The sequence below is a fragment of the Chamaea fasciata genome, unplaced genomic scaffold (genome assembly GCF_029207755.1).
Source record: "Chamaea fasciata isolate MVZ Bird 193981 ecotype frontalis unplaced genomic scaffold, bChaFas1.0.hap1 SCAF_1, whole genome shotgun sequence".
Classification (NCBI taxonomy): Eukaryota; Metazoa; Chordata; class Aves; order Passeriformes; family Sylviidae; genus Chamaea; species Chamaea fasciata.
Genome location: NW_027094086.1, coordinates 70,573,509 through 70,861,866, shown reverse-complemented (window position 1 = coordinate 70,861,866; position 288,358 = coordinate 70,573,509). Strand labels below are relative to the sequence as shown.

The 288,358-nt window shown below is 39.2% G+C and overlaps 4 protein-coding genes and 1 long non-coding RNA gene across 12 annotated transcripts; all 5 read left to right on the top strand.

Annotated features, from left to right (window-relative positions):
- The first annotated feature begins 28,167 nt into the window (after positions 1–28,167).
- On the top strand, positions 28,168–58,692 carry LOC136291231 (uncharacterized). Its single transcript, XM_066186139.1, has 77 exons — positions 28,168–28,494; positions 29,108–29,325; positions 29,752–29,895; positions 30,323–30,479; positions 30,587–30,614; positions 30,842–30,953; positions 31,313–31,405; positions 31,531–31,594; positions 31,798–31,896; positions 31,985–32,088; positions 32,168–32,306; positions 32,392–32,510; positions 32,621–32,770; positions 32,945–33,115; positions 33,247–33,556; positions 33,640–33,707; positions 33,845–33,932; positions 34,049–34,166; positions 34,254–34,377; positions 34,569–34,705; positions 34,788–34,914; positions 35,036–35,164; positions 35,235–35,477; positions 35,831–36,007; positions 36,123–36,268; positions 36,362–36,452; positions 37,126–37,515; positions 37,605–37,731; positions 37,833–37,951; positions 38,237–38,433; positions 38,641–38,824; positions 39,056–39,221; positions 39,302–39,426; positions 39,509–39,817; positions 39,951–40,154; positions 40,349–40,474; positions 40,577–40,852; positions 41,318–41,413; positions 41,835–41,969; positions 44,407–44,516; positions 45,395–45,596; positions 46,127–46,270; positions 46,822–46,978; positions 47,149–47,176; positions 47,273–47,555; positions 47,678–47,741; positions 48,268–48,366; positions 48,507–48,610; positions 49,256–49,394; positions 49,480–49,748; positions 49,994–50,164; positions 50,300–50,609; positions 50,714–50,787; positions 50,924–51,011; positions 51,096–51,213; positions 51,295–51,418; positions 51,613–51,749; positions 51,839–51,965; positions 52,053–52,181; positions 52,270–52,512; positions 52,746–52,922; positions 53,024–53,169; positions 53,252–53,342; positions 53,600–53,989; positions 54,079–54,205; positions 54,311–54,429; positions 54,842–55,038; positions 55,246–55,429; positions 55,505–55,670; positions 55,749–55,873; positions 55,956–56,264; positions 56,344–56,547; positions 56,743–56,868; positions 56,971–57,246; positions 57,691–57,786; positions 58,335–58,469; positions 58,554–58,692. Exons 2-77 carry the CDS (start codon positions 29,125–29,127, stop codon positions 58,572–58,574), a joined length of 11,802 nt encoding a protein of 3,933 aa, XP_066042236.1. The 5' UTR covers positions 28,168–28,494; positions 29,108–29,124; the 3' UTR covers positions 58,575–58,692.
- A 2,339-nt stretch (positions 58,693–61,031) lies between these two features.
- On the top strand, positions 61,032–61,895 carry LOC136291114 (uncharacterized). Its single transcript, XR_010721430.1, has 3 exons — positions 61,032–61,250; positions 61,724–61,783; positions 61,869–61,895. It is a non-coding gene; the product is annotated as an uncharacterized lncRNA (long non-coding RNA).
- On the top strand, positions 61,896–75,113 carry CUNH7orf57 (chromosome unknown C7orf57 homolog; the record flags this gene model as incomplete). Its single annotated transcript, XM_066186009.1, has 6 exons — positions 61,896–61,965; positions 62,245–62,353; positions 62,475–62,637; positions 68,812–68,912; positions 70,027–70,154; positions 74,953–75,113. Coding segments are annotated over 6 exons (666 nt in total), but the record flags the coding sequence as incomplete, so codon positions are not given.
- UPP1 (uridine phosphorylase 1) lies at positions 70,086–92,528 on the top strand. Of its 8 annotated transcripts, none has more exons than XM_066185800.1 (8): positions 70,086–70,163; positions 80,107–80,172; positions 82,997–83,114; positions 83,607–83,765; positions 84,770–84,884; positions 85,329–85,538; positions 86,995–87,141; positions 88,575–92,527. In XM_066185800.1, exons 2-8 carry the CDS (start codon positions 80,120–80,122, stop codon positions 88,712–88,714), a joined length of 942 nt encoding a protein of 313 aa, XP_066041897.1. In that variant the 5' UTR covers positions 70,086–70,163; positions 80,107–80,119; the 3' UTR covers positions 88,715–92,527. The 8 variants fall into 8 exon arrangements, with proteins under 8 accessions (XP_066041897.1, XP_066041877.1, XP_066041927.1 ...); XM_066185780.1 differs by lacking the exon at positions 70,086–70,163 and adding an exon at positions 77,143–77,228; XM_066185830.1 differs by lacking the exon at positions 70,086–70,163 and adding an exon at positions 77,548–77,632.
- Positions 92,529–96,585: 4,057 nt separating this feature from the next.
- ABCA13 (ATP binding cassette subfamily A member 13) lies at positions 96,586–271,623 on the top strand. The gene is made up of 55 exons (XM_066185749.1): positions 96,586–96,787; positions 101,524–101,617; positions 102,784–102,907; positions 111,081–111,229; positions 112,080–112,108; positions 113,281–113,444; positions 115,820–115,935; positions 116,924–117,057; positions 118,856–119,017; positions 120,500–120,702; positions 122,626–127,335; positions 128,538–128,644; positions 130,456–130,574; positions 131,859–132,031; positions 133,216–133,292; positions 133,534–133,658; positions 136,193–136,387; positions 138,157–138,321; positions 144,697–144,874; positions 147,120–147,259; positions 152,689–152,802; positions 153,418–153,508; positions 159,285–159,461; positions 161,573–161,873; positions 162,709–162,823; positions 164,027–164,356; positions 165,296–165,365; positions 166,411–166,545; positions 167,936–168,073; positions 170,853–171,039; positions 171,921–172,139; positions 174,439–174,635; positions 175,411–175,568; positions 175,954–176,184; positions 181,615–181,705; positions 200,391–200,637; positions 201,564–201,653; positions 202,211–202,280; positions 203,838–203,956; positions 204,915–205,002; positions 211,407–211,515; positions 222,128–222,182; positions 222,825–223,002; positions 225,639–225,754; positions 229,996–230,152; positions 231,107–231,360; positions 231,613–231,805; positions 233,080–233,189; positions 243,117–243,267; positions 250,673–250,807; positions 252,911–253,014; positions 255,566–255,658; positions 267,981–268,086; positions 268,947–269,084; positions 270,647–271,623. The coding sequence occupies exons 1-55, from the start codon at positions 96,698–96,700 to the stop codon at positions 270,734–270,736; spliced, it is 12,411 nt and encodes a 4,136-aa protein (XP_066041846.1). The 5' UTR covers positions 96,586–96,697; the 3' UTR covers positions 270,737–271,623.
- Positions 271,624–288,358: the final 16,735 nt, after the last annotated feature.

Genomic DNA, 288,358 nt, shown 5'->3' with positions numbered 1-288,358 from the left:
CCTTTTCCCAGCTGAAGAGTTTCAGCTTTGCAAAATTGTGAGTGAAAAATACTTAGGCCTGACAACTGAGTTTCATAGAGGTAGGTTAATAAATAGAGTGCTCAGGTAGATGGAAAGGTCACAGTGACCTTGTTTATTGAAGAAAAAGAAGAGATTTTATATTTTTATTACTCTGAGGTTGTTCTTTGGCTGGCAATGACATGCTGGCTAAATTATAATAATAATGTAACCATGGCAATGTGGGCTTAGTGAAAATGATTTGGTTAACTAATTTTATTGAATGTATTAACTAAGGACTCAAGTAAAACTTTGAGTGCAAGTCTTTCTGTCTTTTCCCAATTCAGTGTTTCCAGAGAGCACACTCCTCTGTTTCCACTGGTGTAGGACGTGAAGGGGGCAGACTACTGCTTTGGCACTGGCCACGATGGTTGTGTAGCAGTGCTTTGGTTTGGATCATGAGGACACTCCTCAAGCAAGTGTCCTGATCACCCCCACTGTGCTGCTGTGGTGCACGGTGTGCAGGTGCGTGACAGGATGAGGACTGAATTCTCTTGCCATGAAACTGAACTAGAAGGTATGTGTGCCAACAGCACACCTAATGTTCTCCAGCTCCATATGACCACTCAATACATAAGGCCAGGCCAAGGCTTGATGAAAATAAAGCTGCCAAAAGCACATCTATGTCCAGCACATCTGGACATTGCTTTCTCAGCAGTAAGTGTTTCATTCTACCTATGTGTATTATTATTTAAAGCAGACATACTCAAAAGATGTTAACTCCATTTCTTGATACCTATTTAAGGGAGCCTTTGACTTCCTGCAAGAATTTAAATGTTAGATCAGAAACTGAACCCAGAAAGAGTTGTGTTAGCTAATGCTACCCCTTTACAACAAAGTCTGATGGCTGGCAGCCGCAGGGGTCTTTAATATAATCTTGATTGGTTTTAATTCTCTAGTCCCTGAGATTTCTTGCCTGTATACCTTTGAGGCCTGTTGTTGGTATTTTATACCTCTCAGCCTTGCACAGCTTTTCCTGTGTAGGTTGTATGGCGGAAAAAGGCCTGCAGAAAAGAGTACAAAGCAGGACTAAGACTAAAATACCATAGTTTACTTCTTTGACACTGCTTATACAGAAGATAAGAAACTGAAAAAAGGTCTTGTAGAGAGAAGAGAATGTGTTTAGTGCAGAAAACAGAAACAGGAAGTGCTTGATTCAGTGTAGTTTGAGCACAGACACCTCATAGTTATGACATAAAATGATTCCATGGTTTGCAGGAATGTGATCACAGGGTAACCACAATCTTATTGTATCAATATTGCATCAAATTTAAGCAGGTTTATCTAAGTTATCCCTCCTGCAGAAGCCCAAAACCAGGAAAAAAGTGCCAAAATGCTGAAGGCAAAGTAAACAGCAGAAATAATGCATTCATTAGTGGCATTGTCTGAGTTTGTAAAGCATTGGGCTGGGTGTTCACCATTTGATTTGAAATGACAGAATTTGTACAGTACCTACAGCTGCTGTAATGCTGTGTAATCTGATGAATCACTTCTGCATTTAAGCACCGAGTACTTGCTGACTAAGACTGATTGCAGAATTACAAGTTAAAATCGTTTTATCAGATAATGTAAATGAAAGGTATTGCTCTTTTTAATCTTCAGCTATTAAATTTTCTGTGACCATTCACATGGAATATAGCGATATGACTGAAGGACTGGTACAAACCCATAATTTGTTCCTGATCTTAGAAGTCATTAAGCCATAGCATTTCCTCCCTTATGAATGCAAATGGTCTTTATTGATCCTATTATCATAAAACATTTACCTCTTTACGCTGTGGTGTGAGATTTTTCTGAGATGAAGAGCTCAAATCGTTAAGTAATTCAAGGTATCATCTTCCTCATGTTCTCAGGAGAAACACAGACAAAGAGGTATGACAAAGAGTATTGACTAATATTAAAGCTAATAAAGTATTTTTTACATCTGTGTTTTATGCCCATCTATCATCTTCTTTTACACTGTTGCCTCATTTTCAATTTCTCTATCCACACTCCATTTCTCATCTCTTTTTCTCTATACTGTTTTGCTCCAGAGTTCTGAACACTTCACTCACATGGAGCAATCGGGTAGGACAAGGGCTCTCACTGGCTTGTTGTGTCATGCTTTGTCCTTCCAGGTCACTTCTTAATGCTCATACCTGCTTCGAAGCAGTATGGAGACAAGTACTGAACTCAGATCCTTAGAGAAGCATCACTAACTTAGCAGTACCCCACTTTGCAGCCACACAAACATCAGAGAGGTGTCCTCATTCCATTTTATGTCAAAAGCCTAATATAACAGTGGAGTAGAAAAAAAAAAAAGTCTCATGAGGAACTGCAGAAATCACTGATATTTCAGGATCTGGAAGTTAAAGAACTTAGTAAAGGGTAGAATGGGTAATAACCTGTTGGGTACTGCACTGATAAAGGTGGGTAGCACATATCAGTAAAGCATTATAAAACACACATTTAAAATGAAAGGACATCAACACAGGGCTGAAAGGAGAACTAAATCTCTTTTCAAATGTCAAAACCATTTTCTGTCTCCTTTCATTTGGAGAGTAACACAGAGTAAAGTAGACTCAGGCTTCCAATAAGCATTTTAATAATTAAGTTAAAAGGAATAAGTTAGATATAGCTGAAGAAATGAGGAAAACTTTAAAAATCTAAAGGGGATTTAGGAAAGTTTGAAGTTAAATATAGCTTAAACAATAGCTCTTTACAAACTTACTAACTGATGGACTGGAGAACTGAAATGGGACTCACAGAAGAATATTGGAAAACAATTTCCCACAACATCTTTTATGTGAGAAAGAAAGTTCATAGAAAAAATGAAGAGCAAAAATGTGATCCAGCATTGCTTTAAAGTCTTACGGGACCACAATACAGAAAGTTGAGATAAACAGAGCCAAAACTGTATTAGTCCGGACAATGAGTCATGATCCAGAATCATGCTCCTTGAGTCATGATCCAGGATTGTCAGAAAAAGGAGAAGAAAGAAGAAAGAAGAAAGAAGAAAGACGAAAGAAGAAAAAAGAAAGAAGAAAGAAGAAGAAGAAGGTGGAGGAGGAGGAGGAGATGACTGCAGCCATCAGACACCCAAAATGAGGAAACAAAAAAAAAAAGACAGCCTAAGATTTACAAAGGATGAAGCAGGCTTTCTTAGGAGGTAAAATATAATGCTTTTTGTGAAAGCTGTAACCAACAGCTTCTGCATGGTGGAGGTGGAGGGCATGGATTACACACACTTGGTGTTCAGACTAGTGATTTTTTTCTTGGTGGAAGGAAACTTGAGCTGTGTGCATGACATCAAGTTTCCTGTGATTCTCAGATTCCACTCTTTCTACACTTAGTCATCACTTTTCATCTTCTTCACATTTGCTAGCACAGTGTATCAAATTATCTAAAAATACCCTTGCTTTCTGGTATCTGGAAATTAGCCAAAGGATATCCCTCCACAGAAAAAATTGAACAAGAATCTGCCAAGTAATCCTTTGCACAGAAGCTGCAAGTAACTAGAACACTGCACAGTATTTTTCAGGATGGCAGCACAGCAGACAACATCCATCTCACATTCTTTTTTTTTTTTTTTTTTTTTTTTTTTTTTTTTTTTTTTTTTTTTTCTTTTTTTGTCCTGCAGGTCACTGTTCCCATTCTTTTTAATTTTTAAAAGTAAATCAGAGAACAGGTGTTTCTAACACATATTTGTTGTCTAAAACAGCTAGTGAGAAATCCTTTTCTCTGGCGACTAATCTTCCTGGTTAGGTATTTAAGGGTTATTTTCCTCCCTGTTTTTATTCTTCTGCATGGTCAATATACATGTTGCATCTCTTTTTTAAGATCATTTTTCCCAGCCACAGTACAGCTGGGGACAACCACCTCTTTTTACATAGTCAAAAGAGATTTATTTACCCCACTGGTTTGCAGCATTTCAAATAATCCCTTTGACTGTCATGCAGGCCTCCCACCCCTCTACCGAGCTGGAATTTCTTGGGCATTTAAACACAAGCATGGTGTGCTGGGGACACCAGGTGCTAGCACAGGGGTGGGTGTCTCTTAAAACACCTTCTGAGGAAGGTTCTGCTAACCCACTGCATCAAAAATGCCACAGTAGCTGAGCCACATTTGTGTCATTATAAGCAAATAAAAGGACTGGAAAATAGCCTCCTAAAGCATGCATATTTCTGACAGATGCATAATAGTCTTTGGCATACTTCCAAGCTGCCATTTCACTGCTGATTAAGTCAGAGGATGAAACCAGTTGTTCTGTGAGAAAAAATGACAGTAAAAAAAATAAAAAATAAAATAATAAAAAAAATGGATCTCTCATAGCACTGAGATGGTAAATATTCGTTCTTTGAGTAAGTTTGCCGCACAGATTTAACAGCATTTTTCCTCAGGCAAAGTTCATTCAGTAATATGTGCTGCAATGAGGGTAAGCATGGGATTGTTCCTGTACCACATGCTACTACTATTCTGTACATATTTTGTGCCACGGAAATACACACCTCACTTTTGGAAGAGTTTCTCTTTTCCCATATCATGCCAAGCACTGCATCATACAGGAAATTCCAAACCCTCTTTTTCCTGCCTGAGATGTAATTCGACTTAATCAAATTAGAAAAAGAAAGGGCAACTTTATCTCCAAGCAGTGTTAACCATGCCTCACACTGGTCCCTTTTTACACTCATCATGATCTGTGCCCCAAGGCAATGAATGTTTTTGGGCAGTGTGGCTGTGCATCCCCTCCTGATGGCTTTTCCCACCTGAGGGGTGCAGAGGGAGATCTGAAGTGCATTAAGCAAAGCTCTCCACCCAGCTCCAGCACAGCCTTTCTGTCATATTCCCAACAGGTCCTTCAGTGAACTTGTATCTAATTAAGATATTCAGTCTTGTTCTATATCTGGTAATAGAGAAAATAGTATCTTGTTTCTTATTAGGCACTCTTCTGTGTTTCACAATAGCAAAAAGTTTTGAAAAATAGTCTTTATATTCAAAAGTGTTCTGTCAACAACCATGAAACTTCAAAAAAGAGCGCTCTTTTAATTCCACTCCCATGATCTATAACAAATCTCAGGGTTTCTTTTGCAAGCTATCCGTCCACCACTGTATCAGTAAGACTGTAACAGCTGCCTGAAAATAGAAATCCTGTGCCTTGTGCCTTAATTACACAAACCTCTACACAGCCAAGCAGCTGGCAGGTTATTTGAAAGGACCTATGCACCCTTTTCTTTCTCACTTCTATTTCCTCTTCATAAAGTGGCCTGTTCTGCCATCTCTTTCTCACAGAGAGTTCAGGTTGACCTTAAAATTTTAGCATCTCACAGCAATAAGTATACACATTTCTTCTGAAGGGAAAAAAATCTCAGTCGTGTTCTGATGTTTTTTACTTAAAACTCCAGCTTGTTCCTGGATTTCATTTTATTGTTGTCTTTGGAATGGTCAACAAAATGCATATTTTTAAGCATATTATAAAAAAAAAAAGAAAAAAAAGAAAAAACTCTCTAGGGACTTTAAACTCTCTAATGTGGTGGAGTTTGTTAAATCTTAAAGTAAACAAAAATGCAAGGAAACTGTCAATCCAGAAGCTTCCCTTTTATGCACATTAGATCCTGAGTGATCAGACTTTCCTTTTTCTTCAGCAGCTAGTTGTTATAAAATGGTCTTTTCAACCTGTGAAAATGTTTCCTGCATCCCTACATTTTGTGCCCATACATCTCCTAACAGGCATTTTACTTTTAAGTTCTTAAGGTTTCTCCAGCTCCAGGCCCACCCCAGAGCTGCATTTGGTTATATGCCTTTCTGTCTCAAACATGCACTCAGAATTATTGAAAAAGTAATTTTCTTTGAGTCTTCCAGGTCTGTCATTTGGAGACTGACATGCAAAAGACCTTTCGTGACAAAAAGCAGAAAATAACACTCATTGTGCTGCTTTATTTTGCCTTTGTGATTCCTGCCCATACCAGTGGCAGTAGCACACACCCACCACATTTTAAGTTGGCCCTCAGCACAGCTCTTACTGGCACATAACTGCCTGTGTGTTTAAGTGCTTTTCTGAACAAATATACTGCAATTAGGCCAATTCAAAGACCACTCACCCGAAGTCATCTGCACATACTGCACTCAAACAAACAACACTGGGGCCAGGAAGAGGGCTATCACCACCTGAATGTCTAGCCAGAAATTTCTCTCTCTGGCAAGCTACTCACATCTAGAACACCATGGCAACACCAACCTGTAGCATGGCAAAATGCATTGGAATACATTGAAGTGTCATCCATTCTGAGCACACCCCAGAATTTTGCTCATTGCCTGGAAGCCCCTTGGTAATAATCCGCAAAAGTTTTTTGAAAACCATTTGGTCAGTCCATCTCATACTTTGGGTTTTGGCACTGCAAGCAGTTTTGTATCTGTGCTGTCCCCAGTAAGTATGAAGGCAACTGCAGAACAGGTTATTGCTTACATTGTACATGCCTAAAATTATAACTCTGCATGCCCATAGCCCATGTGCTTCAACTGCATGCCCAAACTGTGTGTTTGCTATAGGAACCAGAGAGGAAAAAAATGAATTTTGGAGACAAGAAATCAGGGCATGAACTTTTTAAAGTCGATGTATTGACAGGCCAAGGGTAAATGGTTTCAAACTGAAAGACGGTAGGTTTAAATTAGATGTCAGGAAGAAATTCTTCACTGTGAGGGTGGCGAGACACTGAAACAGATTGTCCACAGAGTCTGTGGATGCCCCACCCCTGGAGGAGTTCAAGGCCAAGCTGGATGGGCTTTGAGCAGCCTGGTCTATTTGAAGATATCCCTGTCCATGGCAAGGAGGCTGGGACGAACCAGAGAAGTTCCAGACAGAGAGAAAACTCCTGGTAATGATAGGCATTTCTACACCTCCATAGGCATGTTGATCTTAGAGAAAAGGAAAAAAAAAAAAAAAAAAGAAAGAATGTTTATCAGAGAAATATATCCATAATATTTTGAATATAAATTTCAGATTCATGATTCCACCAGAAGCTAGAGGTATATCTGAGTCTGAGTTCAGTTTTTTGTCTACAACCTCTATAGACTATTCTTTGGCGAAGGAACACCCCGTTCAAATATTAAAGATTAAGAGGTTCTACCTGTGCCCTGGAGAATACAGATATCAGTTATTTTATGAATAATTTGAAGGATGAGGAAGTCTTCACTGCAGAAGTCAGGGTGTTCAAATACATGTGCTGCAGTCAACATACTCTGTTGAAATGTTGCACTGAATTATATTGACAGAAATGCTGTGGGCAAATTTAGAACCCCAAATGGTCACCAATAAAAACTACTTGTGTTCATGTTCAAGCTATTGGCAGGTGTTAAAGTATCTCAGTAAACAAGCTTTTTGTGGCTTACTGAAAGTAATTAACATGTGCAATACAAAAGTTTCCTAATGACTGAAGACACAAATTTCAAAAGCATAAATTTTCTGGAGTGTTATTAAATTAGTGCTGTAGATGAGAAGAAAAAAATGCCAGTTACATGCACAATCGTTCCTTTTGGCAAGGATTTTCTGAGATCAGAGGAAGCAAAACAATCAATCTTTAGAATCCCCTGAGAAGCGTGATCCTGTAAAGCCTCAAAATATTCTCTGGTACAATTATCATTGAAAGAAAAGGAGAGCTATCAAACTGTGAAACACCCTATGTTGGTCTGGCAAAATTGCTCTAATAAATGTTAATCAGAAAATGTAATGAAATTCTGCATAGCACTGCCTAATTTTATTGCAAAGCATTGGTATAGGCATCAGTTCAGCTACTGGCCAGTCAAAGACTATGAAGCGATGACAATCCATGCTAATAATAACACAGAGGTCGTTAAAAGGCGGTGTGATTTTAATACGAATGAGAGAAGAATATTATACTTGCCTATAGCACATTTTCCAATGGATTCTCTCATGATGTATTTGTTCTCCTTTCCTTCAGATGTTTCCTAACACCTGACCAATAGACAGTCTCCTTAAGCTACATAAAAACTAAACTTAATTGGGGCTTAGATTGTAGTTTTGATCCAGAATTGCTTGTGACCTGTTCAGATTAATTTATTCTTTTGGCATCATTATACTTTTCCTTTTTTTTCCTTCCCATCTCCTCCTATGTAATCAGCCTCATCAGCCAGTTCTTCTGATGTGTTTTGGAAGAGCCTCTCTACCCAGTTACCAATCTAAATAAATGAACCCTGATCAGCTACTGTCTGCTCTCTGTTTTGTGGGGCATCATTTGTGGCAATACCACTTTGGTATTTTATCATGGAATTTGGTAGATAAAATTTTCCCAGTTCCACTGGGAATTCAGAATTTGGAGTGGCTGAATCCAGCACGTATTCCCAGAAAAACGGTGCACACATACTTGCAGAGAGAATTTATGTACTACATACAAGGCTGGACACACAAAGCAGCACAGACAGACACACTCAGCACACACACAAACACAAATGTCACCAACAGCCTCATCCTCCCCCTCTCTTGGTGAGCAGGAGGAAGGTCTCAGTGGACTAAAGGCTGACTGTGTGTGATTGAATCCAGACTTTACAACTAGATTTTAACTTTTATTTTCACTCATTCATGGTTGCATCATCATAACAAGATGGCTTGGCTCTGTTGTCTACTTTAGACAGAGTGAGGAGATAAGGGCTGTGGGAGGGGCTTTTGTTTCTTTATGTCCACGACATTGCAGAGATCAGATAGAGAAGTCAAACTATTGTGTAGGTTTTGGTTCTCACTAAACAAAGGAGGAGGAAGAACAGCCTTTCCATGTTAAGTCTGCAGGAACAATGCTATCACTGGGAGCTAAGTAATGGCATAGAGTAACGATTGAATAAACTCTGCAATAAACCTGATATTTATAAAGCAATGTTTAATATAATATATTTCCCATTATAAATTGAAAGAGAAATGTCAGGGGAGATTTAGAAAGAATCTGCTGAGCAGCTGGTTCATACATCAATTTCTCTATGTAATACTGGTCCGAAGTGATTTTTTGTTAGCTTATTTTATTCTTTAGAACACTGAGAAAAAATAATCACACAGTGTACTGTACAAAAAGTCTTCATATCAGGTTATCTGGCAATATCTCAGACTTTTTCCTTGCAGTATTTTATTTTCTCTGAGCAACCTTGAATGCTCAGACCACCAAGTATAAGAGATTTGGTTAGAACCTAGAAGCTACTAAAACCATAACAGTTAAACTCCTGCTTACTATCTGAATGAGACAGTAGGGACTCTCTTTTGGGAATGACAGGATGCAGTAGGAACTGACAGAGGACAAATAGCCTCATTTCAGTTTCTAAAATGCTGAGGGCATAATATTCTGTTCCTGGTGGATAGTTTGCTTTATTGGAAAAATATATTGTTTAAATTTTGAATCTGGCAGAGAGATTTTTAAAAATGGAATGGGCTTCCAATTTCCACACATTCATTATAAAACCCTATTAAAGTCTGAAATCTAGACTACTTCCTGACAATAGGTGCAGCATCTAAAAGGCATTTGCAGGGCTCAGACAAAATGCAGCATAAGTTACTCCCAACTGTAGCTTGTTACAGGAGAGTGAACACTATGAGAACAGCAACATCAAAGCACTTGGTCAAAGCACATAGGGCAAGAAAAAAAAGCCTGAAGGGAAAATGCAGTTTTCTGTCTTGCATATGACCTGAATACTAATTTTTCACAGGAAAAATCAGGTAGGCTATTCATAAACAACAGAATTGTTTTGAAGTGCTTAGTCAGAAAGAAAACTTCCTCTCCTGTACTTGTCCCACTCGTCCTCCACTGTGAGCCACAGCCATCTCTTCCACCTTCCAGTTTCCCTGAAGCCAGGATGCATTTGGGATCTACCATAATGCCATAAGTCACTGAAGATTCCAGCCTGAAACTTGTTGATTTCTTGGTCTTGGTTGTGCTCAGGGACCAGGAAGCATTTAGCACAGTTCGACTCTCAATCATCCAGAATTTTTTAGTACTTCAGGACGAATGAACACTTAATGACATCAAGTAAAAAGGGCAGATGACAGAAGAACCCAGCAAACACCTACATTTGTGAAGCTATTTAACTGGTTATGTTTCCAGACTGTACCCCACTGTACTTTTTAAGCAAGCCAGGGTTAAAGAACAATTTTGCAGCTAGAAGGACAAACTGTGAGCTATTTCTGTAACCTTTCAGAAAAGAAAACAGTCTGAGAGCTTGAACCCTTGAGGAAAGGCAGTCAAAGCATTTGACATCTTGTTTATCCTACCAGATGATCTTTAACATTGTCTGTCTTTACTGCCAAAACCTACCCAACAGAAGTGATGTAAAGTGTTGACAGAAATACTGTTTCCCCCCACCTATTATTATTTTAAAAACAAAACTCTCTACAGAGGTTTACAATATCTGGTTGGGGAAAAATTTTCACTTAAGATAAATGCACTGAAGTTAGCACACATCAATGTTACTTTGTATTCTTCCACACTCTTAACCCAGAGCTCAAAATTGTTAACAGCACAAAAATGAACTGAAGAGGGCAGTCCAGTCTCAATCTTCATAGCTTCCAATGTCATTAGTTCAGCAGTTCAGAATGCCAAAGGAGAAGAGGGGAATGTTATTCCTCTCTTTGCCTTTCATTTTTTTTTTTTTAAGTTTTGTTTACAGTTGAAATAAAAATGTAGTGGCTCAAATAATAAAATGAGAAAAAAGTTTGTACATATGACTAGCCCAGTGATCATTTCAGAGCATATATGGGCAACTGGCTTCTAGTCCTTGATCCAGAGGATGACTTCATATTTCATTGCAAAATATCTAGATGGCTATGATGTGTTGCTGCTGAGGACTTATAGAGCTCTGTCCCAAATTTTAAAAAAAAAAAAAAAAAGCATCTAAAACCATGTCTTCAGTAACCAAGCCGAGTTCTTTCAAAAGCAGAGTATTGCAGACTGACAGCTACCACCCTCAGACTGGTTTTCACGAAGGTGGGAGGCCTAGGCACCCTCTCTGAACCAATTGTCTTCTGTTGAGTCACCTGTATGAATTAACAGGATGAATCCCAAAGGGAAATTGGCATTCCTCCAGTTCCGCACAGCCCACACAGAAGTGATCCTGCACATGCCTGCCAACAAATCTTTAGAGACAGTGAGGAAGATTCACTTGTTTTATTTGAACACCTACTAAGGCAGGCAGGAATACAAGTCCTCCTAGTGAACCCATACTTCCCTTCACTTCCAGAAACATACACTTAGAACCTGTCATCTACTGCTTGCTTCCTGAACTTGAGAGAAAGAGATTTCACTGACGTGATGTTAAGTATCTCTGATGGATTTGCTCCAAGGTAGCTTTATTTAGGAATAATTCACTGGAATAGGGCACTCACTCATGTCTTATATCTTCCTGATGTACTTTGTTCAAGTAGAGGCTTGTCTGTGTAAGCTATTTTAATTAACACTTTAAGATAAGCCTTCACCATCTGCTCTCCTTTATAATTACCAATGTAAAGGGAATCTCATTCTCAGTAGTATCATTAAAATGCAAGATAATAAAGAAAATACATAAATGCATGCCATTTTATTAATTCCAAGGGCACTCATTTGCTGTGTTCCTTTTTACTGGTTTTGTCTCATCTAGGACTCAAAGGACAGAGCAGCATTTAATGGTGCCCAAATATTTTCTTGACTGAGCCCTAGGGACTGTCTTTGAAATAATGTATGACTCACATGAGCTTCTGAATCACAGAAGAGAAAATTGTATTCTACCAGTATCATTCTAGACCAATGAAACTTTGCTTTAAAGAAATTTCATGGAATTTTTCTTTATTAAATTCCCCAGCTTTATCTGTTATGAGGAGAAAGGGTATTCATCAAGAACGCAAAAGTAAAACCAGGAATCATACTGGCAAAAGTTGCAAAAAATTAATGAGATAAGTGAATAAGTTTTTTTAAGTATTGTAGCACCTAAAATTGTAATCTCCGTTCTCCAGGTACCTGGAACCTCCTTTATTTATGGTCTCATGTGTCCTGCAAAGACCTCACAATGTGGAGAGCAATCTAACCATCCTTTCCATCAGCATGGCCGGCAGGGAGAATGCTCAGAAGTGTCCCACCGCCTCCTGCAGTACCAGCCAGCCATAAACACTTGTTACCAGCTCTACACCAAGGACAAAGCTGAGACAACAGCCAGAAAAACACTGTAACTGAGGGGAAAGAGCCCTCTCAGCAGCACTGACCAAGAAGATTTTGTGTCATAAACAAGGAAACTCTTAGCAGTTAATTCCCAGTATATTCAGAAAAAGTTTATCTTTCGAACTGTCTTTACTGAGAAAAGCAAGTGCATGAAAGAAGGGATCCTACCATCAGTTTCTTTTGCTAATGAAAGGGAGGACTTTGGGTACATGTCTGTCTCCTGGCTCCCCAAAGGCCCTCTGGACCTTGACTCCTACACCCAAAGAAACCATCTATATAGTTTTTCTATTGTTCAAGTACAGGGACAGATAAGGTTCCTTTGCAGAAAGGTCATCAGTGATATTTTGAATGAAAATAGTTATACTTGGTATTGAATTACTAGTACTATTTTTAAATGTAAACAAAGAAGATGTCATTCTATAAATTATTCAACAGCTGTCAGATAGAAACATTAGGACTCACAGAGATTTTAACTTGCCCAGAACTGGAGTCTGGTTTGTTCCTAACTGCATATTTTTTCCCAAAGAAAAAATGATATTTTTGAAATTAATTCAGATAAAATATTATTCAAATAATATATTAATCTTAGATTTATAGCTCATAATTCCAGAAGTTTCTTCATTACTTCAGCATTTCATTTTCAGCTTTACTTTTTTTTCTGCAGATATTGATAGATAATACAAAATAGTATTAATTCATAAATGTTTAGTACCTGGACTTATGGAAAGATTTCAGCTTCTTTCCATATTTCCGTCAGAGTTGATCATTCCTGATATAAGTACATTCCATTAATCAAACTAAAAATGAGACCTATCAAATATCAGTAATAACTTAGATATGATCTGTTATTTCTTTAGTCACAGAAATTGATTTCTAGTCTGTTGCTTTGTATTTATTTGTATTTTTTCATTTCAGTGTGCTAAGGTAAGTAACAAAATATGTGAAGTCATTCTAAATTTCCTTGCAACACTTAAAGATAAGAGGTGAATACCACTTCTGATTTTCTTTTAACTTGAGGATCTCCTTCATATCAAACATGTTGAAGCTACATGAAACTTAACTTTGAATTTCTTCCGCTCACAGAAGCACTTGGGACAAGATGATTTTCAGAGGAGAGGTGCCCTCCAAATGTCTGGATTCACTGTTTATACGAGTGAAATCTTTCCGATGTGATGCTCAAGGGTATGCTGATAAAATTCACCAACACCAGCAGGAGCAGACAGGCTGCAAATCTTGCTTCTGCCCACACAGCTGCCTTGATAGAAACTATTCAGGAGTGGTATCTTCCTATAGCTTAAAATTATCTAAAAAACAGCTCAGAACCACCACCTTGATCTCACTGGTACAAAGTCTGTTTCTTATTGCTCTCCTGCTCCACCTGATGGTAACACTAGTTTGGAAATTCATGAAATAATGTATGTTGGAAGGGATGTTTGGAGGTAATCTATTTCCCCACTACCAGCCTCCCCAAGGTAGGTCAGCTTAGATCAGGTTCTCCAGGATCTTCTCCAGCTATGTTTTGAGTATTTTTTTAAAGTGAAAACTCCACATCGCCTTTGAGAAACCTGCTCCAATTGTGTATCTGTGTTTGACAGATGCAGCTGAGGTACCCCTATCAGTACTTTGCACAGAAGGTGGTCCTTTGGTACAACTCTAGTTTGTTGTAAACACTTGTACAGTGCTAGACATGAATGCCAGTTTCAAAAATGTGAGGCTCATTTTTTCAGACTTTGTCATGTATATCATGTTTATTCCTTCAAGCCAAGGCAGGAACAGCACTATCTAAATAAATACAACATGTTTACTCAACACCTCTGCACAGCCATTGCTTGAGCTCCTGTCCATGAATCTAAACCATGTTGATATATCAGAGACTATTCTTAATCAAGGCTCCAGGACTGCATGGAGAAGGTAAAGTACATATTTTCATTTTCTGGAGTCAGTGAAACTGTGTTATTAAAAGGATTGTACTTGAACATGATGAAAGTAAAACAAGGATCCGAAGAATTTCTAAAAGCCTTCCTCATTGTGAGTCAGCACAGAGAATTTGCTGGCATCTTTTTATTTTTCAGGTTTTATACCAGGTCTTACAGGAAGTTATTTTAGAAGCAATTGGACATGTTTGCAGTGTGGGTTTTTTCCCTGCAGTTTTTTGGGTAAAACTTCTTGTTTGCCTGAGAGTACACAAACATTTTGAAGATAACACAGGGATGCTGTACATTCAGATCTTTAATGTGACTAAATGATGCATTCCATACTTTGAAGTTTACAAAGCTGGGAAGCTGGGATATAAATGCCCACCCTAGAAATATAAGATACAATAGCTACATACTTGTGCTTCCTGTACATTGCATGAGGATGATCAGACACAGACTGTTTACAAAACAGCCTCAAATCCAGCATGTTTACCAAGAAACCAATGTCAGTAACAGAATGAACAGCCTGTCTTTCTTCATGAATAGCACAAGGCACCTGAGTGGTTGCATAAGAGCAACGCATTAGTTCTTTTTATTCCAGAGGGTTCGCTGAAAGTGCCAGTGCTGCTCTTGAACACGTCTTCTGTAGCTGCAGATAGAGAATCGAATCAGTGGTTCTGAAACAAGCAAGGCTGAAGGACTGAAACTTCCTGACCTAAGTTGTTTGCTCAGTAGAGGGACTTTTGGATGCAGATCTCTGTTACAGCAGAAATACAATTACCTTAGAGATCCACTGATTCCGGCCCATTCTTACTTCTTGTCCTCTTGGCATCACAAGTGTGGCATTATCATCCGATAATACATATGCACCTATGGAATTCACCTTCCCCCTGAAACTCTAAGACTTGGCTACTTTTGTGGGTGAAGATTCATGACAGAAGGATGGACTCCAACAGCACTGCCCAAGGCACAACTGGGCATAGCTTGGGACTTCACTGCTGTTCTTCCCAGTTTCAGCCAAGAGATATTTTAGCAGATGCAGAACTTCAGTTGTAGGATATAAAGAACCTTGAAACTTCTCTGGGAGATGACTTGTGAATTTCAAGTGTTTTCAAGTTCAGCTAGCAACTGAGCAGATGTTTTCTCATCTGTAATTTTGAACCTTGGCACCCTGAGATTTATCTATATCTGACACTGAGGGCCTCTCCTGTATGTTCTCCTTATTACAATTACTGCTGAAGCTGATGATAGCTGCCCTTTTTATATCACCAAATTCAATTCCTGCTAGCAGCCTTTTAATTAACTCTGATGTTCAGTAGACCAGTCGTCAGAGAAAGGCAAAAGGGGATCATAAAATTTCGTTTTGCCCATGCTTACTCCTACTGAAAATTATGACTCAGTGGGAGAAGAGGAGGCCGATATGCAGCACTGAATGATTCATTACAAATACTTCAGAACTCTGACAGAACTTATCATTAAATTTTTGGTAGATATGTTTCCTGGAGAGAATCCCATGGTCCAGATCTTTCAGTGCAGGCAGGCTCAGTTTCACCCAAAGCAAAGGTGGGCAACACCAGCCTCAAGCAAGCCCTACAAGCCTTTCAAATTTCTAGTTTCCTTTGAGATAATCTCAAGAATTTTTGAATTTATGTCCATTTTCCCCAGGCTTTTAGGAGTGGTAAGTAAAGACTGTACGTGTTTTGTAGACGCAACTCAAAACCAATTCCTGGGGAATTTGGTAGTGGGATACGAGTCAAAAAAATGAAAACTTCTTGGCAACTAGGAGAAGGTAGTTTTTTTTTTATCAAACTAACTTGCATAGACAGAAGAAATAGGAAAATGTTAATGTACAGAAACTTTGTGTATTGAGCAGAAGGCAGAGATTTTAAAGCTGAAAAGGAAGTTGAGTTTTGCTCTTGCACAAACCAAAAATAAACATGTCTTATACCTGATAATTTTTTTATGACTTAAATTTTTCTGCCTGAATCCTTTAACCAAAAGAACAGTAGACCTCTCCCAGATGATTTCATGTTGTACAGTTAAAATCTGCAGCAGCTGAAACAAATGAGTGATTTAGAATCTTCATTTAAAAGGAAAAAATTTAAGTAGAAAATGACTGATCTAGCATCACAAAAAGTGTCGTTGGTGTACAATCTGAATACTGACAAGCATCATCTAGTTTCAGGTGCCATCTGCAATTTCTTTACAGATAAAAAGCTGTGGGTGAAAATCTTACAAGCACCTGCTGCTAGGGAGCTCACCCAGCAAAAGCTGCTCCTGCTCTGAGTCAGCTTTATTTCAACAACCACGCTATTCAACAAAGTTGTCTTGAAAAAAGGGGTCACAGTGGAGATGTCCCAGCAGTTCAATCCTCCCACTCTGCTCCATCACAGCTGAGCATTGCCTCATCCCTGATCACCAATACTGTTCACCATGAGCTTCCTGCTGCCCAGGCGTGTCTTTGGAGAAAACAGACATGTGGATAGCATGATGTAGTTGTAGCTGAGAAACAACCTGATGGCTGAATGGCAGGAGAAGGACCTGCATCTCTGGCATTTTACATCAGATTTGGGGTTATAAATCAGCCCAGCTCTCTGAGAGAGCCTGTAGCTGCATCACTGAAGGCTGACAATGCCCGAGAGGGTGGGTGATATTGCTGTAGCTCCTCTCTATGGGTCTGTGGCCTCTTCTCAGAGCTGTGTAAGACTTCACCCAGCTCTACCCGGGCAGCACCTCCCCCAGCCTTCCTCAGCCTGGCACTCTCATGCTGCTGTGGCCACGGCCTTTTCTCTGCAAACACCCACACCCTTGTCATGGTGGGTTCCCATGGGAAATGGTTTCCACCAGTGCAAGAATCACCCCATCTCTCCCACTTTTCCTACTCCTTGACTACAGTTTCAATTTGCAATATAGGAAAAATACTACCTGGGGTGATGAATAGAACAGATAATCTTTTCCCCTGTGTTTTCCGTTTCTTGGCACAGCCTGTTTTTGTTCTTCTCCTGACCAGGCTGCTGTCCTCTCCCATCCTTAATTACTATTTCAAGGGGCTGGAGTGGGCCTTGACTCTGTCAAAGCAATGCATTTATAATATTTTAAAAATTTTTCTTTGAATAAAGACCAGCCACAGCCCTTCTGTCCTTTCAGTATTTCCAACTTGTCCAAGATGATCTGAAAAAAGTGTCTGAGCACAATTTTTGCAATGTGAGTTTTTGCAATTGCTCTTGGCTCAGGAGCGATCGCTTCCTGGCATCAACCGCAATGATACTTTAAAATTAATTCTAGGGGGGAAAAAGAAGGTTGTTGCAAATAATTTGATAGAATACATAATTTCTCTCAGGAAAACTATGCTATACAGAAAACTGACATGCTTTCATTCACCTAACTAAAAAAGTTACATTTTTAAAAAAATGAGAAACATTCATTATGAATTGCTTAAGCTGTCACAGGAAAAGAAGAGATACATGTATGGAAAATGAAGAGTTCGACTATGCTTTTCTGTAGTGTTTCTATTGAAATAAAGTATGTTGTTTAGTACATGACTAACTCTAAATCTTTTGGTAGGAAAAAAAATGTGTAAAAATTACATACCTTATTACCATACAATGTGTCTGTGATCGTGACTTCTAAAGTTTGAATCAAAAAGAAAAGAGACCTTTCTTAATCATCACTTGGTGTTAATACAAAAGCACCATAAGGAGCAGATAAAACAAACCATTTAAGTTAATACACACTTGTCAAACAAGAAGCAGTACGATGGCATGACTCCAGTCTCTCAGAGGAAGGAATTTTTTTGTTCAGTGAAAGCTGATATGTCAGTGAGCCGCCCAGCACAAAAATAGGAAATGAAGCTAAGAAATGCAAAGCTCTACCATTCCTCTCATCTTTTCTCTTTTCTCCTTGCACCAATAAATTTCTATCTTTAATTTTATGGGAGCATAACCAGAAGAAAACAAACTTGTCAACATAGCTTGTCATCAGAGTTGACAAAACTAGAAATAAGTTTTCTTTTGTTGTTAACATATAATGACATTTTTCACAGTACTGTGACAGGTATCAGCTCCCTATAAACATTTCTGTCCTATTATAGCTAAGCACTACTTAGGGGACAGAAAGCAGTTGAATGAAAACCTATCCCTTGCTAAAGGAACAAACAGTCAGTGGACTGCCAGCAAAGTCACGTAGCAGACTCTGGATGACATGCATGCCAGAGTTCCTTTGGATCTCTCCAATTTAAAGGACAATGCTCTCTTGTGTGCCAATCTGTACTTCATTACCTCATTAGGTAAAAATCAAACAAGGCCTCAATCTTTTCTCAGCAGACTAGTCTAGTTGATAACTCCGTACTTCATACTTTCATTAATTCACATATTCATTAGCTGACAAAGGCAGTAACTCCAAAATTCACTCTCTCAGTCAGTGTACGTGTTGCTCTCACTTTAGCTTAGTCATACTGCTACTGCCATATATCAGGCTTCAGCATGAGCTGTGTGTTAGGCCAAAACCTGGGCAGGAGTCAAGTAATCACCCACACTCCACCACTCAAGTATAGGCAAAAAGTCTGGTAAGTCCCACACTGCAGTGGGTGAGGTACTGCTACTTTTCCTGCCTCACTGTGGGTGAGGGCGGGGAAAGCTTTGAGCATTTCCATGGGAAAGTCTAGCATCACAGTTTATTATTAGATTACGTGCCTTCAGCATGATGCTATCACTAACTCTGGATGCATAAAAAAATACAGAAAAAAAAATACAATGATCCTGAGTTTCAACCTAAGATGCAATATGACAGTTGCAGATGGTGAGCAATCCATAAAAATCTCATACCAATGACATCTAGTAGTATTTTCAGTTCCTGGTACAGTCGTGACAGTCTGGTCAGTATAGAAACAGTAATTTGCTTTTGATAAGCAATTGTTTTCTTATACTTGTTGATTAAAATTTTAATTTCTTCATTTTGAGAATGTACCATGTCCCATAATGTTCCTAAGGGTCCTGTCCAAGTTATAAGATAGTATTCCAGCAGCAAAAACATGAATTAGATTTTTAGTTTCTATAAAGTCATCCAGTCATTACAGAAAACATCACAAAGCAAACCAAATGCATATAAAACCCAATTTTTACTTGAGTACAACCATGCAGTGATCACACACTTAGTCTAAACAGCAGTTACCTGAGGACATATTATTTGTACAAGGGCCTTGTAGTTATAAATGTTCAGGGCAGTGCCGTTAGTGCTTTCCCCATTTTACATCCATGAATATTGATTGGGTTACCCTTGTTATCCATGTATTTGGCCCTTTGAACTGACAGCTACATTGTACTGGCTACAGTAACAGGGAATGTGGTGTGTAAATGGGTTCATTTTCACTTTCCCTACTTATGGTGTGGTGCTAAACAGATCTACCCAACAGACTACTTTTGCCTGCTACTCCTAAGCTTTGATAAATGGAGTTACCATACTAGCATCAATCCAAATAATCGGGTCCCTAACATCACAAGATTCCCCTTATGGATCCAATGGGCTTGCTGTCCATATTCATTTATAATAAAGATTTGAATGGCAACACAAGCAATGGCACTGCTGAAATTTGAAGCAGATTTGTGAACACCAGCATAGATTTCCTTGAAAATCTTCTGGAGTTTTCTCCAAGGGTTTAGGCTGATTATCAAGATGCCGGTAGTTGCATCCTTGCCATTTGTTATATCCAGGGTTTGTTCAATTATAGCTTGTCTGTTTAATAGTCCTAGACTGGACACCTAATTATTAAGGATTTCTGAACTGATAAAGTTCAATGCTCCTGTGCCCAATTTAACTGTTCCTAATCCTCCAGAAAGATTCCTAACTTTGCAGATGTTCTGGTGGGACAGCACCATTGTTCACATGTAAGAACTATCCATTATGAGCAATGGGATTATACTTGAGCTAAGGTTGTCTCATCAAACCTGAATGGAACATCCAAAAACTTTAGAGGTAAAAATTGCAAATCATTTTGGAAGTCCTTGAGTAATTATTACTGCTGTAGTAGTGGGAGTGGGAATCAGGGAAATTTCAAATTTTGTACTGCCCCCTGTGGCACACAACCTTGATGACTAGTTGCTCACTGACTTAAAATGAATTCCAATGGTTCTGTTTCCCAGCAGGCATCACTATCCCTTGTTGTGTTATCTGTTATTTCACACATGTACAACTGTGCAAGAGGAAAAACTAACACAGAAGAGCAGAAGCTTCAATAGTGTTGTGATTGTTTTGGGGGCGGTCCTTCATAATGTAAGAATTTTTCCACCCAAGTCCAGGTTGCCAAATTCTGGGAGAGATCTTTCAACAAACATAAGGTACAGGCAGTCAGATGGATATCTGATTCTTGCTACCTCACTAGTGGGCTTTGAATATACTGGGCCTCTTAGCCTACGTCACGGAAAAGGTGTGCTTGGTTATACCATCATCCATAGGTGTGCTTGATTATTGCACTGTGAATCAACGTTTCTCTAACAATGGAAGGGTCAGGCTTGTTTGATATATGAAGGATACTGACTTTCTAGATGTTGCCAACGTTCTCTCTGGTGATAACATCCCACCACAGGGAGCGTTAAAGTAGTCCCAAGGAATAGGTACTGTACTTGCTTGATGGACACTTTCCAAAGCAAACACGATGGATACTTTCCACAGCAAACAAATACATTTCACTCATATGGCCAGGACATCAGTGAATCCTGGTCTGTATTTACTCTGTGATGAAAATTCCACTTCCATTTCCTATGTTCCTTTCACTCCAACCCACTGCAAAGTAACCCAGCATTTTCAGAGCAACAGTGGTGAATTCTCCTGCATGTCCTGCATGCCACACCAAGGTGTTCAGAGCATCCTGTTTCTGTTGGTTCAGCATAGGAGATTGTTCAAAACTTTTATACAGTGGCTACCAGTTGCTGTCTGTCAGGATTTTAACAATTGCATGGCCTCTGATATGTTTATTCCCTAATTAGTGATGCCATTTTTTTAACAACCTGTGTCATCTTTCTCCTACACCACTACTCTGAGGCCAACATAGCGCAAAGTCCACTTTAACTCCATGCCCAAGACAACATTTCTGTATTAATTTATTTTAAAGGTTACCTGACTGTACTTGTTGTGGCATTGGCTGTGTAGCAAAACATAGTGGCTAGGTAGGTACAGGGGCCTTACAGGCTACACCTAAAGGTACTGTTTTACCAGCCAGCATAAGTTTAAGAATAGGTGTTGGCAATGCAATTTTATGTTCCTTCCCTGGGTTAAGGGTTCAGTCCCTGCCAGTCCTTTGTAAGCTGGTAACAGCGTCTTTTCAAAAGTGGAATGACGGCGCTCATCACTGCCACGTGCACACATACGCTGCCCAACAGTGACCTCCTGTGGCAATGGGAATGTTTCCAGTTCTTTCGACAAAGCAGGAGTGGTCAGGCTGATTAAAATTCGAACAAAAGGAGGAAATGTAGTGGAATCCCTGCCAGGTGGAAGCAAATTGCTCCCTATCTGCTTCTGGTAAGTGTCATAGAATCATAGAGCCAGAGAATGACAGGCTGGATGATCCAACCTTTCTTGTCAAATCATTGTCTAGACAAGATAACCCAGGCACCTTGCCCAGCTGGATCTTAAATGTATCCAAGTGTTGGGGAATCTACTGTTTCCTGGGGGAGATCATTCCAATGCCTGATTGTTCTCACTGGGAAAAACGTTCACTGGTTTCACTGGTGAAACAGAATTTCCCCAGGAGTAACTTTTACCCATTACCCCTCATCCTTTCCATGAGATTCTTGTAAACATAGAATCTCCATCTTCTTTGTGGCCATCCTTCAAATACTAGAACATGGTAATAAAGTTTTCCATAAGCTTCTTTTTCTCAAGGCTGAACAAACCTACTCCCCACTGAACAAACCTGGGCTCTCTGCATATGTCAGGCTTTCCAGTCATTGGGTCATCTTAGAGGCCCTTCTCTGGACCCTATCCAGCCCATCCACATCTGTTTTGCATACTGGGGACCAAAACTGAACACTATTCCAGGTGTGGCCTGATGAGAGCTGTATAAGATGGGATAATGACTTCTCTGCCTCTGCTGGTGACATTGTTTTTGATGTAACTCAGCATCCTGTTAACTTTCTCTGCACTGTTCACCCATATTGAGCTGCTTGTCCACCAGGCCCTTCCACACAGATGCTCTCCATCCAGGTAGATCCCAGTCTGTGCTGTACTCCTGGATCATGTTTGCCCAGGTGCAAGACCTTACATTTGTCTGTACAATAAAGTTCTTGCTTGCCCATTCTTCCAGCCTATATAGGTGTTCCTGCAGGCCATCTCTCCTTTCCAAAGGATCTCCTTCCACACACAGTTTGGTGTCATTGACAAACTTCAACTGAGTAAAGAAAAGCTGCTGGAGAGGAGAAACACAAGCCCTGCTGGCTATTGAACACTTAGGGCACTGGGTTGACCGTTCTCTTGAGATGGAGAGGAGAACAGCAACAGCACAGGTAGCAATGGGATGGTTACAGGAGCAATGGGTGTTCATTATGTCCCTTCAACTTCCAAAGAATTCCTCTCCACACCCACAGATGAGAGGTCTGACCACAGCTTTTGTTGCAGCTCCATATCCTCCTCTGGAGCCAGAGCCCTTCGTCCCTAACAAAATGGTGCCAAACACTGCCCTCCTAGGTGACCCCTGTGGTGCACTTGGTGACAACTCTACAACTGACTCAGGTTTATGCAGGACCAACCTGATCCAAGCCAGGGATGCCAGGTTCAAGACCTGCAGTCCCTACTGCTGCTTCTGAGTCTGCTGCTGAACTGTGTGGGTACTGAAGGCTTCAAGGTGCTTTTCCTCCTTGCTGCCCTGCAGGAAAACAAAGGCTCTGAAGACATGACCCTGGCGTTGTGTGTCTGCCTGTTCTTTTTCAACAAGTCTCTCTGCAGCTCACACCTGAGAGTGGTGCTTTAGGATATCCCCAGGGCTCTGTTCCGCCACTTCTCCTGCTGTGACCAGAGGAGCCCAGCTAAGAGCAAAAATCTGCTGACAGGGATGTGCCAGTGTCCCCTGCCTTAGAGGAAGTGTGGGCCTAACTTTCTCAGGGGGGCTAAGCCAGCTCTCTGAAGCTGAGGGAGAGGATCACCTGACCCAAGAGGCTGAGGGGCTTCTGGAGGACCAGGAACATGTTCTAGGGTAGGGGATGTCCATCTGTTGCAGCCCCTGTAGCACACCAGGGACCACAGAAAGAGGAGCAGGCACCCTGAGGTGTGACCCCATCTTAGACTGAGTTCGAAGCATAAGGAGAGCTTGGCATGCGTCTGACAGGTGTTTACCATGTGGGACAGCTTGGTGGAGAATGCTTCCAGAGGAGGCAGCAGTGTGCCAGGCCTGCATCTCCTTCCGTGTTTGTCCCCTTCAACAGCGGGGGATGTCAGGGTTTCTTCAGGTCAAGGCTGGTTCTGCTGGCATAATGCCAGAGCACACAGGGCATCTCACGCACAGCCTGTGGTCAGGGCTGTGAATGGCCACCCACTGGTCACACAGTGGCCACCGTGGCCATTCAGGCAAAGGTCAGCTGGACCTAACAGCACTGTTCCCACAGTCTGTGGCATTGCACACAGCTGACAGAGAGCAGTGTTGAGGCAGAACTGGGCCTGTGAAGGTTTCAGCAAAGCACTGTCTTGGCGTGAAGACTTGAGTCTTTTGATCAGCATTAGATTCCTGCTGCCCCAGTTTTCTGCATGGGGCCATGTCAGAAATTTGGCTGTGGGCAGAACTGCTTTGAGCCCAGATGGACAGGGAGGGTTTTTTGGAGAGTGCCCCAAAGGACTGAGCAGTTCAGGGCTGGTGCAAGGAGAGAGAGTGGGGTAGGGCATTTGGTAGGACCAGTGTTCAGGGAGAGAAACAAGCAAGAAAGCACAGGAGAACACTGTCATTGATAGGAAACACTTGGCATGAGCAGCAGCTTTCCCTCGTTCTTTGTACCTTGCAGCCTTCCCTGTCTCTGCCTGAACTACAGGCGCAGCAGGAACTGTGAGTTCAGACTGGGCAGACGTGCACTGGATCAGAATGCTGTGCACCTGTCGGGTGCCTCTGAGCTCACAGCAGCCTGCCTGGAGACTGCTTTTAAAAGAGGAAGCTAACCACCTGCAGTTTCCATGGCTGTTTTCTATAGGAACTGCCTTCCCATGCCTCTATCGCTCCCTTTTTCTTGGCCTGTAGAAAAAAAGTTAAGAGAGGTGCTGAATGAAGCTCCAACCTTGAGACTTGTTAAGTCACTGTCATGCTTGCTACTGAACTTTGTTAACTCACTCTTGTACCAATAAAATCCATTGTCCCTTCATTTGAGAGTGAAGTGCAGGACCCCATCCATGATGGCAGCACAAAGGCTGTTGCCAAGCTTGAAGTAGGCTGGGGTTCCAGGCTTTCCTGGAGTTGTGAGGAAGGGCATACTGCAGAAGTCTTGACACAGAGGTTTCTCCCCTCCCTGCAGCATGTATTCTCCTCTAGTTTCCTGTCATAGCCAGCCAAAAGGCTGTGCTGATGAAACAGGCCCTGTATATGGCCACACTTCCTTTTCCTGTTGTCTCACACATCTTGATAGAGGAAGAAAGTGCCATGGCAGGAATTAGTTTCCTTTGTCGTCCCTTCCTCTCCATCCATGTCTCGAGTCCTCCTCAAAGGAGTATTGTAAAGAAAGGACAGTCTCAGCAGTCTGTATTTACATGTGCTGCTGTGGTGTGATCTCTGTGGCACTGCTCTGTCAGTAGTCACACACCACAGAGGAAAAAAACACTCATTTCCCCTTCTCATTTCAGAAAGAGCCCTCTGGGTTTTTGAACTACCTCAGGCTGAGGGTGCTGGGCCACTACAGAACCTGAGCACAGTTCCTGCCTGTCTTCAAACAGGTCTCACAGGGATCCTGGTGAAGAAGAGGGGAAGATATTGGGTCAGTTTTATCTGGCCATAGATCCCATTTTTTTTCCCCAGACTGAGTGCAAGGCCATTGTGCTGGGGATGCAAATGGGCAGGGGAGCACGGCTGGGGCGGGTGGGAGGCGGCTCTGCTGGCAGCTGGCAGCCCTTGGCACATATGGAAGGCAGGATGGCAGATGGGGCAGCACAGAAACAGCTCTGTGTGGTGGTCAGGGAACACAAATAGTCCAACGGAATAGATGAGACTGCTCTTGGCACTGAGGAAGCACCAGGAAAGGAAGCCCTGTCATTAGAGAGTGGATGGGGGTGCAAGGGAGTTGGAAGCCCAGAGAGGTTTCGTCTGGAGAGACACAAAAGGCTGAATTGCGAAAACTAAAGTCAAGGAAAGCTCCAGCTCTGTTAGTCAGAACCAAATTCAAGTCAAGTGCTGTTCAGCCAAGGGAGAGGCAGTAGCCAACCTCACCTGTCCTGGAAGGATGAGGAGCTTCTCCAGGACCAGGAGTGCATTTCAGGGAGGGAATGTCTGGAAGGGAAATGCCTGAGTGTTCAGTCCTTGGTTTATGAGGGACTTGTTCTTGTTCCCATCCCAGTCTTCCAGTTCAGGGTCCTGGGTACGCTGCGAACAAGTGCTCTAACTCATCAGGATTGAAGCTGAGGAGGCATTAAGGACCTGAGCCTTTTCCTCATCCTTGTTGCTATGCTTCCTTTTATATTCAACAAAGTGTTGGAACAAATTAGGTAATAAAAGATGGAGAAAACAAGATAAGTTATGAAAATGTTGGGGAATTTCAGGGGCAACTAGGGTGAAATTGAGAAAATTGTGGAAATTGTGAAAAAATAAAGGGGAAATTCAGAGAAATGGGGGGAAATTAGGGAAGACTGGGGCAAACTGGGATGGAATGAGGGGAAATCTGGAGAAAGTAATAAAAATGAGGAGAAATATATGAAAAATCTGGTAAATTGCAGAAACAAATTTCAGCTAGGGGAAATTAGGGATATATGCAGGGAAATTAGGAGAAATTGGTCAAATTTTTTGAAAAACAGAGGGAATTGAGGAAAATTTGGGGAAATTGGAGAAAAATGAGATATCTTAGGGGAATCAGGGAAAATGTATGGAAATTTAAGGAAGTGTAGGGGAAATAAAGAAAAACTTGATGGAAGTGGGGCAAATTGAGGGAGATTAGGGAAAAATCAGGGAGAATATGAGGAAATTTAGGTGTAAAAGGTCAGAATAGGAAAACTAGGGGAAATTAGGGGAAACTGGGGGAAATAAGGGGAAATTGAGGGAAAATTAGCAAAATGAGGGAATTACAGGGAAATTGGGGAAAATTTAATTTGGCTATAATTTGGGAAAATCAAAGGGAAAAAATGGAAATCTGGGGCAAATTGCAGAAAAAAATAAGGACATTTGGGGGAAAATCTGGAAAATTTGGGAAAATTAAGGGACACCAAGGAAATTCTGGGCAAACTGATGGAAATATAGGGAAAGTAGGGGGAAACCAAGGAAAATTTGTGGCAAACTGGGGGACATTCAGGAAAATCAGGGGAGAAACAACGAACCTGGGGGAAAAATCAGGAAACTTTGGGGGGGAATCAGGAAAATTAGGTGAAATTCAGACACCTGGTCCTTTATAAGGCATCTCATGGGACTGATGGGGCCTGGATGCCTGGGTGCCCCTGTCTATTCTTAGGTGAGCTATGGGGGTCGAGGGGGGGGGGGGAAGGGAAGGGGAACCTGTAGGGCCAGCCCCATATATGGTTATGAGGTGAAGGTGCCCCACAGTCCCACTGGCGTCACAAGCTGATCGGATGTCAAGGGTTGTGGGGGGGATGTCCCAAAAATATCCCATTGTGGGGGAAGGGAGAGGGAACAAAGGAATGGGAGGAGGGGCACAGATGCCTGAGCTCCCTTGGAGGGGGAAGGGAGGGGTCACACCTGTCCTTTGTCTGTCTGTCCCCTCCCCCACCCCAGGGGGACCTAGGCATCCAGGCGAGTCTTCTGGCTTGCCTCATCTATCCCGTAATAAACTGGGGGGTGGAAGGAAAGGGGAGTTAGAGGGGGCCCCTACAGGGGCTGAGAGTGGGGTATCCTGTGGGTGTGTGTGTGTGGGGGGGTTTCCTAAGGATCTGGGGGAGTCCTAGGGGGATTCTATAAGGCTAGGAGTGGTTTGTCTGGAAGGTCTATAGAGCCGGAGGTGGGATGTGGTAAGGGGGGGGGAAACTATGAGGGTCCTATAGGGAAATATTTAGAGCTCCTATGGAGCTGGACGTGTGTCCTATAGGACTATGGGACTGGGGAGGGGTGTCTGGGAGTGGATTCTGTGGGACTGTGAGCACTTACAGGGGTCCTATTAAAAGGAAGTAATGGGAACCTTTTGGGGCTTAGAAGGGTTCTATGGATGTCCTATAGGGCTGGAGTGGTGTCCTAAGGGGCTGGGGGAGTCCTATAGAGCTGGAAGTAGGTCCTATGAAGTAGGGGAGAGCTATAGGATCCTTGTGGGTGTGAGATATGGGGGGTCTCATGAGGCTGGTGGACCTTTATAGGCCCACAGGGGTCACTGGACCCTATGGGGTGGTGAAGGTCCTATAGGACTGCAGAGCAGAGGGAGGGCCCTATGGATTAGGGGAGTGTACTGTAGATCCATAGGGGTCACCGTGTCCCTATAGGGCAGTAAGGTGGCCTTGAGGTCACCCATCTGTCCATGCCCCCCTCCCCCCCTCCCCCTTCCTGGTGACGCAGCTGCAGGGGGGAGGGGGGATATAAGGGGGGTCCCCCAGCCAGTGCCTGCAGACCCAGGGGCAGGTGGGGCAGGGGGCACTTGGAGCACTGTGAGGGTCTGGGAGGAGGTTATGGAGGACCTGAGGGCAACTGAAAGGGACTGGGAAAGAACAGGGAGGAACTGGGAGGGTCTATGGGTGAACTGGGAGGAACTGGGAGGGTCTATAGGAGAACTGGGAGGGTCTATGGGGGAACTGGGAGGGACTGGGATTATACTGGGAGGGTCTATAGGGGAACTGGGAGGGACTGGGAGGGACTGGGAGGATCTAGGAAGGAACTGGGAGGGTCTTTGCAGGAAACTGGGATGATACTGGGAGCATCTGTGGGGAAACAGGGTGGGACTGGGATGATGCTGGGAGGGTTTATTTGGTAACTGGGAAGGACTGGAGTGATACTGGGGGAGGAAGGAGGGTACTGGATAAATCCTAGGGGGATACTGGGACTTACTGAGCAGTACTCTGTGTGTGTGTGTCTGTGTGGTGGTTTACTGGAGAAGTACTGGTGGGGCTGGGATGCTGGGATGTAATTGGACATATTGGGATATACTGGGACATATTGGGACATACTGGGATATGCTGTGGGGGGGGGTGTTGTATCCTGGAGCAGGACCAGTACCACCCTGAGTCTGCACTGTCATCCCCTGACTCGGAGACCACAGAGAGAGGTGGGACTGAGTAGTGGAAGGAACTGAGGGGTGCCTGGGGGAGACTGGGAGTGACTGGGAGGGTCTGGGATGATACTGGGAGGGTCTGTAGGGGAACTGGGAAGGACTGGGAGGGATGCAAGAGTACTGGGGAGTACTGGGAGGTGCTGGGGTGGAATAAAGGGCAGGCAGTGTGAAGCAGTGCAAGGAACAGGGAGCACTGGGGAGGGTGTTTGGAATTCCAAGAAAGAATCTGGGATGGAGATGAGGACAACTGGTGGGAGCTAGGAGCACTGGAAAGGAACTGGGGAGCACTGGAGAAGAGTGGGAGAAGATGAGATCACTTTGAATGGGGCTGACTGGGCACTGGAGAGAAAATGGAAGCAGTGGGAGGGAACACTAGGTGATGGAAGCACTGAGGATGGACTTGGGATGCCGCAGCTGGGAGGAGTGGGAGCATTGGAGAGGTACTGGGAGCAGTGGGGAGGAATGAAGGAGATGGGTTGACCAGGAGGAAGTGGTAGATGTGGAGAAGAACAGGGAATGATAGCTTCACCAAGAAAAGAGCTGAAATGGGGTCAACTGGGAGGAACTGACAGGATGTGGAGAGTTTGATCCCTCCTACCCCACCCAGCCCTGTCCAGTGCCACCATGCCTGATGTGGAGATGGCCGAATTTGGGGAGGCTGCCCCCTATCTCCGGAAGTCGGAGAAGGAACGGTTGGCTGCCCAGACCCGCCCCTTTGACCTGAAGAAGGACATCTTCGTCCCTGATGACAAGGAGGAATATGTCAAGGCCACCATTATCAGCCGTGAGGGCTCCAAGATCACTGCTGAGACCGAACATGGCAAGGTGGGGGGACCCCAGCTGCACCTGGGACACCAGAACCTCAAAATAGCAACTATTCCACATGGGACACAAAGAACCCAACCCACCTTCTCTAGAACCCAAGAAACATCTAGACCCCAACATGCCTTCTGCAGCACTCACTGGATGCTCAGATTCCACAGCATCTTCTCTAGAACCCAGGAAATAGCTAGACCCTGATCCACCTTTCCCAGAACCCATTGGACAGCTAGACCCCATCCCACCTCCTCTATTACCCCAGAGACACTCAGACCTCAAAATATTTTCTCTGTCACTTGAGGGACACCTAGACCTCCTCTGGCTCTCAAGGGAACACTCAGATGCCCAGCTCCCAGCCCTTTGGGAGGGAACAACTGGGGAAACTCCTTGCCCTGTGTTCCTGCTCCATGGAGTCCTCCTTTCCTTGAACAGACAGTGACGGTCAAGGAGGACCAGATCATGCAGCAGAACCCCCCCAAGTTCGACAAGATTGAGGACATGGCCATGCTGACTTTCCTCCATGAGCCTGCCGTTCTCTACAACCTCAAGGACCGCTATGCATCTTGGATGATCTATGTGAGTTGGGAGCCCATGAGGTTCTTGAGACCCCATGCAGAACTCGGACACCCCTTCTGTAGACCCCTTGGGCCATGTAGATGCAAGATGTCCCTTCTCCAGATCTCATGGTTCACCCATAACTGGGATGATCCTTCTTCACACCTCTTGAGCCACCCAGATCCAAGATATCCCAGACCCTCTGGGCAACTCAAAACTAGGGTGTCCCTTCTCCAGATGACGTGGGCCACCCAGAACTGGGACATTCTCCCTCCAGACCTCTTTGGTCCCCTACACCCAAGATGTCCCATCACCAGACCACAGGGGTCACCTATCCCAAGATATCACCCAGACACAAGAGGTCACTTCTGCAGACCCCTTGGACCCCTTTGGACCCACCTGGTGGAGTGGCACCCCCTGACTCTGACCTACCTGCTCCTTTCTCCAGACCTACTCCGGGCTCTTCTGCGTGACTGTCAACCCCTACAAGTGGTTGCCTGTCTACAATGCCGAGGTGGTGGCTGCCTACCGGGGAAAGAAGCGGAGTGAAGCTCCACCCCACATCTTCTCCATCTCTGACAATGCCTACCAGAACATGCTGACAGGTAGGGACACATAACCATATTCACAGCTCCTTTTTTGGGAGCAGAAGATGGGGGGCATAGCCAAGGTGGGCTACAGAACCTCATGTTTCTTCTTCTCCTCCCACCAGATCGGGAGAACCAGTCCATCCTCATCACGTGAGTGATCTCATCTGTAAACATTGTCTTAGTCCTCCTCACAGCTAAGACCTCCCACCTGGTACATAGACCCTCCCCTTCCCCCTTGAAGTCATTCCCACTGGCCAACCCTTTATCACTACATGGCCTTGTCTGTGGAGATCCATTATCCATCCCTCCCCAGTGAGTCCCCATCCCCAGCACCACAGCACCAGTATCCAACCATTGCTCTCCTTGGCTACCTTCAGCGGAGAATCCGGGGCGGGGAAAACAGTGAACACCAAGAGGGTCATCCAGTACTTTGCTGTCATTGCTGCCATCGGTGACCGTGGCAAGAAAGAGGCGGGGGCCCCAGGCAAGGTAAGGGGAGTGGGTGGGGTATGCCACCCCGGGGGGGGGGGGGGGCAGCATTCTGCCTCCTGTCTGTCTAACCAATGACACAATAAACCACTCAAACAATTACCAAAAAATCCAACCAATCATCCAACCAACCAGCTATCTATCCAACCTTCCATTCATCTGTCCCATCCCCATCCAACCAACTAACCATCCCTCCATCCACCCATGGCATCAACCCATATCCCTGTCCATCTATCTGACCACCCACACAAACCCTCATGGACTGCTGTGTTCTCCCATCCATCCATTTAAACCTCACACCCTACATACCCTGCCCCTTACTGTGAGAACCCCCCCTGACACTGTCCCACTCCATCCAGGGCACCCTGGAGGACCAGATCATCCAGGCCAACCCTGCCCTGGAAGCCTTCGGCAATGCCAAAACTGTCCGGAATGACAATTCATCCCGATTTGTGAGTGTTGGGGAGTGGAGTCTGTGAGGAAGAGTCTATGGGGTGGCGTCCTTGGGGAAGGGTCTGTGGGTTGAGCTGTTCTGGAAGACTGTGGCCACCTCCATCTCGTTCCACTATTCTTCCAGGGGAAGTTCATCCGGATCCATTTTGGGGCCACTGGGAAGTTGGCATCAGCTGACATTGAGACCTGTGAGTAGGTTGAGGGCACCATGAGAGGACATTTTGTTGTCCACCATCCCTCCCTCTATCTATCTTTCCATCCACCTGTCCATCCTTCTCCTCATGCCACTATCCGTCTACCCTTCCACATCCTCAAGCCTCACTCCATTCATCCATATGACTCTATCTCCTCATCCCAACTTCCACCCATCTTCTCTTCATCCCCACCCCAGACCTCCTGGAGAAGTCCCGTGTCATCTTCCAGCTGAAGGCTGAAAGAAACTACCACATTTACTACCAGATCCTCTCCAATAAGAAGCCAGAGCTATTGGGTGAGCCATACTCCCAAACTACCAGCAAATATCTGATCCCACATCCCTTTCGGGAGCTGCCTGTCCCAACCCCTTTTTCTCCTTTCAGACATGATGCTGGTGACCAACAACCCCTACGACTATGCCTTCATCTCCCAAGGAGAGACCACAGTTCCATCCATTGATGATGGAGAGGAGCTCCTGGCTACAGATGTGAGATGGGAGGCTATCAGGCAGTGTGTATGGATCTCTGTGGGCTGGAGAAGATCTTGAACACATTTTTTCCCCACAGAGTGCCTTTGATGTCCTGGGTTTCACCCCAGAGGAGAAGAACTCCATCTATAAACTGACAGGAGCCATCATGCACTTTGGCAACATGAAGTTCAAGCAGAAACAACGGGAAGAACAGGCAGAACCAGATGGCACAGAAGGTTGGGTCCAGCCAAGGTTGAGGTGGAAACTGGGGTAAACTCCATGATCCTTACAGGTTCATATTTTCTCTTCTTCATTCCTCAGAGGCAGACAAGTCAGCTTACCTAATGGGGCTGAACTCAGCTGATCTTCTCAAGGGGTTGTGCCACCCTCGGGTCAAGGTGGGCAATGAGTATGTCACCAAGGGGCAGAATGTCCAGCAGGTGAGTAGAGGACATCCCCAAAATGTCCCCATTTTGGCGTGACATGGTGCCATCTCCAGCAAGGAGGACGCCAAGAGGCCCCTCTCACTGGTGGGGCATCCCTCTTCCAGGTGATTTATGCTGTCGGAGCCTTGGCCAAAGCCGTGTATGAGAAGATGTTCAACTGGATGGTAACCAGGATCAACAATTCCCTGGAGACCAAGCAGCCACGCCAGTACTTCATTGGTGTGCTGGACATTGCTGGCTTTGAAATCTTTGATGTAAGCCCTGGTTGACTGTGTTGTGTTGACCCCATTGGGTGTAGAGTTAATTATACTGGATGGTCAGATGACCTTGTTTTCATTTGTGTTGACCAGCGGGGACTCCGGTTGACCCCACTGAATATATTAGTTGTTCTGTTGACCCCCCGGGCCATCTCCTCTCTCCTTCCCCAGTTCAACAGCTTTGAGCAGCTCTGCATTAACTTCACTAACGAGAAGCTGCAGCAGTTTTTCAACCACCACATGTTCGTGCTGGAGCAGGAAGAATACAAGAAGGAGGGCATTGAGTGGGAGTTCATTGACTTTGGCATGGACCTCCAGGCCTGCATTGACCTCATTGAGAAGGTACCATGTCCCCCAGGGCCTCATGAGGGTGGGGAAGGGCCCTTTCAGTTGCAGCTTGGCAGGAACCCCAAAGCTGGCCAATTTGGTTGTACTTGGTGTTCACTGTAGCCAACAAGGTCTTTTCCTCCTAGCCCATGGGGATCATGTCCATCCTGGAGGAGGAGTGCATGTTTCCCAAGGCCACGGACATGACCTTCAAGGCCAAGCTCTTTGATAATCACCTGGGCAAGTCAGCCAACTTTGGGAAGCCACGAAACATCAAGGGGAAGCAAGAGGCCCATTTTGCCCTTATCCACTACGCTGGCACAGTGGACTACAACATCATTGGCTGGCTGCAGAAGAACAAGGACCCCCTCAATGAGACAGTGGTGGGGCTCTATCAGAAATCAGCCCTGAAGCTCTTGGCTAACCTCTTTGCCAACTATGCTGGGGCTGATGCACGTAAGAGGAGCCCCCTTCCCCAGCATCTGGGGTTCTTCCCACTCTGTCCCTGTCGTGTCTCATCCTTTCTTCTTCTCTAACAGCTGTGGAGAAGGGGAAAGGAGCTAAGAAGAAAGGTTCCTCCTTCCAAACTGTCTCTGCCTTGCATCGGGTGAGAGTCCAAGGGTTATTGGTGGATCCCAGTGTGTGTGGGCATAGAAAACATGCCCTAGGGCAAGGGATGACCCTTGGTGGGACAGTCTGGGGGATGTCTCCATTCCCTTCATCATCTCCTCCTCCATCTTTCAGGAGAATCTCAACAAGTTGATGACCAACCTCCGGTCCACTCACCCTCATTTTGTCCGCTGCATCATCCCCAATGAGACCAAGTCTCCGGGTGAGCCAATCCCTGAGGGTTGATCCAGAGAACAGTGCTGGGCCCTGGCCAAAGGTGGTGGGGGGGAGCAGTGCTGCAGGGCAGGCCTTGACTCACCAGTCTTGATTACCCACCAGGTGTGATGAACAACCCCCTGGTAATGCATCAGCTCCGCTGCAATGGAGTCCTAGAGGGCATCCGCATCTGCCGCAAGGGCTTCCCCAATCGCATCCTCTATGGGGACTTCCGCCAGCGGTAGGCACAGGGGAGAAAATGTGGGGATGGGGTGGACAACCCCACTGGGGCTGATTTCAAAGGTTTCCTGTCCTCTCTGGTTACCAGGTACCGCATCCTGAACCCTGCTGCCATCCCTGAGGGGCAGTTCATTGACAGCCGCAAGGGCGCTGAGAAGCTCTTGGGATCCCTTGATATTGACCACAATCAGTACAAATTTGGACACACCAAGGTGAGGTCACTTGGTCTCGGTTCTGGTGGTCCCACCACCCACAAGGTTTTCATGGTGGGACCAGATGTACTCTATGATCCCATCATGTACTTGTCCACCTGCCCATCTGAGCTCCCTCCATCCACACCACCACCCATCCCTCCACCATGCTTCCAAATCCCAGAAGCACTTATCTTCATCTCTCCTCAAAGGTCTTCTTCAAGGCTGGGCTGCTGGGACTGCTGGAGGAGATGAGGGATGAACGCCTGGCCCGGATCATGACCCGCTTGCAGGCCCAAGTCCGTGGTTTCCTGTCCCGTCAGGAGTTCAAGAAGATCCTAGAGCGCAGGTAGGTAGTGAGATGGAGATAGTGTTGCATCCATGTTGAGTGGAAGCCCCTGGTGACCCACATCTTGATGTGGCTTCTCCAGGGACTCATTGCTGGTGATCCAGTGGAACATCAGGGCCTTTATGGGGGTGAAGAACTGGCCTTGGATGAAGCTCTACTTTAAGATCAAACCCTTGCTGAAGAGTGCTGAGACGGAGAAAGAGATGCAGGTAGGACAAGGCCATGGGTAGGGAAGGTGGGTGGGTGGGTGGATGGATGGAGAAAGGAAATGGTGTGTGGGGACAAAAAGGAAGAAATGAGATTTACACGGCACCTTTGTGCCTCCCACAGAACATGAAGGAAGAGTTTGGGCGGCTGAAGGAGGCCCTGGAGAAGTCAGAAGCCCGGCGAAAGGAGCTGGAGGAGAAGATGGTCTCCATGCTGCAGGAGAAAAATGACCTTCAGCTCCAAGTGCAGGCTGTGAGTGACCTAGATGTCCCGGCCCCGTGCTCCTTTTTCATTCACCTCAAACCAAGCTTACCCCCTCCAGGAACAAGACAACCTGGCTGATGCTGAGGAGCGCTGTGACCAGCTGATCAAGAACAAGATCCAGCTGGAGGCCAAGGTGAAGGAGATGACTGAGCGGATGGAGGATGAGGAGGAGATGAATGCTGAGTTGACAGCAAAGAAGAGGAAGCTGGAGGATGAATGCTCAGAGCTGAAGAAGGACATTGATGACCTGGAGTTGTCGTTGGCCAAGGTGGAAAAGGAGAAACATGCCACTGAGAACAAGGTGAGCGTGGGGAGAGGTCTTGACTTCAAATTGTAGGGAATTGAGCTGACTCAAGCCAAAGTGAATAGAGTCTGGTGAAGACCCAAGACTGGCTGAGCTGGATTGCCAAGAATCAAGGCTGTTTGGGTTGCCAAATTCAAGGCTGGATGAGTTGGGTCATGAAGACCCAAAATTGCTTGGGTTGGTTTGTGATGATCCAAGGCTGGTTGCATTACATCATCAAGAACCAAGGCTGGTTGTGTTTTCCTGTATCTCCTGACTTAGACTCAGCTTCACCAAGAGCAAGAACAACCTCCTGTCTCTTGTCCTACCTCTCGTACCAAGCTGGAGGCCTGATATTTCTCCTCCTGCAGGTGAAGAATCTCACAGAGGAGATGGCCGGGCTGGATGAGATCATTGTCAAGCTAACAAAGGAGAAGAAGGCCCTGCAAGAATCTCACCAGCAAGCGCTGGATGACCTGCAGGCAGAGGAAGACAAAGTCAACACCCTGACAAAGGCCAAAGTCAAGCTGGAACAGCAAGTGGATGATGTGAGTGCCGGTTCCACTCCCACGACGAGCACATAGCTTGTCCCTTGGGGTGTGGAAGTCCTTCTGGAGTGTGTGTTTGCAAAGACTGATAGGTGTGTCTCTTCCTCACTTGCAGCTGGAAAGTTCACTGGAGCAGGAGAAGAAGATCCGGATGGACCTGGAACGGGCCAAAAGGAAGCTGGAAGGTGATTTGAAGCTGGCTCAGGAGAATATCATGGACCTGGAGAATGACAAGCAACAACTGGATGAGAGGCTGAAAAAGTAAGAGCCTGCACACTTACTTGTCCTTTACCTATAACACCTCTGCTGAGCACTTGGGGAGAACAACTTACTGGTGTTTCTCCTCATATGTAGGAAAGACTTTGAGCTCAATGCCCTCAACGCCAGAATTGAGGACGAGCAAGCAGTTGCATCCCAGCTCCAGAAGAAGCTCAAAGAGCTTCAGGTGAGGTTGGCTTCAGTTTGGGGGGTCAAGCAGAAGTAGAAACTAGTCCTCCCCCTTATCTTCTTCATATCTTTTTGAGAAGGACCTAAACCAGTGTGCCACCCACCTGAGGTCAGAAACCCATGGCATGTCCCTTGTCCCAGAACTTCTCTGTCATTTATTGCCTTGAAATTACTCATGGGCTCCTGGACACGTTGGCTTTTGTGGGGGTTGAGCTGAACCAATAGGTTTGGAGTACTCAAGGTAGGGAGAGCACCTAGGGTAGAATCATCTGAGGTGAGCAGACCATCTGGGTTGAATCACATTCATTCCAATGTCCTTTGAGAAGTTTGTGCTGAGTTGTCTGTTAGTCCAGTTACCTCTAGGACTGGTTGAATTGAATGTCCTCAAGACCAGTTGAGCTGAAGAATCTCAAGGTAATTCGAGAAGGTGAAGTGTCTTCAAATAAGGCCAGGTTGATTGGGAGAGCTCAGATCTTGACTAGGTTGAAGAGAATTGGATGGGATCAAGACTGGTTGAGGTGAAGGGTCTACAGCTGTCTGGGTTGAGCTGAAGAGTCTACAGTTGGTTGGGTTGACTTGAATTGACTTAAAGACTCTCCAGCTTGATTGGTTGAGTGGAGGAGTTGGGTGAAACCAAGTCTGCTGAAAACATGTTTGTCCCTGGAGCACAGGCACGGATTGAGGAGCTGGAGGAAGAGCTGGAGGCAGAACGAACAGGCAGAGCCAAGGTGGAGAAGCTGCGCTCAGACCTGTCACGGGAGCTGGAGGAGATCAGTGAGCGGCTGGAGGAGGCGGGTGGTGCCACTTCAGTGCAGATCGAGCTCAACAAGAAGCGGGAGGCAGAGTTCCAGAAGATGCGTCGGGATCTGGAGGAGGCCACACTGCAGCATGAGGCCACGGCCGCTGCGCTGCGCAAGAAGCACGCCGACAGTGTGGCCGAGCTCAGCGAGCAGATCGACAACTTACAGCGTGTCAAGCAGAAGCTGGAGAAGGAGAAGAGTGAGCTTAAGCTGGAGCTGGATGATGTTGGCTCCAACATGGAGCAACTGATAAAGGCCAAGGTAGGAAACAGGTCTCCAGCCATGAAGGGGCAACACTTCTACTGCCCTTTCAAGGTTCCTTTTTATCTTCCTGCCCTTCCTGTTTGTAGGCCAACCTGGAGAAGATGTGCCGCACCATGGAAGATCAGATGAATGAGCACCGGACCAAGTCTGAAGAGGCTCAACGCATGGTCAATGACCTCACCACTCAACGAGCCAAGCTCCAGACAGAAAATGGTGAGGAGCTTGCTCTTCCCTACACAATTGCCTAACTCTTGCCCAGTGGGGTGGCTTTAGGGTGTGTCCCGCAAGTGATTATCCACCATTTCACCCAACAGGTGAGCTCTCCAGGCAGCTGGAGGAGAAGGAAGCCTTCATCAACCAGATGACACGAGGGAAACTCACCTACACACAACAGCTGGAGGACCTCAAGAGGCAACTAGAGGAAGAAGTCAAGGCAGGGCTTTGTTGGGGGGAAAGTGGGGCTGAAAGACACCTCCAGTGTCAAGGATGCAGTTGGTTTGGGATTGAGATGTGCATCATAAGCCTGCCCTCACAGTAGGAGAAAATGAATTGAGGGTCCTCAGAAGTTCAGTAGGGTTGGTGGGTTATAAGGAGGTTAGATTGGGTTAGGTTGGGTTGGTTGGTTGGTAACTAGGTTGTTGGAGTTGGAGAATGCCAATATAGCTCAAGCTGATATGGACCCAACTTCTCCTCACCTCATAACTCTCTCTTCTCCCAGGCCAAGAATGCACTGGCTCATGCCCTCCAGTCAGCCCGGCATGACTGTGACCTTCTGAGGGAGCAGTATGAGGAGGAGACAGAGGCCAAGGCTGAGCTCCAGCGCTCGCTCTCCAAGGCCAACTCTGAGGTGGCACAGTGGAGGACCAAGTATGAGACAGATGCCATTCAGCGCACTGAGGAGCTGGAGGAGGCCAAGTGAGTAATCTCTCCATGAAGGGAGCTTGTATGGGGCAGGGGAGAATGGAGACTCTTCCACAGTACAAGGATCCAGAGAATATATAGGAATTTGGAGATGGTAGAGGAGATCCAGAGCAGAGACTCAGCCAACCAGTGGGTGGAAAAAGGTTTGAGTTGACCCACTTGGTCCACAGGTCACCACAGCCAGGTTTTCTCCCATGGCAGGAAGAAGCTGGCCCAGCGGCTGCAGGAGGCTGAGGAAGCAGTGGAGGCAGTCAATGCCAAGTGTTCCTCTCTGGAGAAGACCAAGCATCGGCTGCAAAATGAGATTGAAGATCTCATGGCAGACTTGGAGCGGTCAAATGCGGCAGCTGCTGCTTTGGACAAGAAGCAGAGAAACTTTGACAAGGTGGGAGGACCAAGAAATGATGGAAGGAGAAGGGTGGGAAGGGGGTAGAGATGTGGGTCCAATGAACCAAAAACATGCAGGAGAAGTCCAGAAGAAAGCTGAACAAATTTCAAGGGCCATGTTTTAGTAGAGCTTCAAGTGCCTTTTGGGAGAGTATTGGGGAAAGGAGGTGGAGAATGGAAAGGGTTCTTCATGGGTAAAGCAGCAGCTGAGCAGGTGGTGTCCTCATAGATCTTGTCTGAGTGGAAGCAGAAGTTTGAAGAGTCACAGGTGGAGCTGGAAGCATCACAGAAAGAGGCCAGGTCCCTCAGCACTGAGCTCTTCAAGCTGAAAAATGCTTATGAGGAATCACTTGATCACTTAGAGACTTTAAAGAGGGAAAACAAGAATCTCCAAGGTGAGACTGTGGCCCTTCCCCACCCACCTTGTTGTATTCCACCACCTTCCACCAAGTCTGATGGGTTATCATCTGGGCAGAGGAGATCTCGGACCTCACGGAGCAGCTGGGTGGCAGCCACAAGACCATCCATGAACTGGAGAAGGTCCGGAAGCAGCTGGATGCCGAAAAACTGGAGCTCCAAGCTGCACTGGAGGAGGCTGAGGTGACCCAAATTACATCCCCATGAGGCCCTAATTTGTCCTAGTCTACTCTGTGGCCCTCTACTTTCTCTCTGTCTCCACCAGGCCTCTCTGGAGCATGAGGAGGGAAAGATCCTGAGGGCCCAGCTGGAGTTCAACCAGGTCAAGGCAGACTATGAGCGCAAGCTGGCTGAGAAGGATGAGGAGATGGAGCAGGCCAAGCGCAACCATCTGCGGGTGGTGGACTCACTGCAGACCTCTCTGGATGCTGAGACCCGGAGCCGCAACGAGGCCCTGAGGCTGAAGAAGAAGATGGAGGGTGACCTCAATGAGATGGAGATTCAGCTCAGCCATGCCAACCGCGTGGCTGCTGAGGCTCAGAAGCAAGTCAAGACATTGCAGGGCTACCTCAAGGTACCCATCAGATCTCTGTCCCCTAAGCATGTTGAGACGTAGCAGGTCCCACCACCCCAGAGTGGAAGAAAGGTAGACTTGAAATGCTTCCCCACCATCCCCTTTCACCCTCTTCCCACATGCCGCCTTGTAGGACACCCAGCTGCAGCTGGATGACATGGTACGGGTCAATGAGGACCTGAAGGAGAATATCGCCATTGTGGAGAGGAGAAATAACCTCCTTCAGTCAGAGCTGGAGGAGCTGCGGGCAGTGGTGGAACAGACTGAGAGGGCCCGCAAGTTGGCTGAGCAGGAGCTGATTGAGGCGAGCGAGAGGGTCCAGCTTCTCCACTCACAGGTGAGACCTCACATACCTTCAAAGAGAGAGGTCACCTCCATCCATGGATGTGGGCTTCTAAGGGTTGAGTTGTAAAGATCTCCAGATCCTTTAAGCCTGCAAAGTTGGCAGGGAGTAGGGTGGCATTAAGTACTGGGAGGTTGAAGAAGGAAGGGTCAGCAGACACTTCCTAAGATCCTCTCTTCTAACTCTAGAACACCAGCCTCATCAACCAGAAGAAGAAGATGGAGGCCGACATCTCCCAGCTGCAGACAGAGGTGGAAGAGGCCATTCAGGAGTGCAGGAATGCTGAGGAGAAGGCCAAGAAAGCCATCACTGATGTGAGTGCCATGGTGGGACCAACATCTAGGATACCTTCCACTGGAGGGTGATGGAGAGCATGCTTTGGTCCTCCTTCTCTGCTTGCTTCTCTCCTCGGGCAGGCAGCCATGATGGCAGAGGAGCTGAAGAAGGAGCAGGACACCAGTGCCCATCTGGAGCGGATGAAGAAGAACATGGAGCAGACCATCAAGGACCTGCAGATGAGATTGGATGAGGCCGAGCAGTTGGCCCTCAAAGGGGGCAAGAAGCAGTTGCAGAAGCTGGAGGCTCGTGTGAGGGAGCTGGAGAATGAGCTGGAGGCTGAGCAGAAGCGCCATGCTGAGAGTGTCAAGGGTCTCCGCAAGTCTGAACGTCGCGTCAAGGAGCTGAGCTACCAGGTGGGTTGCCTGAGATGGTGCTGGAGGTCATCCACTCTTCCTGTGGCCCCAGACCCTTGTGTCTCATTTTGTACATGACTTAGAACATGGCTGACTACTGGCCAGAGAGACACAGGTAAACTGGACCACCCACTGCATTTCTGTCTGATACTGTAGTAGGATCCAGAACACAGTCTGGGTCATGAGCCACCCAGGCCACCTCTTGGTGTCCCAGCATCCGTGGAGTCTTTGCATGATCCAGAACCTCAGGTGGGACCTCATCAGGGGCAAGATGATACCTTTAAACAGAGAGACAACCCACTTTCTGCCCCACAGTTGAGGCCACCCACAGATCTAGAGAAGCTCCAAAAACACAAATAACTGTCCCAAGAACATCATTAACTATCTCCTGACCCTCACTGCTCTGGTAGTGATTCAAAGCACAGGCAGGGTCATGTTCCGACCCACATGTGTCTCACCCCACAGACGGAAGAGGACCGCAAGAACCTGGTCCGTCTCCAGGACCTTGTGGACAAGCTCCAAATGAAGGTCAAGGCCTACAAACGACAGGCAGAGGAGGCGGTGAGCACTGAAGGGACATCTGTGGGACCACCCTTCAGGAGGGGACAGTGTGGGATTAGGGTGTGGGAGAGGATGTGGGGAGTAGCAAGGGGCCTTGGGGTGGTCAAGGGGTGGGGTGTCAGGGCCTGAGGAGAGTAGGTAAAAAGAAAGTGGGGAAAATGAGTGGGTGGTGCGATGTAGAGATGGTTGTGGGAAGGATGGATGGATGGATGGATGGATGGATGGATGGATGGATGGATGGATGGAATGTTAGATGGATGGTTTGTTGAGTAGATGATTGGGTGGCTGGAAGATGGGATGTCTGGAAGGACAGGTGGGTCCAGATGGAGCAATAAGAAGATAGGATGGTGGTACAGCTGGCAGGGTGGCAAGAGGCCAGACAGAGCTGTGTGGGAGCCTCACTGGTGTCCCTGCACCTCAGGAGGAACAGGCCAACTCCAACCTGGCCAAGTTCCGCAAGGCGCAGCACGAGCTGGATGAGGCAGAGGAGCGGGCTGACATTGCCGAGTCCCAGGTCAACAAACTGCGGGCCAAGAGCCGTGACATTGGAGCCAAGGTGGGACTTTCCCCTGCCCTACAGCTGCCCTATGTCTGCCCCACAGCTTCCTCATGCTCACAGTCCCTTTTTCTCATTCTCTGTCAGAAGGGCCTCCATGAAGAGTGAAGCTCTGGACCCCCAACAATATCCCCTGGACCTCCAAGTGGCCCACCCCTACTCCCAGCCCCCTAGCCTTGGTCAGCCAATAAAAAGCATCCAGCAGCAGCAGTTTTTGTGGGGCTGTGTTTGTGTGGGGATGCTGGGGGTTCCCCACGGCATGGCACCCACACAATGCCTGTAGACCACACAAGATCACCAATCAATGTGCAGCACAGTGTGCCCCACAGCATGATGCAACCAGACCCACAGTGCAATGTGATGTGAACCATAAGCTCAACCTTGAGCTGCCCTACAGTGTATATCTATCTGCTCCATGGTGTTCTGTAACCTCAACATGCTCCACACCAACCTAGATCCATGTGAGGGTAGAGACACGTCTCGGGAAGATGTGGGGGTGGGGAGGGAGGGACCCCTGGAGGTGGGGGGCAGCATCTGGGCCCCCCACATATGGGGCAGAGCCTGAGTGGACCCCTTGGACATGTCGTGGCTCCTGAGGTTGCACCTTCTCCTGCTGCAGGTGCTGGGGTCCCTCTGTGCTGGCCCCAGTGCTCCCCTAGTCATCGGCTGTTCCATCCCACTGCACACCATGTCCCACAACACCCCATGCCCTACTGACATTCTGTCCCACATCCCTCCATTGCTCTGGACTTTCCATTCATCACCCCACCACCTCTTGGCCCACCAGCCCTGTGTCCTCCATCTCTCATAGCCCTTCTACCTCCTCCACGTCCCCCTGGTCCCTGCATGTTCTCTGCATCCCACTGTCCCTCTGTCTCGTGCCTATCCCTCCCTGCTTCCCCCCTCACCCTCCCTTCCCCCGTCCATCTGTCGCCCCATCCCTCCCGGTCCTGGCGGCGCCGCATGATGGACCCCAGGGGACCCGGCGTCCGGGCGGCTCCCCTCCCCCGCCAAACCCGGGCCGAGGAAGGGTGGGGTAATATCTCTATGGGGCTTTTTGTGGAATCTATGGGGCTCTAAAAAGACTCTATGGGGATCCGTGGAGATTCTCTGTGGCTCCATGGAGCAGTTATGGGGCTCTATAAGGGCTCTGTGGGGGAGAGGAGACGGTCTGTGGGGCAGGGGGGAGGGATCTATGGGGCACAATGGGGAGGTGGGGACCTCCCCGCCCGCGGGAATGTGTCACCTCGCAGGAACACTTGTCACCTCCTTGATGACAAAGTGGACACGGTGTTCGGGGACTGCTGCCAGACCCCCCCCCGTCCCTCAGACCTCTGCCGGCCCCACGGCGCCTCACTGGGGACGAGATAACAATCTCCCCTCCACTGTCCGGCCGTGTCCCAATATAGACCTGGCAGAGTAGAGCTGTCACCACCCCACGGGTGACAGGACATTGGCCAGGGACCGAGGCATCCAGGCCCCACAGGCACCCCCTTCACAAGGATCCCTGGAGTCCTAGCCCCATAGATCCCTCCTAGCACAAAGAACCCAGGCATCTGGGCTCCAGAGATTTCACACACACAAGAAACCCAGGCATATGAGACCCACAGAATCCTCACAAACCCCACGAAAGCACCCTGGTCCCCATAGAACACCCCCACACACAAGGGACCTTGGCGCCTGGGCTCCCTAGTTTCCCCCCGCCCCCACACACAAGGGATCCAGACCTTTGGACTCCATGGACACCTCCTACACAAGAGACCCAGGCATCCAGGGCCCCCAGCCCACCCCACATCCTACCCCTACAAAGGGTCTGGACAGCCCTTGCTCGGCCCTATAGCTCTGCCCCATAGATCATCATGTGGGGTGAATATGTGGGTCCTGAATGCCAGGGTCACGGGAGAGATGCCACCTTGTGGCTGGTGAAGCGGGGGGGGGAGGTGCCCCCCTCCTTCTCCCTTATCAGCCACCCCCTCCCCAGGAATGCTCCTCCCCTTCCCATCCCATGATGGTCTATAAAGGCCTTGGGGCTGCGGGGCTGGCATAGGTGTTGGCCTGGGGCAGAGAGGGAGAGGGTGGGGGCATAGTGGGAATGTGGGATGTGGATATGAAGGGTTGAGGGACGATATGGGGGCTATGGGATGCACAGGAGGGTTATGGGGCATATGAGGATCTATGGGGCACAGGAATCTGTGGGGGATATGGGGAACAGGGGGCCTATGGGACACATAGGGGTTCTCTGGAGTGTGGGGACCTGTGGGGTACACATGGGGTTATGAGGCACAGAGGACCTAAGAAGCACTGAGGGGCACTGTGGGGGAAAGAGATCTATGAGGGCACAGCAATCTAGGGGACACTGATGGTCTGTGGGGCACCCAGGGGGCCTATGTGGCACAAGCAGGGCTATGGGGCATAAAGGGGTTTATGGGGCATAAAGGGGTCTATGGGGCAAAGAGGGTCTATAGGGGGTATGGGGTGTAGCCCTACTCACCCTCCGCATGTCCTTCCAGCTCCCTTCATCTTACCTTCTAGATCCACAGACTCCAGGTGAGAACGATGCTGCGCGGCAGCGTGGGGATGAGTGCTTCGGGGGGGGTGGGGTGTGGTGGGGTGTGGTGTGGCTATACTGCTATAGGGTGTATGTGATCCTATAGGGTCTGCACATCACTACAGGGGATCCATACTTTGCTATGGAGGTCTACATGTGGGGCTGTGCAGGACTCTAAGGTCCCCTGCATTGCTATAGGGGTCCCTGCACTGCTACGGATCTCCGTGCATCACTGTAGGCATGCCTGAATTACTATGGGGGTCTGTGCATAGCTATAGGGGTCTTTGTGTTGCAGGGGTCCATGCATCACTCCAGGGGTTGGTGATCCCTGGTTGTGGAGGTGCCTGCATCAGTACAGGAGTCTGTGCACGGGGCTGTGCATGGATATTGGGGTCCCTGCGTGACTATAGGGGTCTGCCTAGAGCTATAGGGGGTGTGTGCACTGTATTGGGCTCAATACATGGGGTCATGAATGGCTATAGGATTCTGTTCATGGGGCCATACACAGCTATGAGGTCCTGTACATCACTATTAGGGGTCCTTTAATGGCTATAGGGGTCCCTGCAGGGAGTCCCTGAATCACTGCAGGAGTCTGTGCAAGGGGCAGTGCATGACTGCGTGGGCGTGCAGAGGACTATAGGGCTCCCTGCACATCTATAGGGACCTATGCATGGGGCTGTGCAGAGCTACAAAGCTCCGTGTCTGGCTCTAGTGTCTGCCACAGCCATAGGGGTCTGGGCGTGGCTATAGGGGCCCATACATGGCAAGGGGCTCTGGCCAACGGGGTTGTGTGGGGCCATGGAACAAGGGGTGAGACCCTGTGGCCACAGCTTCACAGCCCCCCAGGTGATGTAGGGTCCCTGCCTGTGTGGGGCAGGATGGCGGACGCAGTGCTGGCAGCCCTGGGGGCAGCAGCCCCCTTCCTGCGGCCAGGGGAGCGGGAGCGGCTGGCAGCGCAGACCAGACCCTTCGACCCGCGCAGCGAGTGCTTCGTCCCCCACCCCCGGGAGGAGTTCGTTCGGGGACGGGTGACGGCGCGGCAAGGGGGGGAGGCCACCGTCCAGACTGAGCTGGGAGAGGTGGGCAACTGGGGGATAGGGGTGGGTGAGGGGAGGGGGGCAAGGGGCCATGTGGGGCAAAGGATTAATGGGGGTGAGGGGGTATTGGAGGGAAGGGTTAAGGAGGGGAAGGGTTGTTGGCAGGTGGGGGCATAGGGGGTGACTGGTGGAGGAAAGAAGGCGGGGGTTGGGGATCATGGGGGGTGAAGGGTTGGTGGGAAGTAGGGAGGTGAAGAGTCAAGGAGGGAAGGATTAATGGGATGAAATTAATGGGGGAGAGGTTAAAGGAGGGAGGGGGGTTGAAGGTTTGGGGTGGGGAGCAAATGGAGGAGGGGGAAACCAGGCTGATAGTGGTGGGGGCCCTGATGCATTGAAGACTCCCAACCCATGGGGTGTACCCCCCAACCCGTAGGAGACCCCTCCCAATCCATGGAAGAAATCCTACCAATGGATCTTCCCCTACCCCATGAGCCGCCCCCCCCCCCCACCCCCACCCCACAAGCCATGGACACCTCCCAACCCCCACCCCCATGTCTCCCCATTCCCCCTAGACGGTGACGGTGAAGGAAGCTGACATTCACCAGCAGAATCCCCCCAAATTTGACAAGATCGAGGACATGGCAATGCTGACCTTCCTCCATGAGCCTGCCGTCCTCTACAACCTCAAGGAGCGCTATGCCTCTTGGCTGATCTATGTGAGCTTTCCCACAAGCCCCTGGAGCACCTGGGAAGTAGGCGGCGCCTTCCCCACAGCCTGTGGGGTGGATGTAATTTAGTGACCCTTCCTTAAAGCTCTTGGGATACCTAGAACCAGATGGGCCTTCCAGAGAGTCTATGGCCACCTAAAACCTGATGTGGCTTTTTCAAGGACTTTGGGACACTTAGAAACTAGTGGCCCTTCTCCAGCTCCCCTGGGCCACCCAGACCCAAGATTTACCATTTCTAGACTGTCTTAGCCACCAAGACCTGAGATGTTGCATCCCCTGACCCCTTTGACCACCCAAATCCAAGATGTCATTTCATAATATCTCCCATCCCCAGACCCCTTGGGCCACTGGCACATGAGATGTCCCATCTCTGCATGTTGTGGGCCATTCAGACCCGAGATGTCCCTCCTCCAGCCCCTTTTCGGACAGCAGAAATCAGGACATCCCATCATCACATCTCTTGGGCCACCTAGACCTAGGATGTCCCCACCTGGTGGAGTGGCACCTCCTGACTCTGACCCACCTGCCCTTTTCTCCAGACTTACTCAGGGCTCTTCTGTGTGACTGTCAACCCCTACAAGTGGTTGCCTGTCTACAATGCTGAGGTGGTGGCTGCCTACCGGGGAAAGAAGCGGAGTGAAGCTCCACCCCACATCTTCTCCATCTCTGACAATGCCTACCAGAACATGCTGACAGGTAAGGATGTCCCGTGAGGACCTCAAACTAGAAAACACCACTCCAAAAAATGGCTCCTGACTTAGAACTGGTTCTCATCTGGGAGGATGGAGAACCTCAGCCTCAACCCCAAGACCCCAAGTATGTTTCCCAACTTCATCCCACCTGACTCTCCTCCCTTTTCTTGGCAGATCGAGAGAACCAGTCCATCCTCATCACGTAAGGCCCTGCTTTGTCCAGCCCTACCTCATAGCAGTGGGGTGGGATGAAGAACCCACCAGGATGTTACCCAATATCTCACTGTTGCTCCTCCAGTGGAGAATCCGGGGCAGGGAAGACAGTCAACACCAAGAGGGTCATCCAATATTTTGCCAGCATTGCTGCCATTGGTGACCGCAAGAAGGAGGTGACCAATAGCAGCAAGGTGAGTGCCTCAGTCCATATATCCTTGGCAGAGAGTGTACCCCAGTGGTGTCCACACGCAGAATTGTTCCACCTCATCCAGGGCACCCTGGAGGACCAGATCATCCAGGCCAACCCTGCCTTGGAGGCCTTCGGCAATGCCAAGACCCTCCGCAATGACAACTCATCGCGATTTGTGAGTGTTGGATGTCAGTTCTATGAGGAAGGGTTTGTGGGGCAGTTTGTGGGACAGGGTCTATGGTGTGGGATCTGCTGCATGAAGGCAGCCACCTCCACCTCCTGCCACTGCTTTCCTAGGGGAAGTTCATCCGAATCCATTTTGGGGCCACGGGGAAGTTGGCATCAGCTGACATTGAGACCTGTAAGTGGGTTGAGAGCCCAATGAGAGGATGTCTTGTAGTGCAGCATCCATCCATCCATGGACTTATCTATAGATGGATTTGTTCATCCATCCTAGGACTCATCCATGTATGGACTCCTCCATCCACACATGAACTTCATCCATCCACCCAGGAGCTCCATTCATCCATACATGTCTTCCTTCCTCCCTCCATCCAGTCACCTCTTCATCTCCTTGTCCCACCATCCACCTGACCCTTCATCTCCAATTCTTTGTCCCTTCATCTTCTTGTGTCTGCCTCCCTCCCTCCTTGCCTGCCTCACCTCCACTCATGTCCATCCCTTCATCTGCCATCATGGTTGATAGATCCATCGTCTCACCCCACTATCCATCTGACCTTCCATTTTTCTCTCTTCCCTCCACCTCCTCATCCCACCATCCAGATACCCCTCCTTTTCCATCTCCTCATACTACCATCCATCTCTCCATATCTCAATCCATCTTCTCACCCCAACCTCCATCCTCCTTCTCTCCATACCTACCTCAGACCTCCTGGAGAAGTCCCGTGTCATTTTCCAGCTGAAGGCTGAGAGGAACTACCACATCTTTTACCAGATCCTCTCCAACAAGAAGCCAGAGCTGCTGGGTGAGTAGGGTGCTTGGCATTGTCTTCCACTTCCTCTCCTCCAATTCTCTGCTCCTTCCTGGGGCAATTGAGGATGATTTTGGGCTGTTTAGCCAGTGCAAATGCTCAGTTTTTCTCTCTATCCTGGGCCCATGGAGCAGAGATGCTTCTCATCACGAACAACCCCTATGACTACAGTTATGTCTCCCAAGGAGAGGTGACTGTGGCCTCCATCGATGACTCTGAAGAGCTGTTGGCAACTGACGTAAGTGGTGGGGTGGGCAGGTGAACATCCCCATGATGAATTGAAGGTGAAGTGCCAGATGGATGGTTTAATAGTAGAATATGGATGGGTGGAGGAAAGGAGGAACATAGGGATGAGAGATGGAGGTTAGGAAGGGTTGGAAGATGGTGGGTTAGTGGAGTGGGATGATGTGGGATGAGGGACAGAAGGTAGGACAGGAGGCAGGGAGTGGAGGAGGTTGTGGGTGGAGATAAAAACAGGTGAGGAGAGTATTTAGGTGGACAGATCTGTCCATGGGTGAACAAGTCCTCAAACAGATGGATGAGTCCACGGATGCATGAATGGAGTTAATGGTGAAAGGATGAGTCCATGGATGGATGGCTGGCTGGATGGTTAGAAGAGTCTATGGATAGGTGAATGGATGGATGGATGTAGGCTTCACCTGGATGGATCCATGGATGGATGGACAGATCGATCTATGGCTATTCGATAGATGGATGGATGGATGAATCCATAATGGATGAGTCTATGGGTGAATGAATCTGCAGAATGGATGGAGGAGTTGATGAGCCAGAAGGGCAGAGGGACACAAACGGTGGTCAGCAGAGAGCCATGGCCACAGATGGTGGCAAGGCCCTCTCCCATCCCCCTCCACCTATCACCCAGAGCGCTTTTGATGTCCTGGGCTTCACGGCTGAGGAGAAGGCTGGTGTCTACAAGCTGACGGGTGCCATCATGCACTTTGGCAACATGAAGTTCAAGCAGAAGCAACGGGAAGAACAGGCAGAACCAGATGGTACTGAAGGTGAGTGGGTACAGGATGACATAGGTCTTGGAGTCACCAGGTTAGGTGGAATCTGACAGCATGTCTTGTTCTTGATGCTCTGCAGATGCTGACAAGTCAGCCTACTTGATGGGGTTGAACTCAGCTGACCTTCTCAAGGGGTTGTGTCACCCCCGGGTGAAGGTGGGCAATGAATATGTCACCAAGGGGCAGAATGTCCAGCAGGTGTACTACTCCATTGGGGCCTTGGCCAAGGCTGTATATGAGAAGATGTTCAACTGGATGGTGGTGAGGATCAACAACTCTCTGGACACCAAGCAGCCAAGGCAGTACTTCATTGGTGTGCTGGACATCGCTGGATTTGAGATCTTTGATGTGAGGACTGAGAGGGTGGCAGGGTATTTGTCCTCTTGGGAGTTGAGTTGATCCAGTTGGGTGTTGAGATGATCTTCTAAAGCTTCATGTTGACCTCTTCTGGAAACTTGACCTCTTTGGGCCTTGTGTTGATCCTGTTGGGTGTTGAGTTGACCTCATTGAGACTACTGGGCATTCTATTCACCCAGTTGGGTGTTGAGTTGATCCAGTTAACCCCCCTGGCCATCTCCTCTCTCTTTCCCCAGTTCAACAGCTTTGAGCAGCTCTGCATTAACTTCACTAACGAGAAGCTGCAGCAGTTTTTCAACCACCACATGTTCGTGCTGGAGCAGGAAGAATACAAGAAGGAGGGCATTGAGTGGGAGTTCATTGACTTTGGCATGGACCTCCAGGCCTGCATTGACCTCATTGAGAAGGTACCATGTCCCCTAGGGTCTCGTGGGGGCTGAAGGGACTGCTGGGGAAGGGCCCTTTCAGGTGGAGCCTGCCAGAGACCCCAAAGTTGGTCAGCTGGGTTGTGCTTGGTGCTCCACCACCACTTTTCTTCCTAGCCCATGGGGATCATGTCCATCCTGGAGGAGGAGTGCATGTTTCCCAAAGCCTCGGACATGACCTTCAAGGCCAAGCTCTTTGATAATCACCTGGGCAAGTCAGCCAACTTTGGGAAGCCACGTAATGTCAAGGGGAAGCCAGAGGCCCATTTCTCTCTTGTCCACTATGCTGGCACGGTGGACTACAACATCATTGGGTGGCTGGAGAAGAACAAGGACCCTCTCAATGAGACAGTGGTGGGACTCTATCAGAAATCAGCCCTGAAGCTCTTGGCCAACCTCTTCTCCAATTACGCTGGGGCAGATGCTGGTGGGTGAATGGATGGTGGGGTGAAGGAGAGATGAGTTGATGGGGAAGACTACTGTCCACCAGTTATCCTCTTTCCTGTGTCACCCTATCCCTCTTCTCTCCAGGTGGTGATGGAGGGAAGGGGAAAGGAGCCAAGAAGAAAGGTTCCTCCTTTCAGACTGTCTCAGCCCTGCATCGGGTGAGGGACCTACATAGTGGACCCAGTGTGGGGCAGTGGGAGGACAACCTCCTGAATAGTGGATCACCCCTTCAGTCCCACAGACCCTTTCTTGCTCTCTCATTAGTCAGCTTCTTCCCTCCTCCCTCCTCAACAGGAGAACCTCAACAAGCTGATGGCCAACCTCAAGACCACTCACCCTCACTTTGTCCGCTGCATCATCCCCAATGAGCGGAAGGAGCCAGGTGTGCAAAGGGCAGGGCTGAGGGCAGGGAAAAGGGTGGTGGGTGTGGCGTGTGGCTGACATCATCCCTCTAACCCACTGTCAGGTGTGATGGACAATCCCCTGGTAATGCATCAGCTCCGCTGCAATGGAGTCCTAGAGGGCATCCGCATCTGCCGCAAGGGCTTCCCCAATCGCATCCTCTATGGAGACTTCCGCCAACGGTAGGCACAGAGATATGGGGAGGTTGTGGACAACCCAGCTGAGGCTGACCTCAGGGTTTTGGTGTCCTCTCTGGTTACCAGGTACCGCATCCTGAACCCTGCTGCCATCCCTGAGGGGCAGTTCATTGACAGCCGCAAGGGCGCTGAGAAGCTCCTGGGATCCATTGACATTGACCACAATCAGTACAAATTTGGACACACCAAAGTAAGGGCAAATGGTCTCTCCATGGTACTACCACCCATGGGGTCATGTGAACCCCATGGTCACCACTGATGTGTCCATCTGCCTATCCACACCCCCAGCCATCACTTCATTCTCCCAACAACCCATCAACCCATCCATCTGTCTACGAACCTTGCCAACCAATTCACCCTCTCACTTGCCTCGTTCTCTGTCAGGTCTTCTTCAAGGCTGGGCTGCTGGGACTTTTGGAGGAGATGCGGGATGAGCGCCTCTCCCGCATCATCACCCGCATCCAAGCTCAGGCCCGAGGGCAGCTCATGCGCATTGAGTTCAAGAAGATCCTGGAGCGCCGGTGAGAGGGGAAGGGTCTTTCTCCTTGAGAAGGGACCTCTGGTGGGTCACCAGGTTTGTGGTGTAGTGGCATCTGTGTTACCATTCTAGGGACTCACTGCTGGTGATCCAGTGGAACATCAGGGCCTTCATGGGGGTGAAGAATTGGCCTTGGATGAAGCTCTACTTTAAGATCAAGCCCTTGTTGAAGAGTGCTGAGACAGAAAAGGAGATGCAGGTAGGAGAAGAGGATGAGGCAGGCCGCTTGGGATCCTTGGGTGGAAGGGATTGGATGTCGCTACTGGTTTCCTGGGCTTTGCTTTAGAACATGAAAGAAGAGTTTGGGCGGCTGAAGGAGGCCCTGGAGAAGTCAGAGACCCGGCGCAAGGAGCTGGAGGAGAAGATGGTCTCCATGCTGCAGGAGAAGAATGACCTTCAGCTCCAAGTGCAGGCCGTGAGTGAGACTGCCCTCCAAAACCATGTCAGGGGGGTGACCAGCACTCCTCCAGGGCCACCCAACTTCATGTACCACTCCAATACAGGAGCAGGACAACCTCAATGATGCTGAGGAGCGCTGCGACCAGCTGATCAAGAACAAGATCCAGCTGGAGGCCAAGGTGAAGGAGCTGACAGAGAGACTGGAGGATGAGGAAGAGATGAATGCAGAGCTGACAGCTAGGAAGAGGAAGCTGGAGGATGAGTGTTCAGAGCTGAAAAAGGATATTGATGATCTAGAGCTGACTCTGGCCAAGGTGGAGAAGGAGAAACATGCCACTGAGAACAAGGTGAGGGTGGAGAGAGGCCTTGACCTTAAGTTGTGGGGATTTGGGTCAACACAATCTGATTGTGTTGGGTTGAGGAGATTCAAGGCTAGTTGATCTGGGCTACATGAACACTCAACATCCTTTGGGTTCTCTACCACTGCAGCGGTCTCATTGGCCAAGGACGACAGCAGCGTCACCCAGCTTTGTTCTACCTCTGGTACTAAGCTGGAGGCCTAGTGTTTCTCCTCCTTCAGGTCAAGAACCTCACAGAGGAGATGGCCGGGCTGGATGAAACCATTGCCAAGCTAACAAAGGAAAAGAAGGCCCTGCAAGAATCTCACCAGCAGACTCTGGATGACCTGCAGGCAGAGGAAGACAAAGTCAACACTCTAACAAAGGCCAAACTCAAGATGGAACAGCAAGTGGATGATGTGAGTGTGGTCTGGTCCCATCATGGGTAGTGCTGAGCAGCTTTCTGGGGCAGATATGATGGAAAACTGAGGGTTTCCCCCATTTCCATGTTTTCACGCAGCTTGAAGGCTCCCTGGAACAGGAGAAGAAGGTCCGGATGGACCTGGAACGAGCCAAAAGGAAGCTGGAAGGTGACTTGAAGCTGACCCAGGAGAACATCATGGACCTGGAGAATGACAAGCAGCAGCTGGAGGAGAAGCTCAAGAAGTAAAGATGGGCCTCTTTCCCCAGTCTAAACTGGTGAGGGGGCAAGGGCAGGGGCCTCACGGCTAACTGCTTTCATTTGCAGGAAAGAGTTTGAGATCAACCAGCAGAACAGCAAGGTTGAGGATGAGCAGGCTCTGGCTCTTCAGCTCCAGAAGAAGCTGAAAGAGCTGCAGGTGAGGGGTCTATTCTCTGCTTATTTGGGCTGGAGAGACTCCAGCTGGTTGGGTTAAGGTGAAGAGTCTCTCTCTGGATAGGCTGAGTTTAGAAGTTTCTAGTTGACTAACAAATGTTCAGGTGTCTAGGATGAGTGGATGAGTTTGCAGCTTATTTGGGCTAGTTGGGTTGAAAAGTCTCCAGCTCAATTGGTTGAGCTGAATGGAGGAGTTGGGTGGAGCCAAGTCTGCTGACAGCAGCTATCTCTGGAGTGCAGGCACGGATTGAGGAGCTGGAGGAGGAGTTGGAAGCAGAGCGGACAGGCAGAGCCAAGGTGGAAAAGCTGCGCTCAGACCTGTCACGGGAGCTGGAGGAGATCAGTGAGCGGCTGGAGGAGGCAGGTGGTGTCACTTCAGTGCAGATCGAGCTCAACAAGAAGCGGGAGGCAGAGTTCCAGAAGATGCGTCGGGATCTGGAGGAGGCCACACTGCAGCATGAGGCCACGGCCGCTGCGCTGCGCAAGAAGCACGCCGACAGTGTGGCCGAGCTCAGCGAGCAGATCGACAACTTACAGCGTGTCAAGCAGAAGCTGGAGAAGGAGAAGAGCGACCTCAAGCTGGAGCTGGATGACCTCAGCTCCAACATGGAGCAACTGATAAAGGCCAAGGTAGAAGGAGGCCACAGTGGCCATCTTATCTCCACCATGAGCATCATTCTCCTGCTTCATTCCTTCCCTCCATACTTTCCTCCTCCCAGGTGGGCATGGAGAAGATCTCTCGCACCATGGAGGACCAGGCAGCTGAACACCGGGCCAAGCTGGAAGAGACACAACGAGTCCTCAATGACACTAGCACCCAACGGGCCAAGCTCCAGACTGAGAATGGTGGGAACTCTAACCTTGTGTACCCCTCCTCACCCCACATCCTCAGCCCCTGCCCCACATCTTCAATCCCTGACACACTGTTGAAAACCTGTCCTACCTCTGCAGGAGAGCTGTCCCGCCAGCTGGAGGAAAAGGAGGCCCTTGTCTCTCAATTAACTAGGGGCAAGCAGTCATACACCCAGCAGATGGAGGACTTGAAGAGGCAGCTGGAGGAGGAGATGAAGGTGAGATTTGTGGGATGGCTGATAGGGTCTCCAGGAGGACTAGAAGACAAGGTGTCCTTCACCCTCATGGTGGTAGCACCAAATGGAAGTCAAGTTCAGGCCAGTTCAGTGGGGTGGTTGCATCTAAGAGTGGTTGAGTTGGGTTGCATTGGTCTAACAGCTGAGAGGTTGGGCTGAGCAGGTCAGTTCTGAAGCAGCTGGGCTGGCCTATGGGCGGTTGGGTGGCATTGGATGAGGGGAAGTCAAACTGGGCCAGATTATAGATACTCATGTTTAGATCTCACTGGGTCTAGATGTGCTGAATTTGGTTGGGATGACCTAAAGAAGGTTTGGCTGAGAAATACGAGTGCTTACTGAGTTTGAGGACCTACACATAGTACAAGTTCACCTTCAACTTTTCTCCCTCTCCCAGGCCAAGAATGCACTGGCTCATGCCCTCCAGTCAGCCCGGCATGACTGTGACCTTCTGAGGGAGCAGTATGAGGAGGAGACAGAGGCCAAGGCTGAGCTCCAGCGCTCGCTCTCCAAGGCCAACTCTGAGGTGGCACAGTGGAGGACCAAGTATGAGACAGATGCCATTCAGCGCACTGAGGAGCTGGAGGAGGCCAAGTGAGTAATCTCTCCATGAAGGGAGCTTCTATGGGATAGGGAAGAGTGGAGACCCTTCCACTATAGAAGAATCTGGAGAAGGTATAGGAATGTGGAGATGGTAGAGATCCAGAGCCTCAGCCAATCAATAGGTAGAATAGGGTCTGAATTGGCCCACTTGGTCCATGGGTCCATGGTTCATCACAGCCAGGTTTTCTTCCATGGCAGGAAGAAGCTGGCCCAGCGGCTGCAGGAGGCTGAGGAAGCAGTGGAGGCAGTCAATGCCAAGTGTTCCTCCCTGGAGAAGACCAAGCACCGGCTGCAGAACGAGATTGAGGACCTGATGGCAGATGTAGAGAGATCAAATGCAGCAGCTGCTGCATTGGACAAGAAGCAGAGAAACTTTGACAAGGTAGGAGAACAGAGTGCTGAGACAGGAGCAGATGGGAGACATGGGGACAGAAGGTGATCCCTTGCTTTGTTCCAGATTTTGTCTGAATGGAAGCAGAAGTTTGAAGAGTCACAGATGGAGCTGGAGGCTTCACAGAAAGAGGCCAGGTCCCTCAGCACTGAGCTCTTCAAGCTGAAGAATGCCTATGAGGAGTCACTTGAGCACCTGGAGACCTTCAAAAGGGAGAATAAGAACCTCCAAGGTGAGACCATGGTACTCCCACCGCCCACCTTGTTCTCCATCACCTTCCACCAAGTCTGATGAGATCTTATCCGAGCAGAGGAGATCTCGGACCTCACGGAGCAGCTGGGTGGCAGCCACAAGACCATCCATGAACTGGAGAAGGTCCGGAAGCAGCTGGATGCCGAAAAACTGGAGCTCCAAGCTGCACTGGAGGAGGCTGAGGTGACCCAAATTACATCCCCATGAGGCCCTAATTTGTCCTAGTCTACTCTGTGGCCCTCTACTTTCTCTCTGTCTCCACCAGGCCTCTCTGGAGCATGAGGAGGGAAAGATCCTGAGGGCCCAGCTGGAGTTCAACCAGGTCAAGGCAGACTATGAGCGCAAGCTGGCTGAGAAAGATGAGGAGATGGAGCAGGCCAAGCGCAACCACCTGCGGGTGGTGGACTCACTGCAGACCTCTCTGGATGCTGAGACCCGGAGCCGCAACGAGGCCCTGAGGCTGAAGAAGAAGATGGAGGGTGACCTCAATGAGATGGAGATTCAGCTCAGCCATGCCAACCGCGTGGCTGCTGAAGCTCAGTCTCACCTGAAAGGAGCCCAGGCTCACCTCAAGGTGGGATCACCCACCTCTAAGAAGGTCCTCCTAGCCCCTTGGAGCTTCTGGCTTATGTCCATCCAATTTATCCCAACAGGACACCCAGCTGCAGCTAGATGATGTGGTAAGAGCCAATGAGGACCTGAAGGAGAATATCGCCATTGTGGAGAGGAGAAACAACCTCCTCCAGTCAGAGCTGGAGGAGTTGCAGGCAGTGGTGGAACAGACTGAGAGGGCCCGCAAGTTGGCTGAGCAGGAGCTGATTGAGGCGAGCGAGAGGGTCCAGCTTCTCCACTCACAGGTGAGACCTCACATACCTTCAAAGAGAGAGGTCACCTCCATCCATGGGTGTAGGCTTCTAATGGGTTGAGTTGTAAAGATCGCCAGATCCTTTAAGCCTGCAAAGTTGGCAGGGAGTAGGGTGGCATTAAGTACTGGGAGGTTGAAGAAGGAAGGGTCAGCAGACACTTCCTAAGATCCTCTCTTCTAACTCTAGAACACCAGCCTCATCAACCAGAAGAAGAAGATGGAGGCCGACATCTCCCAGCTGCAGACAGAGGTGGAAGAGGCCATTCAGGAGTGCAGGAATGCTGAGGAGAAGGCCAAGAAAGCCATCACTGATGTGAGTGCCATGGTGGGACCAATATCTAGGATACCTTCCACTGGAGGGTGATGGAGAGCATGCTTTGGTCCTCCTTCTCTGCTTGCTTCTCTCCTCGGGCAGGCAGCCATGATGGCAGAGGAACTGAAGAAGGAGCAGGACACCAGTGCCCATCTGGAGCGGATGAAGAAGAACATGGAGCAGACCATCAAGGACCTGCAGATGAGATTGGATGAGGCCGAGCAGTTGGCCCTCAAAGGGGGCAAGAAGCAGTTGCAGAAGCTGGAGGCTCGTGTGAGGGAGCTGGAGAATGAGCTGGAGGCTGAGCAGAAGCGGAATGCGGAGAGCATTAAGGGTCTCCGCAAGTCTGAACGTCGCGTCAAGGAGCTGAGCTACCAGGTGGGGCTTCTGGGCTGGCTCAGGTCAACTATTCTCCCTGTGGTCCCAGGGCCTTATGTCTCATGCTGTCCGTGACTTAGAACATGGCTGATCTGCTCGCCAGAGAGACACAGGCTGTCTAGATTTGATACTAGACCACCCACTGCATTTCTGTCTGATACTGTAGTGGGATCCAGAACACAGTCTGGGTCATGAGCCACCCAGGCCACTTCTTGGTGTCCTACCATCCATGGAGTCTTTGCACGATCCAGAACCTCAGGTGGGACCTCATCAGGGGCAAGAAGACATCCCACGTCCTGCTCCCAGAGCTGAGGCCACCCACAGATCTAGAGAGGCTCCACTTCCCAATAATGTCATTAACTGGTTCCTGACCCTCGTAGCTTGGGTGGTGATTCAAAGCACAGGTAGGGTCAGGTCATGATCCATGTGTGTCTCACCCTATAGACGGAAGAGGACCGTAAAAATATGGTCCGGCTCCAGGACCTTGTGGACAAGCTCCAGCTGAAGGTCAAGGCCTACAAACGACAGGCAGAGGAGGCGGTGAGCATTAGGCGACCCTGGGACCACTCCCCAGGAGGGGACAGCATGGGTTTAGGATGTGGGGAGTAGCAGGGGACCTTGAGATGAGGTGGTCAAGGGGTGGGGTGTCAGAGGGTGAGGAGAGTGGATGGGTGGTGTGACTGAGAGATGATAGTGGAAGGAGGGAAGGAAGGAGGGAAGGAAGGAGGGAAGGAAGGAGGGAAGGAAGGAAGGAAGGAAGGAAGGAAGGAAGGAAGGAAGGAAGGAAGGAAGGAAGGAAGGAAGGAAGGAAGTCAGTCTGAGTAGATGGAAAGAAGGACAGAATGCCTGAAGTTTATGTGGGTGGAAGATTGGATGGATGGATGGATGGATGGATGGATGGATGGATGGATGGATGAATTATTGAGTAGATGGTTGGGTGGTTCGAAAATGGGATGCCTGAAGAGACAGGTGGTTCTATTGTAGCCCAGATGCAGCAATAAGAAAGGCAGATGTTTGGAAAGCAGATGGGGTCGCAGGAGGCCGGACAGAGCTGTGTGGGAGCCTCACTGGTGTCCCTGCCCCCTCAGGAGGAACAGGCAAACACCAACCTGGCCAAGTTCCGCAAGGCGCAGCACGAGCTGGATGAGGCAGAGGAGCGGGCTGACATTGCCGAGTCCCAGGTCAACAAACTGCGGGCCAAGAGTCGTGACATTGGAGCCAAGGTGGGACTTTCCCCTGCCCACAGGTGCCTCATGGGCCACCCCATGGCTGCCCCACAACAGCCCCTTTTTCTCATTCTTCATCAGAAGGGACTCAATGAAGAGTGAAGCTCTGGACCCCCAAGTATCCTACCGGAACTTGCAGCTGTCCCACTTAGACTCCCAAGTGTCCATCTCCCCCTAGCCCCCCTAACCTTGATCATCCAATAAAAAGCATCCAGCAGCAGCAGTTTGTGTGGGGTTGGGTTTGTGTTGGGAGGGTGAGGTTACCCCATTGTATGGCACCTGTAATATGGATGGAGCCCATACAAGTTTCTCATAAATCTGAAATTTATGAATAAGAAATTTATGGGATGTGGAAAAAAGGACAGGCCACATGGGAGTATTATAGGAGCATTGTCAGAGTATTCAGGGATGCAGCAAGGAAGGGCAAAGTCCCCTTGGAATAGAATCTGCCAAGGGATAACAAGGACAACAAGAAGGGCTTCAGCAGGTATATCAGCAGCAAAAGTAAAATATGAGGCCACTGCTGAATCAGATGAGAGAGCATCTCTGTGGAGAAGGACCTAGGGGTCTTGGCTAATGACAAGTTGACTATGAGCCGGTAGTGTGTCCTTGGGGCCAGGAGAGCCAGTAGTGTCCTGGGGTGCATTGGGAAGTGTGTGACCAGCAGGTCGAAGAAGATGATCCTGCCCCCTCTATTTGGGCATAGTGAGACCACATCTGCAGTACTGTGGTTCCAGTTCTGGGCTCCTCAACACAAGAAAGACAAGGAGCTGCTGGAGAGGATCCAGCAGAGGCCACAAAGATGATTTGGGATCTGGAGCATCTCTCCAGGGAGACTGAGGGAGCTGGGCATAAGTCTAGAGAAGACTCAGAGGGGATCTCATCAATGCATCTCAAAGGCAGGTGCCCAGAGGATGGTGCCAGACTTTTCAGCGGTGTCCAGAGACTGGAGAAGAAGCAATGGCCATAAACTAAACCACAAAAAGTTACACCTCAACATGAGGAAGAACTTTATACTGAGGGTGGGAGAGCACAGGAACAGGCTGCCCAGGGAGGTTGTGGATTCTCCCTGTACACAGATATTCAAGACCCAACTGGACACGTTCCTGTGTAAATTCTCTAGGTGACCCTGCCTTGGCAGGTGGGTTGGACTGGATGATCTTCAGAGGTTCCTTCCTACCCTAAAAATTTTGTGTATTGCCGACCCATGTGGACCTGGCACACCCCACAGGATGTTGTAAACCACCCCACAATGCAATATGATTTCACCCATGGAGTGTACCTCAACCTCAAACTGCCTCACAGGGTATCTCAACCTGCCTCATACCAATCCATGTCTCTGTGTGGGAAGAGATGTGTCTGGGGGCACATACAGGACTGGAGAGGGAGGGTCCTCAGGAGGTGGGGGATAGCATCCGGGTACCTCCACTTGTGGCACAGAGCCTGGGTGAGCCCTTCAGGGACTTCCTGAGCTTGCAGCTTCTGCTGCTCCTGGCCTCACTGTTCCCCTAGCCACCGACTGCTCTGTCCCACTACCCACCATGTTCCATTTCCCCACATGTCCCACTGTCCTTCTGTCCCAAATGATTTCATCTGTCTGGCCTCTCCATCGACTGTTCCACTACCCCTTGGCCCAACAGCCCTGTCTTCTCCAGCTTGTTATCCTCCATTTCTCACTGTCCCTCCATCTCCTCCATAGCCCATAGTCCCACTGTATCCCACCATCCCTATATGTTCTCTACCACTCTATTTCTTCTACATCTCTACACATCCCACAATCTCCATGTCCCACTATCTTTCCATCCTCTCCACATCCCAACATCTTCAAGAGCCATCATCCCTCCATTCCACCACCCCTCTAGCCCTTCCTCTATGTCTCACTGCATCCTCCATGTTCCATCACCCAACCATTTTCTTCATGTCCCTCACAGTCTCACCATCCCACCATATCCCATCATCCTTCCATGTTCTCCGAGTCCCAGACATGGAAAGATGAAGCAGCAGCATTGGTGGATGAAGTGGCTTGCCAGCTCCAGGAATATAAAGAAATCTCTCAGAAGAGGGTATTTCAAGGACCCAAAAGGGTGCCAGCAGACTTTCAGCATATGGACGGGCCAGAAGGCAAAGATTAAATAGTACAGAATGGTAAATGCCATGGAATAAAGGACGGGCTTTGCCCCGGTTTCAGCTGGGATGGAGTTTCCCAGTAGCGGCAAGGTCCGGGCGGTCACAGTGGGACGGCGTCCTCCCCTCCTCGGGAGGAATGAGTCCCGGCACTGCTGACGCCGCTTTCCGAGCCGGGAGCCGCGCACGCCTCTCTGCGTCCCGGCCGCTGCTGACGAGCACCGCCCCGAGCTCCAAGCCCCCCAGGGGAAAGACGGAGGGAGGTACTGTGGGCCGGGCTGTCCCGCTCGGCCACTGGCGGGATCCGGCTCCGCCCGCGTCTCCTTTTGGGGCCCCGTCCCGCCCGCTTCCCGAAGGTTTCGGGGCATCGCCTTTCGGTCTCTGAGCTACAGCCGCGACGGCAGCGGGGACCCCAGCGGGCATCGTCAGCGAGAGAGCGCCGGGGACGGACCCGGCCGGGAGGCGGCAGCGGCGCCGGCTGGTGCCTCTGCGCCCCTGACCGCGGGAGACGCAGCGCTTTGGATTTTTTCTTGGGATTGAGTTTGGGCACAGCCAGCGCATGTGTGTGTGCTAGGATCTGCTCAGCGAGTTGCTGCCTGGAAGTGGTGCCCTTACCCCGACGGAACGGCATCAGCTGCAGCTGGAGTCGCTCCGGTAAGTGCCTCTGCATCTTCTATGGCACAGTACCTTGTACTGGCTTTTTCTTATTTATCTGCCATCCATTTTCCCATTGTGAAGGATTTTTTAATATTTTCTTTTGCTCACTAGAAGTTGAGAAAGTAGTGTACGGAGAGGTAGGGTGTTTGGTGATTTTTTTTTTAATTAATTTTTTTATTTGGGGATCGGGTTTGGTTGTTTTACAAATAAAGACCTGCCAATGGACAGCTACTGTCTTTGCTTTTAGTTAGTGCGTGTGAAGGAAATGAAACCAAAGGGTGAAGTGTTTTTTTGCTGTATTGTGTGCCTGTCACTGCTTTTGTTGTGTCCTTGGAAATAGTGTTCTGAATGAAGAGGCACAATCCTCTGTATGAGAACATTTTACAGGAAAACTTGCATGCTGTCTCAAAACTGAAAAAGAAGTGTTTTGCACCTGATTCTCTAGAAATTGTGTGTTCTATATCCCCCAGAATGAGCAAGCCTGGTCTTTTGTCTCCACGATGAAATGCAGCATCTCATTCATGTTCCAGGTGGGCTCAATTTGTTAAGTTGCCTGCAAAAAGAGATGCTAGCAGTTAACTTTTACCATAAATACTTTCTTTTCCATTATTGCAGGACAGCAATACCGCATGCCACTGAAACAACCAGAGACGAGCTCACTTCTCTCCTGATTCAGCCTACCTGAGGCTGGCAAAGCAAGGAGGCCAACCTGGTAAGCATCTGTCTTACATCTTTGGTTTTCCTTTGTTTTCTTTGGCTTTGCTTTGAGTGCGGTGTAAAGTGCTCATAGATGCTACAGAAGGATTCTCTGGACTTTTGAAATGAACTAGTGGAAAAAATGAGGAAATTGATTTCTTCCTGAGAAAACAGCAATCTGAAAACAAAGGTTGTTCTTTGTTTTCAAAAAAAAAAAAAAGGTGCTTTGTTTTCTAGTTTTTTGCAACTAGATAAGAAGTCAGAAAATTACTGGATTATGTCTTTTTCTCTCTAGACCTACTGATGCACTACACTCCTGTGGTAATGAAGTCCCCTCTAGCAGCATATGCTGCACCTGACTGGTACTCACACTGTGCCAGTCCTGCAGGGATTGAGGAGCCATGGTAAGATTGCTGAGGCCCAACACATCTTGGCCTCTCTCTTCACCTATTAACATTTCTGAATGCTTCTGCGCTAAAGTGCAGGGTTTGTATACCTTGTCAAGCATCAAATCTTTGCTTGCAGGAGCTGTGTTTCCTCTCTACCAGATTACATGGATCACAGAGAGTTTATGGCTGATGACCATCACAGAAACAGTTATGAGACAAGAAGAGGGCCTTTTGATTTTGGTACAAAAAGTGTTTGGCAGCGGGAAGCTGAGGACAAAGAAAATGCAGAGAAAAAGAAGGTAGGTTGGAGACTCAGCCTGTGATGATGCTTTGTTTGTAGAGCTTGTGAACACATCTCTGTCTGGGCCTGTTGCTTCTTATAGGAGGGAAACTGTAATCCATGTGAGTTTCTGTATTCCAGAATCAATTTTTGTATTGCACTTAGAGAACAAGAAGAAAGCCATGTTTTCTTAAGTGCTGCAGGTGTAGTGTAAGAACCAGAAATGCAGTTTCCCATCACATTATATGGTACATATACTTCAGTATAAATAAAAAGCAGTAGTTAGTTTCTATCTTATGCTTTATTTCCCCTGCAATTCATTTCTAGTGAAGAGACATCTTGTTTAGTAATCTTGTGTGAGGAAAAAGGAAGATAAGACCGAAAGACTACTCTGAAAAAGGAGTTTAATTAAAGTTTGAAATGCAGGGGAGTTCCCAAAGATACTGTGCTAGCTGTCTTTGAATGTAAGTACAAGACTAAGTACAGCACAAGCTATGCCCCAAACAAAGCTTTCTGTACTGACATTGGTGTTTTGTCTTGGAGACCTCTCTGCTATCCTTCCTCTTTCATCTTCCCTACCCCTGCCAGTTTAGATGCTGAAGCCTTATGTTTTTTAAATATCCTCTGTATTCTCAGTTGCCACATTTACCATAGGCCTTTGGGGTATACCTGGAAAGGCATTTGATGTACTTGAACACTAGTACCTCCCTTCTTGAACAGAAGGCCAGATGTTGGACATTTTAGGAAAAAAAGTGTTCAGCCTTTGCTGAGATGAATAACTACTGCAAATTAAGAACGATGTCTTGTGTAAATGGGAAGACCTCATTAATGAATGGGCTTGGGAATGTTTACTGAATCTGTGGCAACAAGCAATCAAGTAACATATGTTTAAACTGTAATTTGCCTGGTGTTTTTTAGTGAAGCTTCTTTTTTTTTTTCAATCATAGATTTAAGGCACTGAAAATAAAAACTTGACATACTGCAGTGCCTCTTAAAGGAACTGAACTAGGACAGAGAGGAAGTCCTGTTCCTCACTCCCTTACTTAAGAACCAATTATATTCAGTGCTCTAAGAGTCAAACTTAACTTCGATAACAGTAATTCAAGCCCATGTGCTGACATGTAAAGGGAAGCTGAGGTTAATTTCAGTTTTGGTGGAGTTTGGTTGAGACCCAGTTTCATTCAGTCATATGTCTGAAAGTTTCATGTGCTCCCAGTTTCATTCAGTCATGTGCTTTATTTATGACTAAATGGAAAGTGAATGTATGTTATATATTCAGCTCAGATTGCGAATATGCCGAGGCCCTCATATATAATTTATGCTATTCTCCTGAAAGCTGAAGTTAAGGTTTTGTTAAGTTTTGTCAAGGTTCTACATCTACCAAGTCTTTTTCTGTAAGATTAGGTGTGAAGACAGATTCTGTGTTGCTAGATTTAGCTCTATCTCTACACCACCATCTCTTATCTGGCTGTGCTTCACAGTATCCTTTTGTACACTGAAAAGCATATCATGTATCTTGAAATGCCACATGGTGCTTCTTTCACAGCTACTTCTTGAATATTGTCTTTTGGGAAGTTTCTATCCTATGCTCTTAGACTACCTTCCCAAAGAGTGTTTCAAGTGAGACAATGGAACTAGCCCTACTAAAGAGTCTCAATTTTAGTTCTTCACCATACATCTTGTGTATTGAAAGGTAAGAATAATGTATTCCAAAACACCACAGACAAATTTCTAAGGAATATTCAATTTATTTATTTGACTACATGATGACACTGCAGAAGCAAACTATCTCAAGTATTTTTGGTAGTATGAGACTGAATATATTGAAAATATTTTTCAGTCCAGTTATTCAGAAGAGACATGCACGATGCAGTTGTGGAGTTAAATCCCAAAGGGTGCCCTTAGGAACAATTGCAACACCATTTAACCTCTAAGGGCACCTCTTCTGCTTGGTTTGGAAAACATTATTCCCAAGTGGGCCCTTGCTCTCAAGGTTTAAGCCTTTATGCTGCTTTCTTCTGAAGTATTTAAATCTCCATTGTTCCTTGTGGTTATTGCTGTGTAGGGGAGGACTGGAGATCTGGAGGACCATTACATGATTCTCCATGCCTCAGGATGGATCCTGTAGTTCCTCCCTAATGCCTTAATCACAGCAATAAGTCTTATTCTTCTGGCAATTTTGCAAATCAGCAAAGAGTATTAGTGTATGAAGGATTAAGCCTTAGTGCTCATGGCAAAGTGATGGACTTCCAGCCCAGGGAGAAGCAGCCCATGGAAAACTCACAAGGCTTAATAAGACCAAGTGCAAAGTCCTGCAGCTGTGCTGGGACAGCCCCTGTTATCAGCACAGGCTGGGGGATGAACAAATCCAGAGCAGCCCTGCCCAGAAGGACTTAGGGGTGCTGGTGGATGAGAGGCTGGACATGACCCAGCAATTTGCACTCACAGCCCAGAAAGCCAAACGTGTTCTGGGCTGCATCCAAAGCAGCGTGGGCAGCAGGGCCAGGGAGCGGATTCTGCCCCTCTGCTCTGCTCTGGTGACATCTCACCTACGGGGCTGCATCCAGCTCTGGGGGTCCCAGCACAGGAAGCACAGGGAACTGTTGGAGGAGTCCGGAGGAAGGCACAAAGATGATCAGAGGAATGGAGCAGTTCTCCTGAGAAGAAAGGCTGAGAGAATTGGGATTGTTCATCCTGGAGAAGAGAAGGCTTTAGGGTGACCTAATTATGACATTCCAGTATCTGAAGGCACCCTGCAAGAAAGATAGAGAGGGACTTTTTACAAGGGCAGTGAGTGGCAGGAAGGGGGAATGGATTCAAACTCGTAGAGTAGGGTTAAACTAGATGTTAGGAAAAAATTCTTTACTGTGAGAGTGGTGAGGCACTGGCACAAGTTCCCCAGTGAAGGTGTGGATGCCCCATCCCTGGAAGCATTCAAAGTCAGGCTGGATGGAGGTCTGAGCAGCCTAGTCTAGTGGAAGGTGTCCCTGTGTCAGGGGAGGTGGAACTAGATGATCTTTAAGGACCCTTCGTGCCAAACCATTCTGTGATTCTGTCATCCTTTTGCTTGTGCATCTTATGGGCCAGCTGGGTTGGGTTGAAAAAGCTGTAACCTTAGGAAGGAGGGAGGCCTGTATAGGTGAGAGGTTGTTGGAGGTGTCATGAGGGCTTGCACCAGCATTTGGCAATATCCCTGTGGCAGTAGTAAGATTACTTGTTCATCTCCAAAGTCCTCTCTTTCAAGCACTTGCCTGAAATGTCTGTGTATTAATATGCATATGTACTTAGGTATGTATGTGCTGTAGCAAAATGATTGCTCATCTGACGTCAGGATTTTACCTCAGAGAGAGATTTGAAATTATATCTAGAATTTTGTCCTTGATCACACAGGAGCCAGGATTTCACCTGAAAGCTTTTATCTTACCATGCTGGCTGCAGATATCCATTGTTCTTCATATACTAGCCAGGCACAATACATATTCTTCGTCATGTTTCTTGAATCCAAGAATAATAAATGTATATTTATAAAAAACACAGTAATTTTTAGAGTATATTGTTGCCATCTCTTCACAGAGGGATAAAACACTTAAAACCAAGAACATGCCCTGTGTAGTTTATAAAAAAATGCCCTGTGTAGTTTGTTTTATCTGGGAAAATTGATGGCTGCTACTAAGTAGAGCCTCGTCAAAGAGAAAAAGCTCCCTCAGCTGTAATCATTGGAGTGTAGTGGCACAAGAGTCTGTTTTAATGCTGAATCTTCCCAGCAAAGTAACAAATAGCCCCTGAACAAATTGCAGGTGTCCTCCAAAGCCAAATTCTGATCTGTTCCCTTGCTATTTTTGTCATTAATTAGTTTACTTGAACAGTAAGGGGGTGTTTTAATCCCTGCAGTTTATGCTAGCCTCTCATTTAATGCCAAGGAAGGCAACATTTAAAACAACGCTCTTGCTCACAGCCTTCAAGACTTTTCTCTTTGCCTTGCCTCTCCCTTTTTCTTTTCTTGACTTTATTTTGGAAAGTTTGAACCTTTTTCTGTCTCTAGTCAAAATCTCTCTAACTTCTGCTCTCCCCTTGTCCTTAAATTAACTCTTTAATTACTAGACCTCCTTTTCTGGTGCTTCTATTCGATACCAAGAGGAAAATCTCATCTCTCTCCATTTGCTATTTGTGTATCCTGACTATCAAACTGAGTTGTGTTTCTGTGTTGCCCTGCGTGCCATCCTGCCTTCAGCATGTGGCAAATGTCACCTGAGGTTGTTTTTGTCAGTTGAAACTGTAGGTAATTGTGTTCTGGATCTGAAACTTGCATGTCAAGTCTGAAGTGGTCTAGTCTAGTGATAGACAGAAGGCAGTGCTATAATTTCTGCATGATAGGATGGCATTTTTGAAACATAAAGCACAAATGGGCTGCTTCAGCAAACAGTGTGAACAAACTTGAAAAGCAGTTCTAAGCGGTTAGTGCGGTTTTTAACCTCCAGGTTGGACAGAGACCCTCCTTTTCATCTCACATAACTGTGATATCACTGCATGGTCTTGCTAATCTCGTCTCTTCTTCTTTGACAAATGTCCCAGTCTGACTCCACTGAAGTCTGAAGGAGTTTCAGCACTGATTTTACACGTGTTTGCATTGACATCCTGGCTCAGAATCAGTACAACTGTCTGTCCTAGGCTTCACTTTCTTCCAGATAATAAGAAAACTTTGATTCTCTGAACATTCAGATCTGCTTTTTTTTTAGTGGCCTCTAAATTATTTCATTGATTAGATGTATTCAAAGGCCATTATACTTCTGTTTGCTCTTTCCATACTCAGTGTGCAGAGGCTCCTTGAGAAGTCCTCTGTGTGTTTTTTATTTTGGAATTTTCTCCTTATAGAGGTTTTCATGGGTGTCTTGTAGTGTCTGCAATCCAAGTGAGGCTGCTGTTGATGCATCTAAGTTTTTCACTTTATGATCTTTTGCTCTCTTAACACAGTATGAGATACATATATATCTCTATTGCAGTAGCTATGTCCACATAGGTGGAAAGTATTGTTATCCTTAATGCACTTGTAAGGTTACAGAGCAATATATTTCACCTTTAGTTGCCCTTTCCTGTTTTTTTCTCAATAACCTGCAACTACTATATCTTATTCCATGGGGCGTTCTCCTGTGTTGCATGTTTAAAAAAGAAATTGATCAAATAATATGTAGGTTCTAATTAAAAGGATATATTAATACAACACAAAAACTTTGTTAATATGCTTTGAAAATTTTGTGCTATTTTCAAGACTTCCCCCTTGTACCCTTCATGTAACAAAGGAAGGTGTAAGTAGTCTTTAAAGATGTTTTGGTTTTTTAACTCATAATTTCTTAGCAACTGTCAGTGAAAAATATCTGGAATTTGTTGAGGCTATTTAATTTCATGCTTATATTTGAGAGGGCAGTGAGTCGACCCTTAGGTAGCTGTTGATTTGATTAAAGTGAAAATAAAGAACTTTGGTGTTGCTCATGTTTCTCCACTACTTACAGGTTTTCCCACTTTCAGTTCTGGAATGTGTGTTGTTTTTCCCTGGCTTTCTAGGTGTCATCTTTCAGTCTTTTAGTCAACGCTGAGTTTCTTTACCTGCCATTGAAAAGATGATAAAAGTAAAATATATTTTTCTGTTGTAGGGTTCCCCCAGTATATATGTATTGGTTTGAATATCAAACCTCTAATTAATATACCACAACAGCTTTCTGATTATATAGGATGTTTTATGCTTTTTGTTAAAAAACAAAACCCAAACAAACTAAAAAAGAAGCAGAAATTAAACTGTAAGTTAATTTCTAGTCCTCCTGACTTTAGTAAGACTGGTCTGCTTTCATATTCTGCACACAGAGAAATGGACCAAGATGAGCTTGCAATGGATAAGTTTGAATTTGAAGCTTAATTTTGGGTAGAAGTGTGCTGTGAGGGGAAGGCTTGTGTAGAGCACATTGTGGAGAGAACGAACAGTTAATCTCATGTAGAATAAGTAAGGGGCTGCTTCATCTTTTGTTCCTCCTCAATAATCCATTACTATTACTTATGGAAATAATGTAGATAAGACATGGAAATTTGAACACATTTAGGCCTTTAATATCAGCCTCACTTATGAAGGCTATGCTATCAAATAATCTTCTTGGTTATTTTTTTCATAACCCCTTTTTTTTGAGCTAAGATTTCTCTAACACAGGTAAAGCTCCCAACCATAAGCCCTAAATATCCCAGCAGAATGCCAACTGTTTCTACAAACAGGGAATTTAGTGGAGCAAGTAAGCTTTCCTTCCCGCCCATGTAAGCAGTACATTTATGAAAACCATTAAACACCTAAATCTGCGACTATTCATGTGTACAAGTAAAATTGCTCCTTGTGAAATTGCAGGATTTAGTGGATATGTGTATGGACCTTGTAGATCTTTATTGCTGTTAAATTTGCTATCATATGTGATGCTAAAATAGTTTTAAAAACGTTTAAAGCAACTAAAATAACAGTACATTAACTCATATAAGAAAATTATTCAGTACAACTTTGTGTTTGGAAAACTAAGAATAGAGTTGCATATCTTCATGTAGCAGATTTTTATGGTATTCTAAATTGGGTTTTTCTTAATACCAGTGAACAGGTGAAAATGATAATCTGCATTGTTAGTTCTGTCACTGTAGGTTACAGAAACAAGTAGGGCTGACACTTTAAGGAAAGACTTAAACTGTAGCCTTTATAAGGTTGGACAGAGCAAAAACACTCTAATAAACACCTGAAAGAGGTGTTTTAAGCAAATTTTTATGTCGTGTGATGTGATGTAATCACGCAGCTGATGTAATCACATCATCAGCTGTGTGCATAGCTGAATTTTCTGCATACTTTCTTTGTCTTAAAAATGTATTGCTCAGTCATCAGTAATCCTAGTATGTTTTAGAACTATGTTAATGGTGTCAAATAAGTGATCAAACTGTCAAATGAATTTAAGAGAAAATTTGTGACATAATTTTACTTTTGTGCACCACAGAATGAGTATTGTCAGCCTTTTTCACTTACACTTTCTTTGTGGGATTTTCCTTTTGCACTTTTTGTCTTTCAGACCAGAACTGTGTAAGTATTATACATGTAAAATTCCAATGAAACAGATGGCTTATCTCATGTAAATTTACACAGTACTAAATCAGGCATATTTCTGTGCTTTTGTTTCTTTGGTTGGTTTTGTTTTTTGTCCTTGGATGATTATATGTAGAATATATGTTTTATTATTTATAAATAAATTATAAGGCTGGTTATATTTTAAAATTGATGTTATAATTAGAAATAAACTATATTATAAGGCCTTTTCTGTGCAGAATACAATTTTTCCACCTAGCCCCCATTTTTGTTTACTTTTGCTTTTGTTTTCCTTTAATATATTTGTATTTACAGGCCTGCTCAGAGAAAAAGTGAAGCAGTAAATTTTAGCAAATTAATAAGAAATGGTTATGGGACTGACTGGTTTCAGCAGTGTACTGGATGGGAAAAAAAGATTGAGGAAACATCTGAAAACAGTGAGCATTCTGAAGGTAACGCTACTGAAAGCTGTTTGCTTTAAATGAGCTGGACTCTCAAGGTAACAGCAGAGGGCAGCCTCTGTATTTGTATGCCTCTCTGAATATAGTGAGACACATTGAATTACTGTGTTTAGAATATCCTATGACCAGCTAAAGAAAGGAGTGCTCCTGTTTGTAGTCAGCGAAGGCAGGTGCTTTCATGGGCTTTTTTCATCTCTACAATTGCAGTGTGCTCTGTTCCAGTCCAGGGGCTTCTGCATTCTGACCCAGGGTCTTCTCTGTGATGTGTTTCTGTAAAATGCTGCAGAGACACAGCCATCCTGCCTAAATTTAAGCAGACTGTAAAATATTTGTTGCCTTTCTGTTATGAATACTCTTTTTCCCCTAATATTTTTCTGAAAACTTCTGTCAAAAGTCTGATTGGTACTCCTGTTTAAGAAACTGATCACTGTTTGTAGAAATTTGTCAAAATAAATATATGCACATTGTTGAAGGCAGTGGAATTTCAACAGTTTAAGAGAAAAATGTTATCCAATGTTCATCTTTGCTTTCAAACCTTACTTCGTCATGGACAATAGTAACAGCTATGAAAGACTTTACTTGGAATCACTTAAATATAAAGGTTAAAGGGTGGGAAAATTTCCCTTACTTCTGTCAAAGACCTTTTGCTTTGGTAACCATGCTGGCTATATCAGTTTTCTATAGCAGTTATTAGAAATGCTGTTGGACCTCCCATTGCATGCACATTGTAAATTTCTGTCAGGGAATCCTTATGTATGCACTGGGCATTGTCATTATTCCCTTGACCTTGGTATATTAATGTATGAAAGTCTTAGAGGCCAAGTATTTTAATTTCTCTGACACTTCAGTTCTGTCTGAATTAATCTTTTTGTCTTCCATTAATGTATCTACAGTGTATATAAATATTTTTTTTGGTGTGCAAAACCTCCTCCTCCAGGTGAGTATCAGGAGAAAATAGAGAGCTAGAAGTTGTGTGGTTTTGTTCAGAAGAAAAAATATCATAAAACTGAGGGATGAAGCCAGATCTCAATCTGGATCTGAAGGGGAATGCATAAACTTAGAAGCCACTCTTCAAGTTAACTTAACTATCCAAACTCTGATCATGCAGAGGATGCTGCTTTGAGAGGCTCAGTGATTCAACAATTCAACCATGGAGTCTAAAATGCCCTTCCTCAGCATGAAAGAAAACCTTGAATATTCTTCTTTGTTTTCAGATTCTATTTAACTTTCTCATGTGCTGGCATTTTTCTTTCCCATTACTGTGAGTAAAAGAGGATTTCAAAATCTTGATTTGATTAATTTGATGGTAGTTGATTTCTTTAATGTGCACGCCTCTAATGAGAAATCTAATTTTTTTGCTATCAAGAAGAGCAAAGTCAAGGGACCTGCTCGAGAGATCCAGTACCTGGGCATTAAGTGGGAAGATGGACGGCATCAGATTCCCACTGATGTCATGAACAAGATCACAGCTATGTCTCCATCAACCAACAAGAAGGAAATACAAGCTTTCCTAGGCGCCATAGGCTTTTGGAGAATGCACATTCCTGAGTACAGCCACATTGTGAGCCCTCTCTACCTGGTTACCTGCAAAAAGAACGATTTCCACTGGGGCCCTGAACAGCAACATGCCTTTGCCCAGATATATAAAAAGATATAAAGAAAACTTGACGATTTTTCAGAGTAAAATTGGTTTGGTTATACCACTTAGGCAATAGAGAAGAAAAATATGGGTACACTGTAAAGGCTGCTGAAAAGTCAGTGTGCTGTGTAGATTGACATATAGATAATCTAATTTTTGAGTTGCTTTTGTTTTTCAAATTTTTTGATAATGTGATGCCTGCTTTGCTTCTATTGCCTTTGTTTGTAATCATAGCTATTCCAGCTAGAGAATTGGTTTGGTTGAGGTTGATTCTGTATCTCAGTGTAAAAGTAGATTGATTTAATGCTCTTAATACTATGGTTTCATCCAGATGTGTATCTTCATTCAGGTTTGACCTTCTCCTTTTCATTCTTTTACGTGATTGCTGAAGGTAGTACTTCTACTTTTTTCCCACTTGTGTCCTTTTTTCTGTTCATCCAAAGCAATTGGCAGCATGAGCACCTTGCAGCTCCCTTTTGAGATGGAGCTTTCTCTGTTCTCACTTACACAGAATAAGTCCTAGACACATCAGGAAGGAAATACAACCCATTCCATATGTAAATCTGTAATCCCTTTGTTTTGGACACAGATTTACATCATGCTGCAAATTTCTTAGGTAGCTTGTTTATCTTGGTAATTCAAAATTAAAAGTAGTGGATTTTATCTGTATTTTGACATTAGGAAGAAACCAAAAGTTTTAGCTGACCTTTTTGTTATTATGGTTGAAGTTATTCTGTGAACGTTAATATTTTTTTTTTTTCTTTTTTCTTTTTTTTTTTTCTGTTGCAAATTCAGAATGATCTGAATCACCACCAGCACGCAATGAGTTAAAGCCACAATTTCAGGGATGTAATAAGTAACTTGAAAGACTGTTGGGGAAACTAAAGCCTTGTATTGCCTATACAGGCCACTATTTGCATGTTGGCTAGATTATTTTTGTAATTTGACTCATCCCTGACTGAAAAGTTTTTGAGATAGATGAACTTCATTGGGCTTGATTACAGCAAATTTGAAAGAACAGGCAACAGCTGTCAGTGCTTAGTCCTAGACCTTTCCTTAATATAATAAACAAAGCAAAACTGAGGTTTTCTCCTGCACAAGACTCCTGCTGCTTTGCTGTTCTCAAACAGGGTTACCATATTGCTGCTGACTTGGCTAGACAGAGCCATGCTATTATGCGTCCAAATCAGCAAGTTTCTTCAGTTAAGTACAGGTGTATTCATGAATTATGCCACTAAGAAAGGTGAAGGGGAACTGTGTGGTATGGGATGAAATGTAAATAGAAAGAATTGAACTGGTATGGACACTTGCAGTAAAAAGTCAAACCTTCACTGAAAAGACTGCTTCTCCATCCCAAATGCTCGTTTACTTTGAACAGATACTCAGCTTTCTAGGACAGTTGTATTGCTGTGCCTGCTGCACATGAGCTAGTTGATCAGTCATAGTGTTTAACCACATAATTGAAGACCTGGTAGCATTTCCTGGTATAGTCTTGTTGTCCAGAAGCTGAATGGTTGGTTAACAGTTTTGTGGAGTCAGCTATCTATGATGTCTGCACTTTCAGCTGTTACATAAAAGAATTATCTATCCTGAAGTCTTGACTGCAAGAAAAATATATGCTAGATCACTGTGTTTATTCACACCAGCAGAAGTTTGTACTTTGAAATAGCAATGAACAGAAGTTGTACTTTAATATTTGAAAAAGTTAAGATATACTGATATTTCAGCACTGGCTATTTTATCTACTTGGATTAGGATATATCCCTGAAATCTTATTAATAATTAAATATTGATTATAAAGTCCACTAGAAAGTGGATGCAATTTCATTATCATGTTTTTTGCTAATACCATGAAAAGTAAACTCTTAATTTTTAGAATTTCCTCTTCAGATTACATTCAGTGCATCTTACACCTTTGAATCCAAGTCCTGAAGATTCTAAAATTTATTACTAAATATAGATTTCTTTGAACAGAATGTTTAGAGTATTTGGTTTAATACTGCTCTTCTTTAGAACTTTGATGTAAAAATTGATTGGAAATAGGTAAACCATTGCTATTCTGAACCCTCAAAAGTTTTAGCAGGCTGTAGAAATTTTGCTGTTGATGTTGTTAGACCTAGCATCTGAATCCATCTTTGTTATCCATGATTTTGAACAATTCAACTAAGTTGCATTTAAAAAATAAAAGGCTAAAACATATGCAAATGCTTAAATATACAGTTATTGGCTGCTCAGCAAATTTTTCTAAATATGAAAAAAGCTTACACCCAGCTATAACTTTAGTGGTGTGTGAGATTACTTACCTTGTATCTGTTTTCACTTACAATTTGTGTTGTGGGTTATGTCCAGATGCATCGAAACCATTAATTTTGCTGTGAAGGCAGAGCTTTTGGGGAAACCCAGTTTTCTAGGCTAGTGTATCAGGGGATGCCAGAGTTGGAGCTCATAGGATTAAAACCTGACCAGTTGTGGTGAGTTGACCTTGGCCAGACACCAGGTGCCTGGCAAGCCTCTCTATCCCTCTCCTTCCCAGCAGGACAGGGGAGAGAAAATAAGATAGAACATAGTTCCTAGGAGTGTCTCTAGTAAAGGGCAACAGAGCTGGTGAAGGTTCTAGAGAGTAAGTCGTATGAGGAGCAGCTGAGGGAGCTGGGGTTGTTTAGCCTGGAGAAAAGGAGACTCAGGGGTGACCTTATCACTCTCTACAACTTCCTGAAAGGAGTTTGTAGCCAGGAGGACGTTGGTCTCTCTCAGCCAACCTGTGACAGAATGAGAGGAAACAGACGGGAGATTCAGGCTGAACATCAGGAAGAACTTCTTCACTGAAAGGGGGGGTTAAGCATTGGAATGGTCTGTACAGGGGACTGGTGGAGTCACCATCCTTAGAAGTGTTGAAGAAACAACTGTCCGTGACATGCTTTAGTGCTATGGCTTAGTTGACAAGGTGGTGTTCAGTTGAAGGTTGGACTTGATGATCTTGGTGGTCTTATACAACTTAAAAGATTGCCATTAATGTGTATTCAGCTTTCCTTAGTCAAGCCAAGGAGCGGTTTGATTTGCACTGTTGGTCAACTGAGTCTGAATGGATGACAGTTTGAATACTGTGAGTTAGAATATTAACAGCCTGAGATTTTTCTTCACAGGAGCAGGGAGGTGATCCTGGAATTTGTTTGTGCATTCAGAATAACAGAGAGCTGCAGCAGACACATAACTTGCCTGTTCTCCAAGGGATGTGAAGTCAAAGTGGTGTAACAAATCAAAAAGCTCCAGCTGAACCCAAGTATGGAAGTGTGCTGCTTGAATTCACCTTACTGCAGTAATCATGTTGTTCTATTTACTTCTGAGTCAATGCAGTCATGCAGCTGGCAGTTTTCAAAGTCATCAACAGTTCCATGTAAAAGCAGTGGAAGCTTTTGGTTTTCCATTTCTGTTTTTCAGAGAAATGCCAAATTCAAAAGCTGGGTGCTTATTAGAAAATCTTGCCTTATTGTTTTAAATGCTGAAGCATACGTTTCATTGCCTTGTGCTTTGTTTCTGCCCTGAATGCCTTTAAGTAGTGAGATTTTTTTTTTGAATACTGATTGCTTTGCAAGCCCAAAGATAAACGTGCAGTTACATTTTATGAATTGCATCCAAGTATACTGAGCATGTGAGTGTTTCTAAAAGAGAATTCCCGATAAAGATTTAACAATAACTTGGCAGTTTAGTGATCGGAGAGTGATCTTCCTTTTACATACAGTCATTTCACTGTAGTGAAGACTAATATATATCTAATATATGATTCTAACCACTTCTGTCTTTTTGGACTAGACTAAAATATAAACATCCTTTCAGAGATCAAGGATACGTATGCATTAACTTCCTTTGTGTAGCAATACAAACAAAAATTCAGTTGACCCATGTGCTTCTGAAGCATCTAAAATTCCACTGATTTTGCCTTATCTATTTTTTAAATACTATTATATGTGCTGAATATGCAGGCTGAGTTTTAAAAGATGCAGAATAAAGCCCAATTTCTTTCTGTAAATAAATAGCTTCATATTCTGTTCTTTTCTGCAGATAATTTTTCAGAATGTAGTTACATTCTATGCTATAGTGTGGGACAAAAACCTAGAAATAGAAACATAGTTCAGTCTTAGCACATTTTGTCCTTCTATTAATAGTTGTCATGATACAAAACGTCCAGAATAACTGAAGAATCAAAATGAAGTGGGTAAAACAGCTGCACTGAATTATTTGGCCATTTGACGGTAAAAATGGTTTATGGTGAGCACAAGAGAGAATGCATTTGATTATGACAGGCAGCCTTATTTTCCATAGCTCAAATTTTCATCCATGCAATATAAAAACCTGAAAGTGGACACCAGTTGCATATTGTTGTTATTACCCCAGTATGTAGCTGTGTATTTTTCACCCTTGTAAACAGCATTAGTATCCTTCCCACTAAAATACAAAAAACAAACACTACACTGCAAAACCAGGAAGATAAAAGGAGATTTAAAGTTTTCCAGTGATAACTGAGAGCAAAGGTTACTACCAATTATTAGACTCATAGAAATCCGTGATTCATTGAACCTTTCAGACAAGGTAACTATAGTAACCTTATTATTTACAAAAAAGCAATTTACATTGATTATTGTCTTAATATACAGCTGAATAGAAAACGACCTGAAAGCTAAAGCAGACTTTTCATAGACCCTGAGATGAAGGGGTAGGTAATATTCCTGTTGAAAGAAAAACATCCTTCCACAGAATTAAACACTCTTCTAAGGGGTTTTTCCACTACTGTAGCTTGGAAGTCTTGACAAATATTTAAAGAACAGGAAAATGGAAGGTGGATTAGGAACGTGTCCTTCTGTTTCACCCATTGGAAATCTAAACAAGCTGAACAGGTGACATTTTTCTGAGTTAGTTGAGCAATACTTCTTGCGTGTCGTTTATGCCTAGAAATGCATCTGTGCAAGGGATATATATTCTCTCTCTTATACTGCTATACAAAGTCCTTTGGTGTGAGACAGGATATGAATAAATTTTACTCTAAATGCCCAATACGTGATTTTTTAATAAATACATCTCAGCAATGCCTCATGCCTAATGTGTTTACCGTCCTGAGGCACAGAAAATTATCTACTAAGAAGATTTTAGTTGCTGTCTCCCAAGTACTCCCAACTATGACAAACTACAGTGTGGTTCTGGTACGAGAACTTTAAAATTTGCGATGCAGGATTCTGGGGTTTTCAGTATGAACAATGTTAAATTTGCGCTTCCAGTAGCCGAAAACGTCTCTGCTCTTTTCTCGCACCGTGTTTGTCGTGCCCAGGTACCCACGAGGGCGGGAACACCGCGTGTGCGCACCGACACACACAAGGGCAGACACAGGCACCGACCTGACTCCGCCAACCTCGGCCGACACCTGCGTGTGTATCTGTATCTGTATCTGTATCTGTATCTGTATCTGTATCTGTATCTGTATCTGTATCTGTATCTGTATCTGTATCTGTATCTGTATCTGTATCTCTCCTCCCTATCTCTATGATAAGGTCCTCCCGAACGCCCGTGCCCTTGGCAGCAGCTCTCCCGCCGAGACTCGGAGCCCTGCGCTCCCCGCACGCCGGCTGCATCCGCACCACTCCCGGCATCATTGGCACAGCCCAGGAACACGGCGCTTCCCGCAGCCTCCCCGGCGTGCAGGGAGTTAACCGGGCCCGGGGAGGGGCGGTGCCGCCGCTGGCAGGAGGTGGCTCTGCCGGGCTCCCCGCAGCCCGCCCGGGAACAGCCAGCAGCTCTCCTCCTTTCCCAGCGGCGGATCCCGCTGCTCCCGGTGAGAACCGCGTCCCGCCGGTCGCCCCGGCAGACCGCGGTCCGCTCCCGGGGGGATGGTAGGATGCCCGCTGTGTCTCCCACCGCGGGTGGCGGAAAGTGGGCAGGGAAGGGGGGCGGCGGGCGCAGGCGTCGCTCCGGTCGAGCGCTCGTTCCGGCGGTGCCACGGAGTCCGGGGCCGCTTGTTCTGTCTGCGGAGCCGGGGGAGTGCTCCGCCAGCAGCGAGGGGGCCAGCAGGGTAAAATCAGTTTTGCAGCGACTTCAACTTTTCCTGATTATGGACGAACGCCGGACAAAAGCTTTTTCCTGCAGAAACCATTGACTGTCGGCTTCCTTCAAAAACGACGGATGACGGGGGGAAATGAGAGGCGGCAATTATAATGGATTCTGCATGAGTTTAAAGCACCAGTCTGAGGATTTAGATGCTTAGATGAGATAGTAGGAAGAAGTTCTTCACTATCAGCATGGTGAGACACTAAAACAGGTTGCCCAGAGAAGTTGTGGATGCCCCATCCCTGGCAGTGTTAAAGGACAGGCTGCATGGAGCTCTGAGCTACCTGGTTTAGTGAAAGGTGTTCCTGCCCACGGCAGAAGGGTTGGAACCAGGTGATCTTTAGGGTTCCTTCCAACCCAACCATTCTGAAATGTCCACGTCCCTTAAAACAGGCTGTGAGCCCTTTCTTTATCTGAGTCCTGCTGGGAGCACATTGTTGTTGAACATCAGTTTTAACTTTGGCTGAGGAGGACTGCAGAAACTTTTGACGTGTCTGTAAAAATTTCAATTTGATTAGACAGTGTGAGAGTTTTGTAGTTTTACATTAACTGGTTGCTTCTCAGCTGCTCCCTGATTGCTGTCAGGGTCTGCCATGGGAAAGCTGCTTTATGCTCGCTCCTTCTTTCAATTCCTGCCAAGACACCTCCAGCTGGGTGCTCTTTGGGGGGTATGCCGGACCTTTGGACTGTCAGAACTTTGTTTTCAGCTTTTTGAAGTGTATCATCTGTGATTACTTAAGGGATCAGAACCAAGAATACTTTAAAATCGAGTGGATGCTTAATAGTGTGAACAGGAACTAAATGAAAATCCTTGGTCTATTTGTAGCCATTTTTCTTCTTGCTACATAAAAATCACTTTGCTGTTTCTTTTTCCTAGCTTCTAACTCCTCTTGATCAGGACTTGTGGCGCCGTAGGAAGAAATTAAGTCTTTTTCCTGTAATGTACATGGTATAATGGCAATGTCCAGTAGTAGTTGACTATAGCATAAGGAAATGTAGTTGATTATAAATGCAACTTTAACACTTCACCTTCTTGACTATAGATGGTTGTATACATTTAGTATACCTAGTACATGTGAAGTTTGGGTCTACTTAATAAAGGTTGATATTTTAAATGAAGAAAACTAATTGCCCTTATAAATTTTAATACATTTCCATTATTCAGTGGCTTTTAACAGTCTCTTGTTTATTTTGTTAGGTTGTGCACTTCGTTAGAAATTCACATATGATGTAATTCTGTTGCAAGACAGATTTCTTTCTGTTTCCTTGTGATGTAATCCTGGAGTTTTAAAGGATTACAGTCCTGTCTGTTATAATCACTGTGCTGTCAGTCCTTTCTTAATGGAGGGTAGAGCAAAACTTTATGATTTTCTGGCATTCCCAGAAAGTACCAGCTTTGGCACGTAGCCTTAGTCACTTCTGAAAATAATAACAAATTAATCATTCTATAATTATAATTCTGTCCTTGGACCAGCATGAAAGCCTCAGTGATACATTTGCCTATTTAAATGCAAAGAAGAATGCAGAAAGGAGAAGGTTTTCCATGTAGGTTAAGGTAATGGATCAGAAGAAAAAGTATTCAGGATAGATGATAAACTGGAGAACTGTGGCTTTTTGAAGTCATGTTTTAGTTTCATGTGCCTTGTTCTATGCTGGAGAAAGAAGTGCTCTTAAGGTCAGTAGGAGGAGTTTAATGAGGAGGATATTATGAATAAGATGCTTCCTGGACTTGGTTTTCAGGCACCTGACAGCTAGAGCTGAGCTTTAGAGACCTTCTAGGGCCAAAGGTGAAAGGGGACTGAAGCTGGTTTGGCAGCCACTGTTGGTGTGGGAGGTATGGAAGAAAGTGGGTGAGTTAGTTACCAATGAGTCTTGCTTGCCTCTCTCTAGCCGGTGAACCTGCAGCTGTTCATACCACAGAACAGAGGTAGTGGTGAGGTGGGGGTTGCAATAGCAGGGCATTAATTTAGGCTTGAGGGCTTTGAAAGTGGTGATGCTCAGCTGTAAAATTGTAGATGCTCATTATGCTCCTTTTATACTCCAGTTATAAAAGCTGTAGTGTGGCTGCATTATTTGGGGAATTTAATATTCATGAGAGTTGTCATCAATACAGAAAGTTTCTCTCTCTGTTAATGCTCCCAGCTTTATAGATGAGACAATCCTGATGCACTTACATTTTTTTTTTTTTAAATATGATTCTAGGTATAAAACATACATGGCTCCTGGCTCCTCAAAAGAGAAGAAAAGTGATGACGGACAGGCTTCAAAGTAAGATTGAGAAATGAATTATTTTGTCCAAGTTTACACTTGAACTTCCTCCGCAAACCCATTATGCACTCATTTAGTTTAAGATAAAATTTTTGATAATAATTCCCAGTATACAGTAGCAGCTCTCTTCACAACTTGGTGCTTTATTGCTTTACCACACCTGTACAGAGGACTTTGCTGGGTAGCCATATGAACTTCTCTCAACAGTGAATTTTTCAAAGCAGGGTGCTGTTTTTATTTATTTTAATCCAATGAGCTGCTGAAATATTGACTTTGGTTGCTGCTTCAGGAGTTCAAACAAATATTTCATTGTGTTTCTCTAGTACTTACTTTAAACTTATTTTACTAAAACCTGCTACATTCCTGTTTAGTGTTTGGATTCGTATTTTACTTACACCCTTATCATCTGTAGGTGATTTACAACAGCTTAAGGGAAATAAATTTTCTGCCCCTGAGCTTTGCATGGTAAGGATTTTAATCAAGCAAACTTTGCCTCTCCTGTAATTCCATGGCATTGGTCCTATGTACACATAACAATATGCTACTTTTTATGGCTCGTTTTACCCCAGGGTCCAAGTCTACAATTAGATGTGCAGATAAGGTGAGCAAGTTTATAACAGCCCCTCACAGTGTTGAGGCAGTGGGACAGAGAGTGCTGTTAGTGGGGTGTGAGATGAAAAGGGTGGAACATAGCTACTGACGAGGAAGGAGGCTTTGTTTTGGCCAGGCATGAGGACAGTGGTGTTGGCACATACCACATGAATCTCCTTGCACTTTTAATAGAGGCCTCGCCTTTTATCGATTTATTTCCTGAAGAGAAGCTTTTATTGCCAGTGTTCTTATGAAGAAGGAAATAAGTTTTTTTGCTTGCCTAAGGATAGATTGTAAAATTATTTCAAATCATATCATATCATATCCTGTTTGTATGTGACAACCATTCCAGTGGACATCAGTACAGCCAAATATTGGATCTGCATTAGTGAGTGACTCAGTAAATAAATGTAGAGAGGCCCAGAAAACTGAACAGGAATAATTCAGGAGAGGCAGCCTGGAAATTCTGCTAGTATGAGCTAGTGAATTCCTATGTTGTTTGTGTCTTCATGACATAAACCTGTTCTTTATTTCTTCCAGAGTCAAACAGGTCTCTTGGAAGGAAGAACAAAGGCAGCCAAAGCCTTTGGTTCCATGTCAGGCAGGATTTGTGTGAGGAGAGGCAAATGGGGCCCATGGGAGATGGAAGGAAATTCCTAATGAAGGGGTGAATGGACTGGCTGCCTGGGTGGGAAGCTCCTTCAGTTGCTGAAGGTGATTGTCTACAATGGGCAGGGTCAGATAGGGTGGGTTGGAATGACACTTCTTTCCTTGGTTGTGCAGCTGTTACTGGGTAATTAATGATGTTGGAGAGAGATCATCAAGAACAGAAGAAATTTCTATACTCAGAATATCTGGGTTGTAACTATTTTCTTTCTGAGAAACAGTTCAGTGACCTCAGCATGGGCATCTTGGCCACTATAGGTTTCCTTCATCCTGCACAGGCAGATATGGCACAGGAACTATGGGAAAGCACTACCTTTCTGGAGAGGCATTAGAAGGCAGACGAGATAACTAGACCAACTAAAATAGTGCTAAACACCTCTGTATAGGCTTCAGAGTTTTTCCTGAATTGTCCTAATGATTTTTTGAATGAAGTCCAGGTGTACTCTTTTATTTGTCTCCTCTGACAAAGCAGTTTGAGTTTGCTGAGCTGTGCTGTTCCTCCACTGAGCCTTCATTAAGCTACTAAGTCATCTTCTTGTGTCTGGAAGCTATTTACTGCTTGATTCCATCTCTCCGAAATGACTTTGAAGTACTGGCCAGTGTTTGACTTAAGCTTGGGGTTATTGACTAGTCTTTCCTACCTGTTTCAACTGAACTTACAACATCAAGCACAGAAGCAGACGTTTTATAAATCATTCTGCTTGTTTAGCTAGTCCACTATCAAATTTTCCATGAAGGTGATCCCATAGGCCAAGTAGTTCAGGTTTTCCTCCTTGTCCTGTCGTTTCCTGTCTCTTCAGACAGATTAATTTATATTTTTCTTTTAAGATGTGTCATTGCTTTACAAGAAGTATTTAGGAAGAAGTGAATTCTTTTTACCTCTTCCTGTCTTTTCCCTTTTTCTTGATCTTTTTTTCACTTCTATGGTTTTCTTCTTGCTTCAGATTTCCACTTTTCTCTTTCTTCATTCAGATCCTCTGTACCCTTGTTATCAGTTTCATGCCATGGGGTTTTTTTTCCTCCTGTCTGTATGACAGAGTAAGACAAATTGCCAGAAATCTAGTTTGTGCTTGTCCATAAAGCCCAAATCATCCCATTCTTCTCAGGTGGCTGGCGGAGTTTCAGTCAAAACAGAGATCAAGTTTGATGTTCAGCTTTGCTAAAGATTGCCTCTGTAATATGGTGGGCTACTGAATTTTCCCTGGTCCTGCTCCCATTGTTCTGCTCACCATAAAGACCCACTCTGGTTCCCAGCTTTAATACTGTTTCAGATAAAAATTCCACTGTTTGAAATGGATCCAAACAATTGGGCTTTTCTTCAGCAGTTTCATCCTGTGTGATGAACGGAATGTGACATGTCAAATGCAGTATTTTATAAGACATAAGACAGTTATGAAGTTTAACTTTTCTTTAATGCAATGCACAAAGAACCAAAATAAGGTAGCACAGGCATTTGTACATGTGGCATTTCCCAACTTTTGACTGCTTAACTTTGAAGAATTGTCATCTGTTCAGTGTAGGGGTTTGTATATATTCTATATGTTTCACAATGCTACTGTCTTGGCAGAGAGAATTTTATTCATCTCTGCAACCCTCACCTGGAGAAAATGAAAGAAGATATCCTGTACCATTTTGCTCTTGGGACCAGTACCCATGATTTTCCGACATTGTTTGGCGATGTAAAGGTAAGATGCTTTGCTTTGTTGAGGAAGCCTGTGCTTTTCTGCAGAAAGTGAAAGTGTAGTTGTCCTCAGAAAAAGACTAAATGTGTCAGCCTATCAGCGATTAAAGAGTACATGCAAAAGAGGAAAAATTTTGTCGGTTCTTGTCACTTTTGGTATCCAACAAAGCTGGGGATAATTTTTTTTGACTGTCTCTTTTCATCCAGTAAAAAGGCAAATGCTGTAGGCTCTATTCAGGTACAACTTCTGTTTGTTGGGTCTTCATGTCAATATTTGTCTTTCATTAGTTTAAACAGGATGAAGGCATTTGAGTGCTGTATAGACAGTTAAGGTTTTTTTCCATAATTCTTCCTCATGGCATTTTAGAATGATTATGAGAAGCACCATATCTGGGGATAAGTCTGAGCTAACTGAAGGCATCTGCACACTCATGTTGTTCTTTGGAATATGGAATCATGTAGTTGATTTTGTTTTGTTGAACTCTGTGCACCCCAGTTTGTGTGTGTTGGAGGAAGCCCTTCCCGGATGAAAGCTTTTATTGCCTACATAGCAGAGGAGCTGGGGCTGGGGAGCCCTGGCTGTGACTACCCCAACATCTGCGCGGGCACCGACCGCTATGCAATGTACAAAGTGGGGCCTGTCCTGTCCGTCAGCGTGAGTACTTACCTCGGCCAACACTGGACACATGCTGTTCAGTTCTGATGCTGTTCAAAGAAAAAAATTTGAATGCATGTTTCTTTTAAATACATCACAGTCTGAATCAGGCTGCTCAAAGTAGTGCAGTCAGCTAATTAAGGATTCCTTTTCAGCCTTTTTTTGTAAGAGGGAAAATCTCCAATAGCTTTGCTCCTTCTTGCATCATTTTCCCTCAGCGTACCACTGAGGTTTTGCAGGAATGGCCTTACTGATTTTTTGAGCAGTTACTGTTGCCTCATTGCTGTTCTGTATCCTGAAAAATGGGGGGAAAAGGTCGCTTGGTGCATGTGGGGTGTAGAAAAATGTCTGTATCACACCCAAAGCTATGTATCTGCAATGGCACTGTCAAACGTCTTAAGAGCAGCATTCCATGGGACTGGTGCTGCCAACCCATGTATGCATTTCAAAGAAATTTGTAGCTTTAATTTGTAGATAGAATTACGTGCTTCAATTGCAATTGCAAAACTGTAGTTTAATTTTGCACCCTTTCTTGTGAGCTGTAATTATCAAAATATTGTGCAAGCTAATGTGGAATTATATTTGCTGAATGTCAAGAGTAAACCAGGGTGTCTGTGTTTTGAAAAAAATTAGCTTAACTATTCACTAGCACTTCAGGTTGATGAAAAATCAGAGTGGGGTTTTTCTTGTGTTTTTCCATGATGAAGTGCATTAGTCAGCTGTTGGGAAAGAAGCACTCTTTATACATTTGAGAATGTAAATATTCTGTAATTCATGATTTTTAGAAATCCTGTATTTCATCCACAGTCTGTCAAAGCTAGTGGGAGTCTATTTGTAGGCCCTTTCAGTATTGTTCTGTAGGCCCAGAGGTTGGGGGTTTTGTGTGAGTTAGGTGGCATTTGGGAAAACAGTGTCAGGCAGGAGATAATATCCAGCTGCTTCTTTCATATATATTTTGTGTTGTCTATAGGAATGTGGAATATTAATTTATGTTTCATTTTCAGCACGGTATGGGCATTCCTTCCATTTCAATCATGTTGCATGAGCTGATCAAACTGCTGTATCATGCCAAGTGTTCTGACATAACCATCATTCGCATTGGCACCTCTGGTGGAATAGGTATTTCCCCTCTTGATTTCTTCCTTTCTTTCTGCAAACCAAAGTATCCTTGCAGGAGAGTAAACCATTGCCCTGCATGCAAGATATTAATGGCCAGAACGGCTTTCCACAGGAGAAATGCATAATTTTTCTTCTGTAATTTTGAAAGTAAAGGGAGCATCTCCTTTTGCATAGGGAAAATGCACTTAAAGATCTGACAGTGTGAGAAAGATGTTCCTGTCCTGTATGGAAAATATAAGACAGAAGTGAAAAAGGAAAAATTTCATTCTTTCAGAAATTATTTGTAATAATAAACCAAAGCAGCTATTCATGGACCAAAAAAATCTCTTGGTGGATTCAGAGGCAAAATTGCCACCTTTAAAAGAAGCAGGGTTGGGTCAAGATGCATGTTTTATGTGTCTGGAAACCACTTGTTAACTGCATTGTTATTTCCTTTGGCTGCAGGTTTGGAGCCAGGCTCAGTGGTTATAACTAGGCAGTCAGTAGATGCCACCTTCAAACCTCAGTTGGAACAGGTTGTTCTGGGAAAGACAGTAGTTCGCAGCACCACTCTGGATGAACAGCTGGCTCAGGAGCTGATGCAGTGCAGTAAAGAAATTGGTCAGTTCAATACAGTCATTGGAAACACCATGTGCACTTTGGATTTCTATGAAGGTAAGGCTGGTGATAGACTAACAGAAGGGCATTGGTAAGCAGCAGTAGATAAATATTGAATTAAATATTAAAATTAACCTTCCAGTTCACTAACAGAATGCATTCCCTACTCTGGCTTGTCTCACAAATCTCAATTAACCTATTTTTCGTCTGTAAAATCAAGCATTGTACTTAGCAGTTTATCACACTTTTAATTTCGTGGAGATTTCTCCCCAGCTTTAATAGATCCACTGAAGCACATATAGTCTATTATACACTTGTCGTGTATCTGTAAGGTATATTTGTCACAAAGTTTATGTGATTTATTGAAGCATCCTAGGGGATTAGAGGAGTGGGAATTATTTGACTTGTTTAGGGTTGGTTTTCTTTGCACTGGTTACATACCTAAAGTATATATTTTCTGAAATAAGTGTTGGAAGTTGTTTCAGTTTGATCAAAGCAGTAATCAGGCAACTAAAGATAGTATTTTGCTGAGTTGTGTCAGTGCTGCTATGTAGGAGATGCAAACCGGCAAGGCCTATTTTAGCTAAACAAACAGGCATTCAGGTGCTTTTCTGATCTCCCAAATCTAGATGTTCATTCAGAAACACCTTTCAAACCTTGTGAGAACAGACTGTAAGTGGCACCTGATCCCGCTTTCTCTGTCTGTTGCTGAGTAGATGACAAATTACCTTCTTCATGGTGCTCAAGCTTGGGCAGAAGGACACACTGTCAGTTTGTGCATCTCAGGCACCAACCACAGGTGCAAGCAACACTAAAAAAAGTGTCAGGGATGTTTTCAACTCATACAGCAAAAGCTGAGAACAGGATTGAGGACATTAAATTTAGGAGTACATCTCCCAAACCCAAGAAGACACTGAGTAAAATACAGTGTAATTCGACTCTGCTGTACTTAACCTGCTGCTGTCTTGTCTGTTGGTGATATTCTTGAGTAATTTGAGTAAAAAATTCTCAAAATTTATAATAATATTAGCTAGTTAGCTTAAGAGATTCTACATCTCTTACCTTGGAAAGTCTGTAAGTGGTAAACTGTTCATCTTTTTAAGGTAGAAACAGGAAAACAATTTTAAGCCTGGTGGTTTTTTTAGACAGTGATTAAACATATTAAAAATGGAGGTCTTCCATACAAATTAAAGTTTTTTGTGGAATTTTGATACTTGTTGTATGTGTGGGAATGTACTATGTACATTTTCCTGTTTATGAATTTGAGAATTGAAGCCAAAGAAGACTAATTAAATTACCGTGATTCACATTATAAATAATACAAATAATATGTATACCCTCTAGCAATAACTAAGGATCACTTTGTCCTGTTTGTCTTGTGCACAAAAATGAAGAGTAGTAGTAGTAAAAGCTGAACACTGTATGGAGGAACCTGTAATAACTGGCTGTTTTCAAAATTGAATTTGCTCTATGACTTCATCACTCTGAGATGTTCTACAAAATTACTTTCTAGGACAGGGCAGGTTGGATGGTGCAATCTGCTTATATAATGAAGAAGAAAAACTGCAATATTTGAAGAATGCTTATGAATCTGGTGTCAGAAATATCGAGATGGAGTCTTCTGTATTTGCTGCAATGTGTAATCTCAGTGGTGTCAAAGGTAAACTGACTTTGTCACTTTATCCAGGCTATAGCAAATTTTCTGTATTGCAGGGGGTTTGCAGCTAAAAACTGCAAAGGAATGTTAACATACCTTCAGCACATAAAAACGTATATAAAAGATATTTCTGCTTATAATTTTGTTGCTATGATTTTTTTATTTGTGTCAGTTGAGTCACAACTTATCATAATTCCTCATGCAGTTTTTACATAGTTTTCTTCTGTAATTTGCTATTCCAGCCCATGGCAACCATGTAAATCATTAAAGTACCTAATTACCCTATGGCATTCATTTGTTTTCTCCAGTTAGCTTTTAAAGTTTACAGAAAACAACTGCTTAGTTTAAGAAATGAGGTGATTCTCAGATCTATATATGTGTAACTATACTCAGTTTCTATACTTTCATTTCAAATGGATCACAAAATTATTTTCTGTAGACTTAAGACTATGATTCTTTAACAGTTGAGGATTTTTCATAGCATCTTGAATAAACCATTTCAAATCATGAGTTAATTTTTTTATGCATGCTAAGTAAAAAAGGGCAACTACAAATAATATAATAGAGTGTCTTTCTTATCATATTAACTGTCTTCTCTCACTTTCCTTAGCAAGGAATATGCTGATTTAAAACACTGATGTTTCTCAGATTCCATTAAGCTTGGGGAGGTCAAAGTGAGGAAATATAAGCAAAAAGGCCAATGGTTATATCAAACACACTCAGTTCTTACTGGCTTGAAACCGATTAAAAACCCAACCAGTACTATCCCTGAGCAATTCTAGAGGCCTTTTGCTGTCTCTGCTTTGTAGGTCTGTAACGAGTACTTACTGTTTGTGCTCTGGAAATTGCCACTGGCAGAAACCCCAGACAGAGCACAGTTACAGGGCTGAGTAATAGACTTGAGCAGAGTGAAAGGAGGGGTTTTGCCTTTGGAGCTCTGATTACTGAAAGGCACCATATGAACCTGAGATGATCCTTGGGGTCCTCATGTGCTTGCAGTGTTCCTTGTCCATGAATGTGGAGGCTGCTTATCTGCTGCTTCCTGAGGGATGGCACCTACAACACAGGCACTCAGTGGAGGACTGGCTCTGCTAGAACAGTGAGTCAGGTCACTTCCTACCGGTCATGTCCTGGGTACTTGTGAAATATACTTCTTATCAAGGAAAACATAGGAATTGTGATAAAACAATAAATGTCTGCAGCTGCCTGAGAGCTCTGGCTTTATTAGTGTAGCAAGCACTTCCCTAAAACTATTTATACATTGTATCATCCACAGCATACTAGTCCCCTAGCATCTCATGGTACTGCACACTCTTTCTTGGGGTTTGTTTTCTCTTGTGTTTCTGTTCTTCTAGTGGTTTGTTCAAATGTTTGTGCTTTTGGACTGTAAAATGCAAGACTGTCATTCCTAACTAATTCTGTCTTTTAATTTCTAGCTGCTGTAGTGTGTGTCGCTCTTCTGAATCGGCTTGAAGAGGATCAAATCAGCAGCTCACATGACGTCCTTGTGGAGTACCAGCAGAGGCCTCAGAAGTTAGTGGGGTATTTCATTAAGAAAAGTCTTGGGAAAGTATGAAATCTCTGTGTGTTGTTTTAGAGAAGGAGAAGGCTTTTATACAGATCCAGTCACAGTTGTGACTTCTGTGCATTGCAGGTCTTTTGCCTCAGAATAACTTACAGCATTCTGTTTGTCAGTGGAAATTAATCATTTATGTCAGTGTTCCTTGGGAACTGAATGTGCTGAATGGACTTCAGTTAAGTTTTGCTTAGTTATGCATTGCTGGATATAAAACTCACTTTTCTGTGAATTGAAAAGTGAACCTGTTGTGAAGGACAAGCCTGTGATAATACATGTAAACGCTTTATTTATCCCTGCTGTAAAAGAAATACTAGAGAAAAATCAAACTTTATTGCCAATTATGTGCATACCAGTAAATTAACTTAAAAATTAAAATAATTTTCTTTTTGTTATAAAAAAAATATATATAAGTTATAATTGTCTTTTTTGCTTCACTTGTAAAGAAAACTTAAAGTGAATGCAGTTTACTTTTTGCAGACTTTGACAAATAAACAATACTCTTTCCATATATTAAAATTTCATGAAATTGCAGAGTGTGGGACTAAATTTTCTAAGAATTAAGGACTTGACACTGAGCTGTTGAATATCTGTACTGCCTAGATACTGACCCAGGAATATTTTAACCAAAGAATTGAATCAATACCCAGAAAATATTTATGCATTAAATAATTTTGCATTGAAGTACTAGCAGTCTTTTGCTGAAGCAAGGCTCCTGCTTATGAAGAGGAATCAAAGGCATTCCAGAGGTGCACAGCATGTTCACAGGCCTGTATTATGGTAGCCCTTTTTGTTTCCTTCCTTTTGCTTAGTTTCATTTTAAAAAAAAGTTGGTATTCATCTCCATTCTCAGGATGCAACACTCACTGTTGCGATGGTTCCCAATTCTTCTGAGGAACTGGAGTCTACCTCTTAGTGGTACATGTCATCAAAACCCCTCCTGCAACTGTAGTTTTTTCCACTAATATTGGCCTAAGTGTTCAGGGTTTTTCTTTTAAATCATACTCCTCGCTGCTTTGCTGCTGCGGTTCAAATGTAAATACATGGTCAGTTGAAGAAAGTGTGTTTATCTATTTTTCTTCTTTTTTATTTTTTTTTCCTTCTTTCTACTGCAGTGGGGGAGGGTCCAGTCCTAGCAGGGGTCACAGGTCAAAAAGTCTGCATAAGCTCTCAGAACAGCTGTGGCTGAGCCAGCAAAATGAGATTTTCTTTGTGAGGATTGTAGTCTGCAGTGGTGTAAACAAGCGCAAGGGTTAGAACTACAAGAGAGTGATGTTAGTAGTAGGCAGAGTCACCAAGTGACAGAGACTGGAAACAATGTGATGAAAACTTTAAAAAAAGGAAGGGTGACTCATGAACAGAAAACCACCAGTGAGAATCAGTCTCCTTAAATTTGATTATTTTTTCAGCTGGAAAACATATTGGTAGCTTTTAGAAAATTACAATCTAGTCTTTTAATTTTACACTCACATTTTCTTATTTATGCTTAGGATATACAGTGAATAAAAGTTTTCAGAGATTTTTTTTTCCCCTAAGCTTAAGGGAGGGAGAGAGGTGAGAATGGCTCCACATTTTGTTTGAACTGTTTCTCCTTTATTAAAAAAAAAAACAAACAAACAAAAACCTAAAAAAATCTGTGTTTAACTATGCCTGGTGCTTGCCTAGGCATTGCGTGAAGTCTGTGAGGTCCTTTGGGAAACATGCAACAAAGCACTTCTTTTCTATTCAAGGTCCTGCTCTTGAAACAGTAACAAGGAGATAAAAAAGAGATCACTTCAGTGCCTGCTGCACTCTGTGGTGAAGGGAGTCTTATATCAAATTGACCAATATGGGTTTGGAGAAGACAGTTGGCTGTTGTATAAGAAATACTTAATAAGAAGTACCTAAAGAGAAGAAAAAAATGCTTTACCTGGAAAACAAACACTTAATGTGACTGTGAAGCTCTGGGGAAGCATATTACTACTGTTGTTCTGGAGGTATGAATCTAAAATGTTGTGATTTGTCTTTTTAAAGGAAGGACAGAATGAATCTGGAAACTTGTTAAAAAGAATTTCCTGCATTGTTTTAACAGTGTATGCTGTGAAATGAAGCCAAAAAGTTTTTGTATTTACAGTCAAATAATTTAGGCACATCTGAGAACTAATACGAAAACTCTTACATGCTAGATGCTAAAATATAAATGGTCTTGTGGCCTGGCCGAGCTGGAGCTAAGGGCCATGCATTCATGGGGTGAGGCAACTGTTGTATTAAATCAATGGCCAAGACCCTGGCAGAAGCCTCTGAAAGATGAGCCATTCACCTTTTACCTGTATGTCCTTCCTCCTAATTTCTAAAATAATTACCATTAATATTATACTGTTCTGTAGGACACTGTACATTTCTTTCTGCTAATAGATTTACTTCTGTGCTTCCCACCAGATGGAGTAAAGGGGTATATGAAAGCTTAAAATTAGATGCCAAAGATACCAAGTATCCTCCTGTTTCTGCTGTTCTCCGTCCTCTGATGCTGTATTCCTAATTCAAGAGGTCACTCTACAGACACATCTGACATGCAATAAAATACCTTTTGTAACTTCAGAGGAAACTTGCCAGAATGTTACCCTGATAAGAACAATTGTATTTTCCCTTATGACTGCAACTGGACAGGGAGATAAAGAAATGAGTCACTTGTGTGCATCCGGCCGAGAAGTTGCAGGCCTGTAGGTTGTAGGGAGAGTTGTACAATATTTACAGATTTTATATGCAAGTCAATTGCTCAATATGAGCCATTCTCATTCTTTCTGTAGAACATGAATCAGGATTCGGAGTGGTGATATTTTAAAAAAAACACATATGGTATTACATATATGTTCAATATTATATAACACAGTGTCTCCTAGTAGATTTACAAATCCTGCAAACCCCAGAAACACATTTCAAATCAAGGGCCTGCTGTGGTTCTTTGTGCCACCCTGTACCTAGCAAAATACTATACAATAAATTTAATCCTGGGATCAGAAGGGATAAAAGCAAAGAAGAAAGGCAGAAGATATGAATAGAGTAGAAGCAGGAAGGGAGAAAAAAATGGTTCCTACCAATGGTTTGTTCTGTGATTCATGGTGTTCTGGCCTATTCCTATCATTTTGTTGAATAAATGGTTGAGATCATAATTAAGACAGGCTATAATACAATGGTTTTACATTTGCAAGAGACTGAAAAGGAACAGTAACTAACTCAGATAGTGACTTGAAGGAGTGGATTTTTATTTTTGGCATCTTGTGAATTTTCAGAGAAGGATTTTCTTTAATGGAAGGTGTAAGAAATTCTGAAAAGGAACATTTTGTAATGACTTATCTCCAGAGGTAGTTAGACAACAAATGTTTTTTATCTGTCCTTTAAAAACCAAGTGAAATAATTTGTTAATTTCACTATCTCTTGAAAACATATACATATATTAAGCAACATTTTTTTAAACATTCTTTTTATAAAGGATTTTCAGTGCATTGTATTACAGAACTGGATTTTTTTCAAGTCGGGACCTCAATATATACTCCTAAATATAATGTCTATATGGTTGAATCAGGGATGTTTTTAATTTCCATTGACAAGACAGGTGAAAGAAAACCAAAGCAGTAAACTGGGCTTTGGGGATTGGATCTGTGTGCAACAACTGAATACAGGAAGGCACAGCAGTGTGATTTGATGTCAGTATTATGGTTTGCTACAAGATGTTGAGGTTTGCTTTCCCTGAAAGTTTCTCAGTCTTTGAGTGACTAAAAGTCATGTTTTATCTTTCTAATATAATTACCATTTAATATTGTACTCCAGAGTATGGATTAAATTACAAGTCCAGAAAGTCTTCTGCTGAAGAGAAAGGAGGTCACTGAACAGAGCAATATTAAATCTGAAACTCTGTGGTACAATAATAGAAGATAGAGCAATGCTGACAGGTTCAGTGCTTTTGCTTGGGCTACAAACAAAGTGAAGCAGCAGCAAAAGACAGACAAGAGCTGGTTTTACATGACACATGAGCCTGATTCCAGATGGTTCTTGCGGCGCTGAGCTTGTAGCTGTGAGAAAATTTTCAATTTACGATTAGTCTGTCATTTTACGAGAGTAAACTTCCTAGAGCTCCCCAGAAGCTCAAACAAACTACCAACCTCCATGAGAGATTGGGTCTGTTTTTGTTGGTTTAACACATAGCTCCATTTTAATCAGCCCCTTTATTTGACCTTGCCCACAACTAACATTTTTCGTTGGGTCCTAACTTTGCACACACACAGCGTCTCCCAGGGAAGGTGCTACTAATTGATGTCATCCTGCAGGCACTTTGTCTGAATCCACGTCTAGCCCATGTAAATATTTACAAGTAGTACTCCTGTTAATGTTAAAAGGAAAGCCTTGTGATCACTTAATAAACCTTGTGAAAGAAGTGGTGGGTGGTGATAGGAAAATAGTTTAGTTTGCCAGATTCCCAGCCATATTCTCACATGATTTGACTGCATTCCTGTCTATACCAAACAGTATTGTTGGCTTCTGGGCTTTAACCTATTTAACATATAAAATTATGTTTCTTTGGAAGTGCTTGCCAGCCTACTCTAATTACATTGTATTAAAACTGCAGGCTAGACATGGCGTGTTGATGGTATGATATTATAAAGCAGTTGAGTTTTTAAACCAGAGCTTGTTGCTGGCAGGAGGTTTTCTACCTTTTCAGCCCTGGTGATTTTGGATAACTTGTAAATTATAAAAGTAAATTTTAAGTTAAAACTAAGGCAAAGTCTGCTAAAGCTAAGCCGAAGCAAAAGAGGGCAGGTCACTCTCTTGTCCTTACTCAAAGACCCAGTTCTGAGCCTGTTTTTTTTCCATTCCAGAAGGAGTGAGTGGAGCACATGATGAAATCAATGGTTTTTGAATTTGCCCTGCAGTACTCAAGATGTTGCTGTTGACTACAGCCACTTTGTTAAGGAGCCCTGAAAACATTCAGTTAATATAGCTATTACCTGTTGTTTATAGTGAAATAATTATATAGTTAATATAGATATTTAAGGCTGGTACTTGCACATAATACTGCTTGATGCTGTCCTGATGAAACCTAGGGATTCAAAAGAGCTTCCAGGATGGCAGCAATATAGCTGATAATTTTTTCCAAAAATATTCATTAATCCTTGGATTTTCCTGCCTCTGTGCTTCATTTTCATATTATTATATCTTTTGTGCCAAGGGTTTGGTTTGGGGAAGGGGGGGCGATGGTTTGATTTAATAATTCTCATATTTCTATGACATTCAAAAAAAGACAGTCAAGCTCATAAAATCTGTGTTTTTTAAAATTACTTTTAGAAGTCATTTCCCAGAATGTCACTGCAGCGATTGTTCTTCGTGGAATGTTCATGGGGTATCTTTAACTTTCCTAAATTTCACTCTAGAAGAAACAAGTCTGCTACTGTAGGACACCAAACTAGTCAAGAATGAATTTCTAGAGGAAGTGAGAGACTTCTCTAATGAAGTAAGAGGCAAATGAAGTCAACACAACTTGATGGTGAAAGGTGTTTGTCTACTGAGTGTCTCATATAGTAAAATGGGGAGTCAGTAGTTCATTAGTACTGGACACTAATTGCATACAAAATGGTTCCTGGTAGTGTGAAAATAGAATGCCACATTTAGGAGAATATAATTATATAGACCATAATAAATTAACACATCACAGTCAGATGAGCAGAGATTTTGCAGAAAGACTTGTTCAAAATAATTTGGCAAGTGGTTCATGTGAGCTGCTTTAGCCCACACACTTACAGACAGGAACTGTCTTCCATACCAGTTGCTTTGATAAATAACTGCTTATAATTCATTATGCTGAGTAATTTATAATTTCCTACAAATCACATTCTATAGATTCTGCTCCCTGATTTTCCAGAATGGCCATGCGATCCCACACATGTTAACAATTAATAGTATTTCAATTTCTGAAAAATATTTGTTTAAAAATATTTGTTTAAAAATGCATACTTCTACTGCGCAAAGAATCTGCATCACTACTATCTCAGAATGTCACCTTTGATCCTAGCGAGAAAAATGACTGTCCATAGTCTGAAATAGCAGGGATTTTAGCAATGCTTGACTAAAAGCAGAAGTTCCATCCAAGTGTGAAGTGGAGCTCCTTGGTAAGGTATTAGTTAATCCTGACTCAATGGTACACAGGTGCTTAACGTCATTCAGGTAAACATTAAGCTATTTAGTTTTTTAGTATATCCTGACGACTTTCACATTTCTATTTGAACCAAATGATTACTTCAGTAATTTTTCAGTCTCAGAGCAGAGAATATAAAAGGAAATCCTACCATAATTGAGAAATGAAGGTGTTTAGCTAGTTGTATTCTGCCATAACTTCATCTGTGATTTCTGCTTTTCGGGAGGTGATTTCGACCAGTATGTAAAACTGATGAATTCATGACACATAGTGAGTCTAGTATTTTCTCTATTCCTTGAACCATGGAAAAGGTAAAACAGAAATTTTCGCCGTTTCAAATACAAACATTTTATTAGACTAATCAGTCATTTTCGCCGCAAATGGAGTAAATAAGTGTACAATGTGCTCTGAAGCACCGAAACTGCTTCTGGGTGACCCAAATCCTGGGAACGGGAAGCTAAGGCACTTAACACTAGCTGATCCTCATCCCACAGAAACTGGCACAACTAATTGGAGCTGTAGATGTGCAGTTGTTCTTTGCAGAAGTAGCAGATTTATTAACTTTATAAATTGCTGCCTTGGCTTAGATCTAATGGAAGTTGGATTCCTCTTTGATGATTTCTGTATCCAAAAAGTTTTTGTATTTTGGGGGATTTTACACTTAATGGGGAAAAACAGCTGTGAATGTTAGGATGTGTCTTTCATTCAATAGGGAATACATTTGTAGAAAGTGCAATGATGCAATTTACTCAGCAGTAATAAGAAATAAAGAATATTTGTTCAGGCGTCATGCTGTCCTATGTGTGTGTCTGTGAATCACGACTCAGACTCTAGGTGGTTTGAATTACTTTATATAATGGTTGTATTGTGTGCCCATAGAGAGAGCTTTTGGGGATCAGATTCTTAGGCAATTCATTTGTGTAGAACAAAAAACCAAGAAAATTTACTCCTCTGATCACAGTGTCATTCCTGCTGGGTAGGGTGGTCATCCTCTGCACCACCAGATTCCTGCTGGGTCTTCCACTGGCTCTGCTGCCACAGGTCTGCACATGTTCCCCTTCTGCAGAAGGAATTGCTCTCCCACTTCTTTGCTTAAGGAACTGCTGCTGTAACACTGATTTCATCCCAGGCAGCATGTGGCTATTAATTAACAGATTTTTCTATTGTTGGAATATTCCCCCTCTATGCAGGTGAAGGAGAATGAAATGTCAAATATACACCCTCTACAAGAGAAAATTCAGCAGTCATATGATGATGCATTGGGGCCACTACAGTGCTAGATGTATACTTATAAAGATATTCTAGAAGCACGGCGGCATTTTTAGGGCTATGTGGTGAAACAGTGTTATTTTCCTATTTATTTCCCTACTACTATTTTTTTTTTTTCAAAAATGCAAGCATCTGCAAACAAACAGACATAAACACTAAAGTGACAAAAAGTCACAAAACTTTGTAAAAAGACAACTGTGTGTTACATACTCCCCCCCGCCGCCCTCATTTTTTGCATCCATTTTTATTCCAGAAAAGTAGAAACAAGTGCAGAATGTATGCTGTGGAGTTAAGCAGCCTGAAGGCATTTCTATAAACCCATCCCCTTACTGTTCATTGCACTGAGAAGAAAAACAGAAAGATGAGATTCCTCAACGAAAGCAAAACAAGAGGCAGAAACATAATCTCATCTTTTCTCAGGAAGCAGGCAAATCTCTTGCACTATTCACTGGTGCTGGAATTAATCAGCTTCTGTCTGAATAATATGTTTGGACTGCTTGGTGAGATGATTCTGAGTTAGAGTCCCTAAGAAGCCACTCTGCAAGTGAATGAAGGAAAGAAAAGAAGATATGGGGCATGCTGTACACCAATTCAAGACTCTATTTTGGAAAAATTGGCTCTGCCGTGTGAGGCAACCGGTGAGTGTTTGGAAATGCTTAAAAAAGGAATATTTAAAATTTTTTAGTATCTGTTGGAAAGATTGTGTCTATCCATTTTCCCTTTTTAATGCATATTGGTAAGGACAGGCTGGCTGCAAGTGGTCCTTGTTTTGCCTTTCGTCACCTAATTGTTGAAAACATAAGTAGAGAACAACCTGTTTTTTTTAATATAAAATGACTGAATACAGCAATGCTCCCTAATTTGAAAATGAGACAAATCTCATAAAAGTTTTGAAGAGCCACTGCTTATCTTTTAATTAACATTAGAAACTAGCAGGGCTGGTGAGAAGTGGCAAGGAAGAAAATCAATTTTCTTCACCTTACATGTGCTTATAGGTAATGTAAGAAAGTTTCCATGACTGTGATCAAAGTCTAGATACAGGGAATGTATTGTCTATTACAATTGTATAAACTTCTAAATTTCCTTTTTTTGCTCTCCAATGCCTAATCTCACCTTTCAAGTTCCAATATGTAAAATAATGTGACAGCTACTTCAACAGAAGCCAAAATGAAAATGATGAAAATTAGATATGAGATGTCTTTCACCTTTACTGTGATTGAAATGATTTTTTAGGCTAGAAGGAAGTGAATTTTCTCAAGTGAAAGTACATTTTTGTGGGGGAAAAAAGGTCAATTAATAGTTACACACTAATTTTCCTTGTCTGTAATGATCTGGAGATTTGCAATGAAGCATGTTGGCTGCTTTGGATAGGATTATTTCTATTAAATAAACACACAGCTTTCAGTTTCAGAAATATTTAGCCTCAATAAAATTGTGATTTAGAGAGGAATTTCTTCCCCAAATTAATGAAAGTGATGTTTTCTAATATAAAATATACTTTTGGGGGAAGGACGCAGTTGGTCATATTCTTCTCCATGCCGGTGCAGTTCTGTATGTTCAATCAGTGTGCATCAAGTGGCTACTCTGAATCTCCTGTTTTCCTGTATGTGGGTCTTTCTCTCCTCTTGTTTTGTGTAGTGTTCCCTCATATGTTTCCGAAGGAAAAAAAAAAAATCTTAATTCAAGTACGTTTTAAGTTTGTCTAATTGGTAGATTTCCTGAAAAGAGAAATCACTGTGATGCAGACTTCTCCAAGCCAGGAATTACAAGGGTGATCCAAAGCAAACTTTGTTCTGTCTGTTGAGAGGCAGAAGCTGCCCCAGGGAACTTGCAAAACCTCCTTGTGTGCTGCTGTGCAAACGCTGAGCTGTGAAGGTGCTCCATCGGCAGTTACTGGAGGAGAAATCCAGGTAGATCATCCACCTATGCAGAGGTAGTCAGACCCTTGTGAATCTGAAGAGAGAGGCACCTCCTGAAAGATCTTATATGTTTCATGTCTGTTCCATATCATGTAGATCTGTCTGTTTAAAACAATTTTCTCCTCATGTTTTTTTTTTTTTTTTTTTTTTTATCAGCAGTTAGGGCTGGAAGACTATTGAGGGCTGTTGAACTAGCAAAGTGTCATGAGTGCCATGTGGCATTAGTCCATATCACGCAGTGAAGGGTGAAGGGGCTGTGACAGATGTAAGAGTTCTGTAAGGAGCAGGTCTTTTGACTGAAATTCAGATTGGCATCAGCACCTTCTATCAACATGATTCAAAGGCAGGATAGGTTCTTTTGTACGTTTTGACTTGTTGGAGTTTGAAATTGCAGTTGTGCCAAAGATACATTCTCCTTTCTTTTTTCAGAAGCTTTTACTTCAGACCTGCATATTCTAGAAGCTAAGGAGATACACGCTACCAGAATAATATGCTACTTTAGTTTATCATTGCTGCATTTCTTAACTATCATTTAAATAATGCTTATTGCCTTCCAAATTTGTAGCTAGGTAAAGGATGAAATGTGATTCTCAAATTCTGATGCCCTAATTTAGAGGATAATTGGAATTAAAATCAGCTGGGTCCCAAATCTCTGTTACCAAAACTCACCATTCCTCCCAGGGGCATCTCCCCAGAATGTCATGAGCTCTCAGGCTCCAGTTCCCCTCAGTGCCTGGGCAAAGCAGCTGTGCAAGGACTGCAGTCCTGCAATCTCACAAATACTCTTTCTTTGGATCTTCTGTGGGCACATTTCCTATTTGAACGCAAGTAAGCCTTATACAGCAGCATTACTTTCCCATGTTTATAACAAACAACTTACTTATTAAGATGAGTTTTGGATACTTAATGTCTGCAGCATGCTGGTGGTTCATTGAGTCCTCCAGCCTGTTGTTTCCTTGGCCAGCTGCCTTCTCACTTCTTATCCCAGATTCCTGTCAGTAGGAGCAGCAGTCCCTATCCAAGCTGTACCCTCCTCCCATGGACTATGCCAGAGATGGCAGAGCTGTGTTTGACCCTCATCGCAGGCTGATTTCCTGGCTCAGCCTTAGCCCTGGCTCACCTGGAGATCCAGGCTCCCAGCAGAGCCGGAGTGCCTTGCTGGGGCACTCCTGGACAGGCCCTTCCTGGCAAGGGCCCTGCTGTGCTGGCACCCTGCCTGATCCCTGCCCTTCAGGGAACAGCTGGCTGGCTGCCAGCTGGGCTTGCCCTGAGCCCTGAGGTGACACCAGGGAGCCCAGCCTGTGGCTGTCCAGGGCCTTCCCCTATAAATCCCTTGAGCTCTGGTCTCCCAACTCTCACCTGAACTTCTTGTGGGACCTTCCTCCCAGCCACTGGCTGTGGTCTGTCATGGTGGTGATGTGTGCCCCCATGGACAGCTGGACCCTTTCCAGCCCCTCCTGGGCAGCCTGGTGACATCCCCTCCCACGCCTGTTCTGCAGTGCCCCTTCCCTCAGCTGCTGCAGCTGGCTTCTTTCCCCACAGAGAGCCCACGGATACTCTGCAGCACTGGCTCTGCTCCACAGCAAGGTCCTCCACCTGATCCCACGCAGGAGGAATGGGGATGAATATGCCAAGGAGGTGTAATAGATCATTTATAACAGAGGGGATGATGCTGTGAGGGTTCTGGGCCTTTGCTAAGCTTAATGTCTCTGAGCAACCTCAGTGGAGCTCAAGGCCCAGCTGAAATGGGGCTTCTGTGCCCTCTGCTGCTGCCTGGGATACTGCTCTCCAGCTCAGTCCTTGTGCTTGGCTGTCGCCGGCAGGGACACGAAAGAACCACACTCAGGTTCAGAGGTGAGCAGAGAGAGAAAGTTTATTATAATTTTTGATTTAAATAGGATTCGGAGTTTGGTCAAGGATTGGTAGATGAGAGAAACACCTTTCTGACCCTAGTGCTCAGTTCACCAATCCATCAGAGACTGGAATGAAAACAATCTACTTGTTTATGTTACATTAGTGAGAGACTCCACTAGAAATATGTAAAGAGTCATCAGAAGGCTAAAGAATCAGGGCGACACTTGGCCACTGTTTGGTTTGACCTGCTGTGACACTGACTGAGGAGCTGGACTCCTGGTTGAGGCTGGCTCTGAGAGCAGGGCTTGTCCTTCTCCCCTTCTGGAGTCCCTGGGATGGGCACCCTGCCCTGCTGGGTGGCACTGTTACACACAGATCCCTGCACCCTGGGGAGAAGCCAGCCCTTGCTAATCCCTAAAAGACTGAAAGCACCATCCTCGCTTTTGTTTGGTTGGCTCCTGTATTGTTTTAAGTGTGATCAGTTTAAATAAATAGCAATTTCCCTAAATTTCAGGTAACCTTAGTTGCTTGTCTCATGTTCAGCACAGATGTCCTTTTCCACAGGGAAGACTCTGCCACTGGATTTTGTTAAGCATTATGTTATCGTTCTTAGGCATTTTTCTGACATACCCAAGAGAAGGAATCACTTCCGTGATGGGATTTGGTTCAACTCTGACAGTTTAGATATAAAATCCCCTGTATGCCCCAGAGAAATTAGCAGCCTCTAATGGGAGATCTTCTGTGTGGCTGTCATTTCTGCAGTGTTTCTGTCCCTATTCACTTTCCTAATGCTGTTATCAGTGAATCGAGAAATTTTTTGAAACTTGTCTCAATGGCTGTTTCTTCCTTTCTGCTGCTGAAAATTGATGCAATTGCTTTTCTTTGTGTTCTTTTCTTCCTTCCAATCCATTTGGGAGTTTGTGCCCTCTCTGCAGAGGCGTGAATGTGCACTGTGTACATGCAACCTGCTCAGAGAAGACACACTCAAAATCTGACTCCTGCAGCACATGGGCTTGTGTGCCTTGTCATTGTGGCCCTGGAAATGGGAACACTGGGATATGAGATGTGTGGCTGTGGGCAGCCTGAGGCCTTTTAGCTTGGTCTCACTTGGTCTGCCCTCTTGGATATGATGAAGGCAGCTTTTGGACAGCATTTGAGTACAGGTGACAGAAAGATTGCAATGGCAGCAGCCAGGGAGCCAGGGGAGAACAAGGAGATATGCCACCAGGAAGGGGTCAGGGGAGCATGAGGAACTGCAGCAAGGTGCAGAATGCTGATGACTTCTTAGAAGGCTCAGGTATGGAAAGGTTGAAGGTCATCACCTTGCCAGAGTCTCTACCTTGACCTGAGGAAAGTATCTACAAACATTATAAATTGAAATGAAAACTAATTTTCTGTTCTGAAAGAAGTTTATTTCACAAACTTGTAAGGATTTCAAATAGAAGTGTCAGTTGCTGACTTGTTTTAATGATCTTATTTTTCCTTAAGTAGTTGTAGAGAGGATATTTAATGTTTTTATTTAAAATAAAAGACATATTTTAAGTTTTGTTCCCAAACCCTATGTTCTATAGACTGATGATGTTCTGATTTCCTTTTTTCAGGTCCTCTCTCTCACTGAAATACTGTGGCCATGTGTACTTTTTTTGATTCTAGCAGCCATCCGCTTCCAGGAGCCCCCAAAATACAAGGAAAACTGTATGTATTGTTTCACTTGTAGTTCTATTTTGGTTGCTTCTTCTTGTAGAAGTATCTAGGAAACACTAAAGACATCCTAGAAGGGGGGAATTAAATGTAGCGGAATCAATGGGAAGAGTCCTACAGTGGGATTCAATCTTGTCCAGCTACAGATCTGAGGAAGTTGTGTTTAGGTGGGAGAGATACAGAGTTTAAGATCTGATTGGTAAGACAAGTTTTAAATATCAGCCTTGGAATAGGGAAGCTTACTTGGGTTTTAGTTGTATTTATTGGTTTCTATTGAGTAATGGAGTTTAGATGACGGCCTCAGAGGGGGATATTTGCAATTAGACAAGGTGAGCCTTACCCCTACCCACTTCCTGGGATTGAGAATTAATATTTTGTTAAATTCTTCCATTTCCTTTAACACTTCAAAACTTTTTATGAGTCTCTCCACCTTATAAAGCTATTTTTGCTTTTATCTTGTCAAAATATAAGTTCATTTAGAAAAGTATTATTCATGATTTATTATATTCTATTTAGATAGATTTATTATAGATTTATTATTATCTATTCAGTTTATTACTCTGTTATTCACCAATGCCAGTAAAACAGGGAAAAACCAGCTTTAGTTACATTAAAAATCAATTTGGTAAAAGAATTCTAGATCTGTAAAGTGACATATCTGGAGAGAATCTAGCATGCACTATATATATTTACTTTATGGAGAGATATGGATAATTCCATGGAAAAGTGGATGCTTAGATAGCCTTGATTGATGAATGTTCAGATATTGATGAATACAAGTTCCTTCATTTTTCGAAAGCCTGTGAGAAAAAAGGAAATACCACTTTGTGCAGAAGTCTATATTCCTATCCAGGTCACATGATTTTGGGCAGAAGAGGCTAGCAACCACATGATACTGCAATAATGTTACTACCAGGAAAATCAGCTTTCCACAGACTGCTCTCAAATATCTCACATAGCTTGTTGTCACAATCCCACACAGAGGTTACTATTTTTTTGTGATGACTGAGTTTTTCTTAAATGAGACACCTGACACGGATGAAACTTCGTTGCTTGCGGGTGACAAAGGGGCCTTTTAGGACAAGGGGACACAATGCGATGGTACAGTTTGCAAATGCAATGTTACTTGTCTTTTTGCTGTTGCTGCTGCTTGGTTTTAGGTTACTTAGAAGCTCGTGATTTACCAAGTCGGGGCCTTTATCCTTTCATGCGGACCCTTTTCTGTAATGTTGGTTCAAGATGCAGGAATACCAGTTACACAACACTGAGACACAGCCGCTCTAGGTGAGTTATATGAATTTGACAGAGCTGTCACCATCACAGTGTATCTTTTTTTCTACATCAAAGGTCTTACTGCCTTGTAGACAGGAAAAATAGGAACACTGTTATTCTGTGCTAAAAGTTTCTTTTGGTGTTCTTATGTTTGCAAAGGATGTAAGGTCTTAGTCATACCTCTTGCTAATTTTTGTTTGCATTTCTTGGGCATTTCATGCTGGTCTTAGACACACTCTTTGGGGGAAAAATTGTAGAGGTACCTTGTCATATTCTTTCCCTTTTGCTGCTACCATGTGAAAGCATACTTTTATCCTTTACTAGAGAGTCTTTTATTACATGAGAGTGAAGCTGAGCACCAAATTTGTATGTGGATTTAAACTTTGAATAGCTTGGGAGCATACATGGTGGGAGAAATGAACCCAGAAAAGCAAAACAAGAATAGCTTTCAAGTAACAAAGAGATAACAAGGAATAGCGGAACTTTTGTAATAAGAAAGAAGTTGGAAGAAGTACCCTTAAGAATTCCTTGTCACAAGTTCTTAGAATGCAGAAAGAAAAAGGATTGATTTGAATTTGGAATTTTTCTTTAAGAAATGAAATAATTTAATCTACTCCAAAAATGCTTGAGATGCAAAGACACTTATGCAAATTGGCTGAAGGGTATAGTAATAAACAGCCTTTCAAAATATACAACGATAAAGTCAAATTAGGGTCAGCTAATGAGAATGTATACATTTATATCTTTATGTTTATTCCTAGAAAATTGATAATATCTACCAAAAGATCTTAGAGACCTGAGCCAGGTGTGTCAGAACATCAAATGTTTATAGTTTATTATTGTAGAGGTTTATAGATGGCAAGAAATTCAGCATACAGCAAGTTGGAAAGCTTCAGTGCAGCAGGCCATAATCTTATCTATTGATCTAGATGGTCTGCTTCAGTTATTTGGTCATGTAGAGAACTGCTGATTGAACATAAACCCATAAAAAAATCAACCTTGTTTACGGGCTAAAACATTCTCCATAAAGCAAGAATTTGTTACTAGAAATTGAAATCTTAACAATTTAAGCCACTATTAGTCAAGCCGTGTTATTACTCAAGATATTTATAGAAAAAAATACCTGTATTAAAATTCTCCTCCTTCTCCCACTAATACAGTTAAAATTGTTACCTGAGCACTGAGTTTCCAGCCCTTTCTCTGCAACCTTTCCACTGTTGCTCTGTGTTATGTCAACAGCTGCAGCTGGGGAGGTGATGGGGTTGTTATGGTAAGCATGATATACAGTACTTTACCTGGAGGAATGTGGTGTCGATGGATTCTTTTTCACTTGATGTTGCACTTGGGGTCACTTATGTTTGCTACTGTGCTTTTATACTCTTCTTGTTTCCATTGGTCTGCATCTGTGGGAAACATTCAAATTTATGTAGTACACGTGAATGTATATGGTACCTTTTACATTTGTTAGCTACCTGTTATTTTTCTTGATACTTAAAAATTAGCTTTGTCCAGCTATAGCTCTGAATTTTAACTGAACACTGGTAACTTGTTTATAGCCATGGGGTTCTCAGTGCCAGTCTGTGCCTCGCCTCTTATCATCCCAGACACTTCAGTACAGTTCATCTCCACCTCTCAAGGCCTCTGCTATTATACTGGGTCTGTGTTCTTCTGCACTGCTTTTTTAATTATAAATATTCTGCACTGAATGGTCACTTACTACTTCCATCTGTATAAAACTATGATGGTGTTATACAATGACAAGTGAAAATACAACAAAAAGCCAGAGTTGTCTGGCCAGGAAAATTAAAAAAAAAGGTAAAGCTAACCCAAGCAAAAAAAAAAAAAACCAACAAGACGAATTCAGGCAAACCAAAGGGGGCAAGCCCCTATGCTGTGGTCTTTCAAACTCAGTACAAAGCCTGTAGCCTCTTACTTGCAGTAGCAGTACTATATTACTGGATTCCAGAGTTACCGTAACTGTTGGTCTTTTAAAAAATTGTTCCCTAAAAGTATAGTTTTATTTACATCACTAATTCAGATGTCATCTAAATATGTTAAATCTCTAGAAACTATGAACTGTATTGACTGCTCTGCATGATTATTTACACTGTTTTGACTGAACTGCCCCAATTATTTTCCAGCTCAGAACCAAATCAGAAAAGAATTTCCTGGGGGCAGTCTTAGACCTACTTAAGAATTGGGGAAATTATTCCGTGGCTTTCAATTATTCAACTGAAAAATAAAATGCATGCATGTATCCTTATTTATATACTCAATAGGCTGCACGGAGTAGCATATAGCCTAGGTAAGGAAAATGGCTAAAAAGGTAGGATGAAGTTCATTCTGAGGTCAGTCTGTTCCACCAGGTCCATCAGTATAAATTAAATCAACTTCAGGGCTGCTCTGACTTATGCTGGCTGCCAACAGCCTTAGGAATATAGAATGTCAGTTTGATCAGTCAAACATAACTGAATCCCTGTTGACTGAAAAGATGGGGTGGCATAGGAACAGTAATAGCAATTATCTTCCCTTTAAGGATTTATATCAAACGGTAAGTCTGATAAAGGAACATTTTTTTATGTCAATAATGTTGTGTTTTATAAGGGTGAGTCAGAGACTGCATATTTTGCGTGGATGCTTGACCATTTGTTTTCACAGTATGTACCACTTTGGTGCTATCAGTTTGAAATGTAGCAGTTGTCTTCGGGAGGAAGTAGTTCTATGACTGCTGTTGGAACCTCCATGGAATCCATAAACCACCAATAACTATTTGTCAGTAAGCAGCCCCCACCATGAGGGGGGCTGAGCCCAGGGTGAAGTTATCCTGGTGCAGGCCATGCCCTCACAGATGTATCCCTCTCCCTTCAGGCAACAGCCTGTGATATGGTTAGATGATGAGCCAGGTGAAGCCTACAACCACATTAACTTTGATTTGCAGCAAGATCTGCCACCTACTTTGCCTTGGAAATCATCCAGTTGCAGAGCTCTGTGGCTTTTCGCCTTGCTCCTCTTTTCAGCCCCTGTAAAAACTGCTGGCTGGCTGCTCACTGATATGATTCTCTAGCCTGATACTGGTATCTCCGAGCAGAGGAGCAAGGAAATATTCAGGAGCTCCCATGGCAAAGGACATTTTTCCTTACTCTTTCCAGAACGTTCCACTCCCTACCTCATCCTAGTGGAGCACAGCATAAAATTGAGAGAATGCAAATAGGGTAAAAACCACACAGCCCAGGGGTCCTATGGCCTTACACCCACACATTTCCATGCACATGCCTGGAAACATCATGATTTCCCAGTACTCTGGATTCCCTGGCAAATCTTGCAGAACATGGTGGGATTTGCCCTTGCAGTCTAGACTCCTAGATCTATGTTAGTTAGACTTCTCAATACCTAAAAGAAAGTTAAACTATTCTCAGACTTAGAACCACAAGTATGATTAAGGCAATACTCTAAAAAGTTATTTTTAAGCACATTAGTTTATTTCTCTTTATTTAGCTACAAGTAGTAGCAGGCTGAGCAGCCTCACCCAGTAGATATGGTAGAAGCCCAGGTCTGTCTCTGGCTCTTCTGATGGATAGGCTACCCATGCGGTAGCACTGTTTCCTTTTGCACCTGACTGGGCTCCTCAGCTCACCCTGCCTTGTTGGGGCTGTCACTGGAGGCTGTAATATACCCCTGTGTCTGCCTGCAGGCTGGGGTCCTGGGGGACAGAGTCCTATTGGTGAGGGCATGGACTCTTCCAGGGTTGTCTCAGCTCCTAGCTTGGCCCCCTGGAGCAGGTCTGCTCACGCCAGCCCCTTTCTTCTTACCGTTCTAAACCTTTTGCTTTATCAATACCTGGCCTGGGTTCTCCAGTGAAGGAGCATCAGAAGAACTCACATATAAAAGCAGGTGTGGAAGAACAAAATCAAGAGAGGTAAAAGCATCAGCAAAAGTCTTTGCGTATGAATCACTTAGAGGGTCAGATTTTTCTTTAATGAGAAATGAGAAAGAGTTCTTCAAGATAGCTTATGGCTGCAGCAAGTTACTGCAATTTTAACTTTGTGGTCTGGGCCAGCTTTTGTTGCCGCAGGCTTTGTAGCTGGAAAACAGAAACAGGAGCAGTTTTTGTGACCTTGCTTATAGATTACCAGAGAGTTGGGGAGAAAAGGAAATTTAAACATGGGTTTTCTTCATTTAGAGCAAATTAAGAAGAATATATTCTTTTAGTTCTTTATATATTTTGATCCGTTGCATTTTAGGAAGGTAATAATTGTATCAACATGGAAGAGAATGATCTTTCTGTGAGAGACACACAGTATGTTTTTTGTCCAGCATGTGTATTGGTATTGATGTCTCCAGGCTTATAACCCTGATACAGTGCAGAATGGAAGCCAGCTGGGGCTTTGCAATTTTAGAAAGAAATTATTAATGTGGTGACAGGGGTGAGTTGAGATGAGTTTGCTGAGATGCTTATGAAAATCACCAGTCTAAATGGCATTTCACATCATAGCTGAGTTCTCAGATGAACTCTAAAATGTTCTCATTGTCATCCTGAGTAACTGAGTAAATTGGACAGAATTAATGTTTTTGAGTCATGGCTTTAGGAAATGATAATTACTTTTACATGCTCAAAGAGATGCAGAATATTTTTGCTCCTTTACAGCATTTTGCCATGGTCAAAGCTTGTACCAATATATGTCTTTAGTTTGATTTCTGTTCTCATGAAAATTGTGGAAATGTACAGTTGAGGGAAGAGCTACCATGGATGATAATGAAATTTTATATATACACTCCCTGACTCCTTCTTCTAACACCCCAATTATAATTACGTATGTCCTCTCCTACAAATTTCTGGCTTCCTCCTTTTGTCCTTTTTATTATCCCTTGTTTCCCCTCTCTATTGTTCCTAGTAACTGCTGCTAAGGAATTTCCTTGGAACTGCTGGACTTCCTTTACACATACACAAGTGAGTTAGTGTCGCTTTCTGCTCCAGAAAGCACACATTGAAGGCTCTTTGAGAGAGTAACAGTACAACAGTGAAGTATTTTTGTTGGAACACTGTCTGAAAATTGTTTGTTTTGACTGTCTCTGAAGCTGGTTTTGAAGTGCAGTTTCTTATCTTTCTGGCAAGACGGTGACATCTTCCTGCAATTTTGTGTAACCTGTGCTGAATTAAGAGATCAGTAGTAACTTGTAGCACTCTTATTAGGAGCTCAATGTGGTCCTCTATTACTATGTTGAAAATAAATAAAATCCTTTAATCTTAACACAGATATTCAGCAAATAAGACCTCAGTAATAATTTATTCTGTTTCATAAAACTGAGCCTGGTAATGAATGTCATGCCTGTTGCCATTTCCTCTTCAAAAAGAGGCTGTGCTCCGACCCAAGAATAACCAGAGGAAGGTGTGTGGCAATGATGGCAAAAGAGGATCACAAATGGCAGTTAGCTGACATGGCTGCTGACCTGGAAATCTCCACAAAGCTAATAGCTCACACAGCTCACAGCCAGCATGTCCAAACAGCTGCTCTTGGACAGCTGAGAGGCTGGTGCTTAGGAAAGTGGCATTTCTATGGATCTTTCAGATTGCACATGTGCCTTCTCTTCTGTAACAGCAGGGCTTATGCCTAGGATTTGCTCCTTTTGCCATGCCCTAAGTTTCTACACCCCCCTAGTGTTTCTCAGCTCCCTCTTCACTTTCACCATCAACATGCTTTTCCCTTCACCCTCTTCAGAGCTCTTGCTCCAAGTGCTGGCTGCTGTTTTCTCAAATATTTCTAGTCCACGCATCTTCCCTGTCTCATTTCTCCGGCCCCATGTGCTCTGTGGGACCTCACAGGGCAGTAGCTTGTATCCCTAGCCCAGTCCAGCCTGGGAACAGTGAAAGGGCAGCCCAGCAGAGCTGTCAATTCAACCTGTGTTATCTAACGTGATTCCGCTATGCATCAAACAAGCGGCCAAAGCACATAAAATAAGATGCCAAAGAGAATGCTTTTTTGTTGTTTCCTTGCTGTTTATCAACCCAAGCTAGTAGATGCAAGGTGCAGCAGAGTCAGTGATGGAGGGAGAGCAGATAGAGTTACTGATTTTCCCTGTCAGTGTTATGTGTCCCCGGCTGCTACCCTGGAGACATTAAGTTCTGCTGTGTGTTCTTACATTAGTAAGGTGGCCTTTTTTTCCCCCTGAGCGTTTCTGTTTGTAATGTTTCTAAAACAGGGAGATTTCGATACAAGGCTTGGGTCTAGTTTGGAGGGAAACCAGTCTGGGTTGAATACTGTATGCTCCACTTATCTAAATGCCTTTTATTAAGCACCATTGTTAGGAGAGTTTAGTTGTCAAGTTGAAGTTCAGCAAGACCCAACCTAAACCAGCACCATCACCTCCTCCAAACCACTCCCTGCCCCTCCCCCCAATAAAAAAATCTGTGGGAAAATCCCATGGAAACTGAGCTAGAGATTTGGTTTTTTAAAGTTCTGACTGGATTTATGTCTTAACCAAGTGTGGTGGTTGTTATTCTGGTTAAGTGCTGGCCTCTTGTTCATGCTTAGAAAGCAGAGTGCTAGGAAGGTTTCAGTATGTAGGTAGTGTTTCTGTTCTTTGCCAAACAAGAGTATTCTCAGCTGTCTGGAATTTTGGGCAGTGGGAGTTTCAGTAATATTGGAATTTATGTGGTAGTTTTCAAAGACAATAAAAGTTGCACTAAAGTGCAACTTCTAATCACCCTAAAAGCCACCTTCTGAACAACAGAGAGATGCTTTTTAAAACTCCATTTAAAAGGGAAAACATGTGTTGAGGAATTGTTCTACCTTTAGCCTGCTGAAGGCTGAGGATAGTGAAAGAGTTTTCCATAGTCCTGCTGTCCATTGGCCAAGTAGGGATCAAAAATAGCTGTACTGAAGCAATTAAGAACTTGATTTTTTTAAGATTGAATTTTCTTTGTTCCCCTTAATCTAAAGTTGCAAACAGCTCTGTTGGCGTCTGAACAAATGAGGATCAGGGAGGGAGGGAAAGAGAAATGAGAGAATGAGAAAATGGTGGCTGATAGCTTTCTCTGGTTTGTGAATTGATCTCATTAGGCTTTTGTTTCAATAGGTAAAAATTGTGTTGAAATTGGCATCTAAACTCGATGGGGAAGGAATTTAACACTTTATTATATTCTTGTAAGTGGGATAGGACAAGAGGCAATGGGCAGAACTGATACACACGAAGTTGCTCCTGAATATGAGGAAAAACTTTACTGTGTGGGTGCACACACTGGAACATGCTGCCCAGAGAAGTTGTGGAGTCTCCCTCACTGAAGATATTCAAGAACCATGTGGACACAATGCTTTGCTCTGTGCTCTAGGGTGACCCTCCTTGAGCAGGGAGGTTGGACCAGATGACCCACTATGGTCCCTTCCAAATTAACCCATTCTTTGATTCTGTGACAGCTAATTGTGTTTTAAATGCAAAATAGCAATGTTTTTACTAGACAGAATGAAGCTCTTAAGGTAATTTGAAACACCTATAAGATAAAACAGAATTTAAATGCCTACCTAGTAACATGCTAAATATATTTATTCCCTTGTTTATGGTGTTTTAAGAGGATCTAAGTAATTTTGTCCTATAAAGAGACATTTAAATGACTCTGACTTCTGGTTTCATTTAGAAGTATTGTTAGGAAATTGTGCTATTGAGTAGTCACCAGATAGCAATGTGATAGAGATAACAGAGATAACATTTACCAGTAGTAAGTCTGCAAGCTAAAATCAGGAAAAAGCAAGTAGTAAGGATAAAATACTGTTTTTATATGCTGCTGCATGTATTTGGAAAAACAAGCTCTTACCTTAGTTGCAATAGGAAAGCTTGAACTTTCTCATCAAAGAAGTGCCACCAGGACACATAATAATCCAGGGGAGAAAAGCTGACTGTGTTCAGAAACTAAAGACTTTTTGGATGTGTCTGTTCTTGACTGCTGCCAGAATTGGCATAGGTGACCTCAGCAATTTTTCATTGCCTATTTCATTTTCAAAACCTTTTCTGAGGTTTAGAGACCCACTGCTGCAACTTCCATGCTAATGAATTGAACTAAATAGAAATTATATAATAACATAATTGTATCGTCAAAGCATAATCAGAATACTGGTGTGAGTATAAACACATTTTTCAGTTACTAGATTTCAGTGTTACCTCACCTGTCCCTCCTTTTTCTGTCAATAAATAGTGCAAGCCCCCAAAGTGGTCCAGAGAGAGCCACTGGACCTGATCTACACTTCATGGAAGAGATAGAGGACCTTGCAAAGGAATTTATTAGTACTACAGAGAAAGCCATGACCTTAGAAAAGCTATGGGAAGAAAACTCAAGGCTCTCAGGTAAGCTGTGCTTTTTCTAAAAATTAATTTCTTTGAGTATTGGTTAGTGATGGCCATGAAATTAAAAAATAGTTTGATCTCAAATATAAAATTAGGCTACTAAAATTTTAACTGTTCTTAAAAAAGCCACTTTTATGATTACTAACACTGTGACCATCAAAATCATCAGAAAAAAAATCAGCTTTCTAAAACTGCGCCCTTGTATACTTGAGAGTTATGAAAACCTTGAGAGGAAATCTTAAAAGATATGGATTATAGTCAGAGTACAAGGTTACTTGGTCTATCATGCATTCAAAAGTAGTTTATGTGGATTTAGCTCTTCCTCCCCATATTTTTCTGTTGTACTAAAGAGTATAGGAATAGAATATAACAGCAGCTCACACCTGGTGACCTGAGGAGACCTTCATTCTTGCACAGAAAGACTGAAACTGCAAAAGGCAGGGTCTGAGTCTCCTGTTCCAGCCTTGCTGCTGTAACAGGGGGACATGGAAGACCTCCCACTACTCTGTGTCTCTGGCTGAGTTTTCAAGCAGAAAAATTCAGGTGAAATTGTAGTTTTCATGCCTGGCCGTCTGGTAGCTAGGACATTCATCTAGTGTTGATATGATGATTTTGCCTTACTGAAAAATTGAACAGTAACCAATGTCTTTTAAATTGTTTTTGTGATTACAGTAAAGGTATTGGGAAGCACAGAAAATCAAATGGATCATTGTATTTGGGATATTAGTTGCTTCATGTGCCTTTACTTTTCTAGAAACATCCTTTGTGCACTGCTTGTTCTTGCTTATAATATTGATTCTCCTAAAATTAATAATGCTTCTCTTTAAAGGAAAATATTTAATTTTTACAGGGCTCCATAACATCACCACTTTTCTTACTGTAAGTATTTTTTACAGTTTATTTCTATATTACAGTTCTGGGATTTGAGGCATCTTTATTATAATAGTTGGAAATTTCTATCCTGTCAAGTTTAAGTAAACTATAAAAAAAAAAAAAGTGTTTGAAGGAAAAATGATGTCTCATAAATTTGATAGGTGTTCAATGGTTTCTAGATTGCTTATTTAAACCAGGTTATTAGTAGCAAAAATTCACAACTATTTGAAGGGCATTTGTTTATTAGGAGCAACTTACAAGAGCATCTGTCAGAGGTATTTTTTTTCCATATTTGAGCGATTGTTCCTGCTACTTCATGAAACCTGGATTTCCAGTTTCGAACTTGAACTTAGCATTTTTATAATAACATTTTTTAATTGCTCATAAGATCAGTGATTGAAAGGAGCCATATCAATATGAAATTTCATTTCTGGAATGGAATATAGAATAGAAAGAATGTATTTCTCAAAATTATGAAAATATTAAGTTGACAGTAGATTATCATTATTAGAAACAGAACTTGTATGCACAAACTTCTTTTTGTATAAGCCATGCTCATGTCACCATTATGCAAAAAAACCCCTAGTGAGACATTAATTTAGAGTAGCAAACACTGCATAATAAAAAAGTGTGATAAATCCTGTTTTGCACAGGCATCATTTTGTGTAGTCCTATGAAAGAAGTTGTTTTATCCCAGGCAGTTAATCTTTAAAGAGCCATCCTTGTAAGTTATTATTTGAGACCCCCACAAGCCCTGCAAAGAGCTCTGGGGCAAGGATGGCAAGGCCTGGGCAGTCCCCTGATCTTTATACCCTAGACTTAGAAATTCATTTTGGGGTGAAAGAGTTTCTTGTGCCGGAGAGCTCAAAGATAATCCTTCCCTTGGTTAGAATTCTGAGCAGAAAGAGATGTCTTAGCTTTCCTTCCAGCTCCATTTTTTTTCCATTGGAGCAGAGAGATATATCAGAAATAAAGCTTCCATGAGTTCAAAATACCACCAAAATAATGTGGTATATTACCAAATCTGAAGGTATGTTTCCACTTTGGAAAAATATTTTGAATGGTTTAAAATTCAGTGGGGTCAGGGAAATAACAGGCACCTGTTTTTTTTATTATTTTTATTTTTTCTTCTGGTATTGGAAGCATTGTATGTAATTTTTACTTTTTTCCACCTAAAGATTGATTTGAATGAAGCAGAGAAAATTATTTCTAGAGCAGAAAATCTGTACAAGCAACCATATTTCTGGAATCTTCTGCATTCAATCCCTCATCTTGAACTGAACAGCTTTTATACAGAAGATGAGTTAGCTACTATAACACAGTTTCTAAAAGCTATTCAAAAGTAAGTACTTTCACATTCTTGAAAGTGCTCTGTTTTAAAATTTTATCTGCAATTCTTGTTCTTCTCACTTTCTACTTAATAAAATAAGCATCCTTAACAGTGTAAAGAGGCTAAAGTTTTCTTCTCTTTACCAGATTTTGCTTTTATAAAGCTGTGTTAGGAATTTTCACCCACACTGATTCCTTTATAACTGTTTTGCACCTCTGCCAAACTCAACAGAGATGCCCTAGGAGTCTTTGATAAGCAGCTTCATGTTAATAATACCCGAAATTAGCCCATCACATAATATGACTTTGAATCTTGTACTTTGGCGGTCTTTGAAAGACAGAACATGAATATAAGAAAATAATTTTGATCCTAATCAGATCCGAATGTATGTAGCACTTAGTATCAGGAAAATTACTCAATTTTATTTCTTAAATTTCTTGCTATCAAAATGGCTTCAGGTGTTCTCTTGCAAGAAATGAAGCAGTAAGAAAAAAACCCCAGGGGCTGTATTCTAAACGAGGTAATGGACAGCTGGATTCAGTGGAAGACATAGAATTAAAGCATAGACCGAGACATGTATCTACAGGAATTTTTGGTAAAATAAGGTAATTGTAAGGTGAAAGTCAGATATGTATTTTCCAGGGTAGTCAGTTTGTTGTAATAGGTTGGTAGGCAATTGTCACTGTAGTCAAATAACAGTCATAAAGCAAGAGAAGCCCTCTGAACCTGAGTGCCTGTGCAGGACTGGCCATGTACCTCACCAGCCTCAGGCCATGGAGAAGCAGGGCCCCAGAGATCATGAATGAGAAATCAGTGTGCTGTTCTGCCATCCTTTGTCATCCCACTGTATTTTTTTATATTATTATTATTATTATTATTATTATTATTATTATTATTATTATTATTATTATTATTTTATTAAAGAAAACCGAAACCAAAGAAAACCAACAAAATTAGCTACTCACCCAGATAAGAAGGATATGATAAAATAACTTCTTTTCAAACTGGGAAATAAGTCTCTCTTACAATATGTGGATTGCACCTATGTTGGTGCTTGATTTTTAAATATTTTCCCTTATGCCTGAGTAATTTGTAACCTTATTCCAGCTTGTTCTCTGAGCTATTAACACGCAAAACTACAAAGAAGACTCAGATGTTTACATAAGGGTTTTGGTGTTTTCATTTACTTGGCGATTTTTAAGATTTCTGTGTCCTTCAGTGGCCAAATTTACCTGCATTAATGCAAATTGGAAAGCAAACCACAAAACCAATGCTTCTTTCTTGACTATTTTCACATTACTATACTTACTAAGAAGAAGTCATATCTAAGGCAGAATTTACCCCATAGAAAGGTTCTGAATTTACACTTCTTGCTTTCTGATCTGTACCATGTTTGCTGTGTCTCAGAGATACTTAAAAGAGACTTTTCACATCTACGTGACTGACGTTGGGTCTCTGCAGTTGTTGGTTTGGTTGTTTCTTTGTAGCTCTTCCTTTTTCTTCCTTTCCCTCCCCCCCGGTCTTTTCTCCCTCTTCTGTCTTTTCTCCCCCTTCTGTCGTTTCTCTCGTCCATCTTTTCGCCCCCCATTGTTTCTGCCCCTTTTCTCCCCCCGTCTGTCTTTTCTCGTCCGTCCGTCGTTTCTCCCCTCGTCTGCTCTCCCCTCGTCTTTTCTCTCCCCATCTTTTCTCTCCCCGTCTTTTCTCTCCCCGTCCGTCTTTTGTCTCCCTGTATTTTGTTCCCCCGTCTTTTCGCCCTCCGTCTTTTCTCTCCCTGTCTGTCTTTTCTCCTCTTGTCTTTTCTCTCCCCGTCTGTCTTTTCTCTCCCCGTCTTTTCTCTCCATAAATTTTAAGTAGTAAGTTACAGCTACATTAAAACAGATCTTTTTTTCATAGATAAGGTGACACACACTTGTAAAAAATTCAATAGATATATTTTTATCAATGCATTCTGTATTGCACTTTGTTTAACTTCTCGTGAGAATAAGTATTATGTTGCTTTAAAAACGTTTTTTCCTGAAAATTGATGGGAAGTAAAATACAAGTATCCTGCCTCCTTGTGGGTTTAACAGAGAATGTTTGTGGTAGTTTTGCTCTTATTTTTCATCAGCCTCTTTTTCTCTTTTTTATTTATTTTTTTTTTTTTTTAAGAGAACATTGATCGTCTAAGGACACATTTCCTTAACGGAAATTGACTGATACTCCAACTGTAAAATCTCAGTTTGTGTTTTGTTCATTTAAACTCTAATTTTATAAAACATCAGTTTTTCAACAGTAAAAAAAAGTGTTTTATTATTCAGCTGCTTGAAGGTTTTCTCTTTTCAGCAAGTCCTTTCAGATTTTTTTGGGTGTATAAACAGCTCAATTATTGGGTTTTTTCCCACTTTCAGTACCTTAGCATCACTGAAGGATTTACCTGTGATGCCACTGGGCCAAAGTTTCTATGAAGTGGTGAAAATGGCACTGAATTTCACTGCTGCATCAGTACAGGATAGGAGCTTAGAAGGTAAGAAATTTGCTTCAGATTTTCTTTGAACTATCTCATTGGCATGCTGGAAATATATGATAGTAACTGTTGGACCTTCTGCCAAGTTCCTGACGTACAGGGACTAAACTATATTCCTGTAGGGCTAACCCAGTTTTTTACTGATCTGCTTTTTAAATACCAATACTAATAATTAAATTTTATCAGACTCTGGCAACTATCAGATAAACAAAGGATCAGATAAACTGGTCTAATACATGTTGTTTCAAATGGTCTTTCAGTGTTGAATTTTGGCGAGAGACTAAATCAATAGAAGAGAAAGTTCCTTCCATTTGATAGAAGGAGAACATTTTGTTTTGGACATGCATGTTAAGCACTATGACTGGTTTAATCTTCATTCTTCTGTTCTCATAAATTCTGCTGAAGCGTTACATTTCTCCATCTGCTGCTTCACTATGGCAGATGAGTTTAAAAGAAGAAGGTAGGCTGGTCCCAGGAACAAGAAAAGGTTAGGAGCAAGTTTCATGGACAAACTGAAGCACACGATGTATAGGTGCAGCTGTCTGCTTGGTATGGAAGGTCAGGCTAAAAGTAATATGCAGCCCACCCCAGGTGTGCTGGAGCCCTTGCACAGAGGATGAACTTGATTTCTATGGAACTTCTGGTATTCTCCTGTTGCTCTCAGTAGTGATTCACATCCAGTCCATACACACACCTTTGCATGACTCTGTACAGTTCAGAATGGCACCCCACTGATTTTTCTGGCAATCACTATACAGGAGCATCCCCCCATCATCATATCAATTGCTGAAGTGCCATCATGTTAACTGATTTACCACTAGTGCAATCATGGATTTTATCCTAGGTAATTGGTGTTCAGGTGCACACATCCTGCTGTCCCCAAAAAAGCTGGGAATATGGTACTTGGATCTCAACAAATATGAACCACCAAGAAACAAAATGAATAAAAGGAATGAATTACATAAACAAAAGATTTCCTTTCTTACAGGTTTTCAATATAATCTTTCTTTTGGGGATGTTCTGTGGAATCCGCTTGCTGTGAAAGCAGAACTTGAATCCAGGTTTGGTTTTGATGGTGCTCACGTGGAGAAGCTGTTAAGATATACAGCACAATTAACAAAGGTAAATCAGCTGAAAATTTCAGTGCAGTGTCCTTCTCTTTGTTGCTGTTGTTGTGGGGGGTTTTTTGGTGGGGTGGTTTTTTTTTTTTTTGTTTTTGTTTTTTTTTTTTTTTGGTACCCTGAATGTATTTTCCTGCATTACAGAAGCTTAGCTTTGTGAAGCAAATATCCTGGCTTCATTCCCATCAAATAAATGTATTTAGCTTTAGCTGAAATTTCTGCACATGAAGATACTGAGAGGTCCAGTTGTGTCCACTAATGAATTTATGCTTCTTTGAAGTCACAACTGTGTATGGCAGAGTCCTGAGTTTGTTATCCAGCCCTGTAGAGAATTCTGAGGATTGCTCCACTAAGCTTTTAAACCAAATCCTTGATTTGAGTCTGACAGGATTAGCTTGTCTGGTAGCATTTTTCATCTGGTTTGCTGGACAAAGAATGCCTGTCTCTTCTGTGTGTAAATTAAGGGAGACCAAGAGTCCTTTCTTCTCAGTTGTGCAGTCTTGATATGAATACATTAGACTGAGTTGTCTCAGTGGTACTTAATCAAATATCCTGGTGATGCATCACATTTAGAAAAAAATCTCCTTCTTCAGATAGGGCGCTCTAACCTATCCTCTAGACCAAAGTGGTCTGTTATGGTGGTCTGGTTTGAACTGCAGAAAACTGGAAACATCTTTTGAATTTGTACTTAAGTCTACAGTTTCTTTAATAGAAAGAAACTGGTATTTATGGCATTTATGTGAAATCTGTTTGCCTTTTGCAGAGCAGTACAGTTTAGAGTTACATTCCAGAAGAGCTCATTGTTAATATAGCTGATTTAAACAAATGGATAAATTATAAAAAAAAAACCCTTGACTTTTGAATGGCCTTATAATGAAATATCAGTCATGGCCTGTTTGATCAAATGAACTGCATTCAACTGCAGCTTGGTAGCTATAGTTGACTGAAATCACAGGCGACTCACTTGCTAACTATTTAAACTAGCATCTCAATATTTTGTGCTTGTGTTAAAACATTAAAGACCACCAAAAACTGTGAAAGCAAATATGAAAGCCTGGACAATATTTGTTTCAAGCACCTGAATTCTCTATCTAATGCCCCATCTGTTTGGTGTCAAAGCACCTGCAAAACCTTTTATGAATTCTCTGGCCAAAATTGAATGGAGCAAGGATTGCCTTCCAAAAGGCAATAACAGAATTAAAATATGTGGCATTATTTTTGTAAGCTTTAATAATATTCATACGCTTGGGAATATTTAATCTTTCATTACAGAATTTAAAAAGTAGTCTGTGAGGAAAATATTCTGTTCTCTTGGCCACTCTCTTGAAACCCACCAACCTCAATTTAAAACTAATCTGCTGCATGTAATCACTGGTTGAGATGTATCATTGTACTAAGTGCTTTTTATATCAGTAATTTTTATACTTGTGAAATTGTTTCAATATAGTTATTCTACTGTAGGGGTACTGTATCATAATCAAGTTAGTTCAGCACCAGCCTGCAAATTACTGTAGAAGTAGCATCACTAGTGTAGCTACAAGGTGAAAATTCCTTGCATATACAAGTCTGACATTCTGCCTGCTGTATGAGCACCTTTATGGGGACACTGGTATTTTATACAGGTACCTGCATGTGGAGTACTCTGAAGTTTGTGCCCAGGAATGTGAAGCTGGGTACATGGGCTTTGTTCTCACTGAACAGGCTGTGTGTTATTCTTATTTTTGCTAGATAAGTTGATAGGAGAGATAACACTGAGCAATGCGCTTGAAATACTCATCAGTTCCTTGTGTCCTTGCCAGATTCCCACAGGAGAGACACTGGAGCAGTTTGTGTGCTCTGCCCTGGCTGTTCCAGAGGATGAAGCAAAGAAAGAGAATAATGGAGAGGACTGTAATTCTGCACAGCATGAGGCCAAACTGTATCTTGTTCATGCTGTCAGCAAGTTCAAACTCTACGCACGGGTAACTTTAATAAGTTAATAGATTGAATTCCTAGTTTTTGCATGTAGGTTGTCAGCAGTAACTCAGTGAAAAGATCTAAGTTATCCATAAAATTTTGTTTTCATGAACTTTCTTGCTAATAAGATGAAATAATCCTTATAAATAATCATTGCAGTGGAAGTATAATCTATCATCATGTATCCACTTAATCAGATTTTCTCATTAACAAAGATTCAGATTTGAAATCTAATAGGGAATGTAATGAAATATACTGCAATACCTGTCAGAGGAAACTGTTTACTGTTCCAGTAAATATTTACTGTTCCACCTGAGACTGAATGTTGAACAAAACTGAAAAGTGACTAGACACCTCCACTGATACATAATTAATTAATTTATTATTCCTCTTCACTGTCACTGGCAATAGTGGCTGAAGCAAGATAAAAGTATACCTCCGGTAGAACATCTTAAAATTCTGATCTGGCAGAATAGCTTAGCATGCATTCTCTGTAATGACATATGTGTAGTTGCATGGATGAAATAATAAATGTTCAGATGTTTCCTAAGAAAAACACCTAGCTACCTTAACACTGGTATTTGTTTTTATACTGAAATATCATGGTTTTTCCCATTAAAAAAAGAAGAACCATGTATCAATCTGCTCTGGAGATGTTTGCAATATTATCTAAAGAAAACATGTACAGCTTCCGGTGTATTTCCTCAAAAATGTAATCTTTGAGAAGGTTTCCCTGCTATATGATGAAGTATGAAGTAGGAGGTAATAATTCAATGTGATTGTCCAAACTAATGCACTAATTTCTATGTAGGAAAATCCAGTAATATTTTCAGCTGTGATTTTAAAACTCTTAGCAAGGGTTGACATTCTTATGGGAACCAGAAATACTGTAAGCTGCTGGCCACTGTGAATTATCTTATCTAAGAGTATCTCTTAGAGTAAATCTGTTATATTCACTTGGCATTAAAAAGAAAGGTAATGGTGAAGGAAAGGAGAGCAGTCACTAGTTTTGGCCAGGCCCTGTTATGATTATTTCTGGGCTACACAATGGGAGCATGCAGGCTCCTTCACCATCTCTGTGTTATGGGACTCCAAAAATGTTAAGGCTGCTGTCTTCCATCATATTGGCAGTGTAGGCAGAAGTCTGGTAAAGAAACCCTGAGTAACTGTCTGTGGAAGTCACTTTTGGTTGATTTCAGCCTCAGTCCATCTTTTTTCCATTCCTGGGCCTTTAGGCAAAGTCAGCACCACATAGGATGTCAGTTGTCTGTGCACTGTTACATTGCCAACTTGCATGTCAGTCAAAATTATATTAAAATCAACCTTTGTCATGTCAGTCATTTCATAGTCTAGAAAGGGTTTTAGGGAGAAATTTTGGTATCATTGTTGACTCGAAGAATTTTTTTAAAGACATGCAAATTCTGTGTACTGCCTAAGTAAGAAAGCGTTAATTAATGAGATGTTCTGTTTTGCATTCAATCCATTAGATACTTGAGCAATGGCTCAGCAGCAGCAGTCTCTCTCAGAACCTCTTTTTGGAACTGAAAAGAATCATGGCTGATTTAATGTCTCAATATCTAGATGACAGGGAAGCTAGGGAACTTTTCTCAGAGATAAATACCCTGATTGAGCAATGGAATGAGAAATCAGATGTTTATTTTTCAGAAGGATATGTTTCATCTTATGATTGGTAAGTTATCTTTCTACAACTTGTCTTATAAGATTAGATCAACCTGAATATTAATTTTCACTTTGCATTTAAATGATTTCTGGTTTTTGTCTCTTTTGTGATTTTATTTTTTATTCTGTAGTTCAAAACCTTGTATACAGTCAAATAATTGTGCTGATGCTTACATATTCTGGAAAAAAAAAAAGTTTGTTCTTCAGAGTATAGATTCCTACAGGATCAGCAGAGGACCTGACTACTACATGATCAGGACTCACAGGAATCAGCACCTGTGGATAATAGGCATTTTGAACTAGGACCTGAATTCTTTATCTTGTTCTCCAGACAATGTTTAATTCCCACAAGTAGTTCATGTGACTCAGTAACACTTCTCATGTATAGCAAGTCCAGTGCATGTGAAATATTTAGAATTTTTATTGTGGAAGTCAAAGTCGGTTGTGCATGAGATCTTGTAACAGAAGCCTATAGCAACAGCTACAAACTATAGAAAACAGAGTTCTAAACACATAGAATTAGTTGTACATATGTAGTTTGCAATCTCATCTAGGGCACTCTGAGTCTATGATTTCTTTTGATGTTTTTGAACTTGTCTTACACTTTCAAGTTTCTCTGTTAGGTCCATCACTTAGTGCATATGCAACGATGTGGCTGTAAGCCCTGTGCCTATTAAGAGTGATATGTTTTGTCAAGCCGTTCAAATATTCCTGATCTGAAAGGTTCTACAGAGGAGTTAAGTTGTACATAAAGGGAGTTAATGTTTGTCAGAGTTGGCAAAGCCTCAAGAAAGGCAGAGCACAGGAACTGATACTTCCCTCTTTCTGACGGCACACTGGATGATTTGCATTGCTTCTGGGTGTTATAATATTGGCCTCAGTTTCTCATTGCTTGTAATTACTTTTTCATACCAAACACTATAACCGGAAAAGATATGATTCATGCTATATAAATCAACATCTGAGGATAAATCTGAAAGAAACAATCCATTATCAACTAGTAAGAGAGACTGTAGTCAAGTTGTTCAAAAATTTAATAGGATGTTTTGTAATTTGGTTCTAATTTATAAAAGGAAACTGCTGTGCTACTGCAGTTGTAAGCAACAATGAAGTATTTTTTTAGAAGTTGTACCCATTTGTTTGCAGTACACAATGTTTTTGTGCTCTACCTCTGTTGATTGCAGAGTCTGGAGAGAAAGAAAATATATTTAAGGAGAAGATATTTTTGTCTTGATGCCTTTACATTCAAAGACTCTTTTTTCCATGCACCTACCTCCTCTTGACGAATCTTATGGAGCTAGTAATTGTTTTTTCTTTTGATAAATAATACAGACACAATAGAAACATCAGTTGGTGCATTCCAATTTTCACTGTGATTTCATGTTTTTGTAGATATGAAAATAGCAGTGTACAGCTATCAGGCAGTGAATTGGAATGTTTTAACTTTCAATAATTAAAAGAAAACAAAAAATTCTTTAGAATTCATAGAAAATTAGAGGTTTTCATCAGTTTTATTGATACACTCCTGTCTGTAAAATAATTAGTCTGTGGAACATAAAACCCTTGTTCTTTTCAACAGCTGAAAATGTGATGTATTCAAAGGTGTTGTACTTTCTGTGGCTTACAGGCTTGATTATAAGTACTGATAAATGCACAATTCTTTAACTGCTCCCTGCATTCTGGTTTTAATTTGAATGAGGTTGTGACTTTCCAGTATGGTTTTTTTCACATTTTTTGAAAACCAAAACAATTGTCAAGTTTTGCTGATTCAGATTTTGTGCAGTTTAATTTGTGACTGCTATTTAGATTATATTTGAAATTTGCTTGAATTAAGTACATAAACCTAGATTCTAAAATTAAATAATATATAGTTAAAAATTCTTGTCTGCCTGCTAGAAAACACACAAGAAAAAATTTATGATTAATTTTTCAGGATTTTGACATCTTTCAAAGAGGTTTTGAAGACAGAAGAAAACTTAAGGATTCCTGGTGAAAAGAAAAGGGATTATCTTTTTCATCTTATAGAAGTCATAGAAAAAATTATAATGTTTGATTTCTCCGTTTCTTCAAACAAGTCTCTAATTGAAAATGCCTTGAATAATGCAAGTATATGGATAAAAAAATTTGCTGAGGGGGAGGAATCTGCCACCAATTTCTCACTTTCAGATTCTGAACTCCAGAATGAGCTACAAAAAAGTTTGCAGTCTCTTCAGAGCTTCTGGAGAAAAAAGAAGACAGAATTTTTCTGGCATTTAGTGGAAATTGTATTCCATGAACTTGATTCCAGGGTTTCTCTCTTGAGTCAAGTAGAAGAGGAAGAGGTAACTGAGACCTTAGCTAGAATTTTATCTTCTATTACAGAAAATAAAATCTACAATAGAAGTATTGTGTTGTTCAAAAATATCCTGACTGATTGGCCAGAGTTAAATATTACTGTTTTGGACCATTTAAAACATTTAAGTGGACACTTCCAAAGAAATCTCTATGAAGTTGGATCATTGTCTCGTGATCATGTCAATGTGTCATTTAGCACAATTCCTGGAGTCAGAAATACCTCCTCTTTATTTCTCTCAAATGCAACTTTTATGTATAAGGTACAAGAATTAGGAGAAATTGTGCATGATTTCCTCAGAAATATCCAAAAATTAAACAGTACTAGTGTGGCCTTACTTGTTCCAAAAATTTTGTCTCTGTACCAGAATGATGATCTGGTTTTAAATATTAAGAGCAATAACACTCTGTTAAAACTTCTTTATGAGATTTCAAAAAGTATGTCATCTTCTCAAGTATGGCATGATTTGCAAAATAAGGAACTAGTTTTTGATTTTCTGTTTGAAACTTTTGATCTTCTCTGGAACCTCACCAGTAAGTCTCTCTGTGAAAAGTTACTCTTAATTTACAACTACACAGAGTTTCAGGCACATTTTCTTGCACAGAATGGAAAAAAAGATGTACAAGTTGTTTATGACACTCTGAGCAGCCTTAAAACTTTACTTATAGATGAAGAGCTCCAAACAGCTGTCTTATGTTATTTGGAAGAGTTTCTTGATCTGCCTCCAGAATGCCTGGTAAATAATGGGTGCACTGATTTTTATCTAGCAAACATGAGTTCTGTAGAGCATTCAGCAGAGGTTTATAACTTACTTCTGCTTCCATTGGACAGTGTCTTGTCTAATGTAACAAAGTGGGGAGATAAGATAAGTGTGCCTTCTGCTTTGCACTGCACTTTTTCATGGCTTCAAGCGTGGATAGAAGTTTTTGAACAAGCATCGGAAATCTTAAATTTGAATTCAACCTGTTTTGTCTGCCTAAGAGATGATTTGGCATATCTCTCTGAAAACCTTTTAAATGTAACTCAAGATGAACTGTGCAATAATACAGCTATGGCTATTGTTGAAGCTACAGGAGAAGCAATGAAACTATTAAAAATTGTATTTCAGGAACATGGCAATTTAAATGACTTGAAAGATTTTGAGGCATTCCTTTTTAATCTTCAAAATGTAATTAATAATGCATTTGGTGTCACAAACTTGCTTAAAGATAGCAGTTTAGGAAGTGTTTTAGAGACAATGGGAATAATGATAACTAAAATGCAGAGATCTCTACTGAAGATTGTTAATGAAGAGTTTTTGAATTCTTGGCTTGATGCCTTCATCTCAGGAGGATCTGAGGGAGAAGATAAGGGTGCTGGTGTATTTTCCATTGGAAATTCCCTTTCTACTATTCTTAAGCTCTCCCAAAAGGAACTTGAAATTATTCTCACTGAGATAAATGATACATCTGTTTTTTTAAAAAGTGTACCTCAAGATAAATATATGGTTTGTGTCAGCACTTTCCAGAATATTACCAAATTAATTTTGGATAATACTCCAGAAGACAAAAGCTACTTGCGAACAAAATTTTCATCTCATCTTAACTACTTTCTAAACTTTCATAGTACAATGAATGAAGCAGAGGATTGTAACACATGGATACATGGACTGAGTAATCTCACTGAAAAATACAAATCACCTACCCTTGAAAATGCAAAACATATTTTATTTCTTCTGCAATCTCTGGGAAATGCTGAGACAGATGCTAAGCTAATGAATGTTATGGACTTTGTTAATTTGGTTTTTAATTTGACACTCCCTGAATGTTCCCTAGGTGGTTCTGATGTGATTTGTGTAAGTGTTTATTTCAATGTCATAGCAAAAACTTTGAAATTTATTCTCCCTGAACTTTATGTAAAAGATGACACTAATATGCTTGAATTTATTTTTAAACTTTTAAATATTTCTGGAGAGCAAATACAAACCATTTTCAGTGATTTAATTGGGAGTTCATTCTATATGTCAAATAGGACCCATTTTAGTCAGTCAACGCATGGTTTTAACATGACTTCAAGAATGGTCCTTAATCCTCTTCGCCGCATTAATCTTATATCAGTGGAACTTTTGTCAGAAATTCAAAGTCTTCTGAAAAATAAAACTTTTGAAGTCCAAGAAAATAGCTCCTCTCATTTGGACAATGAGATGGAACCATTCTTGCATGGGAAAAATATCAGTTTGCTGATGGACTTCTTTCAGTATATGATTAGAAAACTTGACTCAAACTTGAAGAATGAAGACAAAACATTTCCTCAGAAACTGATAGAAACAGCAGGCCTGAATATTGAACTGGTAAGGAAGGTACTTGAAATTTTCAAATCTCCTACTTTTATTGTCTTTCCATTAAATGATGAAAAGGAGTTTCTAAACCATACGATTGCCTTGGGGCAAAACATGAGAGACATGGATGTTGAGTTTTTGATAAGCAGATTCAAACAGGTCCAGGAGAACTTAGAAAATTTCTTGAAAAATGTCAAACCTTTTTCTCTTGGGAACTCTGAGTTAGGTACTTTAACAGACTGGTGGGATGCATTTGAGAACATATCCTGTAACTGGAACCTGACTGGTATACCACAAATAACACAGCTTATTGAACAAGATGAGCTCTACAGTATAGAAGATGTGTTTAATCTTCTCTTTGATGTCATCAGCCTTACAGAAAGATTGGCTCATGGAAACATTACAGAAGCACTAACAGAAATATATACTTTCATACTGACTCAGGAAGAAAAAATGCCAATGTTTACTGATGAGGAGTTCTCTAACCACGTAGAAGATCTTCTAACGTTGCTGGAGACATTGTCAAACACCTCCGATGAGCCTGGAGCGGCCTCTGTTTGTTTTTCTGCAGCATTCTGCTGGGCTCTCACAACAGCAACACCTCAGAGTGATCCCACTGTTAAACCCTGTGACTTTGTGCATACCAATTCTACTCTTCATTACAATGCAGTCATTGAAATTATTAAGGAGCTTAAACTCATCACTCTGGATGACAGTTTGCCTTGCTCTATGGAGGACATTCAGATTAATATCACTCGCAATCTGACTTGTTTTTTTCATCAGATCAAAGAATGGAACTCTATCATTTTGAAGTTTTCTGTGCTCCATCGTGTAAATAGCTCAGTTCTCAAAGAGCTGCTAGATTTTTGGAATGAGCTATCCCTTTATGCTGTGCCACTGCAGGTGAATAATACACATGCAATCAATTGTTCCTCCACTCCAAAAAGCAAAATGGCTTTACAAATTGTAGAAGTTCTGGGCAGCATTTCAGTGTCAGAAGTGGAGATGGCCAAAAGTCTTCTTGAACAGCTGGATAATCTTTACGGTGGCCTAAGCTTTAACAGAGAGTCAAGAACGTCGCTTAAGAGTGTTCTTACTAATGTTAAGAATATGACCAGTGAAGTTTCTAGACTCCTGAATACTGAAGCTGTCTTTTCTTTTCTTTCTGTAATTCAGCCTTTAATGACGCTGTCACCTATTGGAAACCAGGCACACACAATGCTTATGACAATATCAGCTTTGAGTGGGAACATCAGTATATCTGACAACTTTGAGAACTTCTGGTTTCCTGTAGTTACAAGCATAGAAAATTTGTTGGTGAATTTTAGTGTAAGGCATTTACTTGTGGTGATAGATCAAGGGTCTCAACTGCTAAAGTTTGCTACTGGACAGTCATCCTCAATGGCTCCTGATATTTTACTAGAGCAGTTTAAGACATCATCTTCAGATACTATATCAAGAAATTTTGAAGATATACAAGATATTGTGAAGATCATTCTATGCGAGTGTAACAATAAAAATTATTCTAAAATAATGCATGCTCTAATTCTCCTTATGACTAATGAAAGTTCATCAAATGACCTACTGCTGGCTGTCAAAGATATTGTTGCCTTTCTGGAGCTATTCCAAAATAAGTCTAAGAAGGACTACACTGGTTTGTTGTTTGGTGACAGTCACGATAGCAGAGAAAACTTGAATAATACTCACGCTGCTTTTTCAGTTATGCTAAACAGCCTCCTTCATATAATTGCTGATCTTGATGTTGTAGACGAAGCTTTGCATACAAACAATACTGAGCTTCATAACTTTGACTTCATTGATTCATTTTTTTATAATGCACCATATAGAGACACTTTTACTCAGTCCCAAAGCAGAACTCTGGAGATCATGCAAGAGATTTTGCAAATAATATTTCAGTCTACTGGAGAACATGACAGGAATAAAATAAAACTCTTACTAATGAATTTGCATAAGGATGTAATGGCAGAACTGAGGTGAGTGTTTTCAATGTACTAATTTTGGGAAGCGTGCCAACCATGACAGTCTCTCTGTTAATGAACAGCTCAATCAAAACTTTTATTAAGTTAACTAGTGTTTCATCTCAGATTTGTTCCAACTTATGTTGTTCAAACCAGCCAAATTTGGTATCAGAACACATAACACACAACACACTGTGTGGACCAGATTATTTTGTTTAGTTTATGTTTGAAATATCTGTTTAGTCATATGTATTGACTTGAATTGGAGCTATTATAAAAACAAATATTTGAAGATATTTGTGTTTTAAAATCCTTGCAGGTCTGAATACTGAACTTCCACTAATTCTCAGGCAACACTCATTTTTGCCTATGGAGCTAAATGTTAAGGAATGCTTGGGCCTAATTCTTTGTGGTGTGTGTGGCAGTTTTTTCCTGTATCCAAATATAGCTATACAAAGTTTCTTTAACTCAAATTTTTTGATGTCTTATGGTAATTGTGTTAAGTTTTGCAGTTTAAAAAATGCAGCGTCTGAAGGAATCCTGAGCCCATGATTATTTTTGCCTGATTACTCAGATCAGATAAAATCCAGAAGCAGAAGAAACTTTTTCAGATTTACTGATGACTTACTTAATAAAAAGGCTGCTAGACTGGAGTTGCTGCATTTAAAAAATATTGAATGAGCCACAAGTTGGTTTCTCCAAACAGCTCTGGAGTATCTTGCTGGTGCAGCTACTGGTCCTATTGAGGCAAACCAGCTGAGAAATGGCATCGTGAAGTTGATGCTCTGATGTGGTATTTTGACCTTTATGATTAATTTTATGCAAATTCATGAAACCATTGTCCATCAGGGTCAAGTATTACCCTAATCTGTTGAAAAATACCAAAGTAAATACTAGAAAAGTGGCTTATTTTCCCTACATGCTGATTATCTGCTCTTTGCCATCAAATCAGGATATCCTGTGGGCTCTCAGTATTTCTGAAGCTATTATGATTTTGCTTATTTTGTGAAGATATTTTCTAGCACTCCTAGAGTATATTTTTTAACATGGAAGTATTATATTCTGATTTTGAAATAATTCAAACAAATGTAATAACTATTAATATTGAAATCCTTGTGTGATTCATTGAAGACTGCATTTGTGCATTGCCACTTCTTGAAATTTTTCTGTGGTGCCCTTGGAATGAAAATAATGTTTTCTTTTTGATGTTTCTGCAGAGCATCTAAAATCTGCAACATTCTTCAGGAACGTTTATACCCTGATAGTGTCGTACTATTGCAGAAATTGCAATTTACCATTTTGAATATTCTCAAAATCTTTTCAGGTTGGTTACCACAGTAGTGACTCTGAGTCCCCACGTGCTAGTGCTATGAAGTTAGAACTTTACTCTAAGCAAACTTTTGTACAAAAATGTTTGGTTGATGCCAAGCAAGGCAAGCATACTGATGCCTAGAAATTAAACCAATGGAGGCACAGAAAAAAATCTGATGCAGATCATACAAAGTGATGATTTCTTTCTGGAGTATTCATGTAGATTTAAAATCCCAGTGAAAGCAGGAGATCTTGCTGCCCCTCCTCAGCTTGTGAGCTGAATTAAGTCATAGGTTTGTTTTTTTTTTTTTTTTTTTTTAAATGAGCCAGACTTGCCCCAGGGCAGTGTGGACTTGATAGGAAAAAAAATGGGGCAAATATTTAAAGGAAGTAGCATCTTCCACTTCTGGCCATGTCACGTCAGTGAATTGGCTACCTGTAGCTGAAAAACTTCACCTTCAACAAATTGTTCAAATTTTAATGTGTTACCTTGTTCTATTCCTTATGTATATGCTCCCAAGTTGTTCCCTTTAAGAAAGGCTCTATATTGACCCGAGTATAATTTCATATTATGTTTGCTTTGGAAAACAAAAGCTAATGCTTTTCAAAGCTCATATTTTAGCCAACTATGCCTAGAACTGTTTGCAAACAGCAATTAGGAGACATTAACCTGCCCTTCCAGAGCAAGGGATGAGATCTGTAATGTCTTATGCCAAATTCATTTCCAAAAAAATGTGAGATGTGACATTACAACCCAGTTTTGACTGCCTTCTCCACTCCCCTGTGATGGATGTAGTTCCAAAGTGTAAAACAGTAGTGATGTTGAGCTATGATAAGTGATACTGAATTTGTGTAGTCAGGTACCTGTGTTCTGTTGACCTCTGAAGAAGAGTCTATTTTTTGAGAGAACTGAGATTAGGGAACTAAATTTCTGTCATTCTGATTTCAAACATCTGTTTGTGGGAATGTTTCATAATGTTTCATTTGTCACAGAAAACATTACGAAACCTAATGGGAAAAGATGAAAACTGCTTGATTTGGTTTGATTTGAGGAATTGTATTGTATTACTTCTATGGGCAAAATCAAGATTTGCTTGTTTTAGAAACAGTATTTAATGTTTATTATTCTTTCTACTTGACTTAGCACCAAACTTAAGAAAAAAAAAGTTGAAAAAATTACATATTGAATGAGAATTCAGTAGTCAAGTCAAATTCCTTCACTACTATCCCATGTACAAACCCACTGCAGACAGCAGGAAGGAGGCTTTTTTCCAAGGATATGGTGGCTGCAAGCTTGGGTAGAAATGGCCTTCAGGATGACCAGGGGAATAATATGGGTTCATTATCCCAAGATATGGAAAATGTTTATGCAGTGCTGTGTCACTCCCCTTGTAGTTTGGGTTTGAAAGTTACTGCTCACTGGAGGGTTAGTAACACCCGGGTGCTCCTACAGGGAAATAGCATCAGGGGAGCCTGCCCAAGGAAAAGGTAGATGTGGTTAATATACTCATTTTCTCACAGTTATGCTTCTTGGTCACAAAGAGCAAATACGAAATTTTCTTTGATTCTGTAGCAGGTAGGGATGTTCTTATTATCAATCAGGAAAATGTAATGGAGAAGAGTAAATGGAATTGAATCAAACCAGCCTTTCTTGTCCTCTGAAATGATACATGAATCCAGTTAGAAATAGTTCTCTGTGCCTTAACACATCAGACATTCCTTGCTTTTAAAAACTTTCTCTCCTTTGTTAGGTGGCTAACTTTAAATTTGATTTCAAGGTTGGGTTTTTTTAATCTGAATAAATCTGGGCATTTTCTTTTACAGAGGAGCCCATTGTTTTTAGCAACATCTTCTGTGCCATTACAAAGTGTAAAGATGGATTAACGAGTCACTTGCTCCTCTCTGTCTTTGAAGGGATTGCTGTGTTTCAACATCATTATCAGGTCTGAATGATTCCCTCACCTACAAGTGTACTTTACAACATACATTAAACTTTGGAAATAAATGAAAGTTTCCTTTTTTTCCCACTGTCTGAATGACAAGTTCCCACAGTGGCTATACAAACCTGAGGTTTAAATAGGTATAGCTTTGATAATTTTGATAGAGATACTCAGAAGAAATTCCTTAAATAAACATTGGTAAACTTTACAAGCTTTACTTAAGACTTCGAATTATTATAAGTCCTATAACTAGGATAATTGGATTGTCAATCAATGTCAGCCAATTTTTAATTTCTTTAAACTCTGTCATTCTGCTAATTTAATGAGTTATAGTACATTTATACTTTTAAATCTTCACGGGAACATTTGTGAAATTAAACTAGAAAAAAATAAACTTTTTGGCCAGAATAATTCCAGCTAAAATAGCAGCTATCATTACCAGTTGGGTTCAGCCTGTTTACCATGAAATTGCCAGCAGGTGACAGTAATATATGGCATACAGAGACTCACCCAGAGTTGGAAGCAGGCCTTTGGACAGCACATGTGTGTACACAGACAAAATACTGAAGTCATGCTTTTTATCACAGAATTTGTCTTTTTATTAAATAGCTCTGCTGCTTTGTCTATGTGGACATTTTTATGACATGAACAGTAATGTGTTAAAGTGAACAGATGACAAGTGGCACCTCTCATATCTCAAAGAAGACTTTTGCAGGCCAAGTGCATTTGTATAGCCACCACCCTTCTATGACCTTCTTCTGCAAACACTAAAAAAGCTTTGCTAAGTCAAAATTGTAAATATTCAGGAGAAAATATTAAAGTGCATACTATGCAGACCATAATGTGTGAAAACTTTGGCTGTGAGGATCCAGATATTTTGGTTTGTTATAAGGAAACTGATGTTGTTAAAAACACTTTTTTTGGACAAAGATAAAAATGGTCAGACTAAAATAAAAAAAAAAAAGAAAGAGAAAAAAGAAAGAAAAAGAAAAAGCTCATTTCATTTTGAAACAAATTTTAAAAGATTGGCATTTCTATTAGTGGATTACTCTCCTTGACAAGCTACTTCAAATTCCCAATCTGATTCTTTCCAAAACTCAAATATTTGAAAATTCCTTGGATCTTGAAAACAATCCAGTTTCAGGAAATCATACAATAACTGAGAGAATGTTACCTTACCCATATTCTCATCTGAAAATATGAATCATCTAGTTCCCAAGAGCTGCTACTTCAGACTGCAACACAATCTCATGAATTTACTAACCATGTGATCACTGTGTTCTGCAGGATATTGGAAGATATTTGCTGGCTTTCAACAAGGGGGATTGTGAGAGTATGGCATATATAAACCAAAAACTTTCCAATGCTTTGGAGAGCTTTGTGGGAGCCTTGCAGAATACCAGCAGTGACAGCTGTGAATGCCAGCTAATGTTGGGGAGCATCCAGAGACGACTGCAAATGTAAAGTCTTTCACATTTTGATACCCCAAATGGTTCTTCATCATTAGTGGTGTTATTCTGTGCATAGGTCTGTGTTCTAAATTAAGTAATTACAGGAGAAATACTGTCTTTTAAAGTTTTGTTCATTTAACTTGAAACTGAGTGGAAAAAATGTACAAGTTTTTAAAGATATTTAGAGTAACTGAATATTTCCAGAAACCCTTACATTTTTTGCCGAGCACTTGCAGCAGACCTTGCTGCTCCACCAGCTGAATGCTTTGGATCACAACAAAAAAAATTTTCAGTTTCCTGTGACTTGAGTTAGGTAAAAATTTTGATATCCAAATTTTTTATTTATAGCTCTTTTGATATGGCTTTTCCTCTCAATAGCTGAATATCATTTTCTGAAATATTAAGCATTCAGATCAGTTCAGCAGTTCAAAGAAAGCACAGTACAGTGACCATAAATTGATGGGATTGAACTCTAATCAACTTCTGATAGTTGTCATTTGCATGGGGAAAACCATTTGACTTTAAGTAAACCTGCTACTACAGAGTATTTCTAATTTGCAATCAGCTAGAAGTAGGCATTGTTATAGTTGTTGCAATACTGGTTTGACTGTTGGATTGTTTTCATAACAGGCTTGAATAATGTCAGTGAATTACGGTAATAATACAGAAAAACTTGAACCTAGATGCTGCTCCTAAATACCATGGGCTCATGTCCACCTTTGAAGAGAAAATCATATCTAATGTGTCCATACTCTTTTTTACTTAAATTATAATAAGATAGACTTTTAAAATCCTGAATTGTGATGAATTGTATCTCTAGGTTTTAAAAACAAATGTTCAGTAACAAACATGGAAGTGAGATATTGCTAGACCTGTCCTCCATAAGCTACTCTTTGCTGGGGCCCTTAGTCATTATGGGAATCTATCTCTGCATCTGTGTATATGTAGAGATACATCCGTGTATCTCTACATATACAGTCTAATTTAGGCATGAACTATGATGACCATTGCACCATAAAAATACCACATGAGGTTTGTAGAGGTGCTGACTGCATGCACAGTGTGCACACACAGAGCATAACAGGACCCTATTGCCTCTTTTAGTTCTGTTTCACCATTTGTGTTAGCCTTTATACATTGAAATGCCAATGACTTGGTTCTGATGACTTGTGAAACTAAGGCTGTCATTCCAGGGTGGCTGAAAATTTGGAGCTACAATTGTCGGGAAATCCAGCGGCAGCTTTCCTCAGCAATTTTAATCTGGTGAATGGTGGGTTCCAGTTTTCTTCACGTTTTCTATAAGTCCCTCTAGTGTAATTTTGTAGGACAATAACTGTTTCTTTGTTCTTTCAAATTCAAAGGGATACTGTTTATGGAGTGTCCCTTTGATATTGACTGAAAAATATTGACTTTAGGCAATATTTTCACACACAGTGAACTGAAAGGATACAATCTGTAGGAAATTTAATTAATCAAATAGGTGCTCTTGATACTATTTTTTTCTCTTCCAGAGGGAAAAAAAGTCAAAGATTTTGTGCAGAATATTACTCAGTTGAGGCTGGACATTGGTTCGTCTGTCAATATTTCTGAAGAAACTCTTAATACCCTCTTGGAAGCAAGTGTCTCTCATTCAGAGGTAAAAGATCAAAAAGAGGTGTCAAATTAGTGGGCCAACCTATAGTATGGTGTGCTAGATGACGCAAAACAAGCCATGTTGTTTGTGTGGAATCTCATATTTTCACTTATCACTTCCATGTGAAATACTTTGGGAGTGTTAGGACTTCAAACTAATAATGTGATGCATTAAGAAATCAATTTATAGTAGCACTATTCCTCTGGTTTAAATGGCACTACTTCTTTACTTTCAGCAGTGTTTTACCCTCTTGTGCTGACACAGAATTGGAGCTTTTCTGTCTCAGTATTGTAGAAAAGATGAGGGTTTCTGGAAATGTCATTTTGTACCTTAACACCTCCACTCCTTGTGTAATGGAGTTGTCTTATGTACGTATTTTTAAAATTCCTTTGTGAGTTCCTCACTGTTCTTACATTGTCTTACCACTGTCTTGCTTTACTTTCACTTTGAGTTGTTGACTCTTGAGTGCTTTAAGTTTTCTGAGGGATTCTGAGGGAACGAGTGTTACATTGTTTTTTCCTGTGATCCCAGTGATCAGTTGAAATCATGAGAAATGCTAGCTGACTAATAGGTTCTCTCTGCTGCGACTGTCGGTTCAGGAACGGAGGGTAAATTTGGTGTAAATCCACCAGCTCAGTCAAGCAGCCACTGGGTGTCAGTGATGCTCCACTTGCAGAAACCATCGCAAGCTGTTGGTGAAAAGCGCAGCATTAAAAGGCAGTTCAGACCGTCATAACTACTTATAGATGATTTGTTCTTCTGCCTCTGTGGCAGCGTGACTGCCTTTATTGTTAGCTTGTTATTGTGGTACCACTAAATGGTAATGAGAGAAGTCATCTGAAGGCAATTCCGTTAAATAGGATTCAGTGCACCTTTGATCCTTTGTAATAATAATGCTAATTGGCTAAATTGTGAAATTACTTTCCATCCACATTTTGCCAGTCATATATAGAGCTCAAATATATACACACGTCTCACATTTGGATAACTATACAGATTTTTTTTGTTTGCTTAGTGCTTAAATCCTCCCCCGGTCCAACTGGAGCATTAAAATACTCTGTCTCTTACCAATTATGAAAGCTGCACAAGTATTTCATAGAGCTGTATTTTAGACATTCCCATTATGTTTATTGTCTATACAGCCACTGTCTGATAACCTAATGACAGCTATAGGTCCATTGTAGCCTTACATTTCTGTGATTATATGTACTACCGTGCTTGCCTCTGGAACAGTAAGGGTAAGCCTGGAAATTTTTTGTGCTTATTGTATTTACCCTTAATTGCTGCCACGATGTTATGTGCTGGCCATGCTCACTGCCATGTGATGAAGTGATTTGAAATCACTTAAAACCTGTAACCTGAAGACTGTAAGCATTCATTTACTGAATGTAGGAGTTTGGATTAGCTCTGGTACTCAGGAAGTTGCAAGGAAATTTCAGAGGACCGTAACCTAGGGGATAAAACATAGAATATGTTAAAACTGTATTGAAATGGTGATAATCATGTGAGGAAAATTTGAAATAAATTTCAAATTGCATCACAATCAAATTTCTTCCCCAGCAAGAAGTCCAAATCAGTTTCATCTTATGCTGCTTGCAGAATTATATTCATATTCTGTTCCTTGAATGTGCACACAAAAAAGTGATTCTTCAAATATATAGAAAACCTTAAGGCAAATTTCTGTTCCAGAATAAAAATCAAAATAATCAAAATATTAAGTTGCAAAATAAAATGTTCAAAGGTATTAAAGAGTTAAATTGCATATTCTGACTGTCTTGCAGATCCTCTCCCTGATTGATAGCAGCAAGAGATGCATTCAGTGGAGGCAGTAGAGGCAGATTTTGTTCTAAGCAGTACAGTGGAGTCCTGTACTTTGACCCCTAGAGGCTCCTAAAAAACTTGTAGTTTTTTCTTGTTGAGAATGGGTAGTTAAGAACTCCTGAGATATCTGGACTTTATTCACTTGCCATTATCCAAGATGGTTTTATTATAGCTTCACTCAAGGTCTGCTTAAGCATTTGTCCCTTCAGCTGCTATTAAATAATACTTTAAAGGAATGTTTGACTGAGAAATGTGAGCTGGCTTAGAGCAAACATTGTGACATATAGGCATTCCCAAGCATTAAATTTGTGTGTCCTTTGAAAGAAAGAAGGACCATATTGTTTGATGTTAGTGATTCACATGCCTAGATTTTGATCTTCAGGTGTTTCTGCAGCAGAGGTGTATATCTGCTGGAAGGAGTATGCTCAGCATTGTAAATATGCCTGCTTATGGCATGAATGCTCAAGAATGAATGATTGAACAGTGAAACATGAAAGCAAATCCTTATAAGAAATATACTTCATCTTTTTTTATGCACAAAGAGTACAAAGTAAGAAAATAGCAATCTGATATAAAGCTGTATGGTTTATTATTTCAGGTCTGTTGGTGCCTGAAAATTGTCATGTTACTGTGACACAAATTTTTGCTTTATTGACTATAAAAAAAGGTGATGCATTACAGGGAGAAAATTTTTTAATACACATATGTTGTGATAGGTTCTTTCCAGTGCCTTTGTGGTTGCTTTAACTGGAAGATGTGATGAAGAAATACTTAGCCTGCTGCTAAAGCTGCCTGAAAACAGTGGAACTTCCATGGTAGTGGAAGAATTATGTTCTTTACCAGCACTGGACTTGTATACCGTGTTTGTGTTGATTATGCAAAATTTGAACATACGTCACATCATTTACAAGGTAAGATGGTTTTATTTGAAGGTAACATGAAACATACAGGTAGATAGATTAATAATTCTATTATTTCTTCAGATATTCTTCCTTCATGAAAGCAAACAGTGGACATATGGCATTTTTTGTCTTCATTTGGCTCCCCAAAATATAGCAGTTGAAGAATGAGGCTAATAGATGCTTCCTCAGAAAAATTGTCATTGAGGAGTTAATTATGAATGCATTGCAGAAAACACAGGAGGTCAACACAGTTTTATTAATCTTTAGCAGAGTTTCCAGTTCATGCGATTAGTCACTTCATTATTTGTAAGAGTGGAAGACTGATCTGACAGCATTTTAACTAAAACCAGCATGGGAGCTCACATCACAAGAATGACAAAACTGTTTTCTCAGAAGAATTCATAGCACTGTGGATGCAAATGTCTGTAGCACAACTGTGTTATCTGTACAACTGTAGATAATCTGGAATCTAGTTTGGTTATTCAATGAGCTAATGGTTTTATCTGTAAGAGCAGAATTATTGAATAGGATAGTAGAAGAGAGTCATTTCTTCAGGGGTAGTTGATTGACAGAACATAAAATATAAGCATCAATAGCTGAAATATAACATTGTGAGGAAGAAAGGTTTGTTCTAAAGCCATAGGGGTCTGATTGTATTCTGGATGCTGCATGCTCAGTTAAGCAGGTTAGACATAGAATTTTAAAAACAAGACAATTTCCCACAATAGGTAAAGATACCAGAGGGAAAAGAAAAGATATTACTTTCTGAATTATCTGCAAACCTAGAACGGAAAAAATATGAGAAGAAAAGAAACCTTATTTCGATAAGGGTTTCTACTGAACTCTACGGAAACCTAATCAAGTCCTAGAAAAGAGTAAATAATGTTGTCAGCTTATCCTAAATTATAATGGAAGTTCTGCTATTTTTTTAGCCAAATAAGTTTTTTTTGTGAGCGTCTTTTATTTTTTTTTTCTCCACATAAGCTGGTGAAGGCTGCGATGAAAATCAAGCACAGACATTATAGTAGGAGGACAAAGGTGGATAAAATAGATAATCAGAGGAAGAACTGAAATAATATAATGAGATTATAGTGGTTTTATTATTTTGCATAGACAGGTAACAATGAATCCGTTTGTATTATTGCATCATCTAACTAATCCCCAAAAGCAAAAGGAACAGAGAGAAAATCCATAATGACGAATTTGCACGGTGGAAATAGCAAACAGGCAATTGAACTTAGGTCAAGTAGGTAATAAAATGTACACTATTATTTTGGGCATGAAAAATTCAAATGCAGAAACAGTGTGGCAGGGAAGTTAGTTACTTTAGGGGTCATATTAAGCAGTAAAAATGATTTCTAGATTTAATTTAACTTACAAATTATTTTTAAAATATGAAATTATTGCATTGAACATTTTTGAAGTGGTGAAGGAAAAGTTTCCATTTACACTGAATTCTAAAAGGATAGATTGTCACAGATCCCATTAGCATATTGGGTTGGAAAGCTCTCTTCAACTTGGCAGGTGTAAACATGTTCTCCAAATATTAATTCATGATTTTTCATAAGCCAGATCTAACATTACGTTACAGAGAACTTCTCTTCAGCTCAATCTGAGAGTAACTGGGGAGTTATAGCAAAAGTTTTGTTAAACATGGTTTGTAGGAACACTGTATAATCAGTTTTAGAAAAAGACAATAATTTTGAGTGTTTCATTGAAAGGTTAACATTTGTTTGTAACTGGAATTTCCTGTTGGTTTTTTCTCCTTCTTTTCCAAGGTCCAGATACCACCTGAGATAGGCAATGTATTAAATATGCTACTGGACGTGGTCTCTAGTATCAGTTCACTTCTCAATAAAGTCCACCATGTCATGGAAAAACTTCCAGTGTTCCTCCAAGGCATTCAAAACATTGGTGTGCTTGACATCTCCACATTGCAGCAGGTATGTGCAGGATTTCAATATGTAAAATTAATTCCCCTGGTGAGGTGATTAGGTAGGGATATGTGCTTAGTAAGGAGACACACTAATGGAAATGATTTCCTAGAAAGTTGGAAATGCAGAGAAGAGTCCATAAACCCTAGGAAGACTCATTTTGTCTCTTTCAAGCCATTTGGTAATTCTGAGACTACTAATGTGTTTCTGTAATTTCTTTTTTTGTTAATGTATGAGATCCTAGTCAAAGAGCAGATTATTATTTTGTTTGTAAGAATTAGCTTTGCTTTCATTAAATATTATGAGTTGAAGACAGCCTATGCAGTTCTTGTATCTGCCATGTGTTTCTGTTCATGTCACCTAAGGAATTTGTGTGATAGTTCTTCTTGATGTTAAAAAAAAAAAAATTGGCACGAGGTGTGAGTGAGGGTACTTGTTTTGTCCCTGCCTTTAAGAGCAGTTGCTGTATGCACATCTACACAGCCAGCACAGTGGTGGATCTAGTGTTAAAATGAATCATCAGAAAGATTTCTGTCTCTGAGCAGGTTCCAATTCCATAGGAAGACCTGCTGACCCCCATGACATTACCTTTTGGGTTTGTTGTCCTTTGTGGAAAACTGAGGATTGAATCTGGTTTTAAATTGCAAACCTCTAAAAGATCCTGCAGTGGTAAATGGTGCAATGTGGTTTATTGCTAGAGTACAGAGTAAACACTGCCCTAAATACTATTTTCCTTAGTGTTATCTTTTCCAAGGTTGTCTAATCTGTGTTTGAAACGTTGAAAAATGCTGCTCTGGTGCATCTATCAGTTTTGGTTTTGATTTTTAATTGCCTTAAAAATTAGAACTTGTAAGTAAGAAAGAGACCTAGTACCTAGTTTATAGTTCAATGATATTGCTTTTTGCAAAGTTAGTTAAATTCTCTCTTTTTGGGGTAGTTGTTTGGCTGCCACAATGAATGGTGACTTTCATCAGACACTTGCATTTTTTCTGGTGTCCTTAAACTAGCTCTGTTTGTGTCAGACTTTCCCTCCAGCAAATGAAATATTCTTTTTCGACTAAAATTGCAAAGTTCTTTATTTGATAGTAGAACCTCTCAAAAAGTGCTGTTTAAAAAAGTTTGCAAAGGAAGACATGGAACAGCAGAGGGCCATCTTCTCACAGTTTTAAGCTTTTCTTGATGGCCACCCCTATTAGCCCATAATAAACCATAGATTTAACCATGGGATTTTTGTTCTTTTTCAGTTCTAAGCTTTTTTGATCACTTTTTGGACACAGTCTTTATTTTCTAATGTTTTACTATATCCCTTTTTCTTGTGAAATTATTGGGGCATTTTGGTAACCTAATAATTTGTGGAGGATTAAAATAATCAATGCCTATTTCTTTTATTAATAAATTACACTTTTTGATTTCAAGAGCTCTTCTGTCTCCATAACTTTTTTTTTTTAGTTTTTAAGACTAGTAAAAGTGTAAGTATCCTTTATTTTTTTAATGTTTAACTTGATTTTTTTATACTTTCCAACAAGTTTTAATTACTGTTTATTTTTTGCTTCTTTTCTACGGTGGCCAAACTTGTGCAGTTGAATAAGTGCTCCACTGAAGTGCATGTATTGCTTATACACTTCCCTCCTTAAATGTGTTCTTTTATTTCCAAAAATCTTGGGTTTCTTCTCCACTGGAATGCCAACTTATGGATGCTAATTGTCAGGTTTGTTTTTTTTCTTGAGATTTAGCTGGTGGCTCGAGTGAGCTTTTTTTTGCTTTCTGAAGGCCCCGAGCCAGATGCAAGAAAAAAGCAGAGTCTTCAAGGTTGTTTGCTTTTTTTTGTTTGTTTGGGTTTTGTTTGTTTGTTTTGTTTGTTTGTTTTGTTTTTTATGTTATTATTTTTTATATTACAATTCTTTTCATGTTCAGCTGAGATGTTCACAGCTGCTTGGTCACAGGATGACGCCCCCCGCGATGAGAGGTCGCTGCCTTTTATACAGATAACTATGTGTATGTTATTTACAATTATGTGCTAATGCTTAAAACTTATACTAAAGGGTTCAACTCTACTTTGACTCAATTTTTTTTAGTTACTTTGTCCCACCGTCACCAGAAGATGGAGGCTAGGGTAGAAGAAGGAAGAACTCAGGGCAACACTTTAAATCTTTCATCTTGTTCCTTATGCACTTATATACTAAGAATCCTAAAACTACAAAATTTTCCACTCTGTGACACTCCACACTACTGTCTGTCACATTTTTGTGACTTGTAATTCTTCTCTCAGTGTTAGAAGCCTTTTTCTATGGACTGAAGTCAAAGACGGTGTCTCTCTGGGCTCTGTGCTAGGGTCTACAACCCCCCTGTACAAATTTTAGAACCCCCTGTACAGATCTTAGACTCTCTTGCTCGGGTCCCAGACCTCTCTGCCGAGGTCTGTAGCCTCCCAGGGTGCCCAAATGAATGCCCTGGACTCCAGCACAAAAGAGTCCATCATTCTGGATTTTTGTTTTCATGATTACCAAGAGCAAAATAATTCAGGGACATTGAAAGATTATCAGATAAAGAAAGTAAGTGTTTTTAGGGTAAAATATGTGGACCTTTTTTCAAAAAGATATTCAAGTTGATTTAAAAAAATTACTTCTATAATGAAAGAGGTAATAAAGTAATTGTCAACTGTGCACATGGATTTCTGTCTGACAGGAAAAGTTAAAAGGAAGAAATAACTTTAATATATCTGCAACATATGAAGTTGAATTGAAAAGGTACACATATTGTAATAAAAGATGATGTAAAAACTCATCATCTACCCATCAGCAGGAAATGGAATAAGGTGCCAGATTCTACTGTTAAAAACACTGAGTGAATGGATAACTCCCTGAGAAAAAACACTGCTGATTTCAGTCATGATTTTTGCATGTGTTTTGCTGTCTGAAACTATTCATTTATGTTTTCATTCCTAATTTTTCGGATGCTTGTCACTCATCAATAGATAAGCTGCTGGGGACTTACTGAGTTGCTGAATGCAGTTAATTGTGAGAGGCAGCCTCACCCTGTAATCCTTCCACTAACTTGAACAAATTCTCTGTTGAACTTATCATTGCAGAACAACCTGTTGAGGTTTTAAATAAATAAAATCTGATTTAGGTTTATTTGTGGCTATTATGTTTATTCTTGTATCAAAAAAAAAAAAATCTGTAGCATTTTTAACTTCTCTGGCTTGCCCATATGTTTGTGGAAAGCCAATTGCAGTCCTCTCTTTTGCTAGGTTGAAATGACTTATTATAGTATTTTTTTTGCTTTAGTTTTTTCTTTTAGATCAGAATCTCAGCTGCTTAAGACAGCCTAGCATCATTTTTGCATGCTGGTTTCAGGCTAATCCTGAATGTCTGGAAGAAGAAATGTGTGCAGTGTTTGAGGGGAATTACAGCTGATGACTCTTGTAGCCTGCCCATTCTTGTCTATACCTACTAAAATGACTTTCTTAAACTTGCATTCAACTTTTTCATAAACTGCACACAGTTTTGTCTCTTAGACGATTAAGGATGAGTGATACACTGAGGTGACATCCGTTTTATAGCAACATCTCATGATTTCAGTTGATAAATAAGATTTTACACTGGTTATCTTTCTATTCAATTTGCCTTGAATTAGGTGTTTTGGCATTTTGCCATATTTCATTATGATCTTCTTTTCTCCTGCAATACCTTCTGGTATTAAATGAGAGGCAGATTTAGTCAATTTCCTTCTTTCAGGCCTCACAGGAATAGCACTAATAACTTCTCTGTAATCCTGTGCTTTCTTTCCTCTTAACAGACTCCCTGCAACATCTTCTTAATGTCATTTTTTTACCCACCACCATTAATCAGCAGTTGGAGGAATGATGATTAATATTTTCTAGAGCAAGAACATTAATTGGTTGTTAATGTTCACCTAAATTTGAGTCAGCATGTATCTTTTTTGTGGAGAAAGGAATTGCCCTCCCACATAAATATGTTGTGTTGGTCAGGAATGATAACTTGAGAATGCATGAAATTTTACTTCTCAAATATTTTTTTCTGTCTTTATTGTTGTCCACTTTACAATTTACTGTATATCTTGCCCCAATAAACATCAGAACCAGATATCCATTATTTCCTGGATCATTAAACTGCTCATTCTTGAATATATATGTGATTTTTCTACTTTTAAAATAGTGCCATCTAAATTTGATAGGCTTCTGAAAAACTGTTTATTCAAATCAGCAATTTTGCTATTATCCCCCTGATTCTGTCAATTTCAGGGCAAAAAAGACTTTGTTCTGTTTATGTTTTTTCCAAAGAATTATGATTATCTATTTTTTTCCTTTAGCCATTTGGTTTCATCAAATTTTGAACTATCTTTAAGCTCATTGTAATTTTCCAGGAAAACTGCATTATTTTTTCTCTTTCTTTCTCTCTACTGTAGTGATTCAGAATGTGTTTTAGATTTATGTGCAAGCCGTAGCCCAGCATGACTTTTAAGTTTCTTTTCCTGAGTAGCTGGCATTTCTATTCCATGTGAATTTGTTTTTATTCATAACATTTTTTATGCATACAGTTGTTCAGTTAGGTCAGGAGCTCCTATGCTATGAGGTTTTTTCCTCCTTTTGAAAATCCAGTTCCAGATAAGCTTTTAATCTTCCATACCAGCCTTCCTCTTCCATGAATTTGTTACAGTGTTGACTGATTAGTTTGTAAGAGGCTGGTTTTTTGGATTCATCAGTCTTGATTACAGTCCTACTTTATACAGTTTAAACTAGACCAACTAGATCAAAGATAATTCTTTCTTTTAGGTGAGATCCATACTATATATTTCTCGTACTTTATCAAAGCCAAATTTTAAGAAGCATGTCTTTTTGAGTCAGTGGATATTTAGTTGAAAGATAGTAAGTAGATTCAGCCTGTTAATGGCAGCTTACCACATAAATATTCATTATTTGAATTTCAAGTTATTTTGATTGGAGCTGGAATTAATTAGCACGCTTGTGCTCTTTGACTGAAATAAGCCTCATTTATCCCTCTAGTGCAAATAGTCACTAATAAAGATTCATAACCAATTTTATACAGCATTGTGCATAAATAAAGTTTATTTCTCCAGTGAAGGCCATGCCAGCAGATTCATTCAAGGGCTGTGGATGATTGTATTATGAGATGTGGGTATTATTTATTTACTTTGCTCTGTGCTGAAACTGTGTGCTAAAAGTAAGATTTTGGGAGCAGCTAACACTGAGTTTTAAACGACACATACTAATATTCCTCCAGGATGACTAAAGAAGCACCTGGCACTTCAATAAATGCATTGATCAGGATAAACTGTTTCTAACAGCGCAATTTCCAAACTGTCTGTGATTATGTCTTTATGTAAAGTGCTGTATTACTTTGAAAATTGACTCTTCTGTTTAAAAAAATTCCAACGATAAAAGGCTAATTTTTTTTCAGTGCCGAATGTGTGTGTTTGATGTATTACAGTGTTTTTTCTACTTGCCAGTTGTGGAGTCTTCAGATGATGTCTGATAGTCTACTTCTGCCTTTCTTGACAAGAATCTGCAGCAGTAATGAGTATCAGGCGAGCCAGTGCACTCTTCAGTTGTACCACAGCAGCGTGGTGCCTTGCAGTTGTGTCCTCTTAGAGCTGTGCACCTGTATACCCTTCCATGAGATATCGCTTACAATCGAGCCTCTTATTTGAAAAGTGGAGCTGCACAGAGGATGAGACTATTCTTCTTCTTTCTTGTTGAATGTGGTGAATGATGGTGCTTAAGCCATAAGAGCAGTCAGATTGCTCTCTCTCCCCATTGGAAGTACACCAGCCATGAACAAATGGCAATAATAAATGCTGGTATGACTCAAGATGTGCAAAAAACTGTAAGCACATCTAACAAGTTAGAAGAAAATAGGCTTTTGGAGCACATGCATCTGATTTTTTTTTTTCTTCTAATTAGCAACTGTCTTCACTGTAAATGTTCATAGCAAAATGGCTTTAGTTGTTTCTGCTGCCTTTGTGACACCGGAATAATCCACCAGAAGAGCACATTTTGCGAAAATGGCATTAGAATCAATGTATCTGTAGTCCAGTTGTCTTGATATTTTCATTCCTTTTCTGCCTAACTGCTACACAGTATTTTTCATGTTTCAGTGTAGTACATTATGCTACTGTCTTTCATTGAATATCCTGACAATTAAAACTACATTACCTTTCCCCATAATAGCAGTGATCAGAAGAACAGAAATGAGCACAGCAGGCCCTCACCCTAACAGGCTGTTTCAACAGCCCAATTTTGTCAATCTCCTCGGACATCAGTATTGACAGAACACCAGGGCTTCTCCTTGAAGCTACTTAAAGCAACTTTGTTTCATCTGTGTTTTTGTTCATTTGTTCTAGTTTTTGCAAGGTGGGCAGTTCAGAAGTTCAGCTGTTGGATCCCTGGAGTCTGCAATCAAGGCAGTGTGTAAAGAAGAATCTTCATTTTTCAGCAATGCAAACCTGTTCACAGACATGCCCAGAATCATGGGACTTTTGGAGGACAATATGGCAAAATATGGCATTCCTGAAAACTCAAGTAAGAAGACATATCTATGACAAGTTGCAATATGAATTCAGAGTTAAGAGTTTTTCCTCACTAAAATGGAAATGTTTATGTACCCACTGACATCTCAGTTGATATTGTCATCTTGAGCACAAAGTGTTGATCAGTTAAAGCGGCAGTGAGATAATTGTGGGTGAGACAAAAGAGATTCTGTTTTTTTCTATCCTTGAAAATAATAAATAAGAGTATTCCTGTATTTGAAATATTTTTATTAACATTTTTAAAGCACTTGGTATTAAAAATGTATCTTTGAGATACAAGATTGAGAATTTATTGCTGCTTGCCTTTCTTTGGTGAACACAAAGCTGTGGTATTATTGAGCAGTAAAATATGCAAACCTTGCAGATAAAATGAGTTTTTAATGGTTGATATTCCTATTCCGTTTGTCAAGTGCTCAGAAAAATCCCTTAGCTCACATATAGTTTCACCTTTGCTCCCTTTCTTTAATACACATTTGACTTACCCTGATTAATTTTAATATTGTTAATAACCTTATTAGTGCCTCAGGTGGCCCTGTGCAAGGGAAGAATACAGTGATAGAGTGTCACTAGGGAAGCCTCTGTCATCTGTTGGTTTCTACAGGCAGAAATTGTTCCTGGCTTGTTTGGGACCCTTGGGAGGGAGCCAGAGCTCAGCTTTGGCCTTCTCACTTACATGTGTGGCATGTAGTAGTGGTAAGCAGGCAGCTCTGCTTTTCTTTCCTGTTGGAAGAATGAAGTCAGCTGCATGGCTGATTAGACAGATTGTTTGGAACCTAGTCTCTTTAAAAGCTGTTTAGGCCAGAAGCACTGTTTCTTGATCTTTTTTTTCAAGTTGTCATAACTCTGCTGTTCTGTGAGATTTTTTTACCATAGGACTCTGAAATATTTAAGGCGTCAGTTAGTTCCAACGTTTCCATGAGTGAATTAATACCGATGCCCATATTTTACAGATTTGTATATGGGGCAATGGAAAATGAAAATTAAAAAAAAAATAAAATTGAAGCCACAGAAACTTGATTCATACCACTTCACAGTGGTTAACTTGTATGTGTTTTGTGTATACAAACACTTCCTAGTGATTTTCTGAAGATCACGGCAAACCCAGATTAGCAAATCTTCTGTGTCCTTAGTCTATTGACATTTCTGTCTGGCCAACTTGTAGCCTCTTAAATCTTTGCTATTGTTTAGCAAGGATTGTGTTTAGTAATGATTGTTTCATTCAAGAAAGTAAAAACTTGGGCAAAGAAAACTGGCCTTTCTTTATGAAACATTCCTGACACTTATTTCTTTAACTTTGGTCAGGAGTTTAAAAGATTTTGGCCTTGTTTACCATTATATAAAAAGATTTGTTTTCCTTGAGGAATTAATGACATTATTTAATATTTCTTCAGAACACCAGAAACAGCATATTTTGAAAACACTTGTAATAAATAATAAAGCCACCCAAAACCCTGAGTTGGGCATAAAAATCTAAATACTTCTTATAGGAACTCATTGCCTTTACGTGAGTACAAATACAGACAGATATCTTGGAAAATATATCTTAGATCCGAGTTCTGAAGTACATACAGCCTAATGCATTAGTAGCCCCATGTGGTGTAGGAATATGTTTTTTTTTATTAAGGAACGGAAAAGACAATTGATTAGATTTTTCAAATCAAGAAGTTAAGTGTCATGACAAATTTTTTTGCCTGTCTTTTTGGTAGGTTCTTGTAAGATTACGCAAAAAGAAAAGTCTGTATTTGTGAAAGATTTTGCATCTTCCTACTTCTTTTTGTATAGGAATCCAAAGCAGAACAATGGAGGGTGTGGAAGGAAATTTTGTTTTTTCTTTTGAGGGGACTCTTCCCTCTGAATTCACTTTTGTGGGCAGAGGTTTTGCATATGGTCTTCTGCTCTAAAATGCACTAAAGTAACACTTAGGATAGATGGGATTCACAGGCTGCTTTTCAGCAGCCTGAGAGAATCTCTTTAGATTCTGAATTTTTTTTCCTATTCAGTGTTTAGAGTTCTGCATCCTCAACACTATCATAGACTGTGTTTAAACAATTTCTGTAGGAGCCTGTATGACTGCTTAGTGGCAGCTGGATGGTGTAGTTACCCAAACACTGGTAACAGTTTTTGGCATGGTGCTGTGGTAGACTCTAAAGTAAGACTCAAGCTTTTGTTTGAATAAAAAAGATTCAATCTCACCTGTGTTGTCTGTCTTAAATGTGAGTCTGTCTTTATTTTTGCAGCTCCTTTTTGCTTGAAGCTTTATCAGGAGATTTTGCAGGCTCCCAATGGGGCTTTGCTATGGACTTTCCTGAAACCTTTATTACATGGGAAGATACTGTACAATTCAAACATCAACATGACTGACCTGGTGATGGAGAAGGTGAGTATCAAAAAACACCACTATTTCTGTGTATTGATTTTGTCTTTGTAATTTGTTTTAAAGTTCCACTTCTTTCAAGGTAGGCAGAAGGAACTGGATAACTGCCTTTCATAAAAATAGATCCAACTTGCCCCCTGAGGTCTCACCTGTTTCCCACTTTAAATTTAATGCTTCTCTTAACTTTTATCCTACTTGTTACAGTGGTTCAAACTCAGTGAGAAAAGCAGAATTTTGCTCAAAGTCCTTTATATCATGTGTAGAAAGATTAAAAAGAACACATTAGCAGAAGTGTCATGTGAATCATGCTGAATCGAGGTCTAGGGTGCACATATTATAGGGAAGTTTACCCTTCAACATTTTCTTTTCATGGGAATTGTAACAGGGCATCATAGAGACCTGTGGGAAGGGGTTGCCCCCAGGGAAGAAAAGCCTGTTCTTAGGGAGTCACTGAGCTGAATTAAAAAAAATAATTAAGAAATCTGTAGTTCATCCTTACTGACTGTAACACCAGTAGTTGAGTAACCAATTGTAACTGAGGTGCCCTATGTGTGGATACTGATAATGGTATTCAAGGGTTTTACTACCTCTGCAGTTCTACTGTGGTTGGGGTTCTGTCTTGAGTTTGATTATTGACAATGACATGTTTCTTCATGCCTAGCTTAGAGGTTCGTCTGTAAGAGAAGTGTTTATGACTTGTTTTAGATTTCTCAGCAAATTTTGCATTGGTCTTCTAAATATATGACTTTTACTCTGCAATATTGGTTGTAGAAAGAACAGAAATTTGGAAAAAAACAATTGCTGCTTCTAAGTGGTACAGAAAAATACCATAATAACTTAAAAAGTGATAGTAACTACATTCTCTGTTAATTGAAAACTTTGTGGTATTCTGATTTATGTTCTAAAAAAATAGCAAAAAACTAAGCCAAAAACCCCACTGTAGATAGAAGATACTACTAGCTTTATAGTTTCTGTTCTGAATTGGAAAAAAGATTGAGTGATTTAATATTTTGCAGTTAAATAACTTATTTTGGAGAACATCAGTTATCGCTCTGGAGTACAGCATAATTAGTTTTAAATTTTTAGTAAAAAAATGCTGCTCTTGATGTTTCTAGATGGAAAATCTCTAAAGAATGAGTTGCAAGAAATGATAAACATTACATATATTTTTGAACTTACATTCAGTGTTACAAAGACATTTAGAATATAATACTTAAAACATTTCTACATTATTTTGCCAATTAATATGCCAAACCTCCATTCTTAAAAACATCTGTAGGAAAGATGGATATTTTCACATGCAATATATTCCTCCACAGACCTTTTAGTGAAATCTGGACCGAGTAATACAGTTCAGAACAAAGTTGTCTTGTGGGTTGGTTTTTTGGGTTTGTTGGTTATTGGGTTTTTTTTTGTTTGTTTGGTTTTTTTTGAGGGGGAGGGGTTAATGCTCTGGAACAATACAAAGATTCTGGTAGAAACTCTAATTCTACTTATATATTCTCAGGCTCACAGAAGTTCCACCAGCTTATTCAGAAATCTCTGTAAATACGTTCTTGCCCCTCTTCCCAGTCCTGTAAATCTAACAAGCAATTATGAATGGATATCTATTTATGTGTAAATAGGAAAGTGGGAAATTTTCTTGTTTTTATTACAGAAATATCTCAGCTACTGCTTGAACACAAAGTTTAAATGCCAAGTACTGTCCCCAGTGTCTCAAATGTCGCTACTAAACCCCAACCCGGTAGCCCTTACAAGCCTGATCTCTTACTGAAATTGGGACAGTTCCAGTTTCCTTTAGATGGCATGGCCACAGGTCATCTATTTACTAGAAGAAAAAAGTAGCAGATTACAGCTTCGAAGAATACTGATGTTTGTATGCTCTGGCATATTCTCTAAGTTTTCCACATGGACTATTAAATTTGAGAGTGCGTAATTGACCACTCTTTGATAAATTGTGAAGTTGTTGGGTTTGAATTTCAGAGAAGGCAGCAATTCTACTGTGTGGAATGATGTGGTGACAGTCACAGAAACAGGCTGAGGTGATGACTGAGGGTAAAACAGTTCAGTGCACACTGGCATCCAGGAGTTCAAAGGCCACATGTGATGTCTTTGATTTTGTTTTCACAACAAAGATATTTGCCACTGATGAACTATCTTGTGGAAGTACTTCTTATTTCAGAAGGTCTTCAGAGTTGATCTTATATTCAGCAATCACTTTTTAAGAATTTTCTGCTATTTCCAAAAACTTTGGGGTCAGGTTCGCCAGGACTTTGCTGCTATAATTTGTCCACTTGCTTTTTGGGTTATATGAGTTCCTAGTTGTTTTGGTTTGGGAAGACAGGTATCTGCCAGATAATAAAAAAAAAACAAACCTGGAGTTTTTTTTTGAATGGAGAGTTTAAAATTCTCTTACCCCCTTTTTTCTTTTTCAATTATAAATTTACAATCAGAGGCTCTTAGGCAAAGATTTGGGAAACAGGAATAGCAGTTCTTTACTAGTATGTATTACAAAGCAAACAAACACAAAAAAACCTCACTAAACAACTACAGCATTAATAACAAACGAAAACAGTACCAAGAACCTTGGGGGCTTTGTTTCACAAAATCCAGGGCAGTTTGGTTTTGGTGTCCCTGCAGGATCCTCAGAGCACTAAGCTGAAACAGTGGAAAAGTCCCGGGCTGGTAGCTGGGATGGCAGGGTGTCCCGGCAGGCAGGGGCAGGATGTCCCAGCAGCGCAGGGGGTGCAGGGTCACACTGTAGCAAGGAGAGCAGCGCCGAAGAAGCCGAAGGCGAGGCAGGGCCGGCCCACCTCCCGTGGGTGGCAGAGAAGGCTCAGGATTCAGGCCGAACCGGTGATAGTAGATTTCCCAGGACTGGATCCCTTTGGCCACAGTGAAACTCTTCCAGCCAGCAACAGCCGTTCTCTCTCTTCCCGAACACCGAAAAAGCTTGCAGCTGTCTCAAACTCTGTCTTTTACCTGCGTTATCTCCCCCTTCCAACTTTGTCCACTTTTTTGTTTCGGTTAAGTACTCTCAAGTATCCAACACTTGGTCTCCTTGGTAACTTATGGGGAAAAAAATTCTTTAGAGAAAGAAGGAACAAACCTAACCCCCAACATTAGTATTTATTGTGCCTGTGGAGGGTTCTTCATCAACCACTTCTTCATCACTTGCTTGTTCTTCCACTTCAGACTGTGGCACTTTCTATTTAATATTCCACGTTTTTATCTCCCAGCTGTAATTGTTTCTATTCTCTATTTACTACTACTCTTTATTGTAATTTATTAGTAGTATAAAAAAATAAAACTTAAATTTCAGAATTTTAGTCTGCAATCCTCTGGTTCCCCTAGCATCTTTATGAATAGCTTTGCATGTGTTATTTTCCACTTCCCTCATAATAAGGGAATTTTAATCAGGAGGTTACACTACAGTGATTAGTTCAGCTATTTAATCCTTGAGCACTTTTGAAATTCTTGGCTGAACATAATCTTTTCCTGTTGACTACTTATTGTTCATTGTGTTAAGTTGTATGACTTTTACTGCTGCTTTGATTACAGACAGATTCTCCAAAGTGTTCTGCATGGGGAAGGCTTCTGACACAGGAACTTCCCAAATGTCTTCAGTCATGAATGAATAAGAAAACCACTTTTGAACTTTTTTTTTTTCCCCCCTAGGATTTCTTTGTTTTTTTTTTTTTTTTTTTTTTAATTTGGATGTAACCTCTTTTGAAAAGAATTTTTCTAGTGGTTTTCTGCTTTGTCATGTGTGTGTGTATATATATAGTCTTCCTTAAATTCTTTTTGATAGGCAGTAGGTATTTGTTCATTTTCCTCTGTGCTGCCTTAGACACTGTACCTTCTGCACACAAGTTACTACTTTGCTGCTTTTAATTTCTTTCAAATAAGTGCCTACATTATAGAAAGTTCATCTTTTCCCAAAATCCATGCTACTGCAATTTTTTTTTTTTTTTTTTTGGATAAGGAGAATACAGTCCTTACATTACATTATGGTTACTGTAGCTCTTTGAAAACAATTTCAGCACGCAAATTATTTGTGCTGTTCAGAATTACGTTAAGAAGCACTAAGCTCTACTGAGCGTAGATCTTACAAGCTGCTTGGTAGTGGTTTCTAGTGGTTTCTAGTTTCTAGTGGTGTCTGAAAGTTCGATCTCCTTGTGCTCTGGTGTGACCTGTGGTTGCTGTGTCCTGGGGAAAAACAAACAATGCCTGTTTGCCACCCTTGCAGCCTTCCTGGTCTCCTTCATCTTGTCACCATCATGCCTGGTTCTGGGGGTTTCAATCCATGAGGTTTCTGTGTTACTTCTGATCAGAAGACCTTATTTAGTCTACTTGACAGCAGACTAAAATCATTTAACATTTAGGATCACTTTCTCTTTAATCCTAATGAATGATCACTCTTTAAAGTGGAGTAAGTGGGATTCTCATAGAAGTTAAATGCATAATGGTTTTCAGGGAAACTAAATTACATGCAAGGTCTCTTTAGGGCGTTCTGTTTTACAAAGAGGAAGAAAGAGCCACCAGAACTTGTTTTCTCATATTGTGCTAAGAGTGGGATTTTGAAAAAGACACTTAAAATAATATGGCAAAAATTGTGTACTTTCAGCAGGAATTATTGCAAAAAATGTGGTCCCAAATTGGAGTTTACAACTCACTGCAGACACTCTTTGCTGGAAAATGTCACAATTTTTATCATAACAGCTATGCTGGATTGTTCTTAAATGCACTTCTGTGACTGATAACATCAATTTAAACAAAAAGATACTGCAATATTTTCTAGTCTTGAATATACTTGTGATCTGTTTAAAACAGGCTGGAAAAAAAATTGCTGGTTGTTTACTAAGAAAGAAATTGTAGCTTGTGTTTGACTGGGACAGAAAATATTTTGCTTTACTCAAGTCTTTCCCTGTGAGAGTATTTTGAAACAGATTGATTGATCATTTATATTTATTGTCCAAACTGTGCTTCCAAATTTCAGATTTTTTATGTACTCAGTCAAACTAGTTTGAATAGAAGACCCACAGCTGAGAGTCTTTCTTTTGAATATGTCCTAACTGTATTTCTTTTTTCTGTCTTTCTCAAGCATCCCCATGATACTCCGTATGAAAGACACACTATAAATAAAGAAATCTTTATGGTACTTCAGGTGGGAAATATTCAGAGCACAGGAAAACTTTGATTTGCCTGGTATTGAAAAAAATACTTTAAATTTCTTAGGTAAAAAAAAAGAAAACATGGATAGTTTTACTGCTGATTATCAAAATGGAATGGAAAGGAGTTGCAGAAGATCTAAAGCATGCCAGTTTTTTTTTTTTTTTTTTTTTTTTTTTTTTCTTTTTTCTTTTTTCTTTTCTTGAGGTTTACTGTGGACATGTTTCACTTCATTTGTTTCCATGGGTTTTTTTCCCCAGGCTAATTTCACTTTTGGTTTTGTGGAAAACTTGAAGACTTATTCTGAGACATGGCTTAGGATGTCTGAGGTTTTCAAAACCAGTGGAAATGTTCTCACTGTCTCACGACTGCAGGTTGGTGAACCATGGGAGATCTATTTTCTGACTTTTTGCTGTTAGATCTAGACAGTATTTCTATATGTGCAAAACCACCCCTTTATCTGACTTCAGATTTAAAAAGAGCTGAAAAAGAGGCAGATTAGCTTTGTGTTATGAACCTACAGATTGATGCTGAGAAACTTCTGACATGAAAATACTTAAAAGCATTGTTGCTTCAGTGTTGCTCCAGTATCACTGAAAAACAGGGGAAATAAAATGGTGTTGAGTTGGTGTTTTTGTTCATTGCTTATGTTTGCCAGCAAAATGTGAAACTGATGAAAAAACTGATGAGGGAAATATTGACTATAAAAGAAAAAGGCATTCTTGTTACGGAGGTTTTTCTCTTCTATTTATTTGTGCCTTCCCTGTCACCTCTCCTGAATCTCTTTTCCCCACCCCCCTGCCATTTATTTGAAATGTGTGGCGTTAACTTGTTCAGAGGGAAAGACCAAAGACGTGGAGAAGCCAAATGACTTCTCCAGTGTGATGCAGGAAATCTCGGTAATGGAATTGAACATTAATATGTCTGTATATTCTGTATTTTCTTAGAGAAGATAAAGCTGAGATAACATCTATCACTTTTCATTTCAGGAAGCACTGCAAAACAATTTTGTAAAGCATTTCATAGAAAGTAATTTGGATATCAACATGGAAAAACTCCTTAAAAAAATGCAAGCATATGGTAGGTATATGAAAGTACATGTAAAGGTTAGCCTTGTTAGACTTCAGTTTAGAACTACATTTAGTTGAAATTGAATATTTTACCTACCTCAGTGATAATAGTAATTATAGTATATAATTAACTATAGGTAATAGTAATAAAAGTAATAAGAAACTTTACCCTTTCCAGTTAGTCTCAAACATAATTGTCTTTTTTCTTTTCAGTGACAGAATAATGTGAATATCAAATACTGAAACAATATTGGTAACAAGTCAGAAGTGAAAAAGTGTCATGGGGGAGTCTCAAACATTAAATTCATACTTAAAAGGTGTGAAGGGAGACATAAACCTAGTAGCCACAGTTCCATTAGGTAGAAGTATATTTGTATAGTAAATTTTTAAGGAAATAAATAGAAAACGAGATTGGATACAGTGTGTTTGATCAAAAAGTCTCTGTATTTTTTCTCCGTTTATTCAGAATCAGTTGTGTGAGGTGTCCTTGAGCCTCAGAAAAGCTTGAGAGAGGGTTATAACCAGGGAGCTACACTGTCAATAGGAAGCAACCTGGCTCAGTTCCAGCCCTGGGAAAGCCCATTAGGGCCATGGGGATGATCTTGAGGGCAGAACATCATCCCATGGGAAGCAGTGTGGGCTCAGGTTCACAACCAAGTGTGGACTGTGGCCCATAACCACGGAGCGGCAGCCTGGAGCAGGCCCAGCCCTGTGCAGCTCTGGTGGGAAAGGTGTGGCCCTGATTAATTGGTCTGCCTGGCAGCCTCCCTCAGGGCACAGCCATCCCTGGCTGCCCCCTTTCTGCGTTGGTAGTGAGAGCTGGCAGTCAAACAGAGAGCCTCCAGGGTAAGAAAGATAGCCCAAGGGGAATGGTTCTTAATGGAGGAGAAGCAGAATTTTATTATTGACTAATTTGGGGTATTCAAGGATTTCAGTAGGAGAAGAGAATGGATTATGCTGTAAATTTAAATTACTTAAAGATTTTATAAGAATTTGATAATTAAAAAAAAAATTCATTATGTCCAGCTGTCAGTAAGATAGGTTTGTGATCATTAAAATACTTGCCAGCATGTGCCAGAAGGAAAACTCTGTACTGAAGCTGATTCCAATGTTGCCTAAGAAAAGTTCATGATTTTGAGAATCTGAAAGAGAGAAAAGTGGGATAAAATGCAGTAAAAGACAGTGTGACATTATGGACAAAGGGAGCAGGGTACTTCCTAGAGGAGGATTGTGGTAGAAAGGACAGATCTGTGTGGTTTTAGGTCAGTGACTGTTAGGATAATTATGAGCCAAACAGATATCTGTTCCAGTCACTTTCTGGAGGACAGTGAGTAGCTCTCAGGTGTCCCCACAGAGGGACTTTGTGACCCTCATTGTTTTGAAAAAATTGACTTTACAGAAATGTAAAGACATTAAGTCTGGTTTACAGTCAAAGAATTAGGACTACAGCTAAAATAAATGAATGTACCTGAAATACAGCTTTTATTGGTTTTCAGTATCTGCCTCTAGGCAGGAGATGGACAAAATCCGTGGAGGCACCTGGGAGCTTGTAAATGAAGTGTGTTCTCAGTCTTGTACTACTGGCCTGAGCTGGTGCAGTCACTGTTGGTGTGAGCTGGTGTGGCTTTTCTGTAGCAGACAGATTGTGAGATTTGTTTGAAATTGGCCTTGGTTTGAAGGTTTTCTTTGAAGACTAGGACTGCCTGTGCACACTTCCAGTAAGAAAAACGGCAAATGGCATTTGGAATTCAAATTGGAAGGCACCTGGTCTCTGTGTCCTCCTTGGGCAAGGGACTCAAATTTGAATCTGCTTTCACTTCAGATGACTTTCTTAACCAGTGAACTGCTTGAACTGCTGTCTAGTCTGGGTTGGGCACAGCTCAGTCCTCAAGGTGAAGATGGATCATAATACAGGTAAAAACTGACCCCATGGAATAACAATATTGGAAAGATTGGATGAAGGGAAGAGCAAGTCTCTTAAACTTCAGGGCATGCTGGGAACATAGCTATCTCGATCTATTAGTTGAGTAACAGCTGGATTTTGTGTGTGTGGACCTAACACTGAGAACTATGTGATAGATTATGGAAAAACAATATTCAATTAAATAGATATCATGATCTCTGGAATTATCAGATCAATCTTTACTGATGCAGACAACATCAAAGAAATCTGTACCTGTGTTTCTCAGGCTATAGCTTTTTAACAGAACTAAAAGACGTTTGATAATATGTAATAAATGGTTAATACTTTGGATGATCAAGACAAAATATGATTTAAGTAGAGTGGGTTATGAAACTAGAATTTCCTTAATTTAACGGAATACAGTTGATAAAATTAACATTGTATAAAAACTGAAAATCAATAGGGGCTATAGATCACAAAAGCATTTATGTCTCTGTGAATCTGATCTCTCCAAAGCACCAGAGCACTCCTCTGCATTTATTACACTTTGTATAGATTCAGTTGGTTGTTTTATTTCTTGAAAAATGATATGCACTCTTATTTTTATCTTAGCTTGTGTACTTTTTTGTTCATTTTATTACACCATAATCATGTGAATTGTGAACCTCTGTTCTTATGTTTGTTTGTTTTTTTTTAAATTTCATTAATCTTATAGTGCAGCAGCTGTTTAGTCCTGTAATTACCTTCCTTGCATCCAATTAAAGCCTTGTATATATATATATTACTAGTTTTACCTCTCACAATCTTTTTTATTTTCATCCAAAGCTCCAGCTTTTTAAAATCTCCTGACCTCTGTGATTGTCTTCTAACTAAAGCAAATATTCCCTTCTTGTACCATATCTACACTCTAATACAGATGACTTTTAATTATCTTTAAATGCAAGGTGCTTGTGTTTGTATCTTTTTTTATTTCTCTACAATGATATAAAAAATGTTAACAGACTTAGTGAAGGTGTTTTCTGTGCTGCTCTTGCTGTAAAGTGTCCTGGACAGAGTGGATAGATGTAGAACTCTTCTAGTGTCTCTGTAAAATCATCATGCTGCAAGACCTCACAAGGGTAACACTTTCTAAAACTGTTAAGCAGAATTTTGAACTGTAAAAATGTCAGAGTTACTCAGGTGGAGCAAGGTAAATATTTACACTGAGGGCTGAAAAGCTTGTGGTTTTCTTTTTAATTCCTTTACTTTCTAAGCTGGCTGTGTGTGGGCAAGGCAATTGTTTTCCTCTATGATTTCTTTGCAGCCCAGCAACTTACAATAATTTCCTACTATCTTGTATAAACCCTGTCCCAGTACAACTTGTGAGCTCCTTGCTGGGCACAGTCTTATATACCTTCAGGAGGCACTGGAAGGCATTTGTGCTGCAAGCTCCTCTTTCAAATTCTTACTTGCTGAGTGTCTCTCTTGTCCTTCTCCTGTGATTTCTCCCAGACATGAATTTTCTTTTTTCACTCTCAAGGACTCTCCCTTACAGAGGGCTACATGTGACTCTGTGTGTAACAGCCAGGGTGATGAAAAAACAAGGCCAAGAGAAGCAGCTTTCTTTTGTGCTACCCCTCTGCTGCCCTCATCACAATGAAATAGTTTTGTGTGTATTTAGAAGGCAGGAAACAAATAGCTGTAATGCCATCACTAAAAACTGTGCCACCACACAAATCTTCTGATAAATAGAAACTTTCATCTAATTTCTGACCTAAATTTATTTATTCCAATGTATTTTTTCAGCAACTTTTTATTTTTACTTAAATAGCACTTCTACCCAGTGGAATTGCATAAACCATTTTAATTTCCTCCCTGTTACTTAATGACTGGATAAACAAGCTGAGTGGAAATTGAGAGCTGTCTTGATTTTTAACAAAATATGAAGATAAGATAATAGTGAACACAAATTTACCAAGTTTTTAATTCATAATTGCTACATTTATAAATGGGATAAAACAAGGTCATCAGCTCTATAAATCTTGATTTTAAAATGTTTGTGTAGATTGCATGTTTTTGTATATGTGTTATTTCTATGTTGGTGTACAGAAGTTCATGCGCATTAAGACAATGTTTTTTTTCCAGAAATATACCACACTCCAAGCCAACAGCAATATAGATGTTATTTCTTATGCTTAAATATGCAACAATTTAACTCGTGATAGAAGCTTTTTTTAGCTAATTGTTGATTTCAAATTAAGGTCGTTTGTGAGATCTTAATTTGAAATTAATCTCTCACTCAATGATAGAATGCTTTCTGTAAGAGGGGACCTTTAGGATGACATAGTTTTGACCCCTCTGCCATGGGACCACCTTTTACTAGACCAGGTTGCTCAGAGCCTCATCCAGCCTGGCCTTGAACATTCCCAGGCTTGGGGCATTCACAGCTTCTCTGGACAATCTGTTCCAATCTAAACCTACTCTCTTACAGTTCACATTCCCTCTTGTCCTATCTGTAGATGCCCTTATAAATCGTCTGTCCCTAGCTTTTTTGTAGGTCCACTTCAGGCCACAATAACGTCTGGAAGGTGCTGCAAGGTCTGTCTGGAGCCTTCTCTTCTCCAGGTTGAAAAACTCCAACCCTCTCAGCCTGTTTTCATACAGAATAATGTATATAGGGCTATATATAATTGCATACATAAATATAAAAAAATATATGAAAACCCTGCCGTTCAGGCTCAATGTTAGGAATATTCTCTTCTCTCTAATGCTGTAAAAAAAGGGGCAGCATGTCCTCCTCAAGGATAGCCATAAATAAGACATTTATTATCTCTATTAGGTTATGGTTTCTCTCAACCTATGGATTCAACCTGTCGTTGTTTGCCTATCTTTTGAATTCTAGACTGTCAGTTCCTTTGTTTTTTCTCCTTGTGCACTTTACCCTTTCTCACTGTTAATCATGCCTCTTCTTCAGACTGCTTCATCCATTTTCCACTTATCTGCCTTCCTATTGTAATATTTCCTGTGCTGATGCTGAGTAATGTCCATGATCCAAAATTTGTCTGTCACCACTGTTATCGTAGGAGGTCATCACCTGTCCGTTTTAAAGCCTGTATCTTCAAGTGAGTGTTGAAAAATTTAAGATGGAAAATTGTGTTGGATGTTTTATAGCATTGTTTATTACCTGAGAAATTCAGATCTTTTTATTAAACCTAGATGGGTTAAGATTGTTTCTAGATCATGCTATCCTTCTCATTATCCTCTCAAACATAAGGATATAGCAGTATTCCAACATTCTCTACCAATTGATGAAGATCTGAATTCCTCCAAAGGTTGAGGTTTTTTTTAGAAATCAGGTTTTGATTGAGGCACATGTTCATCCTGGATCCATAGATAAAGTAAAAATGAAGAGGTTATTAGGCTTTTTTCAGATGCTGTTAAATGTAGGACTCCTGTCAAAATGCTTGTGCTCTGTATAACATGGTTCTTGAAATATCCACAGTATCAAGGAGATAAGAACTGCATAATATGTTGCTAAATGGGAGAATAATATCTATTATGGTGTCTGAAGTACAGAAATTCTCTTGTGTTTGTGAAAGTAGTTATGGAAACATAAGAAAAGATTAGAAGTCTTACAGCTTCAAGGGTGTGGGCTCTTTCCAGAACTTTTCTAGAATTTGTTACATTTTTATTCCTCTGAAATTGAAGGAAAGCGTAGCTGAGGGCTTGTAAAAGCCACTGAGACATGAACTGCACATCCACAACTTCACACTAAAATTTCTATGTTTTTTAAACTTTTTTTTAATACAAAGATGACTTACTCTTAGAGGATGTACAAGTGACAGCACGCCTTTCTGTTCTGACCACTAAAACTAAGCAAGTCCAATTTGTTTCCTCATCTTAGAAGCTATGACGAACAAGATGCTTAACAGCTCAGCCAGTAAACAGATTGACCTGTTGACACAGCTTGTTGTAAATATCTCTTCCTGTGTGTTACTGGACCGCTTCCAGCCTTTTGACTCTATAGAGAAATTGGAGGAGAAGGCTCGTGAACTCATGCAGGAAAATAATCTTTTGGCTAGTAAGTACCTTATGTAAAATGTATTTTTACAGAAAATTTCAGACTTTGCAGTTGTTGTCTGTGTTTATTGATAAGGTAGGTTAAGGTTGCACGGTTTCAAAGCGTGCATTAAATCACATATAATACAGTCTACATAAAGAACATTTGAATGCTCTGATGTAAGCTGGAAAGACTAATTATATTGTTTTAACCGTGGAATGGCCAAATGAATCTTTGGAGACTCTTATTTCTATCAAAATATTTAAAAGAATGGTCATAAATATTTAAAAAAGAACAAGATATAAAATGTGGAATACTGAGGAAACTTAACAAGATGACAAGATCATCTAGTTTGCATACTTTCAAAAATTTTTTTTGGATTTTTGACGTTTCAAAAAGGAGGAAAGAAAGGATTTTGTTAGATTTACTCTTAAACCAACCTTATAGAAATTAGCTTGTTAATTCAGAGTATATAAGCTCATAAGGAATTTATTTTCTTCCTTGGGATTACACTTTTTCTCCTTTTCCTGCATTATATGGTTATTGCTGAGAATGAATTTTACAAAAGATCTTAAAGGGCAAGAATGTTTTTCCTTAACATACATACCTGTCTTGCAGAAAATGCTGTACATTGCATGTAGTGTTTCCAAAAGAGTGGCCCCCTGAAGTCTATCAAAAGTGTTCCACAACATTTTCCCACTGTTGTTTTGGGGTTTTTTGTCCCCTTTATTCCTGTAAGTGGACAACAGAAGACATGAAAAAGCACTTGTAAAGAAGGAAATTGTTCAGTCTGGAATCCCATGCTCGCTTTGTGAGCTGCACAGTATCCTGGAAATTGCCACCCTCTATCAATATAAAACAAACAGGCCAAACCTTGAGTCAAGGAAAATTGCTCCGGAGTACTTTGGAGAAGGCAAACAGTCTCTTTAGGGAAAGAAATGGATGGATAAATCTTGGGCCTCAGAAAACTGAATTATCAAATTCTAGTTCTGTTTTTCTTCAACTTACCTAGGAAAGGGTCATATGCTAATGTAAGCCAGGACATTTTGTCTGAGTATTTTTCAGAATTCTGGCCTTATCATCTCTTCACATTATTAGAGAGAGAGAAGATGGCTTTTTAAGGAACCTAATGTGTCCAGTATGCAATGTTTCATGTTTTGATGTAGGCATACATTCCTTTCCATAGAAAGATGTTAAACCGGAATAGAATATTCCTTTTTTTTTTTTTTTTTTTTTTCTTTCTTTTTTTTTTTTCTTTTTTTCTTTTTTTTTTTTTTTCTTTTTTTTTTCTTTTTTTTTTTTTTTTTGGTGTGTGATCTTCAGAGCCTTCATAGTTTCATGGAATATTTTAGAAAATCAACTGTTTGTGTAAATGAGAAAATGAGATTGGCCATTTGAAAGAAATCAGGTTTGCAGTAAAGTATTCTGTATTTTATTGTCTTTCAGAGAACCAGATAGTAGGTAAGTTATCTCTCTCTTTTCCCAAGGAAGAAAAGGGCAACATTTAGCATTTATCCAAAAGTCCTAAAAAGTCTGGGTCACACAAAAAGAGAACACAAGCACTTTCATGTATTTGGCTTCATCTTTATAGCTACATATTAAGCTTTCATGTGTTTGGTTTTTTGTTTTTTTTTTTTCCTTTACACAAAGCTAGAGAAAACAAACATGCAAATTCTGCTGTGCTAAACTGGAAGTTCTGCAACTGACTTGAAGATTAATATGAGCATAAATTTTAGTGGGTTGGTACTGTTTACTTTGTCATCTACTTAAGGAAGCCGTTATCCTTTGTTCCACAAATTTTATGGCTGCTGCTTTTACTGTGGAACTAATATCAGTCCCCCAAAAAGGGCTAAATGTGGTTGCAAAGAGAAAACTGCAGCTCAAAAAAAGACAAATCGCCTCAGATAAAAATGATTTTTACGAACTCATTTATCACGTGAATAATCTTTTACATTTCATATTCATGGACGTGAAAAATGTGTCTCTGAAACTTGCCATTTTTGGGCTTGGGACCAAGAAAGGTTGGAGGCCTGCCCTGACAGATTAATGCATCCTATATCATATGGTAATTAGCCATGAGTTAGCTAAGGAAATAGCATAAATTACATAAGCTTCCTTTCTTCTTGTGTCAGGTATCATCTTCAATACACCAGAGGACAAGAAGCAAGATTCTAGCAATCTCCTCCCAAGACACATTTCGTATACAATTAGAACCAGTGTTCTCTATAGCATGAGAACAGATTTGATTAAAAACCCAACATGGAAATCCCATCCCCACAAGTTGCCAGCTGATGGGTTTAAATACAACCATGTCTTTATTCCTCTTCAAGACATGATTGAAAGGGCAATTATTTCAGCACAGACTGGGACAGACACATCAGAGACAGCAGTTCAGGTGCAAGCCATGCCTTACCCTTGTCATACCAGTGATCTGTAAGTAAAATATCAGCTTTTTAATTTGATGTATTATCCTCGTTAGATTAGTTCTAGAGAACTTGGGATCCTACTAGGTTCCCACTTTCCAGTGGGTGAATGTATATCTCTGCACAGGCTTAAACAAGTACATCCAATACCAGAGTATTAGAGCATAGCAAATATTGTCCAACAGCTGTGTTTAACATAACATGTTATACAACTTTTGTCTGGCAAACGACCCCTGACAAAATGCTTGCAGCCATAATGTGGAGTAGTCTGCTGCACAGAGTCTGTGTCAACATAGGGTGCAATTAACTTAGAGATTATTCTAAGAGATCCCTTTTAAATCCTTAGTTGTCCTGTACACAAATTGTAAATTGATCCCTTGAAGGGTGAAGCTGATGAAGCAAAAGTGTAGGGTTGTTCTCTGCAAAACCATCAAAACATCCCAATTATTCGATTTTAGAATTAGTCAGTGGTAATAAATTTGTTGAAGTGGAGTGAAAATTGACTGGGTCATGTTATTCCTTGTTGCCCAAATATATTAATTTGCCATGGACACAAATCTGAATTTTGTTTGACTTTGAATGAAGTCCTAAAGAGTAATTGTATCAGTTGTATAGTTTAAAATACAATAATGCAGAATAATAATAATATTGTACCAATGCATACATTTATCTAATTGCATAAAAAATAAATAATTCTCACCTGAACAGGAATAAATCTTATTGTTCATGTTAAATCTTGTTATGTGCATATTTTGGGAACAGTTCCAGTATTAACCTATTAACATTCTGCTAGAAAATAGTTTGCCATTGCAGACTGACAACTTTCCATATTTGTTCTTTCATAGATTCTTGAACAACATAGGGTTTTTTTTCCCACTTATGATGATGCTAACATGGATGGTTTCCGTTGCTGGTATGGTTCGCAAGCTGGTTTATGAAAGAGAAATTCATCTTGAAGAGGTAAGAGGCAGATTAACCTCTGAAAAGAAAATTTATTCATTTCAGTGCACTGAAATGCAAAAGTTGTGAGGCACTTTTAAGTACTCATAATCCAGATGGCCTTGTTTTTACTTGTTTTGTCTGGGCAGTAGATTCTAGTTCTTGCAGCCAGCTCAGCTTCACAACATTGTTTGAGAATCATTGTGCAAATATTGTCCATGCGACAAAAAGCAACAAGCAAAAGTTGAAGCTGGAAAGTGGTATTTGGTATTCTAATCACCTTTGTGATTAGAATTATTCTTGTTTTGGATTGTTTTTCATATTTTGCTCTATGCAGTCTGTACTGATAAAACTACCTAAATTAAGTCAAGAATTTGTTATGTGCCGTGTAATTATCAGAAAAAAAAGAAAAAAAGGGAGATCGCGTACCAAAAAAAAAGGAGACAATAATTTGCTTCTGTCAACAGCTAGTCCTCACAGGTGCTAAGCTTTTGGAAGGACAGGGTCCTTGTTATACATTTTCTATAGGGATAAATACACTTTTTAAAGAATTACACTGATTTCACTGTATCAGCACAATTACTGTTTGAGTAAGATTTTAAATTTGTGGAATTATTGAGGAATTATATAATTTCTCTGATATTTCTGTTGTAAGATAATTTTTTTTAATTCTCCAAAATATTAAATCAATATTAATTTTGATGTTCTTATGAGAACTGCTTCAGAGGTTTTATTAGATTGTATCCCAAAGCATCTTTTTAGAAGAAGAAGTACTTCATACCTGGATAAATTATTATTTTCCTGGTAATACATAAAGGTTACAAACTGTATGTCTGTTTCAGAAGAACAACAAGCTGGGAAAAAGATATTTGTATATACATTGCTGTGGATATTCTCAGTACTTTCAGAGTGTTAAAAGGCTAACTCCTCACTGGAAGAACCAGTAATCTGACATCTGTTCTTGAAACCCTATGCAAAAGAGAGTTTTTCCGAGTATGGTGACTCCTTGTGCTCATGTATGATGATCTCAGAAACTGCCCTGCTCGATAATCCCTCCTGTCTGTTCCAGGAGAGAGCACAGAACAAGGGCAAAGAAACAAGAAATTTAAGGGGAAGACGACATCCTTTGGGGAGCTGGTAGTGTCTTGGTGACAGCAGGTTTTGTTTAAAAAAAGGGAAACAAAAACAAAGTGTGTTTCCTAACTTTGCTGTGTTGTCTTGCAGTATATGAAGACAATGGGTGTGTATCCAGCCATTCATTTCTTTGCTTGGTTTTTGGAGAATGTCATTGTGCTCACAGTAAGCAGCTGTGCTCTGGCCATCATTTTAAAAGCAAGTGGTATCTTTGCTTATAGCAATGGCTTCCTTATCTTCCTTTTTCTCCTGGAATTTGGAGTTACAGTTATAATGTTTAGCTATTTTTTGGGAGCGTTTTTCAGCAGTGCCGATACAGCAGCTCTGTGTGCCAGCCTTGTCTATATGATCAGCTTTTTACCCTACATAGTTTTGTTGGTCTTGCAGAACCAGCTGAGTTTCACCAACCAGATTATAATGGTAAATATTTTTTCTTCTTTTCTAATTTTTCTCCTCCAACTATGCTGTGAATTTCTATAGTTTCAAAACTTCAGACCATAATGTATTTATTTTTTCCCATGTTTCTGTTTGCTTTTGTGATCATTGGAAATAAATCACATTAATAAATCTCCAACTGAAAAAATATTTAAAAGGTGGAAAGGAATGAAAAATAAATTGTCAGGGCAATTTTTTAAACCTACAGAAAATGTCAGGAAATTTCATTCCTCATGCTCATAAGTTCTCTTAATGTCTGGACAGCAATATATTTGTAACATTAGTGCATTTTCAAGATCAGCTGATGACACGCCACTTCTCAAAGTCATTATTTGTTTGGAAAAAAACCCTAGTGATTGATTTTCTGTTAATATAATTGGAGAATAGATCAGAAATTCGTCCAACAATATAATCTGAGGTATATGTTTCTTTGATATAGGTTCTTTCAGGTCCTGTCCTGTTCTATGTATTCCATAGGCTCTTTTATGTCTTTGTACTGTCCTAACATACTATATCCCTGAGTGTGACATCAAATATCACCATCATAGAAAGAAAACCGTATTTCACACATTATGGCTTCACTATTTCAAAATAGCTCACTAAATTAAGCTGCTGGAATAATTCATACAGTGTTAAAAAGTGCTCATTTTTTTCCAAGTCAGTTGGTCAGATAAAATAACACTTTACAGTATTAATAACTAGGTCAGTGGAGCTCTGTTAGGTGGAGCAAATACTGCTAAGGTTTGTGGGGGAGTATGGTTAAAACATAAAATGAAATAACAGCCGTTAGCTTGTGTGGAAGAAAAAAAAGGTCTGTTCAGTTTGTGCTTGATTTTAGTATCACAATGTATTTTATTTCATGAAACTTGTTAACAATATGTTTTTATTTGATGTTCACATACTCTTTCTCCTCTGATGTTGTAGTGTCTTCTTTCTACAACCGCCTTTGGGCAAGGAATTTTTTTCATTACATATTTTGAGGGCCAAGAAATAGGTAAGCTCTTTGGTTAGGAGAAAAGCTTTGTAATTATTATTTCAAGAACTACAGTTGGAAATGTTTTTCAATCTGTTCTGAAAAAATCTCTAATGAGTTAATAAGGTGGCTCATGTTCAGGTATATAAAGGGATGTAATTCTTTTTTTTACTATTATGGCAGGCCAATATTGATGACAGTGGATGTTTCAAACTATCAAAAAAGTATCATAATGGTACAACAGTTTGTAAGAGTGGAAGAGACAATTGCAGAAAATAATACTTAAATTTCCCAGCAGACACTTCATTAAAATGACTCATCTTTACTGAAGGAAGGGCAAAGTTTGTTTTAGGAAAAACTACTTTCCTTGACAACTGTGGAAAAAGAATTTTAGAAGCAATATCATGACCCATTGTACTGCAAACAAAGTAGCATTTTCAGTGGAAAAAAAGAGCAATATTTTAAATACATTTACAACTTTGTTAGTTTTGTTCTTTTTAGCAGTATTGTACCTTTCTGCAGCACTAGTGTTTGCACCCTCTTTTTTCTTTTTATGTCTTCTGCAATGTAATAACTTTATGAAACAATTATTCAGTGAGTCCATTTCTGTTTACCTCTGAATGCAGTCAATGTACACAATGCTTCTTAGAATTCACAGATTTAAATCTTCAGATTTAGCAGTATAGAAATGTTATTAAACTTTGTGTAATCCTTTGCTTTGTATCAGCGGAGTGGCTTAAGCCTGATTCATTGGTCAGTGCCCTGTTTCATCAGTGTTGTAGTTTGTCTTTTGCCAAATTAAGGGCCAGCTAAAAATCCATAAACAGCCCTTTCTACAACGGCTTCTCTACATTTTCCTGGCAGCAGTGTCACCTGCTGCTCTAAACACAGGCTTGTAGAGGCATAGAATTTTTTTTCTGTTCGTTAGGATTACTGTTATTAACTATGATTTGTCTTGTGCCAGTGCTTAAATACCCAGAAGTGTGTGGTGTTGATGTGTTTGTGATCTTTAATGCTGTGCTGATTTAGCTTTGACCTTTAAAAAAATCATTATTATTACTACCAGGAATTCAGTGGGATAACATGCACCAGTCAATGGCGCAAGGAGGATACATGACCTTTGGATGGATGTGCTGGATGATGTTCTTTGACTCCATTTTATATTTTGTAGGTGGCTGGTATTTCAGCAATATTATTCCTGGTAAGATCATGGGCTTGCTCTTATTTCATGTTTTTGAAGAAGCTATTTAATATTATTCATCCATTAATCTCTTTGCAATCTGAACAGTTCGGCCACCACAGGAAACACTTATTGTAGCATTGTCTTTCTTGCTTTTATGCAAATGAAACAAGAATATGTATTTTTCTGAGTTTTGGATCTGTTGTGCAAAATTGTCTGACTTTCTTTGGGGACTGGAAAACAGCATCTTTCTAAAAATGTAAATATTGAGTAGTCCTAACACATGGACTAGAATCTGCAGCTAGGCAAGAAATATCTTTTTTTTGCTGCTGGATAGGCCGAATATTTGATAGAATTAGGAATTTATTGGATCTTCACAGTAAGAGAGCTTAATCTAGTAGCAAAACTTCCTGGAAGAATGGTGAATCTCCTGTCAGTACCTGGGTTGAAACCCATGAACAACAGCATGTTTTTCAGATCATAAAAACTTCAGACAGCACAGTAACTGTATCTTGCTCCCAATCAGTGCACAGTCCAGTGCATAGAGAAAACAAATTGATTTTCAAGTATATTTTCAGAAAGAAGTGATGTGTTTTTAAAATTTTTTTTCATGAAGCAAGTTTTATAAGTCTTATTGAGTTGGTTGATGTATTTTTAATCATAGCCTCATGCCTCATGGTATGTTTTACCTTTCCCTTGATAATTTACCTTTCCTCTTATTTGCATATGCCACTTTTTCTTCTGGCTATGTCGTATTTTTTTTTTAATTAAAATTAATTTTGCCTTGAAAGATAAAGGTGGATGGAATATGCAACTGAATTTTAAACACTTTCTCTTAAATTGACACTTGCCCTTCAGTGTCAGTGTAATGACACTCCAAGCAGGGGGAGTGTGTATTGTGTGATGGGTAAGTAATGCCTGAAAAGGTTGGGCAATGCCAAAGATTAGTTTGTATATAGGAATGTGGTTTTGCCCTTTTTGTTTATGTGCCACAATAACATTTCTTATGGTGGCTGACTTGTTTTCATTTTGCAGATATTAATGGAAAAACTGGTGCAGTGGACTATTTTTATAATTTAAAAATAGGCTCTTTCTCTTGGCAGGCTATTTGGTGCATTTACTTCCCTATGGGTTACAAGATTATGTTAAGTCTATGATTCTGTTACACTTTGAAGCTATTTGGAGACAGGGTAAAGCATCACTGAGGTTTGATTATTTTATGGAAGGACCTGGTTTTATGGCCAAATGAATTTTTTCATACTTTATTAAAATTTTTAAGCAGAGATAAGTTTGGGGCTAATTAAATGGCCTAACCAGCTCATTGTAAGCAATAATAGAAAATTTTTAGTCTACAAACAGATGCAAAGTGACTATAAATTTTTCATCAGTTTATATCATAATTCTAACATAGGAAAATTCGGATTAAAGAACCGATGGTACTTTCCCTTTACTGTTTCCTACTGGAAGAACCTGTGTGGTACAGGGAGAAGCAAGAGACCTTATCTGAACTCTAATATGTTTCTCTTCAATGAAAACTTCCAAGAAAAAGGTTTGTAGTAATAGAATTTGAACAATGGCTTTTTTTTTTTTTTTTTCCTGAATGGTGTGCTAGTAATAGTCAATTTGCTTTTATCATTTCTTGGTCCTGTATTATAGGTGTAGAACTTGTCGCTTTCTCTCTTTTGTTATATATATGAATATTATATAGTAATTGTACATTTTGCTACCCCCTGTAATGATTGATTCATTCTGTGAAAACTATTGCACAGAAATATTTAAGAAAACTCTTTAAAAGATGTAAAATAAGTATCTCTTGGGTTCATCCTGTCCCAGTGTATTGCCTCTTTGTTTTGTTTGTGTCTTTTGGAGTTCACTGAAGCCTTTCATACTCTTACTGAATCTGAAATGTGTTGGGTTTTATTAACTTTTTTAAAAATTTGCTTCTTGTTTCAGTGGAAAAATTAACTTTTTTCATTTATTTCCCTTCTGTTTCTAATTTCACTCTTCTATAATCACTGTTCTTTCTGTCTCTGATTTTTAGCCTTTTGTCTAGAAAGCTGTTATTGAAACTAATTTTTATCGGCCTCCAGATAATTTCACTACTTTCCTATCTATGTTCATTGCTTACAATTAATTCAGATATTTTTACTTTTTTGCTTCTCTCCAGTCCTTTTAAGGATGTTCCCACATTTAGTTTAGGTTTTGAAAATGAAGGAGTAAGTCACTCTCACCTGTATTCCATCTTGGGCCTTAGAACAACGTGATGGGTTGTTGTGCTTTTTTTGGAAGTTACAATATCTTAGAAATGATCCAGTTGTCTGTAGCGTAGGTGAAGAAGCTGAATAACTCAGGAATTTTACATACAGCTGTCTCTTAGATTACAGCAGACTTCAAAAAGTCTTGAAGTTCATTCAAACACTTGTAAAATGATTCTGAGTTCTGTCTGAGTTCTATCTGAATTTCTGCAATTTGGAATAACTCCATTTTATTAAGATGACTGTGTTTGGTCCTTACATACAATGAAGATTTTCCAGTGGGTTGAAGATTTCCCTCTGGGCTCACCACATAATCTGTGGAAAACAAAGACATAAACATCTCTACCTGACCAGTTATTAGTGTGGTTTCTGGCTCAAGTTATTTAAGTAATTGCCTACACTTGGTGGGTCGCTTTTCCTCATGTCACGTGGTTGGTTGCAATTTGCCTGTGTGTGAATGCTAAACCTGTCATGCAGCAAAGGAGCTTGCTGTCCTTTAAAAGAATTGTGTGCCATTGTACTGACAATGGGATATATGCAGCCACGAAAAATTTTAAACGAGCAGCAATGTGACTTGCTTCACTTGTTCCATGCAGTCCAGGTAAGGGGTGGTCCCAGGGATGTGGAGAACATTTAGGAAATCAGAGGTGTGTGGGGGAGGAGCTAGGGGTATAGGTCCTACCAGCTGGCGCTACAACAACAGCAGGGATGACAGTGCCAAGGATGCTGCCTTCCCACTGGGAGCTCCCCTTTGGAGAAGTCCCAGGGTAATCACTTTAGTGCTTGCTAGTAGCTTGGAGCTCTCCCTCTGAGTCTTTCCTGATGTATGTTGTCTGAGGCCCACTCTGCACTTGAATGTTTTTTTTTTAATTTAAAGGATGCAAAAATAGGAAACAGCAGAAAGGTACCTGGAAGAAAGGTGCATGGGTAGGAGATCTCAGTAGTGTCACAACTGCTGTAGTACCTTGCTAGCAAGTAGCATCAAGTTTAGAAGGAATTTTTGCCAGAAGTTTAAAATTGAGTCTAAAAGCAGCAAAACAACTTCTTCAGTCACAGTGTAAACAAACCAGTCTTTGAAATAATTATGTTTAATTATTTATAATTTGATTTGTATGATTCAAACTTTTTATGTATAGGATAGTTCTCTGTTCTTTGTCATGTTTGCATTTTATTTATGTAAAAGTATTGCAAAGAATCTAAGTATAAACTATAAATATCTTATGTACATGTATATTCATAAGAATAATTCTCTCTTCTCATAATTCTCAGGCATAAAAGTTTGTTTCTTTGGACTAATATTCCAATCTGGCTTGCCTTTGCTTAAAAGGAAAATAAACCAACTCACTGCCAGATCTCTCAGTAGTAATGAGTCAATAAAATATTAAAAGTAATAGTATAATGGGGCTGCTGTTTGACTGTGCTCATTTGGAAAGTAGTGCAAACCTGACATGGGAAGGAAGGCAACTTCATTGGTGTCATATCAGCATCTCAGTTTCCTAAGGATGTTACCTCACAGTTAGAAGACTGTTGGATATCTGCTTGCCTTGAGCACCTCGATTTATGCTTAGACTCAGTTGCTGCTCTGGATCATTCCAAAGATCTGCTTTGCTTAGCTGTCTGAGGGGAATTGAGAAGATTGACTGCCTGTGCCTGTGTTATGTCAATGTTGTGTGCCTAAAACTGGATGACATATATGAAGTAGCTTACACAGTTAGAATTCTCCAATGTCTATGGGCATGAAAAATGATCCAAGAAATGTTATTATAAGTATTTTTTTTCTAGAAATAAAATATAGCAACTATTTTATGACTTTATCAAGACATATGTAACCATGCACATAACTTGGCATGACTGTTATAGGTTGCTTTTTAAGAATACAAATGGGCCAAATTCTTAGAAAATATTCATTGGCATGGTATCTTTCATTTCAATGTAGTTTGTGTTGGTTCAGACAATTTGAATGTATGCTTTGGTAAATGGTAGCAGAAGTTAAGTTATTTTGGTATTCCTTTTATACACACACACACATTTAGATTCAGCAACCTGCTTGTTCTGCTACTCTTTCCCACACAGACCCAGCATCTCAGAGCTGGAAAGTCCCTTGCACTGAAGGAGCTGCCATTGGTGTTGTGCTGCTGTCCCTCACCAAAGAGCACGTGGATGGTCAGAAGGCTGCTGTTAAAGATCTCAACCTCACTTTCCATAAGGGCCAGATAACAGCGCTCTTGGGACCTAATGGAGCTGGAAAGACAACAGTTATGTGAGTCTGACTTTTAATGCTGTTACTATCTCCCCTGATCTCTGCTATGCTTTTTCAGCTTAAAATTTTGTGAACTATTTGCTATGCCCTTTTTTTCCCCCAAAATAAATATTTGATAAACTCCTCAAATCACATGGAAAATGAAGGTTGTTTATCTATGACAAGAGGAATGTAATGAGTAGAGAACAGAGTCCTCTGTGCCACTTAAACCATGATGTGGTATCTCAGGAACAGCTTAGGTAGGACTTGGGTATGTCTGGTCATGAAGTTGAATGCATCTTGAAGGAATGTTCTTTTCTGGCAACCTGTATATACTTGTTGCATGGAGAGTGTGGAGTTTAATGGTGGTTTTGTCCCTAGATAATGCAGGAGACTTCTTTCTTGGCAGTTGACCAGAAATGGAAGTAATGAAATGAAAAATGACCTTTAAATATTTCTCAACTACAAAGTTTGTTTCTACCTTCCTGTTAGTTATAATCAGCTTTCATTAAGCCAGTGATGCAGGATGGGGCCTAATTGGGAAATACTCCTCACAGAATACCTGTGTGAAGAAGGAAACAATCACCTGTTGGATTTAGTTGGGGGAAAAAAGATTTTGTTCCGGAAGAAGAGAAATGAAGGACTCTTGAGATCATGTTCTAAAAACAAAACAAGAACCCCACCAACAAACCAACTAACCAAAAAACCCCACCAAACCCATAAAGCCACCAAAAGCAAAAAATAGCTAAACCAACCCAAACACAGTGATGTTCCTATAACTATACTCAACTGAATTGATGTTGCTCTAAGGGTGCTGGAACCTGCCTCAAGATATATAAATGATGAGCTAATTGCACATTATCTTGCTGAATTTTTTTCTTTTTTTCCTTTTCTTCTATCAGATCCCTATTGACTGGTCAGTATCCACCGAGCTCTGGCACCATCATTGTTGATGGAAAGGACATACGGACTGAGCTGTCTGCCATCAGGACGGAGCTGGGTGTTTGCCCCCAGTACGACGTCCTGTTCAACACCCTGACGGTGCGAGAGCACCTCCTGCTCTACGGAGCAGTGAAGGCACCTGGGTGGACAAAGCAACAGCTGAATGAGCAAGTCAGCGGGTAAGCTTTCCTTCCATTTCTTGCAATCTGTCAAGTAAATTGGTAACAACTAATGCAAGTCACCCAAATAGAAAAAAAAAACCCGAAAAACAAGTAAATGCAAAACTTGCAAGGGAAAAACAATGGAAACTGCAGGGTTTTGTGAGTTTTTATCACATTTCATGTTCTGGAATCATGGCTTGAAAATAGATTTCTTCGTTTCTAACTCTTACTTGAATATATTTGTAGTGGAACTGTCACTGTTTAAAAACTTGGTATACAACACCTTCAAATAATGATGTTTTCACCGGAGTGGAGGTTGTTAGCCTTGTAGAAATTGCAGGGGTTCTGCCTCATGCTGTCTGTCTTACCACTATCCTTGCTGGAGAAGCAGATAGAAAGAAAACTGCTGTGCATGCCCTGAGTTTTTAGATAAAGCAACCAATTAACTTTATATATTTATTGTCCTGTATTCCCTCACTTTCAGCAGAAGGGAGGTTAGAAACCCACAAAATCCAGGTAAAGGCAGTGCTTGTTATATTTTTAAATAGGCCACCTCATTTTTCTTTGCGAAATCCAGCCTTGAAATGTTTTTAATAAGTGAAGCGGTTTAAAAATGAAAAATCCAATGGGATAAACAAGTCTGAGCTCTGATGTGAATTCAGAGGATTTGCCACTTGACAGGTTAAAAACATTTGCTAGTGTTTTTGTGCTGATACTTCTTTGATATAGGACTAGATCTTTTATTTTTGCCTAGTGTATATTAAACTAACTAGTAAACTGTACAAGCTGAGATCTGGTTCATTAATAGCTAACTGCATTTATTGTTCTTCAGGAATAAAAGGTATTTTATTTCATAAAAGGTATTTTCAAAGAGTGTGGAAGTGTAAACTGTTACTGTTTACCTTCTGATTCATACTAGACTCTGTGAAGAGCTGGGCATTTCCATGCTTCAATGGAAATAAATGTCAAGCTGATGGAGCTTCTCCCTAACTGTACAATCAGGCCAATGCAGACGTAGTTGTGGCAAAGTGGCTTTCCTTTTTGGTATTCCTTTTTGGTAGCTATCATAAAAGCCTGTTACTCTTAAATTTTGATCTGAACAAAATCAGGTGTGGGACACTGTGTTCTCCCCAGAAACAACAGAATTCCTTCTGTAGAACTGCAGAGACAACACAAATGTAGTAAATGGTTTAAAACTGATGCAAAATAATATTCTGTATTTTATGGTACTTAGACTGCTGAATTGTAATCCTGGCAGCAGTCTGTCATACTAATGGCACGTAAGAACACTCAGAAATCTGCAGGCCTTGCTACTAAGAACAATTAATTTTAAAGGCAACAAGTGCTTTAAAAGACTTCAGAGAAATTAGAAAAGAATGAAACAAAAGCTTTTTATTACCAAAAAAAAAGTGGGCTTCTAAAGAGATTAAGAATAATTTTCTTCACTCTATATCTGTAGAACAGCGATTGAAACCAGTTTTCTCAAAAATTAGAAATTGTCTCAGGGTAAATGGTGTGGCTTACAGACTACATATTCATCAACAGGATTCAGGAGTTTAGCTTAGGACTGTTGAGCCTTCTATGTCTTACTTGCCAAGCTGATAGCAGCTGAAAGCTCTTAGATCAGTGACTGGATGCTCAGTGTGCTGAAAAATAAGTTAAAGGCCTTATAGTATTGCCTTTATTAATCATGTTTCCATACCATGCTCAGATGCAAGATCAGCATCAGAGGGCAAGGGCTGAATTGGAAATATTTATAAGGGATCTCCCAGTCCTTAACACAGGAGTTAGATTAGTTTTGATTAGACAGTACTATTCTACCCAGGGATCCCTAATTGGTTTATCTCACAAACACATGTCTTCTAGAAGAAAAAAAAAAGGAGTGGTGTTACCTTATTTACTTCAAATGGCTACACATTTCCTAAAATCTCAAGTATCTTTAAGTGGTTTGCAAAACCTAAAGCACTGCTTGAGTTATGAAACTAGAAGTCTTTATCATTATTTAAAGGAGCTATAATCTGGAGCTTGCTGAATTTGCTGGAAAAACTAGTATTTATTTTATTATTCTTAATTTAATTTTTTTCTTTAAAATGCTTATTCAGAATCTGTGCATCTGATGATGATAAGCATTTGTGCTTTGTGGGTAGAGGTATTTTTTTTTCTATTTGTTTTTGGCACCAAAGTATATAATCAGTTAGAGGTAGTAATTTTATCACTTTGCATTTACAGTGACTTTTCAGTGGTTCTCTGAGTGGTCAGAATGTGACTGAAAGAAAACATTTTCAAAATTGGTCCCGTTTCTGTGCTCCTGTTTCAGAGCTCTGGAAGATGTGGATTTATCCCAGCATCAGTACAAACCTGTTGGAGCCCTTTCTGGGGGAATGAAAAGGAGGCTGTCAATTGCCATCTCCTTTATTGGAAACTCAAAGACAGTTGTTCTGGATGAGCCCACCAGTGGAGTAGATCCATGTTCTCGCCGTAGTATCTGGGATGTTCTTGTGAAGTACAAAGCTGGTACAAAGTTTATGCGCTTAATTTGCTTCTTATTTTCTTTTCTGTGGTTTTTTTTTTTTTTTTTTTTTTTTTTTTTTTTTTTTTGCAAATAAATTTAAACTGGATAGTCAAAATGTGTCAAAATATTATCAGAAGCTAAATACATTAATTTCTGAGGAAATATTAAGTTGAACTTGGTATTTTTAAGGCAAGTCAAATGGCATTACAAGAATTATCTGCTATTGTACAGAAAAATGCCCAATCTAAATGAAGACTGAGCTTAGTTCTAAATCCTGTCCTGATGTTTCTCCCCTCTCTTCAGCTTCTCAAAATTACTTCCTGGTTTCCATTTCCTGTTTTGCATACACCTGTATGAAGATGCTTATATACTTCAAATGAAAACATATTCATCAGTCAGTCTGCTACACTAATGCTAAAATTGATTGTGGGAATCAAACTCTTCAGCTAGTGAGCACTCAGTTAGCTGTAATAACTCACAATTGAATGATCCGTTGAAAGAGACACTGATGTTATGTAGTTTTAAGGAATTTCTTAAGCTTTTAAAACAGCTGGAGGTTCTAAAGCCTTAATAATGTTTGCTATGTATAAAACAGGGCAAAGCAAGTTTAGAGGTGGATCTAACTAAATTGGTAATTCTGACAGCAGATTTTGTTTGTGTCCTGTAGTTAAGATTTGGAAGAGTCCTGAATACATGTTTCCTTAACGCTAAGGACCCTTGTGAGGAGTTTCTCTAGAAACCAGGTTTTGTAGACACATACCAATCTTTCTCATGCAGGTTGCACACTGATCTTTACCACTCACCATCTTGATGAGGCCGAGGTGCTCAGTGACCGCATTGCCATCCTGCAGCGTGGCCAGCTGAGGTGCTGTGGTTCTCCCTCTTATCTCAGAGAGACATATGGCCAGGGACACAGTCTAACACTCATTAAAAAGGTATGTTAAAAATGTACTGTACTGAACTGGCGACTGCCTGCCAAATATATTTCAAGGGAGATGTATGTCCCTGCCAGGAATATGTGGCATAGATTATTAGAGAACCGCAAAACATGTTTTTATTGGTTTCCTTGGTTGTTTTGGGTGGATGGTGTTATTACTGCTATTTAGATGAGCACCATGGCATCTTTGAAAATGGTGAATATCAGTATTTAGCTGAAAAGGGGCTCGTCTCACTGTCCTTTATTCCTGACAGGTAGTCTCTGTATCCCAGCTGTGATGGAGTTTCATCAGTGGAATTTTTTCTGTATGAATTCTAATATTGAGACCAATACTTCTGGTAGTATTTAATTTTTTCTGCATGTTTATCTTTCTTTCTTCATAGCCCTCTGTGTTTGAAATCCAGGACCCTAAGCACATTGTTCAGGTCACAACTTTGGTACAAACCCACATTCCAGAAGCCTTCTTGAAAGAGAACAGTGGGACTGAGCTGACCTATGTGATACCAGAAAGGGCAGATAAGACCTCTTTTAAAGGTCTTTTTCAAGCTCTAGATCAAAGCCTTCAGCATCTACATGTGACTGGTTATGGCATTTCTGACACAACTTTGGAAGAGGTACTTGTAGTTTTTCTGTGTAATGACATTTTCTTGGTTAGAGAATCCTGATTTTATAGGATATAAAATATCTTCTATATTGTACAATTTCTTGTGAGAAGCATGTTTTCAGAAAAAAAAAAAAAGGAAAAAAAAAAGCAAGCAAGAAAACAAACAAAAATTATAGGTATAATCTATAGAAAACAAACAAAATATATAGGTAAAATCTATACTTTATAGTTTTGCTCTGCTTTTAATTTCAGCACCCACTCTACCATGACATATTTTTCATTTGAAGAATCTAATGAGAGGACTGATGAACTGTGTAACCCTTAATTGTTTGTTTCTGCATTAACTAAAGGGAAATGTAACGTGTCATTGACTTTGTGAGAAGCAGTGTTGTCCTAAACCCATAGCATTGGAACAAGCTTTGAAATTTCAAGTCTGGTGATTCAGCTCAGGTGGCTTTTTGGACAGAAAAAAAAATTGCTAAGAATGCTTTCCAACTTACTAGTTCTGAAGCTTAGGGCTTAGCCAAACAGTGTGATGAAATATCTAAAGAATATTTTCTGTGTATACTGAGAGAAAAGGTCTGATATATGTATACATGAACATATATACAGACATGTATGTACATGTATGTATGTGTATATACTAACTGGGTCAGAGGAAGAGACACTGTTATGCATCTTCATCATTCTGAATCTAGGTCTTTGTAAATAGCCATGTAAGCAAGAGGTTATTTCCCTTGGACTCTTTTTACCCCATTTATAATTTCTAAATAACAGGATTCCCTAAACCACCATTATCCAAGTATTGTACTATAGATTCTTTAGAAATAATTTTTTTTCACTTGAAGTGATGTCTCCTATCATACATATTTTACAAGTTTAATAAATATGTTATTTAATGTTATGAAGTAAATTGCATTCCTGTGATACAATTCTATGAGGCAAGTCAAAAATTTATTTAAAAGTTTTTATTTTCTTATGTAAGATGATTAACATGGTATATATTAACATGGTTAACACAGTATATAATATTGTTCACTGCCAAACATGATAGGTTTGGAGGCAATGTATGTATTGAGAATACTTTTGGGTTACAACCCCATGGGATGACACAGGACTTTCCAGAATTGACATGTATAAAGTAAATGTGAAGTTGTCGTGGATATGAGGAAGATCTGTCAGTGGGCTGAATTTGTCAGTTGAGAGCTTGATTTTAGCTGTTTTGTGATGGAGAGGTTTAAAAACATCTTTAAATGTGGTATTGGATCTTAACCTATCATTCTTCAGCTTGAAGATTTAATGCATTAATTTGGGTTGATTTCTGTCATCTCTGCATCTCATCATTAGTTGTCAGTACATCCTCAATTCTCTATTCTCTTATCAAAAGCCTCTTTGCATTGGGAACTAAAAGGATAGCACATAATAGCACTATTAAATCTATTCAAGCGATTCAATCTGGAAACAAAGAACCCTGGCCTTAAAGGAAAAAATGTGTTTTAATTTTTTTCCTTTTCTTTTTGTTCTCTTATACATTCACCATTATTCTTTTTCAATCTAAGGGACACTCACACTGTCTAAAAATTGTATTCACTGAGGGAAAATGGACTTCTATTCATATTTCAAAGGAATCTTGTAGTTCTAACAAATCAGTTTGTGACACCTGAAATCTCACTAATATTATATTTGCTCACATTTAGGCTTTGGATATCTTTTCCAAACATTTGTATTTGTGTATTTTTTAATACTTATAATCCAATGTGTTGGCAGAACCAAAAGGAGAATAGAAGGGTAGTTAATTAAATTAAACATATACTAAGAGTTCTCTGGGGGATGCTGTTTTACTTTCTGGCAACTCTGGAGATGTCAAAGCTTATTGCTTTCTTGCTTTTCTTTGAGCAGAGAACAAAATGATTGTACCATCTTTTCAAAATAAGATGTGTCAAAATTTGTTAATTGAATACTGTTTTAAAATTATTTTCCTTGAAATGACCTGAGAGTTTGCATCAAAACTTTCCAGGGAAAGCCATATACCTCCTTGAAATGATGATGCAGGATGCTCCAACAACTTCTGGTGATGGCACAATCACATTCATCTATTTCACGGTAGTATTGTCATTTGGCCAGACTTGTTTCCTCAAGGACAAAAGGCACTTTTTGTCCTTGAAAAGGACAAGTCCTTGGTCACATATAGACTTGCTAGGCCAAACAGAAATTAAACAGAATTTCACAGAATTAAGGAATTTCACATAACATTCTGAGTTGGAAGGGGCCCAAAAGGGTCATCATGTCCAGGTCTTAACTGAATGGCCTGTACGGGGATTGAACCCACAGCCCTGCTGTCATTGACACTGTGCTCTGACTAACTGAGCAAGCAGGAATTGCTAAGGCATGTGGGGAAAGGATGCTCTGCTGAGATCTAGAATACACATTCATTTAGATAAAGCAAGAATACTGTCTCTTTGCCTTGGTGCCTAATCCTGGCTTTTCCAGATCTATGTGTTTCAGAGGGTACTCACTCTGTTAATAACATTGTTAGGCTAATACTACTCCTGTCCACAATATCAGGCGCAATAATTTACCTGCAGCATCAGGTAAATTATCATATCTTCTGTACAATGTAGTCCCTAATGATTCCCATTCTTAAGAGGATGTTTGAAAGCTGATTACCATGGGGAGGACCGGGCAATGGTATCAGAGTATGTGTCAATGAAGACACAATAGACATAGGATGTATTAGAAAAGCATTGGGTGGGTTTGTTTCTTTTTTTTTTTTTTAAAGTTATAGCTATATCCTTTCTACAGTGACTTAATGAGATTAAATAAGAAAATGTGTCTGCAGCTATTTTGACACTGAAGTAAACATATCCAGCAACATTTTGTAGTGCAGGCATTGTCCTAGACACAGAGGTGTATGTAGTCTGTGGTTTCACCAAGTGATTGACACACCTGAAGGACAGGATGCCACCTGGAGGGATCTAGACAGGATCAAGAACTGGGCTCATGGGAATCTAATGAGGTTTAACAAGACCAAGTGGAAGGTGCTGCACCTGGATCAGGATAACCCCCAGTACCAGCGCAGGCTGGGGAATGAACAGATTCAAAGCAGCCCTGCCCAGAAGGACTTGGGGGTTGCTGGTGGATGAGAGGCTGGACATGAGCTGGCAAAGTGTGTTTCCAGCCCAGAAAGCCAAATGTGTCCTGGGCTGCATCCAGAGCAGCGTGGCCAGCAGGACCAGGGAGGGGATTCTGACCCTCTGCTCTGGTGAGATCTCACCTGGAGGCTGCATCCAGCTCTGCGGACCCTAGTACACGTGGGACAGGGATCTGTCAGGGTGAGTCTGGAGGAGGCCAGTGAAGTGAATAGAGGGATGGAGAACATCTCCCATGAGGAAAGGTTGAGAGAGTTATGATTGTCCAGCTGGAAGAAGGGAAGGCTTTGAGGTGACATAATTGTGGCCTTCTAGTACCTGAAGGGAGCCTATGAGGCAGAGTGGGACTTTTTACAAGAGCATGCAGTGACAGGACAAGGGGGAGTAGGTTTAAATTAGACATGAGGAAGAAATTCTGTTTTGGGAGGGTTGTGAGGCATTGAATTAGGTTGTTCAGAGAAGTTGTGGATGTCCCATCCTTGGAAGTGTTCAAGACTGGGCTGCATGGAATTCTGAGGAATCTGGTCCAGTGGAAGGTGTTGTCCACTGCAGAGGGATTGAAATTAGATGATCTTAGAGGTCCCTTCAAAGCCAGGATATTCTGTGATTCTATGATTCAGTTGTTACAGTTTAGTTAGGTTTGCTTGACAGAATTTGTGTTCAGAGCTGCCAGCAAGCAGGTCCAAGAAAACAAATTAGAATGCACCTTTAGACTGTCAGGATCTGCCTCCAGGGTCTAATATAGAAATATCAGGCCAGAAATTTCTGGACTTGAAGTTGTTAATGGCTGAAGTTGTTCCCTGAAAACTGGCAGGTAACAAATGCAATCAATGACCACTGTTAAATGGCAATTATATTGACTAAGCAAAATATGGTTTTTGTAACAGTCAGATCTTAGAAAGTCAAGAAATATCTTTCAAGAGCTATAAAGTACTTCACATTGACTGGTTTTTATTGTCTATTGAATGAACTCCTTGGAAACAAGGAATTTTTTGTTATAGCTGATATCAGGTTCGTTTGTGGGAAGAAATAAATGGTTTCTTAATGATTTCTGAAAGTTTCACTGTGGGTGTAATTTATCTTGCAGCTCAACCCAAACAGAGAGAAAAGCGCAAAAGAAAACTTTCATCAAAACAAAGCAAAATTTGGTTGTTCTTTTTCTGTTTAACTTGAGATGCTCATGGTACCTTTATTTTCCATTTTTGTTGTTGTTGTTGGTTTTTTTTTTTTTTTTTTTTTTTTTTTTTTTTTTTTTTTTTTTTTTTTTTTTTTTTTTAATCTGAGGTTCTTAGATCACGGTTTAAATTTCAGTTCAGGTTCAGATAAGAAAATGTTAATTGTGTTTAGTTTGAGCTTACAAGAAGTGGGGAGTGTGTGAATAAAGCTCACTATGAAAGTCATTCCAAGCTTCTGCAAGGCCAAGGTACAAATAAATGAAATACATGTCTATGTAATTCAAAGGGCTTTATGTGGACAGAACTGTGAAATGAGTTTAAGCAAGAAATACTGGGTTGAACACAGATCTGTTTGGCAATGTCTACCATTTAAAATTTAGGTAACAGTATCCTGTCATCTCTACCCAGTTTGGGGTATGCACACTCATGTTTTGCTACAAAACACACATTATTTCCAAGCCCTCTCTGTAGTATTAGTTTTAAAGACTTAGGCTGTCTCTGATGATTGCCTTGTCCTTTAAATGTCTTCCAGTACTGTTATTGTCCATGTGCTTGCACATATCTAGGAACTTTTCCTGAGTGTCCCTAGAAACTGTGAATTCCCTGGAATCTGTAGGTTCTTAGCTCTGTAGGATTTTTTGTATCAGATTTAGCTGTACTAGTACAACTAGAACCCTTTTGTAACAGTTCTAGTTGTGCCCATAGATTTCTAGCTGGAGCATCAGGAGAGAGTTAAGCTGTTTCCTTGGTAAAAACTCCAGTAACTGAGTTCCAACACATACCATGGCTTAGGAGCATAAAAAAGTCAATCAAGAGCAGACAGTCTATTGAAAAATCTTTGCAGATAGTAGTGTTTATTGGTCAGAAATGTTTTTCATAGGTGCTTTTGTGTCTATTGACATTTATTTCATTTCCCTTATCCCTGAGATTTTCACTGGAGAGCTTTACTAATTTTATAGTCATATTCCAGCATGATGGTTACAGCAGTCAGTAGTAGTTCTTGACAGTCTGGTTGGTTTGGGATATATATATATATATATATATATATATATATATATATATATATAATGGTTTTGAAAATGGATTCTAATTTACTTTTTTCTACTGTCATGAAAGGTTTTTCTGAAGCTGCTGCAGGACTCAGAGAAAATGGCCTGTGTTCCACGGGCAGCACACCTGGACCATAAAAATGACGCTGAATCAGTCTGTAAGTAAAAAATGATGTGCCTTCTGAAGCAACTAGATTTATAAAGATCAAAAATGCAAATGTAAGCATGCACAAAGTTCCCAAAGTTGAGGAATGCACAAGCAAATGGAGAATACTGCTTGCTACCATGTGGTAATTCCTTTTTTGTGTGTCTGCCTTGGGTAGTAGCTTTTTATACGTCTGCTGTGATTTACCTCTATCACTTCACAGTCATCTTCACACCTTTCTGTGTATGTGCACACGAGCATTCTCTCACCGCAGCAGCACTGGCTTACTGCTTCATACCAGTCCCTGGAAACTCATTATCCTCTTCATCTCATACTGAAAATGGATAAATAATGCAGACATATACCACAGGTTTAAAATCTCTAAACTATTAGAAAAGTACATTCATGTTCATCCATATACAGCTCAAAAGAAACAAAAAAGCTGGTTGCCCTTGTAATAGGAGATCATTCGTCTTCTTAAGTGGCATGTTATTTTAGGTTCCTTTACATCTCGTTTTAAAGAAAAATGATTTGTACTTTCTCTTTTTCTGACCTGCAAGCCTCGAAGGAGGTCCTTGTGAACACTTCTGAAAACTCAGGAAGATTTTTTTCTTTAAAAAATTCTTTTTATAAGAAGAATCACTAGTCATTACTAATGATCATTACAAAATCCAAGACTCGAATTCTCTAATGTCAGTGTCCATCAAGCTGATTAATGCTTTCACATTCGTTCTGCGACTTTCATGCTTTTATACTTACTATGTTTCTTTCTATTTGAAGATTGACATTTAGATTACAGTTTTCTTTGCTAGATGTAAAGCATTTTCTTTTATGTGCAATGCTTTCCATTTTGTTTCTATAAAGTACAGGCACAGGGAAGTCCTGATCTGTGGGCTGTTATTGTTACCGCAACAGAAATAACAATTTTTAGCCAAGCTTTCTTTATTTGTTAAGATAACTTCAATTGGATCTGCCAGTAATAGGAAATCATTGCCAATAATGGTGGTCTAAGGTGAGACTTTTTCTTACAAAATGCCAGCTTGAATAGAAGACTTTTTCCAGAGGGTTTGTTTGCTGGGCTATTCCAGTCCCTCTTAAACCAGTGAAGATGTAAGTGTATAAAACTAAAACAACCTCACTAAGCAAATAAAATTGCCACTTCTGTCAGTAGTGAGAATGAGACTTTTATTCAAAACACAATTTTGAATATAACTTATTTTATAACAGTCAATTTATTTCTTCAAGACTCAGCTAGGACATCTGAACTAGTTTCAAATCATAACAATCTGTCTTCTCCACATTGCATTTTCATTAAAGAGTAAGATTTGCAGTTCCTAAAGTAATGAAGACAGTATATTCTACCTAATAACCTGATATACTTTCCCATCTGCATCTCAAAACGTATGAAGTAGTATTTGTTCAAGTTATTACATTAATAAAGTATTGAGTAATCAGAGACTCTGTATTTTTTTCAACCTGATAAATTATAGCAAGAATATGTGATGATAATGCCATTTATTTGGGGATGAGAGTACTGGAAAATTGTCATTCGTTGCAGATGACTGTCATTCATCATTAAGGGCAGTTGTGAAGTGTAGGCATAAGGGATCTGGGAAATGGTCGTGAAAGGTATCCATCATTGTCAAAGTTAGGCAGAATATTCCACGGGCAATAGCTTGACTTGTATAACTTTGTCTTTGAAAGTAGGTTCAAAGGCAGTCAAACTTTCTGTTGTCAGAGTAGTCAAATGAATTTTCAAAACCCCCTAGAGCAAGCAACTGGGATTATTGAGGAGATCACAAGATGCTGCTAGATGATTTGTAAAAGAATCTGGACTAGAGAGATGCTTTCACAAACCACAGATCTGAATTCAAGCAGGAGTGTTGGCTATCCTTTACTGCTGCTGAGCCCTTGAGGTGTCAGGATTTTGCAGAAACTAAAATGTTGTCTAAGAGGCGTAGTAGAGAGGTGTATGTCTCTTCTTAAATGAAACAGCAGAAAATCAGTACACGATTTAGGCTGACGACCAATGCCAAAAACACGCAAGGGACATTATTTCAGCAAAATATGGCAGTATCTCACTGAAGTCAGAGCTGAGGTAATATCTAGTTATGCTTTACAGTGTCTTAGTGCACTGTGTCTGATTGGAATTGAGTTAAATTTCTTCATAGCAGCCTCTAGGGTGCTATGTTTTGGATTTGTGACTGAAACAATGCTGAAAATACATCAGTGTTTGGGCTATCACTGATTAGTGGTATTTGTGGTGACAAGGCTCTCTCTTTTCCCACTTCCCTGCTGTGAGTAAGCTGAGGATGAGAAAGAGGGTATGAGGGGACACGACCTGGACATATGAGCTAAATTGACCAGAGAGTTATTCAGTGCGTGGCAATAAAAGTTTTTTTAGGAGGTAGCTGCTGCTACCAGTGGCTGAGCCTTTCTAATTGTGGGAAGTGGTGAGTGATTGCCTTTACATTATCTGGGTTTTTGTTTTTTAGTTGGTTTGTTTCTATTTTTTTGGGTGTTTGTTTGTTTGTTTGTTTTGGGCTTATTTTTTTTTTCTATTTCCTTTACTACTTAAACTGCCTATATCCTGACCCACAATTTTTCTCACTTTGTCTTTCCTATTTTCTTCCCCATCCTGCTGGAGGAGGGGGAGGATGGGCAAGCAGCCTTTTGGTGCTTGGCTGCTGCTTAAGATCAGCAATGAAAATAATATAAAATAAATTCAGAATTATTTGAACATTTCTAAATGCAAATGTTAGAGGTAAATAGCAGTCCATTAATTAAATTAATTGTAACAGCTTTAATATTGATAGCTTTAAAGATGCAAAGCACACTGTAATATCAAGCAGTTTGTTTCCTTTGTGGACAGTTTTCTCAAAATTTTAGTTTTATTCCAATGAAAAAGCTTTAGACTAAAACTTGCCTTCTTGTGACAACAGTTAAAATTTTGTTTTCAAGTCAAGGATGACTGTATGTGAAGACATAGTACATGCATGTGTTATAATACATGCATTATTAATTTCTATACAGTTAGAACACATGATAGATAGTTATTGTTTTGTAGATGTATACAGAGCATGCAGAAAGACGGTTAGACTGAGCTTGCAGTGGCTGTTTGACAAGACCATTGAAGCCAAATAGCCTAGGGAAAACAGAGGCAAACTCTATGGAGGCCAACAAAATTATCATAATCCACAGCAGGCAGTATATATACAGAAATAATCAGGAGAGCTAAGAGCAAGTCCAAGAGGTGAGTAGCTAAGCATGGATAAATGACAAAGTAATCTGAACTTATGCAAAATCAGGTGATAGGCTAGTGAGCAGTCTCGTTCAGGAACCAATATTGTTGAATTAAGACCAGATTTGCTGAAGAGCCAAATTATTTCATTTTGTATCGTTTATTGTCTTCGTAATTTCTGGGAGATGCCAACTTTGGATCTAGTCCCTTCCGGCAATAAACTGCAGTTGCAACCCCTGAGGTATAGTGAAACTAAACTGTAGAAAATTCAAAATTGATTCGTTATATTTTTGCACGCGGTAATACATTACATTTGAAATTTTTGCCATATAATGTTACAGAGACTATGAGTACTGCAGTGTGTTTTTAAAAGCCAAAGAATGGTTATTAATGGAGGCATAATATGGACAGCTATAGTAACAGAAGTGCTATTAAAGCTTATATGCCTTTGAACTTCTTGGATGAGCTAGCCTCTGAAAGTATGGGTATGAAAGCAGGTTGATGCATAACTACTTTTTAAACATTGGTTAGCACTTTCCCTGAAGCAGCTGGTGTTAGCCATTTTGAACCATATTGGGCCAAATGTGACATTGCTTCTGTTGGGATTGGTGAGATCAACAATATATGCTTCTCATAAAGCTCATCTAAAAGCTAACTTACTAAGAAACTGTAGCTGACAAAAAGCAGTCGTTAATAGTGAAATATCAAAATGAGGAGCTTTTTTGAATTTCAGCTGGGTTTCAACTCTGCCTTTTAATTATCTTTGTGAGTGATGCTAAAGTAAACATAACCCTGCTGATGAAAAAAAAAGGACAACTGCAGAAATGTGATAAGTAAGACCCATCCTAAGGACTGAGTTAGATCACTTGAAAAGCTGAATCCATTCTAAATAAAGGGTATTTTAATGAAGCCAAATGCTAGGCCTGTCTGTGTAATGGGGAGCAATGTCCTGGAAAACACTGACTTTGAATTATCTGCTGATCCTGGTAGAGAAGCATTTTAAGACAGTTAAGGTGATTTATATTTGAGCTTAATGTACAAAATTATGCAAAGAGGTCATTTTGACTATCCATTCATAATTGATGAGACTGATGCTACAATACTAGTACAACCTTTTTGTCCACATTTTTACGTTTGAATGACTTCAGGGAAAAATAGAGAATTCAGAACACGAGCAGAGAAGAATTAATCCTGGAGGTTGGCAGTGAAGTCCTTATAAGGGCACCATCAGGGCTTCTTTAACATAGTTTATACAAAATAAGATAAAGTATTTTGATTAAAGATCCTCATTTTTTTAAAAATGCATGGAGAATATTGTCTGTTAATGTATAATTCTACCTTTTATTTGGGCAGAAGAGAGATTAAATAAAAGAAGCAAAAAGTAAGCAAATAGCTGTAATCTAAAGACAGGCAAAAGTTAATTAGCAACTGGAGTCTTTCTGCCCAGGGAAGTGGATTGCTTCTCCTGGTGCATTTGTCACAAGGCTTGAGTCTTTGCAGAAAATATGCTATAGTAAAGGGTGTTATTGATTTCTGCACCTGAGCAGCAGAGTGGAATTTGATGTCTTTTGGTGGGTGGTCAAGTGGTTTCTTGTATTCTTAAACAGTATCCTTTTATCCACTATGACAAATTGAGTTCACTGTAACTGCAAAACAAAGGCTTCACAGTGATTTTTACAATAACCTTGAAGTTTATATTTTAACATCCATTTTTAAATGGAACTCACTTCTTTCAATTCCCTGTAAAATTTTCATAAGAGAACCTTGGAATTATTTCAGTACTTCACCTTGCAAAATATAACTTGATTTATGAGAAGAATATTGTAGACATGAAGCATCAATGTCTCTGTTTAGTAGTGGCTGCTGATATGAATTCTGGTAGTAAAATTTTCAAACTTTTGCTATCTTCTGATAAGGAGAAGATAAAGTGTAAATTTCAGTCTTACGGCAGTCTAACAGTGTAGGTAACACTACCACTTAAATTCAGCACTGAGCCCTGAAAAAAAGTGTCAAAATGGCTGGTTTAAAAATCTTGGCTACACTGTATTTTCCTTCAGCTTTTTTTAATGTTGTTTTAATTACTTTCTTGTGGGAAATGTCATGATTCTCGCATGTGTTGAAAACTTAATTTAATAAACACTTCAAATATTTAGATTTATATTCCTCAAAACCCAGTCTTTGCTCCTTCACCCTTTCAGGATTCTCTGCAGCATAGAATAAGGATGGAGCATCCTTAAACATTACCTATCAATTGTCACAAAAAGCTGATTTAAAAAATAAGGTCATTTGAGTTATTTAGGATTTATATATGAATTTATTTTCTCAGTGTGTAACTGTAACTTCTTCTATCCTTCTGATAGCAAATGGTCAGTTTCTTCCTCCTTCCTCAAATGTTTCACTTTTTTTTACCCACTACTTCTCTCACCCAAATATTTTCTCTACCAGTTGTTTTCTTTTTGATTGCTGTCTGATCCGCAGTATGGACATCTTGGACTCTCTCTTAGGTAGGCCCAGACATTAGAGGGCTGCCAGGAAAACAATGGAAATACAGCTGTCTTCTAGTGAAGGATGCTGCTCTTACAATACCAAGAAGCTCATCCATATTCCCAGCCTCTTTGTCCTTGCATTTCAGAGACATTTTGTCCCTATTTCAGAGACATGAAGGAAGTTAACCCTACCTGTCTTCCTCACAGTGACCTTCTGCTATTTTTAGCTCTTGAGAAGAAAATGGTCAGTAAAGCACTTCCCAAAAGAGGGCTCAGTTGTAAAAATTCTGCAAATAGTACAGAAACAGAGAACAAAAAAACGATCTGTGTGAAATTTGGATTTTGAAAATCAATTTAATTGCTCACAAAAGTATTGTCTTGGTGGAATTGAGATGGTTTCATAAAAATCACTTTTTGAAAGGGACTTAGTAGCCCACTTCCTGTAATTCGGTATTTTTGCTGGTTCTTAAAATGTATGAATCTCATTTTGAGTGGAAGGTTTCCTTGAACCAGTAAATTGTGTTTTAGATAGAGATTCAAACTTCGATAAGTTAGAAACTGGAAATAGTAATCTTCAGACTACAATCTGAGAACAATTCAGGAAAGTTGTTGCAGAGCCCCATCTTACAATGGAATAGAAGATGCTTCTTCTATCCTGCCTGGTGGCAGAGGATACTGCCTAGGATTGAAGCAGCAGAATCCTCAGGGAGACTTTATCTAAGCTATGGGCCACCAGGACTGGCATGCCTGCAACTTCTGATGGTGATGACTATATATTGAATTTCTATGTATCTCAAAGGCCTTCTAAACAGAAAATTAGTATTTGATACTAACATCTTGGAGACCTTACTGCCTGATATGCATGTATGAGAATATGAGAATATTGTGAACCTGATTTTTTCTGACAACCTGTTTCCTTGCCTTTGTCATAATCTGAATTGTTTGTGTGTTAGTTATTAACAGTGCTTGCTTTAAAATTGAAACTTTGGTAGCTCTTTCACTGTTCAGATATTTTTTTGAGCTGAGAGATAGAAAATGCACATAGGTGCATTGGGAATGCTTTAGTTACCCAAAGGTAATTGGTAGAACATGAACCCCTTTAATATCTTGAAAAGCAAGTGATCAGATAATCTAGCTGTGTAGCTCTTATGCGTTGCTTATAAGACCTTCTTTGATTTCTTCTTGACAGTGTATTTCTTCATACAGTGACTTTTCCCTCATACTTGCTAGTGCTCCCTTCTGTGTGCGTCTCTCCCTCCAACTTCTCCTTTGCATTCCACGATGTGTTGTCTTCTTTTAGTTCCCATAACTTATTGAGGCTATCTCAACAGCTACAGACTGGGTAAAAGCATAGACAACCTATATTATCTTTTGTGGTATTTTTAAAATCTTATCTTTTAAAGAAATACTCAGAAGACTTATTTTCCAATCTGAAGGACTGCTTGTCTTCCATTTCATGCTGTAATTATTCTCAAGTAACTGAAAAAAAAAAAAAAAAGAGGAAAGAAAGAAAAGTATATAAGGGAAGTAGAACTCTTCCTCAAAATATAATTGAGATCTGGCAGCCAGCATTCCTGTCTTCATTTGCTGCTTTTGAGAATGACCTGTATGGGCTTTTTGCAGGTATTCCACTTTTTTCACATTTGCAACATCACCAAAAAATCTGTATTCAGTAAGTGGTTTAGGTGATAATCTGTTTTCCAAAAAGCAACTGGTATTTGAACAGCAATGGATTGCCTGGTAACAGCAATGGTGGGTTGCCCAATGTAATACTAATGTGACTTTTGCTACACATTTAATAACACTTCCTTCCTATTTAAACAGTTAAATTCTTTTAGATTTTGCTCTTTTTGCTGTTCAGCAATTGGATTTTTCCAAAGGTAGTGTTTATATCTCATATGCTAGACAAATTATTATTTCTCTCCCTCATAATATGGGGTCTATGAGTTGAAGAAATTTTTCACTCTTAGATAGTCAACACAAAGTCATATATATGGTGTCAGAAAATATTTGTTGCTAATAGTTAATCCTTAGGTTTTATATGAAAATTAAATTCTGATGGTTTCTTGCCTTGCTTGAGCTTACAAGTGGAGTGTATATTTTATACATCTTTTTGTCTTTGTGTATATATATTTTTACAGATTAAGAAAATGTGTGTTTATGTATACACATGCATACAAACATTTTAAAACAGTTTTGCTTTCTTAATGCTGTTGCACTGGGAAATACAGATACTTTAACTTCAATTATGTATGTAATGTAAATGACCAATTGTTTAAAGAAATACTTATCATCTTATCAAGAGTAAGATGCTTAATTTTCATTCTGAAACAGAACATTGCTTAGGGAAGGGGCTTCATGAAATCTTCCTGACATATTGCCTCATTTGTTGTGTAAATACCATATGTATGTAGAAGGTGTGTTATGCATCTTGGTTGCACTGTAAGGCTCTCTTTGAGGTTGTTGCTTCTACATGAAACTGGATCTTCACCTGTCCAGTGCCTTCTCAAAAGTGTCTCCTTTGGTGAAATTGTTGTCTCTGCTTTGTTGCTAAAACATTCCTTTTGTGCAACAAAAGCCCACAAAGACTTTAGCAATATTCACACACCTGTTGTCTCAATACTAGCAACATTCTGCAGTACTACTTGTTTGCGGTTTTGTTGTTTTTTTCTCAAAACTAACAAAAACTGGTTTAGGAGCTACTGGGACAACATGTAAACTAGCTTCAGTATGAAGGGCAGTATGTGGAGCACTTAGGATTACACCTTTTTTCATAAGGTGAACTTGTTACAAGGTGATACAAGATGTATATTACACTGTTGCTATCAAATTCCTCATTTGAAATATAAATGGGACTTCATGATAATAGACCTGGTGTTGAACATCTGTATAGGTGGAAATTTTTAGCCATGTAATTTTTTTCTCTTTCTATCTGTCTCTAGATCTATTTTACAGTTTATTTAGGTTACCATATTCATTGAAGACATTAGGAAAAATGGAGCAGTTGGTTCTTCTAATCCAGATCCTTGAAGCTGTTTAATACCACTATTTATGAGATCACTATTTATGAGAATGCCTGAGGAATGAGATTATTCACCAAACACATTTTTCAATTGTTAACTATAGCTTCAGGTCTGAATAAAACATGCCTCCTGCAGAACTTTCAGTTTTGAATTGTTTTCCTGCACAAACTTTGATATGATTTTTTTTATTAATAGAATAACTCCAGTAGATATGGTCTAAAAATATTCCTGATTGTGGGGGCTGCAGTACTTTAGACCAAGTTCTTTGTTTGTATTAAGGTAATACTTGCACAAATTCTTTAAGTTAAAGTGGGTCAGAATGTCCTTGTCTGTAAAGATGAAATGTGGCCTCTGCTGAAGTTGTTTCCTCTGTTTAATGTCTTTTTCTCTGAGCAATTCCAAGAGGCTTCTTTCAGAGTGCTGTTCACAGTGTTTTCAAAGGCCACTCATGGCAAACTGAGCATCTGCACGACAGAAGTCGTCTGCAGTACAACGATGGACAGCTGCTATTTAAAAGTTCCCTTTCTGGGAAGCAAGTAACCAGTGGGAAGTGTTTGAGAACACCTGGTTTGAATATATAGTTCTTTCTTCTGTTGCTATATTTGATTTGTCTAGTTGGAAATGCTAAGATATTTATCATTAAGTCTTATGTGTTAAGTTATGGGAAGTGGTAGAGCAACATTCAGATTTTATTGCTGTCCTGGTCTTTCACCAGTTTTTCACCAAACAGAGCAAAAGTACTGTGGGTGTTAATCCTATTGTCTGCATTGGTTTCAATCTTGAAATGTAACTTGAGTCTGTAGGTTGAATTCAGTGGGTTAAATTCTAACAGCTTTCTGAGTACTGATTTACACTTCTAGAAAGAAAAGGAACCAACCTCAATATGTGTGCTGCTTATTGTAATAAGAGGGTAAATTCTAGTGCACAAAATGTATTTGGTGGTTGGTTGCCTGTGCGTGCACAAATATATTCTCTCTTGGCCAAGTCTGACATGGATATATAGATACCTATGAAATTGGGATTTTTTTTTTCTTTTGCAATTCTGAGAGTTTGCGCTTCTCTTCTGCTGTGGTACCTTCAAAGAGTACAAACAGAAGGTGCAGATAGGCTTCCATTCTGTAGCCACATTCTGTGCTCTTTTTTCAACTCTTCCTTCAACTTGCCTCCTCCTCCATATGGGAATTCATTGCAGGTACATCACTGCAGGGGAGATAGCAGTGCAGTAAATGGATATCTATTTGCACAATTATCTCCTGGAAATTGAAATTAGCGTAGTTGTTAATGTTGCCAGTTAGCCATGCAGAAACTCAAAATCAGAGACTTAGGGTTTTCAATTCTGCAATAATTTTCTTTTCCATGACATGATAGTCTGTCTACCTGACTAAATATTTGTCTTTTTGTTTGTTTCCAAAGAATATTCCCATCCCATAATGATGAAGTTTTCCTTGCCACAGTGAAGTTCACCACAGAAGTCTAAAAAAAATACTTGGTGTTTAAATACAACTTCTGTTTCGGTATGGTTTAAGCTGGCAAAAATCCCAACTAGAATGAAGAGAAGAGATATAAATTATGGCAAAGCAGAAAAAACCCCATGGAAATGTACAAAAGAGATTGCCTTAGGCATCACAAATGTAGAAACAATTGAAACCCTCTATTTATGAATTATTGGAACAGTGCATTCAGCAATGTGTCCTCCTCTCCCAGCAGGCCCAAACTAGCTTAGGTGGCCATTCAGCAGGTTAGCTTGGCTGTCAGTTTAGCAACTGATTTGGCACTCCGTGGTGTCTGTAGGGTGATGGATAGGAAGACAGCGCTATTGTTTCCCATTTCTTTATACTTATGTACTGTTTGTGCTCTTATGGTTGTAGAAGGCAAAGAAATAGAGTATTTTGCACTCAAAATTAGTTCCCTTCATTGAAAGTAATGACAGTGTTTTTATAACCTGGAAGTGTTCTATTCCCAAATAAATATAAACTCAGTCAAGTTTCTGCTATGGCTACATTCCTGCCCATTTCCACACTAGTAAAAACAACAAGGACTGTTTTGATACCAGCTCACACTAGAGCAGCAACAAGGCTGTTTTTTTTTCCTAGTTGCTTGTAGTAGCTATTATTGTTTATTGTGTGAGCTGCAGTGCCTCGGAAACCAAATCTGAAGTCGTGCCCTGTTGTTCCAGACACCCTACAGACTAATAGTAAGAATAAAAAACCCAGGTCCTTACCACCTTTGACAGCTTGCAGTCTAGTTTTAAGACTGAATACAATGAGTAGATAAAACAGACAAATAGGTTTGGGAAGGCAAGAGTATAAAGCAGGTCCATAAATTAGAAGCAGAAGTCTCAGTTCACTCTCTTTCTGACTATTTTATTTACCTGCTAAATGCCATTTGGACTTTCCGCTTCCTCAAATTTACACGTAGAGCATGGTTGTGATGTACATCTGTAGTAAAGTTTTTATCTACTACCACATATGGGGAGCTGTTGCATGGTGTGGCGCTTTTAAAAGACTGTTATTTGACATGAATGATGTCAAAGCTTATTTCTTTTTTATTTTATTTATTTTTTATTTTTTTGCATTGGTATGAGATTGAGTATTCTTGCATTTAATAGTGGGTTAAAACAATCAGGAAATTCTGTAGGTGTGTGAATATTAGTTATATATTAATTAAAGAGGCTGGCTTACCTTCTTTCTGTCTTGAATGGGTATTTCAGATATCTAAATTCATATTTCATGTAACAGAAATATAATGTTGGCTACAAGTAGTTGTGATTGTGAAGATGTAAAGGAAGGGTAAATTAGAATCTAATTTTTAGTTTTAAAATACTTTGTATAATTGTGAAGAAATATTTTGCTTGCACTCAGTGGTGCTCATCTCTTCATCTATTGTTCATACCTCTAGTGTGCTCTAACTTTGAGAAAATGCAAGTTCTTGAAATTAAATTATGATATTCATATTGTGAACAAGGCTGTGTTTTGCCTGGAGGCAAAATAAAGACCTTGAGTTGTATTTTTTTTTACACTTAAAATCTGTTCTGAATATTTTGTCAATCTTTGCAGCAGTGTAGTGCGATGGTGGTTGTCTGTTTAAAAAGTAGATCCTGGTAGGGACTCTGATCAGTTCACCTAGTAAACTCTACAAAAGTTGGAGAGTTTGAGGGACAGGAATAGGTCATTTGCTGCATTTAATGAGCGCTTGAGAATCTAGGTGATGTATTCTATTCAGGTTATTTTGAGAGCTATTTTACTGTATATCCTAGTGTATTCTCTTCAGTTGGGTTATTCAGTACTCAAAAATTAGTCATAATTTTAATTATTTCCTGGTCTGCTACTTACCTATCCCAAAACTATTTCATGGTAGGGTTAAGGTCCAAGAGGAATAGAGTATTTTAGATTGGTGCTTGAAGTGTTTGTATGAGTCACATTTCATGTGAAACTGTAAGCTGAAAATTCCTTGTTTTAACAGTTCTTCCTCTTCTAACAAAATAATAAAAAAGAGTGGAGCTCATTTTTTGGTGAACAGATTTACTGAATCAGAATCACAGAATCATTTAGGTAGGAAAAGACCTCTGAGATCATCAAATCCAACCTATGACCTAACACCACCATATCAACTAGACCATGGCAATGAGTGCCACATGCAGTCTTTTCTTAAACCCCTCCAGGGACAGTCACTCCACAACCTCTCTGGCAGCCCATTCTAACGTTGCATCACACATTCTGTGAAGAAATTGTTCCTAATGTCCAACATAAATCTCCCCTAATGCAGCTTAAGACTCCTCTTGTCCTGTCGCTGCTTTTCTGGGAGAAGACACTGACCCCAAACTGGCTACAAACTCCTTTCAGGAAGTTGTAGAGAGTGATAAGATCACCCCTGAGCCTTCTTTTCTGCAGGCTAAACAACCCCAACTCCGTCAGCCACTTCACATAAGACCTGTGCGCCAGGCCCTTCATCAGATTTGTTGTCCTCTGAACATGTATTTTCCACTTTCATTTAATATCTGCCTTATGTTGTCTGCACAAAGTGTTTACTCCCTACAACAAACCTAAATGAAAGTCTTGGATGCAAAGAGTGATGTCCAGGATGAAATACTCTTGCTTAGTTACACCCCTGTCACTGCTTGGATAACAATGCAGCAAATAAGAGTGAAGAAAATTATTTTATGGATGAAGTCTTTTTGCTCTCTAACACCTGGATGTTTTTCCTTTTCCTTTTGCACCCACTTTACACTTCTGTCTTTCATTTAACTAGTAAAAATCAGATATATCTCCTCTCCAACATGCCAAGTGTGAGGGTACTGTAAAGTGTTTCTTCCTCTAAGATTTAAGTGCAGTTATATCTTACCAGTTCTTCAGCCCCTTACACATTGCTTGGAGTAGATCATTCCTACCCTGTTTAGGCCTGACTTTAGGATGTATTTCTTCTAAATACAGTGATAAGTTTAAAAGGAGTTTGCCCCATTCTTTTCCTATTCTTTTTGCATACAAATGAACTTTTGCTCATACCCCTTATTCTAAGAAATAAAAAATAATAATGAGATTAAAGAGGCTCTTTTATGAGTTTTCTAGTAGTTTTTCTAGGGACAAGTTTTTAGATTGTGAGATGTGGGTGTTGGAGTTTCTTCAGTGAGAGTATGCAACACATTTTTCTGGTTATGCTGGTTCTTTTTTGATTTTTCAGTAGGAATCAGATGTATTGTTCATGCTATCCTTTCAGTGTTCTTCAGTATGATTAGATATTAAGCGTGTCAGGTCTTGAACAAGAATAATATCTTGGATAAAGGAAGGAAATAGTCTAATCAGTCAACTGTCTGGCTTGAGGAAAAGGGCTTGGGAGATCTGAGTTGTGAAGGGGGTTCTTTACAAGGCTGGGGAGTCACAGACACCAATTCCTTAGCTTTAAAGCATTTAATTCTACTGATGAACTCTACAGTTGCCTAGATCTCCATTACTCTGTCTCAAAGGTCTTCAAGCCCATGCAGAATTCTATTTTGGGATCTGTGAATCAGAATGTAAAGCTAATTTTTAAATTAAAATGCTACAGGTTTTCCCTTCAAAAATGTTACTTAATTGGATTAGTCAATGTGTATGGAGCAGGGGGAAATTCTTAAGATGGAAATAATTTGAATCAACTTTTTAGAGGAAATATTCACAATGCCTAAAATTAAAAATAGCCTGAGGGGAGGAACAGGAGTATTTATATCTAAAAATGCCCCAAGGAAACTTCTCATGTGAAATTTCCCCAAAATAAAAATTTTTCGGGTCAGCTTTGGATAGAGAGAACTCATTATTATATATCAGCAAGAATCAGTCATAGTATGAAACACAGACCCGATGCATTCCCTTTACACCATCAAAGTGCCTTATTCACATTCCCCACATGAAAATCTGTCTTCAAAATCCTCCTGGAAACAAATTCAATCTTATATTAATTTTTATAATGAGTAGGAAAATGTGCAAGAAGAGGAAGGACATTTTTACATCTTCTAATGAAATGCTCTGCACAGATTGGTAGGCTAGCACTGCCTCTGGGCCAGTATGGCCTGTGCTGAGATGCAGAATGATGTCAGTTCATGTGCTCAGCTTAGAACTACTTGTTGGCACAAAGCTTCTGATAAGCCAATAAATATGTACTGCCTCCCAGTGCAACCAGTTTCATATGTCCTAGCTTAACTGTTTTTCCAGGGTATTGCAATTCCAGTATTACCTTCCCAAAATCTGGATCTCCTCTAAATGACTTGTCTAAAGGCCAAAGTGACAGAAGTAGAATTGAAAATGTATGCTCCTGGCTGTTAATTTATCTGTTGCATAGCTCATCTTTCCTTCTGCACCATGAAAAAAAATTAGAATTTCATTGTTTTCTAGAAGTGCAAAATACAGGAGAAAAGGACCATCCAATACCAAGTTAGAGACTTTTACACTAAATGTTTCTGCTCCTAGTTCAGGAGTCTATAGGCAAGGATTTTGATAATCATAATTTCTGGATTTTTGGACTTGTTCTGTTTCCCTGTACCTAATATTAACCTATATGTATTGGAAACTAGCAAAATTCTTGTCTATAAGACAAAGGACAGTCTGGATGAATTGGGAAGTACAAGTTAATTGTGAACATAATTGCAATTCTGGTGGATAATTGCAATTGTAAGTCAAGCAAGACAGCTTCAAACACTTGGGTCAGGTTTTTAATTCTATGATCTAAAATATTAATGAGGATATTTTCATAAGCTTTCTGCATAAAAATTGACTTCATAACAGAGAGGTCAGCTGGTCTTGTCTTCTAGCCTTTATGATTCTCAGTGATAATCAGAAGCTGTTTTCCCATAAATGTATGCTGGTTTTATGCATCCTGACATACATACATCCTACAGACGTAGGTGGTGAATTACTTACAAGCTTTATGAAGCAAAAATTCATTCTGTAGGTTCTAGTTGAAAGAGTGATTTAATACCTTGGGAATCTTGAAAGCTGTATTGAGTCTATTATGGAAAGCCCAGTGCAGGCTACTTTTCACACTGTGGCTGCAGTCAGATTAAGTGGTATGATGCATAAAGAAGACAAGCTGATCAGTATGAAAGTGTGTAATACTATTGTATAAATCAGTAGCATTCCCACATCTGATAGACAGCTGCATTGAACACATTCTATCTTGAGACTGATACAGTGTTAATATAAGAGGACTTGAGACAAGTAGCAAGGTTGATTAGGACTATAAAGATTTTTGTAAGAGGACAGTGAAAGGTTGAGATTATTTATGCAGGAGATGGATCGAAAACTTCTATAGCCTGTCTCCTAAAGGAAGATTTAAGAGCCTGTCCAGTATCATCAAATAGAATAAATTCAAAATAAATAAACAAGAATTTTGTTTTGTGCCTGAAACACAAAGAAATGACAGAATTCAAAGTCATAAAGATGGAAATTTAAGACAATTCAGAAAGATATTTGGCACACTTTTCAATTAGAATTTTAAACTATAAGCATATGAGGTTTCAGAAAAAAAGCAGGTTTCAGATAAATCACTTTTAAAAAAAGCAGTGCCTGAGTTGAACAGTCAAACATACACTTCCACTATAATGGTTTATTGCATCTTCTTGGGCTGTGTCTTGGCTCACTGGCATTATGAATATTGAGTAAGAGTCAGTATATTGGACATAATGGACAATTATTTATATCCATGGTGACAGTTTCCCTTCCTTTGGAAATCTGAATTAAGTTGTTATAATTTTTCTCTGCTCTGTTTGTCAGGAAAAAGAATGAATGGCAGCTCTGATTTCCCTTTCTGTCCCCAAAAAGTAGATGTCATAGTTGCCTTTCAGAGATTCAAAGGGTCAAATATTTTGAAGGCTCTTTCATTCACATCTCATGCTAATGATTTAGAAGCATGTCTGGGACTACAGAAAATATCTAAATCTGTGCTTCTTTTCTGGCATTTTGCTACTTATATAAATGAGAGATGGTATACCTTAGAATTTTGGGGATGTTGACTTGCAAGCACTTCCTGGATGTGTTTTAGTCTGAAAACACTCATGTCTTGAAATTTTTTTTTGCCTCTGAGTTTCTCAATTTCTGTATTGTGGCAACTATTGAGAAGCTTACCATGATAATATGAACTTAATACATTCATAAGAAGTTCTCTTTAAAAAAATATTCTTAACAGGAGTGTTTTCTCCTCCTACTCCAATTTACCGAACAAAAAATTCCAAGCCTATAATGTAACCTTTCTTGATTAGGGCACTTCAAAGCTGAATCAGAATCTGAATTCTGAAGCTACTTTTTCTCTCCACAGATTCAAAACCTTAAATCTCTTTCAAATTAGCAAGCTATGGCTGTGATTAGAACATTTTAAAGAGAGATTTCTGTTCTATGGGATTTTCTGGGAAGAAAAGAAATAACATTTGGTTGTGTAGTTAAAGGAATAAATACTGGAATTTGCCCCCCTTTCCCTCCCCCTAAAATAACCCCCAAATTAATTAGAGGTAATTATAGTCTGTTAAAATCAGAGAATATTAATGTTGAAAATGCAGGTCAAGCAGGTCAAGAGCAGGTTACCTAGTACCACGTTGGTAGTAGGCTGGTCTTGAGTTTTGTTTTCTTCACAGTGAAATTTATTTTCCTGATTAATGAAATCAGAATTTCTCAGGTACCAGCTGGTGCCTGTTGCAGCTTGTCCTTTCCCTGAGCAGAGATGTGCAGGCTCCCTGGTTCCACTAGGGTTCTTAGGTGCTGCCAGAGAGCTGTTCCTGCTGCCAGGAGGTTCTCCTTGTCCCCAGTGCCTGACATAAAGATGACTCCAAACAGACTGGATCCCCTCCAGGTGCAGGTATGCACTCACATCTGTGTTTAAAGGTACTTTAGCCAGTGTTGTGCTCATCTTTGTCCCCAAGGGATACCCTGATTAACCAGCTGCTCCTCAGTTGGATATGGTATCCCTGTTCCCAGCCAGCAGGGTGGTGCCTGTCAGTCCAGCCAGTGGTCCTTGTTGTCCTCCACACCCCATTCAACTGTAGGAGACCATGTCACAGGCTTTGTTAAATCAAAATAAACAGCATACACTGCTCATCCTTCATTCACTAAACCAGTCCTGTATTCGTGCTGAGCTCCCAGGTGACACAGTTCAAATATATCGTGTTTATTCCTGGCCATTTCTTGTTTTTCGTATCCTGGGTTTTATTTTCTGGAGAATTTGATGTTTGACCTTCCCAGGGACTGAAGGTGATTAACCTGTAAGTAAAGAGTGCAGAATTTTAACTGTTTTGTTCAATAACCATGGTCAGAACTTCGGTTTATTATCTGATTAATTTTTCTCCCTGTTTGCCTCACTTCTTGGCTAAAAATCCTCTGTTAGAACAATGCAAAGTGTCTGAGATAAAAATTCTGTTAACTCAGAAAGGAACTGTTCTAAGAGAAGGACAATTAATTTGAGGTTACTTGAGAACATCCATACATGTAGCTGTTTAAACATGGAACGTGGAAATTCTGGTTAGAGTGTTCTCAATACACAAAAGGGAAGATAATAAGAGGCAAATCACAAGTGTTCATAAAATATAACATGACTTTGAGTGCTCTAATAAACAGGCTATTCAGTCTTGCTACGGTACAAATACCTGTGGTAGTAAATCTGCCAGACACTGCTATGCTTAGAGGAAAGAAAAAGGTTGAAGGACATTCAATTGGGCAAGGCCACAGGCAAGAGAGTTTGATAAGAACTGGCACGTACCTAGAAGGCATTAGGGGCTAAAATGGAGGCAGAGTGATTGGTGTGATTCACAAGTGTCTGACAGAGAATGATAAAATAAAATTAAGGGAGAGTCTATTGGGAAAATGATTGATTTGTGAGATGTTAATAAGCTGTAGACACACTCCCATGTGAATCTGAAGGACAGCCCATGAGCTCTGAAAACTGAGCTGACTAACAAATATGAAGATTTTATCAGTCCCATATGAGCAGGGAAATGAAGGGCGTGCTTTTATGAGAATCTGTGTGCCTAGTAATTGTGACGCTCTGAAGAGGATCTGTTGACATTTCTGCAGAAAAGTTGCCGCTGATTCCAATCAAGGTAGAGCAAGACATTAGTGCTACTACAGTCCATATTTCTCAGAGTAATTTGTCCACGAACAAAGGTGACAATGCACAAGGAATGGTTGAACCAGTGCAGGACCATAGGGAATACCTAGGGAAAATAGTATTCAGTAAGCCATTAGCTGTGCATGGGAAGCTATAGAGATGTGTTAACTGAATATCTGTTTTCTTTCATAGGAAGAGTTAATTGGTTATATTTGGAAGTGATATGGTCTGGGGCTATACTATTCCGTTCAGGAGAACATGCTAGGCTTATGTAGTTCAGTTTTATTAGAGGTAAAAGATTGCTATGTTCTATATTTCGCAGTGTAGCATGTGAAAGTCCAATTTGGTTTTCCTTATTTGTCAAGAGGTTTTTTTCTCTGTCTCACTTAGATATTTCACTTGTGGGAGCCTCGAGTGGGTGTGGAGCCCATCTTGTTCTCACACAGGTTGTTGCCCTCCTGATGAAGAGGTTTCAGCACACAAGGCGAGACTGGAGAGGAAGCCTGTCCAATGTGCTGCTGCCCGTCCTCTTTGTTGCACTGGCAATGGCCTTGTTTAGCGTGAAGCCGCTGGCTGTCGATTATCCTCCTCTGAGGCTGACACCAAGACTTTACGACATTGCAGAATCCTTCTTTAGGTAAAGGTCTCATCCATCACCATCAATATCCAGGGTTCTGGGACCTCTACCCTTGAGTTCTCCTATTTTAAAGACTTACTTGTATTCTAGAAAGAATGATAGGTCTCTTTTTGCAATAGTTATGTGGGGGTTTTTTAGATATTTAGTGCACTTTTATAGATTATTATAGGGGAGAGATAAAATTAGAAAACTTTGTGTGAAGGATTTTCTGGAGGAAACAGCAAAGGCTTTGGAGAAGATTAAACTCAAATCAATACCAGCCACGACCATTTATATGTAAATGAACAAGTGTATTTGAACTAGCCTTTGCATGCTTCATTTTAAGAAATTGCTTAGGTCTGAAGTTATTTTCTCAAAACAATTCTTGGGTTTGAAAATGCCACACAGTATTTACAAAGCCTGTTGATCTTCTTACTCAACCTAGTTTCTATATGTTCAGCTTTTAAACCAACTAGATTATTTATTTTTTATTTGTTTTTAATGTGTGTTATCTATAGAACTGATCTCTATAGAGTGCTAAGCACACATATAGGTGTGCAAATACACAGATGAACATAACAAGATGCTGTTTGAATTTATAAATATAATATAAATTTATTTAATAAGCATAAAAACACTTTAGCAATGACAACCCTAGGAATGCATGACTATAAGGAGAAGGATGCCCATGGGTAGATGTTGAGATTTGTTTAGCCATAATTGCAATAAATTTTCTTTACATGTTCACACAGAGTTTTTTGAAAGAAGAATATTTTGGTATGTTTCTTATGCATGGATTTTATAATCCTTGAATTCTTGGGAAATACATAGGACCTTGAGACTGAAGGTTAATAAAGCTAGACATATTAACATGCCTTTATTTCTTTTCTCTTTTTATTTGTCTTTCCTTTTCACTCCCTATACCCCTTATGGCCCTCTTTGTTCAGTACTGAAGATGACAACCTAGGAAAACTTCCTCAGGTTCTGCTGGGATATTTCTCTGATTGGGACCACACATGCACACATTCACAACATGGGTAATTGTAACTAATGTAACCAATTCGTTAATTTAAATGTTGTTCCTTTCTGTGTGATGGATTATCTTTAGCTTTTTTTGGCAGCAAGGAGTTAGTGACAAATTGGTTATGATAAAGGATCTGGCATCCAGGTGAAGAACAAAGTAGGATTCACTGTTAAAGATCTGATCCACACAGCTTAAAAGTCAGTGGCAGCTTTTTGATTAATTTCAGGATGATTTTGATCAAGCCAGTTGTCCATATGAAGAATGGATAGACAATAAAGAAAATATTTGTTAGAAGCATTCTATATTTCCAAATTTAGGAATACAGTGGTGACCATGTTTTAATAATTGCTGCAAATATGAGACATGAAGCTCATTTAAATATTTCTAATAAATCAACTTTGATAAAAATGTGTAAAATTTGTATCACTGTAGACACAGCTGCTGCTGTGATCAAGTGCTAAGAAGATGTTCAGTATGTCAGATCTGCTCATTACTCTCTGGATTTTTTCTGTTAAGTGACATATTCCTTTTACTTGCTAGTTATAATTTTATAATGTTTATTCTCATTAGAAAAAATAATTCATGCTGGCGGACGGAATCTATGTCACCTCAGGATTCATGCAGATGTGTGTCTGAACAGGTATGTATATTTTTATTTACTTACATATGTAAAAAATATGTGTGTGTATATTACTTCTAACCCTTGACTACTGTTTTTGAAGGGCTGGTGAAAGTGATGAGGAAATAAATCCTCACAGGTCCGACTTTTTTATGATTGGAGACTTACTTCCGTTTCACCTAAAAAAATTGTACATGATTTTCTTGTTTATATATATGAACACATATGTGCAGTAGAAATGGCTATAGATTGATCTGAAATAATGGAATCAGAGATAGGTGAACTATTTTCAGCAGATGCAACTTACTTTAAATATGCTATAGGACTCTGATTTAGAAAAAACACCATATAAAACAAGTTTAAAACATAACACTTCCATAACATCTGGAAGACTACCTATTTTCAAAAGGAAGGGTGGGTGAATCTAACTGATAGAACCCACCAGGGAATTTACACATGAATGAGATTTAATAGCATTTGCTTTTGGTTTGGATTTTGGATTTCAAAATACAACAGGCTTCAAGAAATGAAGGATTTTGAAAAACATAATGAATTTCTGACCTTCTTAACTGATGATTTTTCTTGCTGACTTGCTCTGAGTTGAGTAATAAACAAAAATATGAAACTCTGTCTGAGGTGACAAATATATTTCCCCAAGAGGGAATATCCTACCAAAAAAGTTTCTTTTGTTTATAAAGATTTAATTATTTAGAGTAAGAGTTGCATGTCAAATATAGCAATACAGTTTTGGGAAAATGGAAGGAGGAAACTTGTTATTTACTTTTCTGGATAAGGAATAAGTTTGCCTCTAGAACTAAAGAAACTTAAAATACGAGAAGGCTGAATAAAATACAGATGTGAGCTTTAACCCAGGAGAGGTCTATTATGCATGAAAACTGAGAGAAGTCACTTGACAGTGGAGGCGGAACTTATAGATAAAAGTGAGCTATGTAAGAGAAATCTTTGAGAGTGAATTTTTATTTTCTGTATGGTTGAGACGTCAAATAAGAATTAAAATTTTTTAGTTGATTGGCATAAAGTACTTTGTAAAGCTTCGGAGATAATTGAGTCTAATATCTTGTCACCTTTTCATTGGTTATGAGAATGTCCCACTGAATCATTAGAAGACATCTTCCTTTATTCTTCTCTGCTGCTCATCAATGAAATTTTTAGAAGCTTATAACATTAATTAGATTTTTTCTTTCATCTCATATTTATCTGGTGCCTATTTTGTGTTTCTTCTAAGGATAAACAAATAAAAAGGAGTCTTGCCTTTTTCATTGCTGTAAACATTCCTAAACATATTTCTATACTTTTTGATGTTTTCAAAACAAACTGACTGACAGGGCTGCAAGAGAAATCAAAGGGATTTCTAACATGTAGGTGGCACAATCATTTGAGTTGCTTTATAGACATAAAACTATTCATAATTTATTGAAAATCTGTTAAAGCTGAGAAAGGCAAATCCAGTTAAAAAGAAATTCTGTAAAATTTATGTAAAAATCCAAAAATAAGGCTAAATGTAGTGCCACTCTTGTTAGAAAGTGCTTTACTAATCTTATGAATACTTTTTTCCAGATGTGCCCGAGTTTCAATACCTCTGCTCCCTATGTGAAGAATAAGAAAGGACATATTTTGTATAATCTTTCAGGGTTCCCTGTGGAAGAATATTTAGTGAGGTCTTCCAACAAAACAAGGTAACCTTAAAATGTCAAGCCTTTGTTTATCTTTTGTGTATAAACCCCACAGTCCTTCCTGATCGAAAGCACAGACATTTGTCAGGGAGAATATAAAGAGTTGTTGTCTTTATCTTGTAATTTTTATCGAGGTGTAGAGTTAGGCTGCTATTCAAAGTAACATGAAAGACCCTCAGTGGTCACATCTCAGAACTTTCTCCAGCAGCTGCATGATGATTACCTCTAGGCATACTCTGGAGTTTCTTCCACGTGGTGAGTTATTTCAGCATCTCAGAGATGCATATCTAAACCAGGTGAACAATATAATTTCCATTCCTCGGAGACTCAATCAAATAGAGGTGGATATGCTCCAATTAATATTTTCTTTGAAGTAAAAAGGGCTGGTATGCCCCTGGCAATACTTCATATTCTGTGATATCAGCAACAGAGGTTATCTGCTGTATTTTGAAGTTTACTTTGCAACTCAACCTCTGCTGATAATGTCAGTGGAAGTGTTAGACCATGTATGATTTTATTGAGGAGAAGAAAGTAGTAGCCACTTACGTATTAAAAGAAGGTGCATCTAATTTGATATAAATACAGGTAAGCATCTTTGGATGAAAGATGTGAGCTAGTATACAAACGGTTTAGGAAGAAATAAAGCTGTTTAAGATCCTTCTGGAAGTCAGTAATACCTCACATGCTCACAACCTTTCCTGTTGCTCAAAAATTTCAGCTTTCAGAAAGCAAAAATTCTTATCTAAGGGAATAACTTTGCTGAAAAAAAGCCAATAATATTCACCTGATTAAAAACTACATTGTCCCCGGCCTTTTTAACAAGAAAGGAGTTTGTGAGGGATGAAGTTTTACTTTCAGTTGAAAAATAAAGCCTTAGTGTTGCTATCTCAACTTTACTCGTGCAAGAAAACTGCAAAGATTAAGGCAGGTAACTTTTTGTTACTTTAATTTCTACTACCAGATATGGTGGTTGGTCTTTTGGAGGGATGAAAGCATTTGAACTTCAAGATAAAAAGTTGAATAACACCAAATTTCAGCCTCTGGCTAAGGTAAGAGTTGCATGTATGTGTGCACATCTGTATGCGTGTGTTGATTATTTTTCAGACATCACAGCACTTAGCAAATAATAAATCATTACATGAAATCCATGCACTTGAATAATTGGGAAAAAATCCTCTGTCTCTTATAGTCTAACTCTGTTCATAATCCTTGAAGTATTCTCCTGTGTTTGAGAAACAGTTTTAAAGGAGTCAAATGATATACCGTTTTTCATTTTTATTTTTCCAGTGAACTCATTTTAGTATCTAAGTTTAAAACTTGTTTTTAGATAGTCAGCCAAATAATATTTTTTGTTTGTTTTCTACAAAAGGTGATGTCAGAATTGGCCAAAGTGCATTGAACATCACAGTAATGGGTTGCTGTTGATGCTTTTTCATGCCTACAAGGGATACATTACTTTGCTTCATTTCTCTCACCACCCGCCCCCTAAGAGTAAAAACATCTCTCTAGGAGCAGCTCCTTCTGCATAACAAATATTCTACTCTTCTCTCAAAAGAACCTTTCAAAAACATTCCGAGGGAAATAAACCCCCCTGCATTGGTAAGTGCTTGTTAGCCTCCAGGTGTCATCCCAAGTTTTCACAATATGGAGATACTGTACCTCTCCACTGCATACCAAAAGGCCTTAAGGAAAAGCCCTTTATTTCAGCTGTGCTTAGAATAATCCTTCTTCTTTGATTTTTGGGATCTATTCAAATGTAGATGAACTACAAGTAGAGGAACAGCAATCTTGGAGAAGTATTGATGCATATCAGTGAGAGGTCTCTGTTTTCGAATTTGAGGCAAACAAGATTTGTTGCGAGGAAGCTGAGCATTTTCCAGATTTGAGATTAGGATATGAAAGAAAGGTGCTTCTGCCTTAATTTTTTTAAATGTAAATATAGATTTTATTTGCTCTTATTAAAAAAAGAAAACAAGGAACAACATAAATAAGCTCCATTCCAAAATCCATTTTGAAACAAAGTGTTAGAAAAAAATACGGATTTTTTCCAGCCCAGTGTCATTTCATGCTTAGTTTTGCATGAAATCACTCCCTATTTTTAATACGTTTTCCATATAGCTTGTTAGAAATCTCCCTATTTATATAGAAATCTGAGCATGTATAGATTTTCATTTTGGTCGTTTGTAATCTCTCTTCTAGTCCCATATATTTTATATCTTAAACTCCAGTTCCTTCATTCTTTCATGAGAAACCTGAAAGTTTTCAGCAAGATCTTTTTTCTGACTTCCATTTTTTCCTGTGTATCTTTAATAATTTTAGACTCTTGTTTTGACATGCTTGCAATGTGTTTTTTGTCAGGTCCTTTTTTTTAGTATATTTGTATAGAGCTCCACCTGCCATCAGGACAGGGATAAATTATAGTTAAACTCTTAGTAAGTAAGCTTCATTTTTTGGACCCAAAGCAAATGTTGGAGTAAATTTATAAAGGGCACTGTGTTATCTAAAGCATCTCCTGGAAATGTCTTTCAAGTGATGCAATGTCAAGTTATTGCATTAACCTTTCAGTAACTAATGACCAGATTTTTACTTTGACCTTTCAGGTTTTTTCATGAGACAGTGAATGCACCATTTACATAGCCTGATATGAAAGAAAATGAGAAATTTGCATTTGAAGAGAATTACTGTATGATTCACTTCATTTTAGAAAATTTTTGAATCCTTATATGTTCTTCAGTACTTGAAAAGCCAACATTTTTTCCAGTTCAAATTAAAAATATTTATTTAGTAGCTATTTTACTGTACCTAATGATACTGTGCTGTGTATAGTACATGCATGGTATATGCATGCACATAGAGAATGTGTATATGTGCACATAAGAGAGAGAGCATATCTATGACATGACTGATTAAATGATGACTGATTTAATATGGCTGATTAAAAACACTGCCTTTTGGCATTCATCGATGATTGGTGCTAGGTAGCAAAAGCACAACTTCTCAAATTTTTTGTATTTTTCATGACTGTTTATTCTCTGGCTTCCCTTGGTAATGTGGCCAAAAATTCGTTCCATAATAGCTTCAGAGTTGCTGTTTTTTATATAATAATGAAATATAGGAACAACATGTGGTAATTTTAAATACTGCTGAAAGGCAAATTGTACTGTTCACATGTCATTTGGAAGAGAACATTTTTTCCAATTCCAAAGGTTGGGACTTGAGACTTTACAATACAGTAATTGTATAAGTGTCCAGAGGAAAAAAATTACATCTTTCTAGTTTAATATCAATCATGAGTCTGGTCCAGCAATGCTTAGGGACTTCTCTGCTCCTTCTCATCCTTTTTTCTTGATAGGCCATATGTTAGCAGAAATGTCAGTCTAGCTTTATTCTGGAATATTAATGGCAACTAAAAGATTATGTAATAATGTAAAACCCATCTTTACAGAACTTCAATCTGTTGTGGTGAGGGGTTGTGTTTTTTCTTTGGGAAAGAATTTTCTTAACTATGGATAGAATATAAAATAAAAATTAATTTTATTGATGTATATAAGTTTTTGTTCCTCAGTTCTTTTCTGCCTTCTGTAAATAATTACCTGTGTGGCACAAAAGAAATATGAAAGATGCTTCAGCTAGAGCTAATACGTTTCCTTTTTTTTTGTATTTAACCTTTGCTAACAATTTTGAATAAAAATCAAGTTTTTAGAAAAAAAGACCCTAAATATACTTTCTGATGAAGTGTACAACCTTAAATGTCTCTTTTTCCAGTTTCTAATAAATTAAATATCCATCTTCAATTTCCTTATTTCCTCATGCTTTGATTCAGTTACATAATGCAGCTTGGAGGATAATTCCAATTAACCTGTTGGATATTGAAATACATTGTTAAACACAATGTTCTATTGTGGTATTCATTTGAATACTGGTTGAGTTGCTATATTTAAAAGGTGTCCTCTGAACATTTGTGACCTTTCGCCTGCCTGCATTAAATGAGGATATGTTGTCAGAATTTTGCTTTGTTGTATTTTTAATTGCCTTTTTTTTTCCAATACAACAGACACAATTGCAGTGGAGTTTCATTATGTATGTATGCAAAACTTTCTATACTGTGAAAAACTTTCTAAAAATGATGGAATTAGAGATGGGTGTATGGGACTGTGAAAAAGACAGGTTACCCTTGAACACTTGTTTCTGTCTTTTTGCCCTGGTTGCTATTTGCACAGGAGGTCCTGCAGTGCAAAGATTTTAAGTTTTCCTCAGGAATCTTAGGCTCTCTCTCATTACATTTTGTTAAGGACCGCTCTTGTTGATTAATGAGAGAGATCTAGTTTATATAATAATTTGTGGAAACTGAACTGGAGAAGAACGAAGGAGTTTCATAACTTTGCAAGGAGGGGAATATGTTGGAGTTTTTTCTTTTTTTTTCTTTTCTTTAAATGTGGGTCCATGGGAGTTTGAGACATTTGAGTACCATTACACGGCACATGGAAGACATCCAGGGGATCAGGCCCAGCCAATGTGGATTTATGAAAGGCAGGTCCTGCTTGACCAGCCTAAACTTCTATGACAAAGTGACCTGCTTACTGGATGAGGGAAAGGCTGTGGATGCTGTCTGTCCAGACTTCAGTAAAACATTTGACACCATCTCCTATAGCATGCTCCTTGAAAAACTAGCTTCTTGTGGCTTGGATGGGTGACTCTGTGATGGGTAAAAACTGACTGTATGGCTGGACAAGAGAGTTGTGATATTAAATCCACTTGGTGGCTGGTCACTAGCAGTGTTGCCCAGGACTCAGTTTTGGGCCTGGTCCTACTTAACATCCTTGTTGATGATCTGGATGTGGGGATTGAGTGCACCCTCAGTAAATACACAAATGACACATAAGCTGTATGGAGGTGTTGATCTGCTTAAAGGTAGGAAATCTTTTGAGAGAGACTTGGTCAGAGTGAGTCATTGGGCTGAGGACAGCTGCACGAGGTTCTATAAGGTGAAACGCTGTGTCCAGCACTTGTGTCCCAGCAACCCCATGCACTGCCACAGACTGGTGGAGAAGTGGCTTGAGAGCTTTTTGGCAGAAAAGGGACCTGGGGGTTCTGGTTGACCACCAGCTGAATATGAACCAATGTGTGCCCAGGTGATGACTTCTTGGCCTGTATCAAGAATAACGTAGCCAGTAGGACCAGGGCAGTGATTTTCCCCTTGTGTTCAGCATTGGTGAGGCTGTACTTCAAGTACTGTATTCAGTTCTGGGCCCATGAAAATAACACTGAGGTGCTGAAGCACATCCAGAGAAGGGCAACAAGGCTTGTGGAGGTCTAGAGAATGTCTTATCAGAAATGGCTGAGGGAGCTGTGTTTGTTTAGTGTCAAGAACAAGAAGCTCAGAGGGGGCCTCATTCCTCTCTACAACACCCTGAAAGGAGGTGGTAGTGTGGTGGTGGTTGGTCTCTTCTGCTGTGCCTGCAGAGAGGACAAGAGGAAATTGTCTCAAACTGAAACAGGTGAAATTCAGATTATGTATTAGAAAAAAAATTCACTGTTAGTGGGGTCAGGAATTGGAATAGTTTTCCCAGGGAGTTGGTGGAGTCATCCCTGGAGCTATTTAAGAAGTGTTTGGATCTGATGCTGGGTGATGTGGTTTAGTGTTCTAGAAGTTACAGTGGTAGTGCTGGGATAGTGGTTGAACTTGATGTTAAAGGTCTCTTCCATCCTTCATGATTCAATGGTGCTTTTGAGATTTCAAGCAGTTGTAAATACCACATAAAGAAGAGTAGAAAATGTGAAAGATAATGCAGGCAAGAATAATGGCAGTTCAAAGCTGCTAATTTAAAAAAAAAATACTAACAGAGTTTGTGGCGAAGAAGATTCAAGGGTGAGAGGCAGAGAAGAAATTACAGTGGACCTCGGAGTGGTTCTTGGAATCATGATCTAGGATAGATGGGAGGAAATAAAAAAAGAGATTCAGGCTATTGTAAGCCTCACCTCACAAAAATGTGGGGATTCAAACAAGTATGTATTCAAGAGAATTAATCAGAAGAAAATGATTATTAAGAAAGGGAAACAGAACTGAAGATTAGGCAGCCTGCAGTGGGAAATAGAGAGGAGAATGTGTCAGAAAAAAACAGCCAAAATCAGTAACCAGGGTCCAAGTAAGGTTTGTAGTTGAATAGTATTAGAAAAAAGGAAAAAAAAAAAGGCAGAATTACCTGCAAATATATGAGAACAGCATCAAAGGAATGATAAGAGAATCTTTAAGGAGGTTTCTAAGATGTAACTGTATAGATGGTAATTCTAGAAATAATCTAAGAAAACTGCAATCTTAGGAGTGTTAAGGCAATAAAGATGTATATTAAGTCCTGTTCACTTTGCATAATGATTCAGAACCCAGAGAGACAGTGAGAATTGCCCTACCTAGGATGTACAAAATGCAGAGTACAAACAGCTGATATCAAAGAGGGAAAGGTTAGGAGTTTTTTAACTGTTAAAAAAAAAAAAAAAGGAAGAAGAAAGCGTGCTATGATGTGAGAAATGGATAGTAATCAGATGCTTTTAAATGTCACTGAAACTGAAAGTAAACATACATAATAAGTTGACCTGGTTTTTAGCATCAATAATAGAGATTCAAAGGCACTATGTTTAACAGTAATGGGTGATAAGAACCAATCTATAACTGCAGAGGGAACTCAAACCTCAGTATATTTGGTTTTGGGACATAAACTCTCACCAATGGTTCTAGCAAGTGGTAGTGTGGATTAAGAGTATTTTATCAAGTCAGGGTGAATCTGCATGATCTGAAGATAAAGTATATGTTACAACAGAATTGTTTCCCTGTGTTCCTCAGAGAGACTGGCTTGCCTTGTCTGCCTTAAAGTTTGTCTGCATCCATTTCCATTTTCAACAAGCCACTGGTGCTTGTTGAAGGTGGAGACAGCTTTGTCTATGGAACAGCTTCATACCTTGTAAACCGTGCATTCTTGATTCTTTCTTTTCCCCTCTTTTAGCATACTCTGTTCCTAGATATTTTATGCTGTGTGTCATTTGCAAATATTGCTTAGACAAGTCTCTGAAATTTCAATGATTCTTCTAACTAGCATTAGTTTTACTCATCTTTTTGTATTTTTGGTCAAACTGGCAGGTGTTATTTCACATTATTCTCCTTCTATTTGTTCAACCACGTGTGTAAAGGAAGGGGGACACAGTGTTCCGTTAAATCAGAGAATCTCAGTTTAGTGTTAAACATGTGTGTACAGTTCCAACAATAGAAAACTGCTGCATGTTGTTGAAAGACCTATGCAAATCAACTGATTCTGTTCTTCCTGGTTAACTTTCTTCTATAAGTAAACATCATAACAAACGAATTAGATATCTTTCATGAAATTCTTAAGGGTATGTGAGCTTTCAGAACAGCATCCAGATTGAACTAATTTTTGACTGAAATTTTCCATTTTTCTTCCAGGTGTGGTATAACCAAAAAGGATTCCATTCACTGCCATCCTACTTAAATGAACTCAATAACTTCATTCTGTGGCTCAATTTACCTTCTGATGTGGATTGGAGACAGTATGGTAATAGTCTTTCTTTGTATTTATTCATATATTTTGCAAAATAGTTTTGAAATAAACTATAATAATTACAAGTAGGAATTTTTTTCAGTTTACAGTAGGATTTCAGAGTCCCATTTCTCTGGAGGATAGAAAAGTGAAACTTAATTAGACAGAAAGTTTGTGTGGAGAATGTAGTACACAGTAAGATAAAATTTGAGTTTAAATCTCAACATGCCATATGAATTTCTTACAAAGAAATTCCTGTGGAGTAAGTAAGTGTAAATTAGTTTGGGATGCTAGTCCCTCTGAAACTAGTGCTAGAGCTTACTTAAATGGGATGACTAAGGCACAGCAGACTATGGATTTATAACTTCTTTCACATTTTACTATATCTCCTTATATAAATTTCCAGGGTAAATCCAGATTAACCTGTAAATTTACACAGCAATGTGGTGTTTCATACCATCCTGTTACTCAAGGAATAGAAAAGGCTACTATATGTTATTATTGTACAAAAAAAAAAGAGCCATTAATATATCTGACATGTGAATTCTCTGATTTAGATAGCCCTGAACTTTTAAAAATTTGTTAAAGTAAAATTTTTATGAACTGACGTCTAAAAATGTGACTGCAGCTAAAGACTCAGCTGTTAACACAGATGAACTTTTAGGATGTAGAAATCTAGTCTGAAATCTGGGCTTGATTTACTTCAGAATTTCAGGTTAACTTCTATTCATTTCAGTTCCTTTCATTGTTAAGATTCTGGTAAATAGGAATTTGGTTTAGAGAAATTTAATAAGACCATATGACCAATTTTTAAGTGTTCTTGTAAAGTTAGGGTGGTTGTCTGTAATGGTAAAATGATTTTAATTTTATAATGAAGAAAGACTAAATCAGTGAAAATGGGGAAGGAATCCTGAGAATCTAAAAATAGAAATTCACTAAGAAACTTTCTGGAATGTCCAAGAAAAAAATAGCAATGTCTTGCTTTCAAGATGACTGGGATTTTATTTCTCTAAATGAATTATTTGAATGGATCAAAGGTAATGTGTTTACACAGAAACTTTGAATGAAATGAAATCAGATATTTTAATGAGAAATTTTAATAGAAATCAATTTTTAATGAACTTTCCCTGCACTTCATGAGTCATACTGATGCTAGCTTTTTTTTCTGTACCATTAGATATCCCATTCTGGAACTTAAATGTTTGTGTATCTTTACTTTTATATCTATTATGGAGAATCAGTTCTTGCTGCCCTTCTTACACTCAGACAAAATGATAGCTATCCCAAAGATTGTGGAAATGATGTATTTTTTGATATTGAGTGACACAGAAACACAGCAAGCACAACATAAGAAATACTTCAGAAGTACTTCAAGTCTTGTGCTGACATCTGTACAAGTGTGGGGTCATAGTATAATCTTGTGGCAGAATATGTTAGCTGCCTGCAGAAGTAGAGCTTAAGAACTAGAAAGTAATTTATATCTTCATCTGTTGGAGAAGTCTAATAAAGAGGGACTTACCATGTTCTTGAGGCATAATGCAGAGGGAACTGTCACAGTAATCTTGGGAAGAGAGGTCAAGTTACCTACCTAGATATCTGTATGTGTGTATTTGTTTCTGCTCTTGTATTTGTATATGTGTATGTGTGTATTTTTTGTGGAGACCTCTTGGAAGCCTGGTCACTGAGAATTTTAAACTTTCTGTGATGAGTGGCACTGACCCCCAAGAAAACACTGAATTTGACATGAGGCCATGGATAAGGCTTCCAAAATTGAAAGATAGAACTGGGATTATGGGTGTGTAGTTTGAATAGAACTGTGTAACATCGCATGGTGGAAAACTTAGAGTTTAAGGTTTTAGAATATAGTAATATATTATAGTATATAAATTATAGTATATAAATTGTAGTAATAAATTATAGTATATAAAACAAGATGGAGGTTTTAGGGTGGAGGCTAGTCCTTCTTTTTCACCTTCTTCATGGGTCTAGGTGATATATTGTGATTGGATAGAAAAGTCCACATTGCGGGCCACAGGTGGCTGGTTAGTGGGTTAAAAGTAAAAATAATTTAGGTGTCATTTCTTAATTGGACAGTCTATCCTTAAAAGGCCTTGTGGAGAGAGAGATAGAGGCCATTGTTTAGTTTGTTAGCTAGAAGTGCTGTAGAACCCATGGTTTATAAGTCTGTAATATAGATAAGAATTAATAAACATCTGAGTTCAAACAAGAAATACCATCTCACGCATTTAATCCAGACCCTGGCAAAAGAAGATAAAATGAAACACAGACCAGTACATATGTATATTTTAATTCTAAAAAACACACCAGATTTCCAGCACTATACAGGTCACTTGAACTCAGTTCACTTTGACTTTTAACTTTCTCTCATTTAAGGATACTATTCTAACAGCAAAGAACTATTCATATATTTGTTATTCAAATTGTTATATGCAGTCCTGTAAGTCAGCAGTCAGAAGATCACATACTATGTTCCAACACAGAAATCTGTTGGTTTTGATTTTTTTTCTTCTTTCAAACTCTGTTTATAGGCAAGGTCAGTTCTAGAATATTGTTGGAAATTGCAGTGAGGAAGCTTGTTAAGATGTTGCAGAAACATGGTTTTGTAGTTCTACCTCACATTAATGACATGTTTTTTCACAGAACAACTTTTTTCCTGTCAACAGAACCAGCGCTTCTGTTTTACTTTTAAGTGACATAAAAATAATTCAGCCCTTTAAAAGGGACTGTAAGGACAAAGTTTTCTTTTCCTTCACAAAAAAAAAAAAAAAAAAAAAAAAAAAAAAAAAAAAAATTGCTTTACAGGAAGAAGCTTACTGCAATAGAGTAGAGCATTGCCATGGATGTAAACTAAATAGCATCAACCATGATTTTGAAACAACCTGAGTGAGGTCAACAAGATCAACAACTTGTTTAAGTGCTCATATAAAAGTTAAGAAACCCTTTCACTTTGCATTTATATGCTATGTGTATTTCTTGAACATGAACCCAGCTGGAGTTCTCCCAAGATCTTTGGAAGGAGGGAAGAGTCATTAGACACCACATTCTAAGTTCTACCTGCTTTGCCCATAAGGACAGGTCCAGTAATTTTCAATGGAGATCAGTAGCACTGTTCCAAGTTTGTGAGAGTTTTTGATAATAAGGAGCTGAGCAGGAGGCTAATTCCTTTTCTCTAAGGTCTTTTCTGCAGTCAGGAGGATACAGGGAATATAGACTTATGATTTGGTATGGAAGTTTGAAGGAAAAAAATTTACCCAAGAGTATAGAGGACATATGCGGCTTTGCACTAGTTTATATCCCTAGGGATTTGTATCTGTTCAAAAACCTTTGGAAAAAATTGATTATTGCTTTTTGTTGTGCTAATCCAAGTTACTGACTCCACAGCATACAGCAGCAGGAAATTGTATTTATTTAGTGATTAAAAAATCCATCCATTTTGCTATTGTGCAATCTGATCTTCAAATACTTTTTCTCCAAGTAGAGAAATTTCTCCTCACCCCTGCCTCTTGACTATTTGGGGCTATTGGTAAATTTCTCTGTGAGGATGCTTGGAAAGTTACAATGTTCGTTTCTTGTAATTTTCATGTAGAAAGTGGTCTGTCTGTTGAAAAAAAATATGTGTGCCCAGCTGGAGGTGCATGTAACTAGATGGAGCAACAGAAATTGGCCCAGTCAATTTATATCAGTTAATTGTAGTTAATGGATCAGATGTCTTATTTGGAGCAGCAGTTCTGTAATACTTGTATAAAAATATGTCGTTTTCTCTATCATGTGGATATCCACCCCTACCTTCATCATCATGTAAGTCTGTGGTCTCATTGCAGGAAAAAGTCATCTGTCTTACTGTGGAGGAAATCAAATGCATTCTGTTTTCCAGTGGATTATAAAGTCAGAGGCAGATGATGAAAATGAACAATGTTAATAAATTAAATGAATTAAAAAAAGTTAGTAAGACGCTTCAACAAAAAAATTAAGATGTGCTGGATTTTTGTCAAAACCCATCACCTCTGACTGGTGTTCAGGCTTATATGAATGATGTTTTCTTATCTCTTTCTGAAATGCTGCATTCTTAAAACTAAGTAACGTAATTCTGAGCAAATAAAAATGCAATAATGAAGTAAGAGGAATAAAAAACTAAAAGGCAATCTTTTTTGCTTAAGCATAGCATAGAAATTTTGATCAAGTAAAAATATTATTTTTCATACCTAACTGTATAACATTAAGTCAAAATGTGCTTATCATGCTGTACTATAGGAGAAGGACTATCATCTCCCTCTTAGGGCAAGGCCATATAAAGAAAGAAGGAGTGGTTGTCACCTATAATGATGTCTGTAAAGTAGAGCGGTCAAAAAAAGTTCTTACATCATTGTTCAAAGAACAAAAATGTCTCAATATAGAAGAGCCTTTTGCAATGCAGCTGCCCCATCTTAGGATTCCTATTGAAGTCATTGATTTTCTAAAAAAACTTTCATACTAGGATTTATTGTAAGCTTTCATGTAGCATCTGCATTTATTTCAGATTCAATTCTTCAAAAGAGCAGAAGAGATCAAGGGAGTCATTTTCAGCTGAATTTTGGTGGAAAGTGGCTGTATAGTTTCCTGAATGCTTTGCAAATTATAATTTTAAACCTTATTACAAATGAAACTGTGAAATGGCCTTTGGGTGCAATCCTCCTAACCATGTCTAGATAGTGGGGGAAACTAAAATAGAAACCATTTATGGTGCTGCCTGTGAAATTCTCCATAACATATAAATTGTAATTTTCAGTTAGTAATATTTCATTTTATATAAATAGAAATTTCATCGTATATATATATATATATATATATATATATATATATGCACACACACGCACACACATACACATGCTACCTCCATTTTTCTTATACATAATATTTTATTTAACCTGAAATAAAATGTCTGGAATAAAGAAAGATAGATTGGTCTTCTATTGAAATCTGCCACAATCATAGTATTTAGAATGAGTAGCACAGATCTAAACTGATCCATGTATGCAAGACTCAGCTTGACATGAGACAGTTTACAAAGTGTCAAGAGACAGATTCAGAAACTCCCAAAATACAGTTCAGAACATTGACTATACCTAAGGACAGCTCTGACTAATCTAGAGTGATGGCATACAAGCTTGAAGACCTTTAAGATTTTTTCCTCGAGATTTTTTCCAACTGAAAAAATATTGCTGGGCTCAATTTCGTAATTTTTACTGAAAAACCACAGATTTTGAAGTGTGTTTATGTGAAAAGTTGCACCCAGGTGGGATGGACTGGACTACTAATTCTTCTGTTCTTTATCATGTATAGGATGGAAACATCCAACTCTAAAGTTATGCCGAATTGTGTATGCCTTTATTTTCTGACAGAGGGTCATTTGGTTTAGATGTGAGATAAAAGATCCAGTGCACTTTCTCCTGAAGGCACAGATTGCAGACTGTTAATAAGATGTTGATATAGAGAAAGATGTCCTGAGTTGTGCAGCTCCTGAAAGGCAACGGATCAGGATGCAGAATGTTCACAGCAAACTTGTCTAATGTGGATGCATTTTTCTTTTTCCTGTGAGCTTTCCTTTCCAGAATGGAAAAGTATAGTATTTTATTGTAGGAAATGTTACAATCCTACTAGTATTTTATGAACAATTTATTTCACTAGGTTAGGAATGTCTTTTTAACAAATTAGATTCTAAAATTTGTTTAATCAAGAACAATGTAAGGAAAGGAGTAGGATTGTTCCACCTGGAAGGGAGAATACAATAGGGAAATCACAGAGAAGCTGAAGAGGGTACCATGAATAGTTTACTGCCTATTCTACTATTAAGCATGCAGCATGGATCTCCTAGTGTCATTTTCAAAGTAAATGCGCTCTTCTGCCTAGGCCACAGCTGTGCTACTCCTGAAATTTATAATTAAACTGTAAAGCTCTGACTGCTTCCCAGACTTTTTTCCATTGTAATGTGGCTTGTAGGACTGGTAAAAATGACCTTGTTCTCAGTTGTATGAGGCAAAGTCTTTCATTGAGTAATAAAAGAAATGACAACTGAGCCTTTTAAATTAATAAAGGACAAAAATGAGGGACAAAAAAAGACACACCAAAAACATAATTAACTTTAGGCAGAACAACTGAGAAAAGAAAGTAAAGCTTCATAGCTGAATAAAAAAGCTAAGAAAATATATTACTAAAGTAACTGGCTGCTTGTGCTCACTGTTGAGATTGACATCTGAGTTCATTCCTTTTCAGAACTACACACGCATAAATCTATCAACTAGCATGAATACAGAGATATTGCTCTCTTTGAGATGCCCTCCTCTTCACTCCGCTCAAACAGGGGAAATCGTGCCTCTCATTTTGGAAACTTAATTTTATATTAATGAAGGTTAAAAGGTCTAAGAAAGTCTTTCATCATGGTGTTCTTGTACTTTCTGGATAGAGCATTAAAGTATAAGATTCTCCATGGTCACAGTTTTTCCCATCCCTGAATTGCTTTTGCATGGTTTTGGAATGGTTGCAATGGATGTCTGTTGCAATTTTTCACCTCTGCCCATAAAGAAGCCTAAGTCATCACTGTAAAAAATGATGTGACAAACTGCATGCTGAGGACATAGATGAAGAGTGTTTTAGGACAATTAAGAAGAATTTTGTTGTGATTAAGTCAGGAGAATATAATGGCAATCTGTAGATGTGGGAGAAATAATTTTTATACTGAGAAATTTTATGAAAAGGAGCAGAGTTAGTGCTGAATCATATGATATTTGGTGTTATTGCGTGGCTTGGTTTTCCCTCGTGAATACTGAAATGGTAAAATTTGCCCTGAGAGCTATTCACACAAGGCTTGCAAGTACAGTCCTTAAAAAAAATCCTTGCACAAACACCAGAAGCATCTGTTTAATAGGAGCTTTATAATTTAGAACTTCCTAGTTTATCTGTTATTTATAGTTTTAAAGTTCTAAAAGATGGCAGATAGTTTTCAACTTAATGAGCCTCATTAAGGCGGCTTTGCATAGTAAAAAGGCAAATAAAGGCAAGAAAGTATCAATAAGTACATTTTACATCACATTGACAACCATATTGGGACAGAAATATGTGTAGAAAAAGATGGTCTAGGTGGTTAGAAGAAATGTAGGAAGGGATAGGTTATAGGAATACATGGAATGGTTTTTAAAATAAAAAAATACATGGTAGCAAATACCATATATTAATTCTGTCAGTTTGTCCTGGTATTTGAAGATAATTTATAACTTGTTTCTTGAGTTCAAGGGAAATTCTTTCCTCTGTGAATTACAGGCCAGTTTGTTGGCCTTATATAAATTAATAATTTATTTTTTGACAATGGAGTGAAGAAATCATTATACTAAAAAAGTAGGAAGTTCAGAGATTGTTGTGCCCTAGACTAATTGAAGAAACTTAAAACACTGAATGAAAGGCAAGTATTACATTTAATGCAGTGATAAAATTTTGAATTCTAAACACAGCTAAACTTAGTTTAGCACAGTGATACTTTTCTTACTTGTAATCCACAATCTTGTAAAACTTAATTTCATTTGTGTATTGAAATTAAAAGATAATGTAATCCTTTGTTTCATCTACATGGTTTAAATTGAAGATGTCTGTCAAAAATATTTACCACTTTAAAGAAGTGCAATTAGTTTTCGTGACTCTTCCATAGAAGAAAATTAATTCAGTGTAATTTGCCTTTTGATCGGTATTGTATGATAAAATACTACAAGGACCATTATGCTATTTAATGTCATAGGGTTTTATTTTCCCCTGCAATTATCTATTTCTCACAGTTTCCCTTCATTCTGCACTACAAAGTTAAAGCATTGCTCTTCTGTGTATGGAACCCAAGTCAACTGCTGCAGACTTTTCTTTAATACCAATGCAGTAATCTGAAAGTTTTGTTAGTTCCCCCCTGAGATCTTGCTGCTGGGCAAGGAAGGGAATTTTCCTGCTCTGCTTTGCACTGGAGTGTACACAGTTTTGGATGCCACAATATAAAAAAGGCATTAAGCCATAAGAGAGCACCCAAAGGAGGGCCAAAGGGATAATGGAGGGCTTGGAGGGGAAGCCTTATAAGAAGTAGATGAGGTCACTTGGTTTGTTCAGCCTGGAGAAAAGGAAATTGAAGGGAGACCTCATTGCAGTCTTCAGCATCCTCAGGAGGGGAAATGGAGAGGCAGATACTGATCCCTTCACTCTTGTGACCAGTGACAGGACTTGAGGAAATTGCCTGAAGTTGGCCCAGGTGAGGTTTATGTTGGATATCCTAAAGGAAAAGGTTTTCATCCAGAGGGTGGGTGGGAACTGAACATGCCCCCAAGGGAAGTGGTCACACAGAGAAGTGTTCAGTGTTCTCAGCGCATGGTGTGTACTCTCAGGGTGTCCTGCGTAGGGTCAGGAGTTGGATCTGATGATCCTGGTGGCTCCCTTCCAATTCTGCATATTCTATGATTATTTCTTCTAATATGCCCACTTTTATTCAAGCATTAGAAAAGTCTAGAAAATCTTTCTGGGAACTAAACTAAACTTTTTTTCTCTCATGCTACTTTTCCTTTACATAAATGGAAATTCAGTGGTTCCATTGGGAAAAAATAATTTTCTTTGATATGCCAGTTTTGCTTCAGAACAAATAGCAGCAATTGTTTAAAAATTAATGCTTTAAAAGAAAAACAAAGGAAAATTTTAAACAGTCCCTGAAGGCACATGACATGAAAGACTTCTACAAATAGCAAGGTATCTACTAGTGATACATCAAAACATTATCGGCTTGAATCTTCTTTTGTTTTTCTAACTACCATTCGGCTTCAGTGTACTGCATTTAGCTGTTATTTGAAAAATCTTTACTTTGTACAAGTTTTGTGTGTGAGTTAATAATTGTGGTTTTCAGCTTTTTGCCATGCAGCGACTCAGTGATGTTTAGATTACTTTGGCTTAAAATGAAAAATTGAAGGGGAAAAATAAATATGTGCTTAGTCAAATTGCACCAGTTACTAGAATGAAGATATTTTTTGTCTTTATACAGCTGGACTCTAACAAACTCAATTAAGTGATGCCCCACAGAGTCAATCTAAGACTACCAACAATTTATATCTTTATCAAAGATACTGGAAAAATTATGATTGCTGTTAGGATTAAGTTCGTTTCTTTGTTTTCATTTGGAACAGCACAGATTTATTTAGACACTAATCAAATAATCCTGATGTCGTGGTTTAATTTAAGGCCCACTCACACAGCCACTTGCTCACTCTCCCCCAGTGGCACGTGAGAGAGGATATTAGAAGTGATAAAACTCATGGGTTGAGATAAAGGGAGTTTAAAAGGTAAAAAAAAAAGCCACACACACAAGCAAAGCAAAGCATGGAATTCATTCACCCTTTTCTGTGGGCAGGAAGGAGTTCAGCCATTCCCATGAGAGCAGGGCCCCATCACGCCTAATATTGACTTAGGAAGGCAAATGTCATCACTCCAAATATTCCTCCCATTCCTCATTCTTCCCCGCCCCCTGCCATGTTACATGCTGATCATGATGCCAAATAGTATGGAATGTCCCTTTGGTCAGTCAGGGTCAGCTGTCCCAGCTGTGACCCCTCCCAACTCCCTGTGCACTTCCCCATTTTCCTCACTGGTGGAGTAGGGGAGGAGCAGAAAACATCTTGGCTCCAAGTCCTGCTCAGGCAGAGCTAAAACATCCCTGTGTTATCAAGATTTGTTTCCAGCACAAATCCAAAACAAACCCCCATACCAGCTACTGTGAGGAAAATTAATTCCATCCAGCACAAAACCAGCACAGCTGGCAGATCTGGCAGGCACACCTGCAGAGATAAGCCACAATCAGCATTAAGTCCAGTGGAACAGCAACCTCTGCAGCAACAGTGTTGTGCACCTTCACCCCCCCCCCCCCCCCAATTTTTTCTCTTTTGCTTGAAAAGAAAAAAGGCGAAAAGACACAGCTTTTGTTCATAAACTACCTTCCAATTCCAAAGTTACTTTTGCTAGATTACTACAGATTGGTTGCACCAAGAACCAAAATAAAGCTAAGAATTCACTGCCAGCTCGGATTTTTCTTGGTCTCCCAAACTGGGCATGTTTTTAATGTAGAGCTCTACAGTTTCAATGAAAGCTGTGACTTTTTTTGTGTGTATGAATTTAGCTGAACAGTTTTTCTCAGCAAAACATCAGTAACCTAAAAACTGCTGAAAGACCCAATCTAAAATCTAAACCAAGTGTATAAATTGCAGTAACAATCTACCTTATCCCAGAAGATTAGGTATGTGAACAAATTGTACTTCAGGTTTTGTACTTGGTTTCTTCTGTGGTGTAGATTCTGTAGCAATATATAGCATTGTTGAACCAATTTCTGAACTTCAAAATGCACAAAAGCAACTACTACTTATGTTTATTCATTAGTTTTTAGTGGTTCCGAGCTCTTGAAATCCCTCCGTGGGAGACAGATTTGGGTTTGCAGATGGGTGTTTGACCTCTTTCTGTTGATTACTAAGTATTTAGTCTTTTTATTCATATGTGTAAGAAGTGTTAACAGTCTACTCCGGAACTTGAAGTCCTTTATGAGTTTTATTATTTATTTTTCTTTTCACAGGGATAACACTCTACAGCCAACCATATGGAGGGGCCTTGTTGGATGAGGACAAAATGTGAGCAAACCTTTAAAAGGTTACACACCAGCAAACAGCAGACAATTGAAACTATAAATTAAATAAGAATATATGTTTACTGGAAAATAGATGCTGTGAATTGGTAGACACAATTCAGTTCAACTGAGTGAAGCATTTTTTAGTGTGGTCTGTCTGTCAAGTCCACTATTTATACCAGAAATGGCTGCAGTATTTTGTAAAGAAAGATACTGAATTTATGCCGATTGTGTCTTAACGGTTTTAAACAGGATAACTGTTTCAAATGATTTTCGAGATTTATATTTTAGTTTTGCGTAAAGGGGAAATATTTTCATAAGCTTCACTTTACAACTCAGACACATGGTGTGCTCGGTAACTGACCTATAGTTTTGTAACTTAACACATTTTTTTGCTGTTCTTTAATTAGCTGTGGACAGTGTAGAGACATTTTGTCTCATTGCAGGGTGTTGGAATTAGATGATCTTTAAGGTCCCTTCCAACCCAAACTGTTCTGTGATTCTATGGTGTTTGCAATCAGGATTAAGGTCCTAATGTCTAGTGTTTTTGTGAGAAGTTGGCCTGAAAAATTGCTAGCATCTGAGGGGTTTTTCCCCACTGTGTTTTCAGTGGGAAAAGTTTTCACTACTTTGCTTTTTACCCTAGAATGGAGAATGTTCGTCAGTGTGGGGTAGCGCTGTGTATCATGTTGGGCTTCTCTATCCTAACTGCGTCCATTGGAACTGCCGTAGTGAAAGACAGAGTATCTGGGACAAAACGCTTGCAACACATCACAGGCCTGGGTTACAAGACTTACTGGCTTGCTAACTTCTGCTGTGATATGGTATGTATTACGTGGGGCAGCATGTGCTCAGGTGTAAATTTTAGGCTAGTTTTGTATAAATGGGCAAAAGGAGATAGGGTCACAAAATACATGAATAAGATTTGAATTGTGCAGTGACAGCTCTTGCCTGACCTGCTAACAAACGTTAAGTAACCATTTCTACTTTAATGCAGGGTAGGGATGGTGTTCTTTGCTTCCCAAAGTTGAATTAGAAATGATTTGCTAGCTTCAACTATGTATACTGTTTTACAAATAAAATGAAGTTGGCTAATCAGCCTAGACAGAAAGGATCTTCCACACACCAGCTCATAGCAGGAATTTCTATGCTTTGAATTTTGCCATGCACTGGCAAACCCTTACAAATTAGCGGAGAAAACCGAAAATACTAGTCAGCTGCTTTAAGGGATAATTATGTTATGTGTTGTTGTGGATAATATGAGAGATACTTATGATGGGTACCTTTTATTTGTGTCGAGCACTGGAAGAGGCAGCACAGAGAAGTGGGAGAGTCACCAACCCCGGAGGTATTTGAAAGCAATATAGATATGGCACTGAGGGAAGTGGTTTAGTGGTGGACTTGGCAGTGTTGGATTAATGGTTGGACCTGATGTTCTTAAGGTCCTTTCCAACCTTTAGGTTGGATTCTACAATACCTTTGTCAGGAACAGAAAGTTTTGGAACACTGTTTTCATTTAGACCATTCTAATTCTGAAACATTAGATCTTCACTCACCCATGCTTGAAATCAGAATTTTCACACTTGAGCAATCTTGAGGTAAGAGCACATTTTTCAACATATTATTTACTTGGCCAGTCAATCTTAGTATTTTTTTCCTGCTGCTTCAGATAAGAAGGCTTGGTTAAAAAACAGTCCTTCATCATTCAAGTTTCTCCTTGTGCGCAAAGTCAACTCCTCGTTATTTTCTGCCAATCTCTCAAAATGTTCTCACAAATTCAACACGGTACTGCATGATCAATCATGATGTTGGAAAGAACAGACACTGCTTTAAATGCTAATTGTGCTACAGATCATTTAGGGACACCGAACACATGAATATATGAACTGTCAAATTTTAAATCTCTCTACTTATTTTAAGTATTACAGGCTGTGTCCTGCATTACTGGCAGCAGAATCTTTACTAGGCCTGGAGAAGTATTTGATTTATGCAATTGCTCTCATGAGAATCAGGCTGTTCTTACTGTATTTATAGGCATGAATGATATTCATTACTATGTTCAACAAATGGAAAAAGTGTAAGTGCTAAAAAATTTAAAGAGAAATAGAGAAATATTGTCCAGATTAAGCTTGTGTCAGTAGAGGGGCAAAATTAAAGTTGTTTTGTTGTACATGCACAACTTCTGTAATACACTATGATTTCAGGGTAACATTTCCAATAGAATTTGATTTTAAAATTATTTATTTATTTCTAGACGGAAACCCCGGGTCTATTCAAAAATACTGGGACTCAAATGCTTTCTGATTTCTCAACAATATTTTTAAACAGCTTCAGGAAAACTGAAACATATATCTATCTGTTGGTTGCATGTTATAATACTTGTGTATGGCAAAGAAAAGGTGCACTATGAATAAGATGATAACATTGCATCCATCTACATTTTACTCCATTGCCCTTCTCTTAAAAAAAAAGAAAAAAAAAGTATGTTTTCCCAGTAGCAAAGATGTGATGGCCTCTGGTTTAATTTGAAACAGATTTTCATTGTACTTCAGTATGAAAGTCTAATTTTAACAGTATGTTGTTTTTCTACACTGAATATTTACCTAGACCTTGATTTGTTGCCTCAATTGCAGTTGTATCACAGCATATCAGTTCTATTAGGTTAAAGCTGTAAAGCTAAATATTACGTAAGCAGAAATGGAGGCAGTAAATGCAGTAGTGAGCTCAGGTTCAGTGCACAGAGCAGGCAGACACTGAAAATTGAGCTGAGCACAGGTTCTCACATCCTGACATTGCTATTTGTGAGCAGAACCCCTCTCTCTTTAATACTTGGACATGAATCTCCTGTACCAATCCCACCCTGACACACCTAAGTATGGTTGCTTAATTTGGTTGCTGTTATGTCTAGACACTAAACAGAGAAACTGCTTTCCCTATTGCCTAATGGCTGTAATGCTTTTACATGTTGTGTCCATTCCCAATAAAAGACGTAATTTGCTTTGTCAGCACACATGGTCCTTCATTAAAATCTCTTTTAAAATTGCATCATTATTATTCCCCCATATGAATGAAGCACCAATCAGTGAAACTGTTGTTTCTGAAACCAAGTCTCTGTATTCACAGTGTAATTTGATGTTTTGTAGCAATAGCCCCACACGGACTCATTATCTGGAAGAGTTAGCTTGTTAAATAGATGTATTAGAAAGGTCAATAGAAATAGGATTAAGGGGGATATTCTGTAGTCAGATTTTGTCTTGTCAGTTTGTTTCATGTGTAGGGGGCAGTTTCACTGCAAGTGCAGGTATCAAATCTCCAAGCTCTTCTGCCTATTTCTTCCTAACTTATAGTATTATTGTATTGCAAGTATGGAGAAGTTAATTTGCAAAACCTTTCTATGCAAATTCGGTAAGACCAGTAAGAGATGCTCACCTGCTCAATGTTTTTCTCCTTCTGTTTCTAGCTGTTTTACATGGTTCCAGTCACCCTGTGTGTTGGTGTTATTAGTGCCTTCCAGCTATCAGCCTTCACTTTTCGAAAGAACTTGGCAGCCACTGTTCTCCTGCTGATACTCTTTGGGTATGTGATTGGAAATGTTACTACAGAATTACAGCTTCTGAGAAACAAACAGAAATCTTTAGATGTAGTTCGCACCTGCTGCTGGATGCATGAGTTTCTGTCTTTATAAATGATTATGATTCAGCAAAATATACTGAGACAACAGGCAGAAACAAGAGTTTGAAAATTAAACACAAAAAGTGGAGGGAGATTTGCTCACACAATTGGAAAAAAATAAAAAAGGGAGTGCAAATATCTTAGAAGATACTCAGCTTGTGTAACAGTAGTTAGCTGTTAGAAATTGATTGTATGTTAACTTCCAGAAAATGTGGAAATATTAACATAGGTCAGAATTTCAGTGCTTAGCAGTGCAGAATATCATCAAGAAGGTAAGAAATGGCTTTTATTACAGCTGTAACAATTTTCTATAATTAAGCATAGGTTCAGGAGTTTATATTTCCAATTAGAAGTCTGTCCAATGTGAAGTAGTGGGCTGGTTGGAAATTCATCTCCCAATGGTACTATGAGAAAGGAAAGTTCTACCATGCCACTCTCTTGCCTAGCTTCACATGAAAAAACAACAGCAACAAAAAGAAACCAACAAAAAACCTGCTGCCCCAAAAGCAAGCACGCAAACTGACAAACAGAAAACCAAACAAAAAACCCAAGCAACCAACAAAGAAAAAACAACCAAAAACCCTATTCTTTTACAGAAGGTTAAAATAACTGATTAAACAGAGGATTGATATTTCTATAAAAGTAAGGCTGCTCAGCCCTGGGATCAATCAAATTAATTATCTGATATCAAATCAAATTATTCTACTGTGTCTCTAGAGGGGAACAATTAAAGTTGTTTTGTTGTATATGGACAGCTTCTGTAATAAACCATGATTTCAGGGTAATATTTCCAATGTCATTTGATTTTAAAGTTATTTATTTTTAGACAGAAGCCCCAGGTCTGTTGAAACATACTGGGACTCATAACTCTTCCCTTGTACTGTCTAAGGTGATATTAGAAGTGCTGAAGATGAATTGTCAAAGGAAAAGGCTTCTGAGAAGTTTATTACTTATTTCAAGCAACTAATTGTTGCTACCCGTGTAGGGGAGAGTGCATATCTTACACAACAGATGTTTTGATAATGAAATATAGCTGTTTCATGAGGGAATGGAAGGGAAGGAAAGAAAGAACCTTCTACAAGATCAGGGCATATTCTGTTCCAGGAAGAGTCTCAGATAAACCCTTCAAAAAACACCCGATTTACTATATTGTACCTTGAAATTGCTTTCAAGGTTTTGTGCCTCCAGCAACTCATTTTTTGGAAACTGTTTAGGTATCCTCAAAGCTGGATCTTTTATTGGAAATTCTAGCCCAAGTTTATTCAGACCCATACTTCAAAATTGTTCTTCATCAAATGTCTTTTATAAGCCAAGTCAAGCCAAATCCTGTCTTGTAAAACCTTCCAAATTCCTAGCATAATTCTATTTATAATTTTCCCCTATAATTCCAGTTTGAGCTCATCTTTCCTGGATGTGACAAGACAAATTAGTATGAAATATTCTAGGGGTCATGATGCTAGGATGTTAACTTGTATGAAACATCCAAAATTCATAATTTCCTCTTCTCTGTAGCTTTCTTTTGTATCACCTTCAGTTCCTTTCTTCTGCACTTCCATCAAGTGATTCCTTCAAGGCAAAGGCACAAATTCTAACCAGTCTTAGTGCAAAGATTTCTCACTATGAAATCTCACACCTTTTTTTTTTTTTATTAGCTTTACAACCTTTGAATCCTTCTTGTGATCCAGCTGCTGTCATATTAGCGAGGCATAGGCTTCTATAGAAATTTTAGCCAACCAGCAATTGAAGCACACAGTACAGACCTGTATGACTACTGAAGTCATGACAGGTTTTTCTGGTGTTCTATGGGCTTTGGCCCTGCCCACAGTGTACTAAAAAGTGCCAGTTATGCTTGCATTGTTTTAACCAAAATGTTGAGTTAATATTTTAGTGTTTAGAAAAAAAAGTCATTCATTGAATGAAAATAGATCTTATTTTGTTGACTGCAGATGGAGCTTAATCATCTCAATATAATCCTTCCTGTACTGTTCAGTTTTGGTTGACGTAACAGATGTTGCAGTGATTTTTAACAAGAAAATCTGTGTATTTAATGTATATTAACATACATTAAAGATCCAATAGCTGTCTGTAAGTTTAACATGTCTCAAGGACATTGATAAACTTCAGAGTTGCCACTCTTCCTAATCTATCATTTACTCAGCCTAACTACACTGTAAATGTGATGAAGCCTATTGTGGCCATTTTATTCTTCCCCAGTACTGTGCATATAATCTTCATTCATCTGCATGCCATCATCATCTGCATTTTTTTCCTTTAAAAATACTTTTTCTCTACAGGGTACACTTGTGCAGATTTTCTGATCTAAAATAAAGATAAAAATAGCCCAGTTATATAAAAAAAGTTACAGAGAAGACAGTGTGCTTGAAAGAATAATCAAGTTTCTTAGTGCACTACTTTAAAAGTGACTTCCTTTAAAAATGTAACTAAACTACATCTTTTTCTCTTTTAGATGATTGCAGAGGTGTTTTCTAGTCCAAATGTTTAAGCAGTTTTGTCCAAAATGTTCTATCTTTTATATTAGAAAATACTAAATTACAACTGCAGCTGAACGAAAAGAAAGAAGATAGAAATGTAGGTGTGGCTGGCCACAAATTTAAAGGCTGCATTTGAACATCAGGTAGCTTTAGGAATCTGAAAGTCTTACTCATTTCTCAGCAGCTATAAGAAAACAAATCAAATTTTGCTTTCATTTACAGCAGGGTAACAGCACTGTAAATCATGTCTCTTTCCTGAGCTGTTTCCAAGGATGGACTTGTATTTATGATATTGTTATTCTAAAAGCAGTGATTTTTGTATGTGCATGAAGGGAAGAAAAGATGGTGGGATTAAGACTGGCAAAAGGATGCTGAAAAGTATAGTGGGATCTTAAACACTTAAAATTTCATTTGAGATCCAAACATTGAGTCATTTAACCTTTATCTTCCTGTAAACTGAAGATAACATTATTATTACTTCCCAACAGGTTTAGCAAGTTTGTTTTTTAAGGTAAAGTATTTTGGCATTCTCCAATGCAAAAGATTAATCTATAAAGTACAGAATACTGAATTCAAGGGGGACTTTTATGATTTAATTTAGCATCTAAACTACACTTTTAGGCAAGGAAGAAGTGAATTCACAATTTTTTGCCAAGTTGCTGCTGCATTGAGCTCACTAGTAAACCAGTTATATGTATTAATATTATATTGGAAGTGTTTATATATACACTGCGTATATACTCAATTTTGCAGTAGTGTGTGCTGATATCTATGCTCCTGATATCTATATACTGCTTGTTTGGTAGATATATCTTACACTATATTGAATGGAAAATAAATTTTCTTTACATGGCATGCGTGCTCTGATTGCCTGGGCCTTGTTTTAGTCTTTATTAATATCTCTTTATAAACAAATAAATAAATGTGTGTGCTCCATTCTGGAGCATCATTTGAGTTGTCATAATGGTGGTGCATGGCTTCTCCCTGTAAAGATTCTCATTTAAGATGATGTAGCCATGCACATGCTGTCTTATCCTCATAGCAAAATGCACTCATTTTTGACAGATATTACTCTGCTGACAACTGGGTTAAGGTAATAACATGTTCTGTAGGATTTTTCAATTCTCACGTATCACTGGCACAAATGTTATTTCCAGTTCAAAAATTACCATTTTTTTCTTCTCTTTCTTTGCTCACTACTTCCTTCTTTTTATTGTTTTTCTTTCTATAAAAGCCTCTCAGAAAGGATAACTGCTCAGTATCCATGATTAAAGCTTTAAATATTTGATTTCATTTCTACATTTGTGTAAGAGGTTTTCTAAGGTGCATGGGTTTGCAATCATTCAGAAATCAGGATTGCAAGCTATCTGGAACAGAGTAAATATCTGCAGCTGATATGTGAAAAATGGTTCATATCTGTACATTCCATGGCAGTAAATATGTGTACACCTATGGAAGTGTAAGTCAATTTTTTAAAGAATATGTACCCCAAATTTGTCCCTTTTTTTACTAATTTGTTCTGAAGAGTTGTTTGCCTGTCTTAAAAAATAAGTAACAATAATTGTGGGGTTTCTCTGACTTTTTTGGGGGTGGTGAGGCAAAACCGTAACTTATTTGTGACAGTCTTTCTTCTTTGTTTCTTTAAACTTTCAGGTACGCAACTTTACCTTGGATGTATCTTGCATCCAGATTCTTCTCAAGTTCAGATGTAGCTTTTGTTTCTTACATCTCCTTAAATTTTGTGTTTGGCCTGTGTACCATGCTGGTGACTCTCTTACCTCGCTTATTAGCTATAATTTCCAAAGTGCAGGTCAGTATAAAATCTTTGGTTTGCCTTTTTCATAACTCATATGTATACACACACATACGTGCATATATTTGAGAATGTTCGTATGTGTGTTTATATATTTATACAGATAAGATTATTTTTCCAGAAGAAAAACATATGGTTTTAAAATATTCATGATTTTTCTGTCCTAGAATATTGTGTATTGACTATTACCATCTTGAATTTTAACTTGTCTATAACCCAAAAAAGCATGTTGTAATAATGAAAAAAACAGTGTTAATTGAAACTTTGACATTTTCTAGACCATTAAGTTGTAATTGACACATAATGGGAGCTGTTCTGGTCTGTTAAATAGATTATATGCATTGTAAAATGTGTTTGAATAATATTGACATAAGAGATAAGCTGCATATTCCGATGCACTAATATTCCTATTCACTAATGCACTGTATGAATAGCAATTTATACAGTGCATTCTCACTCCATGTATGTAATTTTATTTAGTCATATTGGTATTCAAACAACTTGATGGAAAGCAGTTCCAGAATGGGTTTGACTCTCTATTCATGGACAGGTCAAAAACATGATGTTTGAAGTCAAATCTGGATTATGTGTTATGCAAGTGTGTAAGGAAATTCATTATTCACTTGGGTATAAGTTGCTGGTTTAGATTTGTTAATATTCAAGTATTCAAATGTTAAGGAAATAGAAGAATCATGGCTACATGTGTTTTGGTACCCTCTGTGAACTTCAACTAAGATTAGAATGCCATGACTGTAGAAAGTCTAAAATACAATATGATATAAACCATGTCCCCAAAATAGTTCACAACGTGCACTTTAGAATTCAGTTTACCATGAGCAAGATTTGAATGCAGTATCCAGTTTTTCAAGTGTGCTCATGAGGCTGTTGGAGAAAACTAATTTTTTTCCCTTTGTTCTTTATTCTCCTTCATCCTCCCATGTCTTAATACAGAGTTTTCAGAACATCTACAATATCCTCAAATGGGCATTCATCATATTCCCACAATTCTGCCTAGGCCAAGGTTTAATAGAGCTTTCATACAATCAGATCAAGTTTGACCTGACTAGGAACTTTGGAATTGATTCGTATGTGAGCCCCTTCGAGATGGATTTCCTGGGCTGGATTTTTGTGGAAATGTCCCTTCAGGGAACACTACTACTTCTTTTACGTCTTTTCCTTCATTGGGACCTCTTCTGGAAACCGAGGTGTGTTATCATTTGTATTCTGCCACAGTGGGCACTGAACTAATTTTTGGAGAAAGAAAATGATGTTTTTCTTTGAACAACTGAAGAGAAATCCTTCTGATAACATGGTGTACCTGAATTAATGCAAACTACAGAAAAAAAATGAGAATTATCACCAAGTGCTAAGGTATTACAACCAGGAAAATAAGAGTTATACAGAGCAGAGCAGTGACCGATTTGCCATGTATCACTTATTATCATCCTCTGTTGTAGTGGTCATTGCTCAGTTAACAGCATGGACAGCCCTTCAGAAGATGTTGATGTAGAAATGGAGCGACAGAGACTCTTTGGTGGAAGAACTGGCAATGATATCCTACTTCTGTACAACCTCAGGAAGTGTTATGGAGGTTTCAGTAAGAAGAACACAGCTGTGGAAAACATAAGCTTGGGCATACCAAGGGGAGAGGTAAAGGGGACCTTTTACTCCTGTTGTAAAGAAACACTTTATTCTGAGCAATTTTGACATATAATCGGTGTGTCTACAGTGAAAGGTCTGTAGATAGCAACAGAAAAATTTCAGTTGTAGTAATTTCTGAAAATCAATAACTGGATAAAAGCAGAAACTCTGGTGGTACTGAAGAAGCAACTGTTCATTTATTTTTTGATTAAACATTCATCAGAGGCTTATTTTTTTTTTTACTTCTTGCTTATCTTTACCAAATTACTGTATTATAGGTCAAGATAAAAAGCAAGTAAGGAAGCATAGCAGTTTAGTGTTCAAAGAGAAAACAGAGTACCCAACTCAATAGCAAACTATGGACTGAATCCTGAATTTGTTACTACAGCACACTTTTAGTTCCCATGCTGAAATCATCACAGTACATTTGAATACAGCATATACAAGTAAACTATTTCAATAAATTGAAATTTAGTGCTGAACATCTTTGTGTTTGGGGACTTTATTCATTACTTGGATGGTTTGGGGAATTACAGATATTCAATTCTAAACTATTAAGAAAGAAAAGATTTTTCTTGGTTGCTAATATAAAATTGGAGGATCTGAGAAACTTGCACATGGCAGCAAAGGTGCAGAGATGTCCTGCTGCTTACTGATCAGCTGTAACTGAAGTAACCAGGAGGATGTTTTTGTTGATTAAAGCCTATCAATCAATAAGAAAGTTAATGAAAGAAGTATTTCAAAATCTTAAAGGGCTATGTGTAGATTTAATATTAATCCTTTCCTAGCTTAAGCATTAAATGATTGCAGCTAGGGGCCCGGAATAAGAGTTCAAAATGAGTCTCTTGGATGTTTGGTGTTCACTTTTACAGAGTGAAGCAGCTCATGAGAAGCTTGGAAATATTGACTCTAGGGACTGATATCCAGGGTTTGCAACTGGGACCTAAAATCCTCCTGTTCAAATGTAACATTTACTAATATTATGGAAAAATAATGAGTTTAGTTGTTGGGCAGGGTTTTAAGGGGAGGGCTAGAATCCTAAATAAATCACTTTTAGTGATTAGGGGATAATCAAGATATGATATATATGGGGGTTTTTCAACTGATTTTCTGTGGGAAAGAAAATTTGCTCGCACTTTATATCCGTAAACAGTTTCTTACAGACATACAACAGGAAATGTGGAAAGGGGAAAAATTTGAAGGGCTAATATTTCTTTTTTTTTTTTTTTTTTTTTTAAGTATAGCATATTGATTTTTTTTTTTTTTTTAAATATCTCTGATAGTGTTTTGGACTCCTGGGAACAAATGGAGCTGGGAAAAGCACAACTTTTAAGATGCTGACTGGAGATATCATCCCATCTGCAGGACGTGCTGTTATCAGGACTCCTACTGGGTAAATAACTCAGGGTTTGATCAGAATAGTGCTAATTGATAATGCACATGATCAAAGACTCAGCACGTCTTCAGTCCTTTATACTGTACTCTAGGGATCTATTTTGTTCCCTTTTAAATGTATATTGCTTTGTTGCTGTTCAGTCTCTGTGGAAAAGTATTTTAGCATTATTTAATTCTGTTTGACAGCTCTGTTAATTGAGAATAAACTTGTCTGGTAGCAAAAGAGAAACTCTAAGAAGACTTAAAATTTTTTTTAAAATTTTTTTTTAAAAAATCTTATATGTCAAAATGCATTGTCATATGTCCCCCTACAAGTACTGTACTGAAAGTTTTCCAGGTTTAGGCTGATGAGCAGTGCTTCGAGTGGGTCATTTTAAAATATTTTCTTACACTTATGTACTTCAGCATCATTATTTAATTACTTGATCAATATGCTACGTAATTAGGATAAGAGATATTGTTGATGAGATTTATCATTCTGTTGGAGTGAAAAATGAGTAATGGACTTTGGGTTAGATGTAACCAATACTTTTCATTTTTCCCGACAAAATTGGGAGGGAAAGAAAGTAATTTTTTTCAGTCAGTAGTAAATACATATATACACATATATAAATGGAGTTGGGGCTCTTTTCTTTTCCTAGATGATGTACATTTCAAAATATTTTTTTTGACAAGGACAGGTCAAGAGTTTAATGATGAAATTTTTAAAGAAAGAATTTTTGAATTTTCAAAAGGGCAAGTTACATTTATTTGGTTTAGAAATCACATGCTTTCATAGGTCAGTGTTTCCTTACTTCTTTACAAAGATAGTGATCATCAGATTTAACTTGAAACAATAAGTAGCTTCAGTCATTGCAAAATTCAGTTTTCTGGAAAATTTGCACCTTTGAAAAGGACAATTTCACCACTATCAAACATAATTTTACTTTAGTGTGCTTTTTTCATTTTCTTTCATAGCAAGTTATATAAAATGTTGATCATAAAGCAGAAATTATTTTAAAAAACCAAACAGATTTTGGGAAAGTTATTCTTAAGAAGAAGTGGTGTGACTGAGACTTTAAAATGGTTAGAGAGAATTTTAAGACGGTTGCTTTAATTTATAATTTTCCAGACATTTTAATTTTTATAATTTTCTTTCTTAAACAGAAGACAAAATTTCTCAGACATTAAGCAAAATTAAAAAAGAAGTTATTTGAAACTAGATAAAAATCAACATTTGTTATTTTTTGGAACTGATGGTTGGCTTTGTACCAGGATTTGATGGAAGTCAGAAATTTATTGCATGAGTCTGAAGAGGACTTGAGACTTGGAGAAGTAAAAATATCCATAATATATTTTTAATATAAAATATTGCCTTCAGGACATTTAAGCTCCCATGTTTTGTTTAAATTCTGAGCAGTGTTTTTCGTTAAATTTTATTGGGACTTGCCTTGGGTCCCACCTGTGCATTCGTGGATCACATATGGCTGTCTCTGTGCAATGTGGTTCCCAGGTCTGTATATGGGCAAATGATTTGATCTGGTGTGACAATTCAAAATTTTAATGTCTACTTGAAAGCAAATATAAATTTATAACATTAGACACTTACAGTATGTTTGCTGACTACCATGTATTTTTTTTAGAACTCCCTAAAAGAATTTAAAAAAATAAAGTACAAAACAATTCAACAATGCCTGGATTCCTTTTATCAGCTGGGTTGTTACCTACCTGTGGTTAAACAGATAAAATTACTTCTCAGGTCAATTTTAGTGTGGTACTGACTTTTGACAGTAGGCTAAATGCTGTCCCTGGACATTGTGTGTGTCACTTTCATTTCCCATGCTGTGTTTTATAAATCCAACATGAAAGCATATATTAAGATGCAATGTTATTTACCATGTACTAAAATGTAGGTAATGAAATTTGACGCATTTAGGAGGCTTGAGAGAAAGCTTTAGACAACTGAATTTCAGTGTACAAAATACCCTTGACAACTTTAATTATCACCTTGTATTATGATGATGTCAATCGAGTTTATGGATTTTTTGTGTTTATGAGGGATGAAGTGAGTGCAAATCCCATGTTCCCAAGTTTTCAGAACTTAATGCTAATTCAAGAAGGTAATCTTAAGTAAGAGCTGCTAAAATACAGTAGCTAAACTTAGAGAAGTAAAGAATTTCAGGCTGTGAGAAGAAATTTATGTCCCTCCTGACTTTGTTCTTTGCTTCATATTTTGGAAACTGCTCTTGAGCAGATCATGGTGCATTGCATTGCTGGTACTCCTGAAAATCACTAAGAGGCAAGTTTGCTGGCTCTTCCAGAGGTGAGTTGGTAACCCCAACAGGTCTGGAGAACCATTCCTCAGCAGCTAAGGATGACTAAAATTACTAATTGCAGGGAATTTTAGGTGGATTGATTTGCATTTATGACTCAGATAAATGAAGGAAGGGGGATATTATGGTAAGAAGGCTTCTCCTTCTCTTACTCTGGTAGTGTACTCAGAAGCCTGGTGTTCCTGGCACAGACACTATAGTCAGCAGAAGAAAGCAGCTGCTGATCACAGCTGTGGAACATTTCTTGGTCAGCTGAACTAGATTTTTTGTTTAAAATTTGCATCATGAAGGAGATTCCATAAAAACATTACCTCTGATACCTATTCCTAATGAATAATGCAGCTTAAATGTGATCCCACCTCTTTCAGGTTTGCCTGGAAAGAACACGTCTTTTGTCCTCTGTCACCATGACAGGACCAGATACTGCAGTCTGATGGATCCCTTACAGAATCATAAAATGGTTTGGGTTGGAAGGGACCTTTAAGATCATGTAGTTCCAACCCCCCTCCATGGGCAGGGACACTTTCCACTAGACCAGCTTAATCAAAGCTACATCTAACCTTGAATACTTCCAGAGATGTGGCATCCACAGTTTTTCAGGGCAACCTGTTCCTCTGACTCACCACCCTCACAGTAAAGAATTTCTTCCTAATGTCTAATCTAACCCTACCTTGTTGATGTATTCTTCATGATGAAATAATTAAATAGAATAATATGGAAAATTACTATTATAAACACTGGAGAACCTAACTAATTTTATTCCATGCAGAAAATCCTTAATTCATAATAGTTTCCATTTCCTTGAATAACTATGCTTGAAAGTTTCCAGTTTAAAAAACAGATTTAAAAACAAAGAAACCAAAAAAATCCATTCATATATTTTCCTGTTTGAAACTGAATTTAAAATGAAGTCAGGTATGTCTTTTTGGGGCGGGTGCACTGATAATGGCCTTGAAGTTTGTTGGACAGCTATTGCACCTTAGAGCAACATGAATTCTAGAAATGGAAGATGGGATTTTTCAAAGGTGTAAGTTGAATTACAAGTAGGACTTTTGAAAGGTCAACCTAAAGCATCTTGGAAGTAATGGGGGTTATAGAGAAAGAAGCTCACACACCAATAATCAACTTGTGTTCAAAGAACTGCTGCTATAATCTCAAAGAAATTTAAAAGATATACCTCTGAGAAGGAACTTCCTTTTTAAAATGGCATAAGAGCAGAATCACAATATCTTCAAGTACTTTTAAAAGATTTGTTGGCCTCTAGGTTGGTTGTTTGCTGAATGCTTAATACCACAAAAGAAAAAAAAAAGGCAAAAAAAAAAAAAGCGCTTATTCCTAAGAGTCTGAGAGAGATCTATGTCTCTTTTCATAACAAAAGCTAATAAAATCCACAGAAGCTAGGTATTATATATGTTAGTTTTCAGTATCACTGGGATCCATAAGTCAGGGTGTCATTAAGTGAGAATATTTGCTAAATACTAGAGCTGACTTCATCTTTTCTGCAAATTGTTTTATCCCGGCCTTCTTTGGTGGGAAATGATTTTGGGGGAGGGAAACCTTCTATCTGTTTAAATTGGGGTTTTCTCTTTTTGACACACTACAAATTAAGTAGATATTTTAAATGCACTATGTTCCTGAACTTTGTATCCTACAATTTGTGTGACCAAAGCACATTTAAAGTATACGAGATGAGCAGTCTAAAAAAACCTGGGTTTTTTTAAATTTTCATATCCCTCTGCAGAAAATGTTCTAGGCAACTTATATAACCTTTGCAGGCCCATTCTATTTGTTACTGTTATGTGATTAAATGAGTCCAGTGAGAGAAATAATATGAACTTATCACCAATCACAACTAATCTTGTGAAGATAATGTCTTTCACAGGGGATTTTATTTTTTTACTCTTTGTTGTATCTCATTAATATTGCTGTTATCAGTGACATATCTGTGCAAATGAAACAGAGAAGTAATTAGCTTCTAGAAAGTGTGTTTCCATATTAGAGATATTTGCCACTCCTATATTGAAGAGTGCCAAAGGAAAAAGCAGCATTGAAACAATTACTTCAGAAGGCTTGGAAACAAAATAGTGATAGCAAAGTACCAGCAGAACCTTTCATAAGGGGCAGAAATACCAAAAGCAAAAAGGGTAATTGCTAGCAGGTAGCTAATTTTAATAGCATTTGTTTACTTGTATTCAGAAAGTATGTCTTTATAAGACATTAAGTGACCAACAGGCTTTTAAAGAGTTACAAAGCTTAAATATGTTTAATAATTAACTGCATGGGTCTGCTTGACAATTAGAAGAGTTCTTTGTGTTCTCTATAGCACAGCTGTTGCTCTACAAAAGTAAAAATGGACTAAAATTATCTCATGCTTGGCTCTACTGCCATAACTAGATTGCCACGAATGTGGGAGCTGTCTAAATGAAAGGTATTGTATGAAACTGTAAACATTTTTGTAGTTACTTTTTCTGTCAAACAGCTTGAAGAAGTAAGGTCTGCATTAAATATGTACAAAGAAAAGCTGACACTTAACAAAGTGGTGAAACAAAGGAGAACAAAGTGAGTCTTCGTAGTCTTTGAATGTCTGATGGGCTAATGTAGCAGCAGATATTTTACATCTGTTCCACTTTGTTTTGTTTGTGCATACTTTGGCCAAGCTTTATTTTCTTCCCCTTTCTATACTTGTGTTTAAATCCTCTTTAGTGACTCTGTCATAAAACCTCTCTCAAGTGAGGAGAGCTAAACACAGCTTTGAAGAGAAAATGTCAAAATCCTTTTAACGGTCATGGCAAGGTCAATATAAAATAATGAATAATGTGACTGGTGGTTGTTTGCCTTTTTGCGCCCTCTATTTTCCAATCTATGCTTTTGTACTTAGCTGAATAGAAATGACTTTAGGTTCGTAGAGTGTAGTGGGATCCATATACAAAAAATAGATAAACCAGGTGACATCTTGCTCATAAGTTGCCCCATCAAGGATTGAAGCATTTGGCAGTCTTCCTTGTGTAATTAATTTATCTCCCATGAATTTCCATCTTCCTTCTGCACAGAGATCCTCCATGACAGCAATTCCCCATCCTATTTGAATGAAGTGTCAGTCGTCTCAGCCTTTGGATTACAAAGTCATAAGACCAAAGAACTCTCTACAAAGAGGGAAAAGTAAAATATTTCTTTATAGCTAGAACTTCAACTCTTTTGATAGGTATGATATTCAGCCTGATAAATAATTAAAAATGTAGTTCAAATAGCTTAACTTGAAAGGAAGAATAAATTTACATCAATATAATGGCTGAAATGGCTGTTTTTACACTGTATATCAGTATAATTAGTCTAATTATACTGAAGCTATAGTTACATTAATTACATTTTAACCTTGATTTTTTGTAATGTTAATTGAGCATTAGTATGCACAGAATTGAATGTGCAGTTATGACTACAATGAAATGTCTAAGTACTTTTGTAATTTGTAAATTTATATTTCATTTTGACTAATTAATGGAATTTATCTCTCTGTAGAAGCAGATATATGGTATTGTAGGTACCATATATATCACTGCATTTAATTGCATTCAAAAACTGCAGAGAAAGCATGTAAAAGTGAAACAAAGTGCACAGTGGAGCCAAAAGCCAAATAGTTTTTCCAAAACCAGCCATGAGACTGATATCAGGGGTACTAAGTTGTCTCTGGAAACCCAGCACTGAGGTTTACCTTTGAATTCCAGCCCACAGCCACCTATTAGCAATGTTGGTGGTAACCATTGTAACAAACAAGATCCAAATCTAGTTCTGCAGTAGCCACTCTGGCCTTCTGGAAATTGCAGGTCTGGTTTATGCAGGAGAAGGAAACAGGTTTTTGTCCAAGATCATAATCTCTCATCCTGGTGGTTATGTTCATTTTCAGTGTCAGCAAAGGCTTTCGGACCGGAGTGCCCCGTGCCAGCCCCATACAACCTGTGATCAGGTTGCTGGGCTTTCTTTAAGCACTCAGAACATATAGATTAATGTTAAAAGCCTTGAGATGGTGAATGAAGGAACAACTTTGAATGAAAAATATTCTATACTCTGATTTTAGTTTGTGATCCCGGTATCTTGAAGGTCTGGCAAGTTTCTTTCCTCAATAGTTCAAAACTATGAGATGAGCACTCCATAATGAGGAAAGTCTTATTGCGTCCTGGATGTTTTCTCAGGATATCTTGCACCAAAATATCATGATTCTCACCAAGGTACTTAGAGAGGGATGGAATAAAAAATCTTCCATACTTCAAGTGCAATAAACTCCACTATTTTTTTTTTGAGGATGCCAGATGTTCTGTTGACCATTTCTAAAGGAGTTCTAGAAATGCAATTCTGCAACTTTAAGACTATATTTAAAATAAAAAGATTTCTGGAAATATTCTGGTGATGTCATTTGTTGCAGCTGTTCACTCTAAAGGAAAACTTAACTAACGAGGGGAAGTATTGACTGAGCATAAGGATGTAGTCTAAAAATGAAGGAGAAAAATGAAGGAGAAAATGATTTATATCTTAACTTGATCAAATGATTTAATCAAAAATTACTAACAGAATTTAAAGTGCACTGTGTATAAAGATACAGAAAGTAATGTATTAGTGTAAAAGCCTGTTTTCCTCCCCATAGTTTTTAGATATTACACAAGATTTCATTGTGTCTACTGTACTATGGAAAAAGGCCTGAGAGGGGTTGGAATCCATACCTACATGTTCTTTCTCTGTATTTATAAAATGAGCTCCTGTATGTCTTGTTTTTAATGTGAATAGTTAAGTAAAAAATTCTGGCATCCTAATAATAAGAGGGCAGAAAACAAACAGCTGTTTTTCTCTAGCTTGAGAAAAAAAGAATCAGCATTTTTCTGCATGCTAATCTGTATTTCAGAAAATATTAAAAAATGTATTTCTAATTTGATTCTGATAATAGCATATATGATGATGTTTGTTAAGGAAGAAAAGGATTATAATCAGTTTAATGAACTGAATCAAAAATTAAAAAAGGAAAGGGAAAAGTATTTACAGTATATCATTTACTGAGAAGATTTTCTGATATCATGCCATGACTATTTTAAATGTTCATTCAATTTAGACCCAAAAAATTAACTCTGAGAGAGTAACTGAATTTCAAGGAAAATCAATTTCTTAAGATGGGAGCTTGTTTTCTGTTGTACAATACGGACTATAATTAAAAATTATAATGTGTTTTTCTTTAATCTATATTTTTTATATTGTTTATATCTTCAGAAAAAGCTTAGGACCTCGCTAAACAAAACTGAATGATAATATCCAGAATTTTGATTTGGAAATCTACTCTGCAATGTTGATGAGGGAAGAAGAGGCATTATACTGCACATTTAAAAAAAAAAAATCTGATTAAAAGCAAAGAATCCTGACATGCCTTTTTAATTTTTTTTTTTTTTTTGGTCTTCTGGTTGGATTGTTTTTGATTTGACAGATACAGAGATGAGGGGGAGGTGTGAGGTGGAAAGGTCCATGAGTTCTATAGTGAATACATTAGAATCCCTGTGTTAATGGGAAGTCTTGAAGTGTTCAGGGTCAGCACTAATGGATAAAGTTGCAAAGTTAGGGACCAAACTGAGTAAGAATATTAAATGATGCATTCTCACTTTGCCCTCACTTTATGAAAGCTAAAGGTCAGTGTGTGGGACGCTGTTCACCTAAGACTGCGTGCTTTACATAGGCAGAGCACTAGAACCCTCTGTGTACAATTAGCACTAAGGACACTTAATTTCCTGATGCAAACTGAATAAGGATGCTCTAATATAGTTCTAGCTAAAGAACATTAGATGTCTGTTGTTTTCCTGCAGCTGTCCATATTTAACTTTTTGTTCCTTCATTGTAGAGGCCCTTGCAGACAAGGTGTTTCTGTCCAGCTACAGGGTTCATGCAGAGTAAATGTCCCTGAAATTACCTCTGAGTGTGATTTGTTCTCTTCTGACTGAACTTGGCATATTACCAAAAGCCCAGTCTCTTGTTTCTCAAAAGACAGCAGCTGCACCAAAAGAAAATCTTGTGCATGAATCTTCCTAGCAAAACAAGCCTCAGACACACCTCTCTGTGTTTGGCAGCATCTAGATAATATTTCATTGTGAATAGAATTTTGCTATGTTAAAATTAATTAAATAGGGAATCCACTGCTTCTGACTGGTTATACAAAACGATCGGCATTGTTCAATCCATGTCTTATCGTAAAGAATACTATAGAAAAAGGATTTAATTTGCCATAGGTGTGGTTGGAAACTGCAACAGTAAAAATTCTGTACATACTTCATTGAAAATGTCCTATAAGCGGATATAAATTAATGAGGAACACTTCTGTTTTCCTCTTTCCCCTATCACTCTTCTACCTTTTGCTAACTCATTGTTTAGAGAGGTGTCTATGTCAGATAACTTACGTAGTGCCATGCAAACCAACCAAGATACCATGATTTTATATCTTTGCCATTAACAGCAAAGGACAATTATAATTTGTCCACAGAAGGTTTGTCATAATCATGTTAATTTATTTTTTGAAAGTCTTAAAATATATTTTCACGCTGTGGTTCATTATGTAAAATGCAGAATTTTTTTCTTCCCAGACTCCTGAATCTTGTTAACAGGAGATACATATTTATATTTTCACTAGTGCTGGTATTTGTAGATCCTGCAGCCAATGCATTTACTTTGTGTCTAAATGATTAATCATATATTTACCTCTTTTAATCAGAAATGTAGAAAACCACTAAGAGGAAAAACATTCTGTTACTCAGGATCTTTTGAAAACTTTTTTTCTTTGAAAGCTCAGATTTTTTTTTATTATTAAGTGTCTTCATTTTGACAGGTTTTTCTGTTCATGTAAATCAGCATCATTGAGTCTTGAATTAGATGTTGGAATAAATAGGATAGATTTAGTGTCATTATGGGTAATGAGACACCCTTGCAATCAAGCTTGCTTCTTAGCAATGAATGTAATTTCAAGTGATGCTGTAGAGCTACAAAGTGAAGGCCAAAGTCTCTTAAATCAGGACAATTTTAGACTTTTCCTGTATTGTCTTTTAAGTTACTAGGCTTTAATATCCTGTGTTTTGTTTTACTCCTGTTTAGGGAATGCACGCATGCGTACGTGTGGTCACAGACACCCAAAGAGTACACAGAAACATTTCCCTCTCTCTCAAGTCCTTCCTCTTCAATATTCAGTGTGACTCATATGAATACAATACAGTATATAGTATGACATCCCATATGAGCAATGTTTGGTTTGAAATGTGTCTCCCTAGAGCAGGTACTACTAAAAAGATAAAAGAAGTAAAACTGGTGAGCATTAATTGTCATGGATGTCTCTTCTTCATGTGTTGGTCTGTTGACCTTGACACACATCCTGTCACAACAGTGACATGCTGCTGGCTGTACTCACCCAAAAGGGATAAAAAGTGTGCACTGTGTGTGGGTGGTGCTGCACTAAGTAACCACAGCAAAGAGACTCAAACTACTTTATCTGCAGAACTGAAGTTGCGTGTGTTTGTCTTGTATCCCAAGGCTGGAATCCAGGGCCATAGGATTTGTTAAGCAACACTCAAATCTTTTTCTTTGTCGTTTTGTTTAAACAGGTCTGAAATGGATATACTCTCTGCTAGCTCTGAAGGTATTCTTATTGGATATTGTCCACAGCAAGATGCCCTGGATGAACTTTTAACAGGTTGGGAGCATCTTTATTATTACTGCACACTGCGTGGAATTCCAAAGCAGGATATCCATAAGGTAACTATCCATAACAGATTTGAAGAGGCAGCTATTGCCAGGCTGGCCTGTGGGGTTTATAGAACATTTGTACCTTTTAAACATGAGAAACTATCTAATAATTAATCTTAACAACTTTAGTAATAAGGTTTCTCATTACCACAATTTTATTTAAATAATGTGGATTTTTCCTGTCTGTTATGCCTGCTCAAAACACAATAACATCACTGCAGATAATAAAATAACATTATTGCAAATGAAATCCCAGGCACCAAAACCCTAAAAGAAATTAAATTTATGGATGGTTCAGTGCCTTCACTATCACACTTAAAGAACTATGAGAGAACACCACTCAGTTGTTTTGAGCCTTGTACCTCTGAAAAACTTTTCTTCAGAGATACAATTTAGCTTTGAAGGAACTAAAAATTGCATGATTCTGTACAAATAAATGAAACACCTGGACTCTGGGATAGGAGCTGTCAGCACTCTGCTGCCTTAAACTTCACAAGATGGGAGCAGTCTCTTAAATGCTCCAGCTGCCACACAAAGTTTGGGGTTGTCCAAGGAGAATAGGCTGAAGAAAATGCTTTGAGAGCTTACTAGCACAGAAGTTGACAATATCTAGGAAAATCACTGGGAGCTCTTGGATTTACAGATACAGGTGTAGCAGTGCTGATCAGCCGACTGAGCTCTTTTTTCTGTAACGAAGGAACTAGTCAGCCAATATCAGAAATTAAGTACAAAATGGATACAGTGTAAAATATGGCGGGGATGGGGGGGGCTCTGTATGAGCAGATGGAAGTTTACAATATGACCTGAGATGCTCAGTCTTTTCTGTTTAATTGCATCTCTGTTAACATGAGAAAACCGTAATGTGATATGAAATTGGTATCTGTCAATTCCGGCTGTATAGATTGGTCTGAAGTAGTAGCTATTCCTCTAGCACTGCCCTCCTAACCTCCAGAATACTGCCTGCTGTTTTCCTTTCATTTTTCCAGAAGCAAAACTGCATGAACTGAAATATCTTCTTTTTTTTTTTCTGACTACCCAGAATTTTTCTGGCTGTTGCCTCGGGGTCTAATAAGTGGTTTGCAACCAGTTCCTTGACTGTATGTGAGAGGACTGCTTTCTGGTTCTCTGCAGCCTGTTTTCTTTTTCTTCAGAAGATAGATGCTATTTCAGAAAAAAGTATGATTCCTGTAAGGGACATTGAGTGGTTATCAGGACAGGCAATATTTTGAATTTTTGCTGTCTTAAGCTGATCATTTGGTTATTTCTGGATGAAAGCCTGGGGAAAATAATTGATTCTTGCAAGTCTTCGCCCCTTGTCTTGGGCAGTATCTATTGTCCAGGACATAGCCTAGACTTTTACCTGTTTTAAGAGCATGTTACTTGCAGACTGCTCAGAAATTATCATACAGTATTTTGTTTGATTGCTTACCCTTCATAACTTACTGGTGTTAATTTTTACTTCAGTCTACTAGCAGAGTACTGAAGATTTGCATATATTTCCCCTGATCCAAAAATAAATACATTAAGAGATGGTGGTTATTGCTCTAGAGCCCTCAACTATAATTAACTGTTTTCTCCATGAAGTGACAGGTCCTCCATAGTGGTTAGGAAAGAGTTCCTCAAGTGGTATGGTATGTCACATATGTGTTCCTCTTCAAAGGGATGAAAATCATTCATTTAGATAGGAGTTATGATTACTGTGTGCACTGAGAGAAGACAAACATTAACATTCCTGTGCCTCAGATAATCTAGGTATAGGCTTAGACTCTTCATAGTCAGCCTTCCGTGCCTTAGCATCACATTTGTGAAAGAGAGATCATTCTTCCTTTCAGTTGTCTTGAATTTTTGTCTGCATAGATTGCAGAGCAGACTTTGCTGCCATATGCTTGCGATCAAGGCATCAAAGCGCTCCTGCAAATAATATTTAGCTGCTCTGGTTTGCTTCCATCAAAAACTGAAATGCAGCTATCTCTGAGGAAAACAAATGTTTTTGTCAGCACGCCCTTGTGACTGTGTGGCACTGCTGTCAAGCACTCAACAGCTGCTGTGCTTCAACTCAGAAATGGCTGGTGCCTGGAGAAAGTAAGCATTCTATCTGCCTATAAAGAAAATAAGGCCTTGGAATGCTTTAGAGGAGCAGCTGTATGGAAACGTAAGCTGTTATTTTCTCATCATTCCCTCCTGCCTATGATACAGCACTTCAAGCCTGCCTCTGAATATTTACCAGTGACTAATTACACTAATATGCACAGACACGTATATTCTAGAGAGAACATTGGTTCTCTCATTGGTTCTTTCATTGATAAGGAAAGAAACATACATTCACTTTGTTTTTTTAAGAAATTGGTGAGCAGGCAGGTGACTTACAGGTTGTGTTGCTGCTGAAGTTGTCTATTAAAGCACTAACTTCAAGGACCAAATCCTTTGCTAGACAGATTTATCAGCAGCAGGAGTTAAGTGCCTGACATAAAGTTGAGTGCACTTAATGTTCCAAAACAGTAATTAAATGAATGGGAAAGGAGGAGAAAAATGGGTCATCTACTATCAATGTTAAGCTTTGCATGTAATGTGAAGTTTTGTTATGCTTCACAGATCTGCTCTGAAAATTTCTCTTTATTCAAAATTGGAAAAATTAGAGTAAAGCTTTTAGGTTATTTAGAAGGATTCTGATTAAGCATAGTACTTTTAATTTTTATTTTTATTTCTTTAATATATCAACTTCTTAGATCTCAATTTGTGCCAAAATACAGCATTCAGCTTGTTAAAAAATTAAAATTGTTAGTACAGCATCAAATGGCGTCCCTCATTAGCATTAAAACTTCTGTTGCAAATCTCGAAAGAAGTTTTATCAGGTATTCTGAGATTACTTTTCTGGAATGTCAGTATGCTTTCTCTTTTCATTAAGTCTCCAGGAAAATTTTGCTCTGATTCTAGAATCTCATTGATTTCTGGTGTTATATTCTATAGGTGCTGGAAATGGGAGTCTGTAAATTCATTCATTCTTTGTATGTTGACTTTTTTTGGACCCCAAGCAGAATTAGTGTGTATAGTTTTATAAGACTGTGAGACAAAAAATATTGTTCCCCAGAAACTTCACCATAGGTATACACTTTCCAAATGTAAAAAATCTAACAATTCTGAATTTACTTGAAGGCAAAATAAATACTGTTTCATATGGAATTGGTAAATGATTTCTATTTAGGATGTTCAAACTACACTGTATCCACTTACTCAGAACCTGACACTTTGAATTACTGATTTGGACATATAAAGTTATTTTTCAGATTACTCTAGAATTCAATCCATGTTTATTATCATTTATAATGGGTATGATACACATTCTCAGCATTGGGTCAGATTTGCTTTACGAGGATTTGTTAAAATAAATAGCAAGAAGATATGCAATTTATTTATTGTGTCAGCAAGGATGAAAACTATTACACTGATGGATACAGCCTTTCAAGTCAAGATAGAAACACTATGATGTTTCTAGTCTTGGAATAGATTGAGTCTTCACTAATTCCAAGTTTTTCTGGAAGCCACACAGACTGAGAGTCCTTAACACCATTTAATTTTTTACTTGAATATTAGAGGTAATTTTTAAAGGCAGTGGAAAGCCATAGGCAACCGTGGTTACAGAATCCCTTCTTTTTAGTGGGATGGATGTACCTCTCAGTTCCCTGGTAGATGGAGGAGGCCATGCTTGTTTTGGGAGACCATGCCCACATATATTGGCATATGTGCAAAAAGTTATCCTATAGCCTCTTCTGGAATGAATGTTGTCTTTAGGAACTCCACAAAGTTTTGGGGGATTTTGTTTAGATGCTACAGATTGAAGGGCTCATTCCAATGTCTGTTCTAAAGCTAGGTGGGCTATCCCAAATTAGTTCTGGGGGAAAATCTTTGGCTAAATATATTACAATTGATGAGGAAAAAAAGATAAATAGTTTTAAGAAATATTGGAAAATAGGGAAGTATCTATCTGATAGATGGGAAGTCTGTTCTAATTTTTACTGCTGGTGTGGGGAGGAAGGAAGGAAAAAGTTTAAATACATTATTACAGCCATGAATCAACATTAAATATTTTCATGGTTCAAGTGTGTTTACAATGTATATATTTGCACATAATTTTGTAGCTTTTGATTTGGCCTCAATGTTACGTGCTTGCTAAATAAATTGGTGCGTATCCTCACTCTTTGCTGCTGAAGGTCATTGAAATATTATTCAAATAGTGCATCATGGTGAATATGACAAGGAGGGAGAGAAGGTGCTTTTGCATATATCTCACTTTCACTACAGGAAGAAAACCATTTGAACTGTAATTCTCTGGCATAAATGTGTGCAGAAAGAAGATTGATCACATGCTCAATTCTGACTTTCATTTAAAATATTTTAAGAGGGATTTTTGCATTTTTTTTACTGTGTCCTATGATGCAAACCACTGGTTATACAGACAAATGAAGTTATAACGGAGATATTAGGCTCCTCTACAAAATAGCTAATATGTAATATGAACCTAATATGTAATATTTCTAATTTCATTCAAATTACTGTTTTGTTGCTGCCTAGGTTATTATTGGTGAAGCTGAAACATTACTGGAAATCTTAAAATATGCATTAAAGAAAAAACTCTGGGGTCATCTCTTCAAAGAAGATTGAGCTCCATATTCTTATATTTGCTGAGCCATAGTCTGCAGTGCTCTATTGAAATGTAAGAATTGAGGATATCAGAAATAGGAGACTCTTTTAGGTGCAACTGGGAAATATTTAGGAATGAGAAAGTTGGCCCTTCCTTCTGCCTTTATGTTGCTGATGTGATTCGGCTCCAAATCAGTTCCAATTTGGTATGTTTTGCGCTAAAGGAGCATATCTAGATATCAGGCCAGATTGTGTTGTGCGGTGTGATGATCTGCAAGGCTTATCTTGGAAGCTCTCCACTTCTAAAGCAGCAGCAAAGTGGGTACTATGAAATGATTCCCACCCCTCTCTTACCTATTTTGCTTTTAAACTTTCTCTTGAAAAATTTCTATAGCAGGACACTTTCCAGGCTTTATCTCCTTTTATGAAACAGGAGATTGTGTAGTCATGCTGAATGCTTGAGCACACACCAGGGGGAGGAGGATTCTATGTGAGGAATTACAAATCTTGCAAAGGTAGTTCTTTTTAATGTTGCTCCCTACAAAGAACTTTATGTTCATACCTGAAATGTCTGAATCTCCTTGGGGGCTACTGACTACAAGAAGACCAATCTAACTTGAATGGTTACTTTCTTCTCTCTCTGGTACTGTTCCTTCACCTTCTAAATTCTCCATACAGAATTCATTGTCTCTTTTAAAAAAAGGCATTTTGCTGACTTTAGATGACACTTCAAAGCAGTCTTAGAAAGAGTGGTTCTAGTCATGGCTAAAGGATAGTTTTGACTATCTTATGACACATTTCAGCTGTGATGCATAGTCCTCTCGATTATTTTTTAATAACTTTTGAAGCTTATTGTAGTTTAAAACATATATTTGGTATAAACATAGGATTGCATATTTTTTCACTTTCTGGTCTTAAACTCTTATGAGCTTTTCTGTGTAATTTGTTTGATTGTTGGTGGATATGTAGGAGTATAATCCTTTAGTCACTAGCATTCATGCATTCCCAGTGGTAGCAGTCGAGTCAGTTCTATAGATAGGATAAGCTGTCTACCATATTCTTTAGAAGATTTGAATTTGTGTATAATGTTTGTTGCTTTTGTGTATAATGAGACCTTTATGTGCAAGTGAAAAAACTACATAGCGAAACAAAATTCAGCTATTGTATCTTAAAATATAGCTAAGGTGATTAACCATTTTTAAAGCCACATCTATAATTTCTAATTGGAAGTGAATTACTGTGAAGTAACTTTGATATGGCAGATGGTTTCTGCTGCGGCTGGTTTAAAAGTTGTTATGATTTAAAAAAAAAAAAAAACCCTCTCTGCATCTAATGTAGACAGAGCAATATTTCTGAAATGTGGCATCTTTATGAGAACATGCAGTGCTGTCAGGTTAAATATACATCCAGGTATCCCAAACAGTGACTATGGATACCAGTCCAAGGATCATCACAAGAATACTGTAGATTCACATCACTGCTGCATTATTTCTTCTTACAGACAACTTGCTCTCAGAGATGTCTCTTACTTTTACAAGTATCACTTGAAAAATCTTGCTGAAAGTGTCATGAATGCCTTGATCATTTCCAAAGGTGTTTGCATAATACTTTCCTATAGAAAATATTATTATGCTTGTGGCAGTTTGTCTATGATGGATAGTGAATATTAATTCAGAATATTGTTTATTGATTTTTTTTTTCTATTGGACTTTTCAATGAATTGGAGACTGACCATCTGATATGATTAAGCCTTCAAGTCCCTCCTTGTTTTTTGCTGAAGGTATTATAGAGGAAACAAAGAGAATGAACCATACTGCTGGGGATGCTCTGGCAGTTAATGTTGGGCAATAAGATCACCATGCAACTTCTTGTTTTACAGCTGTTCCAGCTGTTCTACACACAGGTAGAAGACTCACTTGCTCTGTTACAAAATTGATCACTCCTTGATGACACAGCCCCCCAGGGGTCTATGCCAAATGCCTGCTGCTTTGCAGGGTGCATTTGGCAGCAGTAAGTAGAAAAGTTGCTGCTGTGTCCCTCGTGGTTTTGAGCAATATCTCCTTGGACAGTTCAGCACGAGTAGCTGATACAGATGTATTAAGATTATTGCTACTTTTACTATTCTCTAGTCCTGGTGTTTTAGAGAGTCTTGTATGTCAGAACTGTCTCCGACAGGGAAAAGAAGAAAGGCCATGGGGGACAACATGAGTGTTGTCTCCAGCTGTGCTCACATGCCTTCTCAGCTTGCTGAGATCATACATTCTTGTTAAAGCAATTAAGACCAATCCAGCTAGGATCAACTTACCCCTCTCAGTTATTACAAAGGTTATATTAATTTAATCCTGTTACATTTTGTCTTAAAGAAACTCTAAATCCACAACTGTGACTTGCTTTTCATCGTTTTTTGTAGCTGATGGAGAAATTTTTTTGCTTGAATTTTCAGTAACTTAGGTATTTTATCAAATAAATAGTGGAGAATAAGTTGAAATGAGAGACATTTTAGATCATTGATCCATGGACACAAACCAAATACAAATGACTGTGCCAGGTTTCTACACAAGAAAATCCTTATCATTTTTGAAGAACGAAGGGGCTCCAGAGCAGCTTTTTGTCTGTGTTTAAGATTCAAAAATAATAATATGCAGCAAGTATGGATAAATAAGGAAACAACATGTACATTTCCTTAACATGCATGAACAGAATGTTCTTTCAATCTATGCACAAAGGCTACCTAATCTGGCTTATTTTTGTTGGCCTTCAAATTTGCAAACCACAGGTTGCAGAGGACCTTGTTAACCGCTTACACCTCAAGGCCCATGCTGACAAACTGGTGAGAACCTACAGTGCTGGCACAAAAAGGAAGCTCTCTACTGCTGTGGCTTTAGTTGGTAAACCCCAAATACTTTTACTGGTGAGTAAAAGTAATATTGTGCTTATGTAAAATGGGCTACATTGAATTTTGTTTTCTTGTATGTTGCTCTGAAGAAAATCAGGTAGTTTTCTGATCAGCCAGGGAGTAATTGATACACAGATGTACAAGTGTGTTCTTTGTTCTGCTATATGAACTACTTTAATTTTATTCTCCAATGCTTACAAAAATAGAAAGTGAAACTGGTTTTTTAATCCTATTTTTTTCTTCCTTGGAGCAATTGGGTGAGCAGGAAAAAAAAAGACCTCAGCACAAATACAATTGTAGTATTCCATGGCCCAAATACGTGTTTAATTGACTCGTGTTCTTTCAGGATACTCCTAATTCTTGCTTGGTTGTATTTATTTCATAAATCTGGCTTCACACATCATACAATCAAGTAATACTTACTATGAATTATATTAATTTGAATTATTTATCCTAGGTTGTTTTGGTTTTTGCATACTACTGTCCATTTAGGCCTGATGCTGGTCACTCCAGTGTAAAAAATGCCTTTTGTATTGAAGATCAGGAAGCTGCAAAGCTTTGAGAATTGCACGAATATGACACTACATTCTCTCATACTGTTGCCTTTTGTTTCACTAGAGAATATTGAACATTGCTGTCTTAAAATTTGGCTGGGAAGAATTCAATAGTGCAATAAACCTTTCAAAACAGTCAGGGGTAGGAAAGCTGCTCCTCAGAGTTGAGGGGGAAACCAGGGCATCCAGGAAGAGACTGCAGGCTAAAGGGAACCAGATAAAACTGATGTTCTCTGGGGTCCGTGTTTCAGAAGATTAGACATATTTTGCTGCCTCTAATTGCCTACCATTGCTTCACTTCTAAGCAAAGATATTTTATTTGCATTTTATGCTTTAACTGACTCTGGTTCAGCTAGTAAAAGGAGGAGATTGTCTTAAATCAGTGTTTTTTTCCTGATCTTAGGAAATGCTCCAACTGGTTTTGAATATCTTTATGACAGTGTACCACTGCAAGTATCCATTTCAGCCTACTTCTTGCTGCAGGGCACAGACTGTTGCATACAGAATGAAAAGAGGAAAGAAAGATATTTAAACATGTCAAATTCTTTGAAACATTTGTTGTGTTTAGAAAGCTAGCAGATTTAAAAGGAGTTTTTAAGTATTTTAAAAGGAGGCTTTTTCATTATTATTTTGTCTGAAAGGAAAGACACCAATATAAACTATGGAATCTGCTTCTAAATTGCATCCAGGATCAAAGCTATTAATTTGAGCAGTATTGTGGGTTGCTTTCTGTTTATTGCTTTTTATGTTTTCTTCGTTAGCAATCCACAGATAATGGGAGAGTGAACTGAATCTTTTAACCTCTGACATTGGTAGTGAAGCACTAAAATTAGCTTCAAACTGGATGTTTTGTGTGCTTTGTTTCTTGAAAACTTTGCTTCCAGGTTCCAGTTGGGTTTCTTTCCTGAAAATACTTAGGCCAAAGCCATATCTGTCTATGAGGTGCTGACACTCCCCAGGGAATTCCACTGGATGAAAAGCAACTGGAAGTGTTTCTTTCTTCCTAGTTTTGTCAGAGACTAGATTTGTCAATCAAATATAATTGTTTTTGTTTCCATGCGTGGATGTAGTAAAATTTTAATTTAGTGAGGAAAGCAGGAATAGATAAGAAGAGGAAATATAGATTTTGTAGCAGCATATCTTGCAAACCACTTTCAGGTCTCTCTTATCAAAAAGAGTATATGTGTATAATTAATCAGATATAGTATAACAAATACTTATAACTGTACATATATGCTATATAAAATGTTTATATATGATAAGTGTTTATAAATACAAATAGATTATATTTAAATATTATTTATTTATTTATATATACTTATATATTTATTATTTATGTATGTATACTTATTTACTAAAATGTGCTTTCCATAAATTTAGACATTAAACTGTATGTGTTAAAGCAAAACATTAATCAGGGTGTCAATTAAGTGACCCTCTGAAAATACGAAATTTAAATGGACAAATACACGATTTTATCATGAATTGTGTTAATTCTTCATCCTGGGCAGAACCTGTGGTGAGCTTTTTCCATCCTGCTATGTTATTTTCATTTTTCCTGTAGGATGAGCCCAGCTCTGGGATGGATCCCTGCTCCAAACGCTACCTTTGGAAAGCTATCCTGAAGGAAGTTCAGGATGGCTGTGCAGCTGTGCTGACATCCCACAGGTAACACCCTTATCCCAGCAGCCATCCTATTCCTGTGCTGCAGAGGAGGATACTCTGAAGACATGCTCACTCTGCTGTGAAATACAGATTAAGTCTTGAAATTTTATGGTAATTCCTTCCTATTCATGGAAAAGGGACCTATTTAAATCCCAAATATTTTTCATCTTTAGTTTTTAAAGAATAGAGTGTTGCTCAAGGGGCTAGAGGCATGGCAAAGATGATGCAATTGATTCTTCTTTTTTTCCATGCTCTTTTTACTCAGTGTTGTAGTGTCCCTTCTTTCTTAGAACATCAGGTTACTTTTTTGCATCTGGCTCCCTTAGAAATCCTTACAAAGGGAGGTGTGAGTGAAAAACCTTCTGATTTTATTAAGCTTCTGCTTTGCATCAGTGTATGAAAAGAGTAAACCATGGCATCCTGAAGATGGATGCATCTGCTGTCCTCTTATGGATTACTGAAAATGATAGGAGACCCCATCCTCTTAGAAGAGTCCATCTACATTAAATATCTTGTCAGGTCTCTGATATGGTCACTGGTATATTGGTTTAATGGAGGGAAACATCAATACTGTTTTATAACATTTATGAAATGAAATAAATTAAATGTTCCCTTAGGTAATATATATATATATAGTATGTAAAATTTTGTATAAAATGTCTTCAAATGAAAACATGTCCATAGATGACAAAATTCAAAAATCGAAACAGCAATGAAACATTTGACCAAATGAGATTTGAAGTATATGTGAATTAATAAAGGAATGTAGCCAAACTCCCTCCAATGTTTTCTATTTTCAGGGTATTTTTAGGTATTCTTAAAATGTATTTGTTGTCCTAGTCCATTACTGATGGAAAATTTCTCCAAAAACTTTCTAGTGTTTTATTTATGGAAGCTGAATTTTGAAAATCACGTACCTGTGTTTGATGGCCAAGTACTTGCCAGCACACTCATTTAGGGAACATGGTTATGCATTGTGAATTCAGCTCAGTGATTTTCAGGAAAAACTATGCTTTGACTTTTCAGTCCAGATTAAGAACCTCTAGTTGTCAAACACTAGCTAAAAAGAAGAGACCTGTGATCTCATTACTAATATGATGTAAACAAACAAACAAACAAACTCCATCAGATTGTGCTAACTATACATCTGGCTCTACAAATGAATGACTTGAAGCAGACAATAATGCCATTCACGTTGTTGTGCCAGGGTGAAGAAAGGAGAAATTTTTTATGGTATTTATACTATTTTCTGAAGGCCATTGAGGCTTTGAGATTATTTACTTGTATAACTACAGGAATTTTACAAATGAAGTGAACTTTCATATATGTCAGCAAATACGTGTGTAAGGTATAAAGAGGGTTTACTGTGTAAAAATCAGGTTTTGAGGACTGTTTACCTACTTTCCAGAGGCAATTTTTTACATTTCAGAGACAAAACTTCTGTGTTAACTGGGGAGGAATGAGGCTTTATCAACTGTCCCTAAAGCCCTAAATTTGTGTAATTTTGCCACAGCTGGGGAGCGTTATGCCAGGGGGAGCATTAGGAGTTACTCAATGAATTTCCTGATTTGTGGGAAGATGTATCAGTCCTGTCCCAGTCTCTTTCAGACACAGCAATTTGGCAGTTCTCACTACAGCCCTGTTATGTTATAAAGAAATTGTTCCTGGGGCGTTACTTAATTGCCAATGTTTGTTCTGTCAAAGCACTTTGATTTGGACTGGCCCATGGCTGAGGTACACAAGACATCTCTTGTTTAGCTGTCTCAGAAGGGTGTGGGAAGGCACACAGTGAATTGTAGGAACATCAGACATCTTTGACTCCTCTTTGAGATGATGGGTGTGTCCTGACTGGTTCCTTGTGTCTAAAGTGCGTCTTTGAAAGAGCTGCTCACACAATTGTGCGTAATATGTAGGGTAGCAGCCCATCTGCCATAAGTTTTACAAGTCAAAGCTATTATTTATCATCTGAAGCAGTCACTTCTAGGAGAACCCTGCTTTTCTAGTCAGATGCATTTCCATTTCCTAAATTCTGTTTGGATTGTAGTGTTTTGGATCTTCTTCTCTCCTGCAATCAGCCTTTTTTTCAAGGCCATGTACTATGCAAAAGAAAGGCTGAGCAAGCTTTTCATTCTTTTTCCCTTTATCCTTTAGCTCAGAATAATCATGAACAGGTATTAAAGGTAATAACAGAGTTCATGACTCACTCATAGCATTCCTGAGACTGCTTATGAGGCAATTGCCTGTGGTAATGATACCTTTATATTCTGACCAGAATTGTTCTGTTAGTCATGGACTAAAAACATAAATAATGGTTTAAGGCTCTCTTCTAGCTGTCATGTGGTGAGAACTCTTGGTATTACCTGATGAAGGTATCAACTTTGACTGCTACCCTTTGAAGCCAAAGGTTTTTGTGCACCTGTTTTTGCAGCTGATCAGATTCTTCCACTTTAACTAAAGTTAGGTATAAACAATGTTTATACTACTAATTATTTTTTCCCTTTTATTTTTCTTTTCACTACTAATTATTTATTTTTCCCCTTGATTTATTTTGTAGTATGGAAGAATGTGAAGCTCTCTGCACAAGGCTTGCTATTATGGTCAATGGAGCTTTCAAGTGTCTTGGCTCTCCCCAGCACATTAAGAACAGGTATTATACATCAACATCAAATCTTCTGCATTTTTATTCAATCTAAGAGCTGTCTAGATGCTTTAGTAGTGCTAAGGCATAAGCACTAATGATGGCTAAAAACATCATCTCTTTGCTGCTGTCACTGAAGTTAAAAAAGAGCCAATTAAGATAACTTAGGAAGCGAAATTGACGTGTGACATTGCTAAAATGCTTTGTAGTCTGCATTGGTAATTGAAAGAGACAGATCTGCATCTGAAGTGAAGCACTTCTGCACATAATCTGAGAAATATATTGTGAGAATTCAACATGGTGATGAAATACAGTTTGGTTCCTTCTGAGGGTTTTTCATAACTGGAAGAAGCATTTTTAACAGGTCAGCAGCCAGTAAGAACATCTATTTTGAACTCTCTCTACTTCCTACCAAATTCACTGACAATTGCAGATATTTTTGCTGTTTTCTGCATCCTTTTCCTGGTGTGCATAAGCCTCTTTTCTGTTTGAACTCTGTTCATAAGTTAATTTAACACCTAATAATGAGGATGTTTAATTCAGAGGATGAGCTCAAACCACCATAAAGGAAAGAGGATAAGAAGCTGAGGGGAAAGTTGCTGCAACTTATAGCTAGAACATTTACATTCAGTTGTAAATGTAATTGTTAGGACATGCAGACAGTCAGCTGTGTAAGATGATACAGCCCATTTAAAAGCAGCAAAGCTACACTGCTTTGTACTAGCTCAGCACTTAGTTCTCTTAAGTGCAGATGCACTTGACATTGGGAACAAGCTCTACAGAAATGCTTCGGAATTGCTGTCTGCCCTGTTTATAAGGCAGAAATTATGTGCCTTGTAGCAACCTTTTGGCTTTCTAGCCTTCCCTTTGGGTGGATCCATAGATCCTTGCTTCACAGCTGATTTAGCAAGATGGGCCTGACTCACACTAACTAACTCTCTCCTTACAAGTCTTTTCATGAAGACAAACTTAGAGTTATTACAGTCCAAAAAGTGAAAAGAAGACTGATGTTTGCATCTCTCATTCTGATGATTCTGTGTGATTATAGCCTTCTTGTCATGCTTGCACACCTTTCAGTACCTATTTGCCTCAATTTCTGGAGGCATGAGAAGCCAGCTGATCTGCAGCAGTTTCTGCTTCATTTGTATCTAGGTCTTTACCTTTGCCATCCTGTCTCTTCCCAAATTTCATAGCATAGAATGGCTTGTTATCTCACTGGCTGGAGCAGACTAGTGAGTGTGAAAGCATCCTTTATTTCTTTTGTATGAGAAACAGCTCATATGTAGAGAACAGTGCAGATCTTGGACAGGTGAAAATGATTTTTGAAGATGTGTGTCCCCCCAGACAGGAAAGAATAGCATTACTTAGGCACTTCAGTTGAGTGTATAAAGTCAGCTGGGAGAAATGTAAGTCTTCTCTTTTTATGTTTCACATCCTCTGGAGTGGGTGCACGTTTCTGTCTTCTCCACTTCACCTTGAGAGGGCAAAATCTGTCCACAAAGGCTACCTTCCCCTTTATCTTATCAGTGACTTTGTAAATTTTTTTGCCACTTCTGATGTTTCCTTTAGCAGCATCTTTTCATCTTCCCCCTTACAGAAACAAGACATCAAAAGCATACTCATAAGTATGCACCGCATTCATATAAATAAGGCAGTTATTTCTCAATTTGCTGCACTGCCTCTGTAGATAACCTCTTTCAGATCACAGTTAGCAAATCAGTGCAGGAGTATCCTGCTGGAAGTGTCATCATATTTCTTCTTATTGAGATGACACTAGTACTATTATTACTATAGAGATAGTCACAGATCAGCCATTCTGGAATCAAGGCTGTATGAGTGCCTCTTTCAAATTCTCTAAAGCAAGGTCATAAGAAGAATATTTGGCAGCTGTGTTCATACCTATTATTTTTTTTTAAATCATTGTAGCTTTAAAAGGCACACATTCTCTATATTAAGAATATTTCATACTATCAGCAGGTATGTGTATATGGCAGTTCTTTAATGTATGTCCATCAGTGACATCCACATGGGAAAATATGTGCACTTGATATCAATATTGCAGAGACTTTCTCCACAAACTCTGTAGCTCAAGCTGCACAAAGATTTTTCATTTAAAGCAGGACTAAAATCCCTTTAACTCCTAGCTTATTGGTTGATTTGGTCTCCAAATTTTCCATGCTAGCTGTTCACGTCCCTATTGAATTTTTTAAAAACTTTAGAACCCTTTATTAAGAAAAAATAGCCATGAGCTTTATTAAAGGATTTAATTAAAATTATGCAGTTTTCTGATTTTTTTCTGACTGGTACATTTTCTTGGCTGGAAAGAACAAAACCACTGTAGAGAGCACAGTCTTAAAGTGTCACATCCACACAGCTGTTAAAGCTTGCAGAAAAGACATTTCTGTGTTTTCTTTAGAAATCTTTTGACGAGTGCGGAGGAGAAGTCAAAGACTGTTCCTCTACTCCCATTATTTTGTTGCTTAGTCTAGCTGCCAAACACCTCTCCAACACATGCCAATATGATCCTTTATCATAAAACCCAGGCTATCACACACCTAACACTTGAAGTAGTTGTTAGTAGGTTAAAAAACATTGTAGATTCTGTGCAATTAAAGTTCCAAACTTTCTTGAAGACAATTTTCTGATATGCTACAATGTACTGTATGGAGTATTCCTGCATCTGCATGAGATGGGGAAGGGGCGGAGAAGCAGAATTCCAAAGAAATCTATTGAAATAGTTAAGTTTTAAATAATTTTAAAATCTTCATTTTCACACTTTCTGCTCCACCTGTGAACATCCTGAAAAGCTTCCAGGACCTGGAAGAGTATTGAATGATTCCTTCCTTCCCATTTTCCTTCCCTCCCCATGATTTAATAGCCTTATCATTCTCATTGGCACACAGAGGAAAATACTCTTTCTCCTGAAGTGGTAGACCACGAGGATTAATAAATCTTCACCTCTATTGGGAAATATCTACCTGGAGGGATGGATGTTTTCTTTAACAGCCACCTCCCCTGATATAATCACCAGTCTTTTCTTAGTGTTTCAGTTTTTCCTGCAGTTAGCACTGTCTATTATATTTGTCCCATTACAATCTCACAGTAAAAAACCCATCACTTCTTACATTTTGTTTAAACAAAAGTTCCATGAAGAAATACAAGGAAAACATAAACAAAACTAATTTTTTTTGCATCTCATTTAATTTAATTAGCAGCACCGTAAAAATTCGTATTTTTGGATGGTGTTTTTTGTGCTGTGTGTGTGAATGAATCAGGCTAGTAATATACACATTCTTATTAACAGGGAAGAATGGTACTAAAATAAATTAATGGGGTGATAGCTGTAGATTAGGTATCTTTGTTAGGTTTGTTTGTTAGTTTTTACAGCTATTTTTTTTAATTGTTCTTATTTATAAGGAGCTGTTGACATCCTTAACTCTGTTTTCAATTTGTTTCTACAAATCAAATTGAACAAATATTTTAAAATCAACAAGTGCCCTGATCTGGCATTGAAGATTGCAAGGAGAGAAATCTAACCACTCTATGAATACTTAGACCAAACTTTAATACAGCTTTTATTTATAAAAGAATAAATCCAGTAATGTAATGTAAGAAATAGAAGCATATTTGGTATTACATGTGTTTCTATTAGTATGTCTCAAGAATTTTTTTCCTCTTCTAAATTAGTGTATGTAGGCACATACACTAAAATGACATTCTTCCTTCTCTTGTTGAATTCTGTCTTGATGGAAGTCCTCAAAATTGTTTCATTTGTTTATTCTTTAGTACCATTCCAGCCTATAGAGTTCAGATAATGATCACCTTTTTTTTGTCAGATATGTGATGAAGGTTTAATGGGTCTTCCTTGGGGCCCTGTTAAATTTGCTTCTTAGCTGTGGTGGGAAGTTCAAGGATTCAACTCTTTTTCTCTGGCTACACTTTCAGCCCTTGGCAGATGTGAAAGATCATAATCTTGGACTGAGTACAGCTTTGTCAGATGGCAGGACAAAATTCTGCTATGAAGGGTATGGGTGAACTCCAGGAAGATGATAATGTGAAACATAAATTCTTCATAGGGATATAAAAAGTGATGCTGCTTCTAATGTGTGAGACTTGTTTCATTTTTCCAGCCCTTCTGCAAGCCTACTAGAAAAACCTCATCCAAAATTTTCTTCTCACTACAAATGTCAGTTTTTGGGTTTCTGCTCCCAGCTGCTGAACCTTGACTATATAAGTTTAAGCAGATTTAAAGTACCTGCAGATGTTTATCAGCAGAATAGTAAGGGTAAAACTTCTTTAGAAAGGCATTTTCTTGTAGGTGGCAAATTTATGAACAATATCAAGAAATTTATTGGGTAGAAGAACAAATTGAAGGCCAATTTTCAAAAAGTTAGCATCTTAGTTCTAGATGTAGTTTGTCTGAAATTGATGTGTTAACAGTTGTGCCCATTAAAGCCTAATTTCAGACAACTCCTGCCAACAGAGTCAATTACTCTAAATTGTGAATGGATTACATTTAAACACTCTCTTCAGTATTCTCCATTATACTTAATGCTTTTTTTTGAAAATTCACAGAAGCATTTTCATGTGAGATACAGCTGGCCAATTCTCTGGGAACAACATTTTGAATATTATCCTTCATTCTAGGGCCATCTGGACAGACTTCTCATATCAGAAAAACTCATACCAATTTGTCAGGTGCTGGACATCAAGTCTTTGCTCAAATTTTATCAGCAAGCCATCTGATTAAATTACCCAACAATTAATTCATTTGCTATAGCTGGGTTAGAATGGAAAATGTGTTTGCAGAATATTTATACTTTACCTTTTTTTTAAAAGGTTGATTGAGCATATTTTATTGCTTTCCTCAAACCTACACATGTAAATTTCTTAAATGGAAGAGAGAGGATTAAAATTAAAGTTCTCATTAATATTTCAGCCTTTGGTGGACACAGTATTACTAATTGACATACTAGCAATAAGTTTCTCACATGCTATAAAATATAAAAATTAATCCTATTTAAATTCTTCTTGACCAAAATAAGCTTTCCTCTTGTACATGAAAAATGTATTAAGGCAGTGGATGTGTAATCATGTAATATAGCTATTGGTTTATCTTTCCAGAGGAAAGTTAAAAGAAAAGAGTTATTAAAACTTAAAAAACACACAGATTGGGAGTTCGGAATTGAACAAAGTCTTTTGACTCTCTGAAAACTTTGTGCAATATTTATTCAGCCCTACTGTGCATGTGCATTTGAATGCTTTTATTTTTGGTCATTTAATACTATGTTTTCCTCAGGATGCTGCAGTTTACCTCTAAATAAATCATTGAATCAGCACCAGCTAATTAAGATTTCATATTCTTCTCTTTCCTTAGTATGTGTTTTACTAGGAGTTTTTCAAACCTGTCCTTAAATACAGCATTATCAGCATTTATTGGATCAGGGCTTCACAAACATCAACATCTTTGTTTTTCACAGCACTTCTGGGAAACTTGATTTCAAATAATTATTCCCATTTTATAGAGGAGTAACCAAAGATTGGTGCTAAAGTTAAAAGGGTTTGGGTAGTCCATCTGAGCAGTTTATGACTAAATATTTTGCGTTTGTTCAACATTGCATTCAAAATGAAACTCCTGTTAACTTCAGCTGTAGCTGTGGGTGTTCCAGAAGTCACTGTGAATTGCTCCTGCCAGCTGGAGCTCTTTTTCTCCAGGTGGGCCTTTAACAAGACAGGAAAACAGGGAAGAAAGATGTGATCTGAGTGAGTTATCACAGACCACATAGACCACACAGGTGTATGAGGGTGAAATGGTAAGATTTGGTTCCCCAGGGTGTTCCAGAACCATGAATCACTTTCTTCCCTTTTCTCATCAATCTGCTGTTTTATTTGCAACATTTTCTAGGCACTGCAGCAAATAAAGCCACTTGTCTGAGCAGGTACATCCAGTGTATCTTGTAAGGCATTCACGATAGGGATTTCATGACAAGGTGCTGTGTGATGATGCAACTGAAATTTATTACATAAAGCAAATATAACTGTGGCTTAAATTTTAATTTTACTTCTTTTCTCCATTAGACACCTTTTTGCTCAAGATTTGACCTTGAGGCATTGATAAAGTCTTTTAAAAGATATTGTAGTGTGTAATACTCTGATTATTATGTTATTAAAAAGCAATACATGCAAACCCAGTCACAGAAACACAATGACAAATGTTACTTACCCCTGCATTTTCACTGTTGAGCCCCAGAAGGTGCTTTGAGGAAACAATCTGGGTTCTTTATAGGCTGTACCATCAGCTTTACACAGGAATACAGCACTTCTACTCCTGTTTCTCTGGGAATAAAATATATAAATAATAAAAGGATAAAAAAATCCCTGATACTTGCCAGTATGTGCGGATAAAGAAGCTCAAATATGGAGAGAGTTTGTGTGTGCACATATGTAAACAATTAACAAGATTTTTTGAGGGTTTCACCACATATTTGGAAATCACGCCTAAGAATTTACAAGTGCACAGAGAGCAAGGCAAAGCTGTACCCTGCACTGCTCATAATCTGGGACTGTCACTGTTATGACAATTATATTACTGAATACAGAAATTAACTTTAGATGGTTTGATATGATAGCCTGAGTGTGTGTGAACAAACAGTGCTTGTACAATGCACCTGAACAAATGTTAGTCATCATTTAAATAACTGTTTTCATGTTTCTATTGTTACCCTGGAAAAATCATGATTACTTAAAAATGATGAAACAAACTCTATGAATAGTTCATAGAAAAGAGATTTTATAATTTATTTATGTCTGTTTGTTTTCATCTAATCAAGTTTATCTGTTCAGCAATGTTGAGGTTCTGAATAAATGCAGAAGGAAATCCCATTTTACAAGTGACATGGTATTTGCTTTTGTTTTTAGCATTTTTGTTAAAAAGGCAAGTATTAAAAAATTAATTACCTTTTCCCCTCCTTGGTATTAATTGTGCTTGTTTTTTAATAGATGAAATAAGTAAATACTTTGTGTGATTTAAAATTATCTTAAACTGCGATGAATTTGTTTTAATAATTTTATTTTCTTTTTTCTAATGTTTTTAAAGTGTTTTGTTTTCAATGTTGCTCAAGATTTGTTCTGTTTGTAAATTGTATTTGTGACTAAGGCTGTGAGAGGAACGACCTGGATGTGCATCCCGTGCTTCAACAATTATACTGGTGTAACTAAGTTATCTTGCTGAGATGAGGCCTATTTTAGCTTAAACGATTCACTTAAGAAAAGTAGAACCATATCTGCCTGCAAATGAGTATAAACAAAAGCAGAGGGATAAACAGCACAGTAGAAGATTATTCCCTCTCTTTGATTTATGGCATATATTCTAAAAGATGCAGTTCCTTGCAGAATTAAGTGCCAATGTTCTCTTTACTATTTTTATTTTTTTATCCAATAAGGTCAATTTGAAGCAATCCTTTGATCAAACTAGTGCATACACAAAGTATGCACATTATATTTCCATGAGTAAACTTTCTGTGAGCTGTAATTTTTTGATGTGCATATATATATATATATATATATATATGTATGTATATACGTGAATCTGATTAGATGCTTTCCTTATTCCTTAATAAGATTCTTATTCCTCAAAGTTTAGGAAATGGGGCCATGTTCTTCATTTCCTGAGGTTACATTCAGCAAATTTTACTGGGGGAGAGAAGAGTTGGTAAATAGGCTTTGAGAAGAGTGTGATTTGATGAGCTGTTTATTCTGGACCTGCTGTAACATAATACAGGGGTTTCAGTTTGGTTTTGTTCATTTGTAGACAGGCAAACTCTTAAGGCTTTTAAATGAAAATACAGGTGTTTTTTTTTTTAAGCAAATAAAAGTTTGCTGATAGTGTACTTTCCTTTTTCACCCTTCAAATGGAGCAGGTTTTCATGGGTCAAGCTTAAGAAAACCCATCAGGTTAATTCCTTTAGGGAATCCTTGTGACCAAATGCAGGCTCAGCTATGTTTCAACAAGGACTCTTGACCCCATTCAAACCTCTGAACCAGGACCCCAAGGAATGGGCAGAAGGGAACATTGAGAGACTACTCTGCCATAGGTGGCAGCTCATCTCCATGATATTCAAGAGAATTTTCAGCCTTTGGGCCATTAAATCCACTTCCATTACCATTTCAAGGTTAAAATAGGACCAGGAAAGCATCCAGGGGTCTTCCTCATCAGTATAGATTTGGTTACACTTTATTTCAGTGTGTGATGGCAGCTTGTGTAGACACATCTCTGAAGTCAATTTACATAAACTATTTTTGTACTGCTGGCAGTGTGGCTGTGGGGCTGCAAAACTCTCCTGGGAACTGAGGAACTGTTTGGGTGACTACCCAGGCTGACGTTCTCTTGGTGACATTTATACTAAAAGAAGCCTGAGGTCAGATCAAACACCTGCCAGCACAGTATCCTCTCTCTCAAAATGGTCAAGAGGGAAAAGTACAAGAACAAGACAAGTGCGGGAAGTTACTTTACCACATTACTCAACCACCTTCAGCAGTTTCTTTTTTAGAGGCTTCTTAAGTCAGAAGTGATTTTAGTGGATCCCCACCATGAGTTTTTCTGGTCTCTTATTCAATTCATGTCAAGTTCTGACGTCTAGCACATCCCATGTCATTGAGTTGTACAGTTTCTCTACACAGTGTAAGGAAGACTACTTCGTCTTACTGACTTGGCATTTCTTTTCCCATAATTTAACTCTATGTGCTCTGCTCTTGCATGAGAAACATATGAGTGAAGAATTATTTCTTGTTTTCATTGCTTATTCATGATTCTGGGCTCCCTAAAAATACTTTTTGATCACCTTGTCATCTTTCTTTCATGATGAAAAGTTCTAGCCTATTTAGTAATTCCTGGTACGGAAATATTTCCATTCCTTGCTACCTTTTTATGTTCCTTTTGCTCACTTGTTGTCTGAGTGCTCAGATACCTTGAGGAACTATGTAAATTAAAAGTGTAGAGTTCTTGTAGTCCTTGCTAAGCTCCTGCTTCTGCAGCTGATGCTGTTGTTAAATAGTCAAGTCAATTAGTTTACAGTCAATTTGGGAATTTTTATTTTAGCTTCAGTCTCACGTTGGCATTTTAACAGAAAAATACACTCAATAAATTATACTCCCAGAACCACTAATGAGGTGAAAGTCAAGTATGAACTAGTAGTTAGACTGAGAAAGAAGAGGAAGTATAGAGAGAAGAAAAATATTATATTTTGTCAGAATATGTGGTTTTGTGTGTTTGCTTATACAAAAATAGAAATGGAGGCATTGTTAAAGTAACATGGCAGTGCACAATATGTTCTCTGTTGAACAGCTTTGAAAAAGTGAAGATTCTTTTGCAGCAGATGGCTGCTGAATGAGTCTGCTGGCTCCGCTTAGGCCATTCTAACGATAATGTCTTCCTCTTTAGGCCTTGAACTATCAGGTGCTAAAGGTTTGATTCTAGCAGTGCTAATCAAACCAGATTGTGGTTTTCTCTTTAATTCCACTTTGAATTTTTGAATTAAGTAAATTGTCTGAATCAGCGAGGAAAACAGAGTGAACAAAATAGTCAACTCAGTTTCCACTGCCTTGGTGCACTGCTGAAAGCAGCTTGCTGATTATAGCAGGGGGAAATGTTTATTGCTGATCAGCTTACTCTATGTGGGGAGTTCTTGTACTAAAATGAAGTATAAAATCATGGTATAGAAGCATCATAACTCGATTATGGTATAGAAGCATCATAACTCGACTAGCCAAAAGAAGAAAATATTTTAAAGCTTTTTATTGGTGCCATGCTGGCATTTATGCCATTCACAATTTAGAACTAAGCCAAAGTTGCACAGATTCCTCTGTCTTTGCTAATCAGACTTTTGATTCATTTTCTTTGGAAACTTCATTGCATACAGCAATTTCGTTTTATGAGACTGTTGAATGTCTCATAAAATCCAGCATTTTTCAAACTGTAATTCAATGGTCATTGTATAGAAATGCCAAAAAACTGATCAGAATCAATGATTTCTTGTAAAATGTTGCCTCGGGTTAGCTGTCAACTAAATTAAATACCCTTGTTAACTATATCCATCTTTGTAACAACTTTTTTTATTGTCACATGTGTTTTTTTTCAGGGATGATGCTATGCATTTAAAACATTTAATTAGAGATCTATTTAAAACTTAGTAAATCATTGCAAAGAAAGTCTGCCAGACACTGCTTTGGATTCCACCTAATTCTGGATCTTCTTGATGAATCAGCACTGTTTGTCTGTCAGGCTACACTCTCCAGTAAATATTTATTACCTTGCTGCCTGGACTCAATACAATTTAGTTTGAGAAACATCCTTCAGGAACCAACAGACAGGACACTGCATCAGGATGTTTCTTACTCCATTTCAAAAGTTCAGTGGTTGCATTTGACTGCAGTAAAAAATAAACAAACCAAAGAAATAAATCCAAACAAAGAAAAAACCCAACAAAAAAAACCACAAACCACAAAAAACCCACAAACCAACCAAAGGCTAAAAATCCCTATGCTCATTTAGCTACCTGTAATGGGGCTTTTCATTTTTATGCAGAAGCTTCCACTGTTTTGTGCTACATAAACAATTAGGATCTTTGTTTGAGATCCTTGGAAATTGTATTTTGAATTCATGTGAAATTCTTAATAGAATAAAATCTGCAGTCTATTTTTTTCATTGTGGAAACCTGCAGTGCTCTTAAATCAATGCAGACTGTTGCTTTATAACAACAGTGTCTGACCAAACACAAAGTAAAAATTAAAGCCCTTACATTGCTACATACTTATTATAAGTGAGGGACATGTGGTATAAGGGTTATCTTTTGTGTAATCCAGTGTTTCATGGGGAATATTTTGCTGAGAATCACTCATGCACTGGTTGGACTGGACATATATCTCAAAATAATTCTTTCTATCTTTACTTTTTGATTGATAACCTGTAGACATTTTTAAAATGTATTGAAATAGGGAAACATTGTAGAGTGTGCTGTGTTATATCCACTGCTTTGATGACATGAAAATGTGCCTCTCACCAGTCAGACCCAATTAAGCCAGCTGCTGCCCTGAATCATGAGTTGTGCACAGGAAAGACACCAGAGAGGAGAGGCTTGGCACAAGGGCATATTACAGAGGTAACCACTAGGAACTAAACCGCAGGAATAAATGATTTGACAATGAGTAACTGCCACACTGGAGAATGAAGGAAAAGGGAGTTATGCTGGAATGAAGGTTGTGGGAGTGATGGTCAGTGGAAAGATAGAGGAAATGACAGATTTCTGGGGAGACATGGGCAGTGCTGCCCAAGTTCCCTGTCCCTCTTTCAACTCTTCCTTTCCATTGCTCACTGGCAACAGGGAACAGCAGTGGCAGTGGCAAGCTCTTCTGATGTGGCTTCTGCTGGTGTTTTTCTCTAGCAATTAAGCAAGAAGGAGAACCTAAAGGTAGGAGGACATGTAGCTGCAAAGGAGGGAAGGGGTACAGCACAGCCCCTTTTTGTCCCATGTCTCTGCTGAGCTCTATCTGTGCACCCCAGTCCAGGGACTGGTGCAGCACAACCTCCATTGGTGAAGAAATGTGCATAAGAACATGGTTGTCATTTCAGTGTTCACTGGTTTATTGCAACTTTCCCAGATAATCATCAAAAATGAGTAAAGCTAATAAAAATAGAGTGTTGGTTAGATTGCCTGTACTTAAATTTTAACACATTTGTGTTGAGAAAGGGAAGTTCATTTCCTAAATTATTCTGAGAGAGATTGCACAGTCATAAAGACAAAGAAAATTTGTTAACTTTTCTGTCTCCTTAAATATTGCTACACTTGCCTTTGCATGTCTTTAAAACTCCAGTGTACTCAGACTGCTGAAATCTGCTTTTGAAGGTGCAGCTTTGTAAACAGATTTGAAAAATAGTGCTACAGGCCCATTTTTCTCATTAGAAAAGTTGAAGGAATTTTTTTTTTCTTTTTCTGCATATGTAATTGGTAATCTGCATAGTTTTATACTGACCACTAAAACAGTATAGCAATTAAAACATAGATTACTTAACAAAAGTTCAGGTATATTGAGCAGTGAAACACACTAATAACTAAAATTAGGCATAACGTGTTTATTGTCTCTGTTACTATTAATTTTAAAACTTCCTCATTGAAATTCTGTTTTTCAATAACATTATAGTAAAATCACAGTGATAATGCAGTATATAATCATATATGCATGATATTTGATATAATCGTAGGAAAAAATTGAACCAAATGTTCTTCTTTTCTTCATGGTATCTTCATGGATTTATGTTTCTGCACCTCATTCCCAGGTTTGGAGTTGGTTATTCTGTCAAAGTTTGGCTTAGCAAAGAAATAAGTTACGGAAGAATGATTTTGGACTGTCTACAACTGCATTTTCCTGGGACAGAGTTTAAGGTACAGATAAAACTCCTTGTTGTAATATATGGCAGGATTAATTTGGGGCTGGTAAGAACAGCATGTACATGTTTGGATATTAACATGTTTGGATATATCGATCTTCTTGTAAAAAGTACATGTGAATATCCCTTTTATTTTTCTATTAAGCAATTCATAAGAGATGGACTTGTGATGTTGGTTAAATCAACTCCAAACAGGCATTTAGGAAATGTAAATAAAAAGGTGTTTTCTCTGACTGAAAATTTCCTTTTGTTTTTATTATTGATGAAGTTGAACTCAAATCTGTGTTCACCTGAAGTAGGACTACAGTGTAGTCACTAAGAGTATTTGCTTTGCTTTCTGATGAGGCCCAAAGTTGGTAAGTCTCAGCCTTTACTGAGATTCTTTGATTTAATACTAAGCCTCATAAAAGACTTATAGCAATTACATTTCAATAAAAACTCTCAAGAGCTTTTACTTTAACTGTGTTTAGGAAAAAGGTCATGGAAAACAATGTCTATCTTAGATATGAACCTCTTTGTGTGTATAATTCTGTATACAGCTCAGACAGCTGTGCATATGTATATGCTCAGCCTTTTCCCAGACTCCATGTCTGTTAGAATAAAATTGCCCTAAAGTTTGATATCCTTTAAGAGATTAACAAACTGGCCCCTCAGAATACACACAAAATCTGTGTTCTCAGTATGAACTGCTCTTTGTGCTATGAATGTAGACAAAATGTGTTCTTTTTTAAAAGCTCATATTTTCCGTATTAATCTGCAATAAGAGGCTATTGAAGTTAGACTGATTATAAGCAAATGTAGCTTCGTCACAAAGTACATTCACTTATAACTTTTTTAAGTTTTGGTTGTTTTCAGGGACAACATCTTAACCTGCTCGAGTACCATGTACCAAGAAGCCAGGGATGTTTAGCAGAGCTCTTCAGAGTCCTAGAGAATCACAAAGCCTTTCTCCAAATCAAACACTACTCCATTAGCCAAACCACATTAGAGCAGGTATATCATTTTTCTTTCTTTTCTTCCCAGCCCCCATACTTTCCCAAACCCCATGGGGTTTTTTGTTTTGTTTTGTTTTGTTTTGTTTTGTTTTTTTTTTGTTTTGTTTTGTTTTGTTTTTTGTTTTGTTTTTTTTCTTTCCCTAAATGTGCTATGTATCGTAGTTATTGGCGTAGTAGAATATTCTATGTTTTGCTGGGCTGTCTGATTGTATGCAATACTCCAGCAATTCCAGGCCATCTCGGGTCACACAGTGATTCCATGTCCCACGCTGCTTTAATGCTGGAGGTGAGCATACTAAAAGCATCACAGAAAGCCACATATTTGTAGTGTGCACAAACATAATCTCTGTTTAGATGAATCTGGAGCCGTGCAGGATGACAAGGTGGGATTGTGAACCACCACCTTCACAATCCAAAAGTTGGGATCCTGCCAAAGTCCTTGAAAAGGCTGAACCAGTCTCTGTAAATTGTGGTAAACCTTAGACTTTCCGTACATTTTCCTGTGAGATTTTTAAATGCACAAACAGATGAAAGAGACCCGGCTGCTAAAGACGGTGGAATCCTATTGTGAGAAAAAGAACACATTGATGGCAAGCATGGGATTTTTGGGTGATTGTGATGTGTTACAGCATCTTCATGTGCAACTACTTGTTATTCATTCTGCAAACTGAGAGGCACATCTAGTCAAAATATTAATTTTCTGTGATTGATGGTGTGAATTTGTTCCTTTTTCCCATGTGCAAATCACTATTGAAGTATTCTCCTCTATGCTGGTCTACTACCTACTTGTAAATGATCTATTCACTGAGTGACTGCACATAAGATAATTTCAGCCTGTTTCTTCAGGCATTGTTCACTCAGGTTTACTTCCTCTCCATTTTTCATGGTGATGCATCACCTCAGTCACCTACCACTGCTTCCTCTCCCTGACTGAGTGTCAGTTTTAAACAAGAAAATAGTTTTTCATGGTAACAAACACACTTATAATGCACCCCAAGTTTGTTTGCATACAAACAGGATTATTTGAATCAAGAAAAGCCATTTTTCCCTCTACATGCCTTGCTGTCAAATAGTTGTGTGATTAAAATTGAAACAATTTTACATAGTAAGATCTGTGTTTAAAATAAACCAAACCAATTCAAGGAAGCACATTAGTTGTTGAATCAGAAGTGTGTTTTCACCTTGAAACATTTGCACCTTTATCTGTAATACTTATTGGCAGAAACGGCAGACTTAAATTCTTTGAGTATGTCATTCAAAGACAATTAAAACCATTGTTTCACATTTAATTGTGCATAAAATGTATTTTTCATATCTTGATAACTCATTTTTCCTTAATTTTTATCATTTATCCACCCCTGTCTTAGCTGGAGAGGGGAAGAGGGATTATTTCTAGAGTTCATGAAACATGCTTTTAGAGGGGTTCCCTCAACATGAGTTACTAATAATTTTGTCAAAAAAGCTAAGGAGAGCAGCTAAGAAATACCATCACCTATATCCCCAAAGTCTTAATTCAAGTGCTTTTATTTTGAAAAGACTACTTTTTATTATGTCTTACAGGTATTCATTAATTTTGCGATGCAGCAACAAGGAGTCTCGCATTCTTCACAAGGATTTCCTGTTTTTCATCGTGATTGTCTCCCAGTCTAGGCTCAGAACAAGATACTATTTCAACATAACTTATGTGTGTGTGTGTTTGCATATATGTACACACAAGCTGCATGCAATAACTTTTCAACGGTGAACAATTTGTGTATGAGAAACAAATAGTAGAAGCAGAGATGAGTTTTCATCTGTAGGCCTGTAGGAATGGCACCAGTTCTTGGTTAAGCAAGAAACTGATTATATGTGAAACAAAAATCTGCCAAAAAGTAATGTTTTCTTAATTTAACTGGAATTTTAAAATACAAATGGCCTAATTAAGGCAGAGAAAAAAAAAGGCTAATCTGAAATGTCAGTGCATAGTAGATTTTTTTTTTTGTGGTGGCTCTGCATCCATTTGACTGTAGTACTTTCTCGCATGCACACTTATTATCTAATTTTTACATGATAAGGAAAGAAAAAACAATTTAATGGTAGCAATAGATATCATCCAGTATTTTAGTTTTATCACACAAATTGAGAGCCTTTCTATTTCCCTGTTAATTCAGTTCTGTGTTGTGACAAGCTAAATTAACCTTTTTATTTTATAAATGATGCATTGTATTCCATAAGGCTTTATGTTAAAGAGGTTATTAGTGTAATAGCCTAGTCTGATTCCAAGTTATCTTAAGTAAATTTAAAAAGTTTTCATAAATCATACTTGACAATGAGCTTTCCCCTAAGCCTGGGTGTTGCTGCTGGAAGTATTCTCAAGTACCTTTTTAATGACCTAGTTTGTTTTTCTCATCTTTCTGTTTCCTTTTTCGTCAAAGAGAATGTCAAAATGCTGTTTAACAGGAATGTTAAAGGAAAATAAGATAAACATTCAGATTGTGATCAATAAACCTTTCAATAAATAATTATGATGTTAGATATTTCAGACAAGGCCATGATCTTCAGCCTACACTTGTGCAAAATAAGTGAACAGTTAATGAATAAAAACTCCTTGTATGATGTGCTTGGAGAAAAAAGTATGAATTTTTTTTTTTTGTAATAAGTGTCTGCTTCATCTGAAGCAAGTCTTTGAAGCTCATATGAAATTAGCTCATGCCACTTTTATTGGACTACACTGTCAAGTATCTGAAACTGTAGAACCAGTGACTTCGAAGCTGGTTGCTGCATTATGATTTGGGTGGGCAGTGGTGAGGGAAGTTCACTTTGAGATAGAAGAATTTGATTTTAAGTGGCCAATATTGCAGAGCTGCTGCTATAATTCCCTACTGTACAAAATGATGATATATTTTAAAAAATTTATATTTGTGTCCTAGGCTTTGCAAGCTGACTCAGAAGACTGTTTATTGAGGCTTGATTTGTTCACGTTGCTTTGGCCCATTATGCTTTTTTAAAATCAGGAATTCAGGTTGCCTAGTTCAAAAAAGATGAAATTAAGTCCTTTAAAAATAAATAAAATCCTAAAGATTTACATGCTTTGTCTGCATGTACATATGGGTCAGAGTGAAAAGTGCTTAATGAAAGTGCTTATGAAAGTGCTTAATCATTAGAATGGATTGGTATAATATCAGAAATCGGCCAAAGCACCTAGGAACCATTAAACCCCAACAACCACCATGCTGGGGGAAATGCCATAGCACAATGGGATGTCCATCCATATTTGATGTGAAAACAGTCATCTTCAATTTCTTCATGAGGCTGGGAGTGGAAGGTTTCTAAGGTCCCCAGTTATAACAAAAATCAGTCAATTTTACAGAGAAGAGTGTGAGAGAAGTAGTGGATATGAAAGAAAAAAGAAGGCACATGGAGAAAAGCTGGGCAGAAATGGGAAAATATGCCATCATTGAGGTAGCCTGCTTAATTTCAGCACCTCAGGATGGAAGAAACTGAGTGTTCAAGGAACAGCCAAGCATCTCTGAGTCAGTCTGAAACCACTCAACTGAAGAACTTTTCTGTTCTTAACTGAAAAAAAAGTAGAAGGGAAGGTATGGCAGTCACTTGCACAGGGCTTTGGGCTTTTTTCTTGTATTTTCATTGGTATATCTAGATGGCAGATCACTGATATGACTGATTGATTTCCTTTGGTTCTCGTTTTTTTAAAAATAAACTAGTATCTCTCTCTCAACCACCACAAGTCATTAAAAAGGTGATTAAATGTACTGAAGGAAATTTAGAGATTTGGGAAAGGAGATGGTTCCAGTCCTTGCAGTGTAAGGCAGTTGAGCCAAAAGATGTAATATGTATGAAATTGTGAAAAGAGTGTTTATTCCTGCTGAGGAAGGGTGTCAGGCAGTTGAATTAATAAAACAATCCTGCATTTTTCTCTGACCAAGGGAAGCATAAAACCATAAAGACTCACTGTGGTTAGACTGAAAACTTGTACCCTAGCTGAAGGCTCAGATAGGGGAGCTTCTTCAAGTCTTGGCTGCATAACACTAATTAAATGCCACTTTTTTTCTGATTAAAATATGAAAGATTATATTAGTTTAGTAGATGGATACAGTAAATAAGGTTTGCTTCAGACTGATGATTGAGTAAATTCAGTTAACAGTGTTTTTCTTTTTTTCAATTACTTCATATGCATCTCAGGAGATCCAATTTAATTCAGGCAAGTAGCAAACAATGTGTCTCCCAATCCTTTATGGGTAAAGAAGGTCAAAATCTAATTGAGTGCCAGTGTACCAGGTTCAGTCTCAGAGGATATTTTGCCTTTCTTTAACCTGTTGCATTCCTAACATATGCAAGTTTCAACAAAAGTGTTTTGAAGATTTTTGTTTCATTCCTTTATTTATTTATCAAAATAAATCACTAAACTAGGAGTCTGGACAGAAAAGGTCAATTATACATTAATGATGAAAGAGTCCTTGAATTCATAATTCATTAAAAAATATCTCTTCTTTTAACACCTCTGGATTTGGAATCAAACACAGCTGAGGATTTTAAACAATACTTTCCTTGTGTGATTCTTGTTAGGAAAGTTTCATTTTATTTTGGCTGGAAATTTCTTTGACTATGGAAGTAAGCCCTTCACCCTGAATGATAAACTAGAGTTAAGCTCAAAACTATAAAATCAACTTAGTATCTGAAATATTCAGCTCTCAAACTGGGACTATTCCACAGCCTAGGTCAAAAGAAGGACTTTGTTCAACCTTTGAGCAGATTGTTTCAGGCCCTTTTTTAATTTTCATGCAGTAATAGAATGATGTCGCCAAAAATAAACAGTAGGTCTGAACTTTGATATAAAGTATCAAAAATTCAGTGGGGGTGGAAGGGTGATGGTATTAGTGGACAGGATGGCAAAACTCACAAATTGCCACTTCAAATATGGCTGCATATGAAATTCCTGTAGAGATTTTTTCTTCTGGAAAAGAAAGAACTTCTGGAAAGAAAGAACTTATTTCTCTGGTTTGGTTCCATCATGACCAGAGATGATAAATTTTGCCCAGGGTTATGCAAGATGTATAATATGATTTTCAGCAAAGGAATTGTGTACCTTTTGAGCTTGCTTGTCCTTGTGAAATTTGAATCACTGGGGTCTGAAATCACATAAATTTGGAAGCTGAATTGAACTCTTACTGGAACTGCTCAACACCTAGTTCTGTCTAAAACCAATTTAGACAAGGACATTGCTTTCCTAGTCTTTTCCTAGTAAGTAGTAAAGCTGACACTTTCTTTGATTCAGTTTAATATGATCTAATCTTTTTATGTCAGCTCTTTCAATTTTTCTTTCTTAAGAATACGGAGATCAAAGCTAGCAGCAAAAAGATCTTACTTGAAGTGATTGAGAGATGACTAGCTCAGACCTACAACAGCTAAAGAGAAAATGTTTCCTGAGTTGTGTATGAGATCCTTACATTACAAGTGAAACTGATGCTGCTGCAGGTGTAATGGAGGTGGGCACCACGTACAGAGCAGTCTCATTCTTGAGCAGAAAGCAGCAATCTGCTGCTATCAACAGACCAGGTACTGCTGTATGTTTTAACAGATGAATTCTCCATGCTGAATAATGATATGGATCACTGAAACAAATCAAAGCATCTTTCTTCTTTATTAATTTTTTCTATTCCATTCTAATATTGTTCCAACAGTGCCTTCATGCTTATTGCTACATGGAGCTATGTGCTGGGAAAAAAATCTGACTCCTTTCACAATGGCCCTGTAAAAGCCATGATCAGAGTCTGCACTGTAGAGGTGTATGCACGTCTTTAGCTTAGGCTGATCAAAGCACAAAGGTATATATCTGCTTCCTATGATATACAAATGGAGAAAAAGGAAATAAAAGCTATATAAGCAAAAGTCAGTAGGTGAGATTTCCATGTGCAACTGATTTATTCCAGCTATAGAACACCACACATACATAATTTTGCTGCCTGTGCATGCCATGGGCAATTTGAAGAAGTGCATTGGGTTCAACTGGCAGTGAGGTGCCCAGCAGAAAAAGGTAGGATCCTCTAACATGCAGTGGTATATGGTAAGATCAAACAGCAGTCCTTTCACCCTCTTTTTGAGGCAATAAATGTTGATTAATAGTAACGTGTAATGCATGTAATTCAAGAAAAGTATCAGGAACACTTTTGTCCTTAGTGTGTGCTGAAACAGGGAAATGCAAACTTCATTCCATATATCATTTTCACATCACTCTTAATCCTGTTCTACTTACTTTGCTATATGGAATAACCAGACGTCAAAAAAAGTCAGTGTTCCCTCAGACTAAAATATTTTGAAATGTGATTTAACTTCCACAAAATGTGAAAGCTTAAGACTGATATAATTATATCTGAGTATGTGAGTGAATGAGGAGTATGTGACATTTATGCTGAATCAAATGGAATATGCATGTAATGCTCTAGCTGAGGAGTTGTAGTGATCTGATACTTTGTAGCTAATGATAATTGTCTAATAAGAAGAACCTGAAATTGTTTTCTTAGAAGTCTGTTATAAATAATTCTGTTAGCAATGTGTGAATACAAAACAGATTGAATCTAGCTAAAAGAGTATTCTCAGCATGTGAAAGGTAAGAATCAAGGTCATACACAGCATGTTGAAGTAGTGTACTGTTGGGTTTTATTTTCCCTTTCAAAGTTAACTAAGTGATTAGAAGTGTCACTTGTCGGTGGCCAGCTACATGCTGAAAATGCCTACTTATGGCCCAGAGCTGAGGCTGTTTACATGCTGATCAATTAGTAGTCTCCTTTTTTATTACCTGCATGTTGTAAAAAAACTGGCAATGAAATTTAATGCATAAAATTATATTTTGAGGTCTTTGCAAGCTGTGTAATTAAAAATAGATTTTCTGAGTGCACAACAACTGGGTAAAATAGACATATTTATGTATTTCTATATATATAAGTATATATATAAGTATATAGGTATATATATAAGTATTTCTAGATATATTAAGTAACTTTTGAAAATAGTCTTTGCAGAAATGTTTAAGAAATTATTTTTTTCTTTCCATATACTATATAGATTTCTACCTTAAATCTAAATGCAAATAAATGTGTCTGTAATTATATGTTTCTAATTGTGAAATGGATAGATTTAGCTTTAACCCACAACCTTCAGCTGAGAAGAGCAGGACACTGTAGATCTGCTATGTGTCTGACCTCTGGGATGGAGACTTACAGCAGATTCTGTAACTTTGTACCTGAAGGTCTCTACAAAGTGTGAAGAGCCCTCCTTTTAACCACTTCAAGGTATTGACTGCAGAAGAACTGAAACACCTTGTTGCAAGCCTTGCTCCCTTACAAATACATGTGATTGCACATACATAGTTGTAGCAGTGAAACTGCCACAAGTTTTCAGGAAGGACAAGATTTTTGTCTGCACCAAGGTTGCATTTGCTACAACTGTGGTCAAGATTATATTTCTTTTACAAGAGTTTAGTTTCTTAGTTACCAATCAGCGTTTTTGGGCTTTGGCTTTTACCCCATGCTATCAAGTGGCAGCTGACTTCATGATTTTTTGATACTGTGTGTTACACAGGTCTTTAAATAGACCCCAGCTGAAAAAGCTTCAGCATCTGAGGAAAATGTTTCATTTGGTGGATGTTTTGCCTTTTGCTCACTATTGGTTGCCAGATCTTGGATGTGAAAAGGTTCCCCAAAATTGTCACTTTAGGGAGTACTGAAGAGCAAGGACTTCTGTTTCAATTCTGCTAAATCATCAGAGCATTTTCTCTAAATAAATTTGCTGCTCTCAGAGTTCAAAGACACCAATGATGTCTTGCCTCTATTCTGGTCAGTACCAGAACTCACACTTGCACTTATCTGGCATCTTAGAATCATGGAATGGTTTGAAAGGGACATTAAACATCATCTAGTTCCAACCCCCCTGCCATGGACAAGGACACCTTTCACTAGACCAGATGGCTCAGAGCCCCATCCAACCCGGCCTTGAACACCTGCAGGGATGGGGCATCTATGGTTTCTTTGGGAAATCTATTCCAGTGCCTCACCACCCTCACAGTAAAGAGTTTCTTCTGAATACCTAATCTAAACTTATTCTTTCAGTCTGAAACCATTTCCTCTTGGTCCATCATTGCAGTTCCTGATGAAAAACAGGCCCCTTGTAGGCCCCTTCAGATACGACAAAGTTGTCATGAGGTCTCCACACAATTTTCTCTTCTCCAGGCTGAACAGCCACAGCTTTCTCGGCCCGTCTTTGTAGGGAAGATTCCTCTAGTCCTCTTATCAACTTTGTGGTTCTCCTCTGGACTTGCTCCAACAGTTCCATGTATTCCATCAGAGTGCATCAGTAGGTGTCAGGTGAAAAACACCTGGTTCAGGAAGACCTTAAAGAAAACAGACTCTGTACCACTTACAAAAATATGTGTATGGGGATCTATGTATTAAAGAATGTTTCCTAGCAGTTGTGGTCACGAGAACAACTGTTTAAAACACTAGATAATGATCAAGAAAGCAACTTCTGATTCTATTTGAGACAACATTCAATATTCAAGGGTGGGAGTGAGATTTTCTCTATGTGCCTAATCAGTACTGAGGTTTGAACATGTTTCTTCAATAATTGCTGAAAGTTAAAGAGGGCTTTTGGCAACTAATTTTCATTGACTGTACAAATTTGAGGTTTAGTTGGTTTCATAGGCTAGCTTGACTACCAGTCTTTCTTCATGTCATTTTGAAAGTGGTGAAAAATGTGGATGTATCACAAAGAGATCCTTGTTGACTCAATCAAAGGTCCAAATAGTAAAAGTGTCTCAAAAGCAATGGTCAGGTTTTAGGGCTTTTTTCAGTGGGTCCAAACAGAGTTGGGAAATCTATACAACTATTTTTTTCTGTTGAAAATTTGTTGAAGATTTTTTTGAATCTTCTGATACTGGTATAGGTGGGGCTGCAGTTGACAGTCTGACTGGTGTCCTCAGGTCCACTCTTCTGATCTGAATGGGACATGGAGACATGTACAAAATTCTGCAAGGTGACCCCAGTTGCTGAAGTTCCTGCCTCTGTTGCCAGGAAGCACTTAAAACAGTTCTGACACTAATTTAGGTCACAATAATATAAAATGACATAAAAGCAGATGGTACGTTTCCATGTTGCCCTTTGACATTAGTGAAACCCAGAATGGGTGCAACAGTCCAAGTCAATTATGTTATGAAGGCAAAGTCAGATAGCAAGAGCCATCCAAAAGATGATACCTGCCCAGAAAAGCCACTATGGTAGGTGTAACATAGACAGAGGAATGCCTGAGAACAATGGCAGTGTACCAGAGAGCCTCAGAAACCAAGGACCTGCCCTTTCATCCAGTTTCTTCCAGCAGAAGCATTTATGTCAATTAGCAGCATTGCAAAGATAGTACTGTAATTGAGGATACAGCAGAGATTTTTCCCTATTGTTTTGTTTGGAGAAACAAAAAATCCTTATGTGGACTTTTCATCTATTGAAGTAAGTCCTTTTTATAGGGACATATTGTCTGCAATTATGGAATTTTATCTACTCAAAAGCATCAACAGTGATTTTTTCTGAGAATAGCAAATAGTCTTTGATAAGAGACCAGGGAAATACAAGCCATTCTTCTTGGTTTTGTGTGTTATTCCTCTTCCTGTTTTGGTGTTTTTTTGGGGGAAGGTCAAAGGAGGGGAGGGGTCCATGTGTCTTTTCTTGTTTGTTTGTTTGGTTTTATTTGTTTCTTTTTAGTGTTTAGTGTTTGTTTTTTTTTTTTAATTAATTGGGTGCTAGCAGAAATGTTTTTTGTAGGATTTGTGTAGGGTTTTTTATCTTTTCTTTTTTTTCATGTGGAAAAGTTAATGACAGAAGCTGAAGTGGATGAAGAAAATACTTATGGTTCTGAAGTTTTTCAAATGAGATAATAGATATTTAAAAATGATCTTAAGCCTATACTTTTCTTTTTTTAGCCTCCTAAATAATAATTAGTTGCTTAGAATATTTTGAAAATTTTATTATGTTTTACCATACAAATTTAATTAACTAAGTGTAAACATTTTTTTTTTTTGGTGGCAGATATGTTAATGATTGTTCTAGGTTATTTACTTACATCTGTAGAGATTTTATATGTTTTGATATAAGTGTAGATAAACAATTTACTAAATTTAAATAAAACTTAATTTTCCTCAAACATATTGTATTCCATTTTCTTACCAAAACACAATAAAACAAAATATATGACATATTATGCAATAGGTAAAAGGAAATAGATTTTAATCAGATATGAATAACAGATTAGAAGAATCTTTAATTCACTTTTATCTTGCTTTGATCTGAAACCAAATTCTGAGCAGCCAGAAACATTAAAGACTTGGAGGAAACAAGGATGACTCATTTTCTTGGTTCACATTGAATTGATTTTCTAAAGAAAGGAATATGACTTTGAATTGTATGTACCATTTAAAATGTTTTGAGCTGATTTCTGAAAAAGTACACCTGTGTGTCAAAAACATCTGCCATTGTATCATCATTGGACATGTAGCTAAAACTTTCTCCAGTATTCATTGCTATATTATAGTTTATTCTTCTACATAGCAGTTGGCTTAAGTCTTCCTTCAAAGACTTAGGTACATAGCGTAGTGAAGTAGACAAAATTTCAGTTGAAGTCATGCAAATGAAAAATGTTGGCATCTTGATGTACCATTAAAGAATATTACAGTTTATTTGACATGGGAACTTGAAATAATATTTATATATTAAGACCACTGTTGTCCATGGCAAGCTTGACACAGTAATACAAAAAGCATTGACACAGTAGATACAAAAAAACCCAAAGAAGAAAGTGTTTTATTTTAATATCATTCTGATCCATGATATTTTTTGTGTGTAGCAAAAATAGATCTAAAAAATGTCTTTGAAAACTAAGAGGATCAAGGGCATTCCTCTTCCCCATCTCTACTATACACAGTGGCAGGAGTATTGTGCTGGTGCAGCAGAAGATTTGGTCTCATTATGCTTTATTGCCATGAGGATGTTTCTAGCTTGCCACCGGCAAAAGGCATACTAGAAAAACTAGAAGTACTAGTTTTCTGGGCTCTGCCCATGTTTGGATCACAAAATCATGTTTTCCACAGCAGATTCTGCAGATGCCCATACTGTAAGTACTTCTACTCCTCAGGAAGCTAATTATCACTGTCTTGTCTTGCTAGCTTGGCATTTCAGACTTTAACTTGCTCCGCTGGAGTGCCTGGGAGCAGCATTGTCTTAGGCCAATTGCAGTTTTGGGCAGTAAGTGTGTTGTGCTGTATTCATGTTTCAGATCCAAATGTTGTAGCTTCTCTTTAAAATAAAAAAAAAAAAAAAAAATTTAAAAAAAAAAAAAAAAAAAAAAAAAGGGAAAAAATTATTAACTTCTTAAAAGGTAGAAGCAGTGGTGTTTGGGGAATAGGATAAATTTGCTACCTGCTGTCCTGTGCGAATGTGCCAGTGCTGCTTCTCATGTATAATCAAGCAGGTGAGGCTTCTTGCCATCTCTAGCAGTCTGTAGGGCGGCAAATGTTAATGGTGACAGCTAGTAGAGGTTGGCTTTTCCTTTAAGCTTAGAAACTTATTTAACTTGTTTGCTCAAAGTTGAGCGTGGCTAGCTTTAGGGCTCTGCATCATGGTGCAGACAAGTTACTAAGTACAATATGCAGACACACTCTTTTTCTTTGGTAATAGGAATGTTTAATTGATGATCATAACTTGGGTCTATGCCATCAGTGTAAAAAAATGTTCAAAAGCAATTGTAATGGTGCCCATATTTGTGCTTCTTGCCTCAAATCTGAATATTGCTTTGTCTGCAAAAGGTAAACCATAATAATCTGAGCAATGGAAAGGACCTTACAACAATTTGGATTACATAGTAGCGTGCCAAGTGAAGGTATACATCTCCAATTATTGCTGCAGTAAATTCAGTGTTGATCCTTTCCTATCAAGTTGCTTTGGTTGCTCATGATGGGAAAGGAAATAATGAGGAAAACATTCTCGTTAGTACTCTGTAAAACTGTGCAGGATTTCTTGGAGCACTAGAGGGAGCAAGAAGGTAAAAGTTCTCGAAAAAGCAGCTGCTTACTTGGAGGTTGAATCGTTAAGAGACGAAGTCTACCCTACCATGCGGGTAAAACTATTACATCATTAAAAATGCCCCCACAAAACACAAACCATAATCAAAACAAATTACGTCTTACTTTGGTTTTAGGAGTTTTGTTCGTTTGTAGTTTTTTTTCTTATTATTATTGTTCACCCTGACATAGACACACTAACAACATTCTCCTCCTCCTCCTTCCTCCCCCTTCCCTTTCTGTTTATTGTTTTGAGGGAATGCTTTTCTTTTCATGTCTCTGAATGCTGAGTGTGTGTTGATCTAGGCTACTGCTAAGGGCTGGCTCTGATGAAACCAGAAGTCCTTGTTTCTCCTCATCAGAGACCCCTTTAGGCAAATGTTAACCTGCCAAGAGCATGTGCATTCCAAGGAGGATTTGCAAATGAACTAGTTGTTTTCCACAAAAAATATTTCCTGACCTAAATCTTTATGTCCTAAGGAAAAAAAAAAAAAAAAAAGGTATGCAATAAATAATATTGCAGATGAGAGAATATTTTCCCTTGTGTCCCTCTTACCCACTCATACTGACTATTTTTAGAATAAAATAATAAATTCTGGTGAGTACAGCATTTCATTTTGATTATTCACAGAACAAACCCTGAGCCAACAAAAGATGTTTTACCCAACTGAATTAGCCCACTTGCATGTTCGTCTCAATTACAATCTGCCAGTAGCTTTGGAAAACCAAAGACATTTGGGGAATATTCTTATCTTAGTGTGTTGGATATTACTGGCTGACTCCTCCTGGGATTTGTGAACAACAATGCCAGTACAATGAATTTTAAATACAATTCTACAGTGCTGGAAAAGCCCATTTTTCATGTGGCACCACAAGCATCATGGTGTTAAATAATTTAAATGTTCTCTTTTCTGTTCTCTTTTGTGTTTCTAGGAAACTTTAGGAACTACTTTGGATAAATGAAGAGCGGGAAAAGTTTGGAGATGCTTGGCCTAGGACATCTGCCAATTTGTGCACTGTCTGAGGACAGTGTGAGGTGACACCAGCCCCTAAGGCTTAGGGGGAGCTGTGGATGGGCAGGTGGCAGCAGCCCTTGCTAGAGGAATGCTCTTAGAGGCAGAGCATGTGTAACAGGAGGTTCCCAATACAGAGCTGGACTTCTGTCTCTCCCAAGTTGCCAAGAGATGCTTTGTTTGAGCTTTATAACACTGTGAGCAAGAGGCAGGACCAATTCCAATATGCAGTTGCCTCTTCTGAAGGTGAAGCGGGAAGAAGCTCAGTGACTGCTTTCTTTCATCTGGTGTATGTACACAGACAAAGCCACTTCAAGACTTCCATGTTGGCGGTTTCGGCCCGTGCCTTGCAATATTTCTCCTAAATATACCAACAAGGTGTCAGGCAGTAGTGGCACCTCCCGCCCACAGGTACAATGGTAGCATGAAAAACCAGTGTGCAGTGAGATGTGGATCTTTCTTTAATAGTTCCTTAATGCATGTAGATAGCACATTTTACTTCAATATTTGTGCACCTTTTGTAATTTTGTTATAGTAGCCCAGTTTTCTTTGTTGTTACAATAAACAAAAATAGGTCAATTTATACCAGTTCTCTAATTTTACTCTCTCACCCCCTGATTGGGTCAAGCAGTGATATACTGAATTGCGTACGGGCATGTGCTCAGTGTCTCTTGCTGTAGGGCAAGAGCTGCTATACTGACAGGATCCTCCCTGTAAACAGAGCTCTTCCCTTGAACTGGAAATTCAGTCTACAGGACCTTTCCTGATGCTCAGACTTTTGGTGGACATCCTTAATAACTTTCCTCTGCAAGCATTTCAATATTTATTTCTTAGTATGCTTATTTATGAAAACAAAACTTTATTCCAAAATCAATTCTAAAGTACCTGTAGACAGGTTAGGTGTCAAGAAGGCTTTTAAAGATTAATTTCAGGCTTAAAATATTCTGGAATAAGGGTTGTTTTTCTGAGAAGATAAGGCTAGAATAATCACTATTACTACTTCTCCAAAGTGCATTACTGTTACCACTCAACAAAAGTTTTGTACAGAAGCATATTCCTCCACCGTGTAGTCTAGCAATACAACACTGTCCCTAAAGATTAACTTAGTGTTGTGGTTTAGGGACTGAATTCTCCAATTTAGTGTTCCCACTGAAACTGCTGCATGCTCACTCACTCTGCCCTGTCCCTCTCACTTCATACCTCCACTCCGTTCCCTTCTGGGAGGCTGGAGAGGAGAATTCTGGGCAAAAAAGGTAAGAACAGTTTACTGGAAACAGCAATGAGATAAGAAAATGAACACTAACAGCAACAATACTCATGACAGAGTGTATAAGAAATGAAATATTGTTGCTCACTCTGCAGAAACCACTGACTGCTCACTCTGGCACACTGCCCTGACCCAAAGCGACCCCTTCCCCCCTTCCTGGAAAATGAGTGAGGTAGTATAGACTAACCCCCAGGTCCTTGCCATGCCTCAGTCCTGGCTACCACAAAAATTTAATTTTTGGCCAGAACCAGGACACTTAGTCACTACATATCCCAGTATAGGAAAATATCACTCCTGAAAATAATACTCAACAATAATCTTAAATCTCACTGAGATCAATGAGAACTTCATGCATGCCTGGAATTTAACATGTACTTTAAATGTTTCAGCCAATGAGGAGGAAGACTTTAATCCATCTTTGGATGGTTATGTATCTGGATGTGAGATTTCAGAGACATTAACTTCCATCCTTTCTGTCATTCTGAAGCTAAACTCTCAGAGTAGGAGACAAAAGCTGCCCCAGGTTCATAGGCTGCGGGCTGGATTTAGACTGTTCTGATCATGTTATCTGGCTTCTCTAAGTCAGAGCTTAACTTTTACCCCAAGCCCATAGTAATTTTCTGAGTCAGAGAAGGCCAGAGACTAAAGAAGCTGTCTCAATGTCCTGTGATTAGGAGTGAAGGCTGTTGAGCTCTTTCCATCTTGAATTACCTTCTGTATTCAAATGACCAGCTTAACATAGACTCTGAATGTGTCCAATTTTTCTGCTGTTTTATTTTTTTGCTGCCTTCCGTTCTTTCACAATCTTGATTCAGCTAAAATGATAAGAATTTTCATTTGTAATATTTTTGGTTTTTTTTTTTCCATTTTGTGGAGGCTTCTGGAATTCCAACTAGTCTAGGAGGCAGCCTTTATAAATACTTGTATACTGTGTATGTTTTTACTATAAAATGTATCTTAGCTTCCCTGCAGTTTTTCAAATGAAATGATTGAAATCATTGGATGAGAAGCCTTAGATGAAATAAGTCTCAATATTTGTGTATTATCCAGGGTAATAATGAATGGTTCCCTACTTGAATACAGTTACAGACTCTCATACTTTTTTCAAAGCCAGAGAATACATTTTCTTTATGTGTTTTCATTATAATTTTAATTACATATTTTTTCATAAGTACAGGGCTTTTAAAATTATATATTTCTTATGTAGGAAAAAACTCCTACATTTTACTTTCAGATGTTCTGATTATAAAAGAAAAACAGAAGAGTCTTCAGTTATCCTGGTATGAACTCATAGTTGCTAACTCTGGAGTAATTTTACATTTACATAAAGTTGAAGACTGGAAAAGTCTGAAAACTAAAGTTGTGAGAAGAAGAAATTTCTTTTTATCGAACGTCATGGAAATTGGGCAAGTTGGCATGCTCACGTGCCCTCAATTTATTGCTTCCCTGCTTGGGCTAAGGAGTCACAAAAGCAATAAACGAAATGGATCTATTGGGTAAATAACATCTGGATTTTTGTAATCCTTTCATGTACTTACAGAGCAATGACTAAGTGAATGTGGCTTCTTAAAATTGGGCAGTATTTTAGCTCATCATATTGATATTCCAGATATGCATCTGTTTTGATAATTATGTGTCTATTGTCAGAGACAGTCTCCACTTGTATAAAAGCTGCAGGTGTTTAGCACTTATTAAAATCAGGCAATACATCTGCGGTCAAAAAAAGTACATGCTCAGCCTTTTTACCTCTACATGATATTGAATAATGTTTTGCAACAACTTTCAAAGATCCAGCCCAGTGCCCTTTCTTTTGACTTATTGAAAGAGAAAGGAATAACTCTTGATTTCTTTTGTATGCATATAGGTAGCTGTAGATAGGATTACCTTGGTTCTGCTTGAATATTTGCTGTCAGAAGTAGTGCTTTTCTCTGGCAGTTGCTTATGACATGCTGGAAAATGGATACCTTTTTACTTAAGGAAGATCCTCAAGGTAAGTATTCTAGGTGCTCTCTTGTCTGAGGTAATAGCTGGGCATGTCTTTTTAAAATTTTACTTTACTTGCTCTTCCTCTTTGATGTATGAAGGGAGTGAATGGAAGTGAGTGAGAGGCTGAGATGATCAACACACAACACCCTGGAGAGAGAGCACTGCTTCTCATTTGAAATGCAGAGCCCTTTCTGTCAGCTGAGCTCATGGAAATTAAATATGTGGCTCATCTGTACCAGTCACAGGATAATGTGGGCTGTAGTGTTTAAGCTGTTCACGAAGTGTCAAAAGCACATTTTGTCTGTGCACTGTATAAAGCATGTATATCCACGATATAAAGCATGGAACTACCTTGGCTTTTGGATGCTGTGTCAGCCATTACTGCAGATTTGCACTCTTTATCATAGAAAAGAGTCAAGCTTTGGAGAGCTTTGAATCATACTTCAGGTGGTTTTTTGTTTTTTTTTTTTTTAGCCTCTAAGCTCTGCCAGCATGCCCAAGTGGAGTAGGATGTTCAAGGCCCAAGTGCAAATGGACATACCCTGATGAAAAACTTCTGCAAAGTGAGGGTGAAGCTGCACAAAGAATAGCTTTACCTCTCCAGCTGGACCTCTGAGTGACTCAGGTCTGGGTGCTGTGTTTTTCCAGTAGCTATGAAGATCTGTAGGTGTAGGCAGGGATTTTGATATATTATACTTTTGCTGTTGTGTAATAACCTGTTATTTTTCTAGTGACAACACAATGCCTCAAAATTGCTGGTAATGTATATTATATTTTATATTTTCTCTCTCTCCTGATGATACACTATACAATGGAAGCATTGATAAATATTTTGTAAACAATAGGTACCAATTACCTTGAAAACAAAAGGCAACTAGCAATTTTTCCTGAACTCTGATTTTGACATCAAATAAGGCATAGTCTGAAGTGGTTTTGCTAAAATAAAAGTTTCAATTCTACCAGGATCATTAGCGGGTTTTTTCCCCCACTTCTGCTAAAGATTGTTGCTAATACCTTTGATCTTTTAATGTTCATTACAAAGTTCCAAAGCCTCGTCAAATTAGTATAGCATAACATTTAACCATTAGTGAAAAACTTCAAAATTTGAGTTTACTTTAATTATAGCAATCAAAATGAAAACCCAGAGTGTCAGAGTTTTTTTTAAAAATATTTTCATGCATGATTTAAAAAACAGGCTGCTCAAAAAAGAAGGTGCCTGGAATCTTAAGTTTATAGTTGAAGGGAAAAGTTTGCTTTGCATTTAATTGATTAGCAGCCTGGCTGTGATTGAAAAGGGATGTCTTTTATAAATTTGCAGAAAAGAAGTGATAGTGTTGCTGCTTGTGAATAGCTTAAAGTCACATCAGCATTCTTCGAATGTGATTTTATGCTTTTTTTTATTTTTATGCTTTATTTTATGCTTATTTTACATAGTTTTTACATAGTTTGTAGTGGGCAGCCCTCCATTTGAAAGTGAAACCGTATTTTCTTTTTTTTTTTTTGTAAATAAAATCAGAGTTCCCAATAGTCTTTTCTTTCCTCTCTTCAGTTATTCTACCGAGGTTGGGAGTAGTTACACTGAAGGTTTCTGAGTAACTAGAAGGGTAAATCCTTCCAGATTTTTCATAGAGCATACCAGAGCAAATCTGACGCCCTTTGCAGCCCTCACTGATCAGTGGCAATGCATTTGCATCTGCTACAATGAAATGTGGGACTTAATTAAAGCTAAATTGAGCATCTTTAATTTTGGTGATCAAGGACATGCTCATGTGTCAAAATGCTGCATACAGACTGTGCCCAGAAAAGGCTTTTCAGATGGGCTAAAGTGATGAATTTGATAATCCCTCCCTGATGATGATGTAAAGGATCACATTCTGGAGACATTAAATATAACCACAGGCTTCAGTCAACCTTAAAAAGGCTACAGTGCCATGGAGTGCCCAGATTAGAAGACCAGATTCCTGGCTTTTCTCCTGTAAGCTTTCTCTGGCTTACTACTATCAGGCACTTGCACAATTCAGGGTTTTGGTGCATTTAGGCATTGACAGGTATGAGGTATGAAGAATTCAGGTCTACATAGGAGAGATGAATATGGACTTCCACTTAATTATTTTTTGCTTGCCTGTGCATAGAGTTTTAGAGATTAAAAAATAACTTCACACCTTTAAAAGATACATTGACCCCTCTGTTAAATAATTTGTGATAGTTACGGACAAGGTTGTTTTTGTGGTTCCATATGTGAATTAGTTGGATAAAGAACATGAACTGTTCCTTTGCTTTTATTACCTTTATTTCACAGAATAGTCATCCTCATGCCTAGATATGTCTTGAAACAAAAAACCTTCCTGGTATTTTGAAAAACTTCTACAACATTGTAGAAATACTCAGATGGGTTAATTGCCTCCAACTAAAACACTTGCATTCTGACTACCTACATACTCCATCCAAGCACCTTTTTCTCTTCAAATACACAGATCTTAGGAACTGAACTGTGCCAAAGTTACTCAACAATGCACGGCATGGAAATCCCCCATGATTTTTTATTTTGCAGCAGCTACCTGGCATTTGTGAAACTTTGCCATCTGTTTAACACTTATGCTGTGTAGATGATGGAGGAATTTTTTCTCTGCATCTCTAAAATCTTTGTCAAGGATTTGGTACTTAAATACTCAAGGAACAACTAACTGAACAGTATTGCAACACACAATATAGAAAATACCCTGATCTCAGAGATGATTAAATGAATTATTCTACCTTTGAGAGTATTTTTCTTGTTCTTATCATAAAAGAAAGGAATCCTTAGAAGTGCAATTCAGACTTTTTATAAGAGAATTTTATTGATCATAATTTCAAGACAGAATAATTGAAAAAACTCAGAGACAAAATGAAGAAAGGTGGAGCGGGAGCTT

Coding starts and splice junctions, on each gene's coding strand:
- LOC136291231 (XM_066186139.1), top strand. CDS start 29,125: ATGCCTGATGTGGAGATGGCCGAATTTGGGGAGGCTGCCCCCTATCTC. Junction 40,853..41,317: donor TCAAGGAGCTGAGCTACCAG/GTGGGTTGCCTG, acceptor CTCACCCCACAG/ACGGAAGAGGACCGCAAGAA. Junction 55,430..55,504: donor AGCAGAGAAACTTTGACAAG/GTAGGAGAACAG, acceptor GCTTTGTTCCAG/ATTTTGTCTGAATGGAAGCA.
- UPP1 (XM_066185761.1), top strand. CDS start 78,514: ATGCTCGCTCCTTCTTTCAATTCCTGCCAAGACACCTCCAGCTGGGTG. Junction 80,173..82,996: donor GATGACGGACAGGCTTCAAA/GTAAGATTGAGA, acceptor CTGTCTTGGCAG/AGAGAATTTTATTCATCTCT. Junction 83,115..83,606: donor CATTGTTTGGCGATGTAAAG/GTAAGATGCTTT, acceptor TGTGCACCCCAG/TTTGTGTGTGTTGGAGGAAG.
- ABCA13 (XM_066185749.1), top strand. CDS start 96,698: ATGAAGGAAAGAAAAGAAGATATGGGGCATGCTGTACACCAATTCAAG. Junction 136,388..138,156: donor TACGTCACATCATTTACAAG/GTAAGATGGTTT, acceptor TTCTTTTCCAAG/GTCCAGATACCACCTGAGAT. Junction 162,824..164,026: donor GAGAAATTCATCTTGAAGAG/GTAAGAGGCAGA, acceptor GTTGTCTTGCAG/TATATGAAGACAATGGGTGT.